Source organism: Cryptomeria japonica, chromosome 4 (genome assembly GCF_030272615.1).
Source record: "Cryptomeria japonica chromosome 4, Sugi_1.0, whole genome shotgun sequence".
Taxonomy (NCBI): Eukaryota; Viridiplantae; Streptophyta; class Pinopsida; order Cupressales; family Cupressaceae; genus Cryptomeria; species Cryptomeria japonica.
Genome location: NC_081408.1, coordinates 510,393,187 through 510,681,544, shown reverse-complemented (window position 1 = coordinate 510,681,544; position 288,358 = coordinate 510,393,187). Strand labels below are relative to the sequence as shown.

The 288,358-nt window shown below is 36.8% G+C and overlaps 1 protein-coding gene across 2 annotated transcripts; it reads right to left on the bottom strand.

Moving 5' to 3' along the window:
* Positions 1 to 48,946: 48,946 nt before the first annotated feature.
* On the bottom strand, positions 48,947 to 266,997 carry LOC131034640 (uncharacterized). 2 transcript variants are annotated; one of them, XM_057966192.2, is made up of 11 exons: positions 266,845 to 266,997; positions 252,607 to 252,674; positions 234,170 to 234,251; positions 224,072 to 224,155; positions 196,876 to 196,915; positions 176,651 to 176,696; positions 134,854 to 134,912; positions 130,174 to 130,241; positions 89,634 to 89,720; positions 89,441 to 89,532; positions 48,947 to 49,433 (listed from the first exon to the last, which is right to left on the bottom strand). In XM_057966192.2, exons 1-11 carry the CDS (start codon positions 266,898 to 266,900, stop codon positions 49,345 to 49,347), a joined length of 771 nt encoding a protein of 256 aa, XP_057822175.2. In that variant the 5' UTR covers positions 266,901 to 266,997; the 3' UTR covers positions 48,947 to 49,344. The 2 variants fall into 2 exon arrangements, with proteins under 2 accessions (XP_057822175.2, XP_057822176.2); XM_057966193.2 differs by having other exon boundaries at positions 48,947 to 49,379.
* Between the last annotated feature and the right edge of the window lie 21,361 nt (positions 266,998 to 288,358).

Here is a 288,358-nt window from a genome sequence, read left to right as displayed (position 1 = left end):
ATACTCTTTGTGCCTCTTTCCAAACCTACAACACATTAACTTTAGAGGACACCAATTCCAATCTTTAGTTTCATCAGTAGAATATGAAGAGTTTAACCAGCTAAAAGCTTGTTGGAGAAGCTAATGAGAAATCAAATTTGGAGAGAACCCCAACAAAAGGCTTGACTCAAGGATACTTGCTCTAACATGTACTATTTAATCCACACTCCATCCTTTCTAAAAAATGCCTCTTTATCGGAAAATTTAGTGAATGCATCCATCATGAGTTACTAAATATTCACTCAACCACACCAAACCATCTTTCCTCCTTGTATGAAGTCTAGGTAAATTAAATAGTTAGGCTAAGCACCGCAACTTTCAATTTAGAAATGATTTTATCGATATCCATACCAAATCTTGATGATCCATTTTCTAACAATTTTTTCGATTAAAGCCCCTGCTATTAAGAGCAGGAAACTCTATTTGAAAAACTTCCACCATTCCATCACTTGTCAATATTTTTTGTCAATTTGGTTATATTTTCTTATGATCTCAATCTCCTTTATTTTAATCAATAAATGCTTCAACTTATTTGTATGCCCACTTATCGAAGAAGCTACCCTATACCCTAGCATATCCTCTCGATGAGATTCATTTTTGAAAACACTCCTCACTTGTCTTGTCAGTTGTAAATTTTTTTGTCAAGTTATTGAATCTTCCTTATGAACTCAGTTTCCTTCATTTTGAACAATTAACATTTTAACCCACTTAAATGTCCTTTTATCAATTGAGATGCCCTTTTCTCCTTCACATTCTTGTCATTGAAGTTGTTATATTTTGTTACTCAACCACATAATCTTCTGAAAATACTAGGAGAGTGGAATAAATGTCTTTGCGAAATTGGACTCTCGCATTTTCATATTGCATATATCGGAGAAGACTCATACCCCGCCATAATTTAACATATCTGACCGTTAACCCAATCTATCAAAATTTCTACCTGCATGACTCTATTTCTTAAAATCTTATCTCTGTAGATCCTGAGTTTTTTTATTTTTTTTCATTAAATCCATCTGCTCCCCTGTTTTCTAAATAGTCTATCATACCGTTGGCTTCTCTATAGATGTGATTTATAATATAAGCATAAAAAAAATTTAGCAATTCAAAAGCCCTACTTAGAAAAGTGTTGAGTCTCCAATTTGGAGTATATCCATTCCTCAAAGCATTGATAATTATATTTGAATCTCTTTCAATTTCCACTTTTTTAAGACCAAGATCTCTACATAAGGCTAAACCTTCAATCATTGCATGGATTTCTACAATATTTATTCATGTCCTCTAGTAATGCTTTGGCTTGTTTGTCTATTTCCACTCCATCAAAAGAATGAATTATGCATCCTGCTCCTGAGGCTCCAGGATTTCCCCTAGAAGCCCCATCAAAGATCAATTTGAACCTTCCCTCTTTTGGGAGAGTCCATTTCATTCTCTCTCTTTCTTTTGAAGAAAACTCATCCCCATTCCCAACGAAGGAAGTTGTTTTGTGACCAAACCAATTACCCTTCATTTTGTTGTCCCAGCCTGAGAATTGGGAATTTTTTTGCATATTAGATAAGAATATACTATTAACTACTTCCACTATGGCCACTTCTATTTTGTTGATGAAATTCTCCCATGACAATTTTTCCTCTTATAAAATCCTCGTATTTCTTTCCTTCCAAAGCTCTCATATTAAAATTGATGGGGAAGAGATCAATAATGAATTAAAGAGACTGAATGAATAAGCTTTTGAATAAACTCAATATATCATTCGGTAGAGTTAGCATCCATCCTAGTTTAATGCAAAACCATTGCCAACATTTTGCAGCAAGGGGACAAGACAATAGTATATGATTTATAGATTCTTCCTCTTTCTCACACAAAACTCAGATTGATGGGCCCTCGTATCCAAGTTTCTTGAACCATTTTGTTGTTAGGATTCTACCCTACAAAGTTGTCCAGGCAAAATATCTCGCTTTAGGGAGACAACTTTTATCCCAGCAAAGGGATACATGAATTTTCATTTTCTCCAAATTTTTATTTTCAATTATTGAGTTATACCCATCTTCCGAGTTATAACTACCTATATTTGACCCAATCCAGATGATTGAGTTAGACCCTACACTCAATACTAATGTCCTTTGTTGTAAAATATCCATCAAATCTTTAATCTATGTTCTATCCATTGTTAGATCTTCAAAACTTCTCCATTTCCAACCCAAAGAGGAATTCTCATCTACTAGTTCCAAAAAGTCTTTCACATAGATACCCCATTTTCTTTTTGTTATGATCTTAAGATTATTCTACCCCATCAATTTATCCAAAGCCAAGTATTCACCCCACGAGACTGACCAAAAAAGAGCTTTACCACCATCCTTGACATTCCAAGAGATCTGATCTCTTATTAGATTCTATAATTTAAAATAAAATTCCACACCCTAGAACCTTTTGGAGGGTTTTGAACTCTAAAAATACCTTCTATGCTCATGTCATCTAGATATTTGCCTTTGAGAATTCTAACCCATTTTCAGTTAGGGTCCTTATGTATTTTCCACACTAATTTTGCTCCTAATGCTTTGTTTTGCCATAATTATGTTAGGATAATCAGTGAACAATTGAGAGGGGGGGGTGAATCAGTTGTTAACAGATTATATCATTTAATCCACTTATTAACCTTAAACCAGATTAAGTATCAGTAAAGCAACAACAAATACCGGTAAACAATGAAACTTAACAATTAAACATATAATCAATGCAAAGCAACCATACCACATAACACCATGATTTGTACGTGGAAAACCCAGAAAGGGAAAAACCATGGTGGGGAGCCTACCCATAGTCAGATGATACTTCTACAGAAAGTATGTGATACAATGAGGGGCTTGCACATGCAGGAAGGCACACTACCTAGAGCATACTACCCATTACAAAAGAGTCTCACTGACTACAGAGAGGCAACAACCATCTTAAGATAAATGGACAACAATCCAATAGAGTGAACTGCCAGAGATAGCATCTACCATGCCTGGTTATAGTCCCGGTTAAGCTCAATATCGGAGGCCTTTGACCTCTTCCATAATCCCAATTCGATCACCAATGATCGACCAAATCTCCTTCGCATATGATATTACATTCCATGACCACAACACCCTTATTACAATGAGATCTTACATCATTTTATACCAACCCTAAGGCCCAAACCAATTAGGTAGGCCACCTACAAGATATTACAATAAGATCATTACATAAATTCATATTACAATGATATGCCATGTCGGCTTAAGACCAAAACAACAATAACCAATCCATAGAACATCTTAAAATATCCTGGTAACGTGTAGAGTACACGTTAACATGATATCGATCCATAACCTAGATAGGTATTGGACCTATTTTGGGTCCACCACTCCAAAGCAATGTCTTCAAGCAGTTGAAGCACGATCAAAGAACATCTTCAGCATCCTGAAATCCATCTAGAAGCCACACCAACACCACTTATGCATCCTGTCAAGATTCCTCAGTAAAAGTTCTCCCAATTAAACCTTAAACCAATGTCGGTAAGGGTTTACAAGAGTGTATGATAGCATCTAATTACCAAGTCAATACCAACTGACCAAAACATGCTCAAGGAACATGTAACACATGAAATCAAACATACTCCATTGATCCAAACATGCCAGAAGTGTCCAACAGATAGTCTCTTATGCTGGTAACACTAGATCTTCTACCGGTAACAAAAACCTATCTGTCGGTAACGAACCATAATAGCTAGTGTTGACATCAATGACAAAACATCAATGCAACACATAATCAATTCATCCATAATGCCAACAATCTCCCCCTTTGGCATTGATGGCAACACTAGATGTGAAAAACATCTAAGTACCAAGAAATGTCAAACAAGTCTCCCCCTGTGGAAGACAACCAACAATCTCTTGAATATCAGTAACTCTCCCCCTGTGAATGATATCTCTGAATTTATTTTCCACATCACTATCACCCCCCCTTTGACATCAATGTCATAAATCTGATAAAAATATAAAAGCAAGAATATAAACCTCTGAATCTCAAAGTTGACTACTCCCCCTGAGTAGTAGCACCACTCATCAGTGCCAGAATGAATAATATCTCTGATAAGGGTAAAAGTACAAAGTTGTGTCATACTTTATAAAGGAAATGGCCAATGTTGATTCAACTTTTTAAATTAAATCAATAGAAAGTGAAATATATATTTTGAATTTTGAAATGATGTAAACTAATCAAATTTATATTCTTATGTCTATTTTACAAAATTGTTTGAATATAGTTTTTTATAAAGTAAACACTATAATTTAGTTACTGAAACACAAGCCACCACACTTTATTTAGTAAAACTTACTTTTTTTTCTTGAATTTTTTTTGTATATTGATAACTTGAAAATTTAGTGCATGGATATATTGTTTACTATTTTTTATAAATATATATTTTTCAATAAATTTGAAAAGTTGTGTGTGCTAAAATATAACTGTTTCCAATTCCCATCACCTTTTTTCTTAATTATTTATCCAAATCATAAAAGAAGTACATCATGTTGACATAGATTCTTTTCTCTACTGCATCATATTTTTTTAATTTTTTTTTAATAAATTTTCGTATTTTTCCTTGACAACTTTCAATAAAAAATAAAATATAAAACATAAAAACTAATTAAAATATTAAAAGATATATATTTTGGAAAATTCACTTATAGATCTATAAAAGGGTATTTTTACATTTCAACAATCAAAATCTATTTATTTCAAAAAGTAATAATAACAGGGTATGTTTTGTTTTATAAGTGTTTGACAAGTGTACAATTACAACTCCATTTCAATCATTTCAGAAGCCATAGTTGTAACCGATCTTGACAATCAATTTGTTTCTATCTTTATCATTAGGTTAGGGAAGCTTTCATGCTTATCTCTACTCAATTGAATGATCTTTTTCTGCCACTTATATTACATATTTGTCATCTTATGTTTTTCCTTTTTTTATTTCTTATTGTGTTGTGGTTTGTGTGTTTATTTCTTTTTCATATTCTATTATACTTTTTATTTCTTTTCTTGTCTTCCTTCATTCCTTGTTCTTTGTGCTTCCTCCCTACCTCTTTTTAGCTCCCTTGGTCTGCTCTATCTCATTTTTTCATGCTCTCTAACTATTTTCATTGTGATATTGGATGGAGTGTGACCAAAAAATTACACACAATCGAATCTGAAAATAGTTCACTATCAAATTAAAGATAGTTGGTAATAATATACGCTAGCTTGGGGACTATGTTAGTAGATACATGAAAAATTCTAGATAAAAAAAATAAACATCAAAAAAGTTTAAGGTAGAAACCATGAAAGATATAGAGAAAGGTATTCAAGTTTTAATCACCAACTTTTATCAGAATGGAGGTGAGCATCTCTCCCAAGAAAACATGAATCTTTGACAAGTGCACGATTGGAACAACTCCATTTCAATCATTTCAGAAGCCATAGTTGTTGTAGCTGATCTTGACAAGCATTTTGTTTTTATCTTTGTTATTAGGTTATGGATGGAAAACAGCTTTCATGCCTATCTCCACTCAATTGAATGATCCTTTTTTGCCACTCTATTACAAAGTCCTCTCTCCTATAATGATTTTAAAAATACCTTGCTTTGTGTCATTGATAAGGAGTGGTGAATGAACTTAGCTGTAACTTGTTATCTTTAAGACAGTAGTGTGAGATTGCTGGCAGTCACTAAGTAGGAACATATTAGTTTAGAGGTGGAATTAAAGGCTCAAGTCATAAATGTTCAATTTTCAAACCCAATGCTCACATATCAATTTCGTATCATTTCTTAGGTGTGAGAAAGAGAATAAAATTTTCATTCTGCTGACTTAATGGTTTGGTCTATGTATAGTTTTAGGGTTTCACGTTGATCAGTTTTTTCCTTCTCTCTTAATATTTTAGGGTTTTTAACTTAAGTTTATTTTAGATAATAGAAACAAGGTTTAAGAATAAATTGTGTTCATTTATTTGAATAGATTGTAGATAGTCTTAAAATTTAAATGGTGGTAACAATTAAGAGGAAATAAAATTAATTGTTATGATTTTTTATTTTTTAAATATTTGTTGTTGTTATTAATTTTTGTTATAAATAATATTAAATTTAAATAATAATTAAAATATTTTTTTAATACATAATTGTTGTTGATATTTAATATTATTTTAGTTTAAAAATTAATATTAATTGATTATTATTAAATCATCTTTTATCAATTATAAGTGTTTATTAATTTTGTTTTAATTTTAAATTAAAATTTATAAAATTAAGATGTGAGATTTTTAAATATATAAATAGAAACTATTTATAAGTGTTATGGGAAGGAATTTTTAAGAATTCTAAACCTGAATTATTTTTACTTCATTTTTTAGTGTATTTTTATGACACTATGTTTATTTTAAGGCATTTGTTTTATACCATTAGGATAATTTAGAACATTTTTATAAAATAGTGGACTATATTTATGACCACCTTTAACATATTTTTTATTAAATATTAAATATTGAATTTCTCCCACTTTTCCTATTTTTTTATTATTTATAAACAATATAATAAGTAGTATAATTATCTTTAGAAAAATCTATGTTTTAACTGGTATAATTATCTTTAGTAAAATCTATGTTTTAGGCAGTGAGATATGGAGGATCTATATTAATTGTATTTTTCTTTATTTACATTTTTCTCTCTTTCTTTATTTTTTATTAAAATATTTTTTTTAATTAATTATTATGTAATTTGATAAATAAAAGAGTAAAATAAATAAATATAAATTAGTAAATAATTATTTTGAAATTATTATCATTTTAAATTTTAAATAAGATTTTTTGTCACATTATTAATTCTATATTTTATTAAAGAGTTTTTTTTTTTAATAACAATATAATAACTACAAAAAATATTGAATAAAAAATAAAAATATATTAATTTTTACTTTATCAATTATTTTTAATGTTAAAAAAGAGTCATTTGATTTACTTTGAAAAAAAGTTATTTAATAATTGTAATGCCCCGCCAGGAAACCCCGAAGGGATAAAGCCATAACACAAGAATAGAGTGCAAATTTTTTTTTTTTTTTTTAAGTTACAACACATAAGATGCAACAAGTTACCAAAGATTCAGATTACATAGCGGAAGACATTAACGACAATCTCCTAAAGAGTTTCCCAACGAGATTACTTAAATTCAAAATTCATTTAACTCACACCATTAATCCAATAAGCTAGATATCTTAATAACGAGGTAATTCAAAATCAGGATAATTTCTTCAAAGGATGGAATTATAAATCACAATAAAGATTCATCCATTAAGATCCATTCCTAATTCTCATTCAAGCTTTTCATTTAAAATTTCAACCCAAACATCTAACATTCTAATACACTAAGATTTCATCATAACATAAGAGATCTTTCCAAGCATATCTAAATTCATTAACAACAACTGAGTATAATTCATTACTCTAAGATACATTATTCCATAACCCAATTCATTGCAATTCAAAGGATGATTTCACACATGCATTACGATAAATCGCATCTCAACCAATTATGCATTCGATCCACATGGCATTCAAGATAGAACTGAACATAAGCATTTATAGTTAATTCCAATTATCCACTTAACCATTTTACATAAGCTAAACATACATGAAAAAGCTGAATAAAGGAACCATAAGAGAATACACCACATAACACCATAATGATCTCGGAGTTCACCCCTAAAGGGCTACATCTCCGGGTCTGCGCAACTGCAAGACCCCTTCTGATAAATAATAAAGTTAAGTGTACAAGAGGTTACACCATACAATCCAGCCATCAAGGTGATACATAAGCAATATACAAACGACCACATCGGTCAATAATACAAAAACGATCCTTAAAAGAACAGGATCCAGCCGAACATAATCCAAGCTAATACGAAGGTCCAGAAGAGCATCCATAAAACTGAGCCATCACCACCCAAGGTCTAACAAGAAACTGACACTCACAAGGGCAGCGACAAAGGACGACTCACAAAGGTACTCAAAACAGGACAAGACGACAACACACTAGCGAACGTAGGGACAAGTGTCATCACACAACCTGGTATGGATACCATGGCAAGTCTTCATAGGTCCCGGCCCATACACTGGTAACCCTGGCAACCTAATCCGAACTTTCGGCCCATCCAAGCCTCATGTGGACCCACCCATCCTCTCGTGAAGACAAGGAAGATGGTTTGCCATTTCAGGCCTTCTCACAGCATGTCGAATCTATGATAGCATTCGTCCCATGTGTGAGGCACATTATCTTATTTATAAATTACATTCTAATCTATTTAGGTTATCACTTATTAGACTCACTTTCGACGGGTTACCCAGCAGCCACTTTGGGCGCGGCCCCCAATCGAAAGCCACTTTCCCATACGACACTAGACTAAACTCAGACGAACTCAAACCAAGAAATACACATGGTCAGACGAACGGAGTTCAAGGAGATACAATCATCAGGTCAATCACGACTCAAAGATGACCACTTATTGACGGTACTCTAACTAGAGACCTGACAACTAAGGTTAACCATGAATCATTATTCGACTCACTCGAAGAGGATTTAACCAACTAAGATAACATCACAACCCATAGTCAACTCAAAATTCGAGGACTAAAACAGGTACACCAAGTCAATCCATACGACAGGGTCCTATTTAAACAAAGCAAAACATGCCATTTCATAATTAAAGCAAATACAGTAATTAAACTCGCAAGGCAATAATCAGAAAAGACAATATTTTCTCAAATTGATTTAAGCATTAAAAACGATCAAGTTTTCTACAAGATCTAATCAGATTACAGTTATCTATCTCATCAAGGGTTAAGTTGTTCTTGGTTTTCTAACTCCTAAGGTTCAAGCATCGAACAGGCAAATTAAGCCATAAAGAGTTCTTAAACCAAATTCATAATAATCAAATTTAGACAACCATTAAACAATTAAAATAAGATATTTAAATTCCAATCAAAACGTCATTAACATACTGGTTCGAACTCAATCTCTACAGATTCAAAATTTCAATTCCAGATACATTATACGGATTACGGAATTAAAAATATAAAGGAAATTCAATTATAGATACTCATTTCCAAACGCACATGATATAAACTTATTAACCCAAGATTGGACTAAATTATAGCCAATTAGATTCAATGACGAAATTATCAATTTTAAAACTTAACCACAAAAGTACATAAGCCACAAAATGAATTTGGATAATAACTAACTTATAAATTCCATTATAGAGTTAATTAATATCCAATTTTACATTTATCAAGATATTGCCTTTTCAATAAAGAGCAATTTAAACTTAGCATTAAAACTAACTTTCATTAACCAGATATTAAAATCGTATGCATTTCTTTTTGAATGAAAAGAATACATAAAAAAAAACATTTTATAAATTTCGTTTTAAACAAAAACGCGTTTTAAAATAAGGGAGGCGCGCTGGGCGGGCCGTGCCCTAACCCAAGCCGCAGCCCACGCCGAAACTGTAGGGGAGCCCATGCGGGCGGCGCCGCTGCGTTGCCCGTAGGTCCGCGGCGCCCAGCGGCCACCGCAGTGTGCCGCGGGCATGGCCCAACACCTGCGAGAAGGGGGGAGATGGAGAATGAGTGGGGCGCGAGGGGGCAAGGGGGAGGAGGAGCGGGGGAGCTCCGCTCCCCGCCTCCAACCCCCAATACCACAGTTTAAACAAAAAACACAAGATACGCCCTGCTTCGGTTACTAGCGTTGAAACTTCCTTCGAACACACACGCTGTTCGGCCCTTTTTATATTATTTTGCTAATTAAAAACACACAGTCCGGTTACATTCCCAGGATGAAGTTTAATAAAAACAAATTTGATAAAAACGCCCAGTCCGAAAACTAAAACAAACGCCCATCACCCAATTTGATAAGCAAATCCGATTCAATAGAAATTCGGTTTAAAAGGGACTGGTTCGGTTCAAGTTCTTGATGATTTTCCTCCTTCCCAATAACAAAGGGATTCAAACCCCCAAATAGCAATGATGAGAACACATCTCAAATAAAAATCTCCAGCCAAATTCAACTGGACATCCAAATTGATTTTCAATAACCAGTTCAGAATCCTACCTCGATTCGCAATCCTGGTATGGCTGAGGGAGAGCCCACCTGCCAGATCCAGCAGCTGTTTCTTCCTCCCAAATCCTCCAATTTTGTCTCCAAAATCTTTTCCAACCAAAATTCCTCCAAAAATCTCCATCCTTTCCAATTTCCCCAAATTTGGGTTATATGGAAGAGTTGACCCAAAAATCTCTATTTTTGGAATAAAAACTTTTATTTACAAATAATTCACCAAATAATTCCTTTTCTCACTATACAACAAATTAAACTTGCTTTCCAATTAAAAATCGATTTCTCATATCAGATCAATTTAACCTTTCAAATTAGTAATCTAACGAAATACAATTAACTCTATGGCGATAACATATAAAACTTCCTTTTCAACAGCATATATATATAATGCATTTAATAATCGAAATCAGCCATTAATTCGAATTCACTCCCAATTAAAATAAGCAATTTATTAACAACGAAAATCGCATAACGAATACCCGATTAATTAAATCCATTAATCATCAATGCACGAACGCATATTTAATCAAGATAATTACTAAGGACTTAATTAATCAAATAACCAAACACACCAGGCACGCAAACCGAGAAGGTCAACCAAACAGACGACTCGCAAACCCAAGCAAGAAGGGATTACCGACGACAACTGGCGATGCTCACTAGAGCACGACTAAGGCCGACTAAGGTCTTACGACCACCTAAACCGACTCTAAGGATTAAAAGTATGCTCAAACCTGCAAAACCAGGTGACGATGAACCTTGCACTCATGCGACTTCGTACCTGAAATCTCCTGCAACCAACGATCATACATGCATACATATATAATAACTTAATGAATGCGTTAGCTCGATGAATACCATGAAATAAGAACACTAAACAACTAGCATAAAACTAGTGAGAAAACCACATCAATAGCTATGCGTAAAATCAACATCTGATTATAATCATAATATCACGATAAACTAATCAAGATTAAACCAAGGTTAGAGATCGATTACGGTAGGGGTACTACAATAATTAACATAGCATATACTTTAAAGTCACTGTGTTTACCTTTAATTGAATATGATGAATTTGAATTGTAAAAGAGCAAATTAAATTATTTTAGATTTGGTATCCATTGTAAATTAAAGATAAATGAAAAATAAGTTAAATTTAAAATAAATAAATAAATTTATTTGATGATAAATTTAATTGAGAAGATAATAGATAAAATAGAATAGTTTTAAAATATTTTCATTTTTAAATTTAAAATTATTTGTTTCTTATTAAGTCAAAAGGGGAAGGGCCCCAACCCATTACACATCAAAATCAAAAATCATCTATCAACAAAAATAACCAAGGCTAGAGAGGAAGACCACCAAAAAATGCAAAGTTTAACCGAGTTTATAAAGCATAAAGATAAACAATATAGTCCAACAAGTACTAACTATAAAACAACAATAAGTAAGGATGGAAAAAAGAAAACATCAGGGGGCATTGAGATATATAGCCCCAATTATCCAACATATCATTAGCTCCTCCTAGGGGGGAATAAGAAATTGAATCATGTAGGATAAGATTTAGAGGTTCATCATGGGTCTCCTCACTACTCTCAGAACCAATGTCATTAAAGGTAGAGTCTTCTGATTAATCTTCACTTTTCTCCTCAAGGGGGGCTTTCCTAGTAGCTTCCATAATATTAGTGGTCATGGACAGTTTAGAAAGCATAGAAGACCTACACTCCCTAGAGGAATTAATAACACTATCCTTGGCAAGCTCACTATTAGATATGTTGATAGTAGTATTATGCTTTGCATACCTAACCCCCATTAGTTTCCTTGTGTTGAAAATATGGGTCCGTCTTTTACTTTTTGTTGCTTTGTTTTTTAGTTTTGTCTGGCAAACTCAAAACCACGGAGTTCCGAGGTCTCCTTGGTTTGGTTTTGTTTTGCCGTACCCCGAAATCTCGGAGTCTCGAGGTAGGTCTCCTTTGTTTGTTTGTTGGTGCACAACCTCAAATCCCCAAAGTTCCGAAGTTGTGCCTTGTCCATTTCTTTTTTGTTGAAGCCTCGGAACTTCGGAGTCCCAAAGTCCCAAGTTCTTCGTGTTTTGTTTTGCCCTTTTTGCCTCGGAACCTCGGAGTCCTGAGGTCATTTTTGTCTTTCACCTCGGAAGCCCGGAGTCCCGACGTCTTTTGCTTGTTTTACGTGTTTCTTTTGTGCCACACCGAAACCCCAGAACCCGAGGTCTTTTGCTTGTTTTGCGTGTTTCTTTTGTGCCACCACGAAACCCCGGAGTCCTGAGATGGATTTTGGTGTTTGTTTTGCTTAGGACCCCGGGATCCCGAGGTCCTATTTAAAGCGATCGTACGGACAAAGTCCGAGGGGGTATAAATAAGGAGAATGAGCTTTTCTAAGCTCATTTCTGCATTCGACTTTCCAAAGCTCTTAGTTACAACCTCCCGCCTTCGCGCTTTCGTCTTCTCGGGTGTGTCACAACCCTCCTTTATCACTTTTTGATTTGATACAATTCTATTATATTTTTAGTTGAGCTATTGAAAATGATTGAATAAATATTATAAAAGAATAAATAATGGACCCACACACACACTTGGAGAATATAATTCAAAAGGCATTATTTATTTTTATTTTTATTTTCCCACTCCCAATTATGGCACATGTTATAGGAGGAATTAGAAGCTTCTAGAGGAATCTTCAATACCTTGCATGTAACTCCCCCACTAGGATTTTAATCAATTTTGCATGAGTCCAATATTGGAAAAGAATCTCACTCTTAATTAATTTCTCTAGATAGTGGAATTAAGAGATTTTTCCTATATATTGTATACAAGTTTTCAAAAGAGGGAGTTGATTATGTTTTGGAAAAATTTCCCAAGTTTTAGTAGTAGGATCTTCTTTGGTAGTCTCATTTTTCGTTGTAGGATTGTTAAGTTGTTCTTGAAGACTTCTCTCAAGTTGCAAGGAAGGATCTAAAAAGGATAGCTAGAGGATTAGAGAGGATTCAACATCGAGCTTCGATAAGCCAGGTTCTCTTCTTTTGTCATCTCTCATTTACATATGAGAAATTTGTATTATCAAAAAAAATTATAGCTTCTAGATCTTCTTTTATATATAAAAAAAAAATTATTAGATTGTAAATCTTTTCTTCTTATTTAGGGATAAATATTGATAAAGGTACTTTTCATATAATGCATGTAAAAGATAGCTTTATTATTTATTTAATTTTCTTTAGAAAAAAATATATATATCAGATCTTGCTTTTTCAAAAGATTTTTTTTTATCTGTGCAAAAATCATATTTCCCCTTATTTAATTTTTTTTTTTTTTCTAAGATTAAACTCTTCTCTGTATGATTAAATGATAATCACTTGTGTATGAATCTTGTTCCTTATTATCCTTCTCTTAAATTTATTACTGGAATGGGAATTTGAATGTAAATCTTATTTCTTACATTAAATCTTACTTCCCTGTGAAAAATCTCACCTCTATGTGAATGCAAGTTTGATCTTCTGTGTATGAAGTTATTTAAATATTTTTCCTGTGAGTAAAAACCCATTTCTCTCTCTCTGAATGTAGAATTGATCATAGATCTTAATTCCTTAAGAGCATTCTTACTTCTCTCTGAACAAAAAACGTATGGTAATAAAATATAAACCTCACTGTATTCATTATTCTCTGTGGAAATAGAGTATAAATATCTCTCTCTATGAATATTAATTTTGTACATTGCTGAAACAATTTAATTCTCTGTGTTATTTCATCCCTGTGATTAAATTCTTATTCTCATTTATTTTACATTAACATTTCTCTTGTACATATATCTGTTTATGTATTTCTCTCTTATGCTATTAAATAAATTGGAATGAAAAAACTATATATATATATATATATATATATTATCGTTAAAATTTATACAAACAAATTATATACAAAATCGTACGAAGAAATCTGTAGATTAAACTTCGCATGGAATAGTGTGCTGACGCAGGGAAGGGGGGGGGGAGTTATTACCACCGCAGGCGAGTGGTAACCTCCACTAACATGCGGTCACTGTTACAGTAGTGGTCGTAGGGTAGTGGAGGGGACCACAATGGTCCCCTCATCACTGCAGACCTGTACCCGCAAGCCCGTAGTGGTGATGGGACCCATGGGCCCCCACTCCCACTTGACTATTAAAAGCCATGACATAAATTTTATTATTTGCAAATGAATTTGTTAAATTCTTTATATATATATATATATACTTAGTTTAAATAAAATCAAACTTAGGTAAATTTATAATTAAATTATCTTTAGTAAATTTACAATTAATTTACCTTTAGTAAATTTTATAATTGTAAATTAAATTATATCAAATTTTATAATTAGATCTTTCAATCTATTTAAGATTCGTTGGGCCATTTAGTTGGCATTTTGGATTCATCAAAAATAATTAATTCATGATTGAACCAAAATTGTCAAATGTCTAAACTAATTGCTACTTTTGGAACCTATGACTATAATTAATTACTCTCGTAGTAGGAATAAAACATTGCTTGATCTTGCACGTAAGTTACACTATTCTTGTATCGTGCAAATTACTTATACATTAATTGCATTTATTGATGTTTTCACCTCAATGCAAGTTACACTTTTTTAATTATCAATATGCGATTGAATTAAACACAAATGAGTAAATTAAACAAAAAAAAAGGAATGGTCAAATTTTGTTGGGTTAAGTAAGGTGGGTTATTATATGTGGTATCAAAGTAAAGGTTCAAATCTAGGCATTGTGCTCACTTCAATTTACACAACTAAGGGAATGTTTTGCAATGGTAGAGATTAAATTATAAAATAGAACTAACTTCATAATTTAATTTTCAGGTAAAACCCTAGAATGGCTAGAGGAAGAGGAAGAGGAAGGGGTAATGGAAGACGTACTACCACTAGGAGACAAAGGGAAGCTAACCATGAGGAAAATCATGAAGAAAACCATGAATAAAACCATGAGGAAGACCATGAAGGGGATCAACATAACCCAGGGAATAATGAAGATGGGGTCGAGGCTATAATCAACCTGCTAATCGAACAAAGGGATAAAATCAGTTTCCTAGAGCAATCAATGTAGGACCTTAGGGCAAGGCAGAATGACATTGAAAATCGAAGTGGTACTAAAAATGGAAACCCTGGTAGCAATCAAGGGAATATGATGGATAATAGAAAGGAAAAAACATATTGGAACTCTCCAAGGATTTGAAAAAAATCACCCCTCCTAAGTTCGATGGGAGGCAAATTGGTGAAGGAGCTGAAAATTGGTTAAATGAAATGGAAAAGTATTTTGAACTAAGAGATTTTAGCAAAACAACCAAGGCCTTATGGGGTTCCTATCAACTCATAGGGGAGGTAGCTCATTGGTGGACCAACACTAAGGAGAAAAAATGGGTATAGCAGGGATACGATCACATGGGATCAATTTGTTCACCACTTCCAAAAAAGGTGGCTCCCTCAATTGTTCTTTGATGAGAAAGTGACAGAATTCCATAATCTATGTCAAGGGCCCCTATCAGTTCAACAATATTGGGATAAGTTCGCCAAATTGCTTAAGTACGTACCTATGTACCAGAAAGATGAAGAAGGCCAAGTGAGGAAGTTCATTTTGGAACTAAACACCACCATAGGGGCAGAGGTCGACATGCATGGACCCAAAAACATGAACGAAGTACTTGAAAAGTCCCTAAGGTGGGAGAAAAAGATTCAAACCTTAACAGGGCAGAACTATAATGGGAACCACTCTTTTAAAAGGAAGCAGGAATTCAAGGGGAACACTAACTTCAACAAAAGTCAAAGGAATAATTCTTCTGAAAGAAGGCCACCCCCTAATCAATATCAGAGGAATGGAAATAATAATAATAATAGGGGCAATAATAACAGAGGCAACTATAATATAAATGACCAGCAGAACAGGATAACTTATCCACCCAGGGCCAATGAAACAAGGAATGATCCCCCTAGGAATCAAGGCAGGAGGGGTCCTCCAGGTGGATGCTTTATGTGTGGGGGAAACCATTTTGGTAGAGAATGTCCCAGGATGCAAGGTCAGATTAGGGCCAACCAACCATAACAAGGGCCCCAACAAAGGATTCATGCAGCAGTTAGGAACCGAAGAGCAAGATTCCAGAATGTTCCTGTGGAAACTACAGGTACACTATTTGAACAACCAATTTCAATTCTAATTGACACTGGGTCATCTGAATGTTTCATCTCACCTGAAATAGTAAGCAAATATGCATTAAAAGTTAATCAAATGGAGTCATCATGGATGGTTCAATATGGGGATAAGGCAACTAGGGAAGTAACAAAGTGTTTGCAGAGGGCAAGGGTACAATTTCTTGAGTTTGAAACAAGGGTAGATCTCTTTGTGGCACCCCTAGGATTATATGATGTACTTATTGGAATGAGTTGGTTAACAGATCATCAAGCTAATGTAGATTGCTATAACAAAGTTGTTAAATGTTTGGACGATGGGGGGAAAAGGGTCAAAATCTAAGGGAAGTTTAATCCCATTAATATAGAAACCATATTAGCCATGCAATTAAAGAAGGAAAGAAGAAGAGGAGGCCTAATCTATATGGTTGAAATTGATGAAGGAAAAGAGGAAAATACCCCAACCTTTGAAAATACCCCTTTCTTAAAAGAATTCAAGGATGTATTTCCAGAAGAATTACCTGGCTTACCCCCTAAAAGGAAGTTTGACTTTTCTATCACTTACTACCGGGAGTTGAACCAGTATCAAGGGCACCTTACCGAATGAACACAACTGAATTACAAGAGCTCAAAACACAATTAGAGGAACTCTTAGCTAAGGGATTAATAAGGCCAAGTGTATCACCATGGGGAGCACCAGTCTTATTCGTTAAGAAGAAGGATGGAACCTTAAGACTATGCATCGACTATAGGATGTTGAACAAGGTCACAATAAAGAATAGGTATCTCTTACCTCGAATAGAGGATCTTTTTGACCAAATGAAAGGAGTAGCAGTTTTCTCAAAGATAGACCTTCGATCAGGATATCATCAACTCAAAATTGAGGAGGAGGACATTCCGAAGACAGCTTTCAGGACTAGATATGGGCATTATGAATTCATAGTAGTTCCTTTTGGTGTAACCAATGCCCCAGCTGCATTTATGAACCTAATGAATAGTGTACTCCATGACTACTTGGACAAATTTGTTTTGGTATTTCTCGACGACATATTGATTTACTCTAGGAATGAGGAGGAACATTTAGTACACCTACAAATTATTTTGTAAAGGTTGAGGGAGCATAAGTTATATGGGAAACTGTCAAAATGTGCCTTCTTCGAGGAAAAGATTCACTACCTTGGGCATATAATATCAAAGGAAGGAATAGCAGTTGATCCAGATAAGATAAAGGCAGTAGTAGAATGGTTGATCCCTAAAAATGTTTTAGAGGTAAGAAGCTTTATGGGGCTAACAGGGTACTATAGGAGGTTTGTGGAAGGATTCTCTAAGATAGAAAACCCCATCACCTCATTACAGAGGAAGGGTAAAAGGTTTGTGTGGACTAAACAAAGTGATAAGGCATTCCAAATTTTGAAGGGGAAACTAACTTCAGCACCCATTCTAAAGGTACCAGATCTGAATGGACACTTCACGGTCATAACTGACGCTTCTATCAAAGGTTTAGGAGGAGTACTTGTCCAGAATGAAGGGGTAGTAGCTTATGAATTCAGGAAGCTAAAGACTCATGAAGTTAATTATGCACCCCACGACTTAGAGTTAGCAGTGATTGTGCATGCCCTACAGAAATGGAGACACTTCTTACTAGGGAAGCTCTTTGAGTTAAAGTCAGATAACCAAGGACTAAAGTACATCTTTACCCAACCCCACTTAAATGCTAGACAAAGAAGGTGGTTAGAATTTCTAAGTGAATATGATTTTGAAATTGAATATATTATTAGGAAGGAAAATAGGGTGGCAAATGCTTTAAGTAGGAGGAGACACTTCATGACTATAGCAACATTCAAAACTTCTTTCAAAAGGCAAGTAATGGATGAGCAGGGACATGACCCATGGTATGAGCAAGTCAAATTGACTTTAGAATATGATCCAACCAAACCTAAGGTTGAAGGGTATACATTAGATGAAGATGGGTTGCTCAGATACAATAATAGAATCTATATTCCTAATTCAGGAGACTTAAGGAAAGTAGTCTTGTTGGAGGCTCATAATGCCCCTTACTCAGGGCACCGAGGGGTTAACAAACTTTATACAGACCTAAAGAAGTTATACTTTTGGCAAGGAATGAAGAACGACATAGTCAAGTATGTGGCTAAATGTTTGGAGTGTCAAAGGATAAAGGTAGAGCATAGACACCCAGCTAGATTATTGCAGTTACATGATGTACCTCAACACAAGTGGCAAGTTATTAGCATGGATTTTGTGCAAGGGTTGCCCATGTCACCTTCTAGGCATGATATAGTAATGGTGGTAATTGATAAACTCACTAAGGTGGCACACTTTATACCAGGGAATCTGACGAATGATGCACCTACCTTGGCAAGGTGCTTTGTTAAGGAAATATTTAGGTTGCATGGAATGCCAGAGAAAATCATATCATATAGAGATGCTAGATTCACTTCAAGATTTTGGACAACTCTTCAATCAGCTCTGGGAACTCAACTAAATTTTAGCACTGCATACCATCCTGAAACTGATGGTCAAACAGAAAGGACAAATCAGATTTTGGAAGACCTACTTTGCATGTACTGCATGGACCAACAAAAGAAATGGGAAGATTACCTACCTCTGGTAGAGTTTTCTTACAATAATACATATCAAACATCTTTGGGAATGGCACCTTTCGAAGCATTGTATGGTAGACCATGTTGAACACCTTTGAGTTGGGATAGACTTGAAGATAGAGTAATTGTTGGACCAAATATGTTGAAGGAAATGGAAAGGAAAACTAAGGAAATTAGGCAAAGATTGAAGGAAGCCTCAGATAGGCAGAAAAGTTATGTAGACAAGAATAGGACACCAAGGGAATTTGAGGTGGGAGAAAAAGTCTTCCTAAGGGTTAGGCCACACAAGAGTTCCATAAGGTTTGGGAAGAAGACTAAGCTTGCACCTTGTTATGTTGGACCTTTTGAAATATTGGTAAGGATTAATCCAGTTGCATATCGGTTGGCCTTACCTCCCCAATTGAGCCGAATCCATGATGTCTTCCATGCATCTCTTCTTAAAAAGTATGTACTTGATGAGAAACATATTTTGAATTGGGATGCTTTACAAGTCCAGGAAATGGGAGGAATAATGATAGAGCCATTCAGAATCTTGGAGAGGTGTCAGTGCCAATTGCGCAACAGAGAGGTTGATCAATGCAAAGTACAATGGAATCAGTATGATGAAAAGAATGCCACATGGGAAGATACTAGGGAAATGAAACAGTTGTTTCCTTTTTTGTTTTAAACTAATCATGAACTATAGACTCTTTTGGATACATTCAATAAGTGCATCGAGACGATGCACAAATTAAGTGGGGGAGGATGTCACAACCCTCCTTTATCACTTTTTGATTTGATACAGTTCTATTATATTTTTGGTTGAGCTATTAAAAATGATTGAATAAATATTATAAATGAATAAATAATGGACCCACACACACACTTGGAGAATATAATTCAAAAGGCATTATTTATTTTTATTTTTATTTTCCCACTCCCAATTATGGCACATGTTGTAGGAGGAATTAGAAGCTTCTAGAGGAATCTTCAATACCTTGCATGTAACTCCCCCACTAGGATTTTAATCAATTTTGCATGAGTCCAATATTGGAAAAGAATCTCATTCTTAATTAATTTCTCTAGATAATGGAATTAAGGGATTTTTCCTATATATTGTATACAAGTTTTCAAAAGAGGGAGTTGACTATGTTTTGGAAAAATTTCTCAAGTTTTAGTAGTAGGATCTTCTTTGGTAGTCTCATTTTTTGTTGTAGGATTGTTAAGTTGTTCTTGAAGACTTCTCTCAAGTTGCAAGGAAGGATCTAAAAAGGATAGCTAGAGGATTGGAGAGGAATCAACATCGACCTTCGATAAGCCAGGTTCTCTTCTTTTGTCATCTCTCATTTACATATGAGAAATTTGTATTATCAAAAAAAATTATAGCTTCTAGATCTTCTTTTATAAATTAAAAAAAAAATTATTAGATTGTAAATCTTTTCTTCTTATTTAGGGATAAATATTGATAAAAGTACTTTTCATATAATGCATGTAAAATATAGCTTTAAATTATTTATTTAATTTTCTTTAGAAAAAAATATATATATCAGATCTTGCTTTTTCAAAAGATTTTTTTTGATCTGTGCAAAAATCATATTTCCTCTTATTTAATTTTTTTTTTTTTTTCTAAGATTACACTCTTCTCTGTATGATTAAATGATAATAACTTGTGTATGAATCTTGTTCCTTATTATCCTTCTCTTAAATTCATTACTGAAATGGGAATTTGAATGTAAATCTTATTTCTTACATTAAATCTTACTTCCCTGTGAAAAATCTCACCTCTATGTGAATGCAAGTTTGATCTTCTATGTATGAAGTTATTTAAATATTTTTCCTATGAGTAAAAACCCATTTCTCTCTCTCTGAATGTAGATTTGATCATAAATCTTAATTCCTTAAGAGCAGTCTTACTTCTCTGTGAACAGAAAATGTCTGGTAATAAAATATAAACCTCACTGTATTCATTACTCTGTGGAAATAGAGTATAAATCTCTCTCTATGAATATTAGTTCTGTACATTGCTGAAACAATTTAATTCTTTGTGTTATTTCATCCCTGTGATTAAATTCTTATTCTCATTTGTTTTACATTAACATTTCTCTTGTACATAAATCTGTTTATGTATTTCTCTCTTATGCTATTAAATAAATTGGAATGAAAAAACTATATATATATATATATATATATATATATATATATATATATATTATCATTAAAATTTATACAAACAAATTATATGCTAAATCATACGAAGAAATCCGTAGATTAAACTTCACATGGAATAATGTGTCAATGCAGGGAAAGGGGGGGGGAGTTATTACCACCGTAGGTGAGTGGTACCCTCCACTAACATGCGGTCACTGTTACAGTAGTGGCCACAGGGTAGTGGAGGGGACCACGGCGGTCCCCTCATCACTGCGGACCTATACCTGCAGGCCCACAGTGGTGATGGGACCCGTGGGCCCCCACTCCCACTTGACTATTAAAAGCCACGACATAAATTTTATTATTGGCAAATGAATTTGTTAAATTCTTTTTATACATATATTTATTTATTTAGTTTAAATAAAATCAAACTTAGGTAAATTTATAATTAAATTATCTTTAGTAAATTTACAATTAATTTACCTTTAGTAAATTTTATAATTGTAAATTAAATTATATCAAATTTTATAATTAGATCTTTCAATCTATTTAAGATTCGTTGGGCCATTTAGTTGGCATTTTGGATTCTTCAAAAATAATCAATTTATGATTGAACCAAATTTGTCAAATGTCTAAACTAATTGCTATTTTTGGAACCTATGACTATAATTAATTACTTTCGTGGTAGGAATAAAACATTGCTTAATCTTGCACGTAAGTTACACTATTCTTGTATCATACAAATTACTTATACATTAATTGCATTTTTTGACGTTTTCACCTCCATGCAAGTTACACGTTTTTTAATTATCAATATGCGATTGAATCAAACACAAATGAGTAAATTAAACAAAAAAAAAGGAATGGTCAAATTTTGTTGGGTTAAGTAAGGTGGGTTATTACAGGGTGTTCTTTTGTGATCTTTTGTGTTTTTCCTCACTAGGTTGGTGAATTTCTTGCTTTTTCTTGTTGATTTCTAGCTTAGATCTTTTTATTTTTTAAGTTTCTTGTTTTTTCCTTTTTCTTTTTTCGTCTCCTTTTGGTTTTTCGCATGCCCTAGGTTTTCCACCCAGACCCCTGAAGTTCCAGGTTAGGTCGTTCTTCCCATCAACCCCAGAACCCCAGGGTCCCAACATTGATTCTATTTATTTCTTTATATCGACCCTGAAGTCCGTCCTTTTGGGGGTCACTGTGTTTAAACCCCAGAACCCCGAATCCCTGGAGTTCCAGAATATCTTTTCGGGTGTCTTGTCGATCTACCCCAGGATCCCGAAACCCCTAGGTTCTAAAGTTTACCTCATCTATCAAGCTCAGAATCCCAGAACCCCAAAGTTCCAGACTCTATCCAATTTACCCATCCCGGGACCCCGAAGTTCTAAGGTCATTTTTCTAATAAGGGAATTATCTACCCCAAGACCCCGAAGTCCCAAGGTGGATGATGTTTTGAATGTTTTGTATGATGGATTAATTCTTGGTTCTTTCTTGCAGGTTAAAGTGATTAGATGGACCCAACTTCCAACAAGAGAGGCAAAGAAATAGATAAACTTCATGTAACAATGAAGTACCACTACTAGTGACAAGTGTATGTGTTCAAGCTAGATAATCAAATCAAGTGCGTGACAGACATTGAGATAGGGCATATCAAGATTGAGGATATCAGAGCACAATTAGAGAGAGCAAGGCCAAAGGCCCCATTAAGAAGAATCAAAAGATCAGGCCTAGTGGAGGCTACTATCTTCCCGCAATTAGTCTAGGCCCCCGAGTTCATCATGACAATCATACAATTCTATGATGTGGATACCAGAAAATGTATAGATACATAGGGTATGACGGTGATTGACTTATCCCCAGACATGTTAGGATTTCTGTTTGGCATCCCTACAAGGGATGAAGTACTCCTTACCACTGAAGTAGAAGCCCTGGGAATGTGGAATAATATTGTGACCCCAAACAAGAGGCACATGAATGAAAACTGGCTAGAAGAGGAAAGAAAAATAGGGCTAAAGGCCACATATGTATTAAGTGGATATTTCGAGGAGCCACAGAGGAATTTAATCGTTATGTTGAGCAAGGCCTTTGGCAAGCCTGATTGCAAGAATTTCCATCCCTGGATGTTCCAATTTATGACTACCATCCTCATAGGGAAGTAGTATTTTGACTAGGCCCAAATCCTCTTAGATAACATATGTAAATAGATGAAGGAAGTGCACCAAATAAAGAAGTTATTTTTCACCTCCTATGTCATTGGGTGGCTACTCGAGCAGGTAAGTGCCCAGGGTTACAGGTAGAGGGCCAACTAGGAGATGAGGAAGGCTAGAAGAATGTTTGGTAATATTATTCCCAACTCCTTCTAACTAACACAAAGGCACACTTCAAAAGAATCAATGATGCCTTCCTCTTCCCTATGATCATTAAACTAGCAGGTGATATATGATATAGAATAAGCCCTGAAGCTATGGCAATCATCCAAGAATGGGCATGTTGGTTTATTCAAAACCAGTGTTCCACATACATAAGGGTCAGTGGGTTTACAGGGAACCCGATGCTGCTACCAAGATATTGCAACGACCGCATTATTTTACTAGAGTATGTCAGACAATTGCTCAGCCTCCAATCCCTATTATCATCAAACATAAGACAAGGATAGACTTTTTAGTTTCAATTGGATATTTTTCTTGTTCGAAAATCCAGGTGGCAAAGATGGCAGAGCAGGAGCTCCAAGATTTAAACTTGAAAGAATTTTATTATGCTAGGGAGTACTATGATCCTTAGGAAAAACTCAAACAAGCTATGCCTAAGGCATATGAGGGACACAAGCCCAAATTGGAGGATTTTTGGGCAAACCTCCAGGACAAATTTGAGGTAAGGGAAAATAATTATTACAAACTATCGGTGCCTCAAATTATAGATTTTGAAATAGAAACCAATCTCCCCAAAGACCTAAGGGATGATAGAGAATTACTGAACATTGTGTATAAAGAATGGGGAATTGATAAAAGGGCCCTCTCTCCTATAAGGTGGTCAATGCACGAAGATGTGAATATAGACCAAGTAACCCAAACAGTTACCAATGTGACTAGAGAATGGCTTAGTTTAAGGGTTAGGTCAAGCACTTCGAAGGGGAAGTAGAAGGATTCCACCTCAGGGGTGCCCCAATCAAGGGGTTATAAGGAGTATGCTCGCAAAACAAGATTGAGCTCTAGGAAAAATACATCCACTGACCCGAATGAAGCAACTGAGCTCGAGGAAAGTACCAATGAGTTAATGAAAAAGCTTCATGTGCAAATGAGAAAATCTGAATTATTGAAGAAGGTTTCAGACCTTGGAGTGACAGATGGACTAGGTGTTGTACCACTAGAAAAGGTTCTTCCTACCAGAACAACAATTGGGCAAACTCCAAGGGAAGATGCTCAGGAAGAAGAATAACAAAGAGAAACATATGAAGATGCACCCACTTAGCCTCCCTCAATAGCTATAGCACAGGTCCCGGTTACTACTCTTTCCATGCCACCATCAGCTGATACAACAGTGCCTCCCAAGACACAGGCATTTAGGCCTACCATAGAAACTATAAGTGTCCATAATATTGAGACAGACTCAGACCAAGAAGATGAACAAGGAGAAGAACAACAACTACTTGGAGGGGAGAAAGAATGAAATGAGGTGGAAGATTTGTTGAATGAAAGATTAGTCCTAACCCCTCAAGACCAAGAAGATCTCCTTAAAGAGATAGCTGTCGAGAAAAGTAGGGAAGAAACGAATAAGGAGGGAAGGGTATTTGGAGAAGCAGTCAGTGATAGGTTGGGAGAGTTGCATAAGTAATAACAGCTGAATGTTAACATTACTCTTCAAACTAATCTAGCCCGCCACGTTGCTTCACCTCAAGATCCCAAGCACACAGAAGCAGAAGAGAAAGATGAAGTAGAGGAACAGTTGGATGTACACATCGTGACGCCGACATAGTGCCTCATGAAGGTGATAAGGATAAAGATGTGACACAATGGTCAGAGTTCACCTTCGAGAGGAAGAAGAGGAAAGTAGTCTTACCTAAGGTTACACTACAACAAGCAATCATGGAGGAACCAAGGAAGGTTAAGAAACCTAAAATGGTGCATCACCTATCGAGAATAGGTTCCAGTGAAGTGGTTGCGGATGTGGCAGTTCCACTACAGACACAAGGTCAAACCTCCCTGAAGTACCAAGTATCTCAGGTAAAACTGGGTAAGAAAACAAAGTAGGGGGAGTTGGACACTTTGGAACTAGCTACCAGCGTCGTTAGGGGACAAATAGAGAAAGAACACACCTCCAATGTAGAGCTCAAAGCATAGCTGGAGCAGTACAAGCAACTATTGGTAGAAATGGGTAAGCCTTTAGATACTTGCAGAAATGATAATCTACCTTCAACCTCATCACTCCTAGAGGGAGAGGTAAAAGCATTAATGGAGGTAAGACGAGTGGCTGCTACAGCAAAGTCATGGGCCCAAATAAATGCCTCAAAAATTAGATTTTTTTTGCAAAATACTATGAAGGAGTATAAAGAGGCAGTATAGGTAGGAGGAGCATTAGCTTATTAAATGAAATTGTAATTGAAAATCAAACCCCAAATGAAATTAGAAGTCAAGTTGAAAGTGAAATTGAAATCCAAATTGAAACCCCAACTGAAACTAGATCTCAACTTGAAACTGAAATTGAAACCAAATTTGAAACTCCAAATGAAATGTGCATGTAGACATGGAAACACCAATTGAAAATGAAACATGTTTGAATGATAATCAAATGAATGAAAATTTTGAAATTAAAAGTGATGTACTAGACAACCTTCCTGGCTTGGTTTCATGGAGACATATTAGGACGCATGCAAATAGATTGTTTAGACATTTTTTTTATAATAAGAAATTTGGGTTTCAATGTCAATTAATGGTACAACTAATTAAAATGACTAAAATGCGAAAAGTGATGAAGAAGTTAGGCTTTTATGTCAAACCCAAGAAGAAGGAGGAGTCTTTAAAACAAGTTGTATCGACTGTTGCTAGCGCCTTTGATACAATTGGAAAGAAAAGTCGTTCTAAAGATAAAAATGCGGCAGGACGGGCAATAACAACAGCTTTAGTAAGCCAAACAACTTCTAATAAAAGAATGATGAGTAACATAAGTGGATATCTTAATATTCATCGCAAAACTTTGTTAAGAGCTATAAAAAGAAGAGTTAATTTTGAAAGTGATCCGGCAAACAAATTGTGGACTTTTAGTGGTAGACTACCAAGGTCTAATATGAAACTTACTGGTGAAGTCAAAAATTTGATCGAAAAATTCTGGCATGATAATATGAGAGTATCACCTAATGTTAGAGATGTTCTTAAATTAAGAGTTGGGTCAAAAATTTGTGATCCACATCCAAAACACCTATTGGACATGACTCAAACTGAATTGTATAAAAAAAATTTGGATGATAAGGTGTTGACTATTAGCATTTGTCAAAGGTCTTTTGAAAAGTGTAAACCTTGGTATGTTCAAATTAACAAGGAAAGAGTCACATGTTGTTGCAAAACTCATGTTTAATTTCCCTACAATTATGATGTATTTCGATATATACGTGTTACCATGCATAGTAATGGAATGTTCCAAGAATGTGGTATAAATATACCACCTGAAACTATAAAGGAGTTTATTTCAAGTTTGTTTTGCAACCCACTAAATGAACAAAATTTCCTTTTCAATGCATGTGTTTCTGGTGTATGTGATATATGTGGCAATCTTGCATTGTTGGATGAATGTTTGCATGAAAACCTTTCAAATGATTTTGGACAACAATTAATTGATGTTAAAAGATTTAAAACTATTGAGTATCCACTAAAGGATGGAAATGTTGGAAAACGATGCGATCTAATCACTGAAAAGTTAGTGTTCATGCATTTATGAATGAATTCAAGAGTAACATCATACCTAAATATGTTAAACACACTCAAAATGCTAGATGGCTCAATGGTCAGTTTCGAATATGTAAGGATACATTTCCTGTTGGTAGTATACTTTCGGTTGTTGACTTTGCAGAGAACTACACGCTTGCACCACAAGATGAGGTACAATCACAATACTACAATTCAATGCGGGTATCAATTTTTGTCCATATTGTCTATAGGCATGCACCAGATAGTACACAAGAGGATCGCAAAATTTTGAGATAGTACCATTTCTATATGAGTGATAATAAATTACACTCATCTAAGTTTGTCCAGTTTTGCTTCAAGACCTTTTTTCAGAATTTGAGAGAGAGAGAAATTCAGATGACACAACATCTAATATGGTCTGATAATTGCACAGGGCAATTCAAGAATGCTAGAATGTTTTATTGGTTGAGTAGGATTCATAAGCAAACTAATATTGAACACATTTGGAGTTTTTTTGAGGCTGGACACAGGAAAAGAGAACATGACGGTGTCGGTGCATGTGTTAAGAGAGCCCTTTGCAGAGAGCAACTCAAATTCGAGGAAAAGGCTAAATTTAAAAATGCAAGTGCAATTGTGGATTGGTGTAGTGCAAATTTAGCGACATGATCAAGTCAGAACTCTACAATTAGATGTTTCTTCTAGCTAGTTAAAGAGGAGAATATCCTTCCAAGATATGATTGTGATACAATAAATGGGTCAGCTAGATGGCATTCATTTAAGAGTTCTAATTCTAACACTTGGACTATATGGACTAGAGAGCTTGCATGTTTTTGTCAATTTTGTGTTGCAGGTGAATGGGAAGAATGCGATAATACGGAATGGGTCGAAGAATGGCAACACAAATCCTTAACACCTACTGAGACACAATATGAAGATGTTAGAAGAAATGAAGACCCCGATCATGCATTTGCATTAGAAGATTATGATCGTGTTTTGGACCTCATACAACCTGGTAATTTAATTCAATTTATTGTTTATAACTTTAAATTATATATTTTTATGTATTGTCATATAATTTATGATTACATATTTGAATTATAAATTCTAACAAGTTTTATTTCTACACATTGTACTTAAATTTGTTTTATAGGACATGTGTATGTTGTTGTTGCACCTGAGGATAATGATGAGCAAGTTGAGTATTGGCTAGCTAGATGTGTAGAACCTAAGAAAAAGTTGATATGTGATCAAGTAGATGATGATGGTTTTTAGTATCCAGTTGGGTCTATTGTGGTGGTTGGTACATGGCTATGCAAATACTTAACAAGAAGGAATGGCTTACCCGCTTATGAAGACTACCAATCAGAAAAGAAGATTATACACTATTCTCATTTGGTGGTGGCAACAAACATCAAATTAGAAAGATACAAAGGTAGACCTGCTAATAAGGTATTGTGGACACTTTCAGTAGAAGAGCATGAGGCAATCATAGACGCATTGCAGAAGAGAGAGGATGCAGATGGTACATTAGGTTGAATCAAATTTATATGCATGTAAGTTTGTGTTCCTTGTGTGAACTCTTTTATATTTAATCATGATAATTGTTTTTCTTTGTCCCTTTAACATTGTATTTGTCTACATTTGATACAATTTTGGTTTCATAAACAACATTGTATTAGTTATCTTCTTCTTAATGTTATTTTGTGCACATTGTAATTGTGTTACAATTGAATTCTAATTTTTTATGATATATTTATTTTATTGTAATCTCTTCATAGATTAATTGTAAGTTCAAAGATAGAATTATGTCTTAAATATGACCTGACTCTATATTTATCATTGTATGACAAATCTATATTTATAGTGTACTTTTTTATTTTAGTACCGTGAAGTCCATGCTTTTCATACTACTACTATCTGCACTAATAAACCATCAATACACTAGTAAAGTAGTGTGGTCAACTTAAGAGGAAAGTCGATACTATGTTTGTAGCTTCCTAATAATTTGGTTAGCCTTAGTTCCATCAATCTATTGGATTCCTCTATGAGATTCATTTATAATTAATAAGTCGATACTTGTGTGAACTCTTTTAAATATTTAATCATGATAATTGTTTTTCTTTGTCCCTTTAACATTGTATTTGTCTACATTTGATACAATTTTGGTTTCATAAACAATATTGTATTAGTTATCTTATTCTTAATGTTATTTTGTGCACATTGAATTATAAACTGTTGCACTATAAGATGATCAATCACAATGTTTATATATATAGCCATAAATAGATCACATAACAAGTCATAAATAAAAAGTCCTATATACAATCACATAACAATTCCTGATGACATAATAACAAGTCTTGAAATAATAATTTAATAAGGAAATGACATTGAAACAAGTCCAAATAACATAATAACAAAACAATGTATCACATATATAATCACTAGAGTGTGCCAAATCACATAACACGAGTTGATATCATAATAGCAAGGAAATGACATAATAAAAAGTCCTATATATAATCACATAACACATAACAACAAGTCCTATATATAATCACATAATAACAAGTCTCGAGATAACATAACAAGTGTCATCATAAAAAGTCCACAATACAATAACATGACATGATCTAAAATATACAATCTAAGAACTTGGGTGCATCTCATCTGTAGTCCTCTTCACTCCACGTGAAGGTGGCTGAGATGAATCATCCTGCTGCACGTCGTCCTGAGATGCACCATCCTGTGTCTATGCAATATCAGTGTCTCCACCCTCCTGTGCAGTATCAGTGACTCCACCCTCCTGTGCAGTATCAGTGTCTACACCCTCCTGTACATTATTAAAAGATTTTACATGAGAAGAAGTTACTTGCATAATTTACTTATAAAGTAATTAAATACTAAAAATTTAAAAATAAATTACCATACGACCGTGCTCTACAATGCCCTCACTGGTACTATCATGAACAAGAAAAGTGGTCGTAGCCAAGTCCTGCAAAAAAAAATATTGTACATCAATTTTGATAATCCCTATAAAAGCCAGGTACACAGTATAAACAAATTAGAAATTATTTTTGTAATCATCGTGCCTCAAATGATAATGTCGATGGTTGCATCTGGCTCAACCCCATAGCCGTACCAATATTAGTAGTGGTGTGGACCTGAACAACATATATAAAGCATGAATCAAACTTGTATATATACATAAATTATAAAGTATATATATATAGACTACAAGATTATCACAGAAAAGCATACATGTGATGTAGGAAAAGTAACTGATGGTCGAAGGCATACATGTGATGCACCATCAAACAATCCAGAAGCCTACAATTGCAAAAAATAACGAACATGAATCAAAGTTGTACTTAAATAAGCATGTAAACACTTCAAATTAATGGATGAAAAACATACTAGTGGTATATGAGGCTGAGCCTCAGTGGTCCATGGATCACGTGAAGAACTACCCACCTCAGTGCTACATGAAGCACCCTACAAAATTGAAAAAAACATATCATATGTAAATCATTAAATTAAAAAATTTATTGTTTATTTTAAATGTACATATCAATACAATGTATCTAGATGAAAGTGCATACCGTAAATGGGGCACCAATATCTCTAGGTATTGAGGTAACATGTTGTCGGTTCATCAATGATGTGGTATGATCCATCCTTTGTTCAAAAAAAATTGACTCATGTTATGGTTCATATGTGTATATATAAGGAATTTAATATTGCACTGTAAATTATAAAAATAAATTTGTACCTCTATAGGCTGATCATTGTTTGCCCATAGGAGATCAACATATGAAGAGACAACATCAGCATGTGCAGCCTCCTCGGCATCATCATAACCACCATGGGCGGCATCAGCATCATCAAAATCACCATCTCCTCCAGGGGTAGCCTCACTCTGTGGACCCCTACATACATCCCCACAACTCATGCAAACATGTGCTAAGCAGGGGTGACCCTCACCTCCCGCAATTGCTGTATCAAATTGCCCGACAGGGCACTCAATGAACCTAGAGCAGAATCCACTGCTCAATGATGGGCAGGTGTTGGAACAACTGGTGATGGAAGAGGAACCAATGAATCATCGCGCACATGGTTTCTAACCCTGTCGCTCAATTTTGCTCCTAGCCTATCCTGGGGCATGCCTCTCCCAACCCCCTGAAACAATCTAATATCAAAGTAATTGGGCTTTTTGCCCAATTCAAATTCCGCCCATAATTTCTTCGAAAAATACATCGAGACCTCATGATTGGAGTGTGGTGGATGGTCAAAGACCATCCACCAACGCTCCCAAAAGTGGCTAGCAATGCCCGGGTGCCTACACCATCGAATAGAGATTCGTGGCTTCTTCGGATCTATCTCTTCACCCATCTTAGGGTTCACAAAATATTTTTTCAAATCTATTTTTGTTATTTTTAAGTCATTAACTTGTTTGTATGTGAGGCCATCTGCGTAAAATGCACGCAATCCCTCACACCAGCTACGATAGCTATCTAGCTCGCTATCTAATGTCTGCACAGACTGTACAATGCCTTGCATACTATCTGCAAGGCATAACAACTGAGGGGGTGGATGAGGCTCACACCTAATAGTGTGAATATCTCTAATCAAAGCATCAATATTTGTCCTAATTGTCTGTCGCAACTGATCTGGTGGAGGTGGAGGTGGTACTATACCTAATAGCTCATCTATCTCAAACTCATCCATCATGTGAAAATAATCTGCATATATATACAAACATGAAAATTTACAATTACAATTACAAACATGAAAATTTACAATTACAATTACAAACTATTTAATTTACATTTCACCTTCCAAAAAAACTTATAATTAAATACAATTTAGCAACTTAAATATAAAAAAAGGAAACTCACATAGATCTATAATATTATTAATAGGTGGGTAATAATAAGCATCATTTAAGAAATATTATCCACTTAAATCAAAGTATAAGAAAAATTCTACAAAATAAAACATCATAATGCCCATGCAACTCAAACAATACTTTTTAACATCTAAAGATGAATTAGTATAAGTTCCATCAAAATCATAAAATTAATCATAAGTTAAAGTCATGAGTTATATCTATGAACTTGTCGATACATGTACTACTTTGTTGTGTTCTTTTGTAGAATCATTGGATGATTTAGTGATCGCAACTAGTAGTACTACACTAAGTTGAAGCTTGAATAAATGACCATTTTTTGTGATTTCACATTCTAGTCATTTACTTGGACATCTTGGCACTTGAAAATGACCATCTTACATGAGATGAATTTGTTTGACATGTTTTATATGTATTGATTTTATTGATTTTTTAAGGTTTTATTTGAGGAGGTATCATAGGTTTCTCTATTCATCCTTTTGTGGTAAAATTAGAAAGGGATAACTATGATTCTTTTGTAAAATGGTATCTTCATAAGTTTTAGGTGGTGTAATCATTTTCCTTTTATGTATGGAGTCATACCTAAACTAGAAACACTAGAAAATATATAATCTTGGTGTAACATCATTGACCATGTAGGAGTGATTTGATCTAGTATCAAGATCATGATTCTATGTGTATTGCATTGGATATTGATTTCCCCCACACACTTTGGAATAGACTTTAGGAGATCCATGGATACCCTCATATCTCTCCATTCCTAGAGGATCCTATTGTAGATTGTTTCATTCCCTTTGTAGATGAAGATCACATACCCTTCGATGGTGATACTTAAGAGGAAATTCATTATATCATATTAAATAATTTATTTGTTTTTCTCCTACGGTTTAAATACTATTCATGTTTTTTGTTTTTTTCCTACGGTTTTTACTATTCATGTTTTTTGCAATATTTGAAAACTGAAAACTATTTTAAACATGAAATAAAAGACGATTTTCAAACTTTAAAACATAAAAATTAAAAAATAACGATACATTAACATTTTTTATGAAAAACAATAAAAATAAATAAAATAGAATATTAAAAATAAAACTAAATACCTGGAAGGAGGTAAAAATGGTCTAGGGGGTCTGCTGAGGTGAAAAAAAGGGTACCCGTGCTCCTCAGAAACACCTGCCCATTTTCCAAACAGTAAAAATGATGGAAAATGGTTTTAAAAAAAAATATACATTTCAAAAACGGACCCGATTTGAAAAAAACGGGCGTCCTTTTAGCTTCGGGCACCCATTGCTAAACGGACGCCCGTTTTTTGATGGCTCGGGTACCCGAAGCTAAGCGGGTGCTCGATTTGTAAAAATCGGGCACCCATTTCTAGCGGGCTCATTTCCCAACCCGCAGACTTCCGCAGGATTGGGACCCAACTTTGTACGTTTACCCCTATAATAAAGAATAAATTGACCACTTATGCTAGAATTTGTGTTAGAATTGACCTAATTAAGCCAATTTTCCATGCACAAGTAAACTCAAGTTCTCATTAGGTTCATGGATAGAAGAATCATATTATAAGGGTATTCTAATTTTGTGTTTCAAATTCTACAATGTAGGATATGTTGCAAGAAGTGTAAAAGGAAAAATAACTAAAAGGATCCTTAAAAGTGAGTGAAAAAAATTAGTGAGAAATTCCCTACAAAAATAAATTCACTTTTAATTTATGATAGGATTGTAGAGGGGGCACAAGGATTTAATTAGAGAGAAAGGTAAGAAATGAGAAGTAAAATATCATTTACTAATGAATATACAATCAAAAGAAGAGGTAAAACTACAAGAGATAATTAGGGGCAACCATTGGCTACCATCTTTCTTAAACAAGCCTATTATTATTTCAAGAAAGGGATAAGACAATTTGGAGATGTTTGGGACTTCAATGCTTTTAATTGGACCAGCTGGCATATTTCTAAAAATTCCTTTTGTCTGAATAACAAATTTAAGGGGTTCTTGGTTTTTGTTAAATCATTGGTTCATATGGAACTTCTTCTAAAACTTTGCATGCCCCTACAGTGTAATTTCTTCAAGGACTAGTGGTGACTTGAGAAATATCCATTTTCTTGTTTTCCTTTGAATAAGATTTATCTTAAATTGCTTTTGTCATTGAAATTAAATTCAAGAATTAATATCGAATGGAATTGCAAAGTGAAAGAAAAGAATTGGAGGAGCTTAAGTGCTCAAATTTGGAAGACTAAGGCGGAAGAAAAAGCACAAATATTTTCCTAAAAAATATTGCATCAAAAGTTACCTATACGATAGAAAGTAAATTATTTGAAATTACAATCAACTAACTACCCTTTCTATCAGAGCGGGGAAAGTTTAAAACATATATTGTGGGATTGTTTGAGAACGAAAAAGAAATGGAATATCATATTAAATAACTTTCCTTCTATTTTTGGTTTTTCTTTATACTGGAAAGAAGCACTTTTTGGTATGAGACTTCGTAAGAATGTGATTGTTGATTCTATGAGGTAGTGTATTTTGTTGCACATTTGTTCTGCAATTTTTTCTAATCACAATTTGCCTCAGGAAGTAGATGTTCTAAAGTTTTACTATGACATTATGTTTCATTTTGTCTTTATATGTTCATAGTTGAAGAAGAAAATTTATAGCAAACACCTAGAAGAGATAAAATATCTATTTCTACAGCTTAACAAAGGAGACATCAAATGTGCTAGACAACTACAAGACATGTTCAAATTTCAAATGTAATATGCTACTTTATTTCATGAGTTTGGTTCAACAATATGTAGTTGGTTATAATTCAATTCTTATGTATTTGAGCATGATAGAGTCTTGTTTGTCTATGCTATGTTGGATCAACTAGATGTAACTCTTTATAATAGCTCTTGCTATTGAGGTTCAGTTGTAATTGTGTTTCTTTCTTTTATGTGATTTATTCCTGCTTGATCAATACAACAACAAAAAACTACAAGAGCTAATTACAAAAATGAAGGAAGAAATTCTTTCACAAGTAGGGATGAAGGATGTTTTGGATAATATCATAGAAGGTGGTACTAAAGAGGAATTTTTTAAATATACAAGTATGAATAAAAAGAAGGTATGAAGGGTTGGAGTGTTTCAAGTATGAAAGGTTAAAGATAGTTGGTAATAATATAAGCTAGCTTGGGGACTATTTTGGTAGAAACATGGAAAATTATAGTGCTTGAAGATAAAAAATAAAAACCAAAAAAGTCAAGGTAGAAACCATGAAGGATACAGAGAAAGGTATTCAAGTTTTAATTACCAGCTTTTGTCAAAATGGAGTTGAGCATCTCTTCCAAGAAAACATGAATATCTTAAATTAGAACATGAGGGGACTTGTTGATGTGGTTATCAAGAACATACAAACATAGATAGATATCTACAACAAAATCTTATATCTCTTGAAAGATATGATAAATTCAAATGAATTTACAATCCCAAGTCTCTGATTGTCATGTCTTTGCATACAAAATTTGCTTAGGGTTTGTTATATTATATTGTTTTCACAAAGAGACAAATGATCCTCCTTTCATCTTGTAAGCCTTAAATTCGAGAACATATAATGTTCTTCCAACACTTTAAAAACCAAAACTTTAAAACATACAATTTCTAACATTGATTAACTCTTCAAATATTTCATTCAAATGAAGTCATTAGAAATTTGTAAAATATTCAAATTTACTCTTCAAATACTGATAAATTTCAATGAAATTTTGAATAAAATCCAAATATGAGAGTTAGGAAATAAATATCTACATCTTTTAGATATTTCAGACACATATTCTATGAGATTAAATAAACTGGATACTATTTATTATAAACATTTATGTAGATTTTAGCATTTTTTATTAATATACATGGTGTTGAAATATTTTCAACAAAAAAATTAAAGAGTCGCACAAGTTGAAAGAAAATTATATTCCTATTATCTATTATCTAAATATACTATTATAGGCGTAAAAGTGCATACTTCAATCTTTCACCTTTATTTTTTTACATTTTTTTTGTGGATGTCTTTAATTTATGACTCTAGCACACATGTAAATATGTTCTTTGTAAGTTCCCTTCTATAAGTAGCTCTATTAAGTGGATCCAAATCCTACAAGTTGTGTGTCTAAGGTTGTGCCTTTAAGGGTATTATCCTAGGAATCTTTCCGTATATTGATGAGTGGCATCCGAGATTCACGTATTCAATTGCACAATATCAATTTCAATGGAATTTGTCTCAATTATATAAAGCGTGGTTATATATCAAGAGATTAACATCCAAAATTTATGTTTCTATCATGAAGGAAACTCCATAATTCCTTCTACATAGAAGACCCCCAAAAGTACTTCGTAATACACTTATGATAAACATGATTCTGCAATCAACATAAACTCTTAAAAAAGTAATTGTCAAATATTGTAATTTTAGGTAGATTATTAGATCACAAGCACAATCTAACCTTACGTCCCATAAAAAATATAAAATGTCATTCAACTTTATTCTTCAATTCTATCTGTTGACTTACAAATTTTTCTCATAACATTTCAATTATATCATTCTAATTTCCAAATAAAATCTAATCCATTTCATTTTCATTTATCATTTATCATTTGATCTTAATATCTCAGATCATAACTTCCAAACTATTATTAGTTCCTTTATCATCATTTATACATATAAAATTCAAAAAGTAATAATAAGAGGGTATGTTTTGTTAACATTAAGTGTTTGACAAGTGCACGATTGGAACAACTCCATTTCAATCATTTCAGAAGCCATAGTTGTTGTAGCTGATGTTGACAAGCATTTTGTTTTTATCTTTGTTAGGGAAAACAGCTTTCATGCTTATCTCCACTCAATTCAATGATTCTCTTTTTTCCACTCCATCTTTGCTATTCACTGCCATTTGTCATTTCATCATCACAACTGTGTAGAATAAGTAGTCCTCAATAAGAAATCAGATCCTGTGAATAATGTTTTAGACTGTGTCATCCTTACTATGAATAATTCAATACAAAAATAAATAAATATATTGGCAGGTATTTGATAAGGAGTGGTGAATGAACCTATAATGTTTTAGACTGTGTCATCCTTACTATGAATAATTCAATACAAAAATAAATAAATATATTGGCAGGTATTTGATAAGGAGTGGTGAATGAACCTAGCTGTAACATATTACTTTAGAAGTCATAAATGCAAGAAGCTTCAATTTTCAAACCCAATGCTTACATATCAATTTTGTTCCATTTTTTATGTGTGATTAAGAGAATATTTTTTTCATCCTGCTCACTTAATGATTTGGTTCATGTATAGTTTTAGGTTTTTTAATTAATTTTATTTCAGATAATAGAAAAAAGTTTTAGGACTAAATTGTGTTCATTTATTTGATCAGAAGAAAAAATTCAGCAGCCTTAAAATAGTTGCAACAATTGAAGGGAAATAAAATTAATTGGATGAGTTTTTCTTATTTTTTATTGAAATATGTGTTAAGATTTTCAATATTTGTTGATGTTATTAATTTTGTTATAAATAATATAGAATTTGATATTTAAAAAATATTTTAAATAATAGTTTAAATTTTGTTTAATATATAATTATTGTTGATATTTAATATTATTTTAATTAAAAATGTTATATTAATTGATTATTATTAAATTATTTTTATTAATCATAAGTGTTTATTATTTTAATTATTTGATAGACGTTTTCATTATGGGCTTGCCTTTCAGCAGTTTAGGAAAAATCCAACTCAATTCTGTAAACAGATTTAATTTACCATTAAACGTGTTTGTGACTAACACAAAACATGTAAAACGTGCTACAAATTTACCATTAAACTTGTTTGCCACTGACATAAAACATCTAAAACATGCCCCAAAATTTTTTTTGAAGTTCGTTGCTCTTTTAACCTTATAGATCGTTATCTTTGTTTTGAATTTGATTGAATTTTGTTCATAATGGGTGTGGGGTTTGGATGTTTCTGAAGATCTATTTTATCAATTGGGTATTTATTTCCTCTTCAAGAATCTTTGTGCATGTCTTATCTAATTGTTTGATAAGGAATGTGTTTACGAACATCATTATTATCAATTTGGAAAGTTTCTTTTATGTTGATTTTAAAATGGTTGAGTTTTGAGCAAATCGGGTGCATTAATTGAATGTTTTTAAAGAGCTGATTTTGGAATTGGTTATTGGTTTTCTCTTCTTGAATCTCTATGCTTTATTTCTTTGTGTTTTTGGATGATTATCAAACCCCTTTGAAATGGGTTTTTGTCGGATTTTGATTTTGATTCATAGTTTTTTGTTACATTGGTTTGTGTGTCATTGTGAGCAATTATGCAGCAAATGAGCTCAAATGCACTGAAATAGAGATCAATTGGATAGAAAATGAGCTCAATTACACAAAATATGAGTTCAAATGCACAACTATAGAGGTCAATTGCACAGAAACATAGTTTTGGGTTTTCAGTTTGGTTTTGTTTTGACTCTTGGTTTGTCCCAGAGGCTTATTTGGTCTTGTACCTTGTTAGTCATGCAATTTTGGTTTGATTGGTCTCATTTTGGTTGGATTGGTGTCCTCATACCCTTTCCTATGTTTGGTTTTAGAAGAATTGGTGTATTATGTTTTTGTTTTAGTTTCAAGACTTAATCCTTATTGATAGGGTCTTGTATGGAAAGTCTAATTTCAGTTGTGCAATCTAAACTTGAGAGTGGATTCATGCTGATTCAAGTTATTTTTCTTATATCTTCTGATCTAATCTGGGTAGGATATGGTGAATAGAGGCCCATTCCTATGCCCTATTGTAAAATCTTTTAGAGAATTGTGCATTCATATGTGGTTTTGAATAGGATGTATCCCTTGTTGGTAGGGACCTATGGAAGTCCTATTTTTTATTATATGTTGTATCCATTGGGGGATGGATTCATTAATGCTACTCTTGTGATTATGATGCTTATGATTTCCTTACTTGAACCTTAAAGGTTAGGATAGTTAAATGCATTAAGAGGGAGCGGCTCTCAATGGGGGTCAGGGCCCAAAGTGGTAGCCATGGTAACTCATTGAAGAGTTGTGTAATACAAGTGATAACCTTAATTAAAAATTTGGGATGGAATTAAACATTAATAAGATAATTTATGGTGCCCCACCCATGGCCTTATGTTCTTTCTTAGACATAGGATGGGATTGGGAAGGCCTATATGTCCATGGGAAGTTTGGAGCTAGCATGATCATATTTCCTTGTCTTCACGAAAGGATTGTTTGGTTTCACATGAGCTCTTGAATGGGGGTTGGGGTTTGGTGTTTGGAGAGGGATAAACTACCAAGGTAACCCATATTGAGGCTATGTGATGACACTCTTCCTTTTATGTACTTTAGTATCCTATCATGTTTGGTTGTTGGCCTTTGGAGTGTCCTAGTTGCTGTATTTTTATTCTTGTTTGTGTCTTGTGTTCCCTTGGATGTGGATTTGTGTGTTTGTGAGTAGTCTTGTCTTCCCCAACCTTCTTTCTTGTGTTTTTGGGGCCTTGTCTATATCTCCTAGCACAAGCTAAACTGTTTTACACTTCTCAATGTGAAAGATGAGATCCTTTGACACATACTTCCTTAATGTCCCTATTGCAATAACATTTTAAGCGAGTCATTCTATGTGAGCATTAGGGTTAGCTGGTGCAGTGATAGTTCCATCAATATATTGATTTAATCCCATTTCCATTATCTTACTACATACATCAATTTTCCATGAAAGTTATGTGGAGTTAAAAGTGGAAATTTAGGAGAACCAATAGCAACAAAATGAAAGAGCACAAAGAAAAGAGAGGCACAATCAAACAAGACACCCCCCTAAATTCACTAAATCAAAGAACCCCCCAAAATGATGATTTGGCATTTTATACTTAGTGCATGTACAATGCGCCACTTGCAAAAAATGACAAACTGGACTTATGATTTCAATTTTACAAGTGCCTCAAATAAGCTATAAGAGACTCAAACAAATATTGCAAGAGATCTAAACTGAGATCCAAGCAAATTACAAGTACCAATTAGGCCAAAAATGGTGTAGAACACCCAAGTCAAGCATAGCCATCACGAGGCCACAATGAAGATCAAGGAGACATTTATGTTTTAAGGTCAATTATGACCATTTGATATTGTAAACATGGCTAATATTGCCATTTGGAGTCATCAAACTCATGTAATGAGTTATTTTGTAATAAGTTGTCAAAATTGCCATGTTGGGCAAATAATGTCAAAATGAGTAATGTAACGGGGTTCAATGGGTAGAATAAGTTTTTAATGAGAATTTTAAGTTTCATAAGGTCTTGTGTGACCATATTAATGTAATAAAGTTGATTAGAAAGTGTCAAGATGCAAAAGGGTTAAAAACTTGTCAATTGACAACTAAAAGTGTCAATTTGACAATAAATTAAAGTTGTAAACACCCACAAAGTGGATGAATGGGTAGTTAAGAGTTGGTTGTCGGTTATCATGAAGGGAGATGTATTTAAACATTGATTTAGACGCCAAAAGAAGGAGATATATAGATTTGGAATGTAAAGGCAATTGGTAATTAATAGAATATCACAGTTTCCATGAACTTTTTTGGTTAAAATCTGCACTTTATTGGTCTGAAACTCTTCTTATTTGCTTCATTTTTTATTAGAAATGCATTTGTAAATGTAGAGGAGTGTTTGTACTATCATTTGATGCTGTTATTGAAGGTTTTACATTCAAATCTGATACACTTCTATTGGTTGTCCTAAAATCTGTTGTAGGTGATTGTTTTAGGGGATTTTTGAGAGTCACAATGCAAATGTGACCCATTTCACTTTATGTGGTTGCTTTTTCTTGTGGAATGAGTCATTATTGATGTATATTAATTTCTACTAGAATTTTTGCATGCAAGAGAGATCAGTAAGGGGGTGGTTGATACCCTAGGTGTTAAATTTATGGATCAGAATTAAAATTATCTTGTTCTATGTATTACTAATTAAAATATAAATCTGACTATCTTCTTTTGTATGGCAGGTGAGAGGAGAATTTATTTTTCTATATGCTATCTCACGAATGCCACTCAATATAAGTATATAACAAATGGGACACGGTCAAGCAATGCCTTGATCGGTCATGACCGATCAAGACATTACTTGATCGTGCCCTTTTGTTTATACTAACAAATGCAAGTTTAAATGATTGAATGAGAGACTTCATTTATCTCTCATTCAATCATTTATCTTACCAAAGCTATCATACATTAACACTCCCTCTTAGCTAGGCAAGATAAAAGGTATTGGGAGCAATATTCATAAATCGTATGATGCTTATACTGGGACCATAGTTTCAAGATGTGAATTGCCTCTGTCAGCGATTCCATTCACAAACTCTTGAGTGGATTGCCTCTATCGGCGATTCTATCCATAAGCTCTTGTGTGGATTGCCTCAATTGGCGATTCTATCCACAATCTCGTGTGGATTGCCTCAGTCGGCGATTATATCCATGAGCTCTCACATGGATTGCCTCTGTTGGTGATTCTATCCATGAGCTCTTGTGTGGATTGTCTCAGGCGGCGATTCTATCCACAAGCTCTTACATGGATTGCCTCAATCGGCGAATCTATCCATGAGCTCAAGTGTGGATTGCCTCTGTCGGCGATTCTATCCACAATCTCTTACGTGAATTGCCTCAGTCGGTGATTCTATCCACAATCTTGAGTTATTGTAAGATCGTCACTTTCCAATAACCTCAAAAATAGAAGTGGAAATCATTTGGAAGTCGTCACTTCCTTATGATTTACACAGTGCCCATAAAATAATTAATATTTACACTTTTTACCTCGGAAGTGCTCAATCTTTATTAGTAAGCTCCCTCTCAATCACAAGGTATCTTGAGTTTCTTCTAGAGAACATATTTTTCTGAATATACGTCTGAATTTCTGACTTCAGCAAGGGACGCTTGTAGTTTAAGTTTGAGAGGACAAGTTCTTGCAATGTGGCCATATTCGTCACATATGAAACATTGTACTTTAGAGGAGTCTCTAGGCTTCTTGAATGATCGATTACCATATATCTTTTTGTCCTTTTTCCTTTTCAAACTAGAGACTAGAACTTGAACATCTTCATCAACGGCTTTCATGATTCCTCTTAATATTAGGTTACACTCTTCTTGAATGCAGTCAGCTTTTAGTCTATCAAATTTGGGAACTTTGGATCGAGCACTAACTCCTTGTCTAAAGTTTTCCCATGAGATAGGGAGCCCATTTAGAGTTATCATCTATGTTAGCTCCTTATTATCATAAATGTGACCAATTGATGAGAGTTGGTTCCTTAATTCTATTATCCTCATAAAATATGAAGTGATAGTTTCTTCTTTACTCATTTTAATATTAGAAAGTTGATTTTTAAGTGTGAAGATTCTGCTCGTTTTGTTAATCTCAAACATGTCTTTCAAGGCTTTGAACATGTCATATGCAGAATCTAACCTTGTAATGATAGGTAGTAGATGACTCTTTACTCCATCTACTAATAACTCCATTGCTTTAATATTGTTCTATTCCCACTGACTCTGTTCGTCTTTTCCATCAGGTTTAGAAGGATACTCTATTGTGTTTAACTCATTCTTCCTTAGTACCAACATCATTTGTAGTTTCCATGAATCATAGTTTGAGGCACCTTCAAGTCTGTCTTCGAATCTGATTCCATTCGTCATTTTAAAATACAAACTTTCAAGGAGATATCAATTTGATCTTAATCAGATCTTCCTTCAAGTGGTTAGGCTTTATATTAGGAAACTTGGCTCTGATACCATGTTAAATTTATGGATCAGAATTAAAATTATCTTGTTCTATGTATTATTGATTAAAATATAAATCTGACTATCTTCTTTTGTATGGCAAGTGAGAGGAGCATTTATTTTTCTATATGCTATCTCATGAATGCCACTCAATATAAGTATATAACAAATGGGACACGGTCAAGCAATGCCTTAATCAGTCATGACCGATCAAGACATTACTTAATCGTGCCCTTTTGTTTATACTAACAAATGCATGTTTAAATGATTGAATGAGAGACTTCATTTATCTCTCATTCAATCATTTATCTTGCCGAAGCTATCATGCATTAACACTAGGGTGGAGTTTTGCTTGAAAAAAGGGTACAAGAATGGTGCCATGGTGTAGGTCTAAGAGATCTACCCTAAGGAGTGCCACTTTTTATGATGGAAAGTGTGTAGATATGTTGAATACGTGATTTCAAGACCCCTGGTTGGTTTTGGATGTGATTGGAAGGCCTAGATCTAGGAAGCCCTAGTTTTATGCACCTTAAAAGGAGGGTTTGGTGGTTGTGCATATAAATGAAAGTGGCATAACTTGAAACCTTGAAAATCTATGGTTTAGCATAAGGGAGAGAGTTTTTTGGGGTTATAAGTCTTGGGGTTGTGTTCTTAGGGTGGTTGCTTTGTAAAAGTGGCATAATTAGGCCTACTTCAAAGGGTGACAGGGTACTGATTCTGTGCAATGGTCCAAAGGAGTCATACCTAGTTTTGGGATATGTTATAGATATTCAAAAAGGGTATCTAAATATACAATTTATTTGTCAGGTGTTTTGGAAGGATTTTGAGAAAAGTTGTGTTTCCCCGATTTGGAGGGCTAGTAGGATTGAAGCCTAGAGGGGGCAGTTTGGGTTTAGGAGTTTGAGCCTGAGTTTTGGGGTTTGTAGAAACTTTTGTTATGGTTTTTGTGATGTTTTAAGACTATTAGAAGTGTTGGAACAAACCATTGGGTTGTTATCCTTGATTGGGTGCATTGAGTAGAGTCTAGAGAGTTGGAAGAAAGGCCTTGTTTTGGGATCTTGTTATTGATCCTAGTGTTGTAGATTGGAAAAGTGATGTGACATATAAATGTGTGATCAGATATGGCGAGTTGAATGAATCTATAGGTGGATTATTGTTTTGTAAGCCTTGTATAGGTGAATGTTGTTACAAACAAGAAGAAAGAATGAAGAGTTGTAGTGTGATTGTGGGAGGGTCCATGATGCTCTGCATCAAAAAATGACCAAATATTGAAAGTACATTTTCTACTTAAAATGGTGAAAATATGATATCACCGCATGAAAGTAGATGAACAATTATGCACTTTCAAAAAAATGGCACCTAAAAAGGATGTCGTATGAGCCTCAACAAAGCCTCTGAAGTTGCAAAATCGAGGATTGGACAAGTATAGTTGTGAAAAATTAAAAATTCTGAAAAATTTGTCTACCAAAATAAAGAAAACACCACCACCACTACAAAGAGCATGAAAAATTAGCCCAAATAAAAAAAATCACTATAAAAAGAGCTGAAATGAGTGACTGATGGACCTCCAAAGTTCGCTTGCAAAATCAAAAAGTTCATTGGAGAGGGAGTAAAATATTTCAAAAAATGGGCTAACGTAGTGCTGACATCAACATTTCAATTGATTAAATTTTATGGTTGTTTGGCCATCACCAAATCGTTACACCCCCTATGTGGCTTACCTGTACCGTACGAGAGTGACACGTGTCAAATTCTGACTTGTTTCGTATGTGTGACATGGATGTATGGAAAGTTGATGCAGTTGTGCTTATGTGGCATCTATACTCTGATAGTATTGTACTGTCGGACAGCATGGCGGGCTGACTGTATGTACAACCCAACATGTGGTAGATGATGTGGCTTTTCATACACTGACTTGGTGACAACGTGTCCATATTGACATGTGTTGGCCACTAGGACTACCAATCCTACTCTTCTACATGGCAGACTATGTGTGCAAAGAGGTGCAATGACTGAATGCCATGTTGCAGATGTATATGTCATGTGAGCAAATAGGAAGAGTCTGCATGACAACTACGTGTTGTGGGGAACATTGTGTGGGTGTATCAGGAGGCGTCGTGTGTGCACTGGTGTGAGCCCTGTGATAGAGTTGGGTGAAGGGACAGTGAGTCGTTGGAGGAGAGTTGAGGTGCTGGGTGGCAAGGCAGTAGCGAGGAGCGGGGCGGCGACCACGGTAGAGATTTGTGGGAGCCAAGTCGGGTGGAGCGGCTGGGAAGCGGCAACGCTCGACGAAGGAGCGGTCGGCTAGCGGAAGTGTAGTGGTAGCTGATAGGAATGAGTTGGGAGGTTGCTAAAGAAGAAGCATCGGTGTCCAAAGAAAATAGGGCGGCAAGGCCCAAGCAAGTTGTATAGCCTACAGAAATTAATGGTGATACGTTGGCGGGGAGTGGAAACCCCCCCCCCCCCCCGCCCCCCCCTAAAACAATGTATCTATTTTTTATTTTTTAAACTTTTACATATAAAAGAAAAATTGCGAAAATAAAAAATATGGAATTTAAAATATTTTCGCAGAAAATTAAAAAAAAAAAAATTATATTTGAAAATTGTATCGTACATTGCCCAAATGGGCAAAAAATTTCCTCTGAAGCCCAAAATGCACTTTTCACCAAAAATAGGCGAATTTATACTCAAAAGTCATGGAAATGGCCTCTCAAACGCATCAGTGAGGTCGAAATTGCCATAGGATGTCCCCAAAATGTGCAACTCCTCATATCCAAAAAATGAATGCTCCAAAATCTCTCCAAAAAGACTACTCAATCAAGCCCCAATGGCTCTGATACCATGTAAGAATTTGTTAAATATAGCCAAGATCAAAAGCACGATGAATAGCACAAAAGAGAGACAATAGATTTGATAACAATAAACTCTATTCTAATCAAGATGCAAATACTATCAACTAGATCATTACATACAATGTAAGATGAGTCTGCTTATAAAGGAAAATCTATATGGATATGTGAGCACACAATGATGATATGTGGCTCAATGAGAAACAAGGGTAGGTGAGGATAGGTAGGAGAAATAATAAAATATTCTACAAGAAGTGGATCACCCACCAAAAGTGGAATATAACAACAAGATAAGACCACAAAAGGTGGAATTTTTCCTACATGCATCATCCCTATGTGCACACTTCCCTAAGTGTATCATATGCAAACTACTATGAGATGCATTATCCTAAGTCAACTTAAGTAAAGTGTAATTATGAGACATAATTTACACCAACAATTTGATGTAAGATAATGTATGTACTTTAATGCTAAACAATATTTTACTTCTTTGAGATTTTTAATTTTTAGGACTTTCACAAGAATATTACAAAAAACTAAAAATGTTTTTTGTTGTCTCTTCATTGTTGAGTTTAAACTTCCATAGAAGAAGATGTGCATAGTAGTATGGATGCTAGTCTCTCAATCTACTATATTGAAGAGTCTTTGTAGGTTCCAACAATTTGTTTATAAGAACAATTATGATAAGAAGTGAAATTAATGGTGGAATCAATTCTACATACATATTGCATTGTCTAACACACCATTCCATCATATATCAACATTAAAATGACAAATTATCTATCCATCATCACATAACCATACAATAGGCCCCATTCACCATAAGAAGCAATTATGTAAAAATATAGTGGCTTTTGGTCATCCCAACATCACTTTTATCAAGTCACAATTCAATTTTTTAAACCCAATTCATCCATTTGTGTTGATAAAATAATATTTTCTCAAAGCTTCCAAGACTTGTGGAAGAAAAATTCATGCTATATTGGCATTGGCTCAACATAAAAATAACCATTTTGTATTTGGTTTTATGTAGGGTTTTGTGAGAATGTATAACCATAGTTGTTCTCATCTATGAATAGTTGTATAAAAGGTTGAATGACATTGTTTTTTATTAAAAAAAACAGCATTAACTAGGGCGTTGACCCTTAACATAGATAGAGACTATCAAAAAAAGAAAATCCCGCAGGCAGGAAAAACAACATATCGGAGCAAGCTCTCGACACTTGCCTCTCTCCCCCCTCCTATCACCTAATCACCTCCATCTCTCTCTCTCATTCTCTCTTCCCCCAAATTACCCTCACCTCACCTCTCTCCCCCTCTCCCTTTGTTGACATTTCCCTCTGCCTCTCTCCTCCCCTCTAAATTTTGCTGCTAGAGATGGGAAGAAGATGTAGAGAGACTAGTCTAGATCTTAGGGGAGAGAGAGTGAGATAAAGGAGGAAGTGATGAAGAGGTAGAAATATAAATGTAGAACTTGAGAGAGAGAGAGAGAGAGAGGTGTAAATATGGACAAAAGAGAGGGAGGGGGCAGCAAATAGGGGGAGTTATATATTTAGATCTTAGGAGAGAGGTAAAAAAAGGAACAAAGAGATAACATGGTTTACCAAAAAATACTACACTCGGTATAATTCCTAAATTTTCTATTATTAATTACTCATTTAATGTTTCAAGTATTTTAAGATGATGTTACATAAAATTCATAAAAGAGAGAATTTATATGAAAAAATTGTGACCTTTCGATGTTTCAAAAATGAAAGATAAACTTAAATTATTAATTATAATTATTTTTTAATATAAAATATAGAAACAGTACCTATTCCATAGCGTAGAGATTTGAATCACCTTTCCAACGCTTGTAAAAAATCAAAATTTTGTTACACCAATTTTACTAAAATGTGTTTTTCTAATTTTTTCCATAACGGATAACCATTTTGGATAACATAACATCACAACAATGACATCAAGAAACAAATATCCATTAAATACGAATATCTATTTTTTCTAACATAATTTTTTCCCTCCATTTTTCCCTCGTGTTTACTTTAGGATTTGACTTGGACATGCCAATCCTGGAAAGTCAACACAAAAAACGTGTTTTAAAAGTTTTTATGAATTACGTCTTATCTTGAAATTAATAAATTATTATTATTATTCATTTTCTATTTGAATTATGACTGAAGTCTTGATTCATAAGCTAATTGGAAAACATCTACAACTTTCAAAAGATACCACATTTTTTGAATCTGAAACATGTTTCACATACTATAAGATTAAAAAAAAAGAATTTCATAAAGTTTTGACCAAGTTATAGTGGTTAGACACACAAGTTTTTTATATTTTTAAAAAGGTGTAAAAAAATCATAATTAATTATTTACTTCACAACAACTAAATGTGTCACATCCGGACATGAGTCTTCTACTTATATCTAAAAATTAAAAAAAAATTATGATTTGATTGTGGTTAGGGTGGTAAGACAGACACCTACTACTTCCATTTTTCTTGAAATTTTAGTACAACTACAATGAAATTTCAAATTTTCGTCAAATAGACAGATTCTATTCTTACAAATTTTTGAAATAGTTGAAACTTATTCAAATTTTTACGTCAATTTGCCCAACTTTGTTTTTCTAAATTCTTATTGTCACTTAAGGACCTAATTTAGCCCACCATGATCATGCGCATACCCAATAATAAATATATACTATTACAGACCAAAAATAATTATAACAATAATAATAATAATAATAGCAGCAACAACAATAATAAAAATAAGAATAAATAAATAAAATAACAATAATAACAATAACAACAACAATAATGATGATGTGATAGATGACATCCTTGATTAACTCATATTACAAAAAGAGTTGAAAGAGAAAAAGCATTCAACACTCCACACTAATATGACATTTAATAAATTATTTTTTATTTTACGAAGAAAGGAAACACATAAGAAACAAGTAGCTAAGAGAATTTCAGGTAAAAACATTAAATTCAACATCATTGTGACAAATGAAGTAGATCAGAAACAAATGTAGTAGATCATAAATAAATGTGTCTACGAATTAAAGAGATGATAATATCAATAAAACAAATTAAATTATATCAAGAAATGATAGCTCATTTTGTAGTCTTTGGGCAACCTTTGTTAAGAAAGCAATGGTGAACTAAAATATTTATTATGACCTTCAATACCGTATGATATGACATTAATTGCCAAAAATTTTAAGATACAGATGTACCAATTAGTGCTGAAAAATAATAATATCTACCAATAACACGTTGCAAATGATAAAAATTGCAAAATCATAGACAAAGTAAAAGCAAGGAGCTAGACATATTTACCATCATTTTTCTTCATAATCTAAAAGAGTGAATTTCTCACGTCATATTATCAGAAAACAATACATATTAATATGATATGATCCTTTAAGACGTAACAAGATGATGTGGACCATAGCCATTAAATTTTAGCATGGTATTATCTATATTACCATTGCAAATTAAAGAATAAAACAATATTTTGTTTGATATATATGCACACTATGGTAATAATCATTACCATAACCAGATATTTTCAAGATTACAATTGATAATATTGTAATGAATTATATATATACACGCATGGATAGAAAGAAAGAAACTTCTTGATGAGGCTAACTATCTATATATTTATTTCTCCCTGTGATTTTAAAGGTAATATATACATCCTAGAACAAGGGGGAAAAACATGCTGTCACTCTTGAATCGATAGTGTTTGAGCTCAGAGAAACATCCCTTCAAAATATTTATCGAACTCTGCACCAACATCCAAGTCTTTATCTGTGAGATTTGTGGTAGAGCTTTTGAAACCTACAAACATTTAATCAATATAAATGACACTTAGAAAACAGCCAAAAGACATAACACAAATCTAATGTATTTTAGGACTTCCTAATTCACATTTTTTATTTCTAGTTAATTATTAAATGAAACAGATCATTTTTTATTTCTAGTTAATTATTAAATGAAACAGATTTTTTTTTAAAATGAAAGGTTTTACGAGCATGAAAAAACTGAGGTTTTTAGAAAAACCTACATGTAAGATTTTTAGGGTTCCAAAAGATTCATTTTTCTCCTTCAATAATGTTGTTCTCGATGACAAAGATTCTTTGGTTAGCACAAATGCATAAATTAGAATAAAATTTCATTAGTGTATGATGCAATCTTGCTTTTAAGCCAGCATGCCTCCTTTAATCACTAAAAGAAACCTTCTGTTTGATTTTAATCTTTTTATTTGATTTTTAAATCTGAAACCATCAGAGAGGACTTATTTGGATGACATAACTTACTCTATACTTTCATAACTAAACATTTATATTTTGATTAGATCATAAAAATTCTTTCTACAAGCTACTTCAGTATCTTGATTAAACATACTTCGAGTTGCCGCTTTTTTCAGATGATTAATTCATGTTGGTTTCTTAGATTCTTTTAAGGATTATAAATAGCATCTTCATTTTCGCAATTAACTTTTTTGTTAGTTTGGCTTTTAGGTTTATGATTTCTTGGACTATATTTCATTTTTATTACTACCAATGTGTTTCTGAGTCTAACCGACCCATTTTGTCAAGTCAGGGTTTCAAATGCTTAAAAATTAATTACCTTCCTTATAAAGCAAACATTTCATATCCAGAGTTTATTTGAGAAAGCTACATCTTGTAAAATTCAAATGTTTGGAACACTGAAAAGTTCCTAAATGGGAATATTAGGAGAGCTCAAGTAATTCCTTCAAATTACACACTTGATAACATTCAATTCTAGAACTTCAAGCCACTGATATGTATATTAAGGAGAACAGAGGAATAATTAGACACTGAAGATCAATTGTTTCAGGACGATATACAACTATTTTTTTATTTCAAGAACAAAGGTTAACAGATATGCCCTTTGTCAACCATGTTTCATATCATCAGAGTCTTGTACAGGTATGGAAAAACAGTAAATGCAACCGATATATGAAGGTATTAATGTTTAGCGTTGAAAAGCGCTAACATTAAGATTCAACATTTAAACACACAGAAGTAGATAAATACCAACCCCAAAACTCTGTCAAAAACTCCCTCCTGGATCACTAACCGCAACCCATACTCTGGCCTGGAACTTCTGTACAAACTGAATATACAAAACTCTTTCCTCAAAAAATCCAACCTTGACCCCCAATATGCTCCTGTGCAAATACAGAAGGAATCGACCAAGCTTAAGTTTCCATTATACCAAGAGTCTTGTTCCCTGACTAACCCCGCATGAACAGGGTGCCTTCAATGTCTATGCCCAGTCAACCATCCGCATATCATTTCATATCGCACAATGAAATACAATCAGCAGGAAAGCCAATACCACATAAGCCCGATAGGAAAATATTAAACGGCTAACATTAGAAGAATTGTAGCCTTCAATAAAATATTAAAATGATGCCTTCCGCAGAATAAATAAATAATTAAATGCTTCCGGAATATTATTTGCACTGCCGATAGGAAAGCTATCGATTTTATAATTTCCACCAATATATCAAACCTTAATATATCGACCTTATGAGGACATTAGGGAGTCAGCACAAATTAATATTTCACCTCCAAACCTTAGTCACACCATCTTTGGCTTGCGAATATAAAATCTGGAAATACTAATATTCTTTTGCCCAATCGCTACCACTTAATATTTATTTTTCTGAACTTTATAATATTCGCAGCCAAACTATTGAAAGCCACGGCAAATATTTATCAAACCCAATTCCACAATATGCACCAGTGGAATAAAAAAGTCTTTATGTTCCAAACTCAACATGCAACTTTCCCGCTCTCAGCTAACTTTGAATTTCTGTGATGGTTGATGGTTGATGGTTGTTGTTTCCGCAGGGGAGGGCCTTTATCTTGGGAGGCTCAAGTAAGCACATGGAAAGGCACTCTTGTTGGAAATACTAAAGGTCACTACTGATGAGGATGGTCCTGAAATTTGTCTCCCCGACAATACTATGGATAATATCGCCTCCTCCCTACACCTCTTCTTAGTGGGGAGATTCTTGGCCTTCAGACCCACGATCGATGGTACTATGGATAATATCGCCTCATCCCTACACCTCTTCTTAGTGGGGAGATTCTTGGCCTTCAAACCCACAATAGACATGGTCAGAAGATGGGCTGGTTCGAGATGGAAACTAAAAGGTAGTGTCTCTGTCTCCGTTATGCCGGGTGGGCTCTTTTTATTCAAGTTCACTGCTGAAGAAGACTTTATTTACATTATCTATGGTTCTTGGTCTTATGGCAAACACTGCTTGGCCCTCTCTAAGTGGAAGTCGGAGTTTGACCCTAGTGCTGATATCCTCAGACTTGCGCCGGTTTGGATCAACTCCCTGGCCTCCCTTTGGAATTCTGGGACGACACCATTTTTAGATGGATTGGCAACTCTTTTGGTCAGTTCGTTGCTGCTGACAATGTGACGATGCAAAAGTCCAAACTCGTTTATGCTCGCCTATGTGTGAATGTGGCTGTTAACAACCCCCTCCCTAACTTCATCGCTCTCAAATCTAAATGGGGTAAATGGACACAAGCTATTGTCTACGAGAACACCTCCCTTTATTGCCAAAGATGTGGAAAACATGGCCATGTCATAGCTAACTGTCTAACCCCTCCGCCTCCTGCTCCGGAGGAATAACAAAAGGAGAAATTGTCCTCCTTGGGAATTGTCAATGAGGACTCGACTCAGAATGCGCCCCCCCTCCCCCAGTCCCCCTGTTACTGACAAAATTGAGGATCCGGTCAAGGACTCGAAGGAAAGGGATGATTCTCAAGTTCCTATTGAGGAGGGCTACCCCTTCTTGGAGGGTATTCTTAATATGATGAAGACCCCTGACCCCAAAGCGGCACCCCCCTCCTCGGGGAACTGCATGGATCCAGACCTAGAAGAGGGAGAGATCTCCCAAAGGAAGGTAGAACAAGAAGGACTGAAAGTTGAGTGCTTCAGAGAGAAGAAGGACTACAATGAGGCTACCCCAAATTTGCTTAAAATGTTGAATCCCAATACTATGGGGGGAAACGGGAGGAGTATATGGTGTGTAGGGGCTGCCCCCACGCCCCCCAAAGTGAACGACCTGGATCCGAGTTCCTCTTCTACAGCTACTTGTATGGAATCTACTAGGGAGATCATTGTAACCTTTTTCTCTCAAGGTAGTCGATCTGCCCCGTCTTTGCTTGTGGATAAAGTGAAAGAGGAATGGCAAAAACCAAAAAGAAAGACTAAGGAAATAGGAAGGCAAATGTTGGCAATGACTCTAAACTAGGTAGACCCTCTAAGATGACCCTCAGAACTAAGGTAATGGCCAGAGAAATTGCCAGTGGGCGGCAATTAACTCTGGAGACATCTCAAAAAGGCAAGAAATGAAGTTCCTTTCGTGGAACTTAAGGAGCTTAAACAGCCCTCAAAAGCAGTATGCTCTTACGCAATGCATAGTAACCAATAAGGTTGATATTATTCTAATCCAGGAAGTGAAAATGACCTATCAAAACTTTGCTTCTCTTGTGGACAGTATATGGCCTGGTGCTGCATTCTATTATAGTGAGGCCGAAGGAGCTTCAGGTGGAGTTGCGACTCTCTGGAATAAGAGTAAGTTGGATGGGAACGCTGTTGGCCTTTCTCACAGTTTTCTTGCTATAAGGTTCACTCTGAATAACTTTTCCTAGTACTTTTTCAACATATATGCTCCTAATACTAGAAATGGCCGAGCTCTGGTCTGGGAGGAAATCTCTATCTTCATGGCTAATAATAAGGAGGCAATGTTCATGTTAGTTCTTTATCCCTCGGAGAAGTTAGGTGGTCTAACTGATTACACCGATAGCATGCTTGACTTTGCTGACTTCATTAGGAAAAATGACCTGTTAGATCTAGATCTTCAAGAGAATCCTTTCACCTGGTCTAACAACAAAAAAGGCTCTTATCTTATTCAAGTCAAGTTGGATAGATTTCTGGTCTCAGCTAAGTGGGACCTTGCAACAATTCCTCTCTTGAACCTCCTTTGCACTATTTTTGACCATTTCCCAATCCTCCTTTCTCAGGTTGATAGGCCGGTCTCGAGCCCCATACCCTTTAGGTTTGAGATTATGTGGCACTCTCACCCAGATTTCAAACAATGCATACAAAAATGGTGGAACTCCCCTATTCAAGGTTCTGCTATGTTTAGAATCTTTAAAAAGCTGGAGATAATCAAAAGGGAGGTCAGAGCTTGGAATAAATCTTCCTTTGGTGACATCTTTAAGAGAAAGGAGGTTGAAACCAAACTGGACCGCCTCCAGAGAATCATTGTTGAGGGGGTCACCTCGATGGATATCCACAAAGAGGAGGAACGTTGGAGACAAAAATGGAAAGAAATCATGAGCTTTGAAGAGATCTTTTGGAAGAAAAGATCCAAGATCGAGTGGTTAACTGAGGGGGATAGGAACACCTCCTCCTTTCACAGGTCTGCTTCATGTAAATGTTATTCAATTCTCAATTCAAGATGCAAGTTATATTCAAGGCTATATTTTCCTTTGACTATGTATTATATCTTTAATATGATAAATCTGATTATATTCGTGTATATTGCAGGTGAGAGGAGCATTTATTGATTTCGATGTCTTTCTCACAAATGCCGATTGATATATATATGTAAGCATGGAGGATCAAGCAATGCCTTGACCAGTCATGTCTATTAGACATGATCGATCAAGACATTACTTGATCGCACCCTTTGACTTATCGTAGCATTTACCAATCAGTGTATACTTAGCAAACCACCCGATACTCAATCAGCGTGTCTATCATATGCAAGACAACCGATATTAATCGGTATGTATTAGTTAAGCCCGATAACCATCAATGTTCACCGTTTAATATATCAACCGATATTAATCGGTATGCATTGGTTAAGCCCAATAATAATTGGTATTCACAGTTAATATGATAACCGATATTAATCGGAGTGCATACATTATAATGTAAACCGATACTAATCGGTATTCTGTGCTATGAGATTTACAATCGATGATTATCGATAGTTAAGCATCGATCAAACTTTACAAGTATGATTGAACATATACAAATTGAAGAATGATCATCAAATGCAGGAACAATAGCTTGAAGTTTTTCATCATAGTTTATCGATAGGATAGATGATTGAATGAGAGACTTCATTTATCTCTCATTCAATCATTTATCTTACCGAGGCTATCATGTATTAACACTACAAAGCATAAAAGGAGAAACACTATCCATTCCATATTCAATGACAGAAATGAAGAATTGGTGGGGACTAACAAGATTGGGCAATGGGCTTCTCTTTACTTTACTAATGCTTACACTAATGACAAAGCGAGAGAACCTACTGAGGTAAGTGATAAGCTTCTCAATCTTATTCCTCAAGTCCTGAATGATGCTGACAATGAGCTGCTGATGTGTCAAGTGTCTAAAGAGGAAGTTAAAGAGGCGGTTTTTGCTATGGCTACCTTTAAGGCCCCAGGCCCCAATGGCTTCCCTCCGACCTTCTTTCAGGCGTTTTGGGAAATTGTGAAGTATGACTTAATCAAAGCCACCAAGGACATCATTCGCACGGGGAACATACTAAAGAAATTGAATAATACTTTCATTGTGTTGGTTCCCAAAGTTCTAGATCCTAAGTTTATAACTGATTATCGTCTTATCAGCCTGTGCAATTCGGTTTACAAGATCTTTTCTAAAGTTGTTGTCAACAGAATCAAACCCCTTCTTGATAGATGTATTAGCCCCTCTCAGAGGGGTTTTGTTCCGAGAAGGCAGATCCTCGATGCGGTCATAACTACTCATGAAGTCATCCATTCCATGGAGAAGAGTCGCAACTCAGGTAAGGCTTTTACACTTGACATCTCTGAGGCTTATGATAAAGTTAACTGGAATTTCTTGTAGGATGTCCTATCCAAGATGGGATTCCGGGGAAGATTCCTCAATGTTATCAAGGTGGCTATGGAAAGTGTTCACTACTCGGTGATTGTCAACGGCACCCCTTGGGGATTCTTCAAGGTTGGGAAAGGCCTAAGGCAGGGGGGACCCTCTTTCACCTTATTTGTTTATTATGGTGGCAAAAGTTCTGAGAAGTAACTTCTCCCACTTAATCAGGAATAGAAGAATCTCGGGAGTGAAAGCGGCTTCTACCCTTCTCCCGGTGGTTATGCAGCAATTTGTTGATGACACTTTCCTGTTTGGCCAATCGTTTGTTATTGAAGCTAAAGAATGGAAACACTTGTTGGAGGATTACGCCTTGGCCTCAAGACAACTTCTCAACTATAATAAGAGCAAAATTTAGTTTTTCAACATGGATAGGAATCTCCAAAGTAAACTTATCCAAATTCTTAAATGTTGTGCTGCTAATCTCCCCAATTCCTACCTGGGCCTTCCCCTCACGATTAAGGAGGTTACCCCCCAGTTCTGGGAGTCTATTCTGGAAAGAATGCAAAAGAAACTTGCTGGTTGGACTGGAAAAACTCTGAGCAGCACTGGAAAACTCCAGCTTCTGTCGGCCTCTCTTCAAGGTGTCCCGGTCTATTTTCTATCATTATTTAAGATCTCCATTGCTATGGCTGAGAAACTTGAGAAAATCCAAAGAAGTTTTCTGTGGACGGGTATGGAGCAAAAATCTAAACTCAGTCTTGTCAACTGGGAGGTGGTGTGCAAACCCAAGTACATGGGAGGCCTAGCGATCAGAAAAATTTCGGACCTGAATAAGGCCTTGCTGACTAAAATTGGATGGAGTCTTGTGATGGACAAAGCTGACTGGTGTAAGATTATGTGGGCTAAGTACTTCAACCACACCCCCTTCTCTTCCCTTTTATCCTCTCATGACCTCCCTTCAGGCTCTAAAATATGGAACAACATTGTCAAAAGTCGGAAGCTGCTTAAGGGAGGTCTAAAATGGCAGTTGGGCAATGGTGAGAAAATTAGATTCTGGGAGGATAATTGGATTGGGGATAGACCCTTGGCCTTTACTCGCTTCAGTAGCCTCATGGGAACTCTCAAGATCTCGCTTGGTCCTCTCGTGATGAATTACATATCCCCCCTTCGCCACTAGTTGAGGCTTGTCAATGGTCTGGGAGATAACACTCATTTGGGTCATTTGGCGACGGATCTTTAGTCTATTATTGAGGAGGTCAGGATACCCCAATTCCCTCATGCTGACAAGTATGTCTGGGCTAAGAATCCCTTCGAGTCCCTTCAGTGTCAAGTCCGCCTACAATCTCCTGATCGCTCCTACCAATGACTGCTACAGCTGGAGGAAAGTTTGGAATTCGCAGCTTATCCCAAAAATATTTTTTTTCTAGTGGTCAGCTCTGCATGGGAAGATCCTAGCCATTGATAACCTTGAGAGGAGAGGCTTCCTGATGGCCAATTGGTGTGTATTGTGTAATTGCGTTGAGGAAAGCATCAATCACCTCTTTATTCATTGCCCCTTCGCTTCCATGGTCTGGTACAAAGTCTTACAGAAATTCAACATCGCCTGGACCTTCTTAGAAGACTTACAGCAGTTTATCATCAACTGGATGTGCCCGTCTGCTCACCCCCCGATCAGACAGTTTTGGAAACTCATCCCTCCTCATATCTGCTGGAACATTTGGAAGGAAAGGGATAACCGGATCTTCCGTCATACTAACAACTCTATTGACATTGTGGTTGGCATAATGGAAAAGCTTCTCAAGGAGAACACTTTGGTCTGCAAATGGAAAAAACCGCAATTTGCCCCTTTGGAGATGGATTGTAATTGGGTTAAGGATACGGAATCTGCCTGACGACTTCCTCTAATATGACAATTCTAAAAAGATGGAGAGGCTCAACACTAGATGGTCGGCCCCTTCCCCCTTATGGTTTCAACTCAACTTTGATGGCGCCGCTCGCAATGGGGTTGCGGTGGGAGGTGGAATTATAAGGGACAGCTTGGGCAATCTGGTTCTGGCCTATGCAAGAAATTTTGGTTCAGCCTCGAGTAACATGGCCGAAGCCTTAGCGCTCTTCTGGGGACTTAAATTGGCTCCCTATTGATGCTAAAAGATTGATCATTGAAGGGGATTCTAAGCTGATCATTGAGGCGACTAAAGGTGTTTCTGGGATTAGCTGGATGATTAGCAGCATTCTCCAGGACATATGGTCTATGATTGTTTGGCTGGAGGACTTTCACATTCAACATATTTATAGAGAGGGCAATTCGGTGGCGGACTCCCTGGCTACAGCGGGCCTTGAGATGAAAGGTATGAAGTGCTGGAGACACTTGGTATCGCTTTTTTGCAGACAAAAATCCCTCATAGGGAGAGATCAAAATTTCCTTACCAACCAATGATTTGCTATGGTTTATTTTACGGGTGGACGTATTGGTCTTTCTGCGAAATCAAGATGAAGGAGGGAAATTCAAATTTAAATTGGGCGGGATATGCCAAGGTGGCCAACGGTGGTCCCCATAATCTTCATCGCTTTCACCAGGCGATGACGTGTCTGGCTACCTATACTTGTGTTACCGACGGATTGCAGCTGCAACTTTTAATCATTAATTTGATAGGCCATAGCAAGTAGAACAATTATTGCTATAACTGGAGTTCAAGATTTTTCCAAAATAAAGCTCTTTGCAAGTTGGCGGACGAGATAAGAGGTGTCCTTTTGCATGCTTATCGGAGCTGGCGAGTGTGTGCCTTGGGAAGCACCCTAAATGATAATTATTGTCGTTTTCACCACACTTCGGCTAAAATTTTGTTGATCATTCTAGCTCTTCACGCTGGTTTCTCCCTCTGCAAGTCCATTACCAGTTCAGCACTACTTACCAACATCACTCTGGAGGAAACTGATATGGGGGAGGATTTAATCTGGGTTGAGCCGGACATTGTTGATGATTGCTTCCGCAATGACCCTTGTGTGTGGATGTATGTCAAGGAAGGGGGCATTGTTTCGTTCATGGAAGCCATGACTGGGTTTGATGAAAGTCTCTCCATGCAGTTTGTCAGCAGCTGGAACAACAGGAGAGTCGTCATGGGGGATATATCAAAAGAAGATGTCATTGTATTGTCCTCAATTTTTTATTTCAAAAATTGGACTATCACAGAATTTTCTGTTTAAAAATGAAAAAAATTACTCTATGGCAGGCTTCCCGAGGCGGAAATTCGCCCCATCCTTGGGCTGGATCGATCGTTGATCCATCCCCGAGCTACGGTTCGAATTTCGTCGCGTTTCGAACCCGTTTGCTATGTTTTTGCTTCAATGTAAGGGAATTTTTCGATGATTACCAGTAACTGGTAATTTGTTTTTCAAAACCCCTTTGAAGCTTTTAGGTTTATAGGGAAATTTTTCTCCAATTGCAAGTTTTTATAAAAACTTGTAATGGGGGTTTTAAAACCCCCAGTACCAGTAGCTTGACTTTAAGTGTTTAAAAACTTGTAAATGGGATTTTAAAACCCCTTTACATGTTTTAAGTGAAATCACTTGTAAAGAGAATTCTATTTCCCTATTACAAGTAATTTTACTTGTAATTTCTTTTCTAAAACCCGAAATTTGCCTTAAAGGCAAAAATATGAACATTTTGTAAAACTACTTGTTTTATTTCTAAAACCCGAAATTCTTTCATGCCATTGCAAGCTGATTTGAGTTCGGATTTCTTGGAGGAAATTTAGGGATTCCTTCCAAGTGTGAATTTCTTGCAACTTTGAAGGATTCAAAACCATTTTATCGCCATTTGTCTTCTTGAGGCCGTTTTTCTAAATCACACATTTATGGTTTTTGACTATGATTTGGGGGGTTGAATCCATCTAATCTCAAGGCATTTTTGGCTCTTTCATAAATGCGTTGGATTCTATGCTTTGATCAAACCATTTTATGAGCATTTGTGGTTGCGGATTTGTAAAAAGACCCTAGAAAACAGTCACGGGTTTTTGTTAAGATACACATTCTTCCCATTTGAGGTTTGCTTACAATCCTAAATCTTTTTTGCTTTGTCTTGAGATTTATGATGAATAAAATCAGTTTTGAACCATTTCTTTGGCATTTTTACATGGCAATTTTGTAGCAAATCGGTTTTTCTATTGTCACAATTCGTGGCTAAGTTTTTTCCATTGTTTAAATTCTATTTAAAGGGCTTCATCTTCCATGTTTGGTTGATTGTTCAAGTTTGGATCTCTTCTCAACTTTGCAAGGTAATTTTTATTTTTGTCTTTCTTTCTTAATTTCTTTCCTTGCATTTTCTTGTTTTAGTTTTAGTTTTGTTCATGTTCATAATGGGTTTATGAGAGGAAATTCCCCATTTTACAAAGAAATTTGTAAAGTAAAGTTGTTCTTCCCCTTTGGAATTTCTCCTCCTTTACTTGCATTCGGGTTTTAAAAACCCGATTGCAAGTAAGAGGAAAATTAGTGTTCTTCCCTTTTTGGACAAAGACTTAACCTTCTTTGGTCCAAAAATCAAGATTCAAAATAAGAAAGATGTGTTCTTCCCAAATTTGCAAAGAGATTTGCAAGTGTAAAGAGTTCTACCTCTTGATGTGTTCTTCCCAATCATTTGGAAGAGGAATATGTTTTGAGTGTTCTTCCCTTTTTGGACAAAGACTTAACCTTCATTAGTCCAAAAAACAAGCTTCAATGATTAAAAATTCAAGTTCTTCCCAATTTCGGGTATTGAAATCCGGATTGCAAGTTGAAAGTTCTTCCCATTTTTGCATGGCAAAGTTCCAAGTGATCTTCTTGAAATTCATTTTTACCTATCCGCTTCCAATTCCCTCATCTGTACTTGTCATCTTCGTCATTTCTCGCATGCCTAAATACCATTTTTCATCCATTCCTTCGATTTTCAGTTTGTAAGTAAGTTTGCATTTGGATTTAAAAAACCAATTGCAAATGTGTTATTCCCAACTTCCAAACTGCAAATTCATTCTCCTTTCATTTATTCATGCTTCGTGTTTTGCGAGTATAGTTGCATTCGGAATTTGGAAACCCGATTGCACGTTTGTACTTCCCTCTTGTGTACTTGCAAAACATGTTTCAAAACCCAAAATAAGTCAAAAGCTTATCTTTCCACCTCTTATATTTCCTCTCCCAAAGCCAAAGTACAAAAGTTGAACTTTCCCATTTGGACGAGTAAAAATGTCTAAAGATACTGACTTTGATATTGCCTTGATACTCTTGGATTTACATTGCAGCGTTTCCAGTTGATTTCAGATGACAGATTTACCATCATCTTCCACTCCAAAAAAAATGAAATACAAGTATGACAAATACCAAAATGAAGTTCCGCAATCACAGGTTTCCTCCTCCCTTGATCATATCAAGGATACTGAGATAGGGCATGTTGAGATGTTCGAATTCATACAAAGGATTGAAGATCCGAAGGAGGGGAACATGCAACGGTTGTCGGACAGCCATATCCATCATGCCGCATCCTTTCCAGTTGCTGCCCTAGAATCGAAATTTGTTCTAGCATGTGCCCATCATTTTGATAAAGTGACACGAGTTATTAAAAATGATGATGGAGAAGTGATCATTCACCTGGATGCAGAAGCTATAGAGAGGGTTTTCAAAATTCCTTCTGAAACCATCTATATAGAGATCTCAAAGCAAAGTGTAGCTGAATACTTTGCCAAAAGGGAGAAAGACTGTAAGTGTCATATCAACAAATGGATTCATGAACCTCGCACTGCGCTTACCAAATGGGCTAAGTTATATCGATCTGATTCCAAGAATGAGATCGGCGATACTATTACCCTTCTGAGTCGTATGATGGGATTGGAACATTCCAATGTTCTTGAACCTCGGATGTACCAATTTATTATGTTAATAAGGCAGTCTCAGCACATCTATTGGGGTGAGATCATCAGTGATGCTTTGTGTGAACAACTTGCAGTCGTCCCTACTACTTTCACCTTCTACATGAACTCATATCTCGTGTATACTGCTGCATCACTTAGACATTTCCCAGGTCTTTCTACCAAGGGTGACCGCATGCTTGTACCAGTTTGGGAGTACTATGATCAGTTGCCTCTAAGGCCAAGTAGGTCTCATTCCATAAGGGTTCAAGACGCTTTCTTTGGTCATTACCTGTGTCAATTTGACAAAAACCTGAAGAACAAAAGAGTCTCAAATGAAGCATGGGAAAAGGGGAAAGAATATGGTTGTTTGTTTCTCCAGTTTCTGACTTTTACCTACATGAGAGTTGGATGCTATGGCGAGCAGCCTTATATGCTCCCACGATACCCAACCGATAAGATTATTCTTATGGAATTGGGAAGACAGATCATGGTTGTGCATACACATCAGTCAGTCAGGCACAAGGTTGGCATGGGTATTTCTTCCAATAACCCATTGAAGATTGGTCGATATTCTCTAATGACTTCAATCAAGGCCAAGGCTATGGAGACTAAGTTGCAGGAAATCAGACTCAAAAGATTCAAACCTAGAGCTGATTTCGATTACCAAGGCATGAAGGAAAAGATCAAGAAGACCTTCATCCATGTACATCGGATAGAAGATATCTAGGTTGATCTCCATACGGAAAAGGAGATTCGCAAGATAGATTACTGTCGACTCACTGCAGAACAAATTGTGGATCTAAACCTCGTGGACGTGCCACAAGGCATGATTGATGATGGAAACATTCTTGATCCCGAGTTTGTCAATCTGAATGTTGATGAGGCTCCACTTCCTTCTATCCATTGGTCCCATAAGAAAAGCACTTCTATCTTGGATAGATTTCAGCCAATTCTTGCCAATACCAATACCTGGCTTAAGAACAATGGTGTCAAGCTCATTAAGATTAAGGTTGGGAAAGAAGATGATTCTACAGGTCCTCTTGGGCGGAAGTCTGAAATTCAACTGGACAATAAAGAAGGTGCATCCTCTTCTAGTACGAGGAACAAATTGCGAGTCAACTGTGCAATGGCGCTTCCTCCCCAGGAAGTAACAGTCCGAGGCAAGGAGATGCCACAGCTGGAAATTCATGTGATTGATCCGGAAGGTTCAGAGGAAGAAACTCAATCTGATAATGCACCTTGGTCACCTTCTACAGAATCCCCACATAATTCCCTTTCTCTACTTCCTATTGAGGTACCCATGTTTCCTCCTGTGATAGATGTGAATTCTCAATCAGCCCCTTCAGTTTCAAAATCTCCGCAAGACGTTCTTCCACTTTCGGCAGCGGAACCATCTCAGGATCGTTCTCGGGAAAATTTGTTGAATATCTTTGCAGATGATCCTTCATATGTACCTTTGTCTGATATTGATACTTCTATGACCTATTTTGATGAGTTCATGGCATCTTCATCACATCCTATCGTCACTCAGCAGACTATGGTGGCTATTCAGACAAACACTTCTCCCAAGGTCACCACAGTTGTTCAAACAGAAACTGCTTCTCCCTCTTTCCCAGAGTCAAAGTTAATGGCTTTACCTCCATGACTCAGTTCCTTCACTGCAAAGAGGAAGAAGCAGGTGATCTAACTTGATGCCTTTGACTACCGATAGTTGAAACAATCAAAACCTAAAGCTGTTAAGAGGGCAAAGACAGTTTTGAAGGTGACCGTTGATGAAAATCGGATGAGAGTGGCAAAAATTGCTGAACCAATATCAGATAAACCAGTTGAAGAAATGCAAGCAGCTGATTATCGGATCACAAAAGTGCAACTCGGTAAGCAGATTCATGAGGTTGTCAAACATGATGCTCAGCAAACAGTGGCTACATTGGTACAGCGGTATGATGAAGTTTTGGCCAAGAAAGATCAGTTGGAAGTAGAGAATCAAAGACTCATGGCAGCCATCCAAAGTATTACTCAACCTTCAAATGGAGAAGGCCAAGTACCTAGTTCTTCCAGTACCAGTGAACCAATCCAAGATGGCGAGAGAGCCGCTCAAAAGGTTCAAGCCTTAGACACCTGGGCTGATCAATTGCATGACTTATGTTCACAAGTCATAAGACAGGTATTTGAAACAATGGTTAAATTGGAAATCATTGAAGATAAGTTGAATCAAATCTTGGGTGCTTTCAAACTAAATTTGGAGAAGGTTGAGAGAAATTCAGTTTCCTGGCAAAAGATGCCTCAACAACAGTTGAGCGTTCTTCAGGTGCATGACGTAATTCCTTCCAGAGTCATGTACATTGAATATGAGGAACTTCTGGAGAACAAATCCCTTGTTCTCAAATCACTCATTGAAGAAATTGATGAGACCTTAAACTTGCGGGAAGCAGTCTTTCAAGATGTTACCTCCCACTGTAAAAAGGCATCCTGCGACATTCTAAATCAGAATGATGAGTTGCTGCCCGAGGAAGAAGTTCTTGCAGATCTGCAACTCAAGATTCATGATGAAAGGAGAAGTGAACAATTTTCAGCCACTTCCATTCAAATATTGATTAAGTATCGAACTGAGTTGCAGGAAATCCAGTCTGCGTTGGAAAAGGGCAACTCCACGCTATGCCAATGCCATGATGCCGTCGTAAAGACTAGGGTGGTGGCTATGAATACTCATGAACCAAATCCTGATGAATTGCATAAAGTTATTCAGAAGTTCGAATTGTTCATGTCTTCAAGAGGTGCAACTTAAGTGTTTTTAACACTTGGTTGTAAATTCAAAATTGTAATTTCAGAATTGTAGTTTCCCTTTCGACAAGTTTACTTGTAAAAACATTTTCGTAATTGCAAGTTGTCATCACTTGCATTTTTGTAATTACAAGTAGGCAGGTTACAAGTCAATTTGGAATAGGACTTGTAACATACGAAACCCGGGGACACGTCCCCTACTTGAAAACCCCTGTCCCAGTCCTGGGGACGTTTCAGGGACTTGGGGACAACCAGGGGACGTCCTCGAAACAGGGGGACGGCTGGGGACGGATTGGGGACGGCTAGATGTCCCCCACATCTATAGCTAGGGAAAAATATTAAAAAAAAAAGTCGTATTTTCAAATTTTTTTTTAATTTTTCTAACATGGGCCCTCTATATTGAAAAAATTTAAAAAACGACTATCAATTTTTTTATTATTGAATTTGAATAGTTATGAAATCAAAATACGACTATCTATATTTTATTATTTTTCTAACATGGGCCCTCTATCAAAAATTAAAAGGCAACATTAAATTTATTAATTCATATCAAATATTTATAATTTTAAATTAATTCATATTATAAATTTTAAAATTTATAAATAGAAAATAAATTAAATAATAAAATATTAAATAATAAATATTATACTTTGCTTTTTAGTATTTACTTAGTACTATTTTGATTTCCATATCGCAATTGACAATGAAACAATATGGCAGCAGTGTGGCCTTTGGGCATTTTGTATGTTATTTCTTTAATATCTATTATGATATGCATATTGACAATGTGAATGAATTGAAATTCTGAATTATGAGTGCATATTGAGTATTGAGTCTATTGATAATGTTGTATGTTCGATGCTTGCATTCTAAAATGTTTTCATAGTATCATACACGTGCTATATCCATGTTTTCATATGAATATAATGTATAGATGCATGCTTTATCCATGTTTTCATATGAACATTTAGAATTTTCCTATATATTTTAAATTTTCCCTATATTTTATATAGCCGTCCCCTTTGCCGTCCCCCCCGCGCCCCCAAATGTGGCAAAAAAAATTGCCGTCCCGGAAACTTGGGGTAACATAGCTTGTAACCTTGAATAAGTCATAATTAGTTGTTGAATAGGTCTTGGTGGTTGAGGGAATTTCTCAAGTTAGTTAGGATCCTCCCACCTTTTTCTCAAGGCTCCTCTCCTATAAATAGAAGAGAGGGTCCATTGTAATTTTTATCTTTTGAAAAGCAAGCAAAAACTCTGCCAAATTTACAGCAAGAAGTCTTTGAGCTTATGTATGTGAATTGAAAGTTTTGAAGAATAATAAAGAAGGATTACTCAAGTTTTGAGTCTTTGAGCTACATGTTTGAGTTTGAATCTTTTTATTTCTTCATGCAAAGTGTTTCTAAAGGAGCTTAGTCTAATCTGATTTGAAGTCTTTGAGCTGCAAGTAGAGAAGATTAATTAAAATAGGAAAATCTCTAGAAGGAGCAGCAAGTCTTTGAGCTTGCATCTATTCTTGAGGAAAAATTATTGTTTGATAAGAAATAGCAGCAAGTCTTTGAGCTTGCATTAGTTCTTGTCTGTGTTGAAAGAATAGATTATTCCAGTCTTTGAACTGTTGTCTTTTATTCATTGTAAAATTTAGTATAGCAAAGGGTAGATAGGACTTCCAATAGTCAAGTCTTTGAGCTTGATATTGTTGTCTCGTCCCGAAGGAAGTGACAGGAGTCTTTGAGCTTTCAGGAAACTTCATTTCCTTTCTCTCGTTTTCATTTGAAGTTGTTACCATTATTATACATTTTCTTGCTATCACTTTTCTAAGGAGAGAAAAGGATATAGGCTTCCTTGAAGAAAGAAGGAAGACTGCTGTCCCATCCTATTTTTATTTCAGTTTTAGATAGATAGGGGGGGCCTTCCCTTAATTAGGAGAGTTTCATACTCACACACTGTGGTTGAAGCCACAATTTTGTTTGCTTTCACGAGTGTACAAAATTTTCAACCAACACATTGCCCAAGCTACGAGGCTGTCTACTGAGGGAAGGAAATGGAAGAAGACTAGCAGGATCACGGATGAAACCAGTATGAATAGATTCTACAAAAAGGGTGAGGAGCCAGTTAAGCTGCGAGGGGGCTTCAACAGAGACTGTCTTCCTTATCCGTGGGACCAGGTGTGTAAAATTATCATGAAGTATTTTACCCTTGAGGGTAGATATGGGGTTTTCTATTACTACCACTTCCCGTTGCTTAATCATTTTCGCAACCATGATATTATTTCCTTTCCTTTCTTTTTACTTCATGCTTTGGAATCCACTGCTAAAGATGTTCGTCAATGCATGAGTCAGGACAGCAATTTCACCATCCTTCACCAAGGTTTAATGTTTTGTCTTTACAATTTTCACCGGGCCCCGTGTCTGCCCAAACCTATCTTTATCCAGCCTACCCCCTCCTACCCGAGCCCCTCTGTTGGTGCTAAAACGGGGAATAAAAAGACCTCGAAAAAGCCTAATACACCCTGTCAATACCCTGGCCACACCCCCCTCATTTCCCCTCCTAAAATTGGGGGAAAAAACAAACATAATCCTTCTGCTGCCAAAGTTGCCTCCAAAAAACCCAGAAATGAACCCAAGGTCCTGTTAGTTGAGTCTAACGCAGAAGATGGTGTGACCCCTTGTAGGTCCAACAGATTTGCTAGTAAACCCCATAATGAAGCAAATTGCTGTGAGGAAGAACTATGTCAAAGATGACGTGGAAGATACAAAGGAGGAAAGTGATAAGGCTGAGGATGACATGGAGGCCACAGAGGGTTCAGAGTCTTCTAAGCAGGACACCAACGCCCCTAACTCTGGGACCGTGCAGGAAGATAATAAGAACACCTCCCCATTATCTGCCACTCCCCCCCCCACATAAACAGATCTCTGAGGAGGATGGGAGGAAGTCTAAGGGTGGTTAGACTGTTGTTGATGGAGGTGAAAAGGAGTAGGTTGTTCAATGTGCGGGCTGTAAAGCTATCTCCGAGGATTTGAATAGTGTGAAAAAGAAGCTTTACTCTCTGGATACCCATGTCAACAAAATTGCGAAATTTGCCCTGAAGGTCATGCATTCCTCGGCCACTACTCTGTGCCTTCTGCATCAGGATAAAGAGAACCAAGGTGGCTTGGGAGGTGACACGAGGAAGGAACTGTTTGCATTCCTTGCTGATGATTGGACCGGTCTACTGCTCTCCCAGCACATGGGGGCTAGAAAAAATGATTAATGGGTGTTGCTTTCCTTTTTTGTTTAAGGTTTTGATTCAGGATCGGTTGGATCCTTGTTATGTTTAATTTCATTATCAGCCCTATGAGGCTTGTTAAGACTCTTTATTTTCTTAAGTTATTGCAATATGAACAATATGCTTACTTCTAGGGATAGGTGGTTTAATGTTAGTTTCTTTATGGATACTTGTTGTTTAAGTCACTATATGGACAGGATTGTCATCAATCTTGGGTTATTCTATAGCTGCAGGTGGTTTATGTTTTTGATGATTAAGATAGGGATTGGCACACTGTCGTTTGGCTGCTATGTGTGTGTTGATTATACTCTCTATGAGGCTTGTTGTGTATTCCGGGTCAGCCCCCTAGTTTTGGCTGCTTTATTATCAAAAGCATATGAAGTAGATACCACATTAATGGGACAATAAAGATCTGCAAATTTGTCTCCACAAGGGACTTCACAAATTTGGCACAGACGTAGACTTTGTCCCCACTCGGAGGATTCAGAAATGGTTTATCAAATCCAAGCATGACCATCACTAGCTAACCCCCTAGATCTCCAAGAAGTATCTAGAACATAGGCCAACTTAGAGAAATATAATTAATAAAGTGACATAATAATATTTTATTATTTTGTTATTATTTAATTAAATTAATTAAAATTAGGTCATCGTATAAATATTTTATTTATATTTTGATAACTTAATAAGAATCAATTTAATTAAATGTCACCTTAAAAATTGGGGACATTAAAAAAACTGAAAACAGACTTTGGAGGATACCTCGAATTGGAAGAAAGCATGCTGAAAACAAGAATTATGGCGCACCCTCAAATGAATACTACAGTCTAAGGGCTTCATAGTGAAAAGCTCAAATAGCAATTTACTAAGAAACGGCATACAAGAATGTCGTTGCAAAGAGAAGGTCTACAAATAGGCCATATGAGCAACCCAGGTCCCAAAATGTGACTTGAAAATTGAAGAATTTTATCCTCTCAGGTGAAATCAAATGAAACAAAGAGAGCCATTTGGAGTTTATTAAGAAAGCAAATAATTTGAACAGGAATTAATTCGAGAAAACATCAGAAAATAAAAATATCCTAAACCAATTAATTCTCTACCATTGGCTCTAAGAAACATTTCTTTTGCACTTTGAGAAAAGGAGTGTCTCTCTTTCTTCCTTCTATGGTGTTGTGACCATTTCACACATCGCCCCATTACAATGGGGACCCCCTCTTTTTGCTTTAGGTTTTGCTTTCCTTTTGCTTGTTTTTCTCTTTGCTTTTTAGGTTTTTGAGTGAGTGAGTGGTTTGCCTGGGCTGGCTAGATTAGGGCTAATCCTTGGAAGCTCGTTTTAGGGTTTCTTTCAAGCTGAGTCTAGCCTAGTTTTGGGAAGTTGTTGGTCGTCTGCCTGAAACCTCAAGTTTGCCATAATGAAGCATGCCTTTCAGGAGAGTCAAGTTGGTTTGATCAAGGAGCAGGGTGAATAGGTCTCAGGTCAGGTCTAGATTGAAAAAAGGTTTTCTTGTCAGGGTCCTGTTTGTTTCTAGGTCTGAGTCAGTTGAGCAGAGGCAGTGAAGAAAGGGAATTGATTTGATCAAGTTTGATGGAGAATGAAGTGAACCAAGGTAAGATCTGGCCTGAGATGTCAATTTCGCTCCTAACCCTTCCAAAGGGTCCAGAGCGAAATTTTTGAAAGCTCTCATTTTTGCCTAGTGAAAAGCAGGATCTCGATGGAAATGTGTGAAGGAAAATCTATGTTTGCCTTTCAAGGAAAATTGGAGTTCAAAACGTCCAGAATCAAGCTTAAAACAAGCTTGTAGACCTCTTTTTCTTCTCATTTTTGACTGAGTGATGCTTTTTAGGGCATGTTTGGGGGTGAATTAGTTTGATCTTGCCTTGAGCTGGAGTTGGTGGATTTTGAGGAGCAAGATTGATGCCTGAAGGGGAATTTCGCTCCTGACCCTTCCAAAGGGTCCAGAGCGAAATTCATCATAAACCATATTTCTTGCCTCGAATAGACTTGCACCCTTGTTCCTAGCCTGGAAAATGACTGAACTTTGCCTTATGAGGTAGTTTGAAACATGAAAAGTGAACGATCTGGCCTAGAATGGAGATTTCGCTCTTGAACCTTCCAAAGGGTCTAGAGCGAAAATCTTATTAAACCTAATTTCTTCCCAACTTTGGCTAAATTTTGATGTGCAGGGTATCTTGGAGGGAGGATTGAACATTCTTGTCACCTTTGAAGATTTGGAAGCATGAGTAAATGAGGAATTTTGGACAAAAAGGGAAATTTCGCTCCTGGCCCTTCCAAAGGGTCCAAAGCGAAATTCCCAAAAGCTCTTATTGTGCAGTGAAGAAGGTCAAATTTTTTGGCATGAATGGAAGGGAGATAGCTTGTTTTTGCCTCTTGAAGATGTTTTGAATTGAAAAAATCAAGGATTTTGCCCAAAAGGGAGAATTTCGCTCCTGACCCTTCCGAAGGGTCCAGGGCGAAAATTCTTCAATCACCTATTTTTCTTGCAAAATCAAGTCAAGCTTGGGTTTTTATGGCTTGGATGAGAGAGGAGTAGTGTCTTCTTTCCTTGAGAGGTGAATTCAACTTGAAATGATGGTGGAATAAGCCTAAATTAAGAAATTCGCTCCAGACCCTTCCAAAGGGTCCAGAGCAAAAATCTCTATAGGAGACATTTCTTGCCTTGTTTGGTCAAATTGAGGTGTCCAAGACATGATGAAAGGAAGAATGAGCATATTGAAATCCTTAGGCATGTTTAGAAGTTGTGAAAATGAAGGATTCTAGCCAAGAGAGTGAATTTCGCTCCTGACACTTCCAAAGGGTCCAGAGCGAAATTCCTTGTAAACCTATTTTTTAGCCTTTCTTGGACATGAACCTTTATTCCTAGCACAATGAAACATGAAATCCTACCTTGCAAAGAAGTTTCAAGTTTAGAAAATGATGATTTTTGGTCAAGATTGAGAATTTCGCTCCTGACCCTTCCAAAGGGTCCAGAGCAAATTTTCTCAAAACTTCTTTTGCTATCAAGTTTTGCTAGAACAAGTGTGGGATGAGGTAAAATCAAGAAGGAATTGCCCTTCGGAGTGACTTCAAGTGCTAAGAAATCATTGAAAAGTGAAGGAATTGAGCCAAATAGTGAATTTCGCTCCTGACCCTTCCAAAAGGTCCAGAGCGAAAATCCTAAAGACTATCCTTTCTTCCAAATTTTGGACAAAACTAAGCTTAGACATGGGTATGAGAAGGCATTTGGATTGCCTTAGAGTGGAATTGGATTGCCAAGAATGCAAGTTTTGAAGCCAAGAGAGAATTTTGCTCCTGACCCTTCCAAAGGGTCCAAAGCGAAATTTCCAAATTCTCCTTTTTCCTTGCAATTTAAGACAAGATTTTGATTTTCATGACTTGGAAAGGAGTGAGGCAAGATGTTCTATGCCTTGGAGGTGATTTGAGGATGAAAGGATTGGAAAATTGCCCTAAAACCTGATTTTCGCTCCTGACCCTTCCAAAGGGTCCAGAGCGAAAATCTTAAAACCAATGTGTTCCTTTTAAGTTTGTGCTAAGACAAGACTAGACCAAGGTGGAAATTGCCCTTGAGACCACCTTTGAGTTGATGTTGGCTTCCAAAAGTGATGATTCTAGGTCAGAGGAAGATTTTCGCTCCTGACCCTTCCAAAGGGTCCACAGCGAAAATCCTAAAATCCCCTATTTTGCCTTACAAGAACAAATCAATATTGGATGGAGTGAATGACGAAGACTATTTCCTAACCTTGTGAGGTGGATTGAAGTTAAAAAGATGCAAGAGTAAGCCTAAGCAAGGAAAATAACTCCTGACCCTTCCAAAGGGTCCAGGGCGAAAAACATCAAAGTCACCTTTTCCTCCAAGATCTGAGTAAAACTAGGCCTAGACTACAACGAAAAAAGCCATTTGGAATGCCTTGGAGAGATTTGGACCTTCAAAAAGTGTGAATTTTGAGCTCAAGAGTGAATTTCGCTCCTAACCCTTCCAGAGGGTCCAGAGCGAAATTCAGGATAGGTCTTTGTCCCTGGCTAGGTTGCTGAACAAAAGTGACCCTTTTCGCCTTGTGAAGATCAAATCAATGATAGCAAGTTGAGAAGTGGACTCAAACTGAGTAAGTTTTGATGAATTGAAGTGAAGGAGACTAGAAAATTGACCTGAGAGGTCAATTTTGCTCCTGACCCTTCCAAAGGGTCCAGAGCGAAATTCCTAAAAAGATGGTATTTCCTTCAAAACATTGATGAGCCAACTTAGTGATGGAGATAAATATACCCTGGAGATTGCCTTGGAGGAGGTCAATGATCAAACTAAAGTGAATTTTGACCTAAAAAGTAAAAATTGCTCCTGACCAAAGTAAAAATCGCTCCTGACCCTTCCAAAGGGTCCATGGCGAAATTCACATTTTCACCTAAATTACTCATGTGAAATACTAAAATTTGAAATGCAAGACTTTGATTAGGTCAAAACAAACATGAGCTCACCTTCCGAAAAATTTTGGAGTCAAGAAAGAAATGGGATATTCAGGTCCTAATTGGAAAAATCGCTCCTAACCCTTCCAAAGGGTCCAGGGTGAAATCATCAAAAAGCCTATCATTCAACCTTGTTAGAGTGAGTCAACGGGCAAATTGCAAAATTGTGAAGACAAGGGCATGGGAATTTGCAAATCTAGGTTGTGAAAATTTTGACTCATGAAGTGTGCAAGTCTGGATGTGAGGTTCAAACAAGTCTTGAAATAATTTAGGCCTTCATCACTTTGGATACTTCAATGCCTAAGGAGCAAAGAGCCTTCATTAAGCCTCGATCAAACCTTAATATTCCTCAATTTTCACTAAATTAGCCAAATTCAAGACATTTGGGGAGGCTAAAACAAGTTCGCGTGAATTAAGGTATTTGCAATTAAATTAATTAATTTTTAAGCCTTAAAACAAATGAAAAAACCACCCTTCAAACCTTGAAATTAATTCTAAAATTTAAAAAATTAAGGTAAGCGCTCAAGCCTATTATTTTGTCTTTTTAAGCAAGTCGGCCTCCTTCCAAAAGGGGATCTTATTTATTTTATTGCTAATTGACCTAAGTCGGCCTCAATAGGAATTAGGGTGAGCGCCCTATATAAGGGAGATGTATTGTGGACAAAATGCAAATCATTCATTCATTATTCAAATGCGAATTTGAGGAGAAGATTAGAGGTGCGAATTTCTTGCTAAGTTGGAGGCTAACTTTCAAAATTTGCTAAGGTTTGGAGGCTAGTGGAAGGCGAAGTTCTTTTAAAGGTTGATTGAGGCATAATTCATCCAAAGGAAGACCAGAAATTCAGTCCTTATCCAGCGAATTTTGATCTCCTTTTCTTCATTTTCCAAGGTTGATAGTTAAGCTTTCAAAGAAAAGGTATGATGAATCAATTTTTGAAGTTCTTATTCAAGATTTATTTTGATTTCCATAGCAATCTTTTAAAATCTAAGTCTTGTAAAATCTGATTTCCATTCATAATTAATTTGAAATTTATAATTCTTGGATTTATCTTGTCATTTTCAAATTAATATCTAAATTATTCCCTTGAAAGGTCTTAGATCCTATACTTCAAGATATTATGCTCAAAGACTAATTTTAAGTTTTTGTGTAGGCATCAAATGATGACCCCCAAAGCCGGAGGATCTACTACTCGCCAGGCTCTCATCAAGGAAAATCAGAGGAATGACGAATGGGAGACCAGGATCGTGTCCAAGTGGAGTAATATCGGAGACACCAACCTAGGAAACTTCAATGTGAGGAAGTTCCGAGAGGCCCCTTACATCGGAAAGCCATCACCTGTTGCAAAGAAGATAATTGAGAGTGGCATCATCAAAGCTGCAGGTTTCCCTCCCACAGTCAAGTGTCATGAGTTGATGATTGAGTGCGCCCGGCACTATTATTCACACTCAAGGACGATCATGGCCGATGATGGAACTATCTTAGCCTATCTTTCAGAGGAAGCTATAAGTGATATTTTTCATCTCCCGGAACATAGAGACATGGTCTACAAAAGTCTAGAAGGAGCTAGGTCGATCTATGAGGATGATCCTGATTCCTGCCTGAACTTCATCAACAAGAATTGGCTACTCAAGAGCAGACCTCGCCTGAACAAGATTCCAAATACACCGCACAAAATCGACTTCCAAGAAGAGTGCAAGGATTTTATAACCTTGCTTAATCGGGTCACAGGTGCTTCTCAAGTTTTCTTCTTTGATAAATGGATGTTCTTCTTCATACAACTGATTGTCCAAGGAAAGGGAATGCTCAATTGGGCTAGAATCATTAGCAACAGTCTGAACGTGCAGTTGAGAAGACTAAGGCCTACCAAGTCATTCCACATGAGTTCATATGTTGTATACGCCTTGATCAGAGGTTTTGAGTATGCAGGACTACCTCACAGAGGAGTTGTTGGAATAGGACCCGAAGAAATAAGAGTTTGTGATTCTTATATTCAACTGCATCATCCGCCTAGAAGTGACTACAAGTTAGTCAATGATACCTTCACGATGAATATTACCAGGATATTGCAAGGTGGGATTCACAATCGACTGTCTATGGACGCACAAGAGCTTGTGAAGAAGCATGGTGCGTGGTTCATTCAGTTTCCAAAATTCACATACATCAGAGTTCATGGGTGTCCTTCACCTCCCTACATGTTGCCAAGATATCCAACAGACAGAATAGTACTACTTGACGTGACTAGACAGTTGGCAGCTTATGCGAAGGCATCCAGACACAAGCATGGAAATGGAATTCCCGTGCCCATCATACTAGGGAACTCAGTTGAAGTGTGTCCTAATACTCAAGCCACGAAAGATGCAGAGAAGGAATTATCTCTATACTCATTCACATCCTTTGCCTCGAGAGAGAATTTTGACCCTCATGGTCATATAGAAGAAACAGTTGGGAAGAAGTACAGGCATGAATCTCAGGTGGAGGACTTTTGGATGAATATCCAAGATGATGTCGAGGTCAAAAGAAAGATGCATTCCAAGTTGCCTTTGGATCTCATCAGGAAATGCAAAATTTATAGAGTAGCCGATCAAGCCCAAGATAATGGTAGATACCTCCAGTCATCCTATGAGAAGGAAGACAAAGAAGTGAAGATAGATTGGAATGAGCCCGAGGTTTTAGACTTGAGAGCTTTGATGGCTCCCGTTTTATCCTGCACTCGCAGATGGGTGGATGTACAGCATCAAAAGTTGAACGAGCAGAATGTATCTATGACATTCACCTTGAAAGCAAGACCAGAAGAAGGGGAAGCAAGTGTGAGTGAGAATACTTCTCATTCCAAAGGCTCAAAGAGGAAAGAAGGACCTGAGAAGAGAGAACCTTCCAAGAAGAAGCAGAAAACGAATCCTGATCGCCCACCAAGCACATCTTCTAGGCATGAAAAGGAAGCAAGTCAAGGGGAAGATCAGAGGCAGATAGTATATGAAATTGATGAGTCTATGGAATCCATGGTACAGAATGATTAAACAAGGGAAAGGACAGACACCTCAACATTAACCAAGTCAATCTCCACAAGTTGGTGCTAATGAGCAACATGAAGAAAAGAATGATGATGAAGCAACATCTCCTTTCCGAGAAGATAGACCTCTACCTAAAGAAATACAAGTGAGGGAAACTCCCATGGATGTGATAACTAACCAAACCATCATGCCCACTGACACCATAGTCATCCTGTAACCATGTACCCATAAGAAAACTTTGTGGCATAGAAGTAGCAAACCCTGTTGGATACATATCAGCATGATGTATAACTGACAGCTGTCCCTGCAAGTAATTCCCCATAAACTGCTGAGTCGGGCACTCGCAACTGCTAATCCCATCTTCTGAAGATGATGAATACCCATCCCACAAAGGATGGCATCTCGGAGCCAATCCACACAGATGCATCATCAAGTCCTCTGTGTGTGGATCAAAAGAAAAATGATGAGCACTCCTCACTATGTAGTTGCGATAAAACGCTCCAACCTCGGTCAAGGGCTCATCTCTAACAATACTGGAATCATGAGATAGCTCCAATCTCTGACCCCAAACACTTGATTGGGTAGGGGCTCTGGTAACCCTCTCTGCAAACCCAATCACAAAATCTCTATTAGGAAGCATTGTAGTCAGAGTATCAATAATTACTCCCACACCACGCCTGATGGCGAGAGAACCTCGGATGAGAGTATCCTTGGTGGCTCCAAACGGACCTTCTCGAAACTCAGGACTCTCAAGAAGGTACTCAATAAATGAATCTGTGCAGTAAAAACAATATAAGGCTGAGTCAACCTTATCCTCTAAGACCTGCAGCTGATTACTTTGACTCTGAGAAACAACAAGCTGGCGTCCAAAATCAGCTGCATGGGATGAAGTAACAGATTTGCTTCCAGGGGAGGGAAACAAATATACATGAGAGCCATACTCCCAACTAGATGACACTATGCGAGTTCCATGTGAAGTGGATGGCGTAATGTCGCGAACTAACACACAACTCTCTGGAGAGTCCACCACTGCCACACAAGAGCTATCAACAATCTGACCTGTATCATTTGTCATAGCACTAACCTCGGGAGAACCTGATGCAACAAGTGGTTCTCTGCTACTCTCAACACAAATACTCATCCCAGCTAAGTCACCTGTACCTGAATCAGTGACGGATGTAACCACATCCTCAACATACCCATCACTACAACCCGTTGGTGTAAACTCATCACCAAGTGATGCTATAGGAAACTCAACTGTATCCACAGATGGTGAAGACTGTGCTAAACTCAACGCCACGATAAGTTCCTCAACCTGTGACTGTGACTCACAAAGGGCTGACTGAGCGCTCTCCAACGAGTCCATAGTCACCTCAAGCTCATGGGTGAGCTCATCAACCTCCTCCTCCTTTCCCTTTAGTGCATCGTAGCAAGTGCAATCCCACTCGAGAAGATAATCCCTATCAGCAAGTAATTGCAAGTAATTCTGTTTCATTATCCCAATAGCTGCTCGGAGTGCATGGAACTCTGCTAGGGAAAGGCTACTATCACCGTGCTCATATGTCTCAGGAGTACTCCAACCAAAGGTTGCCAACATTTGTCGAGCGACATCAAAATGCTCCAAAGCTATAGCAATCATATCATCATTAACCTTCAACTGCCCAGTCAGATGATGATATCCCTGTGACTCATTCTTTCCACCCAAATCTGCACTATGGTATGAAACCAAATCAACATCACTCACCTCGTGATCAACAACATCATGTGTGCAATCAATTGTGCACACATCAATATCTAAGGTACTGCTGCTATGTACCCCGTAGGATGGCTCAACTGGCAAGGTAGAAGTTGTTGTTATGACAATATCTTCACACACTTCCACTTCCAATGTAACTACATGGCCATCCAACTCATGATTCTGGGATCCTATGCCAAAGCATGAATCTTCAAACTTGTTTTCTAAGGTCTGATCTGAAAAATCAGACTCTAAATGACATGAATCCACATCACACATTACCCCATTAGTACCCAAATCTCGAGTACCTTCATGTGGCAACTTAATAGAAGCATCTTGCACATTTGTAGTCACTGCTCTCTCATGCTGATGCAAAATTTCATCACTGCTGTCATGTAGATCAGAACTCTTATGAGCCAAAATTCCCATGCAATCCTCATTCTTGACACTTGTATCACGAGTGCCAATACTCAAGGTCACTCCCACAACACTTTCTGAACTTTCCATGACTTTCAAATCATCATTACACTCAAGTGCAAGGCTGCTGTCATGAAAATCAGACTTGTTATCATGACTGATAACAACTTCTTGAGTGCCAATAATCACCACATTCTCTTCAAGTTTCACCTTTTTATCCTTAAAAATAGATGTCATATACCGAGCAATTCTATCAAGTTTTGTAGGGTGTGAAATCAATTCATCCAGCTTCTTCTAGTTTTGTTTTAACTTTTCCAATGAGGAATACACTTGCTTCTTATTCTGGTCCAACTGATTCTGGGTACTTGAAGTAACCATGATTAACTAGCTGCATCAATCTACCCAACAGGTTGGCAGGAAACCGCTCTGATACCACTGTAATATCCCTTGGCTAATCTGACCCTGTTTTTGCTTATTTGAACACCAAGGAATATTGTCAAACATTTGGCATACAATGTTTGAAGCCGCTGTAGTGAATTCTTTCTTTGTCTTCTTTGGGTTTGTAGGCTGCAAATGAAGTTATGGAAAGCTTCTAACAATGCAAAGTTGTTATAGAAATGATATACTAGCTGTTTTAGACCTTTCCACACATATGTAATGACTGAAATTAACTAGTACAGCTAGTTGACATTAAGACAAACACTTGTCATGCATCCCAAAGTACACCTACAGCCATTAGGCATTTAATCAAACAATTGGCATGAAAGCTAAATGGCTGATCAATGTTGAATGTGGAATATGCAAATTATATCTCCATTAAACATATGCAACCTCCAAATATTTCATGATATAATCATAATAGAAAATGATGCAATGAAGTAATGATTTTCTAATACAGTGACCATAGATAGAAAACCTGGTATTTCAATGGCTGCCTTGATATATTGGTTTGATTCTCCTCATATGCAAATCCCTTGTCACATATATATAGCCGTTCAACCTCTCTAAATCCCCTTCTATAGAACTCCAACTACTGTAGCGCACTGTTCATGTGCACTGTTCACGGCACTGTAGTGCACTATTCATGGCACTGTTCATGCGCACTGTTCATGGCACTGTTCATGCGCACTGTTCACGGTACTGTTCACGCGCACTGTTCATGCGCACTATAGCAGCAAGAACAAACTTGCACTCTGTTCTTAAAACCTTGAATAATTTGTTGATAATCTCTCCCAACAAGAATGATATAACTCCATGTGCCAAAGAAGGATGATTCACAACCAACTATAAATGTTCTTCAACAATAAACTTCAAACCCTTGTAGAAAACTTCACCAATTTGCACAAATGAAAGAACTGAAGTATTCTTTCCCACAACTACAATAATTCAGGTGTTATTTCACACCTTCAAAATTGCTATCAATAGGAAGTTTTCGTTTCCTATGATCAAAGAAGAAAATTGCAAAAGCCCTAGGCTCCACAATAAAAATCAATCAAAATACTATTCATCAACTGGATGCCGAGAATGAACTCTTGCCTTTCTTTTTATTCTTTCCTTAAGAGAGCTCAAACACCTTCCTGGCCAATGTGGGATAAAAGATTTATTCCCACATTAAATTATTCACTTAACGCACTTTATTATATTAAAGTGACTTTATTATTATAAAGTTACTTTAGAACTTTATAATAATATTAAAATATTAAATAAATCACTTAAGTCAATTAAACTTTAATATCTCTTGATGTACTTGTCTGATTGCTAAGTCGTCTGAGCCCGGAGTTGACTCTCCCTGTTCTCCATGCGATTGGATGCCTGTCTAAAAATAGAAACCCTGAATAGTAACTTACTATAAATAGTAAGTGTGCCAATCTGAGTCAAAAAACTTGTGCAAAGGCCAAAACCTAAATCCAGCTGAAGAGTAATGTCTCTAATCACCAAGTAATTGCCACACGAGGCCCTCTATCAATAATTGTTAGCCTACGAGGGTCAAATGATAGGCTAATTCTTACAAACTCTGATGCTCGCAAAATGGGGACATTACACTCCTGCAGTGGTCAGCTCTGCTCCAGATGAAGGAAGTCCTTTTTGAAGATGTCAACACCAGATGCAGCCGAGTTGAAGGCATCATCCATCCAATTCAAGACAAGGTGTTCGAGGTGTTGTGTACCATCCTTGACAGGCGGATCGAGATGGAGACAGATGTGGACATACAAGAGTTGGAGGATAGAATCAAGGTCATCTTTTGCAAGGAAGAGAACATCATCACAAAAAAGCAACGAGATCAAATGTATACTACTATGTTCCTGATTGAGAAGACCAAAGAACTTGAACCTAGATGGGAGACGACTCTTCTCACTGCTTTTGATCAAGTCCTTCACTTGGAAGAATGAATGAAGAATCTTCCTGAGATTCCCATTGCTGAGATTGAGGGAATTGTGTCCAGATTCATTGAATATGCTAAGAAAGAGCATAGGAAAGGGAACAAAGTTCTAGATGAAAAGTTGTTATAGGATAATGTGGCAACTTAATTCCTATTGGTCTATGTCTCCTCGGTATTTGTACCAATTTTTTATTGGCTATGGATTAGTAATGTTTATCTAAATGGGGACCTTTTTGTAACAAACCCTAATTAGGGTTTAGGTGTCAGAATCTCAACCATTGATCTTCTTTCGATCTAGGCCGTTCATTGTATTTGAGGATGCTATATAAGCCCTCATTCATTTCATTTTTAGGGGTTAGAGAGTTTAGAGTGAAGAAAGTTAGAAAGTTGGAGAGAAATAAGTTATTGTTGTAGCAAAATTGAGTAGTGAAGAGAGAAATTTGAACAATTGTCCTCCATTTGGTTATGAGATCAATAAAATATTGAAGTTATGGTATTTTATTGCAATACTTGTGGCTATCTTCATGATTGTTTATCTTCTTGAATCACTTTCAATTGAAATAGCATTTAAATTTTAAGTTTGAAGGACGAATTGTTGTGCTTGATCTTAGATAAGATTCACATTCCAAACCACTAGCTTCTTACTGATTGTAAGAACGCCTTGTGTGGTCAACTGGAAACACTGAGATTGATTAAGAATTCAATCATCATTAGAAGTATTGATATGTATCTCCTTGATAGTATCTATATCCTTGATGATTTGAAAGTTATTGAATCCCCTTAGAAGATCGCATCAATTCCAGTAGAGTTGTAATCTCTTGGCGATACTGAAATTGGTAGAATCTTATCAAGTCTAGCCTTCATTGAGTCATTCTTAGGATTAGTTTAAGTATCTCTTCCTTGAAACCTTATCTTTTGATATTTTTGAAAATCTGTCAGTATCAGGAAAATCCTGTCCCCTCATTTGAAAGGAAGTAGCACGGACAAGCTTTCTCTGAAAGTACATAAGGCCCCTTGAAGAAACAGCAAGCACAACGACCACTGGTGCTTATCCACAAGTAAAGATCCTACAAAGCAAAACCTTGAAGTCATCCCGATTGATCCTTTTGCGACATCTTCAGCATTCGGAGACTTTATTCAAGAGAGGATAAGATACCTCTAGGTATTTTATTCTGTGTTTGGTTGTGTACAAAATACACATCAACATGTGGTAAAGGGAAAAATATGTACTTTAGGAAGAGACCAGTCTCTGTCTTCCTTTTGTAAATATCATCTCTGATCTTTAGCAGATTTAAACAATCTTCCTATTGTTTGACATTTCTATGTGTTGTATGGCATTGTTTATATTCATGCATAAGAAATTGACCATGTTCAAAATGAAACCTTGACTAGTATAAAGACCTCGTTGACCACAAGTGCTTCACAAGTACTCTTTTCAATAATTTGTGGGGTACTGTTCACTTTTGACCATAATTGTTCAACATCTCCAATACTTCCAAAACAATGTATGATCTGAGCTGTAATCACAATATTCTTTAAATAAGGTAATTTTACAGCATCAATGCTATGGAATATATCACACACTAAAATGCAGATTACATTACTGCAAATATGCTGGTTGACACCATCTTCTCTATTTCTTGAATAAACTTTGGCATTTCTTTGTGTGGTCGCTTGTGGTAATAAGTATTGTAATGATTAAGGTAAGTTGGTTTTGAAGGTACCATAAACCTTGTACATAAATAGAACAGCTCAACTCCAACACAACATGTTCCCAGATAGGGCCAAAACAAAACAATTACAGCCAAGCTGCTAAGCAAGAACAAACACAACTACAACCAAGTTGCTAAGAACAAAATTGAAACCAAGAATCCAACCTAAACAATGCCAAACCCTACCCTAAACAACATCACACCCTTAAAGCTGGTCTACAAAAGGGAGAGAGATTTTGGAAGACCTTTCTTTCACCTTTGAACAATTGTCCAAGAAATGTTATCTTCTAAGTGCTCACACCTAGGGGAAGGGGGTGGGAGTGAGAGGGGGCACCCCCTCAAAGGACCAATCCACAAGCATGGCACAAACAGAGGAATGTCTAGTTGGAGATGCTAACTGTCAATCAACCACTTTAGGGGCAAAAAAGTGCCGTGTCAATGCTCAAGGTATAAAAGGAGAAGCAGAAACAAGATGTGGAGCAATATAATTAGGAGCTAGGTAGAACTCAACAATAGGAGTTGAAGGAGACGTAGCAAGACTCACCAAATCCATGCCAACCCAATAGAAAGCCCCTCAAGCACGTAATTCTCCATAGGGGGAACATGAGGAGAAGACCTAACATTTTAAGAGAACACATCATCAGAAGTGTTGATAGTCAAGTGATCATCAAAGGCATTCCAAGACCAGATAGCCACACAGTTGCGCCAAGAGAGTGAAAAATTTGAAGCTAGTTGACCGATGCCAAAATATCTCCCACAATCAAAACAATATCCCCATGAACAGCCTTGAGGTATCTATGTCCACTAGAATACAAGCAAACATAGAGTGAACAATGAAGGAAATTGCAGAATCAAACTTCAACAAGTAACCAATTGCATTGCCAATGTCTTCATAGCAGGAATCTTCCCAAATCTAGAGAGGAAGCTTCAATAGCCTAACCCAAACTAGTTTGGTATTGAGAGGTTCAAAGGGGGGGTTGAAGGAGATGAACCAATGATGGATCTTCATCTAAAGACTGTCTGTGGCATTGCAGAAGATGTATTAATCTACCAATTGCAAATAGGCAACCGACTGAACACCATTGGTTGCAGTCATTCCCAACCATTCTAAGGGAGGACACAATTGCCTAGTTTATGCATGTAATGGCCATTGTGCAAAGCAATTGAAAAAGAATTCATGTTCCTTGAATATGATAATGAAATTTTTGTAGACATTGACAACTGATGCAAGGGGATCCCTGGGCAACATGCTAATCTTGCATCGTTATGGAAAAATGGATTTTGTGGTTTAGCTTAGTTGTTTGTCTGTCTATGAGTTTGTGCTTACCATTCTATGGTAGAGAAATTTAGCACAATTCACCATAGTTTGAAATTGGCTTTCACAATTTTAAGCATAGTTTGAATTATTATTGAGCAATGCCATGTTAATTTTTGAGGTGATTTGGATGAGTAGATGATCGTAATTTAGTTTGAGAAAGTCTACGAGTAAACGGTTTGCATAGTTGAAATTGCTTCTATGGCAGCTGGTTATTTGGAGTTTGCACCAACACAAAAACATTTCTAAGGATTTATTTAACTGAGGATGTATTTCATGTACCATATGGAGTAATTCCCCTACTTTACCATTTGAAGTTGTAAGTTTGTTATTTTTGGCCATTGGCATGTTACATGTGGTATTGGGCTTTGCACCATCTTATAGTCAATGCAGGTCGATGGAAAAGATTGCAGATGCTATGTATACTAAGTTTGGATTGAGAGAAGGTAAGCAAAGAAGACAGGCAAGTAAATTGTTCATCTACCCCAAAAGATAATTAACTCTATCATACTAGATAATTAATTTTATTCTGATTCATTATAAATCATTTACATATTTATTAGTTACTAGTTGTATGGATTATTATGCTTTACTGCAGAGCAGTTTCTAAAAGATATTATAATAATTATATTAATATCTATATTTATAACTATTATATTACTATCTACACGTATATTATTATTAAATTCTACATAAGAGTATTATCGGGCTTCATTTATTAAGCATACATATTAAGCACACCCCCATGCATACCACCAAGAACAAGGATGTTGTTGCCTGTAACTTAATAACAGTTCTGATCTGATCTTTGTTCGGTCTCTTTCTTTCCCTTTACTATCTTCCTTATCCCCCACAACTTCAACACACTTACTCAACATAATACACTCTCTTACATACGCCACTCATGTTCACATACCCAATTCCCCCCTTCTATTTCTAATTCCAAACTCTATTAATGTGTGTCTCATTTATCTTTGAAGAGACACATCTTATTACAAAAGACATCCCAGCATAGCTTAAAGAAAGAATGACTAAGTAAGTGATAGTAGCAAAATAAGACACAACAGATAACTTAGAGAGATTCTTAGAGAGAATTGGTAAGACAGTTGAGAAGAAAAAAGCTACTAAGCTCTCCAAGGTTATAAGAGATAATACAGGGTCTCGGACTATACAAATAGCTACTCCAAGAGTGGACAAGCCAGAGTATGAGATCACTGCTGGTGACTATGACTTAACAACTATTGAGCTAGGTCTTGCTACCGCTGAACAAGAGATGGAAGAGCTAAATGATTTGGCGAAGGCAGTCTAGGATAGATTGAAGATTGTGCAAGAAGACAAGAGAAAGCTAGAAAAAGAATTGAATGTCTTAAGGAACTATGTCCAGCAACTCAAGAATCCGATAAGACAAGCTGACCCTTCATTTATTCCTCTATCATTGCTTCCACCTAATTCAGTTGAGGACTTGGAAGAAATGAGGACTACCTCTCACGTGGTGAAGAGTTGGATTGATAATACCTTCACCAAGGCAAATGAGTTCGTGGGAGAGTTAGCACACATATTTGAGAGAGTTTCACCTATCCTTGACAAGATCCAGCCCCTCACTGCTTCCTATGATGTATTTAGCCACACAAAGGAGTTAATCATTCCAAGGCTGCAGGTATTGATGGATATTCCCAAACAAACCTTGGTAAATGGTGGAGTGATGGAAGACTGATAGACATGTGACTTCTACAGATGGTATTACACACTTAGGATGAGAAGAGACGTGTTTTAAGGTAAAAAGAGGTTGTACTCAAGTTGAAGAGATGATCAAGGTGATAAATGATAGAATCGTAGTAGCAGCTGAAACAATACTTGGAAAAGAGATGAAGGAAGAGGTAGACGTGGTTGTTGACAAATTGACAGAAAGAGTAAGGTGTATCTTCTTCAAGACAGCTGGGTCACTATCAGAAAGGCAACTGGAGAATATTCAATCATTCATGACAGTTGTGAGCAACATCCAAGACTTGGGGACTGAGTGGGAGAAGATCTTCATTTCATCCTTAGCCAAGTTAGCCTACATAGAGAACCAATTAAAGATCATGCCAAGTCTCCCAAAGGATGAGCTTAACAGCATCATGTCTAGATTCATTGAATTTGTTGTCAAAGAAAGAGATTAGGGGAACAAACTTCTAGATGATAGTTTGTTATTATCCTATGTGGCATCGAATTTTTTCATTGGTGGACCTCACATCATAGTTTGTGCCAAGAAAGTTGTTCCTTTCTCATTGGCAATAATTTAATGAAATTCAATAATTAGGTATTTTGTTGTAACAAACCCTGATTAGGGTTTAGGTGGCACAACATGGCCCTTGATTTTATATTAATCTTGGCCATTCATCTATATTAAGAGCTCTATATAAGGTCAAGTCATTTCATTTGTAATTAATGGGAGATTGTGAAGAATTGTTGCTTTGATACTACCAGAGATAATAAAATCATTTAAGAGTTGGTGATTTCTTGTGTTTGGAGTATTTGCATTTTTCTTCATCCTTTCAAAGATGGAATAGATTTGCTTCGATTATTTTAAATGAATGAAATATCATTGTGGATGATTAATGGTGAAATTCACATGTTCATACTACTTGTATTTTGTTGATTGCCATATACTTTGCCTAGTTGACTGAACTCTTTACATAAGCTTAACTTCGATTGCTACTCACTCATTGATACACATTACATTGATGGTGTCTATGTTGATGGTGGTAATTTGAACATCATTTGCGTACCTCAGAAGATCACACTAGCTTTGTGGAGTTGTTCTTTGCATGGCAAAGCAAAGCCTAGTAAAGTCTCACTAAGTCATTCACTATATCTTGCATTCCTAGCTTTAGTTTAGCACCCCTCAAACCTTATCCTTTTTCACTTTATTTTTTATCAACCACTCATTAGCAGTAGTAAGCAAAGAGTGTCATTGAAGACCATTCAAAATTAAAAATCAGACTCATAGGGCATTTTCCTAGTCTTAATAGATTATCTCCTAAGAACAACTATGTAAGTCCCCTTGGATTACCAGCAATCACATCAACCATTGAGACAATCCACATGTCAAGACCTGACTGTATAAACCTAGGAGTCATCTCAAGTGATCACTTAGCCTAGCATTAAGGAAGATTTTGTTCAAGAGAAGATAAGAGTATTCAATACTTTATTCTGTGTTCGAAGTGTCATAAAAAACACATCAACACCACCTCATTTTAATTGATCTATCAATGTTTATTATAATTCATTTTAATTACTGGAGTTTAAAAATTGCAAGTCTATCACATATATCTTGTACCCTATATCCATGTCCACATCGCCTCCCACCTACATATTAGATGACACCAAAAACTTGAACCCAAAACATAGAATGGCACTTTGAAGATGCCCATGATATGTACTTACAAAGCACAATGTTAGGTTTTGGCTTCAAGGTTAGAAGTCATTTTAATAACATCAATAAATATTTATCCAATTGTCTCATTGCTACTAAGGTTCAATAGAGAGCCTTTGCAACATTACCTCAACAAGCCAATAGAGGCCTAAAAGATCTTTCCACGATTATTACACCTACAAAGATCAAGATAAGAACTACAAATTTTCAGCTCTTTGATATATTATATGCAAGTAATGAGTACTTTAAATTCTACGAATATATGATTTTCACATGCCCAAACATGTCTCTCTAGCCCTCTCCTTTTGTGTAAATATCAAAATCCGATAAAAAATGTTTCCCATTAACAAGGTAAAACATTCAAAAACTCCGAATTTCAAACTTGGAAAGAAATGATAGCAACAAAATTACATCTTAAAAGAGGCTAACCCTTTCTGACCCGAGAACAAAGAATCATCTTGCTCTCAACTTTAATGCTTTTAGCCAAGGAAGTCTTCCTTTCTCTTTCCACCATCACCCAAACATCATAATTTCTTGAAGAATAGTTTTCATAAGACAGAATCACTGAAGCCCTCAAAGGTGGATTTCTCAAAGCTGTTGTACTTTGCATTGAAGAAGAAGACCTGTCAACTACAAAACATTTTATGGAAGGAGTCACCTTTCCCACAAGTGATAAGGATAAAGCAATCTTGAGAGTAGAAACCAATAAAGAATCTAAAGAAGCGCCATCCAAAGAGACTGCAAAGAAGCACCATCCAAAGAGACTGCAAAGAGATCATCCTCATCACAATCAAAATCAAAATCAATCACTGGTGTTGCAATTTTGCCCCTTTCGACCAAGTCGGCATGATGATGAACCAAATGAAAAGACTTTGGACAGTTGGTAGCAAAGTGGCCCATTCTAAAACATGATCTGCATCATAAGGCAATTCCTCCATAATCAAGTTGTTGTTTCCAAATCTTATTACCATCTTTTAAACAAGATTCTTTGGCATTTTCTTCAAAATTAATCTGAACAAGGATTCTTGCAAAACTAAAATGTCTCAACTCTCAACCCTAGTCTGCATCCTCGATCCTAGATTGGACTCAACAAACCCAAAAAATTCAACATGACAAAACTCAACAACTTAAGTATTACTTAAATTCCTTAGAAAACATAAATTCCATGCAAAATAGGTAGGGTTTCGATTTGCTTTATCAGTAGGGTTGCCATTACAATTTGTAAATCACAAAATCTAAAATATCTATAAAAAACATTTGTAAAACATCTTTAAATATTTGTAAACATCTGTAAAAATGTCAGGCATCATGGGAACTTGTAAAATCTACAAAAATGGAAAGGCGTGCAAAGGAACAAACATGCATTAATTTTTCAGCATTTCAAATTTTTATTTTTGAATCCTTGTATTTTTCCACATCCCATGAATCTTAGTGTCAAACTAAGTACTTGTGAATTTTGCACCAATACTCAATAAAACCCCATCACTCAAACCTTGTGTGTAAAACATGGCATAATCTCACTGCCAAAAAAATTAGGTGAGTGTGTGGCAATTCACAAGTACTCTACAAATTTGCAAACTATTGTCTCAATATCTAATTCATATTTGGAAAAAAAATAGTTTCCATAGAGAATTCTAAGGGAGGAGAGATATCAATAGACTAAAAGTTCCTAAGTTGCTGAATCGTGGGATTTTTCAGGCGATTCCGGGTACGAAACATCCAGGGTTGGTTTTTTAGATGCCAAAATGTTTCCAAAATGTTTAGTGATTCTAATTTTATCTTTTTCATATTCTTAAGACCTACGGAGCTGATTAGTGAACTCGGAACTTATCTATCATGAGATTCTAGTTTGATCTTTTTGATATTGAAAACTGAATTTAAATTAGTATATTATGTCTAAAAACTTGAAATTTGTAATGGTTTTGTCTAGCATATGGATTGGTATATGACATTCTAAACTTAGTTCTATTTTTTTAGCTACAAATATATATATATATATATATATATATATATATATATATATATATATTTGTATGAACGTACCGAAAATGTACCCGACCCCCAAAAAAATTTCTATCGTACTGCCATTTTGTACCCACGTACCATTCCCATTCTCACACCCAATTCAGCAACTTAGACTGAATCTAAAGAGGAAAGTTTGAAGCCTCACCCAAACCAAAGAAACATGTAAAGATCTGGTAACAAGATTTTATGTATAGAAACCACGATTTCAAACCCAAGAAACTCTTATCCCAAAGTCGTGCCTTCCTTGAGCAATGCATCCCTACTTGAAGGGGATTTACAAGTTATAAGGAACCAACCTTTTGTACACAAACAAATAGCAAAAAACTCTTTCACCAATGGATTTCAATGAAGTGTCAACTAATCATGGAATTTTGGCAAACTAGACCAAAAAATTTGAAATTCGTAAATTAAAGTAACTTGCTTCAGCCACTCTTCCTTCTCAACCATCTCATCTCCAAAGACTATTAGACCATTTTATAAATTTTCTCCAAGGTGAACTCAGTTTCAGTCACAAGATATAAATTTGGCACATGCTCAACCTCCTTGTGATCCATAAAAACCCTAATAGAAAGGTAGGAAGAAGAATCACCTGCATCACAAGGAATCAAAAGAAACAAATTTATTTGAGGTTAAACCAAAGCAAATAGAAGCCTACTAATATGGAAGGTGGTGATCGGAAATGAGGGAGAAGATTTCTTAACCTCAATTCTACCTTGAGGATCTGTCACTTCAATGAAAGATTTTTACCCTAGTTTTGAAGATATTGTAGCCACCATCACCCTTAAGGCCACAAAAGGAGGGGAGAGCTTCTACTAAAAGATAATGAAGTTAGTTGCTGTCACTTGAGAGGAAGAAATAGAATCATTAGCACCCAAAACCGAAGCACCATTACTAGGAAAAATGCATTCATGTCATTGTGGACTATCAAGATGTTGCCAATTTGTAGAACAAAACTACCTAGGATCCTTCTCACTAACATAGACGGATTCAGTATTTTATTTGGTGCAAGAAGAAATTACTGACAAAAGCTACAAGTGTGCAAGAACATGCAAAAATAAAAGAGGCTTCAAGAGCCAATTAACTATACAATTTTGAGGTGTATATTTTAATAACTATGTTATAATCATCTTGTTATGCTATATTGAAATTTTTCATTTATAACCTATCCATTGCACGCAATATCTATTCGTATGTAATTTATTGGCCAATCATATTGGTCTGCCAAGTAACAAGATGGCAGATTGTACCTGCATTTTGTATTTTATGTATGTATTTATGCCATTTGCCTATAATGATTCATATAATTCCATTTTACCAAAAGATAAATCAGAAATTTCTTATACAAATTTTGACATTCAAAAACAAAGGACATGTCACAATAGCAAAACTACTGTTTTCATAACAAGAATACCTCAAAGCACCTATTACTAACAAGACTCTGAAAATATTGATACATTCAAGATATTTGTCTCTTCTCAATAGTAACAAAAGATCCTTACAAAAACAGGCATACCTCTCTCTTCCCTTTTATTCTTGCCTTCAGGCTCACTGCCCATTTCATCGTCACTTTCATAATAAGATCCCCTCTTGCCTGCCTCGTCATATCTGCAACTCAAATAACAATTACCATACAATTCTTATACATTTCTATGCAAAATTATTGATTAATCTACACATTCAAATAATCTTTGATTCTAGAAAATTACCTCATTCTTTTATGCCTCTCCTTTTCTCGTTTATGCAATTGCCTTGCCTTTTCTTTCTCTTTTTTGTAGTTAAGTTTTATGGCACACCTATTCAAACATAACTATCAGCATGAAACTTCCCAAAATTTGAAGAAAAAAACAAAGACAGGAAGCACCAAGTATGAGATTGATTGTAAACATAATTAATCCTAGACCAAAAACTGATGCATGATCATATATGTATATAAATTTTCGCATGTTTTACACTTAAAAGTTAGGGAAAAGGTAGTACCCACAGATTTACATTTTTTTCTGGATTTATTAAAATCTCATGAACTTCTCCATCACATGTCAGCCAGTATGTAATGTCCCCACTTTGAAATCGAATTTAATGGTAAATAATAATAATAAAATTATAGTGCAAAAGAATAAAAATTAAATTAAAATTAAAATATTAAATAATATAATTAAATATAATTAAAATTTAATTAAGTTAATGAATGGTTAAAAGACATGGAATGGAAAGTTGTGACTCCCTCAAATATGTAATATAAAAGGGAAAAACCAAATAATGAATGTCATGCCTAACCTATGTATAATGAAAACCAAATATAATAAAATCATATATTGTAAATACAATGGCTCAAACTCTAATCCATAATCCTTTTTGTGTAATTCATGTTTGGTAATACATAATTTATCAGTACTAATTACTGATTACTATTTACTAATTACTGGTTGTGTACTAATTACTAATTCATGATTATATTTACTGATTACTAATCAGTAGTTGATTACATCATACACTAATTTAAAAATAATAAATAAACATTTATATGAGTCTTCTATGATAAAAGAATATTTAACCAAAACAAAATGAATGCTAATCAAAACACAATCTGAAGTCACGATAAAAAAAAGGATAAGCAGTGATTAAGAGGGGGACACGTGACTCTGGTTATAGCCACGTCTCTTCCCAAGGGACCCTCTTATCATATTTAAGGGAAGCCCGATACCTCTCACGGGATATGGAAGGGGGAAGAAAATAGAAAAGGAGAGGCACGGTGGAGAATAAGGAGAAGAGAATACCACGGTGGCAGTCCAGTCTGCTACAAGGATATTCCAGCAGCAGCCAGTCTACAAAAAGGTAAGTATAATACGAATGGTGTTTTATTATTAATTCTCAGAATTATGTATAGCACATGGTGGATCTTTGGGACTATATAGTAGGTACGATCTTGTTTAAATATATTACAATTTAAGTAGAATGGCTAAGACAATCAAATTCAGTTTGCAAAGATTGTTATAATTCATATAGTGTTGATAATATAAGAAACAGTGTAATGATTGTAATGCAACAAAGACAAATAGTGATCAATACTGATACAAAGTAGTAATAACAAAAAGCATTGATGACAATCTAATATAAGGCACTAATGTAATATAATGGAATTGTAATAACTATGTCAAGTATAATTGATTATCGTAATGAGCTGAATTGAATAACAAATATAACTACATTAGAATATCACAAATGGTTCATTGCATATGAAGGACTCTCTCTTAAGTACACCACTCCATAGTGGATGCCTAAACCCTGCCACATGGGGCCAAGAGGGGTGTAGCATCTGCTCTTGGGCTAAAGATAGGATGTGGTTATGATGAGGCGGAACAGCAATAGGATACCTCACTGGGTACACCACTCCATGATGGATGCTTAACACCTGCCATATGGAGCCAAGAGGGATGTAGCATCTGCTCTTGGGCCTAGGATGGAGGATCTCTTGGACACCCTATCCAACCAGCCTTTCGATAATAAAGAATGGCAACTAACCTACAATCTGATTTTATCTAACTAATGTTAATTAATATGTTAAAGAATTGTATCACTCAATCTAATTCACTAGTATATGTTTCAGTTTATAAGTATTACTTCATATGTGTTCTCTAATTTTGTGTTGCAGGAAAATAGTATACAAAAGTACTCCCATAAACTTAATTACCTATTTTAAATTTAGGTTAATTTAAAGTATAACTAATTAAAAAACATTACACATTATTAGGCCTTTACAGAGTATTTGATTATGTATATATTGTAAATATGCACTCATCTAACATTAAAGACAGATGCCAGGCAATGTCATATGAGGACATTAATGATGCCATTTGATAAGAAATGTTATGTATTAAGTATAGGTGTCCTTTTAATACATTTTATGAACATATGATATATAAAAAGCAGAAATGAACATAGCGTTATCTAGCTTCAATAATGAAATACATAATTTTACCTCCCTCTATTTTTCAGCATCAAGGATTCTTCTTTCTATTCAAACAAGGTAAAAAAGCTATGAGACAAGAATCCACAAGCACAAGGTTGAAAGAGCTAATTAACAAATAGAAACACGCACTTGTGAGGTGTACTCCTGAACGGTGGAACTAAATTTGTTTAAGAGCTCTAGATAGTCTAATAGGCAAACCAACAACCATGCAATTATAACCATGGCTGCTGAAGATATTAAATGCTAAATGATGAACATTAGATTGTGTGAGTCACATACAGGAACTGTCAGATAAAACCATAAAAGACATTCCAAAGACCTATATTCTTAGAAGCACTATAAGCCAAAACAGAGTCAACAAAAATAGTCTTCCAAATGTCTCTAACGAACATAGCAATTACAAGGAATTGTTGGAATATTAAAATGTTGAAAACTTTACAAAACAATAATGTTCAAACTTATTGAATAAATTTAGAAGACATCTAAAGAAGAGGAGGAAGAAAAGAAAGAGAAAGGAAGATGAGGAGAACAGTCAGACTAATACAACAATAAGAATAGTTATATTAACACCCACAGTGACAAAAAGTAAATCAATGGGATTAGAGAATACATCAATTTACACTAGAAATGAACTGATGTAGATTTTTTCAAAAGTGTAGCAAGCTAGGAACATTTCTTTGATGGGTGATTGTTATTAGTCAAAGAAGAAGAAGATGACAAAGCCACAACCAGTTGAACATTTCCCCTAGAGTACGAAGAATACAAGGAGGGCGTAGCAAGGCTGGATGACACTCCTAGCCATAATTTAGAGCAAGGCAAAGTGATTAAATATAAGGAGCCAAGAATGAAGAAGTTGAACGTAGGAGATGAAGGCAACTCATGGACAATAATGGTCTATGATGATTGGGACCCAATGCTGAAGGTGGCAGTGTTCAAAATCTTCTATGGAGTGCAAGGACGCATTCACCTAGACATACAAAGACCTCAAAGGGATACTGCCAAAACTATGTGTACATTGGATTACCCTCATACTAGGAGCACAACACGTATGGAAGAGGCCCTATAGGATGAATAAAAACAATGCTGCCAAAGTCCAAGAGGAGATAGAGAAAATGCTCGAAGTAGGCATCATCTTCAAGGTTGAGACTAGCAGATAGGTGTCTCCAATAGTCATCTCTCTAAAGAAAGAGTCAAAGAAAATCTGAATTTGCATAGACTTCAAAAGTATTAATGTTGTAACTATCAAGGACCCATTCCTGATTCCTTTCATGAACTCAATTCTCAAATAGGTCGCAAGTCATGAGATCTACTCATTCTTCGACGAGTTCTTCGTGTATAATCAGATAAGCATAGCCAAGGAGGATAAGTTGACGACCACGTTCATCATAGAAGATGGGGGTGTATGCATATAACCAGATGTCATTCGGTCTTTGAAAAGCTTTGACAACATTCCAAAGAGTAATCTTACATATTTTCAATAAAATGTCGATTGGCAACTTCAAAACGTTTCTAGATAACTGGTCAATCTACAATGATCAGAAAAGTCACCTAAAAGCACTCAAAGAATGTATGGAATAGTGTAGATTAGCATGGTTGGTGTTGAACCCAATGAAGTGTCGATTAATGGTACAACAGAGCAAATTATTAAGCCAAATATTCTATGAAGCCAGATTAAAGACTAGCCCTGAAAAGATAAGGGTGATTGTACAAATGGAAGCCCCTTAGAACATCACTAGAATGAAATCATTTCTTAACCATGTCGATTACTACATAAGATTCATTAAAAAATTTGCCCATTTGACGTGTTAACAAGGAAAGCCAACCATTTGCATGGGTTGAAGACTAGAAGGCATTCAACAAATTGAAAGTACAATTAATAAGCTCACCAATACTAACGTATCCCAAATGGAGTAAAGAGTTCCACATACATGTAGACACATCAAATTACACAATTGGAGCAACACTTGCACAAGTGGGACCCAAGGGATTGGACCATCTAGTCTTCTTCGCCAATCAATGGTTATCAAAGGTATAAAAGAATTATAGTACGACCGAGATAGAAGCACCAAGGATGGTGTATTCAATGCAAAAGTTCAAACACTATTGGCAACACCGTTCACCTTCTACATCGACCACCAGGCCTTATTGTACTTGCTAAACAAGCCCATCATCCAAGGTCATGTAAGTAGGTGATTGTTCCTGTTGCAAGAATTCACATTTAGTATCATTGTCCAGCCAAGGAAAAGTCATGTCATTGTCGATCAGTTGCCAAGAATCAAGTCGGGCGAACCACCTAAGGAGTGAAATCGTTGTCTAGCCAGGGAAAAGTCATGTCATTGCTGATCAGTTGTCGAGAATCAAGTCCGGCGAACAACCTGAAGGAGTGAATGAAGACTTTTTGGATGTCCACGTGTTTCAAATTACAGCACTACCCCCATAATACGAGAATATCGGAGAATATTTGTCCACCTGGACCTTTCCAAAGAAGATGCCACTAGGAGAAAGGAGGAAACTAGCCTTAAAGTGTAAAAATTTCCAGCTTATTAATGCATTACTATATAAGATGGGGTCTGACCATGTCCTAAGGTGATGTGTCATGCAAAAAGAGATAACGGGAGTATTGAAGGAAGCACATGAAAGCCTTGCAGGAGGACATATAGGACTAGATGCCATAGCTCGAAAAAATTTGCTGGTGGGTCTGTGATGGCCAACAATACATACAAATGCTCGAGAGTGGGTGGTGGGATGCAACACATGCTAGAGAGTTGGCAAATCTCTAAAAAGAGATTGCATGTCGTCGTTCCCCTCACAACCACAAGAACTTTTTTCAAAAGGTGGGGACTAAATTTCATCAGCCCACTAAAGGTCAACCAATTACTCCACCCAGTTTGGGACGTGACATTGATCTGCATGTTTCAAATGCCAATGGTATGGTTCACCACCAACTTCGACCTCCCGATGAAGAAGTGGATGATGAGCAAGAATTCCTGTCTGCAAATGAAGACCACTATGTTGTATCTTTCCCTACTGTTGACTATAAAGAATATCATTTTGATTATGGGTATTTAGGAAAGACTACTTGTTTATGGATCAATCATGGTCCGAACGAGTTGCCCCAGTTACTAATCTTTCTTGAAGTTTTGCTTGAGTTCCAGGTTTGTACTTTGAAAGAATATTTTTCTGAGTTTAAAGATAAGTTTGCAAAACTTCAAATTGTGACTGCTGCTTTGTTGTTGCTGCACGTCCTGAGAAGTCATACTACGAGTTGTATATACATGGGTCTTTTGAGTATTGTTCAATTAAAATTTTTGTCTTGTGTAGAGTAGGTTTTCTTTCATGGTTTGGGTCAGTTTGCTTTGTTTTCTTTAGATTAGTTGTTTTGCTTGCCCACTTTGTTTTGCTTTCAATAAAGGGGATTCCATTCGTGAAGGGCGTTGTATCTTAAGAACTCTAGCATCTATGCTAAACTATGTCCAGTCCCTTTCTTGGCTAATTTTTATGAAGTACTTTTGAATCCGAGGTTGTTCTTTTTCATCTTCATCATTTGGGTTAGAACTTGTACTTGACTCGGAAGGGGATCATTTATTGTATCTTGGCACCAATATCCTATGATTACTATATTTTTACACACTTAAATGAATTCTTTGAGTCAGTATGGTCTTCCAAGTGAAGTCATGGCAAATACAAAAAGAAAATCACCAAAAGTCTTACTTCAGTGCCACTATAATATTCAAGCCCATGCGAGCTTCATTGCTTGCGAGCCCAAGTGTGGAAATATGTGAAAAGAGAAAGTGTTAATTTTAAGTATTCAGATGTTAAACAAACCAATTGACTATAATCAGACTGTGAATAAACAATAATAGTAATAAAACACATGACACCGATACCTTGGGAAAACCTCCCTCTTGGAGATGAAAAACCCAGCCTTAAATTATGATATGTATTATCTCAATGATAGGCAATTACAACATAGCAGACTTATCTCTGATTGCTGTCCAAACAGCAAGTTGACAAGATGATAAAAGATGCAGCTCTAATCAGCAATAGATGAACAAAGGAGCAGATCAACAGAAGATGACTACAATGGGCTGGAGCAGAATCGCAGAAGATCTTGACAACTTCGCACATCAATGTCCTTGACTGAGTTTGCACAAGTGAAGAGTTCGCTAAAGAGCAGATCGCATTGCTAGTAAGAATGATTGTGTGAATGACTTCATCTTAAAGTTGATTATATATCATCCTTTTGGCGGTAGACATCCTTAAGTCGACTTGCAACATTATTTAATTAATTTTTACATTCTTCTCACATTAGGTATTTGGGTCCAGCCCAATAGCCTTTCAGGTTACCTTTAAGCCTAGCTCAAATCATAGTTAATTGTTTCCCCACGTTACATTTGGGTCCAGCCCAATAACAAATAAATTGAGCACTGATTGAGATAATACATATAACTTTTGATTATCATTTGACAACATCAAAAATTCGATAATCAGATATCTGAACTTAGCTAACATTTTCAATGCTCCCTCTAAGCTAGGGAGGATAACTGCCACATGTCATGATCCATTCATGACTTTCATCTTGCATTGCCCGCAAGAGTGAATGTATAAGCTTCATAGAGTATACCTGTAGTAAAACACATAAATATCATGAACTCATTTCATGATGTCCATCTTACATTGCCCGCAGAGGATGGACCCACCTTGCATTGCCCGCAGAGGGTGGAAGAGGTTTTTCACCTCAGCCTTCTCCCAGAGAAGGACACACTGTCACCTTGCATTGCCCGCAGAGGGTGAAAGATGCAAACTGAATTGCATCACTAAGATTGAGACTCCCTCTCAATCAATGTTGTGTTCTCCACCATTCCAAGCTTCTCTCTAAAGTACTCAAACTTCACCCGAGCTAGAGGCTTGGTGAGAACATCAAAAACCTGTTCATCAGTGCTGATATATTTCAACTGGATTGCACCTCTTTGTGCCATATCACGAATATAGTGATAATGAGTTTCCACATGTTTTGACCTGTCATGAAACACGGGATTGTTAGACATTTTAATACAACTCTGGTTATCACAATAAATAACAGTGGATTCTCATGGTTGTCCAAACAACCCAGCAAGAAGCTTGTGAAACCAAACTGCTTCTCTAGTTGCCACACTTGAGGCAATGTATTCAACTCCTACAGTACTTCCTATTGGCCCAAGAGATCATAGTGGAACCCAAGCTGAAAAAGATTCCTGAAGTGCTTTTCCTGTCAGTAACACTTCCAGCCCAATCAGAATCAGAGTAGCCTTCCAAGTTGATTGTTGTGTTGATCGAATACTTCAGCCCATAGCCAATCGTTCCATGCAAGTATCTCAAGATGTGTTTGGCTGCCACCAAGTGAACATGCTTTGGCTAGTTCATGAATCGGCTAAGTGCACTCACTGCATAGCAGATATCTGGTCTAGAGTTGACTAGATACATCAAGAATCCAATCAACTGCCTATACTCTGAGGGATCTGCAAAATCAGAGTTAGCTGCAGAAATACTCAACTTCTTCAAGTTAGTTTCCATAGGAGTAGACATGGGTTTACAATCCATAATACTAAATCTTTTCAATATATCAATAGTATATTTACCTTGACTTAGAATAATTTCATTAGGTCTTTGCCACACTTCTAACCCTAAAAAGTAATGCATTAGACCTAGATCGTTCATTTCAAATTTCGTAGCTAATTCTTTCTTACACCTAATGATGAGACTATCTTCACCAATTAGAAATAAATCATCAACATATAAAACCATAATTAGCATTTCACCATTAAATACTTTAAAGTAAATGTTAGGGTCAGCATCATTCTTATAAAATCCTAAACTAAGTACTTATCAATTCTTCCATACCAAGCTCTAGGAGCTTGCTTGAGGCTGTAGCGAGCTTTCTTCAATCTGCACACATGAATTTCTCTATTATGAATCTCATAACCTTCAGGTTGTTCAATATAGACTTCTTCCTCAATAACACCATTAAGGAAGGCAATCTTTACATCCATTTGATGTAGTTTCCAACCTTTTGGCTGCAGCAATAGCTATAATAGTTCTAATAAAAGTATATCTAGCAACAGGAGCAAATGTTTCTTCATAATCTATACCTTCCTTTTGAGAAAAACCACGAGCTACAAATCTAGCTTTATATTTCTCTATACTACCATCAGCAGCATGTTTAATTTTAAACAACCATTTGGAAGAAACAACAGACTTACCTTTAGGTCTAGGCACAACATCACAAATATCATTCTTGATGATGGATTGATAGTCTTCGTCCATAGCTAACTTCCAAGCTTGCTGGTTCATAGCTACTTCTGTGTTGGATGGTTCAGCCTCAATGGTGTTGCACATCATTGCAACATAGTTGGAGTGCTTCTAAGGTCTCTTACTTTCTCTGAAAGTGCCACTAGGAGCTGCAAACTTTTCTGCATCTTGAATTGTGCTTCTAACCCAAAGTGGTCTTTTCTTGCTGACTGCAATATCTCTAGGTCCATCAATTGGAACCAGAGGCTCAGGAGGATCAGCATGCTCAATAGGTTCAGGAGGCTCAATAGGCTCCCTCTAAATCTCAAGGTTAGTATCAATATCCATATTTTGATTATCATTAACTTCTTTATCATTATCAATAAGAGAATGTGATAACCCCTACGGTATCACCAGATGTAAAAACACTTGCGGGGTTAAAGGCTATTGTAAAGGAATTAATCAAAACATATATTTAAAAAAGGGAATGTTATTTAAAATTAATATGGACAAAGTATTTAAATATACTCTTGATATATCATATATTATATAATTAAAGAAATGTATATATTTAACAAAAGGGGGAAATTATACTTTTGAAATATAATATTTAATATATTGAAAAGATACATGAAATGCACTTCATATTTAATACATTAAACAGAAATGATATATTACATGGAAAATATATTAAATAATTAATAGTAATATTATATTATGTGAGATGTGAATAACAATTACATTTTATATTAAATACTAACTTAACACGAAGCATTCCCAACGGATTGGGGCTACCTCCGCATGAAGTGATGTGTAGGTAACCGCAGCCTAAGCTACGGTTACCTCCGCACCTCTTCATGCGGAAGGGGCCCGTGGGGGAACACAACCCCTCACGAGATATAAAGGGGAGTAGCATGGTAAAAAGGGAGGAGGGATCAGGAGGAAAAGAAAAGAGGGAGGTCAGCGGACAGCAAGGTAAGGACCCTGTCCTATATGAAGTTAAGGTATAATATATAGGGTTTCCTTTATTACTAATATTAATAATTAGGATTAAGGGTAGATGTCCATTAATATTAATTAGTATTAATTAATAAACAAGGGGTAATGGGTAAGTCCATTAATAGGTCATGTTCATAATTGTTTAGTGAGAACTTATACACATTGTAAGGTATAGCATTCACTAGTCATAACATAGGGAAAAGTAATCTTGTAAATGTCATATACATAAGTTGCATATCAAAAGGAACTTAGGAATACAAGGTATTTTAAGAAACATATTACAAATGTGAAGGATGAAAATGTCATGTTGATACATATATATAAGTTAATTAAATGATGTATTAGGAGTTCATGTTAACATAAAGGAATATTTATGAACTAAAAATGTTATGCAAATACAAGGCTTGGTTGATTCAAACCCAACCAAGAAAGTAAGGATCGAGTCCATCCCCTTTGAGGACTTGGATGATGAAGGCATTGTCCAGGACAAGGAAAGGCAAGGGTCTTCCTTGGCTGGCTTGGGTGTAAAAGGTTATACTCAAGACAGGACTCAAAGGTCGGACTGATCCCTTCTGAGGACTTGGATGATGAAGGCATCACCCAAGGCAAGGAAAGGCAAGGGTCTTCCTTGGAGGGCTTGGGTGTAAAAAGGTTACACCCAAGACAGGATTTGAATTCACCTTCGATTTCCTGGAGGGCTTGGAACCAAGGGGTTCCAAGAAGTGAGCTTCACAGCCACCTAAGGGCATACCTTCGTATGGCATTCGTATCCTTTTTATTAGATAAAAATTATGATTATGTTAATTGAGCATTGAAGTTAGGTTGTAATTTGGATTACTTATATATGTATATATATACGTTTGTTGTGTTCTAACAATCTGTTTTGCAAGTTAATGATCTCTAACTAGTAGGGACATTACAAATCTCTAGGTCCATCAGTTGGAACCAGAGGCTCAGGAGGATCAGCATGCTCAATAGGTTCAGGAGGCTCAATAGGCTCCCTCTGAATCTCAAGGTTAGTATCAATATCCATATTTTGATTATCATTAACTTCTTTATCATAATCAATAAGAGAACCTTTAGATTTCTTGAAAGCAATATTTTCTTCAAATGTGACATCCCTACTTACCTCAACATACCTTTGACCAAGAATTTAGATGTGAATTGCCTTGGAAGATTCACTATACCCAAGAAGGCTACCCTTCTTCCCGGAAGGCTCTAACTTAGTCCTCTTTTCCCTTGGCACATGAACATAGACAGGACTCCCAAAGATCCTTAGGTGGCTGATATCTAGTTTGACTCCTGTGAAAGCTTCCTCGGGAGTTACGTTCTTCAGGACACAGTGAGGACATCTATTCTGAATGTACACAGCAGTCTTGGATGCTTCAACCCATAAGAAGGTCTACAGGTCCCGATCGTGAATCATAGCTTTAGCAGCTTCAACGATGGTTTTATTCATTCGTTCAGCTACACCATTTTGCTGAGGATTGTAGGGAACGCAGAACTCCCTCTTAATTCTTGTTTCTACACAAAATTCATTGAAGCTACTTAAGGTGTATTCACCTCCATTGTCAAATCTTAACGCTTTAATTCTTTTGCCAGACATATTTTCAGCTAGAGCTTTAAATTCTTTAAACCTACTTAACACTTCATCAGATTCTTTAGATTTTAGAAAGTAAATCCAAGTATTTCTAGAAAAATCATCTATGAATGTAACATAGTATAGAAATTTGCTAGGTGAAGGAACAGACATAGGTCCACATAGATCAAAATGAACAAGTGCTAATTTTTCTTTATCTCTACTTTCACTTTTATGGAATGGACTTTTAGTGTTCTTACCTAATGCACAACCTTTGCAAGCATCATCATGAGATTGATTAAGTTTAGGCATACCTTTAACCATCTTTTCAAATGAAGGAAGTGCCTGATAGTGAAGATGACCGAGCCTTCTATGCCATAGCTCGCTAGATTCAGGAGCTTTATGAATGAGTGCTCGAATGGGGTTAGTTGAAAGCTTATACAAACTGTCATATCTATTTCCAATAACACACGCAGATTTAATACTAGATTTCTTAGGCCATGCAAGTACTTTACCCTCAGAAAATGCTATTTGATAACCTTTATCTTCTAGAGTAGAAATAGAAATTAAATTCCTCTTAATTCCAGGTACGAATCAGATATCACTAAGATGCAAAGACATACCAGATTCTAAATTTAAAGAAGTGCTACCAAAGCCTCTTACCGAATACTGAACATCATCACCAATTATCACATGAAGGTTGGACTCTTTCTCCATCAAGTTTGAGAGATGCTCTCGATATCCCGTGATGTGTCTAGATGCACCACTGTCGATTAACCAAGTGTTGCTATCGGTTGGCACATTGCTGGACAAGGCAAAAATGAAGAGGTAGTCTTCATTGTCCTCTGAGTTTGCAACTTCATTCAGGTTGGCCTCTCCTTGCATGAGTGAATTCTGCCATTCTTTGGCATGCCCAAACTTGTTGCATCTGAAGCAACGGACGCGTGAAAGATCCCTTGGCTTCTTCCTTGAATCGAAGGTTGGAGGTTTGAAGTCTCTATCTCTTTTGAAGTTGTTCTTCTTCCAATGGCCTCCCTTTCTTCTAACATATTGAGATGCAAGCACATGTTGATCTCCTCCATGAGAGCCTTTGTGCATTTTTCTGGCAGTTAGGCGAGACTCCTCTTAAATACAATCTGACCGAAGGCGATCAAAGGAAGGGAATTCAGCTCTTCCACTTATGCTTTGAATGAAGGGATCCCAAGAGTCGGGAAGATCATTCAACGCAATCATGACAATATCCTTGTCCACAACCTCGCTTCCAATGGCGCTGAGTTGGTCCTTCAATTCTGAAATCTTCATGAAGAAGAACATGACTGAATCTCCTTTGCACATTTTGACTTGGAGAAGTTGTTGCCTCAGTGTGAGTGTCCGACTGATGTTGTTGATCTCATATATCCCTTCTAGGTGTTTGAATATCTCTCGGGCTGTCTTCAATTTGGTGATGACCAGAACAAGATAATCCTTCACGGAATCAATAAGAAACTTCTTTGCTTTGAGGGCAATCTTCTTGAATTGCTTTAGCTCTTCCAGATCCGAAGGTTCAGTCAGATCCGTATCTTCCACAAACTGTAACAGCTCTAATTCTTCAAGAGCAAGGAGGACATGAACCTTCCATGATGTGAAATTTAGGGCACCTTCAAGTCTATCCTCTACTTTCAGACCTGTAACCATCTTGCAAAACTAAAACTGCAAATTGAAAGTGGAGAGCAACTAATAATCTGATTATTTCAATGAACCTAAAGCTCTGATACCATGTTAATTTTAAGTACTCGTATGTTAAACAAACCAATTGACTATAATCAGACTGTGAATAAACAGTAATAGTAATAAGACACAAGACACCAATACCTTGGGAAAACCTCCCTCTTGGAGGTGAAAAACCCAGCCTTAAATTATGATATGTATTATCTCAATGATAGGCAATTACAGCATAGCAGACTTATCTCTGATTGCTGTCCAAACAGCAAGTTGACAAGATGATAAAGGATGCAGGCCTAATCAGCAATAGCTGACCAAAGGAGCAGATCAGCAGAAGATGACTACAATGGGCTGGAGCAGAATCGCAGAAGATCTTGACAACTTCACACATCAATGTCCTTAACTGAGTTTGCACAAGTGAAGAGTTCGCTAAAGAGCTAATCGCATTGCTTGTAAGAATGATTGTGTGAATGACTTCATCTTGAAGTTGATTATATATCATCCTTTTGGTAGTAGATATCCTTAAGTCGGCTTGCCACATTATTTAATTAATCATACATTCTTCTCACATTAGGTATTTGGGTCCAGCCCAATAGCCTTTCACGTTACCTTTAAGCCTAGCTCAAATCATAGTTAATTGTTTCCCCACGTTACATTTGGGTCCAGCCCAATAACAAATAAATTGAGCATTGATTGAGATAATACATATAACTTTTGATTGTCATTTGACAACATCAAAAATTCGATAATCAGATATCCGAACTTCGCTAACATTTTCAACAGAAAGAATATCAAAACGAATCAAAAAGAAAAGAATGAAAAATCTAAACACTTAGCTTTGGGTGTGTGGAAATCTCTATAGGTGTACCCTCATTATCAAAATGAAATTAAATCACCGGAAGTAGAGCAATCTCTGTGAGATTATAGAGATAACCTTGTCGGAGCTATGGACGCTCACTGGCACCAAGGCTCTATCCAAAGATTCTTTTGGAGTTAGGACAAAATACACACACAACTGCACAACTTGCCGTGATGGAACCGAAGAGTCATATTGTTCTTATGAGACAGGAATGAACACATTTTGCACACACTTGTAATCTGAGATGAAGTAACCTGATCCAGTTTGAGATTTTGCTTCCTTTTTTTAGTATGTTTTGTAATCATTTGATGGACTAGAAGGAATTTTCCAAAGTTTCTAGGTATAGATTGGTCTTATCTTTGAAATGTTCAGGAACATTTATTCGGGTTGACGCTAGATGTTGTGACCTATTTCACACATCGCCTCATTACAAATGGGGACCCCCTGTTTTGTTTTTCCTTTTGTTTTTAGGGTTTTGTTTTCGCGTCGCAACTGCTAATCACCAATCTTCTTGCAAATGAGGAGTTAGCGTTTTTGAGAAGTCATCCCAAGCCAAGTAGAGAAATCATGCTCATAATTGTGTTTGAACATTGTCAAAGTGCTTGGAAGGTCTGAAGGACGAGGATCACAATTGCTTTGGGTCATTTCTGACAACTTTCAATTTTTAGAATTTTTTTGTTTTTGGCACTTTGGTCACAATTCAAGCAGCTGCTTTTTTGGCTTGCTTTTTGCTTTTTTCTGCTTTTTTGAAAGTAGAACTTGGGTTTTGTTCCTCAAACATTTGGTCAGTGCCCATGTCTTCAGATTCGAAAACTTTTGCCTCTTAAGTACAAAAAGAAGGGTTATATATTTTTTGCTTTTTTGTGGAATTAAGGTTTTGATCCTCAGGCCATATCATTACTGCCCACGTCAAAATTCAAAGATTGTCTTCAAGTGTAAAAAGCAGGGTGAAACCCTGATCCAAGGTTTTTGTTCCAAATGATCCAGGTATGAACATGGCAAGTCAAAGATGGACATGGCAGTTTGAATGAAGATGTTTGGAAGGAAAGTGGCATGAAGATGAAAATTCGTCCAAGGGAAGACCAGCCAAGCACGTGAAAGAATGGCAAACAGAGGGTAAAGTTCGCCCAAGGCATGAGGAGACTTGTCCAAGACATCTTCAAACTCCGCCCAAGCCAAAGATGGCTAATGGAACACAAAGTTCGCCCTCACCAAGCATGGCCAAACATTGGCGAAGTCCGCCCTTGGTTGATGGGCTTCAAACTCCGCCCATGTCCAAGACACTCCAAACTCCGCCTAGGCATGACATGGTGAAAGCTAAGACAAAGTTGGCAAACAAACTTCCAGCTTCGGCTTGCCTAGTATAAGATGGCAAAGGTTATGCAATATCCGCCAACAATTGGCAAGACCCTCTTGAAGTCTGCCTAGGCACATAAGAAGACAATGTCCAAGGAGCCTCAAACTCCGCCCAAGCAAAGATCAACATGGCAAAAGGTTCTTGAAGTCCGCCTTGGCACAAGCAGCATCAACTCCGCCCAACATATTAGAGGCTGTCCAAGCACCTTAGACGTCTGCCTAACTTGGAAAAAACAAGGAATAAAGCATGGCAAGACACATCAAACTCCGCCCAAGTTAGAAGCAAATAAATAAAGTTAAGGCAAGGATTGAAAGTAGAAAGAAAGCAAGACATGGAAAGAAGCATGCCAAGTCCTCCTTGGCAGGACATCATCAAAGTCCGCCCAAGTGAAGCTAGGAAAATGGTGAATAGGAGACAAACTCCGCCTTCCTAAAGCACATGGCAAGTTGCCTATCAAGTCCGCCAAAAGAAAGCATGGTTAAAATTGTCTGAGACAAGACATAAAACAATGGCAAGAAGGGAATTGTCTTAACATCCATATAGTCCACCCATGCTAGATGGAAGATGGCATGAGATTCCCCAAGTCCGCCATGTCTTGTCCACTTCAAGGTCCATTCATGAAAATAATTAAATTTGTCAAAATAAATTGCAAAAAGTTTGCCAAGATGGATAGACACAAGCATTACAAGTTTGCTTTGACAATAGGAATATGTGAAGATGCCTAAGCAAGACATAAGAATTTGCCTATAGCTCTATTAGAATAATACTTTATTATTTTATTATTAATGCACAATATTGTAAACTTAGTGTAAATATTTTAATAAGATCTTGCTCGATCTTATTGGCAGTTTCTTTTTCGAAACTTACCCTCTTGTAATTCTTTGTAATCCTATTTATTGAGTGTTTGCTCATTGTTAATATACATTCAATTTTTTACCAATTACTTGCGTAATATGGTATTAGAGCCTTGGTTATTTTCGAAATAATTTTTCAATTAAAAATTCGTCATGAATTTTTTAACAGTTTTTTTGAAAAATTTCTTTGTTTATTCGAAATTGCTACTGGTTCGTGTGGATTGGTCGAGGGGGTTTTCCCGTCATTATTTCTGCTCATGAACAGTGACGTGATATAAAATCATGTTTTGTCTTCTGCAGTCTATTTCCGCGATTCTGTTTTTTCGCAGATCGTTTTAGCTGCAGCTACTAGGGTTTTCAGCTATTTTTTGGCTATTTTCTGCCCTCTCCCGCGACCCGTCTCTCCTGCATTTTGGGCGACCATGCGATGCGATTTTTTCCCACCTGCAAATTTTTTTCAGCCATTTTTTTTACGAAAATCTTCATTTTCGACAAGGAGTTTTACCCTTCAGATCAAGTCGCAATTTTTTTCTGATTGCAAATTCTTGGTGGGTTTTTTGAGAGCTCAACTGGGTTGTTTTCAAAAAAAATTGGGTGCCTCAATTTTTGAGCCAACGGATCTAGATTCCGACACCAATTTCTTTTAGGGTTTTTCGCAAGGATTTATGGGTTGTCTTCGGATTTTTCTGGGTTAGCCAGAATTTTTTTTCTTGAAATTTGTGCTCGCCGTACTTCATTTTTTGAAGTTTGTACCTGCATCTACCTCTGTTTCTGCATTGGGATTCAAATTTTTTGAATTTCGTGCCAACGCCTCTTCTCAGTTTTCTTGTTTTTCGTGCATTGGGAAACGTGCAAGATAGCGTCATTGACCAACTTGATGTTTTAAGGCAGTTAGCGATTTAATGGGAAAAATTATAACACTTGGAAGCAGCGCATGCTGACTATTTTTTAATATCGCCTCCTGGATAATCTTGTTTTGGGCACAGAGTCCCATCTTCAAACACCTGGAGCTGACCAGAACAAGTTTAATGACCGCAATCGAGAAGTTGTTATGCTTCTCAAGCTCTCTGTTACAGATGACCAGCTACCTCAAATTCCTTCCAACAAGTCAGCTGAAAAAATCTAGAAGCATCTAAAGGAGTTGCATGAGACATCCGACAAGAGTCGAGCCTTTTTTCTGAAGAATCAGTTGTTCTCCATTATGGTGGATGAACACATGTCCTTACAGGAGCATCTTACAAAGATTAAGGACATTCGAGATCAGCTCGAAGCTATTGGTCGACAAATGGAGGAAGAGGATATGGTAGTCATTACTCTGAAAAGTCTACCAAAACCGTATAAGCACTTTATAGAGACTCTCAACATTACTTCTACCAATGTTGATCTGAAATTTCCAGAGTTATGCACCAAACTTCAGCAGCAGGATCATTAGAAACAACAGTTTGGTAGCGGTGTTGCTTCAGCCTCCTCAGAACATGCCTTTGCTGCCAAATCCTTTCACAAGGATAAAGGCAAATCCCAGTCATCCCAGTCCTTTCAGCAGAAGGGCTCTTCTCAGTCTCAGGATGGTTCCAAGAAAAAGAAGGTGCAATACAATTACTGTCACAAATTTGGTCATATGATCAAAGATTGCCGTACCAGATTGGCTTCCGAGCAGCGGAAGCAAGGAGGTCTCAGCCTAAAGCCAATGTTGTTGAGCACAGAGAGCAGAAAGAGTGCCTTTTATGCCTTCATGGCTAAAAGACCTGCAGATCATGTGAAGTCTTCTGCCTGGTACAGTGATTCTGGTGCTTCTCGTCATTTCACTCACAGGCGTGACTGGTTTGTTCAGTTCTCTCCCTACACTGATTCGGTTATTTTTGGAGGTGGTGAAGAGTACACTGTTGTCGGCAAAGGCAACGTTCAGATACAATCTGGAGGGAGGAATCTCATATTCGTCAATGTGTACTATGTTCCTGGTATGGAACTTAACCTCCTTTCTGTTAGTCAAATTATGCAGCATTCTCCTCAACTGGATGTCGTTTTCAGTACACATAAGTGCTCGATTGTTGATCGTAATTCTAACAGTCTTGTAGTTGTTGCCATTGAGGATCATGGTCTATATAGACTTGTGGATACAGGCGATTCTCTTGAGCATGCCTTCGCAACTAAATCTTCATCTATCAGAAGTCTCTGTCATCAGCGATATGGTCACCTAAACATTCATTATCTTGCACAGCTTGTTCGGGAAGACTTAGTACATGGTCTACCTGATATTCAGACTCAAAATCATCGCGTTTGTGAAGCTTTTCAGGCTGGGAAGCAGCACCGAACACCATTCAAGGATGGTGACTCATGGCAATCCTCTAAGGTACTACAGCTGGTCCACGCTGATGTATGTGGTCCTATGAATACTACTTTTGTTACTGGGTGCAGGTATTTCTCGCTTTTTGTTGATGATTTCAGTCGTAAAATGTGGGTGTATTTCATTAAGCACAATTCATATGTGTTTACTCTATTTCAGAAATTTAAGGCCTTCGTAGAAAAAGAGTCTAGTTCTTCTATTATTACTCTTAGGTCTTATAATTGGGGGGGGGGGGGGGGTTTGTTCTTCTACTTTCTCTACTTTCTGTGATACACATGGCATAAAACGTCAGTTAACCACACCATACACCCCTCAGAAAAACAAACGTTGTAGAACGTCGTAACTGCACCATTACAGAAATGGCTAGGTCTATGATGGAACATAGAAACGTTCCTAAGAAATATTAGGCAGTTGCAGTGTTCACAGCAATCTATCTTCTTAATAGGTCACCCACTCATGCTGTTAAAAATAAGACTCATGAGGAAGCATGGTCTGGTCGCAAACCTAGGATCAGCCATTTGAAAGTTTTTGGCTCTTTAGCTTATGTGTGGATTCCTGATGCCAAGCACACTAAGTTGGATTCCAAGAGTCAGAAGCTCATGTTTACAGGGTACAGTGACAACCATAAGGCTTACCGACTGATTGATGTAGACTCTGATCGTCTTATCTTCAGTCGTGATGTTGTCTTTGATGAAGAACGAGGACCATTTCAGCTTTCCTCGTCTTAGCAGCATTCTGAGGATCAGCCTTTGAAGGCTTCTGACTTAGGTATCTGTCTTCCATTCGGTTCACCTGATGGGAGGGATGATGCAAATTATGTATTTGATGATGCACTACCTGAGTTTCCTCCGGAAGATGCTAATCTTCCTCCTACTCCTAATCCCGATGCGCTTCCTCTTCCAGTTATTCCTCCTGCTCCTGATGTTGGCACATCTACTCTTCGGCCTAAATGGTGGGCTAAGACCATCAGTGCTCTTCGTCCTAATGAGCTCATTGAGGGTAGAGCTTCCAAAAATAAGGGCAAACAGAAAAACACATTTAATTTTGCTCTTATGGCTAACATCCAGAGTATCTATGAGCCTCAAACATATGCAGAGGCCAAAGGGATTCCAGAGTGGGAACAGGCAATGGATGCTGAGCTCCAAAGTCTTCAGAAGAATCACACCTGGATTCTTTCAGATCTTCCTCCAGGGAAGAAACCCATTAGTTGTAAATGGGTATATAAGGCCAAGTATCATGCAAATGGTACCTTAGATAAATATAAGGCCAGATTAGTTGCTCGGGGATTCACACAGTGAGAAGGCATTGACTATGAGGAGTTTTTTGTTCCTACTGCCAAGATGAGTACTATTCGTCTTCTTCTCGCCATTGCAGCTCAGTATGGTTGGAAAGTCCATCCGATGGACGTGAAGAGTGCCTTCCTCAATGGTGAATTGCAGGAAGAAGTCTACATGAGGCAGCCTCCTGGTTTCAAGGTTGCCGGTTCAGAACCGCAAGTGTGTAGACTCTGGAAAGAACTCTATGGACTTAAACAGGCTCCTCGAGCATGGACATAAAAATTGATCAGTACTTGGTTGCTCATGGCTTTCAGCGAAGTCCTTTAGACAGTAATCTGTATATCAAACACTCTGGTAATGATATTCTCTTTCTTGTTGTCTATATGGATGACTTGATCATTACTGGGAATTTAGCACATTTGATTTCAGAAATCAAACAGGATTTGTGCAGCACTTTTGATATGACAGATTTAGGACTTCTTCATTATTGTTTGGGTGTTGAGGTTTGGTAGACTGATAGTAGCATCTTCCTTTCTCAGTCTAAGTATGCCAGAAGCTTGCTTGACAGGTTTCGAATGCAGGATTGCAAACCTGCTTCCACACCTATGGAGACTGGTCTTAAATTGTCAGCCAAGTCTGATTCTCCTCTTGTAGACGAAACACAATTCAGGCAACTAGGGGGCAGTATCATCTATCTCACTCCCACTAGACCTGACCTCAGTTTTGCAGAGAGCTACATCTCACGCTTCATGACGGCCCCTAGGGCTGATCATTGGGTAGCAGCGAAGCGTGTCCTACGCTATGTGAAAGGAACCTCGGATTATGGACTTCTTTACACTAGGAGTGATGATCCTAGACTCAATGGGTTCACAGATTCAGATTGGGCAGGCTCAGTTGATGACAGGAAAACAACCTCAGGATATGTGTTCAGTTTGGGATCTCATGCAATCACCTGGACTAGTAAGAAGCAGCAAGCAGTGGCTCTCTCTTCGACAGAAGCAGAGTATAGAGGAGATGTTAAGGCAGCTTGTGAGGCACGTTGGCTTCGCTGGATGCTTGGAGATATGCAAGTATCTCAAGCAGGTCCGACTCCCTTGTTTTCGGACAATCAGGGAATTCTCAAACTTGCCAAGAATCCAGTCTTCCATGAGAGAACCAAACATATAGAGCTTCATTGTCACTACATTTGGCAGTTGGTTGAAGATGGATCCATTCAGTTGTTGTATGTTCCTACCTCGGAGCAGTCGGCAGATATTTTCACCAAACCCCTCAGTCTAGATAAGTTTGTAAAATTAGGGGGTCTATTGGTGTAGTTGATAGATTGAGCATTAAGGGAGGGTATTAGAATAATACTATATTATTTTATTATTAATGCTCAATATTGTAAACTTAGTGTAAATATCTTAATAAGATCTTGCTCGATCTTATTGGCAGATTCTTTTTAGAAACTTGCCCTCTTGTAATTCTTTGTAATCCTATTTATTGAGCATTTGCTCATTGTTAATATTAATTCAATTTTTTACCAATTACTTGCATAATAAGATCAACGATAAGACATAAAGACAATCGACTTGCCATGTCGAAGAGAGAAAATGGCTAAAGGGAAAACAAAATCGACAAAGTAGCACATGAAATCAAGGGTCAAACAAACGAACGGGTTGGAAAATAAAAGTTTAACACAAGAAAAATAGCTGTGTGGAATTTTCCACAACCAAAGGAATCAAATTTTGACTAAATGTTGGAGAGAAAACAGGAAGAAAGAAGAAGAATAAAGAGGAAAAGTAAAGAGGAAGTGAATAAATCCTTGTTCAAGGGTGGAGTTCGTTCTACTCAGCACAAGCGAGATCCAGAATTGAATGCAAATCCACGGGCAACGTATGTCCGAGCATAGAAATGGTCAAAATCTTGGCTAGGTGCTAGAGGATCCACATGAAGGTGTCACAAAATAAAATTGACTAGCAAAAATTTGGCCAAGTATGGGAAATACTTCATAGAAAAAGTTCCAATTTCCTTCATTGTGGCGAAGGCACAGAGGAATTCTTCTCTAAAATCCTAGGCACTTGAAACAGTTTCCAGGCATCAAGAAAGAAAGTCTTCAAACTTGGCAAAATATAGAAAGAAATTCCAAACTTCTTGAAGGATTTCATCTCCTGAAGAGTCAAAGACAAGCTCCCAAACATCATCAGATAGTGGCACGAAGACCATTCCAAACAAATTTCCATACTTAGATAAATTTTTACCAAGGAGGATATTCAACAATCTAATTGTTCCAAGTCAACGTGTCCAAGTTCAACGAACCTGACTCATCCAGAACCTTCCAGAAGGCACATTTCACAATGCAACAACCTTCTATTTTATTATTGGTTTATTATTTAGCAAGAAAGACAAGTGTCCTCAAATGTGATTTTCTCATTGGTCGAGGGGTAGTTAGTTGTAACAAACCCTAATTAGGGTTTTATTTTGTAATCTCGACCGTTGATTTATTGGGGAGCCTATAAATTGAGTTCACCGCTCATTTGTAAATCATGGGAGCATGTTGAAAAACATGTTGAGATAAGTAATTGTTGTTTATGATTGCCAAAGTAATAAGTAATACATTGTTCGAATTGATGGTGATTACTTCCCTTATTTTGGAGTTTGCATGGTTCTTATCCCTCATCATAGTTTAGATTTTATTTCAAGTTGTTAGATGAATGAAGGATTTGATAGTTTAGATTGGTCAAACTTTACTCATACTTTCTTTAGATGGATGATTTTCATTCAATGTGTAAAGTTAGCCTGAGCTTTGATGTGGATGTTTAACTTCTACTTTGAGTAATATTGTTCAATTGTTGGTATTGTTCATAAGTGTGAAAATCTTGAGCACAACCTTAGAAGATTGCACATGCTTTGTGTAGTTGTCCTAAGTAAGGCGAAACATAGTGTCATTATTAGTTTCACCCAATCTTTACCATCTCTTGACTTCTTAGGAATATATTAGAATTTCTAAATCCTTATCTCCTTTTCAGTTTTCTTGAAATCCATGATCCAAAGCTCAAATGATAAATCTCCATTGTGAATTGAACGAGCCAAGCGTAAGTCCCCCTTGTATTTCAGCATATATAGCCAAGGTAGCTATCCAACACAAAGTCGCCCGTTCGCACATATAGACCTTGGAGTCGCCTTGTGACTTTGCTCACAATCGTGGCACTAGTAGTGCTTTTGTTTAGGAGAGGATAGAGTATCCTTGGATATTTTATTCTAATGTTCGGTAAATGATAAAATGCATACCAGCAAGTATGACATACAAGGTGATGGCATGACACATACTGCTCTAACTAATGTACAACCAAGAAGCAATGGTCCCCCATCGAGTATGGTTCTGAGTTTGAGGATTGTTGTGGAGAATAGACTTGGCAATATAAGGGAGTAACTTTTCGCATTAAATAACTATCAAATCGTGAGAATGGAGCTATCGAATTCGAGAACTTGGGCAGCACCTTCTTAAAAGATAGTGTTAACAACTCAAAACTAAAACTATATAAAGAGACAACAGAGATCCCAATCAATATGGAGTATGCGAAAGAAAATGTTATCTAGACTAGAGTAATGGAAGAACAACCATTTGTGCAAGAGATCAAAGGAACTATTATACCAACAACAAAGCCACAATTAATCAACTACGTGTGTGGGCTCCTGGCAACACGAATAGGGTTCTATTAAAACTCCTGGATAATGCATGCTCTATATTCAAGCAAGAATACCAGGTATATAAGTTATGAAATGGATGAAGACGTCCCAAAGGGAGGAAGCGAGAAGGAAGCAGCATAGCTCAAGTCTATAGAAGAAGAGGGAGAAGGCTTGAAACAGCAACCCATACTAATGGCAAAATGCTTTATGGTTGCAGAACGGTTGAGATATAACGAGGATTTGGTCAAGTATGCAAAACAAAAGGGGTAATTGCCACCACCACTATCCTATACAAGCAAACTTTGGCACGTTGTTTGTAACCTGACAAGTAACTCGAGCCTGACAATACAAGGGGACAAAATCACCTAGTACCAATGTGGAGGAAGACTTTTGGACAATTGGCAAAAGTTAGAGCAAGGTATGACATCACTACCAATAGTTGAAAAAAAAAATTGATCTAGAATAATGGGTAGATGTTAAAACAAGTGGCCTTATAAATGACCATATCACTCGTGTCTCTAGAAGCACGATAAGGAAATAAAGAAAATAACTATACAATGTTAGAAGAGAAAATCTGAAGGTAGGATGGAGAATGAAAAGAAAAAGCACAAAGTGACAAGGAAAATATTAAAAAATTTAATTTGGAGAATATGAAGCTGGCCAAGATTAAAAGTTTAAAAAGGAACGGTATTAAAATACTAAGGTCGAAAAAATATTAAATTAAAACGGAAAAATCGAGAAGGGAGGAGGAAAAAGAAAAAATTTATTAAGGTGACAGGTAAAAAAATTAAATGATTCAAGGGGAAAATAAGTAAACTATCAAGATCAGAAAAAATAGGAGTATTAGGTTGATAATTATTTAAAAAAATAGAGGGGGAAAAAATAAAGATAAGGGCTTTTAAAATATTAAAATATTACTTTTTAAAATTATAAAAGTATGGCCAATGTATACAAGGGAAATCATAAAAAAGTTTTATTACCAAGTAAAAGGAGTCCTCATCAAATTTATTTACTATGCTCAATCTGTAGCACATGGCACATATCCCCTCAAACGTATGACATCACCATATGACCTAAGCAGATCAGCGAACCAATTCTTTCTTTTATTGTAAGGTCATTCTCTTTTCCTACCGTACGTCCTTCTTCAACACACTATGCACAATAGGTATCCATCATACAGTCTTGCCTTTGTTGCATTGTGTTGTAACACACCCCAATCATATCATACGGCCTCCCTTGCGAGTCCTAAAACTTTTCAAAGTGTGGCATCCGTGTAAAGTTTTATATCGTATGACAGCTTGCTATGTCTTCTCCTTATCGTACAACCACATCACTCCTATATTGTACAATCAACATGGGCTCCTCATATTGTACAACCTTTTGAATTTAATGTGTTGGGTGTACGAACCAGTTTTGGCAAAGCACAACACTATTTCTCCTCCAACAAACAACCTTGGCTTTACAACTGTGGGTATATTCTCGTGCCTTGGCAAATCATCCTTAGCATATGGCCATGGCAAATTCTCTGTAGTGTATGACCTTTGACTAGATCACGCATTCATCTTTGGCGGTTGCAACATATTCCACTCAGTGTACAACTTGGGCAATTTAGTGAATGGCATCAGTTTGCACTTCATTCTTGGCAGCTTGCACAATCCGTACAACCTTTGCATCATTTCAAAGTACGGCAATCTACAGTTCAAGGGCATCATGATTCCTACAATTCACTGAAAGATGGTTATCACAACCACTTTTTGAGAAAGTGTTGTATATTGAAAGTTCATTATACATTCCCAAGAATATATTTTTTGCAAGTATATTTTCTAGTCATGGATGTCGACAGTAGTAAGAGGAAGAGAACACACCAATATAGGTCGTGCATTTCATTAGCAAAGGCTGGTAAAGGAAGAGATGACAACAACTCTATAGATACAATGTCTTGGGAAAGTTTAACTACCAACAAATGCAAGACATGGTGGAAAAACAACCCCGACACTCACATTTTGAAGATAGCTCTGCAACATGTACAGATGGCCAAAGTTGTGCAGCTTCCTTTTTTAAATTCTAGGGATTTTGAGCCATATCTAAGAGCTATGGTCTCTAACTACAATAGGCAGGTGCACAAATTTTTAATTGATTACAAGGGATGCAAGGTGACAATCTCCTTCAAGCCACAAAATTTTGCATTGGTATTTGCTATACCTTCCACAAGAGTGTCGGTAGGCAAGCCAACTAGTAAAAACACCACCCAACACAACAAACAATCCATTCAAAGAGTTTGCAGGACAAACTTAACACAAACAGGAACAAGATGGCATATGGAGTGCAAGCCATAGTTGAAAAACTCGCTGAAAAATAGCATGACTTGCAAGTACTCACGAGCCAAAAATGGTCACGAGTAAATTCACAAACGAGTTTTGTATTAAACTCTCAGCGATTTTTACCCTAAAAATCGTGAAAAATCTCCTAAACTTGGCCAAAAAATCGACCAAAGTCAACATGAAGTCATTTTCGTCAGTTTGTATTTTTTTCTAGACCTCCATTTCTGACCCCACCTTCATTCCCAGTGCGCAAGGGCATGTTTTTTATGCGAACTAAAGTAAAGAAAATCGCAAGGGGATGTTTGCAGCTGGTACATATTTCTTCGTTTCAAGCCGGTATGTCATTGTGGAAATGGCAAAAGTAATGAATTCCATCCATCAATCTCGATAGTCGATTTCTCAAGAAACAATAAGGTAAGTAAAGCTTGTGAGTTTTTCTAGGGATCACGGTCTGTTACGAACTTTCAAGACTAATTTATTGCCATTTTAAAATATGAGATGGTAATTATGGCTATTATCAAATAAATATTATGGTTTATTGGTAAATATTAAATAATTTAATAATCAAAGATTCAGCAGTAACTTTTTAATAGAAAAAGATAATTATTTCTTTTTCTTGGTGGTTGAGGTTTTAAAAGTTGATTGACTAATTAACTATCAAATTGTTTATTTTTTAAATAAAACTTAATGATTATTAATTGTTTGACATTAGATTATTCTAAAACGTGATTTTTTTATTAAAAAAAACATATATTTAGTTTGTATGTAAAAACTTGAAATTAATATTATTGGTTTTTTGGTGTACATATGTGTTTTTTTGGAATATTTTAAGAAATTATATATTTTCAAATGTTCAATAAATTTGTTGAGTTATTGCCAATTTTTTCCCGAGTTTTTAAAAAAATTGCGTTAGCCAAGTCGTTGTTGAGTCCGAGCTTTCCAACCATGTGCAAGCAATCTGGGGTTAAGGAAAAATTTCTTAGTGATTATAGAAGCGCGATGTATTCTAGACCTAGTGAAATGCAAGCTCACTAGTGCTAGCTGAGAGTCGAACATAGCCATATGAATGATAAATTTCATGATTGAGTTAAGTATTGGAAAAGTGTATAATTGGGGACACCTATTGTGCGAAACGATGCAAGAATTTTTATCGCAGAGACAAAAGTTGATCTACATGATGCAACACGCCATTTCATTATTCTTAGATACCCTGCATCAATAGGTCCATGCCGATTGGTGGGGGAAATAACAACCAATGTCTCAAATTGAACCTTTGCAACCTATAACATTCTATTGGAGGACACTGAACATGCAGGCATCAACACTAGGAGATGAAACAGTGTAAGTCTGTGTAACAACCAAGAAAGAAATGAAAACAAAAGGAGATGATGCTTAGCGATGGCGAAGATAGCTCAGAAGATTATGAGCCAATAGAACTGTCATCGTCTACATCGGCCACGAGACTCACAGAGGAGGTATCGCTAGTTTTCGAGGCTCAATCCTTGCTTGGGGACACATTGCCAATAGAGCCTATGCAACCACCATTCACAGCCGAACAGTTGCCCACAACCGATTCAACAAAGTCCAATGAGAATGGATCTAAAGGTATCTTCAATGACATTAGCAAACTAAATGAGGACAATCCAATTGGTATAGTGCAAAGGTACCTATGGGATCTCCAATCCATGGTCGTCATGATGCAAGAGGTGGGGTTATCTCCCAAAGACTGGACATTAGACACTCTCCCTTGGTAGTCAGTGAAGCACAATGTGTATTGGTGTTTATGCAGATGGAGTCTGACAGAGAATTCGTGAGGTGCTTCACTACTTGAGGATGGCCAAGAGTGGAGACCCCAAAGATGATAGCATCTTGGCACCCTACCAAGCCGACAACTAGAGTGAGACATGACTGAATGCTTATAGCCTTATTTGGTATGGAGACTTGTTTTAGGGATCTCTTCCTCCAACTAAAGCACCAGATTGTTTCGACTGAGGAGATTGCACAACACCAAGATGATATAAATTGTTCATGTAGAGAAGGAAGATAGGATTCACAAGTTTCAAGAATAGTTGACACAGTAGATGCAGCTTACAGAGAGAATGGGTGAAGGCAATAGGAGCTGAGGAAAAATTAAAATCACATTTTATGAAAGTCACTATCAAAAATTATCATCAATTTAAATCAAAGTGCTATGATGTTGAGTCACATCCACATTCCAACAAGCAAAATATACATCTATTTGAGGTTTGTAGTGAGATTGGTAAAATAGGAATTAGATTTGATTTCTTTGTTTGTGCTTTTGTGTTGTTTAGTTTCTTATTTTTCAGTTTCTCTAATTTTAACCTGATACACTTTTTGAGTTGTCAGCTATTTTTAACTCGTATAATCTTTAGATCTCTAGCCATGCAAGAGATATAATTTTTTAATTGTTAGTTTGTAATGATTCCTATCATTAGCTAAACCAAAGTTTGCTAGAGTTGACTTTTTATTTTAGTGGATAAGTATTTATATTAAAACTCACATTGCATTCAAGCAATCAATTTAAAAGCTCAAGTAGAAGTGAATTGGTTTTTTTAATTTATTTTTATGAACTAGCTTTGTAAACATAATATTTGCACTTAGACTAAGAATGGTAATTTTTGCCTACTTGTTGCTGAAATTTTTGAGATATTTTATCTTATTTGATTTTATGAATCAATCATCACTTAGTAATTAATGAGAGCTTTGTATTGCAGTTATAATTAAGTCTTGACGCTTTGTATTCAATTCCCATGTTAACACATAATATTTTATTTCTTAGTATAGATGAGGTAAATTGATTTTTTTTTGAAACATTGCAAGCTTTGAATAGCAAAATTTAGAGAAGTGTAATCATCATAGCTTTGTTTGTGTTGTCTTCCTTTTGATTTGCCAAATTTTGTGTTGTGTAAACCTATCTAGTTCTTATGTGTACTTGCACTACTTAATCTCTACCTTTAACTAAATAGTGTAAGCATGTAAAATTGTAGGTCTTTGTAATGTCCCCAAATCGGGGTAGACCTCTTTTTGCCCAAAATTAACAATTCCAAAAATATAATTCATTTTACCAATAGCAGTCTAAGGTTAACTCCGAAGATACTAGAATCATGCCCTAGGCTTAGGGTGTGGGGCCGGGTTGAAGATGGGTCCAAGTCCAAGCCTGGTCCGTCTTGGGTGCATTACAAGTTCAACCTCTTTGTGCGAGTCACTAAAAATTTTGGTGCCTTTCGATTTCCATTTTTTATCACTGGAAATCTTTGCGCCCTTTCCTCTTTACGTTTCTAATCTTTGTGCAGGAGTGTAGATTGCAAGTGTAGATGATTCATTTCCGTTTCCATTGGCAATGACATTTTTTTTCTTTGTTTAGGTATACGGGTTTGCGATGACATTTTTCTGTCTTTGTTTAGGTATACAGGTATATGTAGACTATAGTAAAATAAGTATTTTATTTATTTATTAATTTCATTTTTTTAAAATTCATATATATAATAATATTATAATATATATGTACAGACATACCTATACCTATACCCAAGGGAAAAAAATTGGTGTACCCACGAATCCGTCCCCATACCCTTACCCATATCCGTACCCAAATCAATAACTTAGGTTAACTCATTTAAAAGTTATTCAGCTTGAATATTAATGAACCATTAACATCATATGAAATGATAAATAACTTTGCTACTAGAACCTAAACCCTAGCTTATTCCCCATAACCAACCATAGTAAAGTTTGGAGAGCAAAACCATGAAAGGGCGTCTAGAGACTTGTTGTGACCATTTCACACATCGCCCCATTGCAAATGGGGACCCCCATTTTTTTCTACTTTCTAGGTCAGTTGTAGAGTCTTTAGCTATTAGCCTTTTCTTGGAAGAGGTGTAGTATCTTAGGTGGCCAGGAGATAATCAAGTCATGTCTCTCTCTTTGGGATGAAGTGAGGTCAGTTAGTTCTCAAGGCTTACGAAGTGAATGATTCATGATAATCATTCCATTCAATCATCTTTTGCTTGCAAAATCTAAGTTGAAGTGCTAAAATTTGGCTAAGGCAAATTTGTTTTCAATGCTTGGAAGGATAGGCTACAATTCAAATTACCATGAGAAGCTCAGAACAAAAGGATTAAGACAATGAAGTTGCCATTTTTGGAGGACTTCCAGTGAGGCATCAAATCCACGAACTATGCTTTGGGACTTCCTTTGACTCCTCAAAGTAGCGAACTAAGCTTTGTGCATTGTTTATTTGAAATGAGGTTATGATCTTGCAAAGTGCGTTGTTAAGAGGATGTTGCAAGCTTAATTGATAGCAAGTCAAGGAAAGGACTGATCACTTCCAATGAAGGCTCAAATCCACAACCTAACGATTTTGATTTCCTTTGATGCCTCAAATCCACGACCTAAGCATTGATCACTTCCTATAAGCCCTCCAATGTGCGGCCTAAGACTTCCAGTACCCAAGCAAAAGCGTGAATTTCCTTCCCCTTCCACTTCCATTTCCTTCCATCTTTTCTTCACCTGCTTTCCTCTCATTCATCCTTCCTTTGGCATTCCTCCCTCCATTTCTCCCTCCTTCATCCTCCTTGCCATCTATCTTCTCTTCCTTCCCTTCGTCACCTTCCACTTTCTTCCTTACATCCCCTATGCCATCATCACATTCTTCCCCTATCCATCTTTCTTTCTTACCCTTCCATTTCACCTTCTCCGATTCCATTTCCACTTCCTCAACTCCTTCCATTCACCCTCACTTCCTTCCATCCTAATTTTCTTCTTCCATCTACTTTTCCTCCCTTCCATCCTTACTCCCTTCCTTCCACCTTCACACTTTATCCTTCACCTTCCACCCTCTATCTTCCATCCCTTATCCCTCCATCTTCCTTCATCTTTCTTCCTTTATCACCTCCTAACAATGGCATTCATCCTCCCACTTCCTAACTTCCCTTTCCTACACCCGCCCTTCCTTTCATCGTTACTCCCTTCCTCTCACCTGCTCCCCCAACTTACTACCTTTCTTCCATCCCTTATGCCTCCCAACTTCCCTTTCCTTCATCCTCTAACCCATATCTCACATCTCTTACCCCTTACTGCCCTCTACATACCTTTCCACTACCCACCTTTAATTCGTTTCAACCCTTCATTCTCCCATTTATCACATCCACTCCTCCTTCATCCCACTTCCTTCCCAACTCATTATCTTCAACTCCCCTCCCCTATCGTGCCACATGCTTGGGCCCCACGAATTTTAGGATGGAGATAAAGTTTTAAGGCATTATTCAAACACCAACAACATCGCTTCCAATCAAGCCTCCAATCCACGAACTAAGCCTTGACATTTCCTATGCCTTCAAAGAAACACGAACTAACATTTCCTTTGACCGCTTCAAAGCACGAACTAAGGAATTTGATTTCCTTTGATCACCAAAAAGCACAAACTAAGGAATGGCAATTTCCAATCAAGTCCCAAATGTGTGAACCAAGGAACTTGAGTTCCAATCAAGCTTCAAAAACACGAACTAAGGAATGACTCTTCCGATTGTACCTTCAAAGAGAGAACTAAGCACTTCCTTTGACCACTTAAATTTGCAACCTTTCCACCTCTCATTTCCTTTGCCAGGGTAAAAGCAAGAATTTGTTATGCTTGCCAAAATCCACATTGGAAGTCATGTTTGTGTGCTGGTGATTAAGGAGGGGCCCGCTAAGGAAAGTGGAAGTGTATTTTAATACAAAGTTTAAAAGCAAAACAAGTCAACCTAATAAAGAATTCAAAAGATCAAACGACACATCCTTACAAGCCATCATTGCCTATAAAGGATGGTTGATCATGTCATTTGATTATTCATCAATTAAATCGATTTGTCTCTATATATTAACAGCGAATACCTCATTGGGGCAGGCAGAATTCTATTACGAATTGCAGACCTGGAGCAATTATACTTGGGGTGAATTTCATCAATATTCACCAATTTACAAGGGTTTTGAATCGCTGTTTGATTGTTTTGCAGGTTACATAGAGGAAATAAAGGCAAATTCGAACTGTAATCAACCAGATTTAGGTAGTGAATCTGCAGGCAAATTTATAGCAGACCTAGTTGAGGAGATGTGATTATTGATTATGGTGCCTATAAAAGAAGACCTAGGGCATCATTATTTGACTGCAATTCAAATCATGAGCAGAATCAGAGGCAAGTCTGATCTGAAAATCACACCTACAAACAAGTTTCTTGAATATAAGTAACTTGGCAAGGTTAATTCCAATCAAAATCAGGTGAATTCCAACCGATGGGGAGAATAAGATCGGAATTAAAAGAAGTGTGTTGTGAGGTATTCACACATTGCCCCATTGCAAATGGGGACCCCCTATTATAGGCGCTTAAAATGGCTAGGAGTCAAGTGGATAGTCTTGCATAAGTATGTAGTAGGTTTGCAAAGTCTAGGCATGATGAGTTCAATCATGAGTAAGGAAGGTTTGCCAATTTGAAGGTCACTTCAGGAAACCTTCTTAAAGGAACGAACTTCACTTCATGTACATTCATTGTGTAACGAGTTTCTTACACTTCTCCAGCAGAGCAAAGACTCACTCTAAGATCTCATGTTGACCAAGTTATCAGGTATTGAAGTTGAGAGCGTAAGTGAAAATGAGAAAAAGGGAGTTTGGTCTTGGTTTGAAATCCACTTCATGAACTTAACCTTAGGAGCGAACTTCATGACTTCATGTATTGGAGCGAATTTACAACTTCATGAGTTGCCACTTTGGAGCGAACTTCATGAGTTGCCATTTTGGAGCGAAATTCACACTTCATGAGTTGAGCAAGTGGAGTGAAATTCATACTTCATGAGTTGAGCAACAAGAGCGAATTTCCAACTTCATGACTTGCCTTCTTGGAGCGAACTTCATGAGTTGCTAAGTTGGAGCGAAATTCCCTACTTCATGAGTTTAACAAGTGGAGCGAAATTCATACTTCATGAGTTGCCATCTTGGAGCGAATTTCATGTTTGGGACATTTGGAGCGAGGTTCATACAAATCAACTTCATGAGTTGATGATTGGGAGCGAATTCCATTCAAATAACTTCATGAATCAATAAAATGGAGCGAACTTTATACAAAATGCACTTCATGAGTTAGAGGTTGAGGGTGAATTTCATGATTTAAGAAAATGGAGTGAATTCCCTATGAAGGTGAACTTCACGTTTGAAGGATCTAGAGCGAACTTCATGTTTTGAAGAGATTAAGAGAATTTCATTCAAGCAAACTTCAAGAGTTGGACATTTGGAGCGAAATTTTCTACTTCATCAATTGCAAGTTTGGAGCGAACTTCATGAACTCAAAGTTTGGAGCGAACTCCATGAACTCAAAGTTTGGAGCGAACTCCATGAACTCAAAGTTTGGAGCGAACTTCAAAAGTTGAGGATTTGGAGCGAATTTCTACAAGGGTGAACTTCATGACTTAGAAGATTAGAGCAAATTTCAGGAGTTGAGAAAGACAAGAGAACTTAATAAACAGGGTTATTGAAACAAGCTTCATGTGCACATAATCTAGAGCAATCTTCATGTTGAAACCTACATGAGCAAATCTCAACTTCATGAATTAGCATGTATGAGCGAATTTCATATTGAACTTCACAAACTCAACATGCAAGAGTGAACTTCATAATTGGACAGAGGGGAGCGAACTTCATGTTCTAAGCTGCAAAAGCGAATTTCAAGAATGAAAGTAAATTCAAAGGCAAGACAAGGGCAACTTAATGAACATCAAGGGTGGAATAAACTTCAAGAACTCCTCTCCAAAGAGCGCTAAAACAAATTCAAGTGTCACTTCATGAGGGTGAAATCTCTTTATATGTTCTTATTAAATTTATATATCAAGTGTACTTGATACTCGCTTGTCTGTTTTGCAGGAGATGAAGCAAAGATACAAGGAGAACCTCTTCAAGAAGCTTCATCAACAAACACAAGAACATCAAGGAAGAGAAGGTGTTTAAAGACTCTCACCACCTCAACTGCATGAGGACTTAAAATGCTACTAGGATTGAAAGACTTCAAATGTTCAATAACTATAAGCAATAGGGCGAGATATCTTCAAGGTTCTCATTCTACACATTGACATGGAGAGATCACAAGAGTGCAAAGGAGAAATCATCCAACTACCTCAAGGCACTCTAGACCGTCAAGGAAGAGTAACCTACATGATGGAAGGATGTTTTACAATCTTGAATTCCCTTCCGGAATCCAAGAATTAAAGTCAATACAATGAAGAGCTACATTCAACGAATTGCATCATTCATCAAGCATGTCGAAAACGAAGGAGGATCAACCAAAGTCATCACAAGACCTACATCGAACATGATTGAAGAAGCAGATATTTTCAGAAGAGTTAATCAAAGTTTTCTTCTCATCAGCATCATCATCACATTGAGCAACTGAATAATGTTGAGTATCAAGAGATATCTCTCAACATCCCTTCATGATGGTGAGTCAAATCAAGTTTAAAAGTGCAAGATTGAAGTGGCATCCCAATTGCTACTCCACCAATTAGAGAGGTCCACATCAGCGCGTCTTGATTCAATGAACCAAGCTCACCCATGGATACACAAACTCTGATGTACCTACCCTTGATATCTATTGGTGTACGCTCATTGAATGTAATTTTCTCATTGGCTAAGGAGAGTTTGTTCTAACAAACCCCATTTAGGGTTTTCATTGTAAAATCTTGGCCATTGATGGAGAATCAATCTTGGCTATTCATTGTAAATGAGCTCTCTATATAAGACCCAAGCGCTTCATTTGTAAAGGTTAATAGTTGATAGTTAGCTAATAGTGATTAGAATAGAATAGCAACTAGAATAGAAGTTAGATTAGGAGAAGGCAAAGATTGTTGTCAAATCCTTGTTGTAAAGAACAATTGATTTCATTGAAGTTATGGTGAATTTCATTTGTTATTTCAACAACTCGCATGGTCTATGCTTCTCAATTTATTTTCATGTTGATTAGATTGAATGGAAGAGATTGTTGAATTAATTTGTGTGGAATTCGTTTTGTTCATACCACTAGCCTCTTGCCGATTGTAAGTGTGCCCTGCGTGGTCAACTGGAGTGATATGAGCTTAACTTTGAATCGTTACACATCCATTGCTTATGCTTTAACTTGAATGGTGATCAATGTTGATGGTAATGATTTGAACATCTTTGAAACGTCCTTAGAAGATTGCACTGAGCTTGTGTCAAATTGTTCAGTTTGATGGTGAGACCTTGCTTGGTAGAATTCCACCTAATCATTCATCCATTTCTTACATTCTAGGCCTTAGAGTAGACTTTCTCAACCCCTCATCTTTTGCCCTTTTTTTCAAAACTCTAGCTAGTTTAGAGTCAAAAGCATCACCATATGGTAACATCAGATGATCTAAGTTCCAGCGAATCAAGCATTCAGGCATTCAAATGTAAGACCCCTTGTAATTCTAGCATAATCACATCAAACCAATGAGCTTATCCACACATAGTGACCCTACATTCATGAACCTTGGAGTCTTCTCGAGTGATCCTTACGCTTGTCTTCAGCATCCATGAGATTTTGTTTAAGAGAGGATAAGATACTTTTAGGTATTTTATTTTGTGTTTGCATGTGCATAAAAACACATCAACAGAGTGAATCTGACCTTAATTCTGGCATTTGCATACTCGTGTTAGCATTTTCAGATGTAAATTTTCATTTCCAGTTTGATACAAGGTTGAGTTAAGCGTATGGAGATGGAAAGAGGAATTTCACAAGGTGGAGAAGTCAAAGTGTTCAGGTTCAAGTCACAAAAAAGGGTGGATAGATAATTCATCAATTACCAATGTAAGTGAAAGAGCTCATGCGATTCATGAGGAAGATAGCCAACAAGTGCAAATTGAGATTCACAAGCATGAAAGAAAGGGTGTGCAAGATAAGACATCATCTATCTTCATGGGCAGCGGATAGGAGAACTTCCGTCATTGGGAAAGACAGCAAAGAGCAAGCATGAGAGTGAAGATGCAAGAAAGGAATTTTACAAATATCTTGAATTTCCTCTGGAAATCCAAGAAGCATTGCTAGTACAAAGGAGAAATGAAGAAAGGGAAAGAAGATCAAAGATAATGTGATGCAATTTGGGAGTATCTCCTACCTTCGTCTCATTCATTGATTGAGTTTGAAAATGTTGAGTATCAAGAGATATACCTCATTCATTTACAACTTCGTGATGAGGTACCAAGATCAAGCTAGCTAAGGTGGCGCCCAATCATCACTTAGCCAATCATATTACTTCAAGCCAAGGCATCCAGATTCAATGTACCTGACTCATCCATCAAAGAGGATAACTACCACATGTGGACACAAACTTCAATGTACCTACCCTCATCATCTATTGGTCAATCAATCAAAGAAGGACGTGTATCCATTTTATTGTAATTTTGTCATTGGTCAAGCATTAAATGCTTTGTAATGGGTGTAACAAACCCAAATTAGGGTTTCTATCTTTCGATCTTGTCCATTGATTGTCAATCAATCTAAGCCACTCAATTGTAATAAGAGCACCATATAAGGCTCCACTCTTTCATTTGTAGAGGTTAATAGTGAATAGTTAATAGATAGTAGAAAGTAACAGATAGCAGTTTGAGTAGAGTAGGAAGAGAAAGCAAAAATTGCTGTCAATACTTTGTTGTAAGATGTCATGTCCCCTCCTTGATCATTATATATATCCTAAATGAAGCAATTATTATTATTAATTAATATAATAATTACCAATGAATGATTAACTGAAATTTATTTATTTATTAAATATTATTATTTAAATAATATTTATTACTAAGAATATTCTTGAAATACTTAAATAAAAAATTAATAAATTAATATTATATTATAAACATAATTTACATTAGGTCAAACTACATCCATTGGGAGATTACACCATCAAAGCTGATCAATTAGGCTCAAACTATTAAGGCAAATGGTTATGCAACAAACCAACTATGATTAATAATAATTACCTGAGGGAAACGCAGCATTATAAAAAAACTTCTTCTTAATACATTTATCTCCTCTACTATATTTACCATCACAATTTCATGGAATCGAACTTTATGGTTTAATCGCCTTGCTAAATATTAAGGGGTGCAATGATTTTGTCCATAAACTATTAATTAAATTACAAGGATTAAGTGAATTGGTTCAGATGTGGCTAAACCTGGATTATGAAAGGGCATCAGTCAGTTATAGGAAGGTGTCTCTTCACAAACAGCATAACCCTCCAGCATGGAAGAAGTATAAGAGGCCATTCTAACATCCAAGGGAGGCATCAAAGAATTCAGATGGGATATTTTAGAAGATATTAAATATTTAGCATTTCGTTGGTTACCACAGTTTGCACATATCAGATCAGATTCAGAACTGTTATTAAGTTTACAGTCAGCAACATCCTTATCCTTGGTGGAATGAAGGGAGATACGTTCAATATGTATGCTTAATATATGAAGCCCATTAACATTTTTATGCAGAATTTAATAGTGATATAAATTTAGATAATACTATAATTATAATTATTATAATGTTTTATAAGAACTGCAGCTGCAGTAATATATAATGATAATATCTGAGAATAAATAACGTATATAAATATATATATATATATATCAGATAGAATCCTTAAGGTAATATCAGAAAGAAGGTTATATTTCTCTGTTATCACTGATTGGATTCATGTTAAGATAGTTTTGTCTCCTAATCAATTTAGTTTAAGTCATAAGTATGTTGAGATGGATTAATTACGGTTAAAATAGACCTAAACTTCGTAGGAGACATTACATAAGAAGCATGTAAACTTCATTGAAGATATGGTGAAATTCATATGTTGATTCAACAATTTGCATGGTCCCTACTTCTCATTTGATTCTCATATTGTTTAGATGAATGTCAGAACCATAGTTGAAAAACTCGGACTCAGCAACCCCAATTTTTTTTAAAAACTCAGGGATCGCCAAAACGCAGGGAAAAACTCAGCAAATTTATCAACACTTGAAAATATATAATTTCTTAAAATATTTTTTAAAAACACATTTATACATAGAAAACCAATAGTATTAATTTCAAGTTTTGTATAAATGAAAACTATAAATCATAAATACATACATATCAAAGTTCAAACTAAATATAAGTTTATAAGAAAATTAATAATCACGTTTTTACATGATCTAAGGTCAAACAATTAATAATCACTAACATTTTATTAAAAAGATAAACAATCTAATATTTAATTAGTCAATTAACTTTCAAAACCTCAACCGGTTTTTAAAAAAATAATTATCTTTTTCTAGTAAAAAAATTACTCTTGATTTTTAAATTATTTAATGTTTACCAATAACCCATGGTTAACTTTTTTTTTAAATAATCATCACAATTACCATCTCATATTTTAAAATGGCAATTAGTCTTGAAAAATCCTAACAAACCGTGATCCGTACACGACACATAAGGCTGGCTTACTTCTTGTTTCCTAAGATTTTCTTCTGTAGAAGATCGACTGTTAGGAGTGGAACTTGATCCATTAGTTGAGTTAGCGTTAAAAAGCCCTTGTGTGTCGGGGAAGAAGAAAAATCTCAAGTCAAAAATCTGCCCTCGTGCGTCGGAAACGATGGCAGCGTTATTATGTTTTTAGCACCGATTTTTCCGCGAGACTCGGCAATTTTTGGCAATTTTTTAGGGTTTATTTTGCAGCAAGTTTTTACAAAAAGCATTGCCAAGTTTATTTGCAAGTGACTCGCGGCCAACTAGGGCTCGCGTGTCTATTAAAAACGTGTAGAGTTTTTCATCGTTGGTCAGAACTTTGTGCATGATCAATGGTGAAATTCATACACCCACACTACTAACACTTTTCTGATTGTAGTGTGCCTTGCGTAATCAACTGGATCCACCTTAGCCAAACTTAACTTCATTTATCACTCCTTCATTGATATGCTTCACCTTGAGGGTATCCATGCTTGTAGTGGTGATTTGAAAATCATTAGCTATCCCTAGAAGATCGCACTAGCCTTGTGGAGATATAAGTTGTATGTCAAAGCATAGTTGAATTTCATCAAAGATTGTCCATTGCTCTTGCAGTCTTAGGATTAGAGTAGCTCTCTCAACCCTCATCCTTTTCCTTTTTTTAAGTGAAGTGAAATTGCACGTTCCAGCGACATTCAAGCATTCAAGATTCAGTGTAAGTCCCCCTTGTAATTCCAACAATATCACATCAAACAACTGAGTCTATCCAAGAGCACGTCAAGACCTGACATTCGGAACCTTGGAGTCATCCCATTTGATCACGCAGCTTAGCATTTGGGGAGTCCTTGTTCAAGAGAGGATAGAATACTTAGTATTTTATTCTATGTTGCATAGTGCGTAAAAACACCACAAACAAGACTGTTCAAGCCAAATAAGAAGAGCATGGAGCATCCAACTAAGACAACTTGCCCCTTGGAGCACAAATGGTAGGAACATCTAACTAACACAATTCCATCTACTTGAAGTGGACTACTTAATTTGAGGGAACCGGTATATTGCCTCTCCCTAACATATATCCTTCCATTCCACATATGATTGCTTATGGGGACAAGGAATCAATAAATTTATTAATTAAATAAACATAATAGATTGACAAAACTTATTAATATCTTGGTCAAAGATATATTAAAGAGCATAGATGTATAATAACATTACCCACATTGCATACCAAGTACTTGTTAATTTACAAGTTTGCTGTTTGCCTGAATGTCAATATTTTATATCCAATCTGATCTGATCTTTCCTTGAAATTCATATTTCTTATCCTCTAATTTCACTTGATCGTTTGATATCCACCCATAAACTTAATAATATTAGGATGCTTATATTAAATCAGACTGTTGCCTTTTATTTACTATTTTTCTGATTTCCAATCAAATGTTCCTTCTATTCGATTTGATCCTTTCTTGGATCTGATTCAGATATCAGAATGCTGCTACTCTTACATTTAATTGATTCTTCATGGATGGATGCCCTCATAATTGAGTTCTATCTCCCTTTTATATCTTTATTCTTGAAGGAGACACACCCCTCCAACATTGCTGCCCTTTGCAAGAGTTACACCTTTTCTTTACTAATTGCTGTTAATAATTTAATTTAAATTAATTTCTTAATTATCTTGGCACCCTTATGTTAATATTGCTGATGATACACTTTAAGGACCTGCGATCCAAATAAGGATTGTCATAACATATTTTCTCTTGACAAAAAATACGATGGTTAGAAGAAACTCACCAGGCCTAATAAAATATACTAAAGTCAGACAGAACAGGTTCTTGCATCAGAAATTGTCTCCTCTGGTATCAGGGTTTCCTTATGAAAGTGTACGGCTGGCAACTCAAGGAAGTAATGCACCAATCAATATCAATCTTTTATTTGAGTATATGTATTAATTTTATTTTATTATTATTATAATTAGAATTATAATATTTATTTATTTATTTTTAATAATTTATAATTTAATCTCATAAGAAAGGGACATTACAGACTTCTTTCAATCAAAAAGCATAAAAATCTTGTGTCTCAAGTTGAAGAGCATGTCAACCTTTTGCTCTAGGTGAATCTAATAAAGAAGTACCTTTAGTTTTATTCAGCACTAACATGAACACACCAAAAATCTTTGAACAAATTGTAAATAGCGCGTACATATTTTTCAGATTAGGTTAGTTTTTGTTTAAAAAGAAGCTTCCCCTTCTAATTCAACGAGCAGTTCTACCACATCCCTTGTGTCACAATTAAAGGAGCAAAATAAAATGCTAGCATGCTTAACATTGAAATATAGAATCTTGAAATTTCATGATACAAGACTGGCATATTGAATATGCAAAAAGCATTCAAGTGAATCCCTATGAAATGACTTTCATTCTAACACAATGCATCAAATTAAATAAAAGTATTCACAATACTACAAGAATAACTTGAATATTGATCGTGAAAGAATAGTCAAATCTGTCCATTTGCATACATACTTCGATCAAACTTCTAACCTTTCACAAACTTTAAGTTTCACAAGTGCTTGTTTGCTTTCTCCTGCCTCATGGTAAGAAAAGTTAACCTGCCAAAGGCATCATCAAAAGGCAAGAGAGCTTATACGTTGTACTAAATAGTGGCCCAGATGACAAAACAATAATACACAATAAAAATGCAAATAATTTTTTGCAATTTTTTTTTCTTTTTCTTGTATTTAAAGAAGAAATGATCTATACATTACAATGAACATCATGAACATACAAGAAAAGGATAACATAAACATCATATAAGTGTCCTCAAGGCCTCACAATGAAACAACTCATATAACAATAATCATATATACATTAAGGATTGAGATGCTTTTACAAATAATAATGCATAGCCTTGCTCAAGGAGCATGGTTCAGATTACATAGCCATGGATATACAAATGATCATAAATTACATTACAAGGTATACTTATGGATACAATCTTCTAATACAAGGATGTCTGAAACTCAACAACTGGAGAGCAAGGTAGATCTTCAATCTTCTTCTCAAACCATCACGAACATCAAGCAACTCGTACCAAAACCCAATGGGTGCAAAAAGCACTCCACCCAACCGTGTGGTGCCATAAAGTCCACCCCCTGTGCTAGGAGGTATCAGTCGGACCCCAGAGACATGAGGGAGGTAAAAATCACGAAGCAATAACATAATCAAGGCTTAAATGGAAGCAACACAAATATATGCCAGTCCTGAACAAGAACTCTCAGATCACCAATACAAGGGAGACCACCGGAAGATAAAACAATAACCAATTCACTAGATTCCAGAGGCCCAAGAAAACACAGAAGAACAACCAGGAAAGTCCACTAGGTAAGCAATTGGGAAGAGTATCGTCACTAGGTTGTCATGGGTTACCCTAGTAGGTCTTCACTAGGTCCCGGCCCCCATCTTGGGTTACCCCGGTAACCTCTCCCGACCCCCAGCCCCCATCTTAGGTTACCCTGGTAACCTCTCCCGACCCCCGACCCCATTCCAGGCCTTCTCATTTTAGCCTGAACCTAAACGAGCATTCGGGAGTAAGAGAAGTGTACAATGCAATTATCTTATTAAGTGTGAACTAACTACCCATCCCCAAATTTATTATATTATGTTATCACTTATTAACAAACTTTCATTGAGTTACCCTAGCGACCACTTTGGGTCCCGACGCCCAATGAAAGCCACTCCCCCATAAATGCACCTAGGAAACAAACCAAATCTAACAGGAAAAACACAACGAAGAAAACACTAAAATAACATAGCAAGGCATAGCCCTCTTGCTAGAATGAATAAAGTGCCACAAGGGGAGGTTTCACAGAAGGTTAAGGATTACCATCTAGCTTTCATTCACACAAACAGACTGTGACATAAATTCAAGGAAATGACAATGCAAAACAACGAGATGATCAAATTTTCCCCCCTGAGGCCTCCGGATAAGATCAAAGGATCATTTCATTGAAAACTTCCCCACAAGAACCAAAAGAACCCAGACTCGATTATGATCATTTAAGCCAAAATAACAAGATACATCTAAACAACAAGATGAACACTATAACATACCAAAATCTATACATCAATACTTCACAAAAATAAATACCAATTTTCATTATTCTTACCCATTCAAAATAAAGATTTTATTATAATGAAATACATTGGGCATTACATCTAGAATAAGTCACTCTTCCACATTCTTTCTATTATTATGCTAATAAAAAGGAAATTGATAATATTCAAAAACAAGTATTTCTTATTACAACATTTTTTTTCCAATAATTTAACTAATACACCTTTGATTATAACGAAAGATTATTCTTACTATATGCATATGAGAACCAATTGAAAAAGAGACCACAAACTTATTTATACATATATATATTTATATATATATTTGTATATATAAAGAAATATATCCTCACAGACTGAAAAGAGTAACAGAATTAACTTTAACTGAAAAGGAATTAACTGATTATAAAAATAACTCTAAATCCATATATATATATATATAACATTATCGAAACCTAACATCAAATGAGCCAAGGAATTTACTAAGCGGCACAATAACTATTAGTGAGGCATGAAGGATGTCATGGGTCCCACGGTTGGGGGTATTACAGCCCACAGTCGTGGGGTGCCCACGGCCGTGGGTATTACAGCCCACAGTCGTGGGTATATCCCACGGTTGTGGGTGTAAACCCACACCTTCAACAAAGAAAAACAATGAGCGACAAAAAAAATATATAATACGACAAAATAAAATTTTGAAAATAAAATTTCATGAAGATATATATATATATATATAAACATAGATACTATCAAACACAGGCAATGCTTTGATTACACAGAAAGCTAAAAATTAACAAAACAAGATATATGGACAAATTTGATCAATAATGAAACATATATATAAATCCACATAACGAGGAATCTACAGACACAGGAAAAATCTAAATCTGATTTGCATCAAATACACAGAGGTCCCAATGCTCAAAGATAATTCCCAAATCTTTCAAACCCCTGAAATTTAATAATCTAAAAGTATACTTTTCCCCAAAAACTATTAACAAAATTCCCAATTGAGTAATCAGAAAACTGAAATTCCCAATTTATTTCTACAACCATAAACACCAAATTAATCCTTCATCCAGGAAAATAAAATTTAACATGCAAGGCAAGGACAAAATCCCTACCTCAAAAAACGCTATCCAGACTTTGATGTGAAGAAGCAGGAATGAGCAACAGCAAAAAATTCTTGGATCTAGCCAGAGAGCCCACCAGTTCCAACAACAAAGCTTCAATAATCTTCCATCAAAGTTTCAGAATGAACCCCCAATAATTCCACAATTTTCTTCCCTTCACCAAATTTTCAGTAGAAAACAATCCCAATATTCAATTCCCATTTTTCCCTCAAAAGCTCCAGAGAAATTTTCACAGGAAAAAACCTTCTCCCCCAATACCAAAAAAAAAACACTAAAAAGCATGCTATCGTGCCTGCCAGATTCATCATTTCTATTAATTTCTATATTTTATAAGAGAAAGTGGGGGAAAAGATTATTTATTTATTTATTTCTCACTATTATTATTATTCTTTAATAAAGCAAGAATTTTAAAATAAGATTCCCATGACTACTAAATTATTAAAACACACACACACACACACACACACACACACACACACATATATATATATTTATTTACTTAAAATCTTAATATCTTAAAACAATAACCAATTTAATTTAAACACACATAATAACATTAATTAATTAAACCGGGTTATAAAATGTTATATAAACTAGAATTAATTCTTTGATGTCTAATTAATTTAATCTACACTAATACTATTTTCATTTCATTAACTTTAGTGAATAAACATGAGTATTAAAATGCCATTTAATTTGCAAGGTCAAATTTACACCAACTAACACGGAGAGAGCAACCATGGTTGACAACACCACACAAGGGTAAACTGACATCACAAGGCTGACCACAACCTCAAGGTTACCTGACAAAGGGTAAAGTCTAGGGTCTGACTGATATCTCCAGTTCCACTTTACTATTGGGTTGATGAGCACACTTAGACCTGCAAGTTCAGGTGGAGTCGATGCTCGGTACTTGCAGTTGCATAGGCAAACGTCAAACATGTGCATATAACATATAGCATCACATCGTGAAAGAGGAATGGAAGTGACGTAGCTTGCCCATAAAGAGCAGTGTGGCACTTTTTCCCCTTCACCCCAAACACATCAGAGATAATAAGCAATGTAAGATCAAGACAAATATACATCTAAGAGCATCAAGATAAAATTCTAACATTACAAAAATATTCCATCTATAATCATCTAACATATAGAGCGAAGATACATCAAATAACATCACATGCTCAAAACATCATTATTTTAACCATCCATATAACATGAAATATCAAAGTCACATAGAAATCCAAGAAGCATAGTCAAGCATCACAACCAAATCCAAAATCGACTAGCACCAAAAGGGTCAAAGCCACACACAGAAAGCTCATAAATATAAAGTCTGTCAAGTCAAAAGAGAGGGGCACTACAAATAGAATGACAATCAAGATGAAGAAAAAATAATAACATAAGGGAATTAGCAAACAAGCACTAAGGAATATTCAATAATTTTAGAACAGCACGGAATTGATAAAAATAAATCAAGTGAAAATTTGTCTGGCAATCCCAACACTTGGCCACTATAGCACAAAAACAACTATTTTACGAAAGCTGAACATCATGTAAGTTGAAGAATATTATATTCTAGTGCAAGAGAATCAATATCTATCCAAGCCAAAAATAAATAAGCCAGATGAAATTGGAAAAAGATATCAATAGCAGGCACTACCATTCCTATCACTAACACCGATTGAGAACAAATCATGAAATTTAATTGCAGCAACTAGCCACAATGATAGTAATTGTAACTGATAATCAACGAAACATTTCTGCAAGTAAAAGGTGATTACATAATGCATGCATGCAGATCATCTACCAATTTCTTGAAGCCAATGGCCCTTTAAAGAAATTAATCCATAGACAATCCCCAATGACAAAAGAAATCACAAAAAATTGCTTTATTGCTGAGAAAAACAAATTTCTCACACAGAGAAACATCAATATCTCAAGTTTTTAACATGTAACCAAATGAAGAAAAATATACCTCATAACTGGAAAGCCCATCCCTCTCATCACATTTCTTATTGCCACAGATGAATTGCCCTGTTAAATAAATAAATTTCAATGAAATTTCATGTACTTTAAACTACTTGGTCTTCATATTGAGAAAAAGACCAACTATTTGCCAGCCACAAAAAAAAGACCAATAACTGAACCAAATTTTACACAAAAAAAGAACCTCCCACGCTAATCAACAAGATTATTCAAGTAAATCTCAGTAGCATTTCACTTCCACTGTGTTCAAAATAGAATATATTATTGATAAGTAAATGGTACAAATTACAACAAATGGCTATATTAGTCCCACAAAGATCATAATATGTCTATCCAAAACAATTTATTGTTAAAGGAGATCTATAATATTGTATCAGACTTGTGCTTAGTTGTCAATCCCACAATTGTGTGTCTCTATGTACTAGCTTAGCATATATACTACTATCTTACAGTCGTTGAACTCTCGAATCTATGTACCTCAGTCTCATCTCCTAACACAGAACTGAAGCATTGCAAATTTGAAAGGACTGCAGATCCTTCAATGAAAGTAACTAGATATAAACATACAATTGACTTCACATATCCATTTAAATGAGTAACTGTTATGGTATGATTTTCATTTTAATTAGAAAATACACTTCTTTGTATGTCATTAAAATAAATAAACTCCAAATTCCTTTGTTATGAATGAATAGATAGATATTATCCCTCAAATGGGATTTCTAATTATCTTGCAGCAAAAACTTTTTATTTAATTGATCCTATTGCACATAAATCCCTCCTTCATAAGGATCTTCGTTATGTTTTCTTTTTCAAATAAGGCCAATATTTATATCACTATAAAAGATGATCGATACAAAATGATCAGACTTCAAGTAAGAAGCAATGGAGACGGAACAAAGACCAGCAAATAAGAAAAAAGCAAGCAAAACAAACAAAGACTAACTGAACAGAATGTTGCCTCGGTAAATATGAGTTATTCTTAACAAAGACTAAGATAAGAGGAAACTTGATGAAAAAGAAGGCAATGTTCGATGTTCCATTAGTTGCATCAGCAAAAGACCAAATTAGTTTTCAGACTGTGTATGGATCTCCAGAGCTCACCCCAAGAACCAATTCACAAGTCCTTTCCTAGAATATGTATGTGGTAGGAAGTGGGAGATTCTCGCTAAGGATGATGAACTCTTGGAGAAAGAACCTTGGTGTGAAGCATAGAAGGAGCTGTGTTATGCCCTTTATGTGGATGAACATAGTAACTTCTCAATGTGAGCTTCTGGATTAGATTTGATTGATTCAAAAAAGCTCACACAATCTAATCCAGAAGGTCACATTGACATACATATGGATTGTAGAAATCTACAGATATTGATAGTAACTTCTTTCATACAGGGATATCAATTAGCACATTTTGCAGGATCCCTGTAAAAGACATCTTCTAAAATGTTAGTTCGTCCTACCAAAGTTGACTGCATGGCACCAATGGCAATAACTCATTGCTGGAGAGCATACGATTGATGCAGTTTATTAGAATGGGTGCATTATGACCATACTCTTTCACCTCCTTAGTAAGACCAGAAAAAGAAGCCGCCAGATTGGTGAGATCATCAATAACTGTAGCAGCACTAATTCTTCCTCCAGCATTGTAATGGGTAGGTAAAGAATCCTCATAAGGTGGAGGTGAGTTAGCATTGCTTTACAGTTGTGAGGGTAGCCCTAAAACCTACTACAACTGGGGATGCTGGCAGTTTGACTAATAAAGGAGCCAAGTTCTGGGGGTCTTTAGAGGAGAGATGAAAAACTAGAGAAAAGTGATTGGGAACAAGAAAGGGAGGGTTTGCAAAGATATCAGGCCTTATTGTAGAGCTGGTGAAGTTTGCAGATCTGCCAAACAGATCCTCCAAACTGGAAACATAGGTGGTTTGAGATCCTAGATAGACAGGTGCAAAGGCAATTTTGACCAGCCTTGTGAGGGAGTGGGGTGGGGTTGCCCATTCAACATGACAACCCAATTTGTAGTGGAATGTGTTCCTAAGTTTGCTGAAAATCCAGCCCACAACATAACCAGTTCAAAATGGTTTTTGTTGTTATTTTATGACAGCCTTGGTCCATCAATGAGAACCGATCAAAGATATGTTCCATGGACCAATGCAGCCCCAGTTGATCAACCGCCAAGTCAAGGAACCAAGAAAATGTTTAAGTGTTCTCTTGTCATGAGGCTGACTTTGGGCCTTTTCCCTCCACACTTGCATCTTGCCTTCACACCTTGGAGTCCATTGGTCCATTCTCCTTCCCTCTTCCTTCTTGGGAATCCCGGGTTTCGGGATTTGGGGAGCTAATCTATCCCTTCCCTTTTTGGGAAGAGGTATCCTGTCTCCCCAAACCCTGAAACTCGGACTTCCCTTCCATTTTGGATTTTAGGATTTGGGGAACCAGTCCACCCCTTCCCTTTTTGGAAAGAGGTATCTTGTCTCCCCGAACCCCAAAACCCAAACTTCCCTTCCATTCTGGATTTCGGGATTCAAAGAACCAGTCTACCCCTTCCCTTTTTGGGAAGAGGTATCCTGTCTCCTCAAACCCCAAAACCTGGACTTCCCTTCCATTCCGGATTCGGGGATTCAGGGGAACCAGTCTACCCCATCCCTTTCTGGGAAGAGGTATCCTATCTCCCCGAAACCCAAACCTCCCTTCCATTCCGGATTTCGGGATTCGGGGAATCAGTCTACCCCTTCCATTTTTGGGAAGAGGTATCCTGTCTCTCCGAACCCCGGACTTCCCTTCCATTGTGGATTTCGAGGAACCAGTCTACCCCTTCCCCTTTTGGGAAGAGGTATTATGTCTCCCTGAACCCCAAAACTCGGACTGTCCTTCCATTCCAAGTTTCAGGATTCAAGGAACCAGTCTACCTCTTTCCTTTTTGGGAAGAGGTATCCTGTCTCCCCAAAGCGTGAACTTCCCTTCCATTCTAGATTTCAGGATTTGGGGAACCAATCTACCCCTTCCCTTTTTGGGAAGAGGTGTCCTGTCTCCCCAAACCCCGAAATCCGAAGTCCTCCTATTTGATCCCTCTTATCCCTTCGGACTCTAAAGTTCTCAACTCCTCTCCCTTTGCAGCAATTTCCTGAGGGCTTGATGTCCGATCTTGGACGACTACAACACTTCCAGATGGTGTGGTCAACACTCAAGGCTCTTAATGCTCCACCACCTCTTGCGCCTTGTCTACTTTCATTCATGGAGCTACAGGGGCACATTTAATGCTTTTGCAAGATTGCCATCAAGTGGAGTTCAAGGCCATGCTTATTTATAGTTACTTGATGGCCTTCATGTCAAGTTTGCATGCTCTAACTTTGGAATGTCAGGCAATCTACCATCTAGAGGTACTTTTGTTCTTGGGATTGCCTTGTCAGGGTATGGATGGATTTCTTGCATGCACAACCATATCAGATCCTTGCACTTCCCTACCTTCCCGGACTGACATTTTGTTGTATACGCCAGGATCAAGGTTTCCCCTTATTGACCGTTGGACTCTTCTCTATATAGGTTGTTAAGCTGGATTGTAAAGGGTTCTTTCCCTGCTAGCTTGAGCTACTTTCTACTATTTCACTTCTCTTTAAGATTTGTATATTTTCTTGCATTTTTGCAACTATAAGTTTGGCCTGGGCCTGAGAATGAATTGAAATCATCAATCTTGCCTCTCTTCGACTTATGCATGTTGTGTAAGTTTTCTTACCTTCATGATAAGTGTGTGTTTCGTGGCTTTCTCTCACATATGTTGTGTTAACTTGTCTTCTAAGTGTGACTTGTGGGAAAAATTTTCTCCTTTTGACATTCAGCAAATTCTAACACCTATACATGTGTTTGGGGTCACAACTGATGTTTGTGCATTTGTGTCATTTCGGTGTGGGGAGAGGGACATCTCTTATCTTGGTGCATCACCTCTTTACTTTCTGCATTTTCTTGCCTCTTTACTCCTACAAACTATAAGAGTAGGTTTAGGAGTAGAATTTAAAGTGTTGGGTCGGCTCAACACCTACAACTGAACAAGGAAGGAGGTAAGCCTTCTCCGAAGATTCAACCCCCTCACGCAAGGTCCCACACTGTGGGGTTGTTTCCATGTTTCATGAGGTTGCTGAGTTGATAGCTCAGCAAGGGTACAAACTTTCGTGACAACAGTTTCATCAAATCTTCCTCATGGCCTGGCTGATTCACTCTAAGTAAATCTCAAACATAGGCTAACTCAAGCCAAATTAGGAAGAAACTGTCCATAAAAACATAAAAAATGATCAATTTTATGAGAAAACAAAAAAAGAATAAAAAATAGACTCTAACCCTAGAAAATTGACTTCTATATATAATGTATACATACGGTCTAATCATACTAAACAAAGTAGGGTAACAAATGAATTGCCAAATCCAAACCCAAACTTAAACCAGCAACCTGGGAAGTAAGTCTAGAAGGTAGAATTTTAACCACAATCTGCTCATCATCATTCTTCATAGAACCTTAATAACAGGAGGTGTTCCCCAAAACTTGGCACAAACTAGAGGAGAGATTTGTAGAGTGTTGCATGGTTGTAAATTAATTGTGCTGGTGCTTGCAAAGGATTCTTTCCTTTGAACATGTGATAGTGTTTGTTATCTGAATAGCTTGATAGCCTTGCATTATAGCCTCAAGCTTCTGCTCAAACCACCATTAAATTCATTCTTGATAGGCTGCTTTGAATCTAAAAGCATATAATGAGATCCACCTTGAGCCACAGGCAGATCTGAAAAGCTTTTGTTTTTAGGCAAGATATCATGGGTCACAGAAGCAGATGCATTAGATATTTAGTTGGTCAAATCTATGATTAGTTTCTAATAGGGAGAGATTCAGGCAAGATTGTAATTCAACAGTGTTTAAAATACAAAGATTGGGAGATGGGTTTTGGAGATGAGGAAACCAATGACCTAAATTTGGGGATGGCAAGAGGGCAGTGATGCACATAATATATAGCAATAATTAATTATAATGTATACTGTTTATTTATTATTCTTATAATTATATAAAAAACTGATTTATAATATAATAATATATTAAATTTAATATATATAGATATAATATTTGTATGATTGAATATTGTATAGATGTAAAAAGGGCAGAAGAATTCATATCATGTGATTAAAATAATTATTTATTATCTCGATCTGATGTTTCCCTTACAATGGCCCCTTGGTGGGGGATAGGCCATCCCACCTCTCATTTGTTGAAAGAAACAATAGTTGAATTTGCAGCTTCAATTTGGGAGAAAAAAATGATGTAACAATATAAACCACAGGCAACACGAACATGGATCTACCTGGCGAAGGATCAAACTCTTCCTTGCCAGCCCTTGTGGATTTTCCATAATTGAATGGACATTGAGGAATTCAAGAAAACTGTATCTATCTTTCAATGTAGGAGACTGATCTGTTGTTTTATGGGCTCTAAACTTGCTTTGGAAATTGTTGTATTCATGGTCCATGAGGAACTGGAAAACTAAACGAGAATACAAGCTTCCATCATGTGCACAGGGTAAATCTATAGTTGTTTTTGCTACTGAATCTAATACGGATTGGAATTTTGATGTTAATTCTTATTTCTTTCAAAATGCAGGCCTTTTAATGAAGCACTGACACACAAGATTCAACTCTTCAGAATAAATGTCCACTACAACTCCTATTTGGATCCACGTGTATCCTCTTCCCCAAGAGTTTTGATCTCCACGCCTTTGAGATGATTGCACAATCTTTGGGATCTAAAGTAGATATATTAATACCTATTGATGTGTGTTTTATGCACATGCAAGCATCAGAATAAAATACCAAAGTACTTTACCCTCTCTTGAACAAAATCACCTCAGATGCTAAGGATGAGATCAACTAAAATGATTCCAAGGTTTCTACAGTCAGATCTTGACGAGTGGGTAACTCAATGGTCGATGTGAAATGGTTGTTTTCACTTGGGGACTTACACAATTGTTCGGATCAACTTTGCTTATCATGAATATGGAATAGGTGTGTTGATAACTTAGGATTTGGCAATGTAGTTTTGGACTTAATTCTGACAAAGACTTTCTAAAAAAGGGACAAAAGATAGTAGCGATAGGAATTATATTCTAAAGCCTAGAATGCAAGAAATGATGAACAAATTTAGTGGAATCAAACTAGGCAAGGTCTCACCATCAAATCGAACAGATTTTGACACAAGCTTAGTGCAATCATCTATGGTATATTTCATAGATTTTCAAATTACTACCATCAAACATTGATACCACCCAAGTTGATGCATTACAATGTATGTACAATAATTGAAGTTAAGTTTGCGTAAATTTCCAATTGACCACGCACAGCGCAATTACAATCAGCAAGAGGCTAGTGGTATGGATAAAAGGATTCCACACAAATGCATTCAACAAATTCTTTCATTCAATCTAACAAACATTAAAAGCAAATTCTAATCTAATTTGGAGGAATTGAAAACCTTGAATGCAAGACAACACTTAAACAAAAATCACCATCAAGTCAAACAATGATTTATATTCAAATTTGCAGCATCTACCAACAATTCTCAAAAATATCTCCCTTACAAATGACAGGCAGTGGGGTATATATAGAGTCTCATACAAAATGGATGGCCAAGATTAAATCAAAGATCCTGCCAACAAATCCCTAGAGTTGCCCTAATTAGGGTTTACATAAAAAATGGAGCCACCAACATATGGCCCAATAGAAAGACACGTAGTCATCAAATAGGGAATCTTCTAGAAGATTTTGTCTTGCATCTCTTTCTCTCATAGCATAATCCAAGCATCTAGCTAATACAGAATCTAACTCCTCCATGGAAATGTTGGGTGAGGTATCCTGTTGTAAATCAATCACATCCAATGCATCCGAGCAAGCATCCAAGTTGTTCTCCCAATCTAGCATGAGCTTTTGCTAATTGTGGACATGAATCAACAAAGAGACCAAGTCATCTATCTGACTCTTCTTCAAAGAGTCCAACTGATTGAAATACGTGAACTTCATTTTGTCTCTCAATTATGCTAAGTGTAAACTACAGGCTTCACTGACATCAACTCCCAATAACTCCTCAATTGAGGCAAGGATCTTTGACTGAATATCATGAATTGATTCTTCCATCTCTGCACAACTCTTTTGAGTGCTCTCATAAGTTGATTTTTTCATGGCTAATGAACAATACCAGCGATGGAAATCGTATCTATCTCCATTATGCACAATATTCTCCCTGATCAATGTGGACGTAGGAATTTTCTTCAAAGCTCTCAGGGGTGTGTTGACGTGTCTGAAATCGCATTGCTACGACTTCATCCGGCCAACGCAGAATAGAATGTACTCGCTGAGTATCCTATCCTCTCTTGAGATAAGGAAATCCCTAGTGTTCTTTTTAATTGATCAATGGGGATTACCTCAATGTTTCAGTTGTCAGGTCTTGACTGCGGAATTACTCAGTGGTTGATGTGATTTGCTGGGAGCACGAGGGGACTTAAATTTTGCAACAAGGTGGTTTGCTGCGATTCTCAGACTACGAAATAAAATCAAAAGGGAAGGGTTCAGGAAGCCTAAGGACAACGATGATAATAGTTGATGTAATGGGTAGACAGATTTCGATAAACCAGTTCTTGTTTCGTCAGAGATACCCTCACAACTAGACAAAAACAATGCAAGCTCCAAGGGATGAAGGATTTTCAGACCGGAGACACTCATTTAGGCACCCAATTCTGGCACAGCCTAAGACGAACACCTACAGTTGAATTAAGCACAGTTTGGGTTTAGACTAACCATGCACGATGACCTACAATCAGCAGACCCCCAATGGTATGAACCAGAAATGCATCAAATACCCCTCCACACTTCACCATTAAAATCCCTGCACTCTAAAATTTAACCAGTTGAAAGAAACCATGCAAACAGGATGAAAACAAGACAATAAACACCAAATCAATGTTTATATATTGATTTCAGCTGCCTATTACAACAATTTCTGCAGCATCTCTATGCTACTGCTAAGATCTAACCTATTCTATCTTCTAAAATCTAACTACAAAATTCTAACCAACTGTTTGGCTATATTTTACAAAAGAAAGGCCTCTGCCTTTTATAGTTTTTACAATATTGAATCGAAGGATAGAATGGACTGCATCCCAGGGTCTTGATCTGCCTTCCAAAAGCTAGCAGCTTTAACCTATACCCAATCAATTCTCAGTTATCCAACCAACCATAATTTCAACCACCTACAATTGTTTTGGCATTAATTTGAGTCTATCCGGTCTTCTTGGTGGTTGGGAATAGTTGTCCACAAAAATATCTTGCGCGGGACCCATAAGCAGTTTAATAAAACAGTTTCAATTTTCCAACTGAGTTTCTTGAATTTCTTCCAGCAGTGTATCCTTTTGAGTTTGCACACTTTGGTAGCATTTTGGATGTGTTCTTTGGTCTCTGGTTCCGGTGGTGGACTTCAGCTGGTCGTTCAACAGCACGCTTCCCAATGTTTTGTCGCTTTGATCCTGCACTGCATCTTTTCTCCTCCAGCTTCCAGCGCTTGGCCTTTGACGTTTCAGGCCTTTTCCTGGTTCTTCGATGATGTCCTGCGAAGAGCAAACAACTGATTTCACTTTAATAAATTAATTTGAAAAATTAAATAATTTAATTTAACAAATATTAAATTTTAACGTCTAGCTTCAAGAAGCTCTTTGTGAGATGTATCTTTTAAAATGCTTCTCCTAAAACGCGAACTCCGATCCCTGTCTTGATGATGTTTGGGTGATTTGAATCCACTGAAGCTTCTTCGCTTACAGATTTGCTTTCAAGATGACCAAACTCGATTGCTTACGACAAAAATGCAAACTTGCTCAAGCGAGGAAACTCAGCTCTTGGAGCCAAAATGCAAGAACCCCTTTGAAATTCGGCGTTTAAAGATATTTTGCAAGGCTGCGATTTACTCTAAAACTCCCCCCCTTTTCACCCTATGCAAGGTCGTTTTAAAATGCCTCCCCTTTGAAATTCGGTTCCCTTGGTCCCTCGTAAAACTCGGCTGGTTGGGCGAACTTAGACGTTCTTCATCTTTCGAATTGGATGAAGATTTAGTGAGCTAGGGAAAACCTTATGTTCTCGAACCAAATAATGAAATTGCGCGATTTATTCCCTTTGTCTAATTTTGGCTAAGAATAATGTTTTGCGAGGTTTGTGACTTCAAAATTTCGGCCAAGGAGCCGATGTAGCAAACTAAAACCATTTTCGGCCTACCTAAGGGAAATGCGAGACTTAAATCCGCAGACTTGGGCTCTCACTCCATTTTCAGGTGAAAAAGAGGATTTTTGCACGATGTTTGGCGATTTTCGAGGCAAAGGGACCTGTTGAAAAGGTCCTAAGTTTGCGATTTCACTTGTTGTTTGCCCATTTTCGGGTCAGGAGGCCTTTTTGCAAGGTTTTTATACTTGGAAGTTCCGCACTTTACCTTACACTGTCGCCGAAAATGGGGTTTTCAGGCCTCTATGGATTTTGCCAGTTTTAACTTTTCTCACATTCAACCTCCCTTTGGCAAAAATCGGCACTATGGCCTCTTGCAAACCCTTTAAACTCCGCAGTCTTTCTCTGAATTTCGGCGATTATGGGTCTTTTGCAAGGATTAATAGGTTTCGCATATTTTCTTTGTGTCGCCGAAATTCGGCGTTCTACCTTATTTTGCAAGCTTCGAGCTTTGTAGCCTCTACGCAAACTCTTGAAAAAGCTTCGCGATTTTGCGCCTTACGCAAACCCCTAAACTTCGCGATTTACCTTTATGCCGTCGCTGAAAATGGGGTTTTAGGCTTCCGCGATTTTCAAATTGCTATGAACTTTGGTGATTTGGCTCTATCTGCAAGGTTTTTAAACTTAAACGCCCTTTCTAAAATCGCGAAATTCGGCCTACAAGCTCCTTTTGTAAGTTTATCCTATTTGACATTTTGCCCTTCAAGGCCGAATTTGTCTTGATGTCTCTTATGTCTTTAGCTTCAGGCTTTGGTTTACTTTGTGAGTCGTAGGAATTTTCGGCCTAAATGCCAATTTCGCGAATTTTCTTATTTACGGCTATAAAACCTATTCTGCGCGATTCTGAACACCATGTGAAGATTTTCGAGTTACTTGGCCGATATTCGAACTTGTAGTCGCATTTCACCCTTTTCGGCGAATTGGAGGGCTTTGAAATTTTAAATTCTTTGTCACTCTCGGCTTAGGGAGGCTTTTCAAGTTTCACCGGCGATTTTCAAACATGGGCCCAAACGGCAAATCATTATGACCCTCTTCAACAAACTTCGAGCATCTGTGCGATTTTCTTATATTAACCTTATCGGCCATATCCAAAATGCACGACTTTCTACTTTGATGAAATTTGGGAATTTCTCTTGGTTCGACCTGAAACTCGAGATTCCAGACGAACACCAGGGGAGGAGCTTCTCTCTTTCAGAGACCGGTAGACTACTACCATGGGGGTCCCTATTCGAGGAAAAATGGGGCGAGGTGTGCAAAACGCACAACAATGTGGAATAGTCTTCTCCTGAATAGGTCGGAATTCGTCCCAAACTCCCTCCAAATACTGTATCCCAAATATGAGCCCTGTTTTCCTACCAAAATCCTCGACAAAGCGAGTAAGGAAATCATTCGCCTGTCTTTTAGTCTCTTCAATCCATTTCTCCACCTCTGAGAGTGTATCTCTCGCTGCCTCATAATGTGCATATAGTCCACAGTCAACTGCAATAGGGGAAATAAGGGTGGGATTCTCACGCCTTATCCCTACAATGTACTCTCCAAGTCTAATATTCTCTTCTTCGTACTTCTCTCTTTTTTCAATCTCACGATCCAATCTCGCACTAATTGCCTTGAGAGTATCACCAACCTCCTGAAATTCCTTCCCTTTTGTAGTACGGCCAAGGGCAACTGAAGTAATCTGAAAATCCATGGGAGTAGCATTGTCCATCATCACATCTCCAATAGGAACAGCCACCTGCGCAATCCACATTCCTGTCTCATCTCTAGCTATATGTGACAAAATCTCAGCTTTCTTAAGTTCTTTCTCCTTGTTGCTCCTAGCTAAGTAGTCATCAATGTAATCAATTGGTTGTGCCTCTACCATCTTACTTTTCTCCATACTCTTCATCAGCCAATCAGGAATAGCGGCCATCTCCATACCATCATCGAGACATATCTCTCGATCAAGCTCTCTCAACGCCGAGATAACATCGTCATCGTCATCAGGATCATCTCTAGTCAAATCGTATACATTCTTTCCCAAACTAACCTCCAAGAGTACAGTAGGAGATCCCGACTAATCATCATCTTCATTAGGTGGAGCATATGTAGTTGTGGCATGTAAATCCTGAACATTCTCTAGTAATATCACTGTGTTGAAACATTGCTCAAACTCTTTGTTCTGTTCTGGCACTTCAACTTCCTTGATTAATGAGACACTGAGGGAGATGAAGGAATGATAGGTGAAGGAATAATAATCTTTAGCTTCTTCTTCTTAACCTCCTCAATCTTCTTCCCTCTAGCCTTGACTTCTCCTGGTGTGTTCTTCCTTCGCTTGGGAGCTTGACTTTCCTCATCCGCATGAATCCTAATGCCGCTGATAGCTCTTTGATCATCTTCGGAAGAGGATTCCTCCTATTTCATCTTTTCGTAAGTGAAGATAACACCTATGTCAACTAACCTATTCATCTGACTGTCTACCCATCCTCAGGAGAAACTCAAGACCTCTTTCATCAATACATTCAAATCTGTCACTTCTTGTTCTGACCAATTAGGCAATAGAATTGCCGCCTTCATTTCATTCTCATATTGTAGATGCGTATGATCCTTGTCATCCAATATCTGATCAGGAATTAGGAAACTTCCACACTTCCTCATGAAATCCACTGACATTTTGGACCATATTCTTCTTTTCACTGCCTGCTAGTCCATTAGGTTGGCCCAATAATCCTTTATGTCTACCTTGTGGATGAAATTATCACCCCTGATCCTTCCAACTTTCTTATTCGAATCAAACCTTTCTCTTCTTTTGTATGTTGCAAATCAATAGAATGCAAGTTCTTCAACTGTTGTGCTAGCTGTTGCGGTGGATTGGCAAACCTCCAATGTCTTCCCTAAGGAAATAGGAAATGACATGCCCGTTCTATACTTGTCCTTCTGGATAGAATCAAACTCTAGAAGTTGTCTCACCAGCTCCAGTAATATCATTTTGTCTGTAGGATACCTAGGAAGCCTGTAAGGTTCGAATTGAAATCCATGAATCCTTAGGTATGTGAAAGAGGGAAATTGTATGTACCACAACCCATATTTATCTATCAGCTATGTTGCCTCCTTGGACAACCTCTTGTGGATTCCACCTTGCAACATTCGCGTTATGTACATAGTGAATGCATCATTCACTCTCTTATAATCTTCAATTTTATACATGTTCGATTTTGGATAACATTCATAATTCCTGAACTGTCCTTGTCCATTCCCGACTTCACCTCTGCATAACAATCCTTTGTAGGTAACAAATCGTCGGTACACCAAATAGGAAGTCATGGTGAATGACCTGGATCTCTCCACATTCCTCAGCTGAAAATCCAGATTGTCACTTCTGATTTTTGACCAATTAATCAATGTTCCTTTCAGACAATCCTGGATGAAATATAACATCCATCCATCATATATTGCACCCTGCGGCATCCCCATCACTCAGTTAAGAAGGAATACTAAATCACTATATTCATCTTTGAAATTTGTGCACATGAATGTCTTGGGAGCCTTGGAATGATGAGACCTAGGTTCGATCACCCATTCCTTGTTTACTACGGTCTTGCACGCATCCATCTTCTTCTTATATCTTTCTTCATATTCATCCTTGGTTCTATCTTTCATGTCTGCTCCATGTGGAATTCCAAACACCTCAGCAATCGCGTCCTCAACAAGGTAGGCAATGATGGCACCCTTAGGAGTCTTAATCATTCGAGAGCGAGGATCGTAACATCGTGCACACTCCAGGACTAGCTCGCTGCACTGTATAGACTACAAGAATCCAGCGACCTGATAAATACCACTCTTCATAATGTTTACATAAGCTGGGGAAGGAATCTGGCTTCTGATTCCGAACATCCGTTGCCGCATTTGGCCCATGTTCAGGAATTGCATGTTCGTGTCTGTAATCTCCTTCCATCTCGATAACATCTTGGATTCTGGATAGAATCCCGTCTCAACTATCTTATGTTGTTCCCTCCGAATGCTAATTCCAAACTTCGACATTGCACCTGTATGAAGCTAGAAGTTAGACACTTCGGAAAATTTATCCCGATAACTATTTTCAGAATTGAATAAGCTCTGATTTCTAAATGATTTAGACAAGTTTATGGATGGAAATCAAGAATTTTATCCACATTTTAAACGAATTCTGAAAATGGAAAAAAAATATTGCAAGATTGGGGTATGAAACCCTCATGAAAATCATTAAAATCATCAATTTTCAGACTTAGAAAAGTCTGAAGACACCTTCTTATACTTAGAAATCTTATCCAAAATAGAGTGCAAAGAAGTCTACCGAATCAGGAAATGGACTAGGAAAGGTGTGAAAAGTAGTGTTTTCACAATAAAAGTTGTCTGACGACACCTTCCCAAGTCAACAATGGCTGCCAGCAAGTCTAAAGACAACCTGCAACTCTATAAATCAGTCATCAAAATCACATTGCAATTGCGTGTTATGCAAAATTTGTGATGAAAATAAGCTTCCCAAGGCAAAAATGAATAAATTTGAGCATGTATATAGGGCTGGAATTGAATTTTCAGTCTGAAGACAAGTCTAAAAATGGAGTTTTCAGACTTGTCACCAGCACCTCTAGGAATGATGGTAAACTCAGAAAATTGCCAAGAAAAGGTGCAAAAATGCTCTCCAAGTGAAATCGCCCAAGTTGGCAAGTGGCTGGAAATGAATGTTTTTTGAGGACAGCCCCATGACAATGGAGTTCCTGACCTGTAAGAGCATTTAGAAAGTCTGAAAATGCTCTAAAAACCTCAGAAAACACCTCCAAACAATATCGCCTAAGTTGGGTTTTGGCTGGGCAATGAAAAATTAAGTCTGAAAATTAATTACCAGCCAACAATGGAGGTCACACAAGCTGCAATAATGGTGTCAAACTCAGATCTGGAAGTTATCACAGCAAGGAATAACAATGGCAGCCACCAATGAAGAAGGAGATACACCAAAAATGGTGCCAAATAAATTCCAAAACAAAATCGCCCCCTTCCAACTATGGTGCCACCTCCCAAAAATCACCCAAGACTGAATATGGAGTTTAAACTTGCTCCAATGGCTGTCTAAAAATATTGCCTAGGTCTGATTGGGCAGAAAAAAACTTCAAACTGCAACTCCAACTTGAAAAATGGTGTCAAAATGACACTTCGCAAAAAATCGCCTGGCTAGAAAAGTCACAATCAGCCACCAAAATGTCTCCAATTCACCACTTAGCAATCACCATCAACAATTATAATATTATAATATTGCTGGACACCCTCTTTTTAACTTGTTTTTGCCTTGAGTTTTCACCACACAAGCAATGTGGGATAAAACTTTGTTACTTATAATTGCCTGGGGAAAATCGATTTGCTTCTAGAAAGTGAAAATCATTTAATATTCATTGCAAATCATTTATTAATTGTTTTTATTTTTTAAATGAATTAAATGTGGGGTCAATTTATTTGAAAGATTTTGAAATTTAGATCAAAATTACCACTAGGGAAAATCGATTTTAATTGGGATAAAAACCCCAATAAAAAAATCATTGAAAAATTATTAAATGCTCATTTGGGGGAAAATCGCCACATGTTGGGATGAAAATCCCATCAAAATTTCATCAACTTTGCACAAAATCGTCTCTAGGGGAAAATCAATCTATGTTTGGAGTGAAAATTCCAATTCAAACTTGCCACTTAGCACAAAAAAATCACCTTGGGGGAAAATCAACCCTAGCCTGGATAGTTATCCAGACTCAAAATCATTAAAATCATCACTTGTGGAAATTCACCTAAGGTCTAGAGTCACTATCCGCATTAAAATCCATGAAATCTCATCACAAAAGTCTTGGTGGAAAATCGATAGGCATCAGGAATCATCATTTTAGTCCTCATTAAAGTCATCTGCAATCCTGGTGGAAAATCGTGGGTTGTCAGGAAGAATTCCCACACAGCGCCAAATTTTTACCATCCTGGTGGAAAATCACCCCATGTCTGGACAATGAGGGGGGGAAAATTGGGTCTATCTGGAATCCAGTGGAAATCCACCACCAGTCAAGATTTTGAGTGGGGGAAAATAATGGGTCATCAGGAATGTGGGGGGAAAAGCACCTCCCATTAGGAATTTTGGTATTTTGACCCTTAGAACATGGATTTTCATTCGGAATTTAACAATTTAACCACTCAAAATCATCTGGACACTAAGAATTTTCAATAAAACGCATCATGATTTAGGCAAATTTGCCAAAATTTGAGCAAAATAAAAGGAAACCTATCAAGATAAAGTGCAAAATCAACTTGAATAACTTCCTAGGAGCGAGAAAACAACTCCTAAAGGTCCTGAATCACCTTAGCACTTAAGAATCACCTACGAGGACGTTCAAAAACACATTAACACTCAAAAGATCTACACTTAGACAAAATTAGGATCATTTAAAATCTCAACTTTTACGCACTTGATCCTATAACTTCAAAAACCTTAAACAACAATTAGGCATGATCAAAAATACGAGACTCCGGCACGAGAAATCAAAATTGCCCATTATGCCGCCAAAACCCTAAACTAACCAACGCAGAAAGTAGGAAAGAGGGGGTCCCCATTTGTAATGGGGCGATGTGTGAAAAGGTCACAACATCCGACAACTCCACGGAAGAAATTTTCCAGAACATTTCAAGAACAAAGCTCAATTCGACTCTCAGAACCTTCAATTAATCCTTGCATAACATAGCAAAAGGTTAGAAAACACATTTGAAAGGATGGAATCGAAAAATTGTATCAAGATACTTGGTCACTGATTACCCATGTGTGTACAATTGCATTCATTACCTTCACGAAATTATTGTAAAATCAAAGGATCCAGAGGGACTAGCTACGTGAGTTGTCCATACTCCAAAAGCAACCTGGATAGAGCCTCACTGCCAATCAAACATCTATAGCCCCGGTGGAGTTACTCGTATATTCCGATTAGCCAATTTAGATATTTCATTTCTTTGCATTTCTTTTCTTTCCTCTTTTTTTTATTTATCTTTCTAGATGATATTTTCTTTCATGTACTTCTCATATTCTGTCAATTCCTTTGGCTCGTAAGCAATGAAGCTTACTAGGGTTCGAGAATTACAGTGGCACTGAAGCAAGATATAAGATTTTACACTAACCACAACTTCACCTGAAAATTACAATAACTCGGACAAATTTAATGTGTAAAATATAATAATCGAATGATGTCAACGTCAAGATACAATAAATGTTTTCCAGCCCGTCAAATACGGATTCAACCTATGATACACTATACAAAAAGAATCTCCAAATCAAAAGAGCTTCATGAGGTATCATTCAAGAAATGGACCAAACAAAACATGGTGAAACGCAAGGTGTGTGTTAACAACAATTCCCACATCACACGCGGATATCCCTCAAAACTAACACCTACGAAACCCAACCTAAACCTTAAGCAAAAACGGAAGCAGACCTAAACTAAGGCAAACCGAAAGCAAACCTATTCTAACTATGATACAAGAGGTAGGTTTCAGAAGAAACCTAAGGTTGGAAGTAATGCTTGAGGAATTGTCCATTGACGGGCAATGAGAAATCCTCACCAGTTAAAGTTCTCAGCTTGAATGCATTTTCTCCCAGTATCTCAGCAATTTGATAGGGGCCTTTCCATAGTTTGTCAAATTTGTCGTGATCTCCCCTTCTCTCGTGGGCTTTATCCCAATATAGCACTAGGTCAAAAATTCTAAAGGCTTTTACCCGTGCTTGTCTGTAAAACCATCTCTTAATTACACCTTGGTGCTTGGCAAAATTCTCTAATGCCATGTCTCTCTTCTCTTCTAAATTCATCAGTTGTGTCAATCTTGTTTGCACTCTGTCTTCACCTTCCATGTAATCTTGGATAAATCTCAACGTTGGAATTCTCAGTTGTATCGGGAAGACTGGCTCTTCACCATATACCAGAAAATATGGGGAAGTCCCCAATGAATTCTTCACTCTCGTTCTATCTGCCCAAAGGGCAAACCTCAATTGTGTGTGCCAATGTTTTGGGTTTCTCTCTAGCAATTTCTTGATCACACTTAGCAAATTCTTGTCCATAGATTCGACTAACCCATTACCCTAAGGATAATAATTCAATAAAAACTTAAGGGTTATACCATATTCAAAAGCCCAATTTGAAAATTTTAATAATGTAAAAGTTGTAAAAACTCGCCTTGAAGAAAAACTCGCGAGTTTTTAACTACTCGTCGAGTTTTCGACGAGTAGTCCAACTATGATTACTCTAAAATATAACAACTTAGCTTTTAACATTGTTATCCCATCTTTCAATAGGTAGTTTGTCTTTTACCATCCATTTGTTGATTTTTCAGAGGGTAAAGATTGCCTCATTGCAATCATCATCTTATAGCAGGTTGGTGTTTAGAATGAATTTAAAATGCCAATATATACATGAAATATAACTTAAAGTATAGGAAAGGAAAAAGACATATTGAAATGTGACTTATACTTTAAGTTATATTTCATGTATATATTGACAAAATGTTTGAGAGTGGTTTCAGATCTCTAGGAGTTATAATGCAAATTCTAGGTTTTGGAAGATCTTTTAAATTTTCAGACAGTCAAATTTCAGTAATCAATATACTCCTATCAACATTCTCTCGCTCTCTCGATCTCACTCACTTTATCTGCCTCGAATTTTAGACCTATCTATCTCCCTATCACTCTTCCTCTATCCCCCTCTCTACCACTCTCCATCTCACTCACTCCTCTCTCCCCCAAGATCTAGACCTATCTCTCTACCCCTCTCTTTCTCACCCTCAAACCCCCGCGAGGGGTGCTACCCTCAGCCTAATTTTGTTTTGCAGATGATCGGTGGAAAAGTTGGGGTGAAAATACCCCAAATCTCAAAAAAATTGCCCTCAGAATCTTATGTTAACCTTTTAGTTCATCCAGTTGTGAGAGGAATTGGAGCTTGTTTGAGGCCATCCACATGAAGAAGAGGAGCAAGTTAGCTAAAAAATGCCTCAATGACCTTGTCTTTGTGCAATATGATCTTCGATTGTGCATAAGGAAGGTAGAGGAAGCACCAATTGGTCCAATTGATTTGGATAATATAGATCTTTACAGTGATAGGACATCGCGGGAGCAGCCTTCATTGTTTATAGAGGATGACATCAATGATTTGGGGAGGCAGGCTATGGAGGAAGAGGGGGGTGGATTTGGTTTCATATTGGATGATATTGAGGATGAGGAGTCATTGTCAGTGTCATGTGCAGCTAGAGGCAGAGCTACATCTAGGATGAAGGATATGCCACAGCCTAAGCCAATCATATCGAGTGAGGAGGCACAATCATGCCCACAACAGACTTCTAGGACTAGACCCTCTAGTTCTACCTCCCCCATAGTTTTTACTAGAGTTGGAAAAAGGAAGATGTAATTGTATTGATTTATTTACTTTCAGTTCTACAAAAACTATTTACTATTTTGCTTCCAACTATCAACATTCCTCATGAGTATGTGATTTTGTACCCACTTTGCATTTAAATATATCTAGACTCAACTTGTTTCTTTTGTGTTCTCATTTATTGACTCATGGGATGCATCTTCACATTGAATTTTGCAAAAGAAATGTATTTCTAATTAAATTTAAGCAATTTTTAAGTTCCTGAGTTTTTGGCCGAGTATTAACTGAGTTTTTCCCGTGTTTTTTTTCAATGATTGGCGAGTTTTTGGTTTTGGCGAGTAGTTCACTATTGGAAAAGAAATAGCCTTAAATAATAGAAAAATTGAAAATGGCCTTCAGGAAAATCTTTTTAAATTGGAAAAGGAGCTTCAAACTGATCCCAAAAACTTAGGCTTGAATGAAGAGCTAATCATAGCAAAGAATAAATTGAGAAATCTGCAATCTAAAAATATACAAGGTTTAAGGGTAAAAGCCAAAATGAATTGGCTTAACAACAGGGACACTAAATTCTTCTTTAGATATATCAAAGATCAGAATATTAGAGAAAAAGTAGAACATGATTGGGCTGATAACAAACTGTCGATTGATCCTAAAGAAATTAAAGATCAATAATACAAATTTATAAAACACTCTTTTCCTCTGAAGGGAACAACCCTCAAGAGCATAATGCCAAAAACCTATGTAAAAATTTAATTCCCAAGAAGACCATAGATGATATTGAAGAAATTCTAAATATGAAAATATCTAAGAAATTGCAAATGCAATTCAAAAGCTTATTGAATTCTATAAAAAGAATTTAAAAGAATTTAGATCGTATTGGAGATGATCTACTACAACTGTATATTGAAGCCATAGACAAAGGTTCCTTATGAAGTAAAATCAATAAAGGAGTTATTTAGCTACTTCCTAAAAATGGTACAAGTCCTTAATTAACAACTAGAGAGCTATTACCCTATTAAATGTCTCCATAAGATTTTGGCCCTAAGACTAGTGGGCATCCATCCCAAATTTATTAGCTCTACTCAAACAAGATTCATTGAGGGTACATACATTTTGGAAAATCTCATAACTAGTTGGGAAGCTATGCAATGGGCTAGAGCTTCCAATCTAAATACAACCATTCTCTTACTAGACTTTGAGAAGGCCTATGATAGGGTAGAGTGGTCCATTCTAATGACGACACTTGAAGCTTTTGGTTTCCCAAGTGGATTCTGCCAAATGGTGACTACTCTATTGAATGATGTTGTAGCCCAAGTAGATATTAATGGATCTTTGTCAGATCAATTCCCTCTACAAAAATCAATTAGGCAAGGTTTTCCTCTAGCCCCTTCCTTGTTTGTGATAGCTTTAGATGCAATTTTTTATCTCCTAAGGGAACTGTTGTGACCTAATCACACATCACCCCATTCCAAATGGAGACCCCCTACTTTTTAGGTCCTCTTGGTCTTTTGGTTTTGGTTCATTGGGTCTTTTCAAGGCAGTCTCCTCAATTTGCAAGTGTTTTGGGAGAATTTGATCTAGTCTGCAAGTCGTTTTGAGCAAATTTGTTTAAGTCTGGAACTTGATTGATCCATTTTAGGGTTTCACCCTTCAAACTTAGATTTGAGGATTTTTCCTTAGGGTTTTGAAAAAACTGAACATTGCATTGGAATCATGAGCCTTCAAGGAAGCTCCCAGTGAAATTTGAGTGAATGCTGAGCAACTTTCTATTTTTAGATCCTAATTTTTAGGGATTTCATTGCCTCCTGAATTGTCTTTTATTTTGCCAAAAACAAAACTTACTATTTTTAATAAGTTTCTATTTTTAGTGTCATCATGCCCTAGTTTGCCCTAATTTTGACGTTTTGAAGTACTTACTCTTTTTGGTAGGTCCATTTTTGGCAGGTTCTTCACAGGCAGGGGTCCCGACACTGAAGATTGAGCAATCCTGAATATTTGTCTAAATCTGGAAAGTTGAAAAAGCAAGCAGTTGATCGAAAAATGACTGTCTGAACTAATTCCCAAAGTGGAAAGGCATTGAAAAATCTCCCAAGGCACAAAAATCCACTTTGATCTCAAGTGGCATCTAAATCCGGAAAGTGAGCAAAAATGGAGGTAAAAGCATGAAAGTTTCCTAAGGCAATGAAATCCTTACCTTAGCAATGAATGGATTCCAAAGATAGTGTGGGCGCCAAAAGATAGAAAATCCTTCACACCATGGAATCCACGCCCAAGATTGTGCATGGGCGCTAGAATGGGGGTTGTAGAGGAATTTTTCCTTCACCTAATGCAATTAGCACTCAAGCATAAGGAAGGGTGCCAAAATTCCTTCACTATATCAGTTTAGCACCCAGGTATGGAGGTTGAGCACCAAAACAACGCTATGGAGGATTTTTCCTCCCCAGGCAACATTCCTCCTCATGAGCAAAATAGCGCCGAAGGACAAAGTGGAGTGCTAGAATGGGGTTGTGAAAGAATTTTTCTCCACAACCAAATTCCTCCACATAGCAATTTTCATGCCCAAACAAGGTGAAGAGCGCTAGGCAGGAGTAGGGAAGGAATTCCTTCCAAACAAGAAAATTCCTCCATGGTGGTGAATCAGCACCCAAGAATAAAGAGGAAAGAAAAATCCCCTCAAGGAAGAAATTCAAAACGTTTGTCTCAAGCATTGAAATTTGCCAAAATTGAAGAAATTTCGAGGCAAAGACACAAAATTGATCAAGTTAGAGAATTTTCTCTCTCCTGAGCTTCGAAACTCAAACTTGAAAAAAATCCTAAAAAATAGGAAATGTGACAAATTGATGAAAAAGCTTCATTGGAACAAGATAAACTCAAAAGCACAAAAAAAAAATTTCCCGGATAAAATATTTTCTTTCTCTAGATATCCAAACGAACGGGATTTCTTTCCAAGTGGATAAATCAACAAAATTCTCTAAGGAAAGGAAAATCTTACGAAAATAGCCTTTGGAATTTGAAATGGAAAGATTTTCAAAAATCGGCATAAGTTAAGAAATAATGGAAATTTCCATTTTTGAACTAGACGATAACTACGGGACCCATTTGCATGGTGAGGTAATCAAGTATGACACATTCTTAATGCAACTGCTAAGATTAAATTCTCGCCAGCTTAGCAGTTTGGTGAGGAATTCTATATAAACGATGAAACACAATTCATTTCTCACAAGCGATTTTGGAGAAAGCTGACATTGGAGAGAAGTGATAAAGATTCGAAGGCAAAGAATTTTTCAAGAAGTTCTTGATTGCGGAGGAATAGTGGAATCAAGCAAGGCTGCGGTTACTTCCAGGCAGGCACAGATCAAGAATGAAATGAAGAGATTCCTTCCGAAGTCCAAGATTATTTCCAAGTGGAAGGAAATCAACAACACCAACCTAGGAACTTTCTAGCTAGGAGCTTTCAGGCATAGGATTTTCGGAACAACTGGATGCAATCCATCGCCTACTATTGTAAAATTTGTCAAGAGCAGAATTGTCTCAGTTGCAGGCTTCCCTCCAGCCATTCAATGTCCAGAATTGATTTTGGAATTCGCAAAGCACTATGATGAAGAAAGAAGAGTGATTTTGACATCGGATGGCAAGCTTCTGGCTAACCTAACCGCAAAGGCTATTGGAAAAACTTTTGGAATTCCGGCTTATCATTCCATGACTTACAGACTCAAGGAAAGAGTAGTAGCAGTGTATGAGGCTACAGTGGAAAGATGTGTTGAGATTATTAACAAGACCTGGATGCAGAAATCAAGACCACATATTTCAAAGATGCCTAAACAAATCACCAGTTTTGACTTCAAACAAGAGTATGCGGACCTCATAATGATGTTGAGGAGGATAATGGGATGTCTGCATGCCTTCACATTTGAAACCTAGATGTTCTTCTTTATTGGCGAAGTTATGAATGCCAATGGGATAGTGGATTGGGCGAGATTGATAAGCCATTATGCGCATGAACGGTTGAAGAATCTGAAGGAGAAGCGTACTCAATCCTTTTACATGAGCTCATATGTGATTTATTCGCTGGTAAGGATGGGCAACTTTGACTGCTTACCAGGAAAAGGGCCCATGGGATGTGAGTCAAGAAACTGAAGGTTCATGAATGTTATCCCCAATTGCACCTATATAGCACTGATTCTTTCAAGTTGGTGAATGGTACGTTCACAATGTATTTAACCAGATTATTGCAAGGGGAACTTCACACAAGGGTGTTGACGGAGGCCAAAGCACTAATACAAAAATTTGAGGTCTTGTAAATCAAGTTTTCAGCATTTACTTATATCAAGGCCCAAGGATTTTCCTTTCAGCCGCACAAACTTCCAAGGTATCCTATGGACAAAATGGTGTTATTGGAGCTCACCAGGCAATTGACTGCTTATGACATGATTCAGAAAAAGAAAAGGAAGTTGTCCATTGAATTCCCTATTGTCCTAGGTGACTATGTAGAATTGTGTCCTTCACTGGTGGCGGCTGAAAAGTCCTTGGAGGAATTGGCATTCTACCACTTGACATTTCGTACGTCTGTATCCTTCTTTGATCCATATAACAAAATTCGGATGGTCGCCAAAAAGAAGTTCAAGCAGAAATTTCACTTGGAAGATTTTTGGGCAAATGCCAAGGATGATCTTGAGATCAGGAAAAGAATATTTTCCAGATTGCCCCTTGCAACAGAAATTTGAAAAGGCGAAGGATACACCTATCCAGGCTCCATATTGGTCAGAACCTGAAGTTGATGATTTCGGAGTTTTGGCTAAGACAATTCTGAAATTTACCAGGCATCGAGTGGATCAACACATCAAGGCGCTAAGGGAAGGCAACATGTGCCTTACTTACCAATTGATGGGGAATATGGATTCCCATAGTGACGCCACAAAAGGATCATCGCGAGCCCAGGCTGAAGAAGAAGTTCAGCAGGAAGGAGCTGGGTATAGTAAAGAAATTTTTGTTCCTAAGAAGCTGAAAACTAGGAAGAGGGAAGATGTCCAGCCGGAAATCCAGCCAGAAGTTCAAACAGAAGAGCTTTAGCACAAAAGGTTGAGGGTGGAAGATGCACAATCATCGGCCAGTTCCTCTAGTGTGCAGGAAGTAGAAATGTTTACACGAGATTCCACGAAGTCAACCTCAGGATAATGTTCTTGGTTATGTTCCAATGCAGGACTTGCTTAGCGCCAGCACTTCTCACAGCCCTGTTACATAGGAAATTCAAAGGCAAGAAATTCCTCCCAACACAGAACAACAAGACCAAGATGTTTTCATTGATACAATTCTCAGGGACAAGGAGGAAGTTTCACAGGATCAAGAGCACACAAAAATTCATGATCAACCAGTCGTTGCTCCTGATTGGCTCAGAGAAAAGATGAGAAGGGATTCGGAAGAAGAGATAGATCCAGCAAAAGAGTTAGAAAGACTTCTGAGTAGAATGGACAAGCTAGTAGAGAAAAAGGCAGCCAGGCAGTTTTCAAAGAACAAAACGGATGAATCTGGATCTAGAATGTTGCACTTGGCCGAGCCTACGGTAGACAAAGATGGAAATGACAACACGCCTAATGAATACGTGATTAGAGAAGTTAATTTGGGGCGTGCATCCACAACACAGGTAGTGGAAGATTTTGAAGAATCTTCCTCGGCCATGAAGGAGAAAAGGAAGAAGATGAAAAAGAAGTGAAAGAGGTTGAAGAGCGAAAATCAAGTATTGTGTGAACATGTGTGGAGTTTCAAACATCCACTCCGAGAGGAGAATCCATTCTTTGTCCTTCCCTCCTATTGTGCATTCTACGCACACACCCTTGTCCCAAACATTGGACCCCCACTGTTGCCCTTCTACCTATCTGAGATAGAAGAAGTGGATCTTGTATCCAAAATACCTTTCCAAACACCTTCTACTATCAAGAATAATCATCACTCTACAAACACCTTGCAAACCCGAAATAAACCCCGAGTCTAGTATCGATGAACAAAGGCCGAGTTTGGGTGTGCTAAAAGAAAATTCTTGCATTTCGGCCTGAAAAGTCGGCTTTCCTTTTAGCCAAGTGAGGAGGAAATAACAGAGCTTGCATTCTTTCCCAAAGGTCCGAGTTTTGTAAGCAGAGGAGGCATAAGAAATCGCACATTTTTATTAAAAATGCCGAGTTTCTTCTAAACAAGGACAAACAAGGAACTTAAACAAAATCGTGCATTTCAACTAAAACACTTAAGTTCCTTGCAACCAAAGGCCCCAGACAGATGAAATTCGGTGACTTTATAAATTTTGCTAGAAACGATAAAGTTCGCATTTACCCTAGAAGGCCCAAGATTATTCTAAATGAAGGACAAACAAAGAATGTCTCGCCATTCTCCAAAAAAGACTAAATTTCCTCATAAGCAAATGGGTGAGGGCAAAGTAACTTGCCATTTTACAAAAGTTTGCAAGAAGCACAAAATCATGTGTTTCAATTAAAATAACCGAGTTCTTCCTAACGCAGGTTAAAAGAGTAAAGAAACAAGGGTTGTGCATCTTCACTAACAATCCCGAAATTCTTTAAGCAAGGGGCGTTAAATAAAGTTTGGCACTTTTCTTGACTTTGCGAGAATAAGAAAATCACCCAAACCCTCTCAAGGAGCCGAGTTTTGCAAATTGGAGGGATAACACATCTTGAAGGGTAAAATCGCACATTCCTATAGGATTTGTGAAATGCAAGGAGGGAGGGGGTATTTAAAACTAAGATCGCACACTCTGTCATAAAGCCCGAATTTAATTGCAAAACAAAGTTCGAACTTTATATAAATCGTTGAGTTTCTCCCTTAAAACGTGAAATGAAGTGAAGGGGGTTCAAATCGTTTTAAAAGCAAACATCTTTCATTTTTCCCTTTGTTATCCGAAACAAAGCCCAGTGTCGCCTTGAAAACATTTAAAATTTGTTAAAAATACTTTAATTTTTCGAAGTGATTAATTCAAGTTGAATTTGCTTGTGCAGATGACGTTGGGAAGCGAAGATGCAAAGCGCAAGATCAAAACAACAATCCTAGATCACTGCGAATGAAAAGCACGAGGATGCGTGCCACCACTGAACCACAAGATGAAGCCCCAGCAAGATTGAAAAACACACAGAGTGCTACAAAATGTGCAAACTCAGAATCACACAGCAGAAGGATTCCAAAGGGTCATTTTGCTTGTAAAAGCGAAACTGCTTTATTGAAAAAGAACTGCGTATGTGCCCCGTTTAATACATCTAAAACACTGGGGGTACACCGGTCAGTTATTCTCAACTACTTGATTGACCAAATTGATGTCAAATAGTGGTCAGTAGTTGGCAAAGTGGTTGAAGAGGGCAGTTGGGAGTTATGGTAGTTACTAAGCATGGGTTCATGCTGTCGAGTTTCTATAAGGTATATTGCAGTTGTTGGATGCATTCAATCTTGGTCCCTGATTTGAATTGTAATATCTATAAAAGGTAGGGCCTTTCTATTGTAAAGGGTTAGAAGGTTAGATTTCAATAGTTAGATTTTTAGGAGTTAGAAATTAGACAGATCTTAGCAATTAGCAAAGTAGAATAGAATAGAGTTGTTGTAAGAAATTGTTGTACTGACAACAAAAATCAATATATGAACGTTGAGTCTGGTGTTTGTTATTTTGGTTTTATTCTGTTTGCATGGTTTCCTTTTCAGCTAGTTAATTAGAGTTCAATGGTTCTAATGGCAAAGTATGGGGGGTATTTGATGCATTTCAGGTTCATACCATTGGGGACCTACTGATTGAAGGTCACCGTGCATGGTTAGTCTAAACCCAAAAATGTGCCTAGTTCAACTGTGAGTATTTGTCTCAGGCTGCGCTAGAATTGGGTGCCTAGATGAATCCCCATAGTCTGAAAATCCATTTATCCTTTGGCGCTTGTACCATTCTTGTCGAGTTGTGAGGGCGTCTCTAGCGAAACAAGAATTGGTTTATCGAAATTTGTCTACCCGCTGCATTAACTGTTATCATCACTGTCCTTAGGTCTCCTAAACCCTTCCCTTTTGATTTTACTTTCCCAATCTGAGAATCGCAGCATCGTCAAATGCAGACTAGCTTGTTGTAAACGTAAGCCCCTTGTGTTACCAGCAAAACACCTCAATTGTTGAGCTATCCCGCAGTCAAGACCTAACATTTGGAACGTTGAGGTTGTCCCCTTTGATCATCTAAAACAGCATTAGGGATTCCTTACACAAAAGAGGATAGACACTCAGCAATTCTATTCTGCGTTGACTAGAGAGAGTTGGTAATTTGACTTTAGCCACGTCAACACCTCCCTTCCTAAGGAATCCATTGATGGTGTTGAATAAGTTAGGAAAAGAGCTCAATGCTCTAAGGAGTGGGTAGAAGGTGTTTTTACTTCAGCAAGAGGATTCATTGAGAACTTGGCTCGCCTTCATTCTAGAAGTCATACAATCCTGAACAGGCTGGACGTCAAGGACAGTTCATGGGATGACGTGCACATTTACCAAGAATTAACTATTCTGCAACTCAAAGAGTTAATGAAAATTCCCAAGCAGACACTGATTGACGGGAAAGTTGACCAGGAGAACGATGTTTATGATTTCCCACAGTGGTTTTATGTCGTCTGCACTGGAAAAGAATATTTTGAAAGATTCAACAAGGAGTTTGCTTCTTTGAGGGATTCAGTCAGAAAAGTCCAAGGAGAAATCCTCAACACAGTTGAGACACTATTTGTTAGAAGACTAACTCAGGAGGAAATAACGGTAGACTTCCTTAGGGACAAATTGCATGAATTTTTCTTTGTGGATTCATTTTCCACAACACTTGGAAAATGTTTCTTTGTTAAGAGAAACACGAGTTGGCGGCGGATTGGGAGAAGCTTTTCTCCAAGTGCGAGGAAGAAATTGCCTTGATGGAATTCAAGATGGAAGTCGTGCCAAGTGTCTCCATAGGAGAACTGGAGGCCGTCATCGCCAGATTCATTGCATATGCTATTAATGAGTGAGATAGTGGTCGTCCATTCCTTGACGAAAATCTGACATAGTGGCACATGTTGTTGGCATTGTGTTGTCATTGATGTCAACCGGTATAGAAGGACAACCGGTATGGAAATACAATTGATGTGCAGTCATTGATGTCAACTAGTGTTGCAGATCACTGGTAAGGAAGAGAATGTCATTCAGAGGAATGATCACTGGAGTCACCGGTACACAAGTTAGTGTTTGACTCATGCGGATGAAATGGACAAGTTAACGATACAGTATGTCACCGGTAAGGAGAGGATGTCAACTGGTAAGTGATGTGTTGACAGTGAGTAGTTGCCAACCGGCAAGCTTATGACCAGTGTACAAGCAGGATGAGCAAGATATTGAGCTGTTGTTTGTGATGAAGATGTAGAATGTTACCTGAATCACATCAACATCGGAGGAGAAGGATGTACAGGTCACCAGTATGCTGTGTGGATGCAAAACAGCAGGATTCAAGATGCAGTCACCATGGGAAGAGATGACTGACAATGAATGTGCCCACACCGAATCACATGTGCCTGGTTAAAGACTTGTTGCACAAACAGGGATGCCACATGAGTGCATTGCAGGATGCAGATGACAAGAAATCACTACCACCGGTAAGTGGAACTTATCTTCTATTATGCATAATGTGCATTATAGTTATGTGAGATAAGGAAGAAGAGGTAAAGGCAAGTGGCTGAAGGCTCACACCGGATCTACCGATGAATCAAAGGAATATCTCGAGTGCATGAAATCAAGGATATGCACAAGACGAACAGAAAAGGCATATTGAGTTGCCAGTACAGATGAAGAGTCATGAGTTTGTCACTTTGACAAACCGGTTGAGATATGGTCCAAGGTGTTCAGGGAGAAGGCAAGGCTGAGCAAATGCAGACAGAAGAAAATGTCCGGATAAAAGATGGATTCTATTAAAGGTTGATGACATGGTGTCATCAAGGTGTTTACCGGTATGTAAGTCCACCGGTAATAGGGACAAGCTGCAGATGCAAAAGACTTCCCACCTGATGAGAATGAGCATGCTATGGATAGACATGTCTAGCGACCAATTAAGGTGTTCCATCGGCAGTTTAGCAAAGAGCAGACATGAAGGTTAACCGGTAAAGTGTGAGATACCGGCAGGGTTAGTAAACCGGCAAAAAAGAAGAACCGGTTGAGTGGTTGGTCGATGATCCTGTTCATACTGACACAGATGATCTAGCAGAGATGGATGCCGACATGGATGCCACGTGGAGTTGAAGTAGCAAGCTCGCAGAGGTCGGTGAAGTGTCGAGTAAGGATAGGTGTTTCTGCAAGTGTGCATTTAATATGGAGCCCGTGATTTGTGGATCAGATCAGAGGAGTGTGGCTCGAGGAAGAATGAACGACAGAGAAAAATCAGGGAGTTGTTGGTGCTTGGATCGAAGCAAGGAAATCGGATTGAATGAGGACCTCGAGAAGGAAACAGCTAAGCCATTTATGGCATTTGACCAAGGGATGAACCAACAGATTGAATGCAGAATGCCAAACATAGAAAGCGTGTTCTGGAAGGCACGAAAAATGGCGGTGATGTGCAGATAGCTGTCTGGGTGATCAGATCGGATAAGATCTAAATGGATTTGGTTTGCCTTGAGGTTGATGAGGAAACCATAACCACCTATGATTTGAATTGGCTTTTGGCGGTAAGACTGGGCTATAAATATGCAAGCCAAGATATTGTTAAGTGTTGTTGGATAGGAGAGGATAGAGTTGTTGCGAAGTTATTGAGTGTTGCATGAGAAAGTTAGATCAATCTAAGTGAAAATAGCAGAAGATAACAATGACTGAGTGAGTGAAGGTTAAACCGGTGATAAGGTTTAGCAGAGGGTTTAACCCGTATGGTTGGAGCTACCGATAAAGCAACTAGATTGCATCAGAGAAGATAACCGGTAGGTGCTTGTACCGGCAAGAAGACAACAGAGGGTGCTGAAGTTGAGAACAGTGAAGGAGAGATCCGGAAAAGCAGATGCAGAGCAAGGTAACTGGTAGAGTGTAAACCGGTAAAGCAGCGACAGAGAGAGGTGAACCGGTGTAGCAGAGAAGGTGTCTCACCGGCAGAGTGAAGTACATGAAATGGTTACAAGATTCACTTGTAACAGTATGACTAAATTTGTATTTGATGCTATCATTGTGATCACTCAGTTGTAGCTCGATGCAGGGGTTGTAGCTCCTTTGAGTTATAGCCCATAAATCAATTAGGGATTGTAGCTCCTTTGGGTTGTAGCCCATAAATCAGTTAGGGGTTGTAGCCCATAAATCAGTTAGGGGTTGTAGCCCATAAATCAGTTAGGGGTTGGTGCTCCTTGGGTTGGTACCCTAAATCAGGGGTTGGTGCTCCTTGGGTTGGTGCCCTAAATATTGTAATCAGAGATTCATTGTGAGGCTGGATTGGAGCAGTAGTCTCCAGCAGCATTTTTCACCGAGGTTTTTCCCATCTTGGGTTTTCCTTGTATATGCTGGTGTTATGTGATGTCCCTCTTGTGTGAATGCATTTGTGTTTAGTCTCCTCACTAACCGGTAAGTCTGCATTCAATTAGATCTATTAATCGGTACACTCACATAAGGATAGTTAAAGGGAAAAGTCTGAGAACCACTGATTCACCCCCCTCTCAGTGGTGCATTGTGTCTAACACATGCATGGCTGGAATATTTGACCAAGTGGCGGCTAGGTCAATGCATGCTAAAGTAGTGGAGCATCTTTTTGCATGTATCCGTCGTATTTATGGCATTATGGCTGAATTTTGCATGGAGGAGCATTCATGACATTATGGGCGATTTTGCATGGTGGAATATTTATTGCATGCTAGGCAAATTTGGTGGAGAATGGTGCATTTAATGCACAATAGACACCATTTTGGGCAAGTAAGAATTTATTGTAATTGGGCATGATGGGCATTTATTGTTTTATTCCCACCTTGTTGCATCTTGAGTGTGAAATATTTTGGTTCAAACCCTAATTAGGGTTTGCATGTAATCAAGGCTTGAGGCCTATATAAAGGGGCGATCCCCTCATTTGTAAAGGGAGGAGAGATTGTTTTGAGATTGTTGCGATAAGCTTTTAGAGTAGAGTAAACTGTAATACATTGTTCTTTTGATGGTGAATACTTGTCCTATTTCAAAGCTTGCATGGTCTTGCTTTCCTCACTTAGAGTAGATTTGTTTTATGCATTTTAGGGAACAAAGTTCCTTGAAGCGTTCTAAGGTGGATCGTTGCTCATACCTTTTGTTAATAGCTGATTGTTATTAAAAGTGTCAGGTTGCTCTAAGCCATTATATGTGTGCGTTTAATCTAAATCATTATGTGGATATTGTTCTCTAATGGTGTTCGTTGATGATTTGAAATCGTCTAAACACACTCCTTGAAGATTGCACCCACTTCATGTAGTTGTCTTGACATGGCGAAGTGAAGAGTGGTTGATCTAACTAAAGTATTGCAGTTTGATGAGTTCTTAGGTTTTAAGTAGTTTTCCTAAGCCCTCTCTCATTTTATTTTCAGCATTTTCAAGTCAAAAATCCTAAAAAGAGCTTCTCATTAACAAATCATTCACGATCAACTTCCTTGAAAGTCATAGAATTGTTTAGTGTTCTCTAAGTGTGTGTAAGTGCCCTTGGATTACCGGCATATCACATCAAGCCAACTGAGTCACGTCCATTGCAAATCGGAACCTTAGAGTCAATTGTCTGAACTTATTGCAATCTTAGCATACAATTGAACTTTGATCAAGAGAGAGTAAAGTGACCATTGGGCAGCTTTATTCTATGTTAGGCATAGTCATAAAACGCACATCAACAAGAACCTAACTTGTCACCTACAATTAGAGGTTTATCTCTCCCCAATGGCGATGACCTCTTTAACATTCCATTTACAAATGATATCGAACTTTTTTTGTTAACCTTGAAGGAAACAATGTGGATAATCTTATGCATAAACTCAAATTGTTTTGTGAGGCCTCTGGAACAAGAGTTTCTATGGCAAAATCTATAATGCTTAGTTGGGAAAATTACCCACCAAATTGGTTCAGCAAGTTTGAGTTTCAATGGGGAGGTCCTAACAAACAAGTTAAGTACCTTGGCTTTTCTTTTGTTGTTAACGCCTATTTTAAAGATATGTGGGCTTGGATTAAGAGTAGAATAGATAAAAAAACACAGTCAATGTAACAAACAATACCTATCCTTAGCTGATGGATTTCAAGTGTGTCAAAAAATACTATCTTATAGTGTTTACTATTCCTCAATTTGGTTATTACTAGATAAATGAAATCCAAAAAAAGATTAGACAATTCCTATGGTCAGATGGGAAAGGTAATAAGAAAAAGCATGTTGTAAAGTGGGATTGGTGTTGCTTAGAGAAGAATGAAGGAGGTCTAGGATTGAAAGATTTAAAAAAGCATGGCATCTCTCTGGCTAGCAAATGGATTTTTAAAGCTTTAAATGGTAATGAACCTTGGAAGGTTCTTGTAATGAACAAACATTCAGCCAGCTGTTTCAAAACAAGCAAAGAGTTGGAAGCAACTTCCTATAAATGGCATTCCTTTTGGTAAATTTTGAGCTGTGCCTATTGGATCCAATGTATTCAAGTGTATATGGAAAGCGAGATAGATAATTCAAATTAAGATTAGAATTTGTGAGTTTATGGATCTTAACAGGGGTACTTTGATCCCTAATATATCAATCTGGGGGAACCTTTCTAAGAAAGACAAACCCCTTTCTTTAATGCAAGGATGCTCGGCTAAAGCTTGGCACCTAAAAGGTATTATATGTTTCAATGATATCTTTTGTAACAACCAGCTAAAAACTTGGAATGATATGAGTATAGAGTGTAAGTTTCCTCCATTTCATTGAAAGATATATTCAGTTCTTAGGAAGGCTTGCACGATCACACAATTCCCTATTTGTTGAGAAAGTGACGATGTGTTCTTTGAGAAGCTCGTACGAAATGATTGTTTTTAGATGCCGAAATGTTTAGTGATTCTAGTTTGATCTTTTTGATATTCTTAAGACCTACAGTGTTGATTAATGAACTCAGAACTTATCTATCATGAAATTCTAGTTTGATCTTTTTGATATTGAAACTGAATTTAAATTAGTATGTTATGTCTCAAAATTTGAAATTTGTAATGGTTTTGTTTAGCATATGTATTGGTATATGACATTCTAAACTTAATTCTATTTTTTTAGCTATATGTATATATATATACCCATTCCCGTACCCGATATGGCAACTTAGATCTAAACAAATGTTGGAATCTTGATTTATCTAGAAATCAATGGTCTAAAATTTTTAAACTGCTTTGGTCTACTATTCTAGAATCAAAAATTGCTTGCTTTAAATGGTTGTTCATGCTGCAAAAACTCCCCTATGCTATCTCATCTTCCATTTGAACTTATGTACTCTTTGTAAACAACCTAAGAGCATCAGGCACATTGTTTTTGAGTGTATGTATGCAAAAGATATTTAGAATATGCTTTGTGCTGATCGTATGGGCTGGGGGTATAAGGACAGGGTCAAATGGCAGGAGATACTCTTTGGTTTTGTGGAAGACTTAAGTCATTCTTGTAACTTTTGTTGGCTTATATTGTCTTCTAATATTATATAGGCAATTTTGAAGGCTACAAATGAGGATACTTTACAGGATACAGGGAGAGTACTTACTGAGTCTATGAGAAGACTCATGTTTCACAATATTTCTGTGCAGGTAACAATTACGATGGAGATTTCAAAAGACAAATTTGGAAGCTGCTAAAATATGGAAGGTGCAGAGATAAAATATGGAAGGCACTACCCTTTCAACGGGGTTGATAATATACCATACATGAAAACTTACTTAAAATTTCAAAAGAAGTATAACAAAATGTACCCATCTGATACATTGGAAAAAGACCTAGACTTCCAAAAAGAACCAAGGTTTCATGCGAATCATCGGAAGGACTTCACAGTTGAAGGGGTTAGATCCAATAAAGACATTTCAGATATTGACCTGCCATAGAATGACAATCACATACAGTGAAAGCAGGAACTTCTGACCAGTTAATGGCAAGATGTTCTTTTTTTGCAAACTGTTAATATCAAGCTTCTAAAATATATGTTGTTCTTTAAGACTCTATCTATCGATGCACAGTTCATAGTATATAGGACTGTATCTATCATATCAGTATTGTCTTTTGCTGTTTATTGTATGCTGAAAGTGTTATGTTACCAAGTTAATGGTCTTTTATTTTATTGTTTTGATAAGACCCTGCATGGTCTATAAGAACTAGTATGGTGAATGTAATATCTGATCCCGTAAGGGATCTGGGCGAGACTGGAGGTTTTCTTATCTCCATTCTTTCCTACCGGTGCCCACACCGAATGGAGATGTAATTTTATGATAATAAAAATAAATTTGGCTTCGGCCTTTTATCGAAATAAAAAAAAAGAACTAGTATGGTGAAGAACCTGTGTGGTCAGCAATTAGACACTACAGCCTGATCAGACGAAAATGCAATCTTTTTGTTTACAATTTCTAAAACAAAAAAAACAATCCTAGAGAGACCAACCATTCGCACTGTAACGCTCATGGGATTCATTAATAAGAGTTTGTTATCAAGGTTCAAATCTTCCTCACTGCATAAAGGCTGCCCACAACGTAAGCAAATGTGTAAGGTGTAATACAGTGCGAAAACACGCAATGGATTTCAAAGAATTGATTGAATAAACAGAATGAGCAAAATGCTCATAAATAATACAAGTTATTTACAAGAATAGCAAGTTTCTAAAAAGAAACTGCTGAGAAGATCGAAGACGATCTTTCTAAAATAGAATGTACACTGAATGAGCATTAATACTAAAATTAACATATTTTAATATTCTATTACCCTCCCTTAATGCTCAATCTATTAACTACACCTATAGTCCCCCTGAATTTTACAAATTTATCAGGACCAAGGGGCTTGGTGAATACGTCTGCTGGCTGCTCCGAGGTAGGAACATACAACAACTGGATGGATCCGTCTTCAACCAGATGTCGAATATAGTGACAATGCGTTTCCACATGCTTGGTTCTTTCATGGAAGACTGGATTTTTGGCGAGTTTGAGCACTCCCTGATTATCACAGAACAAGGGAGTAGGACCTGCCTGGGAGACATGCATATCCGCAAGCATTCGCCGAAGCCAAACCGCCTCACAAGATGCCTTAACTGCTCCCCGATACTCTGCTTCCGTCGAGGAGAGAGCCACTGCCTGCTGCTTCTTACTAGTCCATGTGACAGCACCAGATCCCAAACTAAACACATAACCTGCTGTAGACTTACGGTCATCAACCAAACCTGCCCAGTCAGAATCTGTGTAACCACTGAGTATAGGATCAGAACTCCGAGTGTACAGAAGTCCATAATCAAAAGTGCCACTCACATAACGCAACACACGCTTCGCTGCTAACCAATGATCAGCCTTGGGAGCTGTCATGAAGCGTGAAATGTAGCTCACTGCAAAACTGATGTCAGGTCTAGTAGCAGTAAGATAGATGAGACTGCCCACTAGTTGCCTGAACAGAGATTCATCCACAACTGGTGAGGATGACTGAGCTGAGAGTTTGAGCCCGGGTTCCATAGGAGTAGAGGCAGGTTTGCAATCCTGCATTCTGAACCTGTCTACAAGACTTCTGGCATACTTGGACTGAGAGAGAAAGATACTGGTCTCAGTCTGCCAAACTTCAACTCCTAAGCAGTAATGCAGAAGTCCCAAATCTGTCATATCAAAAGTGCGGCACAAATCCTGTTTGATCCCAGTGATCAAATGTGCTGAACTGCCAGTAATGATTAAGTCATCCACATAGACAACTACAAACAGAATATCATTACTAGTATGCTTGATATACAGGTTTGCATCAGATGGACTCCGCTGAAAGCCATGATCTGTCAGGTACTTATCAATTTTCATGTACCAAGCCCGAGGAGCTTGTTTCAGACCATAGAGTGCTTTGACTAGTCTACAGACCTTCTGTTCTTGACCAGCAACCTTGAATCCTGGGGGTTGCGTCATGTAGACTTCTTCCTGTAAGTCACCATTCAAAAAGGCACTCTTTACGTCCATCTGATGGACTTTCCAACTGAACTGGGCTGCTAAGGCAAGAACGAGCCGTATGGTACTCATTTTGGCTGTAGGAGCAAAAGTCTCCTCGTAGTCAATGCCTTCTTTCTGTGAAAACCCACGAGCAACAAGACGAGCCTTATACTTGTCGAGGGTTCCATCAGCTTTGTATTTTACTTTGTACACCCATTTGCAGCTAATGGGTTTCTTCCCTGAAGGAAGATCAGAAAGGGCCCAAGTGTGATTCTTCTGAAGACTCTGGAACTCAGCTTCCATAGCCTGTTCCCACTCAGGTATACCTTTAGCCTCTAAATATGTCTGAGGTTCAAAAACACTGTGTATGTTAGCCATGAGAGCAAAATTGACTGTATGCTGCTGTTTGCTCTTATTACGGGAGGTTCTACCCTCAATGAGCTCAGTATCCTTGAGATCACCAATGGTTTTGGCCCACCATTTAGGCCGGAGAGTAGAAGTGCTAACATCTGGAGGAGCTGGAAGAGGCTCAGGATCAGGAACAGGAGCAGCAAGAGGAGGATTATTCTCCGGAGGGAACTCAGGTAGTGCATCATCGAAAATAGATTCTGCATCATCCCTCCCATCAGGCGAACCTAATGGGATAAGAACACGGTGAGGCTGATCCTCAGAATTCTGCTCAGAAGAAGGAGACTGAAAGAATCCTTTGTCTTCATCAAATACAACATCACGACTGAAGATAAGACGTTCAGTGTCTATATCTATCAGTCTATAGGCCTTATGGTGATCACTGTATCCTGTCATCATGAGTTTCTGACTTTTGGAATCCAACTTGGAGCGCTTAGCATCTGGAATCCAAACATAGGCAACAGAGCCAAAAACCTTCAGGTGGCTGATCGGAGGCTTCCGACCAGACCAAACCTCTTCTGGAGTCTTCCCCTTAATAGCCTGAGTAGGAGAGCGGTTAAGAAGGTAGACAGCAGTAAATACTGCTTCAACCCAATACTTATTCAGAACACTCCTGTGTTGTAACATAGAACGGGCCATCTCAACAACCGTACGATTGCGACGCTCGACAACACTGTTTTGCTGAGGAGTGTAGGGTGTAGTCAACTGGCGTTTGATGCCATGGGTATCACAGAAGTTGGAGAATGCAGAAGAACAAAATTCCCCCCCGTTATCTGTCCTAAGAGTAATGATACTTTGTCCAGACTCTTTTTCAACAAAGGACTTAAACTTCTGAAAGATACTAAATACATCTGATTTATGTTTAAGAAAGTACACCCACATCTTTCTACTAAAATCATCTACAATAAGCAAAAAATATTTGCAACCAGTAACAGAAGATGTATTCATAGGACCACAAATATCAGCATGAAGTAATTGAAGTACCTTAGATGCGCACCAAGACTTTCCATGTGGGAATGAAGTCCGATGCTGTTTGCCAGCTTGACAGGCGCCACATACTCCAAGATGCTGAGTCTGAATATCAAGTAACCCTGAAACAAGTCCCTCCCGAGACAGCTGAGAGAGATACTGAATGTTGAGATGTCCATATCTCTGATGCCACAAAGTGCTAAGAGGAGAAACACGAGCTGCCAGAGCCACTTCAGGAGAATCACCAGTGTCAAGGAGCCTATATAGGCCATGATCCTCTAGACCAACAGCAACAGTAAGACGAGTCTTCCTATCAATGATGGAGCACTTGTGAGCACTGAACACCACATCTAGTTGAGGAGAATTCCTCATAATCTGGCTGACAGAGAGCAGATTAAGTTCCATTCCAGGAACATAATACACATTCAGAAAAAGGAGAGTCCTGCCACCAGACTGTATCTGAACAGTGCCTCTGCCAACAACAGTATACTCCTCACCTCCGCCAAATACAACGGAATCACTGAAAGGTGAGAAGTCTGTAAACCAGTCACGCCGATGAGAAAAGTGACGTGATGCACCAGAATCGATGTACCAAGCAGAAGACCTGGCATGATCTGAAGACCTCTTAGCCATAAAAGCATAAAAGGCGGACTCCTTCTGCTCGGAATGTTCCGCAACATGCGCCTTCTGGTGTGACCCTCCCTGCTTCTTTTGTTCAGAAGCGAGCCTCTGACGGCAATCTTTCTTCATATGGCCGTACTTGTGACAGTAATTACACTGCACATTTTTCTTCTTAGCTCCATCCTGAGAAGAGCCTTTCTGCTGAGAAGACTGAGAGGACTGAAATTTGCCTTTATCCTTCTGAAAGGATTGAGCTGTGAAGGCATTTTCCGAGGAGGCTGATGTAGTACTACTACCAAATTGTTGTTTCCAGCGATCCTGCTGTAGAAGTTTGGTGCACAGTTCTGAAAACTTCAGATCAACATTAGTGGAAGTAATATTGAGAGTTTCAATGAAGTGTTCATACGATTTCGGAAGACTTTTTAAAGTGATTACAACCATGTCTTCTTCCTCCATAGTCCGACCAATAGCTTCGAGTTGATCTCGAATGTCCTTAATCCTCGTGAGGTGCTCCTGTAAGGACATACGTTCGTCCATCATAATGGAGAACAACTGATTCTTCAGAAAGAATGCTCGGCTCTTGTCGGATGTCTCATGCAATTCCTTCAGATGCTTCCAGATGTCAGAAGCTGTCTTGCCGGAAGGAATCTGCGGTAACTGATCATCAGTTACTGAGAGTTTGAGAAGCATGACTGCCTCCCGATTGCGTTCATCAAACTTATCTTGATCTGCACCAGGTGTACCAGGACTGAGTTCTTTGCCCAAAACAAGCTGGTCAAGACGCCTATATTCAAAAATGGTCAACATACGCTGTTTCCAGATGTTGTAGTTGTGACCATTAAAGCGTTGACTGCCTTCTAGCATCAGATTGGTGAGAGAAGCCATTTGCACGGTTCCCAAGAAAAATTCCTGGCTGACCCAGAAAAATCCAAGGACAACCCAGAAAAGCGTGCAAAAAAACCCAGAAGGATTCTCCTGTCAGAATCTGGATTCGCGGGCTCGAAAATTGAGGCACGAAAATCGAGGCACCCAGAAAAAAAGAACAACAACCCAGATTAGGGTTTGAAAAACCCACCACGAATCTGCAAGAAAAAAAAATATTTTCGATAAAAAAATGGAGGTAAACACCTCAGTCGAAAATTGCAGAATCCATGGGCAGTTGCAGGTGACTAAAGAAACCTTGGCCCGGAGAAAGAAGGAACCGTCGCGTCACCAGAACCGAGCCCAGAGCTGAAGTCGCGACGCTGTGTGCAGAGAGGTGCAGGTCACGATCAAAAGTTGCAGGTGTCGAAGCGACGCAGGTCGCGACGCCGGAGGTCACGAACAGTGGAGGTTGCAGGCGGAGGTCACGGGAGCCGAACAGGCATGACGCGAACAGAGCGCGCGAACAGGTGGCGTTGCAGGCGGAGGTCGCGGGAGCCGAAGTCAAAAACTCGCCCAGGTGTTGCACAGAGCCGCGAACACCAAAATTTGACGATTCAGCCGCTAATCACAATGCGAACGCCAAACAAATCGACGAAAAAAAATCGACGATTCCGCCCCAGCCAAGAAAAACAATGATAAATTTTTCAAACAAATAATTTCGAAAATTTCCACTAGGATAAAAAAAATTTCGAAATAATTCTTGTGGCTCTGATACCATAATACAGTGCGAAAACACGCAATGGATTTCAAAGAATTGATTGAATAAACAGAATGAGCAAAACGCTCATAAATAATACAAGTTATTTACAAGAATAGCAAGTTTCTAAAAAGAAACTGCTGAGAAGATCGAAGACGATCTTTCTAAAATAGAATGTACACTGAATGAGCATTAATACTAAAATTAACATATTTTAATATTCTATTAAGGTGGTTGTCACATGAGGAAGGGGGTACACATGAGCATTAACCAAGTTTGAATTCCAAGAATCAGCCCAAAGCTTAACCCACATTGCATTAAAAATCTCAACCAGGATTTACTAAACAATGAAACAAATAAAGCAAAGGCTCATGGAATGACAAAATAATTCAAATCTGAATGAAGTGAACACCTGTCCAAAGGTTGTATTACATTTAAAAGAGAAACCTATTTGCAATGTCCCCTTTTGGGATATACTTAAATCTTGCCCTAAAATCACAAGTTCAATTAAAAAAAAAGACATAGTTCATTTAGATACAAACTTACCAATTAACAATTGTCTTTCCAACATAAACTTTGGTTTAAACCCTGCAATAATGTTAGTCAACATTTGAAATGTAATGCATAAGGCCAATTATTTTCATAAGGGTTAGGGTTCCAATAACTTATAAATGCATATATGATCAATTGCACTAATAATTAAATGGTATTCTATATTCAAATCATGTAATACCCATTGAACTCTCTGATTTCTCTTCCAACAACTAACCATACTATGGATTGGGAGAACATGATAGGGTACCCAAAGAATGTTCGGCACAACTAAGCCCAATGGTGTGGAACATCCAACCAAGAAAATTCCATCCAACTCATGGTGGTGTGCTTACATTGTGGGAACGGGTCTGCTACACTTCTTATAATGCTTACTTATTAATCCATATATGATTGTTTGTAGGAAAAATAGATATATTAAATTTATAATTAATGAGAGTCTAAATAAATTAATAATTCCACTAGTATCTTAAATTAAAATACATAATGGAATACATATTATATAATCACAATACATACCCATATCTTCCTAGATCACTGGTTTATTGAATGTAGATTGTATAAATATATGTCAGATCTGTTCTTCTCTATTTCATGATTTCTGCTCTATACATCTATAAATCTATGTCAGATCTGATCTTCTCTATTTCATGATTTCTGCTCTATAGATCTATATGTGTACATATGTTATATTCATTTCCTTATTCCATTCTTCCATGCCCTTAACAAATGAATCGATCTCTTTTTATATCCCTCATGGTGGAGTGGAATAGTCACAACCCTATTAACACCCCAACGTTTCCAAGGGATGCCCCTCTTCTCAACCCAAGCAATGCTTTGCTTAAAACAAATCGCATGCCAGATAGTTAATTTTGTTTAGCACTAAATACATGTTTTGGGAGATTGCTGCCTATTAGCTTTCAATCAATATTTTTAATGAAGTGCTGTCTTTTGTATTCCCTTCGCACAAGATCAAAGGCAGTGACTTGAAGTTTACAATGCTGCGATTTGTGAGAGTAATGCCCTCGTGGTGGAGGCATGGCAATCTATCAGCAAGGGCAACAAGATTAGACAAATAAATGCTTTGAATCCTTATCAGCTGATTTATATGCAGGAACAGGTATATCAAGGATAAAATCCAGTGTTCCACGGAAACGCTCCCCCCCCGGGGCCAAGTCCCCCCATCCCCGAAACTTTTTCCCTTTGTCCCCCTGTCCCCGAAGCCCGTCCCCCCGTCTCCCCGTCCCCGACGGCTGTGGAACAATGATAAAACCATAAAAGCATCTGAATTATCATAGTGTTGCTATGAATCAAGTCGGGACATGACACTATTTACATCAGATAATATAATTATTCAAAAGGGTAAATCCATTCACTAATACATCAGTAAACAGTTGCAAAGGCAGCAGAACAATCATCCAACAGTTACAAAATAGCTATATAACTCTTCGCCTGAGGACAACACCCAATTCTTAACCAATAAAATGTTATACAAAATACTTGTAAATTCCAAGTTGTGATATTGAAAAGGAAAAAAAAAATCTTCTGATTTGTCCATTAATTATTATTTAGATTTATTATTTAGATTTTTGTTATAAACTTATAACACTTATCAAAAACAAGTTGAATATGTTTTTTCCTTGATATTGCAGGAGGTGAAAAGGGGTCTTGCAAACACAATTAAATAAAGGCTTCAATACACAATGAATAACCATGTCAGAAAGAAATGCTTCCTTTTCCTGAGACAACTCCCTTCTCCATTTACTTATATATCCCAGCACAAATTCAATTGCAAAAAAGCTACCAAACCATGGAATTCAATGAAGATGTCATTTGTGTCAGAAACAAACAAAATACCTTTTCCTGATATAACTTCCTTCTCTACTCTCCATCTCAATCCAATCTGCAAAAAAGAATCTCTTAATTGCAACTGCAGGGTCAAAATAAAACCTAGAAATGAGTGAACAACTGAATCACCTACCACCTTACACAATTTTATAGAAAGAGGAAGAAGTTAATACTAATGCCAATAGACGGCCAAATAACACATCTTTTCACAAATAAAAAAAACTGAAATGCATTTATTAATCCATAATTCTTAACTTACAACTGGAATCAACCAAATGATACACATCTTTTGCTAAATAAAGGAAACTGAAGTACATTTATGAATCCATAATTCTTAACTTACAACTGAATCAGCCACCATCTAACAGAATTTTAATTATAGAAAGAGAAAGAAGTTCATACTAATGCCAACAAATGACCAAAAGATACACATCTTTTCCCAATTAAAGAAAACTGAAGCATGTTTATAAATCTATAATTCTTAGTTTACAATGCAGAAAAAAAAACTGTAAATTACAATGAACAAAGATCTAAAATTCTTAACCTTGTTAGTGTAAAAAAAGAAACTACACAATAATTCAAAAGAAATACAAGAAATAACTCATCTACATCAAATACAAAAATATTTTGTGAGAAATGTTCCTGGTGTAGAAAACTGCACGCAATAGATTTCAAAATTTCTTACTCCTAGAATATTTTATACAAAGATGTGTTCAGATTGGATAAAATACACCGTGATTCCCCATTTATTAAAAATACAACAGACTTATTTTTATTACCTTTTTTTATCCCTTCTGAAATTTCCATGAGAGTGATTTTCACATTGTCACTTTCTTAAATCCTTGATTCAATCATGGAAGGTGAACCATTTTTGTTGCTTATAAAAAAAATATATCTTCCCCTGCAACAGCGCAACTAATAAGACAAAGCATCATGTATCTTTAGTAACTTTTGGTTTCCTCAGTTGAGAATGACTGTCATCTGACCTGCCAAATAATGAACTTGCTTAAGACCTTTGGCTCATTTCTAGTTGATCTCCCATGAATTTATGCCCACCTAGAACTAAGACAAAGTATTGTTCAACTCTTAAATAATATCTCAAGTCGTGTGCCTCTCAACCCCACAAAAAGAACTCCTTGACTGATGAGTTTGTCATTTCCCCGCAAGTGAAAGGGAATATCTGAATGATGGGCATGGGCTTCCTATTTACCCCACAAAAAGAGCCCTTCAACTCATTAGGCTGTCATTGCGCCCCCGAGTGAAAGAGTGCAATTAACAAGACAGTTAAGGTTATCATGCACCAAAGAGACCTGTACATGAGACTGCAACCTAGACTACCTATGTCCCCATGAGGCACATCCTTTTTTCTTCAATCTTTTTGAGCATTTCACATGATACATTTTGGATCACCAAAGCAAGTCAGTAAGAATTGAAAGTAAATTCAACAACATAAAAGTACTAGAGTAAAAAGAAACCTAGATTCGAACAAGTTACTCATCATTAAACACAAAAACAATGCAATGCAAATATAACTAGGGAGAGAAACTTAATGTAGTGAAACTGCAACCATATGACGTAAATAAATACAAGAGGAAAATAGCCATGTGATGAAAGGTTAACTCAATAAAACAAGGAGCTAATGAAGATCAAAGCTATAGAACAAGAATGCACACCAACATTGTAACACATTTGTACCATGGCATAGACCAAAACAACTAATGGCTTGGTCATCTAAAGCCACAAGTGGGTTAATGACGTATGATAGTGTCCACAAGGGAATGTCCATATTCAGGGGGAAAAAAGGAAACCCTTAGGAAGAAACAGGGTATTTTTTACACACCCTCTCCTAACACTCGAGGCCAATGAGCTCTTCAAGGTAGAAAAACAAATTCTAATGCAAACATGTCCTTATGACCCGGGATTAGCAATCTTTCAACACTGAAATGAAGCAAATCCACTATACCATAAGAGTGAGAGAGCTTAGACACCTCAGTAGTACCAGTACATTCGAAAATTCTTCAAACTAGGTATTTCTGTATGTTTGTTTTAATAATCTTGTGACAATGAAATTTATGAATAAAGTCAAAATCATCATATCACATGACTAACATAAGCAATTAAAAAGAATCTGTCAATCAGTAGCACCATTATTTTTTGATATACATCAAACATGAGTGACTTTACCAAGATACTAATGAGGTGGCCAAAATATAGTCACAAAAAAGCACATAAGGTACAATAAAGAAATAAATTATACACAAGGTAATATAAATCGGTGGTTTATTCAGTAAGCCTTAGTTACCATTATTGCTTCAACTAGAATTTTAAAAACTTTATATTAGTTTACATATTGCATATCTGAAGCTGCATAAATGTTTAAAATGAAGTAGTCTCTCTTGCAGATGTACAAATCCTTATAAACACTTTGACCATTCCATGCGAATAATTTATTTTAACTATTCCAACGAGATAATTAAAGACCAAAAATATAATAATTTATTAAATGACAAGCCATATATGTACTAAACATGGCCTTCAATAATCTATTTAATCAGAACTTTAAATCAATAAAGCATATGTTCTTTATCAATTGTGAAACAATCTCATTTAGTGTTCTATTAATCATAGCTTATCATTCTTAATTAAATTGCATGACAATGTTAGATTACTATAGAATATTATGTATGCCAAAACCTCACTAATCGGGACAATGTTCTCTCATACAAAGTAAAGGAGAATAAGGAGTTCTACAAGATGAGGGGTAGAACAAGGCATGGTCAGGGGTAGTCATGCAAGTGAAGGCTTACATTTGATATTCCCTCCACGCTTGCTTGAGGAAAAGGATGCCCTCCAAATAAAGATTGTTTCTCAAGAGCAGCAGATTGATAAGTTGTTGAGACAAAGGGAGCAAGATCACATTCATCAAATAGGGCTCGATTTGAAAATAGTTAGGAGACTATATAAATCACCTTTTAGGAAGGAGATCAATGATGAAAAACACAAATTATAATTCTAGTCTTGGACCACCAACAATTAGCACATCTCCCAAAGGACAACATCATGAAGGAAAGAAGGACGCCCTAATTAAAAAACTAAAGAAGATGCAACAACTAAAGTTTGATGGAATAGGTGATGTTGCAAAAGCCTAGTTATTGGCATAACTTAAGTATATTGGGCTGCTAGAATTGAATTCCAACATTACAATGCAATTCACCACCTACCAACTTGGGGGTGAAGCTTCTCTTTTGTGGGATAACTTGGAAGAAATTAAGAAGTAGAATTGAGTTAGCTAACTTGGGAAAATTTTGTCAAGACGTTTCATAAAAAGTATTTGAACTCAACGTCATGATTAAAAAAATGACAATGTTCCATTACCATTTTTAATATGTTCATTGTACATGGGTATAAGAGAAACTAAATAAATTTCTTTTAGGTCTAAACAAAAACATTGTGTTCAACACCAAGCTTATTTGGCCTCAAAGCCTTAACTAAGTTATTGAGGTTACCACTGTAGTACAAGAAAAGGGTAAGAGAAAGAATGAGAAAAGACAAAAAACCTTGTTCCTAATTGTTGATGTGTTTTTCATGCACAATGCAAGACAGAATAAAATACTAAGTATTCTATCCTCTCTTGAACAAAACCGTCCCAAATGCTAAGCTGCCGCGATCAAATGGGATGACTCCAAGGTTTTGAATGTCAGGTCTTGACGTTCTCTAGGATAGACTCAGTGTGTATGATGTGATATTGTTGGAATCACAAGGTGGACTTACGCTGAATCTTGAATGCTTGAATATTGCTGGCACATGGAATTTCACTTAACTAAAAAAAAAAGGACATAAGAGATAGGTTTTAGAAAGCTAATCTAATCCTAGGAATGTAAGAGCAATGGACAATCTTTGGTGAAACTCCACTAAGCTTTGCTTTGACATGCAGTGAACATCTCCACAAAGCTAGTGCGATCTTCTAGGGATAGCTAATGATTTTCAAATCACCACTACAAGCATAGATACCCTCAAGCTGAAGCATATCAATGAAGGAGCGATATTTCAAGTTAAGCTTGGCTAAGATGGATCCAGTTGATTACGCAAGACACTTTACAATCAGCAAGGTGTTAGTAGTATGGATATATGAATTCCACCATTGGTCATGCAAAAAGTTCTTCCATTCATCTAAACAACATGAAAATTAAAAGAGAAGTAGAGACCATGCAAATTGTTGAATCAACATATGAATTTCAACATATCTTTAATGAAGTTTACATGCTTCTTACAACAAAGTCTTGTCAACTATCTTTGCCTTCTCTTCCTATTCTACTCTAACTATCTACTGCTATCTAACTATTGACTACTGACTACTAACCATTCGCTATTAACCTTTACAAATGAAAGAGTGGAGCCTTATATAGTGCTCCCATTACAATGAAGAGTGAGGATCAAATCGTCATCAATGGCCAAGATTGAAAGACAAAACCCTAATTAGGGTTTGTTAAACCCATTACAAAGCATTTAATGCTTGACCAATGATAAATTTACAATAAAATGGACACATGTCCTTCCTTGATTGATTGACCAATAGATGATGAGGGTAAGTACATCGAACTTTGTGCCCATGTGGTAGTTATCTTCTTTGATGGATGAGTCGGGTACATTGAATTTGGATGCCTTGGCTTGGAATAATATGATTGGATAAGTGATGACTAGATGCCACCTTAGCTTGCTTGATCTTTCTAACTCATCACAAAGATAGGTGAATGAGGCATATCTCTTGATACTAAACATTTTCAGGCAATTGGAGTGAAGAATGGAATGACGGTGTGCTATGACCTTTTTCACACATCGCCCCATTGCAAATGGGGACCCTCCCTTTTTCCTGCTTTCTAGGGTTATTGTTAGAGCCTTGTGACCTTCCTGCATCGGTATTGCCAAGCTTTGCCAGTTTTGAATGGTCTGAGTTTTGAAGTTGTAAGTCAATTTGTGCAAACCAAGTTAGAACAGAGTCTAGACACCATCAAAGTGTCTAGAAGGGCCGAAGGATGAAGATTGCAATTGATTTGGGTCAATTTGGACAACTATCTATTTTTGGAAAGTTTGCTTTTTTTTACTTTTTCCTATTTTTTAAGAAGTTTCGTTTTTGGCACTTTAAGCAAGATCCCCGAAATGGCTATTTTTAGAGTTTTTTTCCTATTTTTTAGGGATGCTTGCTTTTTCTATTTTCGGAAAGGAGATCTAGGGTTTGCACTATTGGCAATGAGATGCATCAAGAATTTCCTCCAAAATCCATGTTTTGACCCAAAAAGCCAACTTCCTAAATTTTAGGGATCCTGATGAATGAAGTATAGTTTTCAAATTTCAAGATGATCCGGCAAGAATTGCACAAGTTATGAAGATTTTGAGTTTCGATCCCATGGTGCATGAGTCAAACAAAGTCCGCCTTGGAGGTAATGAAAAATGGGTCATGAAAGTGGTGAAGTCCGCCTTCTTGGTGCTCAAACATGATAAACTCTGCCCTCAAGCAACGTGGTGCACAAAGCCAATGAACTTCGTCCTTGATTGAGTATAAGATGCATGAGTCTCTTGAACCCTGCCCATGGAGAAGGTGCATAAATTTCATCAAGTCTGCCATGTTATGAAGGTTCTCAACTCCCCTCAAGTCCGCCTTGTGAAGTGCAAGGAAAGAAGTGCAAGAGTATGTCTAAGTCCGCCCAAGAGGTGAAAGAAGCAGTAAACATGAGGAGCATGGAATCAACCAAGTCCGCCCTCCTACAAGTCCAAGGTCATAAGATGAAGGAAGTCCACCTAGGACTAATCAACAAAGTGCAACAAATTAAGGAAGTCCACTTAACACAACAAGCTGAGGTAAAACATGAGAGATGGTGCACAAGTTTCATGAAGTTTGCTTGGCATAGTGCAAAGGTTTGATGAAGTCTGCCTTAGGGTGTGAAGTAATAACAAGAATGGTGCACAAATATAACCAAGTCCGCCCTTATATGGAAAAGATTGACAAAATCCACCTTACTATCAAGAAAATCTGCCTAAGTTCAAACTAAGGGAAGGAAGAAAGTTTTAGAAAGTTTCAAAATTTGCAAAAAGAAAGAAAGATGGAGTTCAATTTATGAACTCAAACTGAAAATAGAAACTTTCTTATTGAGCTAAATTCAGACTCGATTCGAAATGAGAAATTTCTTGAAGGACTAAACTCAACTGAAAACAAATTTAGAAACTTTCATTTTGAAAGCAAGTGGTATGGTTCACCATCAACTTCGACCTCCTGATGAAGCAGTGGATGATGAGAAAGAATTCCTGTCTACAAATTGTTGATGTGTATTTTGTACACAACCAAACACAGAATAAAATACCCAGAGGTATCTTATCCTCTCTTGAGTAAAGTCTCTGAATGCTGAAGATATCGCAAAAAGGATCAATCGGAAGGACTTCAAGGTTCTTCTTTGTAGGGTCTCTACTCGCGGATAAGCACCAGTGGTCATTGTGTTTGTTGTTTCCTCAAGGGGCCTTACATACTTTCAAAGAAAGCTTGTCCGTGTTACTATCTTTCCAAATAAGGAAACAGGATTTTCCTAATACTAACAGATTTTCAAAAAGATCAAAAGATAGAGGGTTTCAAGGAAGAGGTACTTAAACTAATCCTAAGAATGACTTGATGAAGGCTGATCTTGATAAGATTCTACCAATTTCAGTATCGCCAAAGGATTACAACTACACTGGAATTGGTGCGATCTTCTAAGGGTATTCACGATTTTCAAATTACCCGGAAGATAGATACTATCAAGGAGATACGTACCAATACTTCCAATGATAATTGGACTCTTAATGAATTTCAATGTTTCCAGTTGACCACACAAGGCGTTCTTACAATCAGTAAGAAGCTAGTAGTTTGGAATGTGAGTCGTATCAAAGATCAGGCACAACATTCGTCCTTCAAACTTAAAATCTAAATGATATTTCTACTAAGAGTGATTCAAGAAGATAAACAACCATGAAGATAGCCACAAGGATTGCAACAAAACACCATAACTTCACTATTTCATTAATCTCATAGCCAAATAACAACTTTCTCTCTTCACTACTCAAATTTGCTACCAACAAAATTAAACTTATTTCTCTCCAACTTTCTAACTTTTTCTCTCTGTCTCTAACTCTTTAAAATGAAATGAGTGAGGGCTTATATAGCATCCTCAAATACAATGAATGGCCCGGATCAAAAGAAGATCAACGGCTGAGATTTTGACACCTAAACCATAATTAGGGTTTGTTACAAAAAAGTCCCCATTTAGATAAACATTATTAATCCATAGCCAATAAAAAAATGGCACAAATACCGAGGAGACATAGACCAAGAGGAATTAAGTTGCCACATCATCCTATAACAACTTTTCATCTAGAACTTTGTTCCCTTTCCTATGCTCTTTTCTAGCATATTCAATGAATCTGGACACAATTCCCTCAATCTCAGCAAGATTCTTCATTCGTTCTTCCAAGTGAAGGACTTGATCAAAAGCCGTGAGAAGAGTCGTCTCCCACCCAGGTTCAAGTTCTTTGGTCTTCTCAATCAAGAACATAGTAGTATACCTTTGATCTCGTTGCTTTTCTGTGACGATGTTCTCTTCCTTGCAAAAGATGACCTTGATTCTGTCCTCCAACTCTTGGATGTCCACATCTGTCTCGATCTCAATCCGCCTATCAAGGATGGTACACAACACCTCAAACACCTTATCTTGAATTGGATGAATGATGCCTTCAACTCAGCTGCATCTCGTGTTGACGTCTTCAAAAAGGACTTCCTTCATCTGGAGCAGAGCTGACCACTGTAGGAGGCTATGGGTTCCTCCATCCATTATCTTTTCTTCCGTCAGAATCCGTCTTGGTGTTTCTCTTATCACTTGTAAGACTGGGATGACAACATCTCTAGTGTGACTGAATGCAGCCACAGTTATCATTAGATTATGGATAATCTCAAGGACCTGGATAGCTCAATGAACTGTCTTCATCATTCTTGTTACAAATTCAACGGCTACCTTGTGAGATTCATCAATCCAAGAACTCATTAGTTGAACTAGGTTCTTCGCCCTTTCTGCCTCACTTATTGATTCGGGAGGAAGTGCATGCAAAGGAGATATTGTTGGATCCTTTCGTCTCAAAGGTTGGTTAAGATGGCTAAAATAATTCCTCCAAGCACTGACCTCCTTTTCAAGCTTCTTATTCTTTTCCACTTCCTCTTTGAGTTTGTCTTTGAGTGTTGTTAGTGAATCGGTTGCTTCTTCCATAGCCTGCTCGGTGGTAAGTGGACCAAGATCAAATGTTTCTAGATCGTATTCTTCTGCTAGAATCTCATCCTCATATTTGTCCACCATTGGTGTAGCTATCTGCACTTTTCTGGATCCTGTCTCATCTCTAATTACCTTTGAAATTTTTGTCGCCTTCTTCTTCTCTATTACTTCATGAGAATTTCCTATAAGGCTTTCCAAGTCAAATACATCTTCTTCCTCTTCAACCACAACTACCCTCGTCAGCCTCTCTTTCAGCCAATTAGGAATGGCAGATCTTGTTTCCCTCACTTGTATTTCTTTAGGTAGAGGTCTATCTTCCCAGAAAGGAGATGTTGCTTCATCATCATTCTTTTCTTCATGTTGCTCATTAGCACCAACTTGGGGAGATTGACTTGATGAATGCTGAGGTGTCTGTCCTTTCCCTTGTTTATCATTTTGTACCATGGATTCCATAGACTCATCAATTTCATATACTATCTACCTCTGATCTTCTCCTTGACTTGCTTCCTTTTCATGCCTAGAAGATGTGCTTGGTGGGCGATCAGGATTCGTCTTCTGCTTCTTCTTGGAAGGTTCTCTCTTCTCAGGTCCTTCTTTCCTCTTTGAGCCTTTGGAATGAGAAGTATTCTCACTCACACTTGCTTCTCCTTCTTCTGGTCTTGCTTCCAAGGTGAATGTCATGGATACATTCTGCTCCTTCAACTTTTGATGCTCTACATCCACCCATCTGCGAGTGTAGGATAAAACGGGAGCCATCAAAGCTCTCAGGTCTAAAACCTCGGGCTCATTCCAATCTATCTTCACTTCTTTATCTTCCTTTTCATAGGATGACTGGAGGTATCTACCATTATCCTGTGCTTGATCGGCTACTCTATAAATTTTGCATTTCCTGATGAGATCCAAGGGTAACCTGGAATGCATCTTTCTTTTGACCTCGACATCATCTTGGACATTCATCCAAAACTCCTCCACCTGAGACTCATGCCTGTATTTCTTCCAAATTGTTTCTTCTATATGACCATGAGGATCAAAATTCTCTCTCGAGGCAAAGGATGTGAATGAGTATAGAGATAATTCCTTCTCTGCATCTTCCGCGGCTTGAGTATTAGGACACACTTCAACTGAGTTCCCTAGTATGATGGGCACGAGAATTCCATTTCCATGCTTGTGTCTGGATGCCTTCGCATAAGCTGCCAACTGTCTAGTCACCTCAAGTAGTACTATCCTGTCAGTAGGATATCTTGGCAACATGTAGGGAGGTGAAGGACACCCATGAACTCTGATGTATGTGAATTTTGGAAACTGAATGAACCATGCACCATGCTTCTTCACGAGCTCTTGTGCGTCCAAAGACAGTCGATTGTGAATCCCACCTTGCAATATCCTGGTGAATTTATCGTGAAGGTGTCATTGACTAGCTTGTAGTCACTTCTGGGCAGATGATGTAGCTGAACATAAGAATCACAAACTCTTATTTCTCCGGGTCCTCTTCCAACAACTCCTCTGTGAGGTAGTCCTGCATACTCAAAACCTCTGATCAAGGCATATACAACATATGAACTCATGTGGAATGACTTGGTAGGTCTTAGTCTTCTCAACTGCACGTCCAGGCTGTTACTAATGATTCTGGCCCAATTGAGCATTCCCTTTCCTTGGACGATCAACTGTATGAAGAAGAACATCCATTTATCAAAGAAGAAAGCTTGAGAAGCACCTGTGACCCGATTGAGCAAGGTTATCAAATCCTTGAACTCTTCTTGGAAGTCGATTATGTGTGGTGTATTGGGAATCTTGTTCAAGCGAGGTCTGCTCTTGAGTAGCCAATTCTTGTTGATGAAGTTCAGGCAAAAATCAGGATCATCCTCATAGATCGACCTAGCTCCTTCTAGACTTTTGTAGACCATGTCTCTATGTTCCGGGAGATGAAAAATCTCACTTATAGCTTCCTCCGAAAGATAGGCTAAGATAGTTCCATCATCGGCCACGATCGTCCTTGAGTGTGAATCATAGTGCCGAGCGCACTCAATCATCAACTCATGACACTTGATTGCGGGAGGGAAACCTGCAGCTTTGATGATGCCACTCTCAATTATCTTGTTTGCAACAGGTGACGGCTTGCCGATGTAGGGCGCTTCCCGAAACTTCTTCACATTGAAGTTTCCTAGGTTGGTATCTCCGATATTGCTCCACTTGGACACGATCCTGGTCTCCAATTCGTCATTCCTCTGATCCTCGTTGATGAGAGTCTGTCGAGTAATGGATCCTCGGGCCTTGGGGGTCGTCATTTGACACCTACACAAAAGCTTAAAGTTAGGATTTGAGCATAATATCTTCATTATAATTTGAGACCTTTCAAGGAAATAACTAAATATTAATTTGAAAACAATGATAAATCTAAGAATTATGGATTTTCAAATTAAATTAAATCAGATTGTACAAGACCTAGATTTTCAAAATGATTACTATGGAAAATCAAACTAAATCTTGAATAAAAAAACTTCAAAAAATCTGATTCTTCATACCTCTTCCTTGGATTTTAGCTATCAACCTTGAAAATGAAAGAAGGAAGATGATGACTTCGCTGGGCAAGAATGTTAGATTTGAATTTCTGGTCTTCCTTTGGATGAATTATGCTCCAATCAGCCTTCAAAAGAATTTCGCCTTCTACTAGCCTTCAAATACTTGGCAAATTCTGGAAATTATCTTCCAATCTAGCAAGAAATTCGCCTCCAACTTAGCTAGAATTCGCTCCTCTAGATCTGCTCTTCTAATTCGCATGAGAACAATGAATGAATGATTTAAATTCATCAAAATACTCCTCCCTTATATACAGCGCTCAACTTAATTCTCCTTGAGGCCGACTTGATAAATATAAAAAAAATGAAATAAAAACCTCTTTTAAAGGATGGCCGACTTGGCAAATAAGGGGAGAATAATAAATATTGAGCGCTCAACTTAATTTTTATTTTTTGAATTAATTTTAAAGCTTTAAGGTTGGATTTTTCATTTATTTCAAGGCTTAGAAATTAATTAATTAAATTATGAATGCCTTAATTCAAGGTGAACTTGTTTCAACCTCCCAAATGTCTTGTAATAGGCTAATTTTAGTGAAAAATTATGGGCTAGCTTAGGAATGTCAAAGCTTGATTAAGGCTTGATGAACTTTTATTCTCCTTAAGCATCAAAAATATCCAAAATGATGTAGGTTTAAATCCTTTCAAGGCTTGTTTGGACCCCTTTTCTAGGCTTGTTCACTTAGTGAATCAAAATCTTTTCAACCTAGATTTGCAATCTCCCATGTCCTTGTCTTCACAATTTTGCAACTTACCCTTGATTCAATCTAACAAGGATGAAAAAAATAGGTGTTTTTGAGGATTTCGCCGTGGACCCTTTGGAAGGGTCAGGAGCGATTTCCCTGACTAGGCCATGAATACCATATTTTCTTCACTTATAAATCCTCCAGAAGGCGAACTTACGCTTGTTTTGGCCTAACAAAGTCTTGGTTTTCAATTTCTTAGCTCTCCACATGAGTAAACTGAGTAAAAATAGGTATTTCGCTCTGGACCCTTTGGAAGGGTTAGGAGCGATTTTCATCATTTGGCTCAATACCTTCAAACTTGATAATTGTTGACCATTCAAGGACATGCCCAGAGGCACCTCTAATCTTGACCCATACTAGACTTAGCATAAATTTGAGGGAAAAGATAGGTTTTGAGAAAAATCGCTCTCGACCCTTTGGAAGGGTTAGGAGCGATTTTCTCTTTTTAGGTCAAAATTCATCTTTACTTGATCATTAACTTCCTCCAAAGCAATCTCCAGGGTCTATTTATCTCAACCAATAAGTTAGCTCAACAGGATTTTGAAAGAAATACTGCTTTTTAGGCATTTTCGCCCTGGACCCTTTGGAAGGGTCAGGAGCGAAAATCTCATTCGTGGCTAATTTTCCAATCTCCTTCACTTCAATTCATCAACATTCGCTCAGTTTGAACCTACTTCCCAACCTACTAGCATTGGCTTGATCTTCACAAGGCGAAAAAGGTCAGTTTTGCTTAGTAACCTAGCCGGGGACAGGACCTATCCAGAATTTCGCTCTGGACCCTTTGGAAGGGTCAGGAGCGAAATTCTCTCTTGAGCTCAAAATTCACATTTTTTGAAGATCCAAATCTTTTCAAGGCATTCCAAATGGCTTCTTTCACTGCAATCCAGGCCTAGTTTTACTCAAACCTTGAAGGAAAAGGTGACTTTAGTGTTTTTCGCCCTGGACCCTTTGGAAGGGTCAGGAGCGATTTTCTCCTTTTGTAGCTTATTTTTTATCATTCCAACTTCAATCCACCTCACAAGGCTAGGAAATAGCTTTCTTCTTTCACCCAATCCAAGTTTGATTTCGTTTTGCAAGGCAGAATAGGAGATTTTAGGATTTTCAACCTGGACACTTTGGAAGGGTCAGGAGCGAAAACCCTCCTTTGACCTAAAAATCATCACTTTTGAAACAAACATCAAATCAAAGGTAGTCTCAAGGGCATTTCTTACCTTAGTCTAGCCTTGTCTTAGCACAAATTTGAAAGGAATAAGTAGGTTTTAGGATTTTCGCTCTGGACCCTTTGGAAGGGTTAGGAGCGAAAATCTTGTTTTAGGGCTATCTTGCCATCCTTCCATCTTCAAATCACTTCCAAGGCATAGAACATCTTGTCTTTCTCCTTCCCATGGTATAAAAACAAAAATCTTGTCTTGAATTGCAAGGAAAAAGGAGAATTTTAGAAATTTCGCTCTGGACCCTTTGGAAGGGTCAGGAGCGAAATTTTCATTAGGCTTTCAAATTTGCATTCTTGGCAACCAAAATTCATTCTAAGGAAATCCAAATGCCTTCTCACACCCTTGTCCTAGCTTGGCCTTGCCCAAAAGTTTGAAAAAAAAAAATGTTTTCAAGGATTTTCGCTCTGGACCCTTTGGAAGGGTCAGGAGCGAAAATCACCTCTAGGCTCAATTCCTTCATCATGCATGGTCTTTAACAACTTAAAGTCATTCTTAAGGGCATGCTCTTCTTGATTTTGCCTCATCCCACACTTGACCTAGCAAAAAACTTGATAGCAAAAGAGGTTTTGAAAAAATTCGCTCTGGACCCTTTGGAAGGGTCAGGAGCGAAATTTTCATTTTTGACCCAAAATCATCATTTTCTAAACTTGAAACTTCTTTGCAAGGTAGGATTTCGTCCTTCATCACCCTAGGAATAAGATTTCATGTCCAAGAAAGGTCAAAAGGTAGGTTTATAAGGAATTTCGCCCTAGACCCTTTGGAAGGGTCAGGAGCGAAATTTCCTTTCCTGGCTAGAATCCTTCATTTTCACAATCTTCTAATCATCTCCAAGGATTTCAACATGTTCATACTTCATCTCATCATGCCTTAGACATCAAATTTTGGCCAAATAAGGCAAGAAATGTGTCTTAGAGAGATTTACGCTATGGACCCTTTGGAAGGGTCAATAGCGAAAATCCCTTCTTGGGCTAAATCCTTCATTTCTACTTTCCAAAACTACCTCAAGAGGCAAAAGCAAGTCATTTTCCTTCCATCCATGCCATAACAAATCAAAACTTGATTTCCTTTATTGCAAAAGTAAGAGCTTTTAGGAATTTCGCTCTGGACCCTTTGGAAGGGTCAGGAGCGAAATTTTCATTTTTTGTCCAAAATCCTTCATTTTCAACGCTTTCAAACCTTTCAAAGGCAATAAGAATGTCCAAGCTTCCTTCCAAGGTTTCCTGCGACTCAAAAATTTGCTAAACTTAAGATGAAATGTGCTTTGGGAAGATTTTCACTCTAGACCCTTCCTGCGACTCAAAAATTAGCTAAACTTAAGATGAAATGTGCTTTGGGAAGATTTTCACTCTAGACCCTTTAGAAGGGTCAGGAGCGAAAATCTCGTTCTTGGCTAAATTACTCATTTTTCAAGCTTCAAACCATTTCACAAGGTAAAATTAGATCATCATCCACATTAGGAACAAGGTTTGTAACCCATTCAAGGCAAGAAATAAGGTTTATGATGAATTTCGCTCTGGACCCTTTGGAAGGGTCAGGAGCGAAATTCTCCTTTAGGCCAAAATCTTGTCCTTCAAAAATCCACCAACTACATCTCAAGGCAAGATCAAATCAATTCACCCTCAAACATGCTCTAGAAAGCAACACTTAGCCAAAACTGTTTAGAAAAGGTGGTCTAGTAGGATTTTCGCTCTGGACCCTTTGGAAGGGTCAGGAGCAAAAATCAAGATTTTAGCTTGATTCTTGACCTTTTGAACTCTAATCCTCCTTAAGAAGTGAATACCAACCTTTCTTCACGCATCCCCATCAAGATCCTGCCTTTTGCCAAGTACAGATGAGAGCTTTCAAGAATTTCGCTCTAGACCCTTTGAAAGGGTCAGGAGCGAAATTCATTCTCTTGACTAGTTCCTCACCTTGGTTCATTTCATTTCCTTCCTGCAAAACTCTTTCAATCATCATCAGGTGCATTCGCTCATCAATTTCTGAAATAACCACTCTGATCTTCCTCTGATCATTGACTTTGCTCAATCGACTCAGACCTGGAAGCAAACAGGACTTTAACAAGAAAACCATCAAACTGGACCTACCCTGACCTTAGACCTATCCACCATGCTCTTCAATCTCACCATCCTGATTCTCCCAAAAGGAATACTTCATTTAATGTTCCAGGCAGACGACTAATGACCTCCCAAAACTAGGCTAGACTCCACTTGAAAGAAACCCTAAAACGAGCCCTCAAAGATTAACCCTAAACTAGCCAGCCCAGACAACCACTCACTCACTCCGAACCCAAGCAAGCAGAGAGAAAAACTAACCAAGGGAAAGCAAAACCCTAAGAAAAAGAGGGGGTCCCCATTCTGATGGGGCGATGTGTGAAATGGTCACAACACAAATGAAGACCACCAGGTTGTATCTTTCCCTACTGTTGACTACAAGGAATACCATTTTGATTATGGAGATTTAGGAAAGACAACTTGTTTATGGATCAATCATGGCCTGGGTAAGTTGCCCAAATTACTAATCTTTCTTGAAGTTTTGCTTGAGTTTCGAATTTGTGCTTTGAAAGAATATTTTTCTGAGTTCAAGGATAAGTTTGCAAAACTTCAAACTGTGACCGCTGCTTTACTGTTCCTACAAGTCCTGAGAAATCATGCTAGGAGTTGTATATACTTAGGTCTTTTGAGTGTTGTTCACTTAAATTTTTTTGCTTTTGTAGTTAGAATAGTTTCTTTAGTTTTGCTCTTGCTTGGTTAGTTTAGATGTTCCTGTTTTCTTAGATTAGTTTGCTTTTGTTAGCATAGTTGTCTCTGCTTCCGCGTGCTTTAGGTTAGAAATAAAGAGGATTCCCATCAGCGAAAGGGTGATGTTGCATAACACGCACACTCTGGATCGACCCTGCTAAGTTATGTTTGGGGTATTCCTTTGGTAAATATTTGTGAAGAGCTCCTGAATCTTAGATTAATTGTTTCTAAAGTATCTCAAAGTTAGGATTAGTACTTGACTAGAAAGGGAATCATCTATTGTATCTTGACACTGAATCTTTCAATCATTATATCATACACACTTAATGAATTCTCTGAGTCATTTTGGTTTCCTAGGTGAAGTCATGGCAAATGAAATAACAGAAAATCATCAAAAGTCTTACTTCAGCGCCACTATAATGCTCAAGCCCATTGTGAGCTTCACTGCTTACGAGCCAAAGTGTGGAAATATGTGGTGAAATCTTGATGGTGTATGTGAGCTAATGAGCCTTTTGATCCTCATCACTCGCTGCTAAGTTCTCCCATAGCTTGAATCTCTTACTCTAACCTTCATAGCCTGAAAAGCAAACAAACCGTGACCAGGATATAGAAGAGATCAAAGTTATTCTTAAAATTTGTAAATGATTTCCCTTTGTTTGATCAATGATTTTCATCTCTAAAGTCTGATTTTCACTGTTTTCATGTCTGATTTGATAGTTGATTTTCATATCAGCAGCTCCGATTTTAATGAAAATGATCAATCAATACCCAATTCAGACCTGCAAACAAGTTTAGAACTGGCCGGTAATCTCTAATTTGATTTCCAATTTGACAAAACAGCCATTATTTTGACACTTTTTCACTATGATTGCGATGTCAAATGCTGATGCTAATCCGATTGTTGATGCAAAATTGCTGATCTTGTGTGTTGATTGCTGATGTTAAAATTGAACTTGCTGTCCAGAAAGCTTTGATTGCTGATGCTGATTATAGACAGGGTTCGCTGATGTTTGAATGTCAATTCATCAAGCAAAATCGTTAAGTGCTGAAGCTTTGTTAAAGTCGCCACCAATGGTGAATGAATTCACTGTCCTAGCAATGACGATTTTGGCAATATGCTTGGAATAGAATCACTGCTTCCTCAATCAAAGTCTCTGCTTGATTGAAATCAATCACTTCGTCAATTGTATGTTGATCAAATGAAATGATCAACAATGTCTTTATAGTGGGTGGAAGGGGTGCGATTCCTCATCTTAAGGCCAACTTGGGCTATCATTTAATGATTTACAATTTGAAGTTTGAAAGCCGACTCGCATCTATCAAATTCAAATTTGAACAAAAAACGTTTCTCTTCATTGTGGGGCCCTTTCTCAAGGTGGCACAAATACTAAAATGCCTCTCCCTTTGCCTTGAGTGCAAGATCGCACTTCTACTTGGGTGGCGGAAGTGTCTATGTCTTAGGTTGTACTTTTGGGGGGTGATTCGAAGTCTCAATACTTAGGTCGCGCTTTCGTAGCTTGATAGGAAATCTTAGTTCACATTTTGAGGGCCAGACCGGAAGTGCCAATCCTTAGTTCGCTGATTGGAGGCTTGATTGGAAGTCGTCACTCCTTAGTTCGCTGATTTGGGACCTGATTGGAAGTGACCAATCCTTAGTTCGCTCTTTGAAGGCTTGATTGGAAATACCAGTCCTTAGTTTGCTCTTTGAGGGGGCCACTGGAAATGTTAGTTTGTGTTTTTGAGGCCCAGCTGGAAGTCGAAATTAAAAGATTTATCAGCTTGCTATACATTCCTCTCTTTGACTCGCCATTGATTAAGTTTGCAACAACTTCTTCACAACGCATTTAGCAAGATTGTGGTCTCCTTTCAAGCAATGAAATACACTAGGCTTAGTTCGCTGAGTTTGATGGCTACTGGAAGAGTCAAGGCTTAGTTTGCTGATTTGGAGCTTGACTAGAAGTCTTAGTGCGTACATTTTGGGGTCCACTAGAAGTCTTAGGTCGCACTTTGGAGCCTTGACTGGAAGTGACCTCAAAGTGACAACTTTGCTAACTTAATCATTTTGTCTTAAGCCCCTTCATGATTACTCAAACTCTAGCCTATCCTTCCTTAAAATATTGACTTTGTAAAACAAGTTTGCCTTGGAGAAATTTTAGCACTTCATTCTGATTTTGCAAGTAAAATATGATGATCAAATGGAATGATCATGATGAAATCATTCATTCCTAAGCCTTGAGAACTAACTGACTCAGCCACACCCTAGAGAGAGAGAGAGAGATGACCTGATCACCTCATGGCCACCTACGATACTACATCTCTTCCAAGGTTAATAGCTAAAGACTCCACAACTAACCTAGAAAGCAAAAAGTGGGGGTCCCCACTTGCAATGGGGCGATGTGTGAAAACATCACAACACTAACCAATCCTAAAAAGAAAAAAGATGATTATCAAATGCCTATACATGTTGGAAAAAAAATACCGAGGTTTATAAGACGAAATAGGGATAGAACAGCAATCTACTTCATCATCTAAGCACTCCCCAAATATTAAACACATGATGCAGGAGCATGTGACAACCATTAAAAGCGTTATGACAGAGAATCTTGGAGTCACAAAATGAACATGCAAAGAATCTAGTCCTACAATAAGGATGGCCAATTTTAGCAAATTGTAAGGTGTAAGAAAACATTCATTGAGCATGAAATGCAAATTCAAATCACATTTGAATGACATTCATGAAGGTAGGCATTGCATTTTGAAAACACAAGTGAAGGATAATGAAATTACATTTCGTTACAGAGTGGTAACATGACATGGCAAGTTTTCATTTATTTAAAGGGAGTTTTTGGAGGGGAAGTGGACGGGGAATGGAGGAGAAGGAAAAATCAGTTTGGAGGCATGTTGTTGCAGGTTTGGAGGTGAAGGTATAGCAACAAATGGATTTTGGAATCCATGATTGAGTTGTTGCAGATTTTGAGTTGATGCAGATTTTGAGTTGAAGATTATCAAGAAATTTTGATAATCCAAAACTTGTAGAAAAAAAAATTAAAGAAATAATTAAAGTTTTTATATCTTAAGCCAAATTAATTGCATACATAGAGTGAAAGTAAGCAAAAGTGATACACCAAGAATTTTAAAAAGCAGATTCTTCTCATTAATATTGACAATTTTGATTATAGTGCATCACTACCTAGTTTGACTTCAAAGTTCAACCCTGAAAATCAATTACAAACTAGAAAGTACAAACAACCTACAAACTACAAAGTTACAGAAAGTGGAGGAAGTCAATCAGGCTATGTGTTACAACAAATGATCCACTAGGTGGCTACAGGTCATTATGACGAAGCTCTAGTATTCATGTTTGTTGTAATCCTATTCAACTACTCTTCATCAAATACCTCGGCCTCCCTTGAAATCTAAAGGTCATCATCATCAAAATAAGACTCCTTGATATTTGTGATCCATTCTAAACCTGCTTACAACTAGCGCATTGAAAAGCATGAAAACCCTCACACATTAGACCCTAAATAAAATAAGGTTAGAGCATAATAAAGCATTAAAAAACCCCTAACCCTAAAATTCAAGGTTTAGGGTTAGGATTAGAGCATTCTACTAAAGAAAAATCTAACCCTACTGCAGACAAAATCAAAAAAAGCAGATGGAAAATCTGAAAATCAGACGAATGAAAAAAAAAGCAGAAATTCAATATATATCAGAAAATTGCAATTCAATCAGTCAAAACCCAAAATCACAATATACCAGAAAATTGTGACTTTTTGACTGATTAAATCAGTCAAATCTCACGTTGACCTTTTTTTATAATATATTGCCTTTTTTAAAATAAAATATGAAAATGATTCATGCTTCTAGAGGGACTTGAAAGCGTTGAAAAGCCGAGGCCGAGGCCATTAAAAATGTGATTTGCAATCTGCCTGCAAGCACAATCTATTCTTAAGATAGTCTATTTTGACACTTCTGCAAATACAAAGTACATTTAAATGCAACATATGGAATAGATTAAGGAGCTCTAGCCTATAAATTATATATGAAGATGTTTATGAAATCACCATTATACAGAAATTGATAAGGATTGCTGTGTACAGGGAATCAATTTCTTGACTTGAATAAATAACTCACTCATGTAGATGGTCATAGCTAATGTCCAATGAGACCTTGCAATTTGCTTTGAAAAGAACCAATTATCAACATCAATGAAGAACATATTAGCATGCAGCTACTTAACATTTCAAGCTCATCTCAAAGACAACTTTAACCTCCACCACACCACATTAAAAGTATCTTTCCTTCATATCTTGAGCGCTCATGATCTAGTTATTTCTTAAGTACAAATTTTCTATAAAGGGGGTCCATAAAAGATAGAATGCTCGGAGTAAGGTAATACCATTATTCTTAGAACTATGATACATAACAATTCTACTCTATTAACAGATTTACAATGTTGTTACCATTCTCCAAACTATATTGGAAAATGATATAATCAAATAAAGTATATATAATCACAATTCATTATAACACAGCTTCAGAACCAATAAATGATTGTATTTCTATGCATAAATAAACATGAGAGAGATGCAATTTAAATGTCTTGCTATCAGAATGACATGAACTTCGCATGCCTTGCTCTATCATATAAACAAGTTCAAGGTGACAGTAGTACCTTTCCCTCCTTGTATTTTGACATATCAGCAATGCAATACCTTCATCATGTCAAGGTTTTACGTGCTCCCAAGTTTTTCTAATGCTCCTATAAAAGCAACCAAGAAATAGTGCATAATAAAAGAAACAGAGTAGCTATTCATTCAAAAATCAAACGAAGGCAAAAACTCAATCAAGCATTAGATGTATTCTACATGAAAATTTTACGTCAAACAGATCCCATACCATCAAGGCAAAAATTAGATATCACACAGGAACATCAAAGCTTGGCATTGCTATAGTAACATAAACATGTCCAGTACTTGGCCTTCTCATTGAAAGATAATAACAAAAATGACCGGATCATAGTGTTTTTCTTCAAGATACCAAACAGTGGCTCTAAATTACATTACTTCTTTGCATAACTTGCATTCTCTTGTGTAAAATTTGTTAAGATACTCCCCTTGAATCTTACATATTTCAAATTGAAAACATCAACTTCATTAACACTATTTGGACTGTACAAAATAATTTAAAAATACCATATCTACATGGAAATTTTAGTATAGGTCAGATTCTTCACTTTAAAGGGTTATCATAGCCTCCTTACGTTTATCTGATTTAATTTCACCTTAAGAACAACACTCAAAGAAACATTTATGATATTCCAGATTCAAAATATACAGAAAGCTGAGACAGTGCCGAGAAAAAAGATAGCACTACATACCTGTATGAAATTCACATTCTCATAACAGTTAACTATTGAAACAACATTGCCTAATATTTAGCTGTAAGCCAATAAAAGCATTATTTTGCATCATTCTTCAGCTCACATAAGTAAGTTTAGAAACAGGAAATTTGGGAACTCATGTGGTGAACATAATGGTTCATATGCCAGCTTTGCTTGTTCTTTCTGCCTTCTCCTGTGGAAGAGTTATTGTTTTGGTTAGGAGTCCACTCCATTTGGTTTTGATTCTTGCAGTTATAACATATATGAATCATGGTCATTAATGTAAATTTTAAACCTTAGGTATGTTAATCAGATTTAGATAATTGATTACGCCCTAGGTTGTAATCAGATTTGCAGTATTTTATTAGTCCAACATAAATTAAATATGCCCTAGATTGTAATCAGATTTGCAGTATTTAATAAGCCAACATAAATCAGAAATAAAACAGTAGACAACAAGCATACCCTGGGAAAACCTCCAAGGAGGAAAAACCCAGCATGAAAGACCCACAGGTCAGATTATATATTCTCCTCTTAAATGCACAATTACAATACTTAGCTTTTCTGTCAGATCTGATCTATTTGTGTAGCAGATCTGCTCTTTCTATGTCCTTCAAATTGCACAACACCACCTATGTCATCTTGCACAAATTCGCATAAGTCTGGATGAATTCGCCTTCTTCCTTATTAATTCGCACTTGATGAGCAGAGCTGTTTTCTCATTTGCATGTGTGAAAAAATGAATGAATGTATGTTGACTTGCAAATTGTCAGTTATTTATACACATCTTTTACTCCTTGACATGCAAGTCGGCCTCCTTGGGTTTTTGGCGCCAATAATTAGATGGCGTGTATTTAGCATAGGTGGTATTGGGTTGTGCATAAGATAGGGTCACGTTACACTAGGATTGGACCCGGTCCTAAAGGGGTTTCGGATGTTGCCTTAAGGCAATCCGAACCCATATAACCCTAGTTACAAACAACACTCCCTCTTAACTAGGGAGGAGGAGAATACATAGTCTGAACCTTTAAGTTACATCTAGCACACAAGCATAGAATTACATCTTCCACCTAGCACACAAGCATAGGATGGTTCTAGCACACAAGCATAGAAAGTGTAATACACCAGTGGGTCTTTACATTATTACAATTATACATCTAGCACACAAGCATAGATTGGATGTAATTCATTTTTGCACACAAGCAAGGAATGATTCAAAGTGCTACAAATAGTCACTAAGATTGAAGCTCCCTCTCAATCAGGGTTCCATTTTCCATGACACCAAGTCTATCTCTGAAGTACTCGAACTCCACTCTGGATAAAGATTTGGTGAGGATGTCAACAATCTGTTCATCTATGCTAATGTACTTTAGATGAATGGCGCCTCTCTGCACCATATCCCAAATGTAATGATAGCGTGTTTCCACATGTTTGGACCGATCATGAAATACAGGATTTACTGACATCTTTATACAGCTTTGATTATCACAATGAATGGTGGTAGGATCATTGGCTCGACCAAATAATCCAACGAGGAGCTTATGAAGCCACACTGCTTCTCTGGATGCAACAGATGCGGCAATGTACTCAGCTTTTGCAGTGCTTAATGCTACCGAAGATTGCTTCCTGCATGCCCAAGAGATCACTGCGGAGCCCAAGTTGAAGCAGATGCCTGAAGTGCTTTTCCTGTCCTTGACACTTCCTGCCCAATCTGAATCTGAGTAGCCTTTCAAGAGGATTGGGGTATTAAGTGAATACTTCAGCCCATAACCAATCGTGCCACGTAGGTATCTTAGAATGTGCTTGGCAGCAACCAGGTGAACATGTTTAGGTGAGCTCATGAACTGATTGAGAGCATTCACAGCATAACAGATATCTAGCCTAGTATTGACTAGGTACATCAGGGAGCCAATCAACTGCCTGTACTCAGAGGGATCTGCAAAATCAGAGTTAGCTGCAGAAACACTTAACTTCTTTAAGTTCGATTCCATAGGAGTACGCATAGATTTACAATCTATCATTCTAAATCTTTTCAAAATATCAATAGTGTATTTTCCCTGACTTAGAAAGATTTCATTAGCTCTTTGCCATACTTCTAACCCTAGAAAGTAATGCATTAGATCTAAATCCTTCATTTCAAATTCTGAGGCTAATTCCTTTTTACATCTCATGATTAATTTATTTTTACCCATGAGAAATAAATCATCTACATACAAAACTAAAATAAGCATCTCATCATTGTAAACTTTCAAGTAAATGTTAGCATCAGCATCATTCTTGGAGAACCCTAAACTTAGTAAGTACTTATCAATTCTTTCATACCAAGCGCGAGGAGCCTGTTTGAGCCCATATAAGGCTTTCTTCAACCTGCAAACATGAGAATCTCTTTTATGGATTACATAACCTTCTGGTTGCTCAATATAGACTTCCTCCTCAATGACACCATTAAAGAAGGTTGTCTTAACGTCCATTTGATGTAGCTCCCAACCTTTGGCTGCAGCAATAGCTATTATAGACCTAATAGAAGTATATCTAGCAATAGGGGCAAAGGTTTCTTCATAATCTATTCCTTCCTTTTGAGAAAAACCATGTGCTACAAACCTAGCTTTATATTTTTCAATACTACCATCAGCATTATGTTTAATTTTAAACAACCATTTAGAGGAAACGACAGACTTACCTTTGGGTCTAGGTACAATGTCCCAAACATCATTCTTGATGATAGACCCATACTCTTCATCCATGGCTAATTTCCAAGTATGATGGGACATAGCTTCTCCGATATTGTGGGGTTCAGACTCAATTATATTGCACATCACAGAAATGTAGTTGGCGTGATTTTGGAAACTCTTGCTATTTCTAAAGGTTCCTCTGGGAGCAGCAAACCCTTCAGCATCTTGAATCGTATTTCTAACCCAAAGTGGTCTCTTCTTGGAGATCACAATATCCTGAGGTATATCGGTAGATTGCATGGGTTCTGATGAGTCATTCTGAACTTCCTAATCTGGAAGATCAGTAGACTCCTCCTGTAACTCAGGGTTAGCATCAACAATTGAATCTTGTTTTTCCATCACCATATCATTATTGTTGGTTAATGAACCTTTAGATCTTTTGAAAGCAATATCTTCTTCAAAAGTTACATCTCTACTTACCTCAACATACCTTTGACCTGAAATGTAGATCCTGAAGGCTTTGGAAGATTCACTGTATCCTACTAGGATGCCTTACTTTCCAAATGGATCCAGCTTGGTACATTTTTCTTTAGGCACATGAACATATACAAGGCTTCCGAATATCCTTAGGTGACTGATGTCAGGTTTGATTCCTAAAAAGGCTTCTTCAGGTGTTACATCCTTTAGGACTCGATGAGGACATCTATTCTGAATATAAACTGCGGTTTTAGATGCTTCTGCCCATAGAAAAGGTTGCAAGTCCTGATCATGTATCATGGCTCTTGCAGCTTCAACAATGGTCCTGTTCTTTCTTTCAGCAACTCCATTTTGCTGAGGGTTGTAGGGAACACAGAACTCCCTCTTAATTCCTGCTTTAACACAAAAGTCATAAAAGCTACCTGAGGTGTATTCACCTCCATTGTCAGACCTCAAACATTTAATTCGATTTCCTGTAGTATTTTCAACTAAGGCTTTGAATTCTTTAAATCTGTTTAGGACTTCTTCAGACTCTTTAGTTTTAAGAAAATAAATCGATGTTTTCCTAGAGAAATCATCTATAAAGATAACATAATATAGGAAACCGCTAGGAGATGCTACAAACATAGGACCACATAAATCTGAATGAATAAGCTCTAACCTTTCTTTAGCCCTACTATCGCTTTTATGAAAGGGATTCTTTACATTCTTACCCATTGCACAACCTTTACAAGCATCATCATGAGATAAACTGAGTTTAGGCATACCTTTGACCATTTTACCAAGAGTGGGAAGAGCTTGAAAGTGAAGATGACCCCATCTTCTATGCCATAGCTTGCATGATTTAGGGGTCTCATGAATGAGAGCTTGAATTGGATTAGCTGCAAGCTTATATAAACTATCACATCTATTTCCAATAATACAAGCAGATTTGAAATTAGATTTCTTAGGCCAAGCGAGTACTTTCCCTTCAGAAAATGCTATTTGCAACCCCTTATCTTCTAAAGTCGAAATGGAAATAAGATTTCTTCTAATACCAGGTACAAAGAGAATATCACAGAGTTGTAAGGAAATACCAGAATCTAGTTTTAAAGAGGTAGTGCCAAAACCTTTTACCGAGTATCGAGCATCATCACCGATTACTACATGAAGATTGGTGTCTTTTTCAATCAGATCTGAGAGATGCTCACGAAATCCTGAGATGTGTCTGGAGGCACCACTGTCAAGTATCCACGTATTGTTGTCCGTAGGAACATTGCTGGAAAGAGCAGAGATAAGAAGGTAGTCTTCATTTTGTTTGGAAACTTCATTTAAGTTGGCTTCCCTTTCCTTTGGGTCATTCTGACAATCTCTGGCCGGAGTGACCATACTTGTCACATCTAAAGCAACGAATGTGAGAGGAATCTCTTGAATTTTTCCTTGGATCATAGGAGGAGGATCTAAAATCTTTGCTTCTCTTCTCTTTCTTCCAATGACCACCTTTCCTAGATTTAGATAAGAGAACATGATTATCTTTGAGAAAGTTCTTGAGTTTTCCTCTTACCTCAATTCGATATTCCTCTTCGATGCAATCAGATTGAAGACGCTCAAAGTTGGGACGATCGGCTCTTCCACCAATGCTACGAATGAATGGTTCCCATTCATCAGGTAGACCATTTAATGCAATCATAACAAGGTCTTTATCTGAGATTTGGCAATCAAGAGTGCTTAGCTTGTCCTTTAGTTCATTGATCTTCATGAAGTAGGCTATGATTGAGTCTTCTTCTTTCATTTTCATGTGTAGAAGTTGTTGTCTTAGGGCAAGAGCCCTGCTGAGATTGTTGACTTCATACATCCCTTCCAAGTGTTTGATCATTTCTCTAGCAGATACAAACTTTGATATGACAGTGACAAGATGATTCTTGACGGACTCAATTATGATCCTTCTAGCCTTGAGGGAATCTTTCTTGAACAGTTTCAACTCTTCAGCATCTTCTGGAGGAGACAGCCTTTCTTCTTCTACAAATTTAAGTAGGTCATTTTCTTCAAGGATCAATAGAATACGAACTTTCCAAGCAGCAAAATCAATGGCTCCCTCAAGTCTATCTTCAGCCTTCAAACCTGACATCTTTAATCTGAAAACAAACAACAGCTATATGCAACAATTGATTTGCTAAAATCAGAAGTTAATGACACCTTAGCTCTGATACCATGTCAATTTTAAACCTTAGGTATGTTAATCATATTTAGATAATTGATTATGCCCTAGGTTGTAATCAGATTTGCAGTATTTTATTAGTCCAACATAAATTAAATATGCCCTAGATTGTAATCAGATTTGCAGTATTTAATAAGCCAACATAAATCAGAAATAAAACAGTAGACAACAAGCATACCCTGGGAAAACCTCCAAGGAGGAAAAACCCAGCATGAAAGACCCACAGGTCAGATTATATATTCTCCTCTTAAATGCACTATTACAATACTTAGCTTTTCTGTCAGATCTGATCTATTTGTGTAGCAGATCTGCTCTTTCTATGTCCTTCAAATTACACAACACCACCTATGTCATCTTGCACAAATTCGCATAAGTCTGGATGAATTCGCCTTCTTCCTTATTAATTCGCACTTGATGAGCAAAGCTGTTTTCTCATTTGCATGTGTGAAAAAATGAATGAATGTATGTTGACTTGCAAATTGTCACTTATTTATACACATCTTTTACTCCTTGAAATGCAAGTCGGCCTCCTTGGGTTTTTGGCGCCAATAATTAGATGGCGTGTATTTAGCATAGCGTGGTATTGGGTTGTGCATAAGATAGGGTCACGTTACCCTAGGATAGGACCCGGTCCTAAATGGGGTTCGGATGTTGCCTTAAGGCAATCCGAACCCATATAACCCTAGTTACAAACAACAAATAAAACTTTACTTTTATTAAAACACATATATATTATGCTATTAACAGTAAATACAAAAAGAATTGATGAGAATATGATAAATAGTGAAGCATGCAACTGGTTTGTGTGTCTTATATTGATTAAGTGCAATGGAGGTTATTATAGTTATAAAAGTAGTCACAATGAATTTGATTTGCATTAAATATTGAATACCAACCACCCCATTTTCCCCACGCATTGCCCACCCTAAATGACAAAACAAGAGACATCCCTAAGTTTAGTGACTTAGTCAATATGTCAACAGTCTGCTCCTAAATTGCATGGTAATAAAGAGGAGTATCTTCATTCTCAATAAATTGTCAAATGTAATGATGATGAACCTCTATGTATTTAGTTCTGGCATAGAGTGGAGAAGATATAAAATGAGCTATCCATAAATCAAGCAGAAATTGTGTAACCACGTAGCCTTGCAACCCTCATTAACAGCTGCCTTGTATTCTGCTTCGATGAAATAGAATACAACAGAATGTTCAAGCTTACTTTGCCACAACATAAATAACTCCAGAATGCAAGGTAAACACATAAGCAGTTGTTGATCTTCAAGTATCATCTGAATCAGCCCAAGTATAATCTCTGTATCCTTACAGGTCAAATCTACTAAAATCTAATACAATATGCTTAAGTCATGAGTGTCTTTGCCATATTGGATAGTGTGTTATGTTGTTTGTCAACAGACTAATTTTGGTTGTGAAAAAACCAAGAAAGATAGCTAGCAGAAACAAGTAAATCTAGCTGAATGTACGTAAGATATATCAAACTCCCCACCATCTATAGAGTGACTCATCGACCGATGAAGTAGCATTGGCTGACAACTCCAGCCCAACCTCCATAAGTATAGCAAATGGATTGTATTTTATTATCACAAATTTCTCCCAGAGATGTTTCGCACATTTGACATAAACCATAAAAATTTCAAAATGGCATGATAGTTACTGAAATTCTACACCCACGCAGTTACATCAAAAGAATAAAATAGATCAGTTTTCATTTGCTTAACTGCGGTGACCCACTACTCATGATGGAAAGATCATCAACATAGACAATGAGTATCACTTTGTCATCGCCATCACTCTTGTGTAAAGATTTGATTAGAATTCTTTTGAACCCGAAATCAATAAGTTGTCGATGGACTTTGATGTATCAAGCTTGTGGAACATGCTTACCATCTTAACTTCCTCATCCAAATCACCATTCAAAAAGGCACTCTTGACAACCATCTGAAATGCCTTTCCAATCAGACTAAACAGTTATAGAGAGAACCAACCAAAATGTTGACATCTTTGTAGTAGAAGCAAAATTCACCTTGTAATCAACTCTTCATGTTGCAAATAACCCTTAGCAACAACCAGCTTTGTACCTATACAAAGTACCACCTGCCCTACTGTTGTGACATTTTCACACATCGCCCCATTGCAAATGGGGACCCCTTCTTTTTTGCTTTCTAGCATAGGTGTTTTAGCTTAGTTTTCTTCTAGCTTGGCAATAGTCGTAGTTTTCTAACCTTTGTTTGTGGGAAGGGGTTAGTCTTGTCGATCTGGGTTAAGTGTGTTGAGCATCCCTTGGTATGTATTTGAAGTGCAAAATCTGTCTTTGAATGGGTGCAGTGAAGTCAGGAATTCGTGTTTCAAGTCCGGGACTCATCGAAAAGTGTTTGGGTTGAAAGTTGAGGTCAAGTTAGAAAAATTGTCAAAAGATAAATCATACAAAATCTTGTCAAGGTTCTAAAAATTGCAAAAAATGTTGTTAGCGTCAATTGCTTGGGATTTTGAATTTTTCGAGTGATAAGCGTGGAAGAGATGGAAATTTGATATGGACAAGGAAAAATCCCTTGTCAAGGACAGGAAGGAAATAATAAGAAAATTTTGTAAAAAATTCCTTGGAAAGATTTAAGTAAAATTTCTTGTGAAGAAATACAAATTCAAAAATTAGTTGTGAATTTTCAAGCTCAAATTTTTTTTCTTGACAAAATAACTTTCATCTTACAAATTCTTCCAAGGTAATTTCTAGATCAAAATGTTTGTCATTGCATTTCCACCTTAAATGAAAGGAAGCAATTCTAAGTAATTTCATTTCAGCTTAAATGATTGGATGCAATTTCAAGCAATTACACTTCCGACTAAAACAGAGGGAAGTGATTTTTGACAATTACATTTCCGAGTAAAACAGATGGAATTAATTTTTGACAATTTCATTTCCGACTAAAACCAAAGGAAGTGATTAGAAATGAACTTACTTCCACCTCAAAGAGAAAGTAGCGCTCAGAGTATTCACACTTCCACATTAATTCCTAGCGCTCAACCCTTCCCCCTTAATTCCTAGCGCTCACACCTTGATTGTTTATCCTAGGCGCTAATATGGGTCTTACGCCCAAGTCAGCCCCCTTGCAAATTACAAAAGCCTTTTAAAAAAACAAAATTCAAACATACATAACAAGTCAGCTGTGAATGCAAATTCAAATTTTCAAAATATAAAGTGCAAGTCGGCCAAGTTGGAGGAGTAGGATTCAATGGGTGAAGAGGCATATTTAAGTAAGATGAAATTTGATCATTTCATAAATAATTCAGCTCAATTCAAAAAACAAACTGACATAAGCAAATCTGAGCGAACTATACCACCAGAGGTGGAGCAATTTGTCTTCATCAGCCTTGCATTTTTGAGGCGAAATTAAGATCAGCACGGATAGGTGAGTTGGCTTGGGCCATGGGTTTTCTCCCCATTGGTCTCGGGTTCGACTCCTCCCGGGTTTAAGAGGGGGGAACTGCTTGCGGGCTGTGGATCCTCCCCACAGGGAACTAGTCTCGCCTCAGCTCGCCCCTTCCTAGACCCCAACTTGGCAATAAAGTAAGTCCAAGGTAAGCCAGGTTTGGCGCTGGGCTAGGTCGTGGGGATACCCCTGTCGTAACGAAAAAAAAAAAATTAAGATCAGGCATTGGGCAAACTTGTGAAGGTTGAGCTGGTGTGTGATTTTTAGAGGCATTTTCACCATTTTCAGGCTCTGATTTGCTGTGAGTTTCAGCACTGCAGAAGCATTTTCAGACCTGAGGTTGTCATTTCTAGATTTGTGATAAGGTGTTTAAGGCATGAGAAGGGAGTAAAGACTTCTTGGTTTATCATGAATCTCTCTTATTCTCAATTTTATTGCATTTTCATATGGGTTTCATTCACAAATATGATTCATTTTGTTTCCTTTCTTTTTCAGGTTTGATGCAAGGATGGAAGCTAGAAAGGGGAGGACTTGACAAGAATGGTGAAGGAGTCAAGATGCACAAGATCAAAGTTAAGATGAAGATTATCTGAAACAAGAAGAGGACTTCAATGAGGATGCACAAAGACAAAACAAGGTGTTCAAGTTCAAGAGTTTCAAAGGTGAAGAGGAAGCACACCTCAAGAACGTGAGAAAAGGATAAAGACAACATTGCTGCACATGAAAATCATCACAACCGCAATCACATTCAAGAGGAGGGCGATCAAGGGAGGAACACCTCAACGAAGCAAGTGCAAGGATCGACATAAGAAAGGATACAATCACAATTACCTTGAATTTCCTTTGGAAATCCAAGATCCCAAGTTCAACATGAGGACTCTACAACATGGAGATTACTCTACGCCAAGGAAGACAAGGAATTTCAGGATCAAACATCATCAAGGAGAAACACATTCAACCAATCAAATGATGCCACATCAACATGTCCAAGTTCAATGTACCTAGCTCATCCTACAAGGAAGATAACTACCCATGTGAAGACACAAAATTAAATGTACCTAACATATTTTCTTATTGGTCCCACATTTTGAAGGACATGTGTCCAAAATCTTGTAATTTTCTCATTAGTTGAAATGGAGTTAGTTGTAACTAACCCGAATTTGGATTTCATCTTGTAATCTCGAACATTGAATCCAAGTCAGTCCAGGCCATTCATTGTAAATGAAATATCTATATAAGGCATTAGCTCTTCATTTGTAAAGGGCAATAGTTGATCAATAGTTAGTAGCAGAAGTAATTAGCAGTTAGAAGTAGGGTAGGAGGAAGCTCGAAGTTGTTGCCAAGACTTGTTGGAATTAATACATGATTTTCATTGAAGCATGGTTGTAATATCCCTGCTGTTATTAACTAAGATACCCAAGGGATATTGTCAAACAATGTACTGATTACCCTGCTGTTCAAACTTCCTAACTGTATAACCTGTGTGTTATGCAGATTTGTAGACCACTTGTGTGTTATGCTGTTCTGATTTCTGCAACACTTCAGACTAATTTTTGACACTAAGAAAAGTGGTTTTCTAATGTGGATGACTTGCAAACAAATAGGACAATAATCAAGGATGATAATGCAACTTATATTTTTATGTTTTGATGAAATACCATGAATAGATATGCAGAAATATGTGATTACAGCAGACTCTAATTATGACAAATAGTTGGCATGCAGCTCAAGAAATCACAAATATATGAATCAATCCTATCTCTTCTCATTAGATAATCATGTGCTCATTACATAGGCCAACTTATATCAAATTCATGGACTAACAACAATGGCCACCTTCAGATTTTCTGAAGACAATGACAGCTATGGACTTCAACACACAGACTGAAACTACAATGGATTTTTAATGTCAAATGCACCCGGATATAGCGCCTTGAAGAAGCAAGCAATATCTTTGTTGTTGAAGCCTTCAATGACCAAAATCGATCTTCCTGCCAGAATCACCCCTGTTGCTGCTAAGGAGGTCTGACAACAAATAAATTTGAAGTGCTGAACCCTTCTCCACAATGCCAAAGGAATCGCTATTTCTTTCCAAGAAGATCGCCCAAGTCAAATATCCAAATCGATGCCACAATGGGAGCCAATGCACGAATTTGTGAAATAGCTTCAGACTGGTACGATTTTGTGCAGGAAATTAATGGGCCTCGAACTTCACCTTTTACTCCTCTAAAACACATCAAAATGAATCGCCCTTCCTCCTAGATACTGTTGCTGTCCTCAAAACCTTGAAATAATGCATCAACAATGGACTATGAGAAAAGTTGTCGTAAATAAGGGTCTGATGCAATTTGTCTCAGATCTGATATATCACCTGCAATCACCACAAAACTCCTCCAAATGCCCCTTACCCAAATTGTCTCACTCCTAGAATGCTGGTACAAAAATATCATCATAAACCTATAAAACTGAAAGTGTCTTCAGATTAGTCACCATAGATAGTGCTGTAACTCGATGAGCTCCAATGAGAAAGACTGAGATATCCTTCACTCTCAAGCAACCCTTTAGAGGATCTCTCACCCCCTCAGTTATGCAATCAAAGGGAGGTATCGTTCCCAATGATTAATAATCTGCAGAGACCCTAGGCTCCACAACCACAATGCAAGAGAAGATGTCAAATCACCAATGATGCACAATGAACCAACCCCCTCTATTTATCCTTATCTCTCCACATGATTGGTTCCTTCTAGAAGATTCCTCTCTAACTAACTCATATTCTCTTTTTACACTTTATTTATTTAATTGCACTTTAATTATTAAATAAAAATAATATTATGTTATAAAGTGCAATTATAACATCATACGTGTAATCTCGTCAAACCATCTAGAAATAAAAATGTGAAGCCATCCGTATCCGCCAAATTGACCCTCTAATCAACACCTTGGCCTACGAGGGTCAAATAATAGGCTAACCTCGTGAGTGTCCACATGCTAAGGAGAAGGGGACATTACAATGGTGGATCTTTATGTGTTGTTTCTACAATTTGCAATGTTTGTTGTTACTTCTCAAATTTAGATGAAGTTCATTGATCTTAATGGAGAAAAAAATGATATGTGATGAATTCCTTGGTTCATACTTTTTGTGGTTTACTAATTGTAAGCTACAATGTAAAGTTAGCCAGAACCTCATAATTGCAATAGTTTGATTGTGGATGTTCATTTAGATTGCGCTAGCATTGGGTATTTGAATGAATGGTCTGCAATATGAAAATCTGCCATTACCTTTGGAGATCACACCAGTGTTGTGTAGTTGTTATCATGACAAAGCAAAGCTTGGTTTGAAGGAGTTTGTCTATCAAAGCCTCATCCTTTATCATCATTGTCCTCCTTAGAATTAGATTAGATCTCTCAACCCATCATTCCTTTTGTCTTTAATTTCCAAGTAAGTTTAAGTTAGATTCTACATTCCAATTGTGTTCATAAGCATAAGTTCCTTTGTGATTACCAGCATTATCACATCAAACATTAAGTCTATCCAGAACTTACAGTCAATTGTTTGCATTGTAAACCTTGGAGTTTGTCTCATTTGATCATATTCTTTAGCATATGAGGTTTCTTTGTTCAAGCGAGGATAGAACACTAAATATTTTATTTTGTGTTCGAAGTGTCCTAAATAACACATCAACACCTACATTTCACCTTAAACACCCATTTACAAACAAAGGATATTTTACCTAGAGAAAACTCTACCAACTCCTAGCTATGATTCTTCATCAAGGCATCATACACCTCAATGGCAGTTTCCAACACAAATATTCCTTTGGCTTTTAAATACAATGAAATTCAAGTCCCTCGAAGGCTAGAACAGCTCTAGCGAAAGAGCAAAATGTGCTTCTCAGAACCAACAATTTTATTTTCAAAAGTTCATGTACAAAACAAACCTATTGAAACACCATTTGGTTAAGATCTTGTTAACCCACCTCTAACAAGCCTCATGTAGCAAAGCATCAAAGATTTAGACCCAAGAAAGACAATGTCGTTGCCCAAGAAAAAGTTCTAAATAATGACTCTACCTAACTGCCTATCCCTCCTACTCATCAGCACACCATTGAATGCCATAATTGTTTGTCCTACAAAAAATTAAAAGACCTCCAAAAAAGCTTGACCTACATAATAATGTGATGAAATAGTTTCTCACACACATACATAACTCCAACCTAACATTACAAGATAGTGAAAAAGTTGTGTTTAATCAAGCCAATGACATGAAAAGAAAATAGGTGGACAAGGAAATCTAGGTTGAGGTCAAAAAAAAAATTTCTTCTTTCAGCAACTGGAAAACCTTGAGTCTAAATTTTGTAAAAAAGCAAGAGAACTAAAAGGACATCAAGAAGAACCTCTCAAGCCTCCTTACCATGAATAGAGAGACCATCACAAATTCCACCACCCACCTCTACGTCCTCTAGGGAGAAATGCATAAAATAAAAGGACAAGCTTCTAAATGAACCAAATGCACTCAAATAGTTGAACCCATGGATGTCTATTTTGAAGACAAGGTTAATTTCTTCTCCAAGGACTGGCTAGCGGCTAGAGGTTCATGACATTTGGCTGATAGCGACTGATTTTTGTTTCCCAGACTCATTCTCCTGCTATGTGTTTGTTGGCCCTATCCAAGCTAGATAGTTTAGCTATTCTTTGGTTTTTTTTGTTTCATATCTCATGAGATTTTTTTCTTTTGCCTTTTGGATGTTATTGTGTAGACGGGTCTAGGCCCTAGTTTAATCTCGTTTTTTATCAATGTCAAAAATAATTTATTTCCCCAATCTTCAAGACCACAAATTTCACAAAAAAGATCATACTCTCTTCCAACTTGCATTATGGCATAATATAACTTGAACTTCTACTATCAGGGTACACAGTACAGTACCTATGGTATTTGAACCACATCTTGAATTTTTATTAACTCAGACTTCCTCCCCTAAAATATTTGTGGTGGTTGAACCCCACCTTAAATAATCGTAACTCCAAAGATTGTTGTGATTCAAGGGACAGAGGAACATTTGCGAGAGAACTATACCTTATACACACCCTCCTTCACTTCCCCCCAAAGAATCTGATTCCTCATCCTCCCAATTAGTGGGTACCTATTGGTATTGCTACAAGAGAAAAACAAATTGTATTGTTTAAATCAAAATCTCTACTAAGGATGACCTTATTTATAGAAACATCAAGAAGTCTGATATAAGCCTTAGATTGCTCACTATAGCCAAGAAAGAAATATCTAGAACTTTTGGAATCTAAATTAATCCTCTTCCTATTAGGAACAGAGTTGCAGGAAATGCTACCCCCACTCGCCTCGTATGCATACCATCGAACCAAGTACAGGTACAGATATGGTGCAACACCAAAATGGTGTGGATACTGTACCTTCATGTCTTCAAAAAACCCTTTTTTTACACCACCATGTCTACATTTTTTTCACACCAGTGCATTTATAAAATTTGCTTAATGAATTAATGTAAGTTGGATGTAATATAATGTAAGATAAATCTGATGTCATGTTGAAAGGCATAATACCCCCACTCTCCTGGTATGTGTACCATCATACCAAGTAAAGGTACGGATATGGTACAGCACCAAAATGGCGTGGATATTGTACCTTCACATCTTCAAAAACCTTTTTTTACACCACTACGTCTACATTTTTTATCACACCGCTGCGTCTACACCACTGTGTTTATAAATTTTTGCCCGATGAATTAATGTAAGTTGAATGTAATATGATGTAATATAAGTTTGATGTCATGTTGAAAGGCGTATGATACAGAATATGATACAAAAAGAAACCTAATTTTAATTTTTTGTAGATTTTTAAAGGTAGTGTAGTAATTGTATAGTTCTATTTATAAATGTTTTAGTTTTGTTATAAAAATAATTATATTATAGAAATGTTAGTAGCTTCTCTTTTATTAAATAAATTATATGGTTATGAGAAAAGATATATCAAAAGTCATATTATCATATTATAAGAGATTATTATAATAATTTAATAATATTTATAATTAAAATTAAGTGATAGCTTTAATAAATATATTATATTTACAATTATTTAATATTAATTTATTTTTAGTATATTAACTATATACTAAGATACACACGCAAATATATATATATATATATTATAAACAATTGTGTTATATATATAGGTATTTTTTAATGAATGAATGTTGTATCTTATCATATTTATATTAGGGGTCTTATAAAATGGTCATATCTATATCCATACCCATATCTGTGTCCAAACAACTTTGATTAGGAACCAATGCACAAGCCAAAAGATGGTCCTATCCGTATCCATATGCGTATTCGTGTCCATGCAACTTTGATTAGGAACCAATGCATAAGCCAAAAGACCAAAAATATAGAGAATTATACCTTTGGTTTTGTTGTGACCTTTTCACACATCAACTCATTGCAAATGGGGACCCCCCCTTTTGCTTGGGGTTTTGTTAGTTTGGCAGTAGTTCTTGATCTTTAGAAGCAATTCACTTTCAAGAGTTTGGTTAAAGTTTGCACTTTGAGCTAGCTTAGATGAAGGGTCCTTAGGATTGAAGGGTAGAAGCAAATGCACAACATTGACAATTTTTGTAAATGTTGTCAATATTGTCGATATGTTGTAAGAAATTGTCAAATGTTGTCATGTTGCAAAGTTGTCGGGAAAGATGTCAAGTTTGTTTCAAGGCAATTGAAAATTGGAAATATCCTTGTGGAGGTCGATTTTCAACTCTAAAGGAGAATTTACAAGGCAAAATAAGGTGAAAAAGTGCAATTTCCTTGTATACCATGAATTCCTACCCATTCCTTGTGTGGTTCAATTTTCCACTCTCCAAGCAAATTGATGAACAATGCAAGTAATATGGAACAAAGAAGGATGAAAAACAAGGAAATCAAAACCTTCCTTCTATGTGGTGATTTTCCACCCTTGTGAGATTCGATTTTCCACCCTTCCTTGTGAGGTTAGTTTTTCCACCCTTCCTTGTAAGATTCGAATTTCCACCCTTGGTCTAATTTGAATGATGGATAGGAAAGTAAAATTTTGAAGCAATGAAAGCGAAATCTTCCTTGTAGTGAAATCTTCCTTATGCCTGTCAATTTTCCACCCTTCCTTGTGAGGTTTGATTTTCCACCCTTGTGAGATTCAAATTTCCACCCTTGGTCTAATTTAAATGATGAATAGAAAAGTTAAATTTTAAAGCAATAAAGTTGGAACTTCCTTGTGAGGTTTGAATTTCCACTCCATTTGTGATTAACTTTCAAGAGCTAAACAAAATTTCCTTGTCTCGTGCATTTTTCCACTCCAAGACTTGGTGATTAAAGGATGATTAAAAGATTAATTTTAAAATGACAATCTTCCTCCTAAGAATCAAATATCCACCCTTTCAGGAGATGATAAATGAAGTAAAAATTTGAGAGTTTCTTGGAATAGCAAAATTTCAAATCATTTAATTCAAAATTTTCCAAAAAGAAAATCGCAAGAAGCAAGATGGCTGTGAAAGATTTTTTGAGAGAAACAAGTTCAAGGATTTTATTTGCCCTAACGAAGCCGATTTAACAAGCAAAGCAAATTCGAATTTTAATTGAAAATAAAAATGTCTTGAATCCCTGAGTCGGCCTTGTTAGGAAGGGATGCAACTTTTGTTTGCAATGCCTATAAAGCAAGAGAAAAAGGTGTGCTGTTCATTACAATTCAAATTCAAATTTACCAAATAAATTTGCATTAAAGAACATTTCCAGATTCGCAAAGGAGAAGAATCAGACCTAAGTTGTGAGAAATAGGAGTTGAGAAGATTAATTGTGAGCAGATTTCAATCAGAATCGCAAGATTAGCATCCAAATTCGCAAAAACTGAAGCCAACAATAAGTTTGCAATCAGCAAATCAGATCAGAATCTATTTGCCAGCATTGAAGAGAGAATTTGAAGGCAATTATCGAGTTACTGGAGGGAAGAAGAAAAGGCTGATCGAAGATCAAAGCCTAAATCATGTGTCAATCAAAGAGATCAATCGAATCCAAGGCATACATTCAATATTCAGATTTAAAATCAGACCTTGTCAAGTATATAATATCAGATTTTGGCTTAATTTGTGATGAGCTTCATATTTGAAGAATGTGAATGTCATGATTCCGTTCCTAGAATTAGCAATTAATGTGTTCATTTCTGATTTTAGGGCTTAAATTCGAAGTTTATAAGTGGAAATCAGAACTTAAATAATTTTGGAATTGGTGATTTGAAAGCATTTTCAGTCATTATTCATTTTCAAACCAAGGTTTTTGACTTAGAGTTTTATACAAGAACATGTTGGGAGCAAGGACCGGAGGTAGTACAAGGAAAGTTCAAACGAAGACAATGCTTAGAGGTTTCTTCCTGGAGTCTCAAATTTCATCAAGATGGAGGAAAGTTGGAGATAGCAACCTGGAACAGTTGGATAGGGTCAAGCTCAAAAGAAGGATGTTCAGCACTTGAGACCAAATGCCATCCACCTTAGCAAGCAACATGGTTAAGAATAGAATCTACCAAGCTGTCGGTTTCCCGCCAGCAGTTCAATGTAAGGAGTTGATGGTTGAATGTGCAAGGCATTACGATCCCCAAACAAGGACAATATTGACACCTAACGGAGTAGTTCTTGCATTTCTCTCAAGAGGAAGCAATTAGAGAAGCATTTGGTATTCCTCCTTATGATGGGATGTTGAATAGAACAAAACAAGAATCATCGGCATTATTTGAAAAGGCACCTGGAAGATGTATGGACCTTGTTAGTTGGGATTGGATGAGCGGACCAAAGAGACCTCAATCCAAGCTACCAAAGAAACTCACGTGTACTAAGAATCATGGGGAGCCCACAAGGAGCAGTGTTTGAAACATGGATATTCTACTATGTAGAAGAGATTTCGCTAGGTTTGAAGATGATAAATTGGGCTAAGCTGATTAGCGACAATCTAAATGTACAATTGAGGAACTTAGAAAGGGCAAAAACATTTTACATGAGTTCTTATGTAGTATACATGTTGGCCAGAAACATAAGATATAAGGGATTGATATGCAAAGGCGAGGTAGGAAATAAGAGAGGTCAACTCAAGGTATATGATTGTTATCCCCAATTGCAACTACATGAGAAGGAGCATTATAGAAGAGTAAAATATGCATTTTCAATGTATCTCACTCATCTACTACACGGAGGAACGCACAAAAGGTTATCAACTCAAGGTATATGATTGTTATCCCCAATTGCAACTACATGAGAAGGAGCATTATAGAAGAGTAAAATATGCATTTTCAATGTATCTCACTCATCTACTACACGGAGGAACGCACAAAAGGTTATCAACTCAAGGTATATGATTGTTATCCCCAATTGCAACTACATGAGAAGGAGCATTATAGAAGAGTAAAATATGCATTTTCAATGTATCTCACTCATCTACTACACGGAGGAACACAAAAAAGGTTATCAAAGAAAGTTAAGGCGCTAGTAGAAAAATATGGTTCGTCATTTGAGACATGTCATACAACCCAAGCAATCGAGACAGCTAATACAGAATTGCAATTTTATAACTTGGCATATACAAGCCTAGATCGTACTTTGATCTCATCATAAGATTCATACAATGGAAGGGAAAAGATACGAGCATAGAGTCAACCTAGAAGATTATTGGGCAAACCTCACGGATGAATTTGCAATTAGAAGAAAGATGCGGTCCAGGATCTCAGTTGATATCATAAGAAGATGCAATGCTTTTCCAGATCCTGATCAAGTGAAGGATAATGGAGAGTAAGTATTGCCCCAATACGAGCAAGAAAAAGATAAACCTATCCTAGCACCAAGCTGGTCACAACTTAAGCTTACAAATATAAACACATTGATGAAAGAGGTAATTGATAATTCAAGATGGTGGATTGACCAACAAATCGACAAGTTGAGAAATCAAGGTGTATCCCTTACATACGGTAAGATAGATGATGAGGATTCTTCTTCCAACGAAGATGAAGCAACAAAAAGTAACAAAGAAAGAAACAACGAGGGAGAAGATCAAGTTTCCTAAAAAGGAAAGGATATAGCTAAGAATCCTCAAACAGGGAGAATCATGGGAAAGGAGATTGCTAGTGAGGAAACTTGACGTAAGAAATCAAAAACAAGTGATACTCAATCAATTACGAGCACTTCATCAGTTAGAGAATTGGAAATGAATCAAACTTTCGTTGTAGAGAACGACTCGAGATTGGAATGTGGAATAGAATTCCGAGATCAAGAACAACAAGCGCCCTCTCAAGGTCAAGCATCTCTGATTATGGATCATCTTGAGGTAGAAGAGACGGTTATAGGGAAGGAGTTGGGAAATTCTAACCCAAACACAAGCGAAGAGTTAGATGGGGTCATCATTTCGGCCTTGAGATAGATGAGGTCATCATTTCAGCCTTGATAGGAATCAATGATAATAGTTAGCTAGAAGATAGAATGGAGCTATCTACAGCTCCTAATTGGTTGAGGGAAAGAATGAATAAGAAGCTAGTAAAAATAGTTCAACCCATTGAGAACATAGATGATTTATTTGCAAGAATTGGCAAAGCTAAGGAGCAAAAGAAGGCAAAGAAGTTCTCTCATATCACAAGAGACAGTTCAAGATCACATATTCTACAAGTGGCAGTTCCAATGGTTGATAAGCCAAGAGAGCTAATCACTCCAATGGACTATGAGGTTACAACACTTGATCTCGAACCAACAACAAAAGAGCAAGAATTTCAAGAGTTAAATGATTCTACCAGGGCAATCCAAGAAAGACTCAACAAAATGGAAGAGAAGAAAGATAAGTTGGAATTGGAAAATATGAGATTTAAGGAGTTCATACAACGGTTGATGAAACCAGTAAAGCAGGAAGATGATGTGTTTGTCCCACCAATTTCCATTCCACAAGAATCATTTGAAAGTTTTGAAGCCATGAAAGGTACAAATCAAGAAGGAAATGAATTGAAAATATTTCAAGACAAGATGAAGAGTTTTTAAAAGGATTTGTTCGAATATATGATGAGACGGTATTGTTTAAGGGAAGAATCCAAAGTGTGGAAGACCAGTTGGAAAATTTCCCGATGGCACAAGATAAGACAATTCCTCACCTCAAGGTATTGAAGTGGACTCCTACGCAAACGTTAATTCAAGAAAATGTAACTGAAGAAGGAAACATCTACGATTTCAACTATTGGTATAGTTCCTTGATGATGACTAAAGAAACACTTGATAGAATGAAAAGGGACTGTGAGAAGATAGAAGGATCAATCAAGGAGATACAATCGAAGATCCTTACCTCCTTGGAGGAACTATTAGGCCAGGAAATGAGTGAGGTTGATGGTTTCAATTTGAAAGCATTGAAAGAGAAGGTGAAGGCCACTTATTTTCAAGGGTTAGAATCTATCAAGGAAAACCAGTTGAATGAAATCCTTTCTTTCATGATTTGCATGAATCATCTCCAAAGACAGCAAGCAAAGTGGGAGAAGATCTTCGACCCATACACCGAGGAGTTGCATGTGATAGAGCTACAATTCGATGCCCTGCCAAGTGTCACCATGGAAGAGCTTGAAATTATGCCCAAATTCATTGAATATGGTATCAAGGAAAGAGATAAGGGGAATTTGATTCAAGAAGATAGTTTGTCAAATGATTAGGTGTCATCGAATTTTCTCATTGTCTCTTGCTTCTCATAGTTGGTGATGAGAATATTCCATTTTTATTGCATAGCATTTTCAGGAAACCCAAATTTTTGGGATGATCCGACCATTGATTCTAGATCAATCTAGGCCCTTCATTTGTAATAAGAGCTCTATATAAGCTAGCTCATTTCATTTGTGTCATAAGAGACTTCTGTGAAATTGTTGCAAAAATACTGCCAAAGTTAATACAAACTCATTGAATCTTGGTGAGCCTATGTGTGATTTTGGATGTTAGCATGGTTTCATATCTCTCAAATTTAGATTAAGAGTTATTGTTGCATTAATTTACTTAGTTGAATGGAAGGCATTGTGGTGCAGGGCACCTCTACTTTCACAGTGTTTTCATGGCTTAGGGGTGTCTAGTGAGTGTCTTGTGTTTTCTTTTGTTGCAATAATGGGTTTGATCTCAAAGATCGCCCTTGATGTAATAAAATGCCCTTTGTGTGGTCAATAACCTCTCAGGTGCCCATATAAACCTAGAGGTCTATTACGCCATGTGGGCTTGAATTATGAAATTTTGTGTTTGATGGACCTAGAATGTTGTCTTAGGTGTTTTGAAGCCTAATGGTGACCTTGGATGTGTTTGACAAGGTCTAGGTGTTTAGTGATCAAAGTTGCAAAATGTTGCAAAATTGTTGTCAAGCAAATTTTCAAAAGTTGCCAGTAGGAGTGTAACTTCCTTCCAACGGTCATAGCCATTTAAAAGTTAGTTGTGGTCGTTGAGAGGACTCCATATATGCTTGCACAACCGAAGAAGAAAGGTTGTTGATAGTGGTTGATGTTTTGAGAAGTTTGGTGGAGTATTTACAACAAACAAATCTGATTTTGCCAGGAACTGTGTTACATTTATGTACTGTCTGTACAGGGCATTGAATGTTTTCATGAAACTTTGGCTTGGTAGGAAAGAGCATTGAATTACCTTTCAGATGAACCTGGTCTGACCCCTTGAAGTAGTGTTTGAAGGAAGATATTGTCATTTTACCCTCTACAGGTCCGAAACCCTCTATTTTCTAGAGTTTTGCATAGATGATGCCCTAACTTGCAATCTAGTCATTGGTTTTCAACGGCCATTGGTAGAATGCAAGTTAGGAGGGTGTATTATGAGATCCCAAAGAGGCAAGGTCAGAGGAGTTGGTTTGGCATTTTGCCACCAAGCCCTAGTCTAAACTTTGTGAGGGTTTAGATTAGAACAGTGAGAGATTGGTTGATAGCTAGATGCACAACAATGGGAAAGTGAGTTAGATGATTGAATTGGTGTATTTGGACATTGGACAGGCCCTCTGAAGCATTGGATCTTCCTTGTGACCCCATTCCCATACACTTCCTTTGTAACCCAGGCCTAACTTGATCAATTAGGTCTGTGACCCAAGTACATGCCTAGGAGTGCTGGAACAGGTTGGAGGTCTGATTCTTTGGAGTCTGATAGAGGTTCAAAAAGGGTATTTGAAACTAAAATTTGTTTGGGACCTTGTTTGGCACTTTTTGGAGTAAAGTTCAAAAAAGCAGGAAAATAGGGCTACTAGCTGGGAAGGTGTGATTAGGGGTAATGAGCAAAGCTATTGCCCTTGTGAACCAAGAAGGTTGTGAAAGGTCTTGTTAGGATCTAAGAACATTGTGAAGGTGAGTACCAACCCTTGTAAGGGGCCGGTAAGGTGTGATTAGGGGTAATGAGCAAAGCTATTGCCCTTGTGAACCAAGAAGGTTGTGAAAGGTCTTGTTAGGATCTAAGAACATTGTGAAGGTAAGTACCAACCCTTGTAAGGGGTAAAAGTTCAAATTTGAGATTGGTGTGAGTTGAAGCCTTTAAGGGCTTGAGATTGAAGGAGTAAAAGGTGTGTGTGTGGGGGTGTTTGCCACCCTATTGCTACTATCTCTGCATCACATTGTTAGTAATTTATGGTGAAACCAATATGTTCATACTATTTGTAGCTTGTTGATTGCAAGTTGCAATGCATGGTTAGACTGAACTATATTCATGCTTAAGTTCAATTGCTTTACTATCATTGATTCACATGTCCTTTGGTGTTAATGTGTGTGAACAATTTGAAAATCTTTCATATCTCCTTAGAAGATTGCATCACCTTTGTGTAGTTGTTCCTAATGGCGAAACAAGTTGATTGGATTTCATTTAGTCATTGATAATTTCTTGCATTGTTAGAGTTAGATTAGGTTCTCAAACCTTACTCCTTTTTGCATTTTATTTCCAAAAGCATTCGTAGAAGTAGTAGAAGATTTGAATAGCAAAATCTTAAGTCATCTTGAGGAAAAGGAATTGATTGATATCTTAGAACAATTGCGTAAGTCCCTTTGAGTGAACCAGCACTCTCACATTCATAAATTGTGTCTATCCAAGCAATTAATTCCCTTAGTTTGTATTGTAAACCTTGGGGTCTTCTTGATTGATCTTAACCCTTAGCATTTAAGATTTCCTTGTTAAGAGAGAGTAGCATACTTTGTGTTCTATTCTATGTATGAGCTGCATAGCAACATATCGACAAGTTTCTCCCCTGATCATTGACTCTTTTGGAGTAACGTTTTGTAGAGATTTGCATGGACTTCTGTTCAAGAAAAATACAACTTTTTATATATCTACATTGTAGAATTCCACCAAGAACAAGCTTTTGAGAGTTGAGGCTTATTATTTACCTTTGTATATTTTTCGCAAGCTCTTCCATGGTTGAAATCTCTAGGCTTGCTTAAGTTGGAAAGCCAATGGGAAATTGAGCTAAATGTCATCCTATGGGGCAAGATGTTGATAAGTGTCAAATGCACACACTATCCATTGTTATATTTTCCTCTTAGTAACAATTAACAAAACATGACAAATGAGTTAACCAAATTTGAAAATAATTTGCATATGAGATTGCTTGCAACAATTTTCACCAAGTTTTGCCCCTAACTGCTATGATGGGGAATTGAGCCCAAAATCATATTTAAATCTTGGTTTATAGTGTCCAAACTTACCAATTAGGTAAGAGAAGTTGGATGGCCATCAATTAAACTGATGAATGGCATGAGATGGTGTTGCATGTCAAGTGATCCTGGAATTCCTTCCTGAACTGTGAAAAGCCTTTGTGAACAAATTTAACCTAATCTAAACCACGAGATTTAAAGCTTTTTCATATCCAAACCTCATTTTCGGCCCGCTTGGGATTTATTTTCGTAAGAATTGCTCTAAACCTATTCCAGATCCAAAAATAGATTTAACAAAGTATAATGAATTTCAGATCTGAATACCCCAAGATAAAGCCAATTTAAATTTAACAACACATGGATGCAGGATAATAATTAATACCACATGTCCCTCATGAAAGTGCTAGATGTTGCTCACTGTCATTGAGATATTAGCCTACATCATTCTTGTGGCAGATGGTAAACCATAAGTAAGCTAGAATAGATAAAATATCACATCTGAACTTGTATCGCACCTCTTGTGCAAATTCAACCTCTGAGCAATCTGGTCTAGTGACGAACCCAATATCCTTATATAACCTGGCATTGTTCATGTTTGGATCAGATTTTCCTCCCATATGTCATCAAAGGAAACCTCTGAGTGCATGTGTTAGAAATTTAGCGGACAATGTGTCTTTGAGGACCCCCACAAGTTCTTATTTTGGAATCTGAGAGCAATGCCTCAAGACTCTCCCTTGAATTGGATTTCAATTAAATCTATTACTATCGAATGTTTGGTCCAGTAAGCCAAAGGGACCAAGGTAGCTAGGTAAACATGGTTGAATTAAAGACTATCAACCAGATTTAAAGATGCAAATCCCATTCAAAAGAGTTATGGGTAAGACCCTTTCACAAAAGTGGCCTGATCATAATTTGGGGCCACTCTTAGAATTCAATTGTTTAAATTGAATGAAAACTATGATTTGTCCCTCTTTTTTGTATATTATGATCGGATATACAGTACCCTCAGTTTTCTATAATGCCCTGCGTAGCTAATACTCTGTTTATATTATTTTTTGATCTCTTCTGTGACAGTCTCAGGCTGTCCCGAAGCACAAACTTATTGCTATATGTATGTTTAATCTCTATCTTTAATATTAAAAAAATCAATTGGTTAAATGTTCAAATCAGCATTTGCAAGCACTTCAAATATTTAATTCAACTGATGAATAATATATCACCCAGTGATTACAATCTAAACTTAATATGTGCTTGTATGCAAACCCAGGGGCCAAGAAGAAAGAGATTAGACCAGTTTCCAATAAAGATGTTTAGAGTTAGGTTACTTGGAGATCCAAGTAACAAGATTAACCACTAAACATGAAGATGAAGGCTGTAGACTTGTTAGCTGACATTGAGTAACCCAAGATTGAGAATAAGTAAACCCATACAGGTGTTCTAATGGAAAAAGAAATTGCTGTGGTTTCTGTTTCTGCTGTGGTTGCTACAACTAAACCCATATGAACCCTGCAATGAAAGTTCTAAGTTCAGGGAAAGATGCAGACATGATCCACCACAAGATAACATGGGAACACTTTAATGGTAAAGCAGCATCAAAGAAATGTGCAACAGAGCTAACAGGCTATTGCAGTTACCACAGAACAGAAGAGTTGTCTTTTAATAATCTTAAATAATATGTTAGACATCAAAATTACTTTTCTGGAGTTAACAGAATGGCTGCAACACTGAACCATGCAAATCTGAGAATTCAATGCCAGTAGCGAATGAGCCCAATTGAGCTCTCTTCATTGCATCATGCCTCAAAGAAGCCCAATGGCAAGTTCTATCAGACAACAGCTACTCCCAGGGGAGCAAACATTTTTAAGGTGTATGAAATAATGTAACTCCATTGTACCATACAACATAGAGGGTACATGGAGAACCAACTTTAAGAGTTCCGAAACAGTAACAGATTCAATTTTCGAGTTATAAATTAAGATTTAACGGAGAAATATAAAGGAGCTTGAGATTTCAACAAGACCATATTGCTAAGCATGCTTGAGCCAGAGTAGTACTGGGATGGATGACCCCCAGGATGTCCCATTGTTTCATCCTAGAAAGCATCATTAAGATGCAAAGAGTGCTAAGTGTACCATTCATGCTCATGAGAGATGGGTTCTTGTCAATCACCATTCATCAAATTTGAGTCAATTTTGATTGACTCAAAACAATGCAATTGAATCCTCTTAAATCATTGCATAATTTGGTACACTGGAAACACCATGTATTTGAAAATCAGTTAAAAAGTTCACGAAACACAGGAACTAAAATATTTATTCTCCCAACTGTTAGCTAATAGTAAGGGTTTCCAGCTTCACACTTCAAACGGCATTTTATCCACCCCGCTGCCATGCAACCTAGCATGCTTTGATCAATACCCACAACATCTAACTAAAGTTTCACAAGATTCCAATCAGTCTCTCCAGTACCAAACAACCAGACTTTCAAAATGATCACACATAGAAGAAGCTCCATCAGATTTCCTCTTATTCTTTTCCAAATACATTTAGTCTGTGTCATTTTTGTAATTAGTAATTACAGAAAAATGTGGCCTTACACAAATTGACAAAAAATTTCTGTCTTTGCTAATATATTTTGTTTCAGGAGGGGTTCAAAACATCCAATACAATACTTTATTAGGAGATAGTATAATTGGCCTGATAAAGTTTGCAGTTTCATTTCGACTAACCCTATAATCACTAGTTCCGTGATACTCTCATAGCGATACACTTTAAAATAAATCTAATATGATATGAATCTATTGCCACATTGTTCTAGCGAATGTAGCATATCTGCCATGGAAGACAAGAAATTGCAGAACTCAGTTCCACATTTTTGTTAAAAACATTTTTTCCTTTTGCTTATCAGTAAACAAAAATTATATATATTAGCATCTCTAAAAACCATTACAACAATAAAATATACAAATATATAACAGATGAAATGAACAAATCTGTATGCCAACAAATTCAGATGAATAAAAGGATACTCTTTGAATAGTTTGTCATAGTAACGTTTTGCCAGCCTTTGTTCCCATGAAGAATCCAGATCATCCTCCTCACTGCGAATGAACCTTTTTCATGCACAAGGGGAAATACCATTACTGATGCACACTACATAATGGAAGGATATAAGTAAACATATTTGAAGCAAATTCACAGTTGACCACCACAACCAACACATTAAACCACATAACAATCTCTCTATCCTTGTAAGTTAGAACTCAAACCCTTCAATGGATGCTTATTCCTATCACAATATCCAGCTTCTTAGTACAAAAGTTTCTCATTTATTTCTTAAGGTGTGAAAAAAAGCATGGCCAGCAACAGAGATTGCAGACGAAAAAATCAAAAGTCAGCATACACCACTTGAGCTCCTAAGAAATTATACATGACAGCACTGCAAAAACTACGATGCAAATCCAACCCTATAAATCAAATCACATTAGTAGAACTGCATTTATCTGTCAAGAATCAATAATCTAGAGCACAGGAGTTAAATCAACCAAGTTAATAGAAAGTGTACAAAATCTAACATTCAATATCAGTAGATTTCCACAATCTATTAGTATGTCTAAAATGTGAGCTTCTGGATTTGATTGTGTGAGCTTTTTTGCATCAACATTTCCAATCACACTCTGTGATCCATCGTCAAGATGAAAGCAAAGAGAATTTGATCGGAAACGTTGATGCAAAAAAGCTCACATAATCAAATCCAGAAGCTCACATTTTAGATAAATCTAATATTTCCAATTCTCACTGCATAAATCAACTTCTTGAGACATTCACCTGCACATCAACCTATGCTGAGAAGATGCATTATTATAAGCTTTATTTGTGCTAAAATTAAACTTAAGTACAAAGCATTCATCCAATTTGCTGAGAATTCCAAAACAAGTTGGACATGATGGGCAACCCAATTGTTTATATATTATTATGACATTGAGCATGATGAACATCAACATTTCAAAAGGATGCTAACATGGAATCTTGTGTCCAACCTGTTGATGTGTTTTTTATGCACTTCAAACATGAATAAAATACTAAGTATTCTATCCTCTCTTGAACAAGGAAACCTTATATGCTAAACAAATGTGATCAAATAAGATAACCCCGAGGTTTCTTTAGTCAAGTCTTGACAATGCAAATGGATAGACTCAGTGTATATGATGTGATATATTGATAATCACAAAGAGACTTACGTTTATGAATTGTAGCTGGAACTTGATCATCTGATGTAGCAATTCAGTGATGCTTTCTTCCTACACTAACTTGAACTCAAACAAAAGGCAAAAGGAAAAGGATTTAGAGAGACTAATCTATGCTAGAACCTAAGGTCAATGATGATAATGAATAATGCTTTGAGAAACAAACTCCTTTAAACCAAGCTTTGATTTGCCATGATAACAACAACTACACAACGCTGATGCAATCTCCCAAGGAAATGAAAGATTTTCTTACTGTGAACCATTCATTCAAATACCCAACGCTAACGTGATCCAAATGAAACATTCACAATTGAACTATTGGAATAATGAGGTTCAGGATAACTTTACACTGTAGCTTACAATCAGCAAACCACAAAAAGTATGAACCAAGGAATTTATCATATATCATCGCATTTCTCCATTAAGATCAATGAACTTCAACTAACTGAGAAGTAAAAAGAAACCATGCAAAATGTAGAACACAACACAAAGAACTACCATAACTTCAATGAAACTTATGTATTGATGTCAACATAGCCTTGACAACAATTTCTTCTTTCCTCCATCTACTCTACTTCTACGACTAACTATTCTACTACTACCAAACTATTAATCCTTACAAATGAGAAGGCTAGGCCTTTTATAGACATCCCAATTACAATGAAGAGCTAGAATTGATTCTCAAATTAATGGCCAAGATTTAACAATAAAACCCTAATCAGTTTTAGTTACAACTAACTCCTCTTTGACCAATAAGATCATTACATTGCTTTGAATATACATCCTTTTAGGACCAATAAGAAATCAGGTTATGTACATTGAACTTAGTGCCCTCCACATGTGTGATTGTTGATGAGTCAAGTAAATTGAACTTAGACATGTTGACTTGTCATGATTTGAGTGGCTTGATGATGATTGTCGCCAACTCAGCTTGCCCCTTGTAGATTATCACAAAGAAGTCCTTCAATTTCAAGCAATATCTCTTGATACTTAATATTATCCAATGGCATGAAGTGACGATGAGTCATATTCCCAAATTGTATCATCTCAATGATCAAGTTTCTAACTTTGCTCAACTCTTCTGAAACTATCTTCTTGATCATTCTTGCATTTCATTCTCATTTTTGGGAATCTTGAATTACTTCCTTCCTTGACGCTCTTTGATCTTGAAATTCCTTGCCTTGGACTTGGAATTTTTGGTGTAATTCTTGACTTCATGATGTGAAATCTTTTGTGTTCACTATCCTCGACTTTGACTTTCTCATCCTTATCATGTCCTGGAATTGTTTCTTCTTCATTTGATCACTACCACTGTGAAATCCTCCTCATATTTGAGCTAATCCTCATCTTCACCTTGATCTTGTGCATTCTTGATGTCTTCTTGAAATGGGGAACATGTCCTTGACATTGATCTTGTATTCGTTATAAAATCCTTCTTGTAGTAGTAGTTGTAGTTCCTTGACGTTGTAACGACCTTATCTTGAAATTTCCTTGATGTAGAGTTCTTTCCTTTGAATTCTTGAGTCTTCCCCGAGATCCTCTCGAATATCTTGATGAAGTGTAAGTCTAGATGGTGTAAATCTTTCTTCTTTGTTATCATCTTGAGCATCCTTGATTTTAATGTTGCCCTCCTTCACATAGTTGAGGTATTTCATCCTTCATTTGTAATCACTCATCATCCACACTTGCCTTTTCCTCCATTTGTAGTGTCTTTCCTTGTAGAGCAATGTTGTCTTGATATCCCTTTATGTCCTTGAGGTGTTCCTCCTCTTGTCTTGATATCATCTTGACTACTTCTTGCAGTTGTTTTCCTTGTCCTCCATGTGATTGAGTCTCCATTTCTCCTTTCACCCTTGTATCAAACCTAAAAGAGGAAAACAATTTGAATTAAAAAATAAAATTATATTAATACTAACATACTAAAAATAGTAAGTATTGGAAGACTACCAAAATCACTCCAAAAAAGGGCATTAAGCTCTTAATAAGGTTGGGAGCTCAACTAATCCATCAAATAGTGTCAAACCCTAACTCATTAGCATATGCGAACCAATTGGATAGGCTAAAGGTCTACCAACTCAACTAGTTAGGAAGGGGGCATTACAATCCACCCTTCCCAAAATTGCTTGTCCTCAAGCAATCTTGGCTCTAGATGCTGCAAAATTTGTTCATTCTCCCACGTGGCATCCTCTACTAGCAAGTTCTTCCATTTGACCAAAAATTCCCTAATGACCCTCATCTAAAGAATCCTCTCTCTAGTATCAATGATGGCCTCAGGAATCAATAGCAACTTCCCCTCCTCATCCAACAATGGCAACTCAATTGAGGGAATCAGATTATGCCCGAGTGCCTTCTTGAGCCTAGATACATAAAACACATTGTGAACTCTACTACTAGTTGACAACTCAAGCTCATAGGCAACCTCTCCTACCTGTCAAGACACTCTAAATGGACCATAGAATATAGGTTTGAGCCTCTTTGCTCCACTCTTCTTAAGAGTAGACTGTCTATATGGCTGCAATCTCAGATAAAGCATGTCCCCAATCTCAAAACTACGCTCTGTTCAATGCTGATCAGCATACAACTTTTGTTGATTCTGTGCCTATTGCAAGTTTCTTTCAATGACTTCATGGTGTCATGACTCTCTTGTAGTAAGTCATTTTCCTTAGGCACTTTGCTATCCCCAAACAATAGATCCATGAAGTTGGGAACCTCACATCCATATAAAGCCATGAATGGCAACATCTGGATAGACATGTGATAAGTACTATTATAATAATACTCACCAAGGTGTAGCCATTTTATCCAAGCTCTCTTTTGCCTAGAAAGATAATTCTTGAGATACCCCTCCACCCATTTGCTCACTATCTTTGTTTGTCCATCTATATGTGGGTGGTAGCTAGTGCGAGGAGTGAGCTGAGTCCCACTCAATCTAAAGAGCTCCTGCCAAAAGATACTTAGGAACTTGTTGTCCCTGTCACTACCAATATTCTTAGGCATCCCAAGCAACTTGAAAATCTCTCTAAAAAACAAATCAGCTATCTGCGTCGCTGTATAAGTTGCTGAAAAGGCAAAAAAGTGTGCAAATTTGGTCAACCTATCAACCACCACATAAATGCAATCTTTACCTTGTACCTTGGGTAGCCCTATGATGAAATCCATACAGATAGATTCCCATTTTTTAATAGGAATGGGTGGGGGCTGAAGTAGACCAGCTGGATAAGTATGCTCATTCTTGTTTAGCTAGCAAGTGGGACACTCTTTACCTAAAGTCACCGCATTCACCGAATTTCCGGCTTCAAGTTCAGAATTCAGTGAATCTATAAAAAAAAAATTTGAAAAGATTCGTCGAAAATTCGTACAGCAAAATCAAACGGTTTGAACAAGTTTGTTATCCATCACAGTTGAATTTGTCCATTGATGTTGTGCCCAGCCACCGCTATTCCCATGCCGTGTGAACCTTGCCCAGCCACAACTTTTCCCTCGTGCATTGTCGCCATCGGATTTCAATCCTTCTCCTTCTCGGATTTCAGTCCCGTCGGGAGAGAGATGCTATTTAAATATAGAGTCAATTTGGTGTCGCCACTATTCTCATTGTCAAATTTCATATATCTAATCAATATAGGTATGGTCGATGTATAGAGCTAGGATACGAACGGCTCGATGGGAGCGATCTATAGTTCCTAGATTTATATATATAGTAGAGTGGTCCGGCTCATATAAGACAACTATCAATAATTTATTACATAGTTTTTCGTTTAGGATTTTCGATTTGTTTTTTAGGTTTTTTTTTATTCCTTCCATTAATATTATTGTTATTTTAATATACTTTTAGTTATTAATATTAAATAGATTTAGATTTATTTATTATTTTATAATTTTAATTTATATTAAATTTTTAATAAAAAATTTAATATTAAGTATATTTAATTTATAATTATTTTCATTTATTTTTAATCTGCTTGTAATGCTTTCAAATCTATTTTGCAATCTTAACTATTATAAATTATAATAATTTATTAGATATATTATTTATTTTTAAAAAAAGTTATATAAGGCGAATTTAATGTTGAATTTTTTGTCGTCGCCGAATTTCATCCGAATATTACGGTTGCCGAACTCGAATTCGAATTCGAACGCAGTGACTTAGCTCTTTACATACTTAAGGGCTTTATTTTTAAGTCCTTCCCAAGTAAACCTCTCCCAAATCTACCTTTAGGTCTTAAGGAAACCCGTGTGACTAGCCATAGGTGCATCATGGAAAGTCCTCACTATCTTCACCTTAAATTGTGAAGGCACCAAATAGATCCTATTCTTGAATATGATCCATAGATGCAAAAATCTGCAAAAAATCATTTAACTCCCAATTTATAGCGATTCATGTATGGCCACGATTTAATCTGCAAAAAACTCTGGCAATAAATTGGGGCGAATTATTGGAAAAAATCGCAAAAAATCGAGAGAAAAACTCAAATAACTCTACGTATGAGATGAGCTGAAAATTGATTTATTGCTCATCAATGTGTATGAGATGAGCTGAAAAAATTGAAAGGCTTTGTGTGCACATGCCAATGCCAGCTATTGAAAAAGGTATTTATTTTATGGAAGATGTCAAGTAGAGGAGAACTTTAATTCTACATAAAGGAGATTCAAGGAATGAAATCCTCTATAATATGTATTGAACTTAAATTCATTTAGAGGTTGCACTTATTTTTTGGTACATGATATGTATTTAACTCAAACTTTGATTTATTTATGATGGAAATCAATAATATGATCTGCAAATTCATTGTATATGTGTGTTTTTCAAGAATATTTTAAGAATTATATATTTTCAAATGTTCGATAAATTTGTCATGTTTTTGCCGAGTCCCAAGTTTTCATAAATTTTGGGCCAAAGGAGTTATTGTCGAGTAAGATTTTTTCATCTTTGATATGATCAACTCATTAATCACTGTGTACCTATCATCATGAATTGTGCCCTCTATAACATCTCATTGCCCATGAATCTTAGCATACTCTTCTATAATTAATTCTCTCCAATTAGCAGAAATCTATGTCAAAGAACACATGTGAGGCCTTAAAGAAAGTGCGTCAACAACTATATTCTTCTTACCCTTGACATAAACAAAGTGAAAATCATATGCCTGCAATCTACTGACCCACTTCTACTACCTATCATTTAGATAATTTTGGCTCATGAAGTATTTGATGCTATTGTGGTACGTTTTGATAATAAATTTATCCCCAACTAGGTATGGTCTGAATTTGGCCAATGCATGCATAATGGTCAACATTTCCCTATCATAAACAGAGTAGCTCCTCTCCACACCTCTTAACTTTTTGCTCTCAAATGCAATAGGTGCTTTTCCTGCATCGAAACTACTCATATCCCCTCTCCTGAAGCATCACACCTTAACTCAAAAGGTTTGGTAAAATCAAGCATTGCTAATACTAGGCATATAGACATTAATTGTTTGAAGCGTTCAAAACACTTTTGTGCTAAATCAGACCACTCAAAGACTCCTTTCTTAGTCAAGTACGTAAGTGGGGTTGTAGTTTGTGAAAAACCTATAACAAACCTCTTGTAGAAACCACAGAGATCAAAGAATCCCTTGAGTTGTGTGAGATTTGTAGGAGTAGGCCACTCAACAATGGCCTTAACCTTCTCAGGATCAACTCTCACTCCTACACTAGTGATGTGATTGAGATAAAGAGGTTATGTCATTCCAAAGTCACATTTAGACTCTTCAGCATATAGAGACTTGCTCTCTAAGATGCTCAATACCTCCTCAAAATGCTACATATACTCTTCCCGAGTCTAACTAAGAAATTTGGGTGTCATCAAAAAATATCAAAACAAATTCTCAACTGTTTCTTGAACACCTAATTCATACAACTCTAAAAAGTGGCTGGAGCATTAGTCAAACCAAAGGGTATTACCAAAAAACTCAAAATTCCCAAAAGGCAACCTAAAAGTAGTCTTCTCAATATCCTCTTTCCTCATTTGAATCCGATGATACCCTTACCTTAAATCTATATTTGGAAATGTACCGAGCCCCACGCAACTCATCAATAAATTCATCTTTTCTGGGAATTGGATACCTATTCTTGATTGTCTTTTTATTTAAGGCCCTATAATCAATGCACATTTGCATTGTTCCATCCTTTCCCTTAGCCACCATCCTTTCCCCTAATCAAAACTACTACTGATGTGAATGGGCTCTTGTTGGGTCTCATGTGCCCCATCTCCGGAAACTCCTTAATTCCTTTTTCTATTTCATCCTTATGCCTTTTAGGATGTCAATAAGGAGTAGTAATTATTGGTTTGGCTCCCTCCTCCAACTCAATGACATGCTTTATTCCCCTCTCAGGAGGAACTCCATGAGGGATACTCCCAAACACCTTCCTAAGCTTAGATAGTAACCTTTAAACATCTAGATGATAATTGCTCTTTTCCTAGCCTGACATTTCAAAAACTATTGGCATGATGACACTCTCTTGCCCACTCTATATGATCATGCCTAATCAGTAGCTCCATCCTCGAGTGACAGCACTCTAGGTCCTCCATCCAAAAGTCCTCTAAGTATCACTTTCCTACCTTGGTGCTCGAACCTCATTTCTAATTTCTACAAGTTGAAAGAGAGCCCTACAAGTGACAACATCCATGTCATGCCAAGAATAACATCATTGTCCCCCATGTCCGCTACATAGAATTCATCTTTCAACTCATAGTCACCCAACTGTATACTCAAATTGTTAATCTTACGAAAGGAAGCTTGTGCCCACTAGCTACCATCACCCTGAATCCATCATGTTCCTCAATTTGCAATCCCCTCTTACCTACAAGCCTTTCATCAATGAAATTGTGTGCAACTCCTACATCAATTAAAGCAACAACTTGTTGCCCCTATATTACACCTCTTACCTTGAAAGTGATTGCCTTTTGAGCATTAGCAAGTTGTGCAATGGCCCTATCATGGTTGGGCTCTTCCAATGTATTTTCCTCTTCACTACTCTTTGAATCAGATTGCCTATCTGAATTTTCTGATGCAGATTCCTCAGCAAAAAATACTCCCACTACTTAACCTTTGCTTTCATATTGCACTTATGTGAGGAGTCCCAAGGTTCTCTACAATGTAACCACAATATCCTCCTTCTAAGGTCATTCAACTGCTCACCATCCAACTTGTTTGAATCACTTTGTGGCTGATGAGTCCCTTTGGAAACATTTTTTATCCTTATCCTGCTTATGAGGGAATCCCTTGGACTAAAATTTGCTTCTAGAAGCCTCCATGTCTCTAGCCTTTTTTTATGGCTTCTTGTAGAGTAGGTGGATTAAGCAGGGTGTTGAACTAATTATCAGCAATAATGATCACCAAGAATGCAGATTTATATCCTCAAAGCCCAATCTCCTGCCTTGGAATCCTCACGTCCCAACTCTAGGAATGGTATGGCTGGCATAAGGTGGTACGATCAGCATTAAGGAGGTACAAACAGCAATAAACGATAGAAAAACCCTTCAAAACACCTCCCAAATCGTCCTCTACATATCAAATATTCAATAAACTCTGCAAAACTGAAATGGGGATCTCCTCCAATGCGCACAGCTATGACCTTTAAATGAAATGGAGAATCTTGCCTGCAAGGGTTTCCATCCTCACAAACCAAAGAAAAGCAATCTCTCCCATAAGAAGTGACAATATAAAATATCAAACTCGGCATGAATGAAAATGAACTCCCAAAATGCCTTTTATAGACTCCCCAAGACATTCAAACTTTTTCTCCAAGCACACTTTATTTAATAAAATCCATCTTTTTTAAATCTCTAATGTCTCATTGGAATATAAAGGGCCATATATTAAATATAAGTCACTTTTCATTTTATAACTGGCCCCCTTATAGTCCTTAATTAAATAAATTAAAATGAAAGTTTTAACTTTATTTATTAATAACTTATCGTTATTTTATTTAAAACCACCAGACTATATAAAAAGCTAAGATAGTCATCAAAACTGAACCCACTGACAATACTAAAAATAGTAACCTTGCTAGCTAGTCCAGTCAGTTCTCAAAACTCACTTACTAAAAATAGTAAATATTAGAAGACTAACTCAAAATCACTCCAAAAAAGGGCATTAAGCTCATAATAATGGTGGGAGCTCAACTAATCCATCAAATAATATCAAACCACAAGCTAAACTGCCTCCAAAACTCCCTAACCCTAACTCATTAGCCTATGAGAACCAACTGGATAGGCTAAAGGTCCACCAACTCAACTGGTTAGGAAGGGACATAACAATATAATATTCAATAACTATATCTTCAATAGTTACATTCACATATAAAAGGAGAGAGAATGAACTCACAATGATTGTATGATGAGTGGCCTTTTCAATGTAGATAACTTTTGTAGATTAGACCCTAGAAATAAAATGAATTTCTTTTAAATGCGGTATTGTATTTATAATTTGAAAATACCACACCAACACCTTGTTGAAGATAGAAATTTGATAACTATAACCTATTTTACTGAAATAGTACTGGCTTGCAATACGCCTAGAATAGCCATGTGAGAAAGAAAAATTATTTGCTAATATTGATAGACATCTCATCTCCATTCTCTCATCTATAGAAATGAAATGATAAATATCAACTACTGTGAGAGTGCTATAAAATGTAGGTAATCAATGCAAGTGTTTTGGTAAAAATTTCCAACTACATGCCACAACAATTAGTGCATGTTATAAACAGATTTGACCTATAAACATATTGAATATGCATCTTATGAAAAAATCTAATATGAGCACAATGTTTATCTACAACACACACACACAGACATGTAAAATCACTGTTTAGTACAGAAAAATATTAGTGCCCAACCTGTATGCTTCTCTAAGTGTATCTTGGTCTGTTTTAACAGGAAGCTTCTCTTCTCCACTTGTATGTTTTCCATAAAACCGAACTGAACAAAAAGCAGAAGAAAATTATGCACTTTAGGTTGGATTGCTGATGTTAGCAACCTAAAAAAAATGATAGGCAATCTTGATCACTTTTCCAAAAGAAAACTATTGCACAAAGTCAACCAAGTGGAAGGAGACTCATTATCCTGATGCAAAAGGAAATATTTATTCAAAATGCTCATTAGAGTACTAAAATTTATGTCAAGACAGACCATAACATCAATTCAATTCATTCTTAACCAGAAGGTATGAGTAACCAGCTTATGAATCCTTTGATCATTGAAAAACCTGGCAACACTTCATTTTCTGAACACTGAGGATAACATTGACAAGTTGTGAACTAGTCATATGTTCCACTTGTGAATTCTAAGGAACTTGGTCAATTTTGGTTTTAGAAATTAACTAGATAATCTATATATAATATGAAAGCCATGAAACATCATCATGTATGTGCAACTGGCAAAGCAAAAGTGGCCTTCTCAAGACATCAAAGAACAGAACTAGGAGAAACATCGAACCAAGTATACATGCTGCATAGCAAAGATACAACTAGAACTCATCTTTTATCGAAAATCATATTTAGGTTATATAGAAATCAAGCTACTCAGATCTAGAGTTAAAGAATGAAATTACACTGATGTCCCTGAATGATCAATGTAGTCTAATGGGACGCCTATGTACAAGTTACATTAGCAACAGCATTAAAAAAAGGAACTCAAAAGCCAAAAATGTAACGGAAGCTGAAACAATAAAAGATTCTAAATAGATAGGATAAACCCAAATTGGATTAACTCTATCAGAAACTACAAAGTGATCCAATACAAATAAACAATTCAAAATAATCAAAGAGGACGGTGGTCAATGGAGATCAAGGCTGGAGACCAAGGTTTGACTAGAAAATCTTTTATTAATTGTCAAAGAATCTAGAAAGCGAGGAGGACCATGGGTGACCAATACAAGATCTAACCTAAGAAATCCCAGTCAAATAAATAATCCAAAGTGAATGTAGCTACTCCTGGAATCTCTCTAACATAATGTGAATCTGCCTGCATAGAATAGATTGTGGCCAAGTGGGAGCAGCTCTAGACCAAGAGTGAAAATAAGATGAATTGAGTACCCTAGTGGCCACTTACATAGTACTATATGTGTGGATAACTACAATATCCAAGGGCACTTGAAGTTGAGACCTTTAATGACTAAAAAGGGTTGAACAGAGGAGGTAATCAATTGGTTTGTCCAAAGAGTCTTTGTACATCTATATTAAAATAAATCACAACTCTCAAAGGAAAAGCATAACACACATCCAGTCTAAATAACAAAAGAAAAAATAGCAAGCAACCCTCCTTAAGTCTTAATACAAACTAATGATATCTCCCCTAAATTAAGTGATCCTTTGTTTCCACTTCCTAGAGAAAGAAAATATTATGTTGATTTACAAAACACCAACCGTGTCATCATCCACAGTTATAACATACAACCCATAAAAAATGATGGTTTTAATGATTGTGGTGAGGAGATGCATCTTCAAAGAACTAACTTAAAATGCATCCACAAAAATTGTGGCTACAGATAAGGAAGAGGCATATCCATTACAAGCACAATTGCAAAAAACAAAGAAATTATATTGTTTTCAAAAATTACCAATTTCAGTCAATTGGGCTCGAAAGCACAAATTACAATAGTAATTAGGAGTGTTTAAATAACTGCAAGATCAAAAGAAAAGAAACACTAAACAATAAAAGACCCTAACTACAGGGAGTGCATGAAAACTTGATATTTATTCATATCATTCAGAACATGTAATATACAATCTCCAAATATGGACAGCAATATAGCCAGTGTCTGATCAGAGTTTCCTTAACAAGAGTCTAGTCATGGAATACATTTGAGCACAAGTGAAATTGCAGTTGGACAACCATATGACACCCATATGTACCTATCACAAGTACTAACCACATGTAATCAAAAAAATAATTACGTTCCCTTCCATTATCACTACTAGATTTGGTCAGCAGCATGCCAATACTTATTAAACTTATAACATGCTAAAACATACATAATGAATCTTTTATTTTTATAATCCAAAATAATGCCTACACCTGCCCCACCCCTCCTCTCAAAAATTCGGCATCCTATGAACATTCAACTATTGGCTAAGTGGCTCGGGTGGAAGTGGGTACAAGTGTTAAAGAAGGTTGCACAATCTCAAGTGTTCCTACTTTAGGCATTACCCACTTTAGTAACTTGGCCATAGACATATTCATGCCCAATCTTTTGATTTCACTATCTGCCATCAAAAGCATTTCCCTAAATTCTGAAGCCACATCAAAAGCAATATATCTTTGTTCTCAATAGTATTCCCAGTTTAAGCAAATAGACATTTGCATCTTCTTCTCACTTTTTGGCAAATCTAGATACTTTGAAACCAAAGAGTGTTTGGGGTTCATCTTTTTCTTTATTAAAGTTCGAGAACTGATTTCACCAGTTCTTTCCTACAATAATTGTATGCCAACACAAGTACTCTTCTTCCTTTTGGGATAAACAATCAGCCCCAAATCCTTCTTTACAGTCACAGTTGCCTCACAAACTAAAAATGGAACTTCCTTCAGAACATCTAATTGTCCCCATCGTGTAGAAATTGTATCTACTTCTGCCACTGCAACCAAAATTTGACTAAAGCTAATATACACTGTTGATTCATCCTCAATAAGGCTAATCTACTAGCCAATGTTGAGACAGATGCTTGAAACTCAAAACTGCTATAAAATATATACTGACACTAATTATTTTCAAGCTGCAATATCAAGTTCATGATTGTTAACTTACGTCAGATCCAAGTGTTCTTTATAGCTAGGATAATTTCGGGCAGTATAATAACATAAATGCCATACCAGAAAACACACACAATAGATAGAAAGCCATGTGACAGCAAGTAAACTGATAATTCATTTGATAGAGAGAGTCTAAGATATACAATCCAAAGGTTGTTTATGGTCACTAAGGGCAGCTTTGGGTTGAAACTTGAAACCCCTTGTTGAGACCTCATTATAACCCTAGGTATAATTATAAATACTTCACAAAATCTTAGCATGACAACAAATTATGAAAAACCATAAATTCGATAATATTTCCAAAAAAAAGGATTTTTTTAAAGTGTTTCTCCAAGTTTCCAGGATGGGAGAACCAAGTTTTAGGAACAGCAAAAAAAATCTTAGATTTTGAGGACAGTGAGCGGGGATGAGAGGGGGTTTAAACAAAGAATTAAAACTAATAGTTGAATTTGTAAAATACAAATGAATAAGAAAAAGTGAAAATAAATTAAACAAACAAAATTTGATTTATAGGGCTTTTTAAAATAGTAATAGAATTTTACGGATCTCTAGTTAAAAAATAAGTTACCTTTTTTTATTTTTATGCAGGGGCACCGGGGCATCCCCAAACATCCCAAAAAATTAGAGATTCCCTGGAATTTCAGAAGGGACACAAATGGAACATCCCATCCCTGACCCAGGATATCATGCAGACCTTTAAGGACATGTGCCAGTGGAACACTGATTTTTATACATTCCAAAGAAAAATAGCATTTAATTCAAAAAGCTGCAAATCCTGTAAAAATTCTACAAGAAGCTACAACTTTCAAAATTTCAATGAACTGACATTTGTCATACATGGCACAACAAAATTAGAAATATTGCTCATATTTCTATATTTCTATGACTTTAAGTCTTTAAGAATACAAATGAACCATGAAAATCACGGTTTTAAATTTTCACGCTTAAATAACTATAAATGTTTTTAATGTAAAAATACATTTATTTAATGTTTTAATTTATTTTAAAGTTAGCTTGATACTAAGCAAGTCTTGGATAGGTTCTATAAAAATTCAGACTCGTGGAAACAACCGGGAGTCTGTCTGACCCGTGACTATTCCAAGTCAAGGAACCGAAATTTGTTGCCACTGGATCAACTTGAGACACTGCAGTTTTACCAATCTTGTCACAAAACAATAATTATAAGTATTATTAGATTAGACCTTAATACTGATAAACATACCCCTAGGTTTGTCAGCAAGCATGTAAAATGAACTAAGTACCATGTTGTTGCCTATACTCACTGCCTCTAACTAGTAACCTAGGGACTACTCAGGCAAAGTAGGATCAAGAGGGTTGAAAAGGGCCAGGTCATAGGTCAAATCTATAACACAACAAGGCAACCCAAGCCAGAACAGCCATATAATTATCATAAAATTAGTAGTCATGAATGACATTACTCAGAAACACAGCCCTGATCCACATCGCAACATCCAAGATTAAAGCTATAGCATGTTATATCATATAAAACTTCTTAATTTCCAAACTCAGAACTCCTCCATCTTTTCTGCCAACATATTTGTCCACAGTAACCAAACAACATCAGCTATAATGTGTTTAATGCTACGTTACCCCAAGTTTCCGGGACGGGGGGATGGGGGGACGAGTTTCCGGGACGGCAAATTTTTTTGCCAAATTTGGGGACCAGGGGGGACGGCAAAGGGGACGGCTGTATAAAATATAGGGAAAATTTAAAATATATAGGAAAATTCTAAATGTTCATATGAAAACATGGATAAAGCATGCATCTATACATTATATTCATATGAAAACATGGATATACAATGTGTATGATACTATGAAAACATTTTAGAATGCAAACATCGAACATACAACATTATCAATAGACTCAGAGGTTAAATTTTCACTACTTCCATCAGCGCAGCTCCCCCCTATATTTTTTTGATGGGGGTTTGGGGGCAGCGCCCCCAACTTGGGGTCAAGGGGCAGCGCCCCTTGCGCGCTCCCTGTTGCGATACAGGGCGGGGTCAAGGGGCAGCGCCCCACGAGGCCAAAAATACTTTTATTATTTTATATAGGCATCGGGTGTTATTTTTCTATTGGCAAAAAACCCTTCATGAGATATTTCACTCCCTCAATTACACAAAAAACATCATTAAAAAAAATTTGAAAATACAACTTTTTTTATTTTAATATTTTTCCCTAGCCCTAGATGTGGGGGACGTCTGGCCGTCCCCAATCCGTCCCCAGCCGTCCCCAGGACGTACGGACGTCCCCCACAGCTAGGGAAGCCGTCCCCCCGTTTCGGGGACGTCCCCTCAAAATTTTGACAATTTGGGGACAGGGGGGGACGTCCCCTGGCCATCCCCAAGTCCCCGAAACGTCCCCGAGACTGGGACGGGGGTTTTCAGGTAGGGGACGCGTCCCCGGGTTTCGTAGGTTTAATGAGCTTCCTAGAGAATGAGCTCAAATTGCTATGTCCGATAGAAACTAAGGTCCTCAAGAAATTGTCTCTCTTTTTCTTGATTAATCTCTTACCTCAAATTCTTTGCCCATTAATCTCTTGTACAGACCACCAAGAAATACGATTGTACTTACACACATGGTATTTGAAGATCTTAAGAACCTAGAAGAGATATCAGCAAATAAAAGAAAGCCCATACGAAATCACAGAAGATCACCAAGACCAAACATCTATGTGGTACAAAACCATCCTTCTGGTGGAGAAGAGTGAACTAAGAACCTTGGAGAGATATCCACAAACAAACAAAAAAACCCTTAATATGCTGGAATACAGAAATATTAGCCGGTATTACTAAGACATCTTGTGTGGTATAACATTGGAATGTGTCTCTTCAAAAGCTAGGGCATGTGAGCACACAGTGATGCTTGATGATGCAAGGATCATCTTCACTTCCCCCATTGTTCCAGTGACGACTGGTAATCCCACCTTCCAGAAGCCCAGCGGGGATTGTATTCCATTATTCAGCAGGACTGCATACTCAAGTAACTCAACCATTTGGAAGCTCTTTGTATTGTTTGATCTCTTGGTGGTCATTTGATGTTGATTGTGCTGGGAAACAATAGAAGCTTCTCTTCTCACCATATCACTGTTCAACAGATGCTTAATAGCCTCAGTCTGGTTGAGTTTCCTCTGGTAGCATTGTTTTAGCTGCATGAGACATTCATCTTGCTTGTTTAAGTAGCCTGTGATAGCCATTTAGTTGTCTTTGTCCTTAACAATTGTTAATCAGATAAGTAATACACTTCTGTTTGGCGGCTTGTTCCATGCTTTTGGATTCCAACATTTTTTATTAGGCCATGAAGAGTGCCATTGATATTAGCAGAAACAGTATGGATCAATGTATCATTTTAAAGGGAGTTAATTGCAGAGGTCGCCATGTTGTTTGGAGTTTATCATTTGCTTTCATATTAGGGGGAGTGATTTCAGAATGGTACTTGTCATTCCGATAGAAGGAGCTGATTTCTTTGAGTATTGTTGAGAGAAATATTATGGGCTCAGCAGTTGGAAGTTGAGGCAACAAAGACCTCACCCTTGGTGGGGAGATGAATATGGTTGGGTTGCAGCCCCTCTTATTGATAAGGTCAGAAGTAAAGTGAAGTTTTATGGACTGACTAGAGTAGGCATTTAAACAGGAATTAGGACAAGAGATAGCAAATCAAAAGTGCTATTACCCTTTTTTAATGTATGTTCTTGCACAGGAATAATAATGGACAAGTATGTCTCTGCATCATTAGGAACCAGCTTGCTAACAAGTTTGCTTTCATCATCCACAATTATAGTCACAAGGCTGTCTTTGTCTGGATTTCTTGCCTCAGAGGTGTCGGCAGTCATGTTATCCATTTCCATGCAGCTATGAGCATCCTCCTTTTCTCTGTTGCAGGTTCTGAGATGAACAATCCTCTCATCTAAGCATTTGCATTTACAATTTTGGACCTTTCCATTTATAGATCAGACAATCAATCTAATACTCTTCCTAGAATTCATAGACAGCAAAGAATTCAGTATGCCAGGCAGTGATGTCAATCTGAAAGGAAATTATCAAGTGGCAGCAATAAATACCGAGGTGCTGACATATAAATGACAACCTATTGACTGTTAAAAATGGCATCTATTTCTGGAACACTTCTTGCAGTAAAATCTTCTGAAATTGTTGTTGTGTGGTTAAATGCAAATGGCCTGACCCTTTGGAGATGTGATGTTTGTCTACCACAAATAATGTATACCAGATCATGACTATTACCATCAACCAGATCCCAGAAGGTATTAGTGGGAAGGATTGGGGCTATTGTAATGAAGATTTACCTTGTTAGATTGTTGGCATCCTCAGGAAATCACAATGATTATACAAGGCATTTTATGAGCACCCAAAAGCAGTTGCATATCAGAGCTGTTTGGGTTGTAGAAAAGCTTTCTCCTGGCAACACCTGAGTTGAGAACGGATACGCTAGCATTAACCATAACTAACAACTGGTAGTTGCATAACAGCTGTCAATGATGATATTGCCCTACACATCAGAGCTACACAAATCAAACATGACCTTTAGCCTATTACGATAATAGATAGTTGTTAATGGATATCCACTGTAATATTCTGTAGATACTTTGTTAGCTGTTAGCTGAGAATAGAATGTTTCTATTCTTCACGATCGTTTCCTAAGGAAACATCGTCTTTCTTCTTGTATATAAAGATCTATTGATCTCTGTTAATATTAAGCAAATATTTACCAATTACTTCGTAATATGGTATCAGAGCCTGAATAAAGAATTTGTGAATTCTTTTTTGAGATTTTTCGGGCCTCTTGGTTTTGCTGCAGATTTTCGGAAATTTTTTGTTTTCAAAAGTTTTTCAAACAAAAATTCGTGAAGAAATTTTTACCTTTTTTTTTTAAATCTTCTTTTTTTCGAGGTTGTCAAGGACTGTGTTCATCCTGTGTAATGGGATTCTTCCTGTTTGCGTCTGCCTGGCGAGGGTTTTCGGCATTTTAAGGCGCAGTACAGACCCGCCATTTTTTCTGCAACCTGCAACTTGGTCAAACCCACGTTTTCTGACTTTCGGCTAGGGTTTTGACCCTCCAGATTCAATCGAAAAAAATTTCTGAGCACAGATTCGTGGTGGGTTTTTTGAGAGCTCAACTGGGCTATCGTCCATTTTTCTGGGTGCCTCGATTTTCGAGCCAGCGGATCCAAATTCTGACAGCATATTCTTTTTGGGTTTTTCAAGCTCTCTTCTGGGTGCCTCTTCATTTTTTCTGGGTCCTCCGACAATTTGCCTCGAAGTACATGCCTTCTCAGTTTTTCACATAAATTCGTGCCATGGCATCTCTGACGAATATTCTGCTCGAGGGAAATCAGAAGTTCAATGGTCGAAACTATAGCACGTGGAAGCAACGGATGCTAACCATCTTCAAATATCGCGGCAGCGATCAAGTGGTTTTAGGTACTACTCAGTGTCCGACTACAGCTGGTCTTGATCAGATTGCATATGACCAGCATAATCAGGAGGCAGTGATGCTTCTCAAATTATCCGTAGCTAATGATTAGCTCCCTCGGATTCCATCCGGCAAAACAGCTGCCGAGATATGGGCACATCTCAAAACTCTACATGAGACTTCTGATAAAAGCAAGGCCTTCTCTCTCAAGAACTCTCTATTTTCTATTGTCATGGATGAGCGAAAATCGCTCCAGGATCACTTGAATAGGATTCAGGAAATCCGTGATCAGTTGCTTGCCATTGGACGCAAGATGGAGGAAGAGGACATTGTGGTAATCACCCTTAAAACTTTACCCAAGTCCTACGTGCATTGTATCGAAACTCTCAACATCACTTCTACTAGTGTTGATCTGAAGTTCACAGATCTCTGCACACTTCTGCTTCAGCAAGATCGGTGGACACAGCAATTCGGTAGCAATTCCAGCTCCACCTCCACAGAACAAGCCTTTGTTGCTAATTCTTTTCACAAGGATAAGGGCAAGTCTCATTCTCAACAGTCTTCTCAGCAGAAACCCTCTGCTCAAGCATCAGAAGGCTCCAAGAAAAAGAACATTCAATGCAACTACTACCACAAGTATGGTCGCATGAAGGTTGAATGTCGGAAGCGCTTAGCTGCCCAAGCTAAGCAATCTAGGTCGCAGCCCAAAGCGAACAGTGCAGAGCACACTGAGCAGACAGAATCTACCTTTACGCCTTCATGGCTAAAAGACCCGCAGATCATGTCAAATCGTCTGCCTGGTATATTGATTCAGGTGCCTCTCGTCATTTCACCCACCGTCGAGACTGGTTCACTGACTACCAGCCTTATTCAGATTCTGTTATATTTGGTGGCGGGGAAGAATACACGGTTGTCGGCAAAGGCAACATTCAGATTCAGTCTACTGGGAGGAATCTCATTTTCCTCGATGTCTTCCACGTTCTAGGGATGGAACTCAATCTACTCTCAGTCAGTCAGATGCTGCGACACTCTCCACAGTTGGATGTCACCTTCAGTTCACATCAGTGCACCATCACTAATCGGGAGACTCAGTCAGTTGTTGCAGTTGGCCTTGAGGATCATGGTCTTTTCAGACTTGCAGATTCTGGTGTTAGCTAGGCTGCTCAGCAGTCTTCTCTCTGTACACTTTGGCATCAACGATATGGGCACTTAAATGTGCGCTATCTTGCTCAGCTTGCTCGGGAACACTTGTCCTCGGATCGCCAGAGATTCAAACTCAGCAGCTTGGAGTTTGTGATGCATGTCAGGCTGGGAAGCAACATTGCACACCCTTCAAAAGTGGCGATTCATGGCGGGCTTCTCAAGTACTTCAGCTTGTTCATGTTGATATCTATGGCCCTATGGCTAGTCCTTTTGTTCTTGGGTCCAAGTATTTTCTGTTGTTTGTTGATGATTTCAGTAGAAAACAGTGGGTCTATTTTCTTGCAAAGAAATCAGAAGCGTTTACTGTATTTTAGAAGTTTAAATCTCTAGTTGAAAACAAGTATGGGAAATCTATTATTGCTCTTAGATCAAATAATGGGGGGGAATTTTGTTCTAAAGAATTCTCTAGCTTCTGTGATATTCATGGCAGTAAGTGCAGTTAAGCACACCCCACACACCCCAACAGAACAACGAGGTTGAATGTCGGAACAGAACAATCACTGAGATGGCTAGATCCATGCTCAACCACAGACATGTTCCGAACCAGTTTTGGGCAGATGCAGTTAACACTGCAGTCTACCTTTTGAACCGGTCACCCACTGTGGCGGTCAAAGGCAAGACTCCAGAAGAGGCCTGGTCAAGTCGCAAGCCCAAAATCAGTCATCTGAAGGTTTTCAGCTCCCTTGCTTATGTTTGGATCCTTGATGCTTCACGCACAAAGTTGGATGCCAAGAGCTAGAAACTTATGCTTACTGGATACAATAGTCTTCACAAAGCCTACCGCTTGATCGACATTGAGACATCTCGTCTCCTGTATAGTCGTGATGTAGTTTTTGATGAGCAGCGAGGACCCTTCATGCCTGTCTCTCCTGTTCCTGATTCAGCAGACCAGCCTATGAAGGCTCATGATTTGGGATTTAGACTTCCCTTAGGTCCACCTGATGGGAGGGCTCCAATAGCTCCAGTTATCCCGGTGATTCTTGTTCATATACCTCCGGCTTCTCCTACAGGATCACCCAGATTTGCAGATGCTTCACCTGATTTTGATCTGGATTCTTCTTATGAGGAACCTGATCATAGAGCATCTCCTGATGTTAATGTTGGTCCTTCTCCTCTCCGGCCTAAATGGTGAGCCAAGACACTTCCTGATCTTCGAGATGATTAACTCATCGATGGGAGAATTGCTCGGAAAAAGAGCAAACCTGCAAGGACAGTTAATTTTGCTCTCATGGCCAACATTCACAGTGTGTTTGAACCTCAGACATACTCTGAGGCCAAAGGTATTCCAGAGTGGGAACAGGCTGTGCAATCTGAACACCAAAGCCTGTTGAAGAATCACACCTGGAAACTTTTTGATCTTCCACCAAGGAAGAAACCCATTGGCTGCAAATGGGTCTACAAAATCAAATACAAGTTTGATGGTACTTTGGATAAGTACAAAGCTCGTTTAGTTGCAAAGGGCTTTTCTCAACATCAGGGCATTGATTATGAGGAGACCTTTGCTCCTACCGCAAAGATGAGCACTATCAAATTAGTCCTAGCCATGGCAGCACAGTTTGGCTAGAAGGTCCATCAGATGGACGTCAAGAGTGCTTTCCTAAATGGTGACCTACAAGAAGAGGTCTACATGACGCAGCCTCCAGGTTTCAAGGTTGCAAGTAAAGAACACCAGGTCCTCAGATTGGTGAAAGCTCTCTATGGATTGAAGCAGGCCCCTAGGGCATGGTACATGAAAATTGATAAGTACCTCAGTGATCAAAGCTTCAAGAGGAGTTCTTCAGACTCAAACTTGTACATCAAAACTACTAACAGTGATATCATCCTTCTGGTCATTTATGTGGATGATTTGATCATCGCCGATAGTTCGGCATCTTTGATTCAGGGAATCAAACAGAGTTTATGCCAATCTTTTGACATGATTGACCTTGGGCTCATGCATTATTGCCTAGGTGTTGACGTTTGGCAGCAGCATTCTGGTATATTCATTTCTCAGTCTAAATATGCTAGGGCTCTGTTAGACAAGTTTCGTATGCAGGATTGCAAGACTGCATCTACACCTATGGAGAAAGGTCTGAAGTTATCAGCCCAATCTGATTCTCCTTCCGTTGATGATACTACATACAGGCAACTAGTAGGTAGTCTCATCTACCTCTTTACTACTAGACCTGATATCAGCTTCACAGTCAGCTACATTTCACGCTTTATGACAGCTCCCAAGGCTGATCATTGGATAGCCGCAAAGCGTGTGCTTCGTTATGTGAAGGGCACTATTGATTATGGAATTCTCTACTCTCGGAGTTCTAATCCTAGACTCCGTGGATTCACAGATTCAGATTGGGTCGGCTCTGTTGACGATAAAAAGTCAACTTGGACAAGGTGATTTTGGTTCCGTGAAAGATCCTATAGAGTGGTGGTGGAACCATGGAGGTGAAACCCCTGATTTGCAATCATTTGCAATAAGATTGCTCTCACAAGTAGCCAGCTCTTCATCTTGTGAGAGAAACTAGAGTACTTATGGTTTCATCCATTCACTAAAGAGGAACTATTTAGGCTCAAAGAAAGCAAAGAACCTAGTCTACATTCATAGCTAGATCCTAGATACAATGAGAGTCCTTCAGCACAATGGGATCAAACTTCAGCTAATGGAGAAGCTGCAGCCATTGTGGATGAAGTGGTTGAAGCAGATGGCCTTACTGATTTAGCCCTTGTTATTCTACCAATAGAGGAACATGAGTTTGAGAGTGATGAGTATTTGGAGAGCATCATAGTTGAGGACCTTGATATGGATGATCATGGCATAGAAGAGTAGATGATAGATTTCTGATTTTTGCTTTTTTGTTTACATGTCAGCTTGTGAAGCTGTCAAGATTTCTGAATTTCAATATGTAATCAATTTGACTGTGACACAATGACATTTGTCATTTGTGTACTACTATTTGAAAGTTAATGTTAAACTTTAGTCTTTAAGTTTTGGCTCTATTACTGTTCTTGTTTTGAAGGTTCAATGTCAGACTCACATTATTTTCCGATATTCTATAAATTATTAAATTATATATTTTTTTTTTTAAATGACGTCTCCAAGTACCCCCGTCTCCTATTTTGAAAAAATGGCCATACCAGTACTGGTACTAGTCTCCGGAGTCTCCAAGAACCCCCATCTCCTGGCAACCTTGATGAAAACCCTTGCTGTAAACATCTTCATTGGTGAAAGATCTAACTTGAGAGATTGACTAGCGGTTCCATACAAGAATCACATCTGAGCTTCATAGTTTGTTTGCATCTCCAATATTGAGCACAAAACTTCAGGGAAGATTTGAAGAATACAAAGAAGGGAAGGAAGAATAATTTATTTGCAGATTTGAAGCAGATTTTCTCTTTTCTAAGCTAGTCATAAATATGCCTTGCTGGCCGTACAAGCCTGGTTAGGGTACATGGGAGTTTTGGAGGTTGGCACCTAGGGTTTTGCTGGACTTCCTTGCTGTAATTGTACTGTGGACCGAGTGCAGATTTGATACTATTTGGAGGTGTGGTGTACAAGTTTGGAGCTTCCAGTTTGCTGGTTCTAAGTGCAAAATCAATCTTGTATGCTCCAAATTTAATGGGTATGTTGGAAATAGCATTGTAATGTATTTTGATGATCTCGGTGGTGCTTATTTTGATGATATATTGTAAAACCAGTTTCGAAAATACATCTGAAAATATTGTTGGTTGTGAGTATTACTGAATATTGTGCTTCGAAGATTTATTTCTGCTTAATTCATTGCTGAAAATAAGAATATTGCAATATCTATTTCTACATTTCTCTGCATTTCGAAAACAAATTCAAATCTGAAAACAAAACAAAAATATTACATTAATCTGGTAGGACATGTTTAGACGCGTGCGGGGTCATGTGTAGTTCTTGTGTGTACATACAATATGTGTGTAGACACTCATTCAAAGTGAATTAATGGTAGGAAAGGTTGACTTAGTTGACCTATGTAATTTTACATGTACATATTTACAGCGTAATTATGTCACATGCTTTTTATATACATCAATAAAATTGTTGCAATCAACCTAATCTCTAGTAGCATACATTTCCAGATACTTAACTGGTCAACTCACTTAACTACCTTGCCTGGCTTTCATTAATGTTTTGTACTCTATATTGGAGGGATGGGTTGTGTGCTGAGTATGAATTTGTGGAAATTGGAAAGTCTGTACCCGTGTTATCTATTAATTGTTTTCAGAGATTGTGAATAAGGGTACTCTGTATCCACTATTATCTAATTTGTATACTTAATGATGCTTGGCTTAAGTTCATATGATCCTGGCCTCGAAGTTCACAGTCAAAAAACATATGAATTTTATATGGTCAAAAAGAATTTTGTTAATACTGTTTGCCAAGGGTAATGGAATTCATTGAAAATTCTATCATCTCTTTGTTTTAACAAGGATAGGAGCAGTAATTCAGGACACATCTAGTAAGTTTTTAAAAGGTGGACCTTTTTTCATAGGGTCTAAAGCCAAACAATGAAGCAGAATAGGCAGTGGTCGTTGAAGGTATTCAAACTTCAGAGCTAGGTCGTAGGAATTTGACTGTGGAATGAGATTCTTCTGTAGTTATTCAAGGTTTGTGTAAAATGGAATGCCTGGGTTCGGATGTTTATAAGTTTGTTGGAGAAGGCTTTTTCTATGCAAATCCTATGGCGATATCTTTTCTACATGTTGCTAACACAAGCGCAATGAGGTTACTATTACAGCCAACAGCGGGGTGGAACAATCTCTTTTTCAGCTCTGATTGGTGATAAGAAATTTTCTAGGGAGGGCCTGGAGGGTTTCTTGGTCACATATTATCATCCTTGTAGTTGTGCTCATTTTTGTTTGTGTAGACAGTGTGTTTTGTTTGGTTTGCTCAGCTTACTCCATTATGTTTTTATATTGGAATTTAATAAAAAGAAGAACATTTCTTCTTAAAGAAATTGGAGCTACCAATTTTTACGATTCCCTCGTCATTTCTGACGATGGTGGCATGTAGCTTATATGCAAAGTTATGAGACCTTTATATCCTTGCTTCTGAAGGGCTCTTCAAGTGCCAAGTCTACTTGGCAACTGGCTTTTCATTTTCTAAGGCCCTTCTCTTTCTCAGCCTGTATCAAGCATCCCCCTGTTTCCTTTGTTTTGTGTGGGTTTGGTGATGTATGTGCTTTGTATCTTTCGATTTACTCTTCTTGTAGGTTTCCATGGCTCGCCAAAGAACCTCCAACAAATCCAGAGATTGTTTTCTAGGGAGCAGTCTCAAAACATAAGGTCAGGCTACTTGCTTTAATGTTGTTCCTATGAATCTAGTGAAATGTATTCTTGGCCCGCAGGGTTGGGCAGCATGTGTGTGAAGGTCTAGAGCTTCCATTCTTGCAGAAATTAGAGGAAAAAGTGCCATATTCTGCTGTCTGCAGATGGGTGGTTCATGTGCTGCTTCAATCTCACAGGGTGTGATGTCCCATTTTGGAATATTCCTGATTTTTGCTTTAAAGTTAAAACAATAACATTTACTCAAAATTGATAATAATTTTATCGAAGATTAAGAATTTATGATAATATTCAGATCAATAAATCATAGCACAATATTCAAAATCAATCATATCATGAATTCTTTGGAAATACTCACAAATCTGCTGAATTAGAGGTTTTCATCCCTAACAAAACAGTGACAATAGCAGGAGTTTTTATCCTTAGCTTGCCAAAGAGAATAAAAAAGTTTTCGTCCTTCAAAACTCTTAGCCCACCTTGGAGGGTTTTTGTCCTCCTCAAACAAGATTTGGGTTTTCGTCCAAACTTGATAAGAGCATGAAAGGGGTTTTTGTCCTTCCACTTCTTCTGAGATTGGAAGGGATTTTGTCCTTGCTATTTGCAAGACACTTCCTCAATTCAAAACTGATTGCTTGATGTATTTGCTAGATTATTTCCGATTGTCTTTGCTTATTAATATTTCTTGATGGATTGACAAGTCAACATTTGAATAATGCTTGAATGTTTATATAAATGATTGATGATTGAATTGATCGAATTTCTTGGATGACTGATTTCTTCCCCAAGAAATGATCTCCCCTTTATATCTCATTCTCGAGGGAGTCACAATCTTTTACAAGAAATGAGTCACCACCCTTCATTGCTGCCCTTTTGAGAATAATAATTTATTTCTAAATTGATTGCTTGAATTGATTCCTTTATTGATTATTAAATGCTTGTTTTATATATGAATTGATGATTTATTCAAATTTTTTATACCTTTACTCCTCCAATGGTCATAGCTCTTTATTTCATCCCCTCTGACCATTCATTAAACTTAATTTAATTTTATATTTTCTAATTATATTATATTTTATTTTTATATTTTAATTTATTATTATTATTTATTATTAAATCCTATTTCAAAAAGGGACATTACACACAGAATCTTCTTCGTCTGTGGCACGGGGTAAGGGATTTTGGCTACTGTTGCCAAAGAGAGCCTGAGTAACCAGCCACTGGGTACCTCAACATGTCATCTGGAGGTAATCATCTCTTTTACACTTCCTTCCCTCGTGAATAGTTTTCTGAGTACATTTGCTAAGTCTGTCCTAATTCCTGCTCGAAAGGTGAAGTGATGTCAAGTGTGTTGGGGAAGGACTTCCAGGTAGCTGCAGTGAACACTTTGAGGAGTGTGGGAAGCAGGGGAGTCAGCTGACCTCCTTATGTCCAGTAGCTAACCTGTCTCTTTTTCTGGTTTCTCTGCTCAGAGGCTGATGGTTTTTGCTTTCAGTTTTTTTGTTTTGCTGGGTCATGTTGAATGCTCCTTTCAATTTTTATGGCCAATGTGTGATCTTCTTGTAGTTAATTAGAAACTGGCTGTTATTGCAACTTTCGTTTGCAAACTATTTCCTTCTCATGCTTCAAAGGGTACACTCCCTTATTGATCTATCAAAAAAGAAAGAAAAAAAAAGGTTAAGTCAGTAAAATATATTAATGGCTCTAATTTATACAATGGCATCCAATGTTATTTTCAAGCCAAACTGAAAATGTAAGCTATTGCTTGACAAAATAAAAAAACAATTATTTTTCTCAGGTTGTGCATAATGAATGATCTACCCATGATTGTCATGAAATTGAAGGAAAAGATCTTCTTGTTTCCGATAAGCAAGAACTGATCAGTATCTAGAGTTTTAAGAAATGATCCTTAGAATCTTCTTGTAAACAACATAGTCACAGCAATTATTATTTAAAATTTTAATAATGTCTGAAACCAAGACTATAATCAAGAAAAAGGATCCTAAATGTGGTAATTAATTATTTGACAATATTGTACACCATCTTATCCTACCAAGCAGAAAACAAGATGACCTATCACTAATGTAATCCAAAAGACCCACTACATGGAGAAATCCAATATCAAGATATCCCTAGACACAACACAAACATGGTAATCACTTATAAAGTCAAGATATGATGAACTTATAGGTAAAGGTAGTTTTTTCAGGTGGCCAACAAACAAAGACACCAAGTTGGTGTATAAAAGTCCCCTCGTCTAATCCCACATGGGGGTTCTTTTTCAACTTACCATATATATTGTAGAAATTTGCACATATTTATGCTTTGAACCAAGTTGACCAAGCTTGTGATAGATTAGGCCTTGCCAGCCCAAAGTATTGACCAGTTGCTAGCTTACATAAATTCATTTGAAAACTATAAGATTTATGGATATCTGTAGCCCTCTTCACACAACTTATTTGAGAGGACTGTTCAATATCCAGCATTTATATTGGATGCAATCAGTCGACAGAAAAAGAACTTCTTGTCTGTCAATTTTTAAGGCATCCTTCTTTAAGATAAAAAATAGTCACAGTAAATAAGTCCTTTGTATAAACTATAATCATAATAAATCTTATAATTTCACACCACTGTAAACAACATGGACACCCCTATTGTATATTTATGTTTATTTTTATGAGTGGGAGAAACGAAAATTTATCAGGAGCCCTTACAAATGAAACTCTATAGAAATGTCTATACCAAATAATTGAAAACTAAAAATACCAACACTATCCAAACTTCTGTACAAAATATTTGCAAAAAGAAATACAGTGTAGACATATCTGTGCATGAATATTTGAAAAAAAATCATACTTAAACACAAATTTAAAATACACATAACATCCATATTTGGTACATACAAGATCGAAAATCACATCAAAAAAAACTAACAAAAATACATCTGATATTGTCATCATCAACTAATGAAAAATCGGCAAGGATACCTGCAGAAGTATTCAACTCGTGACTCTCTCACTGAAATACTAAAGCTTGGTCAAGCTTTGTTTGTAGTCATCAATCAATGCACATACAACAATCTGTTTGCCTTCTTTTCTTAGGATCAATCAGTTTGCTTAGGGTCAGGGGATTTGGGATAAGGCTATTTCTTTTAAATGAAATTAAGGGAAATACCCCCCACCAATTAATTATGGGAACAGCCCAGATATACCAGGTTGTTCTGAGAAAGGCAAGTGCCATTTCCAAGAATAGTCCAGCCTTTTTGCACTTCTGGAGTCATTGCACAAAAAAACATCATCTAAAGAAAGATAAATTAGCTGACACTCCAAGCATTTCAATCCAATATTTACATCATAAGGTCTCATCTGGACATTCATAATGACCCTCAAAAATAACTCCAAATACTTAGATATGAAGATGAAGTTGCAAACAAGCCAATAGTGGAATGTTGTGATGGTTAAGTTGTGTTATTGTTGTTCTTGCCATCAAGGTTCAAGCCCCACCGGTTCATAGCTCCGGGTTAAAAAAGATGAAGTTGCAAACAAAACATATTATCAGATTCCTGTACAAGAAACAATACCATAATCTGACATAAACTTTTTATGGCGATCATAAGCATTGAGCCCTCTGATATACGCCCCATACTGCCTGTCACAGAATCATAGATGTTCATCATTAGATCAGTAATAGTCATGAATTCAAACACATTAGCAAAACAAATTACATCGCAATAAATGTAAAACAAATTAAATATGTTGTAATATCAACAAGATTCGCAGCAATGTCAAGCGATTCAGTAAATTGAAGTCAATTGTGGAAATAATAAATGCAATGAATCATTGAGCTTACCAACAGGGTATTTTTATCATTGGATGACACCAAAAAGAATTGTAGCTAGCTATGTAAAAGTAAACAGGAACCATTAATATGCAAATTGGACTTTGTAAACATGAATATATGCGATCTATCCAAAGGAAGTTTGAACAGTTTTATATTCCACATCACCAACTAAATCTACAGATAGCTATGTTAAACCGAAAGGAATATTTGGTCTGGACTTTTGGCTTCATAGCATAACATGACCAAATGTGGGTGTTTTGAGCAATTTAATATTCCATATAGCCAAAAATTTAGCAGGCAGCTATGCATCAAGGCATTTCAGTTTACCTTTTAGGATGATAAGATACTCAGTTCAATAACTTTCCTTATTGAGATTCGAATGAGCTGTTGTATCTGGTGCTGAGTGCCATTTTTGCGGGTCTCGGCCCCTTGGGTCCCTTACCCAAGTTATCATTAGCAGAAACATTGTATAGATGGATCAGCTTTGCATATTGATTCTCTTAATAAGGTCCTCCTAATTTAGTTTTTCCTGAGAAATGTCTGCAATTTTATCTTTGTGGCATAACATGATCAAATATTGGTATTTCTAACTGTTTGTTATTTCATATGACCGTCTTTGCCAGATCACACAATTGGCAATTCTGGCTTCATAACATAACATGTCAAATGTGGATACCTTTAGCAGATTAACATTCCATACTACCAATTGCCTTAGCCAAGTCAGTTTCATTAGTGTATAGATATTCAATTAGTATCTTCTTTACTTTTGAGCTTTTTGAAGTAAGGAACATATTTACAAACCAACGCTAGAGAACTATATATTTTTCTCCATTTTCATCCTTATATACAGTGTATAGAAGAAAGTAAGTGCCTCAGTTTAACATGACCAAATGTAGGTATTTTTGACTGTTTAATAATACATATGAACAATTATCTCAGCCAGAACAATTGCATTGCTTTAGTTTTTTCTGAGTGAGGAACATATTTACAAATCAACACATAAGAAAAATATTTTTTCTCCATTTTCAACCTTACATATAGTGGATAAAAGAAATTAATGCCTCAAAGCCACTAGAAATTTACCAGTATCTTTAAAACCAGCCGAACCTGATTAGAGACAACTTTCTACTTGAGAGAACCTATACATCCAACAAAGTGATTTAACTGACCTCCTAAACACTTTGATTCCTTTTCCACAATACTCTGTTGAAGATGTTTTTAACATCAAAATCTGCTTAAGGAACAAAAACACATAAGAATCACATAAACATGCAATTCCAAGATGTTTTTTACATTTTGATTCCTTTTCCACATACTCTGTTGAAGATGTTTTGAACATCAAAATCTGCTTAAGCAACTAAAACACATCTTAGGAATCACATATATATGCAATTTGCAAGATATGCAATCTCAATCCGGGGTATTTCAGAAAAAGACATGATTGAAAAAATGAAAACCAATGTATTTCACTTGAACTCTGCATTCCATTTAAAAAACACCAAGTACAAGAAGTTTGATTGAATATTAAAGTTTGTCAGTCTTGGAATCTCGAAGATGTACGATGTACTCCCAAATATTTATTGTTCCTTTACGATGTCACACAGAACACAATTTGTTTTGAATTATATCAACTGGAAAAAGAGAATAAAGTGCCCTTCAAATGTCAAAGAGAATGAAGTAGTCTTTATTCTAGTACATTATGTTAAGGGTTTCCCACACTAGCTATGCAATAGAATAACTCCCTAAAATGCATCATCAAGTACCATTATGCTATGTTCCCTGGCATTTCCAGGATGTGAACAGCAGGATGAGATTTAGAATTTAAATATGTTGATTTTTTATGATCAAAATTAAGAGCAATCAGAAAAACACATAAGACAATGAACACATCAGATTATCCTGGGAAAACCCTCCAACTTGAGGGAGAAAAACCCAGCAATGAATGTCTCCTTTATATATCAAATATGAATAGCAATAATCCTGTTACAATGGCCAAGAACAAAGGCCTATAAGGATCGCTTCACTCCTTGAAGCATAATAGATAAATTTGCCTCTTGCACAAAGTCGACTTGCTGTAGATAATCCACAATCTGCTCTTAACATGATCTGCTTGCCTTGCTGCAAATTATCCTTGCTTTTGCTCAATATATTATGAGGAGAGAATCATCCTTTATTTATACAACAAGGTAGGTGCCCTTCACCAAGGGTCGGCCTCCTTTTAATCAAGGCAACTTTACATAGGGTGGCGGACTTTCACAAGTTGGCCCTATACAAATAAGTAAATATGATTTATATTTTATATTTACATTTAATGAAGCACCTCTTCATTAGGTCGGCCCAAACAAGGATCGCATATATTAAATATGCTGAGTCGTAGACTACAAGCATATTTGTGAGTCAACCTTAGAAGGATCCGACCTCAGCTACAATCATCAACAAAATATACATAAAAAAACAAATGTTTACAAGAATAGATATACATGACATCAAAATTCAAGCTTAAACATTCATTTAAAGCATCGAATTTGATATTCAATCTTCAAAGTTCAATATTTATTGATTCGATCATTCAAGTGTAGGAGCAATAAAAACCAGAAATTAAATTGTTTTCATTACGACAAGTGCCCCAAGCCTACAAAAGCATAAATGACATAATGCACACCAATAGGCATAGCAATAAGAGTATAGATATAAAAATACATATTACTAAGTACATCTATGCCTCATTTGGGCTATCAATATAAAAACTGGCCTCCAACTCTGAGTCACTCTCTATATCAAGATGCGACTCATCCAATGAGACCCCCGGGCCACACCAATTCCTGCTGCACAAAATATACAAAATTGAATACAGAGTTGAGAACCCAATTGAAAATTGATAATGCAATGCCAATTGTCAAATTATAAATGTTATAGATAGCTTTATGGCATAGTAGCATTACACAGAATCAGAATGGACCGAGCAAACCAAATTATAAATGGAATTCAATTACTCAGGGATATAGTCTGAATAACTGACAACAAAAAACACTGCTTTTCCATCCAGTGGACTAAACCCTTGGCAACCCAAAATTTTGGCTTGGACTCAAGACTCCACAAATAAAAAAAAATTACATAAATACACAAAATAAACTTAAATAATGCATAAAGAATGAATTTAGAGAGCATGTATTCAATTAATCGAGATTTTGGTTTTTGGCAAACCAAAGTATAAATCATATTCAATTATTCAAGATTTAATTGGGAAACTAAAAACTACTGAAAATTCATAAACTAAAGGGAAAAAACATTGTTTCTGTTATTTCAAACCAAATAAAGGTCGATCTGGGCACAACCCTCAACATTTTTTATGTTTTACTTTTTATTACCAGAGCGAGTGTCTACAAGTGGCAACCCTTTAGCAGGGTATAGGCCCACCATCTTGGGTGCATTCCTTGTTCCAATACATGGCAAGATTGACGGCTACAGCCCTCACCACCAGGCCCAAATTAAGGCCTTTAAGGCGACAGGGACCTTAATGGCGAATGTCATTTTTCACAATTTATCACTTCTAATTAACTGTCAATGAATCCTTCTAATCACTTGACAAACCATTCATGTTTTGACTTTTGAGAACCTAATTGCTGAAAACCAAAAATGTTGATAAAAAAAAATCAGGACATTATCAAGGGTCTACAATCTTTTTCAGTGGCAGAATCTGTAGGAAAAACTCACGAAAAACTATCAAGTTTCACATAAGACTCAGGGCATGAATCTCTTGTGAATTACTCACACTCCAAAAACCTCACGAGTTCAGTGAGAACTACAAGAGTTGCAGACTATGGTACAGGGACAGCACCCCTCATGCAGTCCTCACAATAAAGGGCAATGTAAAGGGGCAGAGTCCCTATCACCAAGCCAAAATTAAGGCCTTCAAGACCACATGGACCTTCGTGACATGTCATTTTTCTTAAACTTACCACTTTTGATCTAAAAAAGATTGTGTCAAGACAAGGTTAGTGGTCAACAGGTAAGTCTAGAGTTGATTAATGTCTCATAACAAGTGTGAGAGGGTTTGTGAGCCCCGCACACCCCTTTTTAATCTTTTTTTAAAATGTGAAGTGTTTTTCTGAAGAAAAAAAATTAAATAGGGAATGTTTGACGACCCCTAGGACAACTAAGGGACATCTCAGACATCTCCAAGACATTTGCCCCCATGGCAAACATTTCAAGCATCCATCCCAAGTCTGCCCTTCGACAAGGTAAGGTCAAGGGAAATCCCTGCATCCTGTTGTCTTAGGTACACCAAAGGGACAAGGCCACAAGGTAGAGGGGTGCTTGGGGCACATCCTGATGGTTCATACCTATTATGACAAGGGGGCAATGCACAGAATCGTCACTTTATTCTACCACTAAAAACAACCCTGACAGAATCCTGCATTTAAGAAGTCCATTGAATAAAGCTTACATATGTTTTCGAAAAGCCCAGGATACTATTTTAGCTTAGTTACCCAATTAGCCTATCCAAACTAGTCCCAACAAAAATTAAATCAAAAAATGCAAGCAATTAGAAGAAGGCTCCGAGTCTCCAAGATGCCCTCATGCAAGCATCCCTCTAGTGCAAAATTGGGCTTCTAGACCCATCTCTCTATCATTTTTAACACAAAATGCATTGAAGACCAAACCAAAATTAAAAACTCCTTTAAGTCACTTGGCACTTGAAGCCATCAAATCCTATCATTTCCCTATGTTTTGAACAAAAGGTTTCCCTTGGTATGGTAATTCTTCAATATTTGTTGTTGAACTCACTGGGGGCTTACTAAACCACATTTGCTCAACTTCCCTAAACAAGAAAGAAAGAAAGAAATTATATTAATGTCCATGGATGACCAAAGTAAGTCAATGGTACTCAAGAGTTTAGTAGTTTACACTAGAGAGTTCTAGGAGGAGAAACCTAGAGAGGCCCCACAAAGGGGAAGAACAAAACAAAAGAGCAAGGGATCACCAACACAAGTGGTCAGGAAACTAGTACAAATAGGCAAGGGGGAATGAAAATCCTAAAGAGAAAAGGCTACGAAAATATTGAAGAGTTGGAAAATCTCATCAAGTATCACTGTCTAGGTCAAAAATGATGTGGTCATTGGCATCATCGTCAATCACTATAGACTGATACAAGATCTGATAATGCTCATTAGGGAGTGTTGAAGGCTGGGAGGGTCGAGCAAGGTACTCCTCCTAGGATCATACCCAACATCCAAGGTCAAAGTAACTCGCATAATAGTGAAAAACCTTGTAATATGTGGCTGCCCCTGTGGCTGTTCTTGTTATGAATGACAACTGAAATAGTCACAAACTTCTGCCCTACTTTCTGTTCTTACTTTCTGTTGACCCTTTCCTCCTTTATCCTTGCCCTCATCACTTTTATTATTTGCTACTTTGTCATGACCACATTCTCCTACAAAATTGTTAGTTTGAAAGACCCAAGACAAGATAATCTGACAATCTAACTAGGTAAAGAACAAACGACTTGTTCTTGATGTGATTCTCAGGATTTATCAGCAATTTACTGATAAAAGAAAGCCTAAAATGGGGAGTTTTATGTGTACTGATAACCCTTGAAATATTTGATAGTAGTTCAAATTTATGACAATTGGCCCTTACGCAACATTTATGAAGTCAGCCTTCGCATAGCATTTATTACAGTTGACCCTCATACAACATATATGACAAATTGAAAGTACATGAATTCAACCTACTTACAAAAGGGCCTAAGATTATATCTATGCAAGAAATCGCTATAAACACAAACAAAATGCAATTAATTTGTATACAGAAGAGGGAAAGAAACAAAAAAACATTGCATCAATAAACTCCACACAAACTCCTTTGGGGAATTTATCACAAGAAATTTTTCCTCACATGTTCATGTGTGTTCTATCATCCTCTATGTTTCTTCTAAAGAGAGGAAGCCCTAATTTATAGAGACCTATGCTAACCCTAGAAATGATCCCATTGGCCATATTACATCACCCTTAATTTTCATTGACCAAATTAAAGGTAAACCCTAATTGGATGGTTTGCACAACAGTTTTCTCTTTCTAATTTCCTAATTATTCAAAATAATAAAATAGATAATGATTCTAACTTAAATAGACCAACTAACTACACAAGGGCACTCTTGAACTCACCAATGGCTATATGATGCCCTTCATAGAGAATGGTCTTCTTATGTGTGCTTTGAGAAGAACGAAGGTTGTTAAAAGGGTTTAAATTTTATTGGTTGTCAAATGAAAATGGAACAAATTGTCAGTTTTCTCTTTCTAATTTCCTAATTATTCAAAATAATTAAATAGATAATGATTCTAACTTAAATAGACCAACTAACTACACAAGGGCACTCTTGAACTCACCAATGGCTATATGATGCCCTTCATAGAGAATGGTCTTCTTATGTGTGCTTTGAGAAGAACGAAGGTTGTTAAAAGGGTTTAAATTTTATTGGTTGTCAAATGAAAATGGAACAAATTGTCTACTATGGAGCTCACACTATTTCTGGCAATGGGATCTACAACATTGAATATGAGTGCTAGTAGACTACTCCTCCAAGTATTGGGTCGGCTTGTTGGGATCCATAGGCTTTGATATAGGGCTTTTTATTACGAATCTTTTAGGTATAATGAATGATGGCTTTCTAAGGATTTATGTAATAAGGATAGTTTATGAAAACAATTGTTTCTATGACAAGTTTTGATAGTAGTTGTATCCACACTCCTATGCTCACAATATCGGTTGTCAAAGCAAGTTTGGAATGTTTTATGTCATTATGTTCTATTTGTGGCTATGTTGGGGCCCCACATATAGAACCCTAATACTATGACTAAAAATAAATAAATAAAATAAAATACTAGATACATGACCACACCAACACAACTAATACTTGACAATCAACTGCTGGCTACATTTTGGAATCCAAAGTTGTTTCATGAAGAGCAAGTTTCAACACACCATAGCTTTATCCTCCATTGAAGCCAAATAAAAATTAGTCACTAATACTAGTGGTGAAGCAATATTGTATCCCAAGTTTTGTGTGATCTCCAATTTATTTCAAATACAACAACTCCATTTTTTGTGACAATCAAGGTGATCTAAAGCTGGTGAGTAATCCAAATTATAATGCTTGCAGCAAGAATATTGAGGTCCATTCTCAGTTCAATTGACAAGTGATTGATATTGGAGATATTTCTCTCTTCTACCACACATCTCAAGAGTATTATACTGATCTAATGACTAAACCTCTTAGGTATTTTTTTCTCAAATTTCAAGACAAGATTGGAGTTGTCTCTAGTTTAGTCATTTTGTGCTGGGGCGCAGTGTTTTTATTTTTGATAGACAAGTAATATAATGTTAGACTATACTTTGTTCACATAGGCATTTATTGCTTATGTTAATTATGCACATTAGTTACGTCTAAAACATAACTAACTCAATATAAGTTATAACCACTAATATAACTGCCCCATACAATAATAAATACAAGTATAGACACAGTGGAGTGTGTGCCACACAATTCTCTTAGAACTTTAAGCATTCGTTCTTCTAACATCCCCATCTCAAGGATGAGGGTCACCCCAAAATGTAATATCTTCTTCAAACTCTAGATCCACTGGCTTTTTCCCAAAAAAGATCAGCTCCTTAACATTAATTGTGAATTCTATGGGCAACACCATCAGCTCTTCCTTTGTCACCAACCTTGAAATATTTCTTGTATAAACCTCCCTTGGCATTTTTGCATAGAACACGAACTTGCTGAAGCTTTGATACGACTTCTTGCATTCCTCAGCTATTTACAGAAATTAGAGCACCTGCTCACCCAAGATGAACTGCACTAGCAAATCTGGCTATAAACACAAGAGCACTCATATAATGGCAGCTCTATGTATTTCATTGACAACATAAGATTGAAAGAGATAAATCCTCAAAGGTTTTCCATCATATATACTCAAACAGAAACTAAATCCTACTTAACCTTTCATTAATCCCGAAAATATGACTTATAATAACACTACAACTAAAGAGTAAGGACAAAGGACTAAAACTTAAATCTAATAATATGCAGTGTTTCTTTAAGTTTCCGAAATGAGGGGACACAGTTTCAGTGATGGCAAAAATTTTCACAAATTTTGGAGAAAGTAGGAGGGAAGCTATTAGAATAACTTAAGCAAATTAAAAGCAGCCAAGATTTTTAAAAATTAAATACAATGTGCTGAATTTGCAATGACAAAGATCCGCATTTAACTTTCAAGAGATTTTAACATTGATTTCCTTAAAAAAATCTTCTTTAATTTGTATGCACCAAATGAAACAGGACATCCAATCTTGCAAGAAAAAGTCCCTATTGACTAAATTCATGTCAACTTAGCCCTATTGAAATCTGATCTGAGATCAATCTTCACTGGCTAAAACACTCAAAAGACCTTCTAAATGAGCCCTAAACCCTAAACCCTAAGGTTTTCTACCTTTCATTCTATTCAGGGCTTTGAATTTCTATTTTGATGTTGACCGGGCCACCCGGTCAAATCACTTAAGAATTACCGGTTAAAGGATCCTAGGTCCATGGCGAGATAGGTTCCTTTTTTTATGTCACCGGTTAGTGGCATAACACAGGCTTTCATTGTTCCCTAGGGCGGGGGGCATATCTTTTGCCATCCCATTGCCCCGCATGGTTTTCACGGCTTCCACATTTGGCCGCGAGATAGCAAGATGATGGATCTAACGAGGGATAAAATCTGCCCCACATGGAAAATCAAGCAAGCTAATGGTCATGCAGGATGGCGAGGAAGGAAGAAAGTTAGTCCTTTCTTCACCCCGCACAAGCTAGAGATAAACACAAATGGGCTCGCGAGATAGCGAAGGAAGTCGAGTTCTTTCTTCCCCGCCACCCCACAAGCCAAATATGGAGTCCCGATGGACCTGTTGTGACGTATTCACACATCGCCCCATTGCAAATGGGGACCCCTGCTTTTTGCTTTCTAGGGTTTGTTTTCTAGGTGTTTAGGGTTTGTCTGTTAGCCTTTGCATTTTGAGTGTCGCCAGGGGATCAATAGGATGGTAGGCTTTGCTTGAGCCACGGAAGTCAGCAGATGCTCCAAGTTAGGGTTTCTTTGAGAGTCTTCCTTAGGGCCTGGTTTTGCTCTTGTTGCTAATTGTGTCGTGCTTTGTGAGTGGGTATCATTCTTGAAGGTCCGAGCTAGGTCAAGTTGGTGAGTGATGAAGTCTGGAATGTCATCCTGATCTTCAAATGCCCTAAAATTTGGCTAAGTCTGGAATGCCTTGATCCTGAATTTGGCTAAGTCTGGAATGTCCTGATCCTGAAATTTGACTAAGTCTGGAAAACTGAAGAATCCTCCAAAAACTAGATTTTGCAATATAACTCTTGGAGGTCCGAAACCACTCTCAAACATCCTGGAAGTATATATGGAATATAATTTAAAGTATAAGTTCTTTCTTATACTTATATGTTATATTCCATAAAATGATCTTGACGGAGAGTCCAAAATGTCAAATTTCGCTCCTGACCCTTCCAAAGGGTCCAAATCGAATTTCGCTCCTGACCCTTCCAAAGGGTCCAGAGCGAAATTCATATTTCCTCTTTTTTTCTCCTTAGCTTGACCATGTTTGTAGACTTTTGAGGCATAATTGAGAAGGTTTGATGCAACTTTGCCTTGGAGAGGAGATTTTAGACCTTGGGATGATGGATTCTAGCCTAGGAGAGGAATTTCGCTCCTAACCCTTCCAAAGGGTCCAGAGCGAAAATCCTTATAACCCTCATTTTCCTTCCTTGTTTTGGATGGGCGTTGGTTTATTAGGCATTGTGTGTGAGTCTTGATGTGTTCTTGCCTTGAGAAGTGTTTTGAAAAGTGAGGATCTTGTCCAAAAATAGGAATTTCGCTCCTGACCCTTCCAAAGGGTCCAGAGCGATATTCTTCAAAAGCCTCATTTGCTCCCTTGTTTTGGATACCAACCTTGTTCCATGGGCAAATTTGGGAAGGAAATAACATGTCTCTGCCTTTTGAGGTGATGGAACATAGAAATGTGAAGGATTTTGGCCAAGATTAGGAATTTCGCTCCTGACCCTTCCAAAGGGTCCAAAGCAAAAATCCTTATGCACCTCAATTTATCACTTGTCAAGACCAATTTCATAGTTCCTTGGGCATGTTTGGGGGATTTTTGAAATGTTCTGACCTTAGGAGGTGAGTAAAGGTGGATGAGATGAAGATTTTAGCCAAGAATAGGAATTTCACTCCTGACCCTTCCAAAGGGTCCAAAGCGAAATTCACTATAATCCTCATTTGCTACCTTGAATGGGCTTAAAACCTGGTGCCTCAAGTGGAAAACAATCTATATTTGCCTCCAGGAGAAGATTGAAGTTTGAAAAATGAGCAATTAAAGCCTAAATCAAGATTTTTGCCCCTGACCCTTCCAAAGGGTCCAAAGCGAAAATCAACCTAAGACTCATTTCTTGCCTTATTTGACCAAATTTTGATTTGCAAGGCATTTTGAAGGGAAGAGTAGACATGTTTGGACATTGGAAATGTTTGAAAGCTTTGAAAAAATGAAGGATTCTAGCCAAGAAGGTGAATTTCGCTCCTGACCCTTCCAAAGGGTCCAGAGTGAAATTCCTTGCAAGCCTATTTTTTTGACCTTGCTTAGACCACAAACCTTGTCTCCTGGGTGAAGAATGATGTTTTGTTACCTTCCAGAGAAGATTGGAGTTGAAAAGATGAAGGATCAAGTCAAGAATGAGATTTTCACTCCTAACCCTTCCAAAGGATCCAAAGCGAAAATCCTCCTAGACCTCATTTCTTTCCTTATTTGGCCAAGTTTTGATGTCCAAGGCATGTTGAAAGAGAGAATGGGCATATTGAAACCCTTAAGGACGTTTGAAGGAGTTAAGGAATAAGTGTTTTGGCCAAGGAAGGAAATTTCGCTCTTGACCCTTCCAAAGGGTCCAGAGCGAAATTCCTTACAAGCATATATTTTTAACCTTGCTTGAGTTTAAAACCTTGTTCCTAAGGCGAAAAGAGATGAAATTTCACCTTGCAAAGAAGATTGGGATTGAAAAAATGATGATTTTGGGCTAGAAAAGGAAAATCGCTCCTGACCCTTCCAAAGGGTCCAGGGCAAAATTGTGTAAAACCTATCTTTTCCCTTAGTTTCATGCCAAATCTAGTGTGGATCATGATTAAAGAAGTCCTTAGGCATGTCCTTGAATGGTCAATAATTATTAAGTTTGAAAGAATTGAGCCAAAATGAGAATTTTGCTCCCAACCCTTCCAAAGGGTCCAGAGCGAAAATCTTAAAACCACCTATTTTCCTTGCAAGTCTAGTCAAACGTTAGGTTTTCATGGCTTGGATGGGTGCGAGGAGACATGTTCTTGCCCTTTTGAAGTTAATTGGTTTTAAAAAATGATGGAAATTGGCCCAAACCAAGGATTTCGCTCCTGACCCTTCGATACAGAATGGAGACTTTTGTGCCCTGCAGGTACATTGAACGCAGAGTTCTCCCCTTTCTGCAAGGATTTTACTTCTTCCCAAATGGGGAAGATATTTTCAGAGATTTGTATGCACACAACCATCAGATCCATCGATCTGATCTTCCTCTTTCTGATATTTTGTAACCTAACCCTAGCCAAGGTGAGGGTTTCTTAACTACAACTCATCTCAGTTATGCCTGAACTATAAAGGCAATTTTGTAACCCTTTTCAAGGATCTTCTTTCTTTCTTCTGCAGAAAACTTAAGTTTTTTTGTATCTGTAAAGTTGTCTTGCCTTCACATGAATAGAATTTGCCTTTTGCCTTCATTCATTCAGTTCTTACAACCTATGTAATGATTTTAACTCTTTGTTTGAATGTATTCTCTTTTGTTTTCTGTAGTGTAAGTGATGTGTTGATCCCTCCTTAGGTGTTATCTATGGGCTATTTTCAATCCCTCTTGCCATCTTTAAAAATTCCAACCTTCACTCGTGCTTAGGAGACTGATAAGGATAGGGTTATGTGCATCTTTGGGGTAGTTTTATTGGTGTTATGTGCAGTCATAGGCAAGGAAGATCACATTCAATCTAGGTGCAAACCTTTTTCCATTTCAAGCATTCCTTCTAACCCTTTTCCCCTCTCAGATCATTAGATTAAATTTATCAGTGTTGGGTTAGACCAACACTTGCACTTAGATTGGAAAGGAAGTCAGCCTTCTCCGAAGATTGAGCCTCAACAATGCAAGGTCCCACACTTGGAGGCTGTTTCAATGTGAGTTCATCAAGGGTGAAGACTTTTGTGACAACAGTCCCAGACCCAAGGACATATCCCTTGGAACTCTAAAAATATATTGTGCCTAGGTACGTGAAAAATGTTATCCAAGCTTGTCCTTGTATAATATTAAAGGCTGCTCGTAAGCTCAAAGAAGATTTTCTTAGATTTACCACGAAAACAAATACAAGAGGAAAGGAAATTTAGAACATAAGTATATGTTTCACAACTACAAAAATGGCACAGGTACCATCATGAGGGAAATCCCACAGCTTTTTCAACTCCCACCACTCCTTTCATAGAAATGCAAAAATGGAAAGAAAATAGGAATCAAAAAAGAAGTTATAGAAGCACTGGAAGAACAAAGGGAGATTTCTTGACCATAGTAAATAAATAAATTTGAAAATAAATCAGATCGCACCTCAGGGGGATCAAATCCAACTGCAAGAGGTCTCAGATAAAGTTTAAAAAATTAAAGATATGTTATTATGGTTTATTCTCCGATCAAACAAACCTTCAACCAACGAAACAAAAAAAAAACTGCCACCAACATTGGATTCCACTCCCCTACACATGATCGATGTATTTAACTTCTAATGTGGTTTCCAATCTTCTCTTAACGAAAATAGCTTTCCCCATCCAATAAAACTTTGCCCTGAATAATTTTTTGTGGTTTCCACTGGTAAATACTTTGGTGCATCTATTAGACTATTACAATACAGCTCTGTTATATCCTTCTATAATTCCAAGGAAGATACAACATAGTCATTTCATCTTCTCGTTTGTTTTTTGAAGTCATACAGCTCCTGCAGTCATTTTGAAGTTATCGTCCTGCCGGGTTTTGAACCAACACGTTGCCGTAATTAGATTTGTAAGGTTTCCGCGGGTAAGATCTTGGGTACTACGTACATCTATTGCAATACAGCTGTGCTATATCCGTCTATAGTTCCAAGGAGGATATAACACCGTTCTTTTTCTTCTCGTTTATATTTTTAAGTCATAGAATTCCAGCAGCCATTTTGGAGCTATCATCCTGCCGGAGTTTGAACCTGGGTCTTCATTCTATCAGACACCTCGCCCCTACCAGTCAACCCGGTACAACATTCTCTGAAACATACCACGGTTGTTTACAAACAGATGCACCAAAAAGTAACCCTAATTTTACTTATTTCCACAATGCGGACAAGAAATTATTCTGGAGAGGCGTCCAAACTATAAGTTACTAACAGCAAGATACATCAAGATATTTAACAATGTTCTGCCAGTATTATGCTCGGCCGTTAAACACAAAAAAAAAAAAAATCAATAAGCGTTAAATAACAAAATATTTCGTTGCAGAACAAAGTCAACAATAAAGGTATTGTCAATTTGCCTGATTTCAACCTTAGTTATTCAGAGGGCCTGAAATGGACTAAGCAATTTGCTATAAGAAAAAATTGAATGGGTTTTACACTAATACAGATTTGAGTTCCCTTACATTATTTTAACTAAAAATGACAGAAACCAAATAACAGAGCAGTGAACAAAGACTAGAACTATGAATTATATGGAATAAAACTGCCCTAGGCCTACGAATATTTCATCGCAAAACAAATTGCCATTTTGCTTTTTAGCTTAAACTACTAACTGTACTACAAAATCGGAAGAAAGAAATAAATACTTATTTGAACTAAGAAGAATGGAATTTAGAACTTACTGGTGCTTTTCTTCCTTTTCAAAAATGTCTTTTTTGAGCGAGCTCAAGGACGCCATGAGATCCAAATTCAATAGAACGAGAGGGGGAAACTGAGTTACTTATACATCGTACGGTTAACAAAAATACCGTATATTTTGCAAAAACATGGTGCCCGTCATACGATCCCGTCAATATTAGGGTAAAAGGAATGTTGGTTGGTCCAAAATGGAAATGGCTATCGAATTTACTTTCATATATCATAATTGATGTATTGGTGCATCTTAGTGGCTGGATAGCTGTTTTCGTCAGAGATCTATATTTGGGATGATATTACAGGCAAAAATTGTTTTGGATTTATTTTTGTATTCATTTAGATATTAATTCTTAATATTTGATTTAGTTTGTCACCTTAAGTTATTTTTTTAATCAGAGAAATTGAATCACTTTTTTCCAAGTTTAAATTACAATTGCAGTCTAACTTTGACTTCAAATTCAAACTATTTTATTCTTCATTTTTAGTCAACTTTCTATCATTCTAGTTATCACATATGCTCAACATGCACTTCATATGGGTTTGAATTGAGCATTTAGAGTCTCGCATATAAATGGTGTCTTACATAATTATAAATCATGTGAAGCAAGAAAAAAATCACTAAGCAAGCAATAGTAAAGAGCAAAGAGACAAATGTTGGCATATACTACTATTTTTTAGTGTCAAACATCGATGCATGGTTGATTTGAATGTATTTGATTTTGTTCTAACACTATTGAATAGGTTTAACAAGGCTTAACTATAATTGAGACAAGATGTGGATTCTCCCCCACTCGATTGCATGTTCAATGGTGCTTATTGACACCACATTTTCCAAATTTTATAAGTGAATATGTTTCTAAAGATCACCAAGGCAAAGTTGAGGGTAGCACAAATATGATTAGGGTTGCATCTACAATCATGAGCTAAACAATCACTCAAATCAGGGTTGCACAGTATAGGATACCACACTTAATATCAAAATGACTTGTCTAGTCATGATACAAATAATTATTGCAAATAATTTTCATAATAGTCAATGATCATATATCTAAGATCTAGTACTAAATTCAAACACATGTATCTTAACAATTTATTGTAATGTCATGTCAATGATTAAGATATAGATATGTAATTTGTCTCTTGTCCTTCTTTGAAATTTTTCTTATTAAATGCTTCATTAATGATTAATAGACTGGACTAACTCTAAAGGTTAGAGTTTGATATCATGCTTGTTATTGTATATACTAATTACACTAGATCAAACGTATAAGAAGCATTTTATTTTCATGTATAGTTTAGTGAACCTGTAACTTACATGCTTATTCTTTTATAGGAATATTTATTAAAAAATTAAATGGTTTTGTTTCATGATGGAGATATTTATGTTATTCGTGGTGATGAATCTTCTTCATATCATGATTATTCGAATAGCAATGATTATATTTGTATGCTACTTATTTTTTTATCTCTTGTATTTAGTCTCTTATGGGATATGCATGCACGTTGTATGGTCTTACATGCCTGTAATTTATTTTACCATTATGCATGACCTAGACATCATTTTTCTCCTCTAACAACCATTATTCAAGGAGACTTAAAAATTCATCCATGTGCTTGATTGATATTGCTTCTTTTGATACTCCCCCCTCATCCCTTGAGTCAAATGTGTTTCTAATTCTCAACCTAAGCCATGTGTATTTCAAGCAACACAGCCTGTAAGAGATTTTTTCCCTTCTATGCATACATCTTATAGACCTCTTGTGTTGCATGAAATCCCCCATTCTTCTAAGCCTAAACTTATTGCCCTTCGTGTTGCATCTACTTTGTAGACTTAGCAAGTCATTAGACATGACATCAAAGAATTAGAAGGGGTCAAAAAGGTTCATCCATTCAAACAAAATTATTTCGCATTGATCTTGTTTTTCCTCCTCCACCTAGGTTATCAACTCAAGTATACTCGAGAGCAAAACATTGCAATATGACCTCTTACAAACATTAGAATTATATAAATACATTTTGAGAGAGGCTTTGAAAAATATTTGCATACCATCTAATGTTAATTGTTCGAAAGTTGCTACTAATTAAAATATCCTCAATAGTCATTATTACAAGATCTATTTTGGTTCTAATGAATTTCATAACCCCTCAATTATTCAATAATATCTACCATCTTGCATTGCCATTAAAATTGGAGAAGTGAAGTAGCTACCCCTGGGTAGCAATTTGCTGGAAAAAAATAAAATGAAATGGAAAAATGAAAATAAAAAAAACTTGTATTAATAATGGTTCAAGATTAGAATCATGGACAAGTGAAAATAAAAATACTTGTATCAAACAATGTTTCAAGGTTAGAATCATGCAATACACTATTATTGGGTAAAATCAAAGTTAATTCAACAAATTATAGAAGTGTGAGGTTAAAATAAAAGGTTTTGATAATGTGGGCAAGGATCATTGGATATTATTAGTCTACCCACAAGGACCTCTTACTATTAACATGTCATTTTCACATGATGCCTAAATATCTAGCATATAATATAAATTTGAGTCATCCTTATGTCTATGCTATTAGAATAGTTGCATCCACATTTCATTGATATCCTTGCTCTGTATTTGTAAAAGTAAGATGTATGTGTTAAATGTAGATGAAAATATTTATAACTAGTCTTAAAATTAAGACTTCTAAGAGTGCCCTTACACCTCCAAATACATTGATATTATAAATCTCATCATAAAACCATTTGCCATCTGAACATAATGTTGATCCTAAGGATGGTTAGGGTCCTCTTGATTTCATGACATCTTGTATTGTTGATATAAAAATGGTCAAGGTTTTAAGATTCTTCATTTATGTTATTTAGAGGATCCAATTAATACTAAGAGCAGGGGGGGGGGGATGAATTAGTATTAAAAATAAATTGAAATGTTAAACCAAACTGATCAATACTTCACCAAAACAAATCATAACTGGTACCGGTAGCCACTGAAATCAATCTACTAATCAGATTTATCAAACTGCTCATTTAAGTGTTCATCAATATGCATGTAGTATAAAGATATCAACTCAACACATAAGAAATCAAGCAACACATGAACACCGAGATTTTCACATGGAAACCCAAATGGGAAAAAGCACGGTGGAAAAAGGTACCCACAAGATTTTTTCACTCTTTCAGAATGCGCCCTATTAGGAGCCTAGCTTGGTTAGGAACTTACAATTATGCCCGGTTTGGAGCAGACCATGTTAGGAGTCCCTCGGTTAAGGGATTTACCTCAACCCTGTTAGGAGTAACCTTGTGAAAGGATTTAGAACCCAAGCTAATGAGTCACCCGGTGAAGGGATTTATACAATTAGGCATGTCAGGACCTACCTGGTTAAGGGATTTTGAGTCTGCTGCAATTGTTAGGGAACAATAGATGTATGATCTGAGAATAACACTCTCTGCTTGCTTGTACAGATCCTTTCCTACTCCAATCTACTTCTCTCTTGCAGACACACACACTGGTTCAGCCACACACTCTTCTTTTGATCACTAACACAGTAAATCATCACATACTTACCCTAAATAGACTTTACAACTTAGTCGGTTATAAAACCCTAGATACATCAAGATTCAAATGAATTTACATCATAGATCATCGCTGATCATTACAAATCATCATACAAATCATTACAACAAATTTCAAGACAATTACAGTTGTTGAATAATTACCGCATATAGATCTGATACACTTTCAAACCCTTAGCTCATTCTACTAAGTACTTTGCTCATTCCCAAGAAATTCACTCTTTGATCGCGCCAAAATAGCATTTAAACACTTCATGCAAATTCAACCATGTCATCGCCATCTTACAAACATAATGTAATACACCACCGAACTCAAAATCATTACCGGTAATAAGATTTGAATACCGGTTCTTAAACCCTACTAAAACCCTACAGAAAATACATCAGTCAATCACAAACATGAATTCTGGTAGCCAAAACATGATGTGGTTCCAGTCATAACCACATTACAATGTTACCAACACATATTCCAAACCGCAACAACAAATTTCTCATCAATCTCAAGATCCAATTACTTAAGCATAACACAATTTCACATTTGTCGGTTAAAGTCCAATTTGCCAGTTAACTGTCAAATCCATTCCATAGATTTCTGATCAATCATAGATAACTTAGATAACATGATTGAATAATGTAACCATAGTTGCCATCAATGGCAACACAAATTGATCATCAAGTCATCGAAAAAAATCTCTACTATATCATCACCAACAGTCCTTATATCGGTTCATCAATATCATCAACAGTTATGCCAATGTGCCAACATTCTCCATATCATCAATAGTTATGCCAATATGCCAACACTTTATACATGGATCCTTCTACTTATGCCTGGCAACCTTAATTCTCATTTGATGATATTAAATAACATTACTCCTAAGGATTCATGTTCTTATGAAAAAGATTTAAACTTTATTCTAATTGTACGCTCATATTGTGGTACCTACAAAAGAGACACAAACACATCAATGGGACGTTGCATTAGAGATTAAAATCAACAAAACAAGTTAGTTAATCAAAAACTCTCAAAATCATCTCATTGTTCTCTATCTCCAAGGATCCCTCAAATTCAAGGTGGCTCTCAGCTTGGAAGAGCACTTAATCTTGGGATGACTACTCAAAGAATGAGAGATAGTGTATGACCTAAGATCTAAATGGATGCAACTAAGATCTTAGTGATATTGTGTGGATATGAAACTAGATATGGTGCAATATAACAAGATTAGTATGATATTAAGGTATCATGAGTATGATATGAAGATGATATTGATCTAGAATGGAAATGAAATTAACATGATATGCTAAACATGATAAAAATCTATACTATGGTGCTATTAAAATAATCTAAACATGTTTATTCTAACAAAGAGAGGCAAGATGCTTAGTCTTATGAGACTATAGTGTAGATGCATGAAGATGGATTCTTAAAATGGAGGAAATGGGCTCTATTTATAGAAGAAATGATCAAATGGATGGTTAAGATTGAGTAATCTTAACAAGGGCCATGATTGAAATTTATTCAATCCTTGTGAGGTTTTCAATCCAATCCTAGGTTGACAAATGTCACCCTGAGGAGGCTTGAGAGGAGATGTAAGAGTCATTAAATGCCTGAGAAGATATGGCAGTTACCTTAAGGAGGTAAGGTCATGGTTGAGTTAATGGATAACCAGTGGATAAAGATTTTACTCAAAGGGTAAACTCTTGTGCAGGGGTTAATAGGATAACTAGGGTCAAAGCAATGAGTGCTTGATGAGACGCCTAGGTTAGATGAGGGTTGAGTTAGAGAGAAAGTCTCTAATCATGTGGTAAGGTTGAGTTGACCATTAATGGTTTGGGAGACCTTGGAGAGAAATTTGTAAGAGCCTTGCAAATTTAGAGAACTCGACAAGTTAACTTGTTGAAGAGATGAAGTCTTTAATGCATTTAGAAGACTTTCTTCCAAATTTGGAGAAGTGACTTCCCCAATTTTAGGGATGTGGCATGATTAGAAGACTTGAGGCTAGTTAAGTGATATTTGAGAGGTTCTATAAGAATGATTAGGAGGCAAGTGGGAGAAAATAGGATTTTAATTAAAATAAAAATATTTTATTTCAACTAAAATGGATGCAACTTGCATTTGTAAGAAAATGCAAGTTGGGGGGGGGGGTGAATTTATTCAATTAATGGATAGAAAGGGGAATTAATCAAATGTTGTATTAGATTAATGGTTGGTCTAGAAGAAAAGGGGTGTATTAAATAAACCTTAGTTTAATTAATAGGTGGATAAATAATAAGTAAACAAATAAAATTTATTTAATTAAGTGTGCAAGTTTTAGGCGTCTACACTAATGATTGGTACGTTGTGTCATTTGCATAGAACTAGATAGGCATTATGGTAATATTTTTGAGATTGCACAAATATGGATAGAAAGGAAAATTTGTGGAAATAAATGACCAAAGTTTTATGAAACCTATGTAATCGAAGTGGTAGTATGCAACTAAAGAATTGGACCTTATATTTCTCGTGTGTTTGATGTATTAGAAAATGGCCAAAAAAACTCTAATTAATTTGTATGGTGTCTCTTAATACAAATTCTTTATTATAATTAGTTTGTCTAGAATTTATGTATTTATCTTTGTTTAATCCTTGTCATTCAAATAATTTCTCAAATGATAAGTCTCTTACATAATTTTAGGTGTTTACGAGGATTTATGCACTTTTCATTGTGATAGAGGTTTTCTATGTGATTTACATGATTGTGCTTAATTTGGGGTAGATTTACTTGCCATGGATGATCCTTGAGAGCTACTTGATTCTATACTAAACAAATCAATTATAAATAGGAACACATGTGCAATTGGTGAATACATATGGAAATAAACAAAATGGATAGATAAATCTCTCAAATTGGTGTGTGGTATCTCCTTGTGAGTGTGGTGGTTACTCTATATTGTTACACGATTATAGTAATTTATTTGTGTGACCATGTGTAAACACATTGAGTATATCTAACATCATAGTTATGCATAAAATTATTATTGACCCTTATACAAGCCATGTTAAACAAAGAAATAGAAAGATACATCTAAATATTACTTTATTCTTATGCATCACAAATGTTGTGTCATTATATGCTAATTAAGCAACTCATATATAGTCAAAGACTAGGGTATTAACCTCTAAAATAGTACCTTATCATGTGGATGAGAATCGAGTTTTAAAAATCCAAAATGTGACCCAATGTATCAACTAAATATTAGGAGGAAAAGGAGATGGTTTATTTAATATAATATCATGGATAGATATTGGAGATTATAACATACATAGAAGGAAGTAGGATGTGTTGGTAGGTCAAGAACCACATATAGAATAAACCAATAGTCATCAAAAGATGGGCATGGGAACAAATAACATCAATGTTACTATAAAAACCTAAAATTGACACACCATCAATTACCTAACTATTACAAGTGTGGTTGTCGTTGCACTAAAAGATCAACCTATTAATGCTTGATACAATCACTAGACTTATAGAATCCACGGGAGGCGGTTAAGCCATTTCACAAATCTAAGCACTGCGCTGCACCACACAAGGAGACCAAGGGTGCACACCTTGCAACAATCCCCCCCAATGCAAGCAAGGGGTTTGAACCTGTGACCAAGCTCTGATACCACTTGTTATAAGTGTGGTTGTCGTTGCACCAAAATATTGACTTGTTAATGCTCGATACAACCACTAGACTTATAGAATCCATAGGAGGCAGTTAAGCCATGTCACAAACCCAAGCATTGTGCTGCACAACACGAGGAGACCAAGGGCGCACACCTTGCAACACTAACTACCTATCATTTCCTCCATAATTGATTGAGTAAATCCTTATATATCGAATGAATTGTTCAATCTTCATCCCTTTACTAGATAAGTAATATTTTATTATTTAACTAATATTCACTACTTATCACTATTCACTCAAGCTCATTGCTAACCTAAATCACTTAATTGTTTTTCTTCTATAGTCTACCTTAGGTAAATAAATTTAAATATTTATTTACCTAAATTCCTGTTGGGTGAAAATTGTGTAAGTTGGTGAAGGCCTACAAAATGTGAGTTTCACGACAGTACATGAGATAATACTTCTCAGAAGGCAAAGTACAATCTCTCCTAATTATAAGGGAAGACTCTCTCTTTCTACTGCAATTTCTATTTTCCCTATTCTACTTGCTAACTTTACACTAATCCAGGATTCCACAACAACTTTGTTCTCCTTTTTCAGAACAAGTTTTATCTAATTCTCTATTTAGAACAAATTTCTTATTTCAATTGAACTATCTCTAACTTGTAGTAATAGTAAACTTATGCTAATTAGGAAGTAAAGTGTCAGTGAAAGAACAAAGTCTTCCGTTAATTCCCTTTTTTGAAAATGACTTAGGGACGAGCCTTATGTATATAAAAAAATTCAAAGTTTCTTTTAAATACCTAAGTCCTATCAACCACTATAACCCACAATACCAATATATTGCTAGCTCAAAGATATATCGTAATATTTTCTACTCTAACAAGATAACTCGGTATAGCACAAAGAATTTACCTTCTTATCCATTTAATATGAACTTCAGAGGCAATAAACAAAGATCAAAGACTTTCCAATATTATCCACACAAAATTCCCATTCTTGAATTCTCAAAGTAACACAAAGTCTACCTTTATAAACTCAATTTATTCCTCAATATTTTGCAGCAATAACAATACACAACTTAGATCTTTAAAGAACATATAACATAAATGACATAAGAACATTTCCATACGCAAGATTGATTCTAACACAAAGTTTGAAAGCCAAACTTGTCTTCAATTTGACTAAGTTTGCAAATTCACGATATGAACACCAAGTCTCACTTTTCTCTTCACTTTGGAAGAGTTTTGTTACATAGAAGAATGATGGAAAAAGATCCTTATTACAATAAAAATCCTCATATATATAGAGGAGAGGTACAACATGAAACTAGGAAAGTTACAACTAATTTGTGACTAAGTCAAAAGTAGAGACCTATTTGACTTAGAACATGTGTAGTCCTACATGTGTACTAGAACATAAACAAAAAGACACTTATGGTGTCAATTGACATTACAAAATGCCACTGGAAAATCACAAAAATGACTATGTCTTTTCCTTTATACTAACTCTCGTTTCTGGAATTCTTCAAATTTTTGCAAGACATTCTTTATCTGAGCCCCATCGGGTCCCTAGGTATGTGTAGCGTCCTAAAATTGCACCCCTTTGCAATTTTGATCGCATTTGGGTCTTCACCTTAGTGTTTGCACCCATTGGCCTATTTGAAGACCTGCTTATGCCGATACCCATCATAAATACCACTAACCTTGATTTTCCCCCCTTGGACACCTTGATCCTAACTCAAAATAGGGTAGGACTAGGGCGTGCGCCATGGCGTGCGCCTTGGTCCTCACTAGGACCATGGCACCATGCCATGGTCCTCCCTAATTTGGGCGCTCTTTAAACTCATCTTGGCATTTCAAAAATGAGTTGGATTCCCCTCTCCATGTCAACTCATGTCAAAAAATTAGTTAATTTTCCCAACGGGCAAGTATATAGAGAGGTTTTCCCCTCTCATTAGAACATCTGAAGACATTTATCAAGCATCTGACAATCACATGAGATCAAGCATTCAAGCATTCAAGAGTAATTGAGCATTTTTAGTCTTCCTTCAATCCTTGGAGCAATAACAAAGTAAAGATTCAAGCATTGAGGAGGACATCATTCATCCTATTTTATTGAAGACTTCATTCCATGTGGAGGCAAGCAAAACTTCACGAGGAGGTATCATCACTCAATTTTCAGTCATAATTCACCATCTCCCTCAAAAGGAGAATTTTTCATTACAATCATTTCAATTATCTTTATTTCAATTTCATGGTTAATTCCAAAACTAGGGTTTGACCTATGGCAAGCCCCTATTCCCAACTTATCTCCCCTTCTTTCTATGTGCATGAAACAGGCACGAAGCTGTGATCTTTAGAATAAGCATTATTTGTAGAGACGAATAAACCCTTTTCGGTGTACAAAAAAGTAGGAGGACCGGGGCGCCCACCACCATGGTCCTGACATTTTTGGAGCGTTTGCGAGGGTCAAATCTGAATTTGCATATATTGCTTAGATCCAAGTGCATGCAAAAATCATGCATCTGTAGCTCACTATTTTCTTAGTTTCACCTTCATTTTTCAACATTTTACCTAATTTCAGCAATTCAATTTACAAAAGGAATAAAATCATCACACAATCACCCCAAATCCATTCAGTATTCAGTCCTTGTCTGATTTGTGACTAAATCTAATGGATTCCCTTTCCTATTTTGAATGTAATGGCAAATTAGCAGTTTTCATCCCTCTAATGGTGGAAACCCTAATTGTTCACCATTACATTTTGGCGAACCCGACTCCTTACACCCTTAATTCTGACTCTTGTTCTCAAATCTGAATGTTTATGCAATTTAGAATTCAAATTTTCATTTGCAAGTTTAATTTCAAAGAGAATTTTAAAAATTTAGAGGTTAATTTCACTAAAATCCTAATTTTAAAAAATTGAGCTCGTGAATTGCTTAATTTGGTTTAATTATTTCAGATCTAAGTATCTTTCAATTTCAAAAATTCAAAATTTTCACTTGCAATCTTAGTTTCCAAATCAAATTTTAAAATTAAGTGGTTTATTTCAAAAACCCTAAATTTTATTTTTTTTAAATTGAGCTTGTGGGTTGTTTGAATTTTGAATTGCCTCAAATTCAAAATTGCAATCTTGGATCAAATTTTAAATTTAAATCTTAAAATTAAGTGGTTAATTAAAAAGACCCTATTTTTAAAATTTAAATTAACCTTGTGCATTTCCCAAATTTGCATTAATTATTTCAATTTTCAAATTTCAACCTTAGATCTAATTTCAAATTTAAATTTTAAAATTAAGAGGTTCTCTTTACACGACCCTAATTTTAAATTTCTTGTGGACAATTTCAAATTTAAATTTTAAAATTAAGTGGCTAATTAAAAGAGCCCTGATTTTTATTTTTTTTTATCGGTAATTTTTGTTATATATTGATTTCTAAGAAAAAGAGCTACAATAATCTGAGGCCATACAAATATCAACATCGACCCAAAAAACTAATAGTCCTAACCTACTATGAAGAGCGTTCAAGCTAAAAACGGAAATAAAGCCAGTACTGTGTGTTTCTGCACTAGATATTACAGTCATCCATAAAATATTGTTTTTTTTTAAAACCAGCAAATAGCAGAAAGCAAAAAGGATTTTTAGCACCGTATCCACTCAGTCAGTATCGCTCTGGTTCATCTGCTTCTCCTCCTCATCTTCAATGTCTGCCAGAGCTTTTCCTTTGGCTAGTTCCGTCTTCATCTTTGAGATGCAATCCAAATTCCCAAAGTCTGGGTCTCCCTCTAGACTTGCTAAAAACTGGACCGCCCGCCCTTCCTCAAACCGGTCTCCCAGTTCTCTCCCCACCTCCATGCGTGCCACCACCTTGAGGGCTTTAAGTACCTCATCTGTTCTTATTAGTCTGATACAAAGCTTCATGGCTTCCCAGCCTATGCGAGCTCGCTCTCTGCATTGCTCCTTTATTCGATTCTCCGGCCCTCGAACAAAGGGTAATATCTCCTCCTTGACATCTCCTTCCCGAATGCGGATTCTAGTCTAAGGGATCACCCACTCCAAAATGGAGTCAAGGTTGATCAAATAGTCCCCGTCAATCAGCTTTGTCATTATGAGCTTAATTTTTTCCACCTCAAGTTCAAATTCGCAAGCCCAGGCCATAATCAAGGAATAAACCTCCATATTCATCCTGTACCTGAAGTGAATGTGCACCAAATCCTCCCCCAGCATTAGACGTGCTACACTCCATAGTTTCTCTTCCTTGTATTTGAAGAGTCCTTGCATTCTTTTGTCTGACACCGTTCCCAGAAAAGGAACCAATTTCTTCTTTGTTCTTAGGGTAAAATTCGCCTCCATTGAACCTACTCAAAAACTGATAATTCCACACACTACACTGCAAAAGACATAAAAATCCTCATTAATCTGATTCTTTGATGATACATTGCTCATAAACCAAAATAGAAATTCCTCTGCCATCGTTTACGACGGGTCATAAATGCATAATCAATGATATAAATGGAAAAAGATTTCACGATAGATTTACAATCCTCCGTCGTTATCTAGAACAAATACTTTGTGCTTGGTAACTGCCTCATTAATTGCAGTGCCTTTGAAAAGGTGTACTTGTTCTTACGGGCTGTCTTGCATACTTATTGATTTTTTCATGCTTCTAGGACTGCATTAATTCCACTTCCACACGCTGCCATCTCCCTTCCACCACTTGGCCATTTGGCTTGTCATGTCACATCTGATGTTGGATAGGAGGTCCGCCACTGCATTGGCACCTCGCCTGACATGGGAGACTCAAAAATTCTCAAAGGAGTTGAGTTTTTCTCGGCTGATCTCCACCCAATGGGATAATTTCCATGAAGGGGTGCTATCCTTTTCTATTGTGTTGATAATCACTTGGGAGTCTCCTTCCAGTTGCAGCTTTGGGATTTTCATATTTATAGCCAATTTAGTGGCCATTAGTGCCGCCTGTACCTCTGCTTTGTTATTTGTTCCATCCTGCAATCATCTTGCACCCTTGAAAAGGATGACCCCTTTATCGTTTCTTGTGACTACTCCCACTCCCGAGGTTCCCAGATTTCCCCTAGATGCCCCATCAAAGTTTATTTTTATCCACTCCTTAGTTGGCGGTTCCCATTTAACCTCTTCTTTTTCTAAATGGGGGTTAACCCTCAGAGACCCATTAACAGGAAGAGCCCTAATTTTTAGATTTAAATTGATTATTTTAATTCCCAAATATCAACATTACATTTTAAATTTTAAATTAAGAGGTTATTTTCACACCTGATTTTAAATTTCTTGTGGATGGTTTTTAATTTAAATTTCCTAGGGGGTTACATTATTGTGCTTTATTCTTTTTATTGAATAATCATTTTTCTAAAATTTTGCATTCTTCAATTATTTTGTAAGCTTCAAAGTTAGATTCCAAATTTGAAAATTCAACATTCAAATTTCAAGTTTCAAATTTCAAATTTCCCTCCCTTAGTGCATGAGTTTTACTACTATTAGTCGAACCTATAATATCCCTGTGAGAATAAGTTGTAGAATTAAGGCTTCCCAAGGTTTAATTACCGAGGACATGGAGCCTAATTTGGACAACTTATTTCATGAGGATGTTGGTGGTTCTTCCAATCCTACAAATGTCCATGTTTATCCTTGTTCTTTTCATAATTCTCATGATGCAGATGAATCACTAACTAGGGTTTTTATTGACCAATTGAAGAATATTGACAATCAATTTGAAAATCTTCAACAATGTATGAGCCAACAATAGCTAGAAAGTGAAGCTCTCCCATTGATTGAAGGATTGAAAAGAGTGGTTCAAAGTGATAAACTTGGTGTTGATGTCTTGTGTGGTATTTCTCATATTGTTGATACTAATATTATTCTCATGAATATTTATTTTTAAGTCCTTGGTTACACACAACCTCCTAGTCAAGTTAATCATTCCATTGCTATGACTACCCCTGTGGCTAGTGTTCCCTCCTTTACATCCAACATCATGGCTACCTCTGCATAAAATGTAATACCTACAATTGTTAGTCAAGGGAGAAACTCCTCTAATCGTAATTCCTTCATTCCTCCTACTATGAGTCTTCCATTTATTAACCAATCATCTCCCATACCTACCTATCATAGTGTTCCACCTCCTTATTCTCAAACCCCACCTTCCTATAACAAATCCCTCCTTATTCTCAACCCTCACCTTCCTATAACAATATCCCTCCTTATTCTCAACCCCTTCCTTCATTCAACAATGTTACCCCTCCTCAATCCAACATGTCCAATTTTAGTCCTTCTACTGAAGCTACCATCAATAGTCTATCCCAAGCAATGTCTTCCTTACAACAACAAATAGCTTCCATGAATCAATCTAAGTATAATGTGCCCACATTTGATGTAGTGAGCCCATTATCCAATGACATTGTTTGAGTTGTCCCTCCTAAACGTGTGGAAGTTCCTCAATTGGAACTTTATAATGGAAAAGGTGATCCCTGCTAAAACATTTCAAACTTTGTGTAGTGGCTTTGCTCATGACCAAAAATTGTTGGATAAATTGTTTACTAGAACACTAAGGGACAAAGCTTTTCAATGGTATTGTTCTTTGCCTCCTTATTCTATTATTTCATTTCAATGATTGGCTAATGCTTTCATTCAACAATTTCACAATAATATCGGTCCTAAGATTAGTTTGATTGATTTGATGCATTGTAAACAAGGTGTTAAAGAAAAAGTGATTGATTCTATTGGTAGATATAAGCATTTGTATTCTCAAATTTTTGTTCTTGTGCCTAGTCAAGATATTCAAATAATTTTCATTTCTAATTTGCAAAATGATATTAGGGATAAACTTATCTTTTCTAAGTTTACTTCCTTTATGCAGTTGCATGCGTAGTACTTCACTATTATCAGGTTACCATGAGTCAATTGGAACAATCCTCTTTAATGGCTCCAAACATTAAAAGTGAAAGTACCCAACAACCTTTTGCAAAGTTCAAACTGAATAAGGGATTCATCAAATTCAATGGCAACAACAACAATCAAGTAGTAGCCACAACAACAGGTGTGCCTCCTTTGTCCAAATACTTTGTAAAATTATTTGCGCCTCTTAATGAATCTTTGCATAGTATTATATCCCAATTGTTACGCAGGAATGTGTTGAAACTTCCCTCTATTAAACTAATTGATACAACTAATCCTTTTCCACCTTCTTATGATGTCAAAGCCTTTTTCAAAGATATCATCATCAACTCGGTCATGACACGGAAAAGTGTTATTCCTTGAGAAGTAAGATTCAAGACTTGGTTGATAACAATACCATATCTATGGCTGGTGTGAATGATAAAGGAAATAAATCAGCAGCTCCTCCTAATTAAAACCTTCAAATTTTTACTGATCATTTACCTTCACATTCCACTATTGTGATTGAAATTGATCGTCTTGCCTTCTCTCCCAATGATGTTGGCCTTGAGTCTAATAATGTGATGAACCTTAGTGATAAAAATGAAGCTCCTAAGGACTTGTGCATTACATTTGATCCTAGTGAGACTATTGAAGCACCTGATGGCCCATTATATATCACTGCGAGAATCAAAGGCATACCCTCTCGAGGGGTGCTCATTGATCTAGCTTGTATGGTTAATGTGATAAGTGGATAATTTATTTATGCCTTACAATTGCATCACGTGACATATGATAAATTTGATGTGGTGATTCAATTTTTTTATGGTTTCTCTTGTCCCGCCATTGGTTATATTTTTCTTCTCGTTGAGGTTGGTACTAAAGCTTTAGATGTTAATTTTTCTATAATAATTCCTACATCGGAACAATTTCATGTGAAGTTGGGACATCCTTGGCTCTCTTCCATGAAAGCAATCCCTTCTACTGTTCATATATGCTTAAAATTTCCTCTTGATGATAAAACTATGACAGTTAATCATAACATTTACCAACCCATGGTTAGGCAAAGAGATGTTTGTCTTGATTATTTTTGGTCCAAACAATTCCAACCTCTTAAACCTAGAAGTGATTCTCTTTTCAATCTTATCAGAAATGGAAGAATGAGATGATCTTATCTTTGAGAAAACCCAAAAATCCAACACTTACTCTTCCTCCAACTAATGATCATATGCTTCTTCTTATGAATAAGTCTATTCTTCCTCCTAAGGATGAAGACATTCTTTCTCCTAAGGAAGAATCTATCCTTCTCCCAAGGATGAGTCCATTCTGCCTCCCATGAATACGAAATCTCTTCTTCGTAAGTGTCAATTTATTCTTCCTCATAAAGCTAAACATAATATTCCTCCTGAGGATAGACTTATTCCTCCTCCTCATGATGGACCTGGTCTCCTTCCCACACCTCCTATCCCTCCTTTATGCGATGCAGTTCCTCCTCCTATGTCTTACAAAGGAAAGCGATCGACCTCTGCTATTGTTCAACCTATGTAAGGCCTTCCCCAAACCAAGCTTTGATTTACTTAGTTGACCCTGTTTGACCTATTAATAAATGCTTTATAATTCAATAGAATGGACTGTGTTAGGCAGATAGGTTTTTTGAGAAAGATAATTGAACCAAGTTATAGAGTTATCGCACCTAGTGGTGTACTTTTGATGTGTTATGAAGTTGAAATCCTAAAAGACCCATTGATTGGATAATCTTGATTTAACGTAGGTCAGCTATGTCTGGATGAAGAACTTATATGATTCTATGATTGGGTAACATTTATGAATGTGGATGCTTCATTTATATGCTTTATAGATGCAGAACTCTAGATGATCCTAGAATAGGATAAATTTGAGAGGAGGTATGCCATTATTGAAATTGCAGGACTTTACTATGAATATAGAATTATGATGTATGGTTAAGTTATGTGAATTGGGATGAAATTGCTTATGTGAATTTGCTTGATAAAAGATGTATTTAATCTGTGCAGATGAAAATTGTATGCAAGTGATGATGTGTATTGTTATTCCTTTGAATTACATTATATGTGGATATTTGAAAGTACTAATGTGTAAATTGAGATGCGCAGGAAATTTACCATGTGACCATGGAAATTACGGAGAATCAAACCTAGACTTATGTATGTTCGTAAGCCAGGGTTTGTCTATTTGGAGAGACAACACCCCGTTTGTGTTGTATTTTATTCGTAACAATATACGCTGCATGAGTGTTAAGTGTTATTTAAATTTATTGTGTAAAAACCACAAGAGACAATTTCATGTTTTATTTTTGTAAAAGTGTTTTATTTGTGTCACTTGACACGTGTGGATTTAAATTTAAATGTTTTATTTTGTCTCTTGGTGAGAAAGTGTTTAATTATAGTTTTTCTTAAATAAAATAGTGTGTTGTCATAAATACTTTTGGGAATATAATATTTGGGGTGGTCAACTTATGTTTGACCCGAAAATAAACTTCAGAGGGGTTTAAAATGGGTTAAATGAACACCTAGGGGTAGTTTAATAGGGTTTCCTAAAGCCCATAAGGTATACCTAGGGGTTAGAGGTAATTTTAGGCAAGTTTCTACTTTATAATGATCTTTTTAATACTTTAAAAATTGGCTTTTTTGGGTTGTGCGAAAATTGAAAATTAGAAGTTAAATCTAATCAAGATTTTTCCTTTTGGAATGAGAGTCTTTTTGCATTTTTGCTTTCTTTCCTTTTTGGTTTTTAGAAACCTGTGAGAACTTTGAGAGTGAGCTTCTTAAGCAAGATTTTGGAGAATTGGAGGGTAATCACCCACTCTACATTTTTGGAGACAAGAGAAAATTTGAATAAAAATAATGTTATGGAATAGAAAAAATTGATTAAGGGTAGAAGGAAAAAGATTTGTGGATTGGGCAGCTCTTCATCGAATACCATAATACCTTTTGACAGATTAAAGTTGGTTTCAGTTATTCTTTTAATGTCTTCTTCTTGTTTATGTCTGGAAGTTGGTTGGTGTAAGAAATCTGTGTTCTTGAAAGTTTGTGTTAGAAAATCTTTTGGTATTTTTGCTTTATGAATTGTTGTGTTTTTGGGAGTTTGCTCAAGATCTCTTACTCTTGGGAGAGAAGAGGATCTTGAGGGTGGTAGCAGTGACAACCCTCGAGTGAGAGACTCTCTTTGAGAGCGATCACAAGGGATCTTTGTGTGACCCTTGCTGCATGGCCTGTTTGTGCAATGGGGGTCATAAGGAGGGATATAAGGCTAGAATGCCTATGGGGGGCATAAGGAATAAGGGGTTGAGATTCTTGATATTATTATTGTGCCATGAGGTGGCTTCTTGTTTATTTCATACTTGCAGTTCTCCTCAGGGAATTGGTCCACTACCACCCATTGAAAATGTTCATCACCAAAGTGTGGTGCTGTGAAAGCCAAGTTGGGAATGTGTCTGGAAAATCTGTATGCATTGCTTTCTATGTGTTTGCCTGTTTGTTACCCGTCTAGGAATTGGTTCTCCGAGCTCGGGGGTGGCTACCAGTTAGCCTAGGCTGGGAGGTGAGCACTCCGTGGTCATATTGAGTTTATCTATTATACAGGAAAGTCAGGAGAAAGAGAATAGGATCCATGAAAAAGATACAGAAGATTATTATTGAAGATACTTGAATCCAATTGCAGATATTTGTTTTAAATTTGTTATAGAAGTATGCCTCATTCATGGAAAAGAGAAGCAAGTTGTAATTATTGAAAATAGACTTGAAGTTTTACTGTTGTGGCTATTCAAGAAACATCCTGTAAATTGGTAGTATATCTTAGAGCTGTTAAAGAAATAAAAAGAAAAGCTTGTTTTATTTCTACTTCTGGTTTTTAGTAAAAGAAAAGTTATTTTGAGTTGCATGCAAAAGCTTCTTTGTATTATAAAAAAAAAAAGAATAGATTTCATTTAAATTTTATCTATATTTTACTTGTGGCAAAACTGGAGTTTAATTATGCTGAAGGATCTTAAGTATTTTAAAGAAAAAAGATGTTTTATGTAAATATTTTATTTGAGGAAAAATCAATGAATCTTTTTATTCTAGTGAGTATATTGTATTTCTTAAAATGTATTTCTAAATTGTATTTTTAGTTAGAGTTGATTAAAGAGCTTCTCATATATATATATATATATATATATTCCTGAATTAACTTAATGCTTTTCCCTTTGTTATATTAGTTTAAAGTTTTTGCAATGTAAATCTCTTTTTATATATATATATATATATATTGAAATATTTTCACCCTTTTTAACTATGGTTATAAATTTATATAAATATAAATATATATATATAAATATATATATATATATATATATATATATATATATATATATATATATATATATATATATATATATTTATATATATATTATTTAAAAAAAAAAAATTAAAAAAAAAAAAGAATTGTTTTTGGGTCCACGCGGACCCCACTGTGTGTACGCACAGTGAGGGCCGCGCGGCGCCCACTGTGTGCACACACAGTGGAGCCGTTTCGGCTCCCACTGTGTGGACACACAGTGGACGGCCGCGGCCGCCACTGTGTGGCCACACAGGCGGCACCACTGTGTGTCCACACAGTGGCGCCACGGCCTCCCCGCCTCCACTTCCGTAACCTGCAACAAAAAAAGATATGGCCGCCTTGGGGTCTTCGTCCCAGCATGAAAAGTTTTCTGTTAAAAGAGATATGGGTTAAACCCTAGCCCGGGTGGGGCTAGGGCAAATGGATTTAAAAAAAATATATATATGATAATTAGATTTGAAAATACATTTATGAGAAAATAGAACCCTAATTAGGGTTGGGGAAATATGGATTAATATTTAGAAAGTTATTGTGCTTTTGAATTAGAATTAAAATATTTAAAATATATATATATATATATATATATATATATATATATATTATGGTCATAATTTGGATTAAGTATTTATTATATATATATATATATATAATTCTGGTTATAATTTGAAGCAAGTAATAAAGAGAAATTTAAAAATGGTTGGTTAAGATATATAGTCATATTGGAGATTAAATTAATTTTTCTCTCTTATTTTTCTTTAACGTGATTGATTTAATTAAGCCTAATGGCTAGGTATCTCGAGGAGATAAAATTAAACCAGTTAGTTTTCCGCAAATAATATTTAACAATCTATCGATGCTTGGTTCGTCTCAGAGCTAGATCAAGTTTAATTATGAAAATTTCTATAACGCTTGTCGTGTGAGTGAACTTGTTAATTAATTAGTATGTTTTAAAAAAAAAAAATTGTTCCGTTTTTGCCCTAAATTTTGGGCATGACATTTTGGTATCAGAGCCCTAGGTTCATACACTGGTGAACATGGGCTACATTCATAACTTAGTTAAAATCAAACTATGGCTTGAAGTATATCACCTAGGTGAAGACTTGCGAAATAACAAAGTGAAACATGAGTGAAAATGCTTGTAGATCGATAGATCAATATATATCAATTCAAGGGGTTCCAAGGGTCACTAAAAATCCTGAAATTTGAACTTTTTAGTCATAATATTTATGGTTTAAATAAAACCCCAAAGGCTGCGAAATATTCAACTATTTATTCATATGAAGTAATTTTGGTGTCTATTAACGAAAAACTAGACCTTTTGTACCTACGAGGTTACCATTCAATTGGAACCTAAAACGCAATAACTGCCCTAATCAAATCAAGTATGAGGAGTTAATTGTTTTTATAAAATACTCTTGATGATAACTAAAAGAATGCCATCCATCGAAATATGTTCTTGACATGGCAAATCAAATGGGATAAATAGACCTTAGATGGAGGCACCATAAACAAGATAAATTAAAATTTTAAGTTATGTGAAAATTATAATGGTTAAAAGATCAAGGCCGACATAGAGAACATAAATGAAGAAGAGTTAAGGGGTACTCTTGCAATCTCAGGAAAGAAGCATTAACCTATCCTAATGGCTAGGTACCTTAAGAATGTGGTCGGGATAAATTTCTTATTTAGAACATTTGTTAGACAATGGTTGTAGCATTATAGTGAAGCTAGAGTTGGATAACCTTGGAGATAAGAACTAAACTAATGAATGATAATTCCCTTGATCAGAGAACCCTAGTAATACTATAGATGAGTTAGATAAAGAGAAAGGCGGCATGAACTTTTCGGGTAAAAACACGTAATTACAATAAACCCTAAGTTCATCCGTGGATTATATGATTGGGGAAACAAGCAAGTAAAGCCTCAAATTAATTCCTTTACGGAAAGATAACCTTGACGAAAGTAAATAATGCAAGAGAGAGGAGAGTTGATTTGGGAATCGAATGAAAGATCCCCATTGAAGTGCAAGGAGTGTAAAAGTATTAGGATTTTATGATCTAGAAATGGGTAACTAGATGTCGTTCAGAAACTAAGAAGGAATGTGCAACCCAATCATGGTTAGTCGCTAGGTACAAGACAGTATGTAACACAGTTTAACTACTAGGCACAATCGAAGAAGCCTTGCAAATTTTGGCACTCAAGTGTGAGAGTATGCGAAAACATTAAGTATGGACGAAGCAATGTGCAGATGGAAATGGCTTAGGGATCAAGAGTATAATAGTAATATAATACTAAAGTGTTAATGAGGATTAGTTAGAAGTATAAAATATTTAATGAGAACATTGAAAAGGAGCCGAATTATGTGGTTAGCTAAGAATTTGGAAATTATGGGAGTCTTAAGACATTGGTAATTGTTGGACATCCTTATGTTATACCATAATAGGGTAACTAGATATTAGAATGGTAAGATGATTTGTTTAGATCAAAAAGATTGAAGGTGTGATATGCCGGATTTGACTAGTAAGTAAATATAAATAAGTAATATGGAAGGAGATAACTTCCCTTTTTACTAAATTTTTTAATTAAAAGGATGGGTGTTGGCCACTTTTCGAGTGCACACCCCCTTGATTTCAAAGTGATTAAGTAAAGTAGAAGAGAATAAGTCCACTCTTTGAGTTGTTTGAGTTATGTCATGAAATGTGTGGGTTGAAATTGTTGTCAAGCGTTTTCGATCTTACTTGACAATAATTCCACCCCAAAAGGCTCTTAACCATAAGCGTTAGTAATTTTGGCAACAAGCTTCTACCTAAGGAAGGCAAGTGAATATTGGAGGTGAAAATACAAGAGTTGGCATAAGGTGCTAAGAAAACAAATAATGTCCCTAGTAAAAACTATAAGATTACATTATTCAAATTATAAGAGATTCCAAGTAAACTAGTGTCATTTTTGTACCAAACTATTAACTGTGCGTATAAGACATGAAAGTGTTGATGCTTTTAGCTACCACGTAACATCG

What these genes read in the sequence shown, in the direction of transcription:
- LOC131034640 (XM_057966192.2), bottom strand. Translation starts at nt 266,900, where the DNA reads ATGGCGTCCTTGAGCTCGCTCAAAAAAGACATTTTTGAAAAGGAAGAA. An exon ending in ACACTTAGAGAAGCATACAG is followed by an intron (nt 224,156 to 234,169) that starts GTTGGGCACTAA and finishes TGCATGAAAAAG; the next exon opens with GTTCATTCGCAGTGAGGAGG. An exon ending in ATGGGCTTTCCAGTTATGAG is followed by an intron (nt 130,242 to 134,853) that starts GTATATTTTTCT and finishes TGCCTTTGGCAG; the next exon opens with GTTAACTTTTCTTACCATGA.